Source organism: Corvus cornix, chromosome 20 (genome assembly GCF_000738735.6).
Source record: "Corvus cornix cornix isolate S_Up_H32 chromosome 20, ASM73873v5, whole genome shotgun sequence".
Lineage (NCBI taxonomy): Eukaryota > Metazoa > Chordata > Aves > Passeriformes > Corvidae > Corvus > Corvus cornix.
The window spans coordinates 13,519,517-13,746,753 of record NC_046349.1 but is presented as its reverse complement, the minus strand read 5'-3'; the positions used below and the strand labels follow the sequence as shown (position 1 = coordinate 13,746,753).

The 227,237-nt window shown below is 46.8% G+C and overlaps 3 protein-coding genes and 1 long non-coding RNA gene across 8 annotated transcripts; 1 reads left to right on the top strand and 3 right to left on the bottom strand.

Moving 5' to 3' along the window:
* Window positions 1-717: 717 nt before the first annotated feature.
* Window positions 718-83,629, bottom strand: NFATC2 (nuclear factor of activated T cells 2). Of its 5 annotated transcripts, XM_039563460.1 has the most exons (11): window positions 83,331-83,629; window positions 67,542-68,568; window positions 66,088-66,256; window positions 55,054-55,256; window positions 52,900-53,072; window positions 43,378-43,518; window positions 32,228-32,283; window positions 31,238-31,364; window positions 29,003-29,695; window positions 7,588-7,675; window positions 718-3,711 (listed from the first exon to the last, which is right to left on the bottom strand). In XM_039563460.1, exons 1-10 carry the CDS (start codon window positions 83,392-83,394, stop codon window positions 7,632-7,634), a joined length of 2,697 nt encoding a protein of 898 aa, XP_039419394.1. In that variant the 5' UTR covers window positions 83,395-83,629; the 3' UTR covers window positions 718-3,711; window positions 7,588-7,631. The 5 variants fall into 5 exon arrangements, with proteins under 5 accessions (XP_039419394.1, XP_039419393.1, XP_039419396.1 ...); XM_039563459.1 differs by lacking the exon at window positions 7,588-7,675; XM_039563462.1 differs by lacking the exon at window positions 7,588-7,675 and having other exon boundaries at window positions 67,542-68,051.
* Window positions 3,707-6,438, top strand: LOC109144322. The gene is made up of 2 exons (XR_002045020.3): window positions 3,707-4,159; window positions 4,254-6,438. It is a non-coding gene; the product is annotated as an uncharacterized LOC109144322 (long non-coding RNA).
* Window positions 83,630-92,256: 8,627 nt separating the features above from the next.
* Window positions 92,257-141,415, bottom strand: ATP9A (ATPase phospholipid transporting 9A (putative)). Its single transcript, XM_039563367.1, is given in 29 exon segments — window positions 92,257-97,074; window positions 98,265-98,468; window positions 100,347-100,404; window positions 101,651-101,759; window positions 102,542-102,606; window positions 102,958-103,113; window positions 103,862-103,926; window positions 104,419-104,563; window positions 104,651-104,740; window positions 104,993-105,091; window positions 106,856-107,026; window positions 107,923-108,006; window positions 108,900-108,992; window positions 112,409-112,570; window positions 117,385-117,501; window positions 117,503-117,598; window positions 118,919-119,031; window positions 119,775-119,917; window positions 120,601-120,761; window positions 121,358-121,434; window positions 123,490-123,565; window positions 123,758-123,838; window positions 124,170-124,264; window positions 124,822-124,873; window positions 125,733-125,791; window positions 130,917-131,025; window positions 132,658-132,771; window positions 133,058-133,202; window positions 141,246-141,415. Coding segments are annotated over 29 exon segments (3,144 nt in total). The 5' UTR covers window positions 141,314-141,415; the 3' UTR covers window positions 92,257-96,937.
* An 8,076-nt stretch (window positions 141,416-149,491) lies between these two features.
* Window positions 149,492-163,677, bottom strand: SALL4 (spalt like transcription factor 4). Its single transcript, XM_039563716.1, has 4 exons — window positions 163,475-163,677; window positions 153,597-156,131; window positions 152,703-153,010; window positions 149,492-151,673 (listed from the first exon to the last, which is right to left on the bottom strand). Exons 1-4 carry the CDS (start codon window positions 163,542-163,544, stop codon window positions 151,251-151,253), a joined length of 3,336 nt encoding a protein of 1,111 aa, XP_039419650.1. The 5' UTR covers window positions 163,545-163,677; the 3' UTR covers window positions 149,492-151,250.
* Window positions 163,678-227,237: the final 63,560 nt, after the last annotated feature.

The window sequence follows — 227,237 nt, the reverse complement described above, 5'->3', positions numbered from 1 at the left end:
GGTTGAAGCTGAATTATTTAACTACTGTTGCATGGAAAAGCAGATGGGGCAGCACAGCCTGAGCTCGTTCAGCTGTGACTGAACCCTAAATGTTGTCTAGAGAATACATGGGGTGAACCCTCCACCCTGAGCTGCTCAGGTGCTGGGAGCCAGCACAGGAGTGACCCAGCTCTGTTCAGGGTGTTCCTTTCTAATCATGAATATAAAATACACCCACAGAGATCAGGGCATGGCCTGGGCTGGCAGGGACCTTAAACAACACCCAGTGCCACCCCTGTCATGGGCAGGGACACCTCCCACTGTCCCAGGCTGCTCCCAGCCCCAATGTCCAGCCTGGCCTTGGGCACTGCCAGGGATCCAGGGGCAGCCACAGCTGCTCTGGCACCCTGTGCCAGGGCCTGCCCACCCTCCCACAGATAATTTTTATCTTGATTTCTGATTTAAAGCTACCCTCTATCAGTTTGAAGCCATTCCCTGCCTTGTCCTGTCACTACCAGCCCTTGTAAATAGTCCCTCTCTGTGTGGGTGTATTCTATAAATTACATGTATATGTACACAGATTAATACCTATGCATCAAAGATGAGGAAGGAATACAGTCAATGTAAGCGTGACTAGAGCACCTGTAGCACATAAGAAAACTCCTCCCCCGCCCCCCCCAAAAAAACACAAACAAAAAAATATCAGCCCCAAAAAACTAAAAAAACACCAAACCAAAATAAAAAACCAAACAAAAAACCAAACAAAAAACAAAACAAACAAACAAAAACCAACACACACAAAAAAATCCAACTGAAAATCCAACCCTCTCTCCCCCTCTATAGCAAAGTGCCTGAAGAACACATCAGCACAGTGGAAATCTGGTGTATTTTGGTTGCAGAGGTCTCTGGGTGCAGCCTGCAGAGCAGTTCCATGCAGCACTGCAGGGCTTTGCCTGCCTGGGTCCCTCTGGCCCCTGAACAGCCTTTGCTCCATGTCTAAAGCCAGATGTTACAGGTTCCAGCTACTCTTTCCTTTTGGGGTTTAAGGTATTAAAAGGACATTTCAGCATCTACAATCCATAAGGCAGAACTTAAAACACTGACCTTGCTGTTTGCTCAGATCCAGCACCACGTTTTAGTTTCCCCCTCTCTTTTCTAAACTGATATTATCTAAAAATAAATACACAAAAAAATTATATTCCTAAATTGATGAGTGGTTGCTGCAATCACCAGAGCAGCAGCATCAGCACATCACAGATCTGAAAAGACCTTCCTGGGCTTCTTTGAGCTTCTATTTAAAATCCAGCAAGAGAGAAGGTTCTGCCAGTAATTTGAGGATTTTTTTTCCTGCGGATGGGTTTTTGGGTTGTCTTCTACATTTCTCCTGTACTTTACTGGCTGGATGATGGAAAACGTTTGATACATCCAAGTGTGAAAATGGGAGATGCATTTGGTCTGTTCTTTTACTCAGCTGCAGCAAAGAACTTCTGATAGGCAACTTCTGGCCTTTAGAATATGTCAGGATCATCTAATTCATCAGACTGCATGAAAATCCCTTAATATGTGTCAGATTCTGGCCCACTGACAGTTTACAACAATCCAAAATAGCTTTCTGAGGCGTGTGAGCCAGTCAGAGTCCTGCTGAGTGCACTCTAACAGGAATTCCCCTGTTCACAAGTCTGGGCCTCAGTTTTGTTTCTGTAAAAGTCAGCAATTAAAAAAAAGCCGTTTTCACCTTGGCAGGTACAGGCTGAGGCTTGGCCATGGCACCAGGGGTGCTGCTGCAGAGCAGAGCTCACAATGAGAGCACCACAATGAGGCATCCTGGCAGTTCTGGGTGATGGGATACAGGGGACTCATTTTGGGATGAAAGATTTGAATCTCACAAAGTAGAAACAGAAGCCAGGGTGTGCCATTAATGCCAGGCTGGGATGTGCAGTGCTCTGCTCTGGTTCTGGATCTGAGCTGGGCTGAATCTGGAGTTCAGAGGTGCTCTTGTGAAATTCAGATTTCTGTTTAAGGGCCAAATTTTAGTTGAGACCCAGGTCAGGCGTTCTGAAGAACCTAATGCTTCTGTCTCCCACTCTAAACCCCAAGACCTTGCAGAGTTTAAGCACCAGTTTTTAGTGGCAGAAAAGATATTCTTCCTGATAGTCCTGAAGAGATTTTTGTTGGACCAAGCACATGCTCTGCAGGGATTGTGTAAAATCTTTCTTGAGACATTGGGGAACCAATTTTGGGGCTGCTCTGCTGTATTCCCATCACCTAATTCCTGCTGTGAGCAGTGGACACGCTGGTGTTCTGCAAAGTTTGCTGTGACACAACTGAAAACTGGATTAGTTTCACTGTGCTTTCCAGAGCAGAGCTCAGGCTCTGCATTCCTGAAAATACCAGCATTCCTTATTTATAAGACCAGGAAAGATTACTATGTAATTCCTAAAATATTATGGTTATCTTTTACTGTACACTGATCACCCACTCAGGAAGTCTTTTTATCCCATTGAGGAGGCACTGACTCTCCTGAATGTTCTAACTTGTAGCTGTACAACTGCAGGTGGCAGTGGTTACCTGGAATGTGCTAAGCAGGAGTCAGGACAGGATATTCTAACACACGAAGCAAAACGTAACAAAATACTAACTCACATGGAAATTAAACCTTTCCAGGAATTGCTGGTAGCTTTGCAAAGCTAAAGAGGCAAGGTGAATATAAATAAGTGTATATTTTCTCTGGAATGTATGGCTTCTGTAAGATGCAATTATGTTCCTCTGCAGCTTGGGTGAGTAAATGTTGCAGCTGCTAAATGAGACAAGTTATTGGCCAAAAGCAGGTTCTACATGACAAGAAAGAGCAACAATTTGTAAGAGAGAAAATATCTGTGCTCCTACACTGCCTAAATATTAATAAGGATCAATCATAAAATCTTTGGATTTACTGTGACTCCTATATATTAATCTCTGTTTTACCTGGGTTTATTTTACCTTGGGACAGGCGTTGCAACTGCTGAATTGTTCTTTTCACTGGTTGTCTATGAGAATCCCTCTCCTTCAAATTCCTATCCAGTCTGACAAGAAAAATGAAGAAAACTCCTGGATTCAGCTGACATCTCCTGTCTGAAATACCAATCAGTGCTCAGAGAAAACTGGCTTTTAATCCCAGACTGGATGAAGGCTGAGTGAGCTTGGGTCAGTTTCCTACAATAATAAAATTTCTCAGGAGGGCTTTGAAACCTGGAGGGCAAATCATTGTTAGTGACCTGCAGGATGGTGTTACTCTTTCATGGAATATATTACTCTTTGTTCCCCTTTCCCCACCCCCAGTGTCCACCCCCAGGCTCTGTGCCCTGCTCAGGGGACAGGTCCTGTCTCCCTGCGACGGATGGATGCACAGACAGATGGTTTGCAGCAGGCTTGAAGTGTTTCCTCAGACAGATGCTCTGTTCCAGGAGAACAATGTGATCTCTGGATGAAAGGAAGGGTGTCCTTCGTGGTGTTTACAGACAGAGGTGGCGAGTTGCTCAGTCAAGGCTGTCACTTGGTGCCAATTCATTGTTCCTCACACTGAGTCGCTGCCTGGAGATGAAGTGCAAAGGAAGCTGGAGGTTGCAGGGGCACTGGAAGGATCTAAGAGGTCACTTATGAAAGGATTCAGTAAAAGCTGTCTCACAAATCTCTTCTTCTATGTCTGATTTCTGGCAGGGAGTCCAGAAAATTCCTTCCTGATAATTTCATTAACTGGGAAATAAAGAAAGAGGAGGAAACATTAGAGCACTTCCAACATCACGACAAGTAAAAAGTAAAAGCAATCCTTGGGCAGTCAAGCTGAAAACATCCCCTCTGCATTCATAACTTAATTTTATTAAAACCTAAATAGTTCTGTTTGCCCAGACTACACCTTTTAGGAAGGCAAGGGGGAAGGAGTGGAGAGAGGGGGTTTCACCGTGCTTCAAGTGCCATAAAACACAGAGAGGCTGCAGCACGTGCCCAGGACCTGCCACATACACACACCCCTCCCTCTGTCACAGACACTGCCCTTACCCCAGGGAGAAAAGAAAGAAACATCTCTAAGTATCTAAGAATTTTCACATTTTCACTAGGCCGAAGGAAGAATCTTTTGAAGAGAAAAAGGCCAGGTTTGGAGGAAATACAGTGGACAGTGATGAAAACACAGACTGCAATTCAGGTGAAAAAGTTTGCATTTGGGTGGCTTATGTTTGGGTTTTTAATCCCACTCTAGGCTCTACCTGCTTTACATTTTTATTATCATTTGTTTGCAGACTGTAGCACAAACAACTTCCATGTGAGAGGCTGGGACAGGCTTCTTAATAAAGCTCAAGAGAAGACACTGAAGAACTTTGCTGTCTGTTTAAAAAGTCAGAACAAAATCACTTCCTTTACAAAAGCCAATGTCTCCTGGCAACTTTTCAAACTCACTTGCCTAAAGCACCCTTTGGCACCTCCTGGAACAATTCTCTCTCTGGAATTTAAGTGCAGAAATCTCTGAACTTTAATTAGGAGAGACCTAAACCATGAGCATCTAGAACTGCCTTTTTGGGGGCTCCATTTCACCTGCAGCTCCTTGGTGCTGTATTCATCATGGTGTAGAAACTGTTTAGATACTTTGACAAAGTTGCCTTACAACCTGAAAGCCAATTTTTCTCAGTTTCAGACCCCAGATCTAAATGATTTTGATATTTGAGGGCTGAAACAGGAACTAACTCAAACCAAAGCAGACCCTCACCCAAGACTGATTAATCCTCAGGTTTGCAGCTGTAAGACTCCTCTATACTCTATCCCATCTCTAAAAAATGTTTATGAAAAACACGAATTAACATAGTATTAATTAACACAGTATTTCACCACTACCCCCTTTCTAAAAAAACCTTGTGCCCAATCTCTGGCAAGTCTCTGAGAAGGGGAACACTTGAATTAGTTTTTAATAGTTATGATTCATGGTTTGAAATCTCCCTCCTCTCTGCATGCTGGGATTTGTCTCTGAGAAAGTAAAATCTGTGTTTTTTCAAAGCCCCATGTTGTTACTGGCTGTGGGGGGTTGTACTCCAGGAACTCCACGCTCAAAAATCCCACCATTAACAGCCCATGGCGTAGCTCTTTCTAATTCCTGCTGGGAACTGCCTGGTTTCAACCAGACTGGTGCCTCCTGGAGATGATCTGGGCAAGCGAAGCAGAACTCCTGCCCTCTCCTGCTGCACAGCATCCTACCTGCCACTGTCCCCTGCGGGCTTTGGGGCGAACTGTGGCAAACAAAGCCCACGGGGGTGCTCGGTGTGTGCTGCTCTGCAGTGCAAGGGAGCAGCCAGAGGGAGGGGAGGTTGGTCCAGCCTGAGGCCAGAACCTCCTCCCGCTCTCTCAGAGCTTCCTGTTTGCTCTACCCAGGAAATGACAGGAGCAGGTCTTCAATGGAAACTTTTCACAGCCTCAGCTAAAAATAGCAGTGAGGTAAAAGAAGTGGGCACTCACTCTTACAGGGTCATTTCCTTTCGAGAAACAAGTGGGCAGAGGCTGCAGGCAATTTATTTATTGACACATTTGTTTGGGCTGCCAGCGCACCGAAAATACCGTAGATGAGCTTCCTTTTATCTAATACAGTCATGGAAATATCAGAGCCAACAGTCATCTGCATCTAGGAAGGGTTAAATATGAAGTGAAACATGAGCAGATAATTCAATGGAGTTCACTGAAGAGGCTTGGAGGGGTCCAGATTTGGGTGCTCCCTGCCCGGGGCTGGCTCTGGGCAGGTTGGATGCTGTGGTGAAGTGCTGACTCAGCCTGCAAACTTCACTTTCCCTCGTGTGAGGTCAGCAGTGGGTTCTGTGGGCTGAGGTTACAGGGGGCTGCAGCCTGAATAGGGCTAAAAAGCTGCAGGGGAACAGTCTGAAGCATTAACCCCACAGACAGGTACACCTGAGATCGCTCCCTGCCAAGAAAAATTGGGGGAAATTGGGGTTTTTTGTAAGCACCTGAATGACAAGAGCTCCCTGTTATCAGCTGGCCTGAATGTCCCACAGTCACCCCAAACTTCAGGTAAATGCGAGTGGTGAGGGGAGTGTTAGGTGCAGGTTAAGCTGGGCATCACTAACGTGTGTCAGTGCTTGTCCCAGCACTGAAAGTCCTGATCTACAACCAGAGTCCCTAAATACGGGAATATGTAAATTAACAGGAATGGATCCCAAGGCAAGGATGGCTCTCCCAGCTTGAAATCACCTCCAGACCAAGCCTAGTGAAATCACACATCTTTGGGAATCTGCTCCAGATTTGGGAGCACGTGGACCCAGATGCAGGTGTAACCCAAGAGACCTTGGTTTCAACAGAAGGTTGAACAGAATCAGCAAGCTGAGCCCTGTCTAAACCTCAGAGGAAGCCGAGAGCATGTGCTGAACTCACTCTTCTGAACTCGCAGCTATCTTTTATTGGTATCATGATTAAAATGTATCTCTAGTATCGGTTGTCATTATTTGCTCATTTCTAGCTGAGAGGAAATGGAGATTATCTGATTAATAAATAAAACATTGTTATTTAAGGTGCCTGGCACTGGCTGCTCTGGAGCACACTGCTATTGATCCGTTAATGAGAGAGAACTGATTAAATGGGGCCACGGCACGTATGCAGAGATAATGAAAGATTAAATCATAAAAGAAGATACTGAAATACAGCTGCCATCAGCCATCCAGGCCAAGGAAATGCCTGGTTGGGCCTGAACCCCTTCAGCGTGTCCTCTGTCACATCCTGCTGTCGTAGGAGTGGGACAGCGGCCCTTGGAGATCCCCAGGGAGGTGACCCAGAGGCTGCTGGAATTATGGGGGGAGTCTGTGTCCCCCTGATGGGCAGTCTGTCCCGGGCTCCAGGCCCCACAGACAATCAAGACTCCCTCACATCCTCTCAGCTGGAAATGTGGAGTGTGTTCCCGTGGGGTGACATTGGGTTTGTCCCAAGCAGTCCAGAGACAGAAGGAGCCCCTGTCTGAGCCGGCAGTGCCACCCCAGAGGGTGCCACCCGCACACCCTCTGCACACGCGGCCAGGACAGCTCTGCCTGTGCCATCCCACGCATCCCCCGGGACAGCAGGGATGCTGTGGGTGCTGCCACAGCCCCACACCCGTGGCAGTGACCCTCTGGAGATCCTACAGCAGCGAGCGTCCCCTCAGAGAAGGAAAAGCTCAGCCCCAGTGGCTCCTCCCTGCAATATTCCGTGTCCTGCTGTGCCCACGAGGAACTGTGCCATGCAAAGCAAACCCACGGGCAGGAACTGCTGGAGCACCAGGGGCTGGGGAGGAAAGCTAAGCTGGCCCTGGGTTTGCTGGGCAGGCACAGCACGGCCCTGAGCCGCCTGGGAAGGACGGGACGCTTCAGCCCAGCATGCACAGCCCCACCTCTCCTGCCCTGCCCACCAGGCCCCAGCTACCTCGGGACAGCTCTGTGCTACACAAGTGGGGAAGAAAAAGAATGAAAAAAAAATTACATTAAATAAAATCAAATATTTTAAACCCTCTAAGCCAAATAAAAAGGGGCATGACTTTTTAATTGAAAAAATAAATAAATAAAGGTTAAGAGAAACACACAGCTGGAGAAAAGGCAGAAAAATACCAATTACCTTTCTTTTTGATTGCTTGGATCAAAGATCACAGTCATTCTTTTTCATATAATGTTTTGTATCCAGCTAAGGTGTGTATCTATCAGCTCTGAAAAAGATTTGCAAAACCATTTTTGAGAAAAAAAGGTAACCTTTGACCTATGTTGCAGGGCCAAGTGTTACAGTTTTCAGCTACTCTTTCTGGGTTAATTTAATAAAAGGACATTTTAGCATATACAACACACAAGGCAGAACTTAACCACTGACCTTTCTGTTTCTGCTCAGATCCAGCACTAGATTTTACTTTTTTTCACCTCTTTTCTCGACTGATATTATCTAAAAATGAATATTCAAAACCTTACACTCCTAAATTGGTGATGAAACGTGAAAAGCTCATAATTTGATCTGAGACTCCAAAGGCACAGGAGGTCCCTGCAACTTCTGAGTCAGGTCAAAGACTTGTCACTGCCTTTTGCAAAATTCACTTCTATCGTCACCTCAGTGCTCAAATAAGATCCAACACATTTATGGCAGATCCAAAGTCAGTCCCTTTTAATTGAGAGATCCAACCACAGTGGCTGTCAAAATCAGACTTTGCCTTAATTGTACAGAACAGGAAAGATCTGGGCAAACAAATGATGAAAGTTACAGTCTTTGCTTCACACACAAGTAAGGTGAATTATTTTTCTCAGGAAAAAGGCAGTATTTAAAATTTTCTGCCTTTTTTTTTCTAATTTCTTAATATTTTAGATTTTTTTAGAATTCACAGTGAAAGCATTTGGCACTTCTGCAAAACCATGTGGAAATGAGAAAAAAGAACTGCAATATTAAGGAGCAAAAAGTGCTTCTTAAAAACTGAGTTTTGAGTGCAAGATTCAGAAGTGTTTTTGCTGCTGGATTTCAGGTGACTATATATAGAAAAGAAGTATTTTACTTGGCTCCCAAGGATTGTGCAGCCACGTATCATACCCTGGAACCTCCCACTCAGTACACAGCCTATTTTATATTCTGCATCCTGGAAAATCAGCTTTTGCACACGAGAGCACAGCAACTCATTGACTGGGAAATACCAGTTTGGGTGCAGCGGGCACAAGGAGCCCAAACCCAGCAAACTGTGCTGGGGAAAAGTACTGGGAGCCTGTGGGGTTGTTTTATAAATCATCAGCAATTAAAGGCTTTTTTCTGGAAAATGGGGATGTAAAACTACTGAGATGTTCTCAGCTGTAAAGCTTTAATTACGTATCAAAACCAGGGTTTCTTCCTCACCGAAATAATGCCAAGAGGTACACCCTGCAACTTTTCTGCCTTGTCCTGCTTGCAGCCTGTGGAGTCTGTGTGAACTATGAACCTCTTCAACACCTTCCAGCCCAACAGCAATCAGCTCATCTCCATTAATTAAGCAAACTCTCGGAAGAAGTTGCTGACCTCAAACTAAGTGGCAACTCAAGTCCCAGGATGCATTTTTGCTGTAAGAGTTATCAGTAGACTCCAAACCCATTGGCATCTTTCCACGAATTTAGCAACATAATAAAGATATCTGATGGAAACCAGAATCTAAATAAAATGCATATTTTTGGCTAAAGCCCTTCCCAACTGAAATCAGTATTTGAGCTGCTCTGGATTTACAGGATCTGGATTGCACTCATGACATTTAAATATCCTTCCCCTATATTTCAGTACAGTGCCAGAGTGAGGTGCAAAAATCAAACAGTTGGTATGTCTGGTACTGTCCTACCCAAAATGTGTAACAGGAAGCTGGGTGTGCCTGCAAGAAAAGAGCAGAAAATAAAGATAGCATTTCTGCTAAAAAAAATTCAATGTCCTAAACTCATTGTAGATCAAAACTGGCAGGAAGGAAGTACTCAAAACACAAATCTGTCTGTGACACCACCTCAGAAGTGCTAAGGATTCTCTAAGCACTTTCATTATTGTCAATGTACTTCCAGAAAAGATCAACAGCCACTACAAAACAACTGCCTCAAAACTGGCAGGAAAAAGCGTGACCTAGAGGGGAATGGGGGGAGTGCAGGGCTTGGACCTCTGTCATCTTCCTGCCATATGGCCCTGGCCAAAGTATCCCTGAAGGACTGGACCTGTTACAGATCTGCTTTGGGCTGAAAAATGCACAAAGTCTGTGAGGTCACACTCATGGAACTCAAATAATCCGTGCTTAGCTAAGAGAAAACAGCCTGAGAGGATGATGACCTCCACAGAATGAGCTACACCCTACAGTAAATCCACTGTGCTACGTGTGTGGATGTAGCAGAGAGCAAGTATTCCCAAGAGTCCCTACAGGGATATTTTAAAGTCCTGAGGTAGGACTTCAGATCCTTTAGATCTCACAGCACCATGAGGTGCTGAGCTCACTCAGGCACTAGGAGAACTGCACCACAGATGACACATTCTCCTGCCAAAGGTTGCCCTAAAGTGAGCTGAAGGGAAGAGTTCTAAGACTGATGGGTGCCTTTTGTGGTGCTTTCAGTTATTTAATCCATTTGACCCCTGTTTGAATCTACTGGGAATCAATGAGTCAAGTTTTCGAGGCACCTTTCCCATGAACCAGGAAATTGTGTGATATTTGCAGGGCACACCTGGGCTTTCTCATCCTGGGCTGTTGACTGCAACAGCAAAGACAAAGAGCAATTTTTGCTCTGGAGTATGTTTTCCTGTTTGCTTGATGGATTTCAGTATTTAGTCATCACCTTTTTCATCAGAGGATTCTAAGACAGGTGCAAGCCCTGCCTACAGGTGGACTGGAGGAAGAAAGGGCACCTTCAGGAACAATTTAATGCCCTTTTCCTCCTGCCCCACCAGGCTTCAGCAAATCCCTGTGGGCAGCCCTTGGAGCAGAGTTGGGAGAGGCACCCCAGCAAACCGGGGTGTTTCTGTTTCTTTAAATCTCATTCTCTGCACCCTTTTCCTGCCCAGTCCAGAGCACTGCAGACACTGAAACCAAACCCAAGGATGGTGCTCAGGGTGGCACCCAGGGCCAGGCACTGCCCACCTCCTTCCCAGGTTACCTGACCAAGGCTCTGAGTATCAATGCTGGCACTGCCAGAACTACATGAGTATGAAACAAAAGCTCTTGTATTGTTGTTTGCTAAGGATGGTGATAAATATCCTGTGCTTTATCAGATAAACCCTTTAAGTCTGTTTAGTCACCACACAGGAGGCAGAAAGGGACTGCAATGAGCTGAGCTGGCTTTGTGCAGCTCCTCCACGAGTGTCAGCAGCTGCTTTGGGAAGAGTACCTTGAAAGTGGAAAACTAGATCAGCCTGGGTGTGATGAGGAACTCCAGGCCACCGTGGATTTGGTTTGTAGTAGCTTTCCATAACAAAGTCTTTTTTTAACTGACTTTCTTTCTGCTCACATATATTTAGATACGACTTTCATTCTGCAGCACTCTGATGCCAGAGAGTTTTGGCTGCAATTGCAAGGGAAGGGACACGTGTCTGAGTCATGGAGTTGGCTCTCTCTAGTTGATAGTTAGTGAGTTACTGAGAAAAGATGAAGTTTGTATTCAGCTTTAGTTTACATGCAACGAGACCAAGTAAAATATTCCAAGTAGAATGAGCACATAATAAATAAATACACAAAAACTTATACCAGAAGGGGATGGAGTTCATTTTATAAACCACATTACTTGGCTAAACCAATCCAGAAATATTAGGCTGATGGACTGAAGCTTAAGAAACACAAGGCAAGAGTCCTCATTTTGTCACTGCTAACTCTTGATTTAACTCTGTTGCTGCTGCTGCAAGGCACAAGGGTGAATTGTGCTTGTGTCTGGTTTATTGTGCATGGTTTGGACCTTACAAATTTGATCCAGAACTGCTGAGATAAGCAGTGCCATTTGGTATTAAGACATATTTCTTTTAGCTCAAAACCAGCAAAACCAAAGGAGGCTGGTAATGACTCTTCCCTCCAGCAGCACCTCATGGTTTAAAGGCTGATGAAACTGGTATTGGATACCACAACACCTCTAAAACAGCAACTGCAGGGAAAGCACACGAGCAACAGCTCTATTTATCCACATGGCACTCTGCAGCTTCATCATTCTCCTAGATTTAACCTGTTTACTGGGGCAGGATGAGTCATTCAGCAAAGTGACTGAAAAACAGAGAAGAGCATGGATGTGAGAAAGCTATTTTTTACAGGAAATAATTGGGGGTAGGACAGAGGAACAGTTACAGCATGGTCAGGATTAGCTGAAAGTACAAGACAGGCGATGCTGCTGCTTTTTTATTTCTGTCACAAAGGAACAGCCAGAACAAATATTTAATTGAGGGGAAACAAACCATTTAACAAATATTTAATTAAGGGAAAACAAACCATATTAGCCTTCCCTCTAGGCAGTTTTGCAGGGGATGAACAGTCAATAATGGAATCTGTTTCCCTCCCTTGAGCTCTTGTGCTTATGTCTATTAATCCATAAAACTATTCACTGGCTCTAATTCTCTGGCATCTTATCTCGTGCTGTGTCTTCACTCTGCAACATCCCCTCTGAAGGGCCTGTGGACTCCTGCAGAACCCTGGCCTCTCCACAAACCAGGCTTCCCTCCTCATATGTCTGAACTGAATCCTGAGCCTGCTTCTCAGGAGAAAACAGCAGAAAATCCCTGTCCCAAGGTAAGAGGGAAGATGCACAAGTGGCCTGAGAGCAATTCTGCCAAGCAAACCCAGCTCCCCTCTGGCCCAGACATGCAAATCTCCCTCTGCTTGCAACTACTCTGCTTTCCCAAGCAGCCCCAGTCCAGCCAGCCGGCACAAGGCTTTTGTTTCCCTGTGGCTGATTTTCAGGACTACGGGCAGTGGGCACCACAGTGAGCAGAGGAGCACACAAAACTGCTTTAACACACGGACTATTTTTCTATCATGCCTCCACATCCTTCAGCAAATTTGGGGGAAGATTCTTCCCCCTTTCAGGAATTGCCTCCAAGGCCATGGGCAGAGATGGGCACCAGCTCTGCAGGTCCTGGCAATGGGAGTCCAGCACTTTGGGGCTGCAGTTACTCCTCCCAAGTCAGCTGGAAAGGACCCAGACCATTAAATATTTAACTGGTTATTGACAGAGTGTTACAATTCACATCTAATAATGTCAAGGAGGTGCCACATACAAGATACTGTGTGTCTGCCCACATCCAGCTGTTTGCTCTTATTTTGCACTTTGTCTGGAACTCCTTTGAGGGAGGAACTGCTTTTTTTAACTTTGGAATCAATGCAGTGTCTGCCACATCAGAGTGCTGGGGTTTCTAACATAAAATAATGTACTAATAAAAATACTATATAATACTACAGGGTATATGTATAAATAAGAGACCACGAGACAGACCTAATTATAAGAGACATGGATAACTGGAAAAAGGAGTGCAAAAGACCACGGGGAGCAGGTACTGTAACCAGTTTTACATCTTGCCTCAAGAAGGCCAGGAACATCTGACAGTAAACAGCTTGAGAGAACAAGAAAAATGTTATCTGCATCACCCAGAGACTTCAAACTTTCAATCTGAGTCAATGGCATGAATGAGAAAACTTTTGTTCTCAATGTGAAGAGAGAAGAAGAGAGGAGAGAGAAGAAAGATGAAAGAGAAGAAAAAAGACAAAAGAGAAGAGAAAAGAAGGGATATCAATTACCAGAAACAGAATGAGCTCCTCCATGCCCAGTGGAGGTTCACCTTTAGCTGAAGTGCAGCCCATACTATTGAGGTTGGGCAATTCCCAACTTCATCACAACAGCAATAACCCTACATTTGCTCAGAAATTAGCCCTCAATTATTTCCAGATCTCCCATCCCAATTCCAGATCAAGATGTAGGAACCACCACCCAAAGAGATTGCCTCAGGGAATCCTTCCCAGGATTTAAGGATGAGCCATCCCCAGTTTTCCAGCTGTGAGGTCTGGGAGCTGTGTGTGTCCCCACGCAACCCAGGCAGGAGGTGAATCCTGTGCTCAGTGTCCCATGGGCACGCTGCAAAGTCTGGGATACCTGGCAAGCCCATCCTGATCTCTCCCAAGTTCTCACCAGCTGTGTAACCACGTTCTCCTTTAAACACAAGCCTGCACAGCCAGCTCAGAGCTCTGTCTGTGGCTCATATTGAACCTATTACTTTGCACTGCTACACTTCCTGGGAGAATTCCAACCTAACAACGGCGGCTCTGGAACCACAGGGATAAAACACCCTCTTGCCTAAAATAAAGATAAAACTTGCTTACGTTCGATATGATCTCATCGGAGCACAGCACACATTCAGCAGCAGTTGGCAGGCCGTGCCTGCAGCCACATCGTGGATTCAATGGGAATACTGTTTGTCCTGCAGTGGGGAACCAGCCACAGACAGCTGGAACACACAGCAGCAGCAAGGGCGAAGGCCAAGATCCCCAGCAGTCCCTGTGAGCAGTGCTGGAAGGAGGGTGGCTGCCAACAGAGTGAAATGCCCCGGCACACACAAAGCACAGGGGAACCACACGGAGCCACCGGGTACCTGCTGCAAGGCCAGACTCCTAAAGGCACTTGGGTAGCTCACTCTCAACTGCATCACTGGGGTCAGACATCCAGCCACGTTTCAAACGTCAAATACAGCCAGAGACAAGCACACGTCACCTCTCAGGATGTGGCACAGGCTGGGCCCAACTCCTCCCGCACAGATGGACGCAACGAGCGCTGGGAACACCACAGAGATGCCCTGCAGCAGGGACTGGGAATGTCCTTTGGGCTGCCCGGCAGAGATGGGAAGGTTCTGTACTGGCAAGGGCTGGTTCATGGGGGGGAGGCAGTGCTGACTCCTCGGGTGCTCTCGCAGCATCACCTGAGGAAGGCTCCTGGCGTGGCCGTGCAGCACCGTGACAGGACCTCGCCACCAAGGAGTGACAGCACTGCCACCACCTCTGCTCTGGGAAATGGGGACAGCTCTGATGGCTGACTGCCACCAGCTGCTGCACTCTGCCACAGGCTCAGTGGACGGGAGAAACCAAACAAAGCACCAGGACGTGTCCATCCTGACCCGTGCTCCCCCACAACTCGAGAGGCTCAGACACTTGGCCATGGGCTGCAGTCCATCTGCAGAGCCCGTCCCAGCCAGCTCTGGGTGTTCCCTGGCACTGCAGGACTGCCTGGCAGCGAGCACATGCCACGCTTCCAACCACACTGGAGTTCCCTGCTGGCCATGGCATCGCCAAGCTCAGAAGCAGCAAAACAGGCCTGGTAAAGGGGAGGGAATATCCCAGGTACTACAAAAATGCCACATGAGGAGACCTAAAAATGGAAGTGACGGGATAAAACAGACTGTCCCAGAGGCTGAGTGTTTCTGCTCTTCAGCCAAGAAGCTAAAATTTACTCAAGTTGAAGTGGGTGGCTAAGCCCTGGTAACTTCACAGCAAGTTCATGCTCCAGTGGGTGCTGGGAGAGGGCAGAAGGAGCATCACAGAACTGAAAACTTCCCCTGTTTGACCTGACAGCAACCAGCGACCTTGGAAGAGCCCCCTCAAGCAGAGCAGGGTTATGTCTCATGGCCAAGTCAGCAGCCAACATCCTGTTGGGCTGGGAGCATGCTCTGCCCTGGCCGTGTCACACATGGGTCACACCAGGGGCTTTCCCTGGGGTCCCCTGAAGAGCACTGTAAGCAACCCCTCAGCGTGACTAATCCACACTGAAAATAATCACAGAGCTTATCTTTGGGCGGGAAATCACCACTGTGAGTGGAGACAACCAGCAGAGTCTCCAGAGCGTTTGGTCACTGCTGACCCTGGCTGAGGTCAGGATGACCATCAGGAGAGACAGGACTGCAGCCTTCTGGCCACAGGGAGAGGCAATTCCTGCGGCTCAGGAGGGTGACTGTTGCCAGTGGGGACTCCCCCCTTGTCATTTCTAGGTATCCTGAAACATCCCCAGTTGTTTTCTTTTTCTCCCAGTGGTATGAGGTGCCCAGCCTGGGAAGGGGCCAGAGAGCAACTGCTTTGGGCTTTTCTTTTTCTTAATTCAAGAGCGTCATCTGCACCCAGCTGTTAGTATTTTGGAAATCTGCTGGGTTTTGTTTGCCTCGTGTGGCTGACGCTCCAGCTGCAAACCCCTGGCAGCCAGCGAGTTTGCTTGAAGGACCTAAACATGAAAGCCTGTCCTGAGAGCACCCTGGGGCTCCCCTTGGGCAGCCCCCATCACCCTGATGGGAACGGGGCTAAACGCCACTCAATCACACCAGGGGAGTGTGGAGACTGGGAACTGCACAAATATGGACTGATCAATAGAATTGCAAACCATGATGGCATTGCTACCCAATTTCAGGTTTTCTGCTTTTTTGCAGTTGGTTTTTTAAAATCCCATCATGTGATGGGTAAAATCAATGTTATCTATAAAAAGGCTGTGATTTAGAAACAGGACAGGCTGGATCAGAGTGCCTTGAAAGGGCAGGGAAGACTGCAGCGTTATGAGGAGGTGGGGGCTTGCTGAGACTCATTTCCAAGGAACAAACCTTTAACAGGGTGTGGGTTATCTATGTGAAAACACAGTGATTAGATAAAGTTAACAGACAGAGCTTTACTACATTAACAATTCTTCCATTTGACAGCTGAATCCCAAATCCCCCATTTTTATCCACAGCCATGCTCAGTTACTCAGGGACATGGATAAAATCATCCATCACTGAACAGTCAGATAAATACAAACCACCACTCAATGCAGCCTGATCACATAATTGGCCTTCACACCTTTCCCCTCCAGAGCAACCATGGGAACAATGTGGGGTGATTAATAACCCCTCATCGTTATATTTACTAAGTAAGCTATAAAAGGAAGTATAAGTGATAGGAAAGTGTATTTGGAGCAGTGCTGTGCTGGGGTGCTTCCCTGGCAGGGGCAGGGTGGCCCTGGAGGCAGGGATGCTGTGCAGGGCCCTGGGGGCAAAAAGGGAGGCAAAATCCTCCCTAGAGAATCCCTAACTCCTGCAGATGATAAGCACATTGTACTTGAAATTAAACAAAGTAAAAAAGCAAATACATAGTGCGGGCTGCTTGTAAGGCCACTAGACCAGGGAGAAGGGACTACTCTAATTTCCCTTTTACCTGGAAAGAAAAATAAATTGGGAAAAAAAACCCAAACCACCAAATAATAACCCCACCATCTCTTCTAAGGGTTGGAAAAAACCTGTCTGAGAGGGGAGATAGCTGCAAACACCTCGTTGAACATGTGCTGTTTTCCATCCCCCACAAGAGGCCTTGCTGTGCTCTCAGCACGGCTGGGCTGGACACAGGCGGAGGGCTGGGCGAGGAGCAGAGGACGTGAAGTTGGCTGTGCTGTCCAGAAGATGAAAACACTACTGCTGTTTATAGAGGGAAACCCAATTCGTCAGCCCAAATGAATTCCTGTGCTAATCCATGCAGGCTTCATGTTTTCCACCAGCCCCAGCCACTGTAAAGACTATCTTTAGGAGGCACAGTGTGTTTGGAAAGGAGCAGCTGGAAAGAGGGGACGCTTATGCCAGCTTGGAAGGCTTTCTGGTATGGAAAAAGAGGAATGCTCTCTTGGGTCTCCCCACAAAATTAAAGCATCTTCATCCAGGGCAGAACGATGCCAAGCACAACAAACAAAAGCGGCTTTCCCCAACTCTCCTGGGCAGCCTCACTCGGGGCTCACAATGGTTTCCATAGAATTTGTTTTGCTATCATAACAAATTCGATCTGTCCAGGCGTGATGGCCACGCTGTTTTCGAAAGACAAGAAAATGAATTTCCTCACTTATTGCTCTGCCAAAGCATTTTTGCCTCCGTGCCACAGACAGGGACTCCCCAGATAACTGGAGCATCTGAGCGCTGCGGTGTCTTAAGGAGAGAGATCCCCGAGAGGCTGGCTGTGGCACTGAGGGCCTGGGGGAGGCTGCCCTTTGCCAACCCCTCACCCCACAGGCTCTGATCCTGCCAGGCTGGGCCTCGGGCAGTGCAGCCACGTGGGCAGCAAACCCCAGCCACCACCGTGTGCTCCGCTCAGGAGGAAATGAATGCCTTGTGCTATTCACACAGGCTGCTGGAATCAAGGAAATACTGCAGTCTGACTGCGATTAAGGGCCAGATTACTGGCCAGGGTACTGTCCCCGAGGACTGGAATGTCCCCCATGGGAGAGGCTCCTTCCAGCCCCTGCAGAGACACTGGCGCTCTGCAGTGGGTTTTGAAAACAGAGATGTGTTTCTGCATGACAGAAACAGTTGGAGGAGCATTTAGTGCTGCATCTAAACCAAGACTGTTATCTGAACAGCCTGAAATTCTGGGGAGTTATAATCTTGATCTAGAATCTGCAATAGTTTTGAAGAGCTATGAAATGCAACCAAGTACAAAACAAAGGGTCAGAGATACTAATTTCTAAAACAGACATAGTACTACTTTTGTGTTTTAATAATAGCCTATGAAAACTGTCCTCAAGAAAAATTTGTATAAAAATCAATGGCATTTTTTTAAAAAGGAAACACATGTTACAACTCCACTAAGTTATTTGAGGGTATGAAGCTGCAGGATGACCTCAGAAGAGCCCTCACGTAACCCAGCCTACCCAGCTGAAAACTTCACTTAGGGTCTGCCTGCTGGAGTCCTAGATGCTGCAGTCTTGGACTGCTTTCCAAGGAAGGAGACAGCACCCAACTCAAAGCAAATGAACAAGGGTGCAGAAGAAACCAGGTAAGAGAAAATGTAGTGCAATTTCAAGGAAGAAAGATACACAACCCAAAATAGAATTAAAAAATGCAGCTGCTAAAAGTCCCCCTCCAATTAGCCTCAGTTCTAGTTTAAGCCTGGATCTGCCTGATGCCTGGTGTGTCCAGACTATTTCCAGGCTTTGCAAACATCAATTTGTACAAAATGATAAAGACTTAATCTGCAGTGACTTGAACTGGGGCACTTCCCTAAGCACAGGTTCCTGTGCTGGTGACCAGGGACACAGAACAGCCCTGCTGCCTCCTGGGGAGAACTGGAAGCCCACTGATGGGCTGACAGCTGAAGAAGACCCAGCACTGGGAGGTATCTGACCACAAAAGGAATGCAGTGTCTGATACATCATCCAGGCCTCTGGTCTTGCGGCTGTGGAGTCTCCTGGAACTGAGATCTTACCAAAAAACTGACGCTGTGTTACTCATAATGACAGATATTGAACCCACGGAGGTTTAACTGTCACAATACTTTCACCATTGACTGCCATACTTAAGAAGTGGTTCCCCCTTCTTTTAGTCATTCTCACTTTTTCCAAAGAAACTTAGAAACCACCTAAATAAACCAGCACCCATTGAGACACTGCAAATGTCATAGGAGTCATTCATGTGTCTCACTATTTGTCCTACATTTGACTCGATTCATTCACGGGTGATGAAGTCATCCCTCATTAAGAAACCCAAACCAAACCAAACCAAACCACACCACAATTTGGGAATCTTTGACTAGACCCCCCTGGCAGAGCTGATCAGAGGGAATGATTGCAAACTCACACTCCTCTAATTTACTGCTGCTTTTGCCCTGGCCCAAGTTACTCCTTGCACGTTGAGAGCGGAGCTTCAGCCTCCTTGCAGAAAGTCAGAGCAGGTCACCACTGAGAAAGGACCACGCTGCTGGCACTTTGCAGGGACATCACCCCACTATTTGTGCAGGGTCTCTGGTGTTTGGTGCACAACCAGCCCTTCCCAGTGCCCATGGCCCCCAGCGAGCCCAACACGGCTGGGTGGGAGCAAGGGCCAGCCCCTTCTGACCTTTACTTCCACACCTGACAATTATCCATGAGGAAAAATTCCCCCTCAGGTGGAAGCCTATCACTCCCATATCCACAGGCAGAAGTCAGCAATACTTTTCTCACTACAGATAGTTTTAATTGCAATCTCACTCGAAAGAAATAGTGTTTGTTCAGCTGAAGGCAGAGTTTAGTTTATATTTCGGAGTGCAAAGTTTCCAAATTAAAAATCCACAAAAGGACATGGCTTGATTAAAATGGGAACTGTGTGGATTAGGAGAACCTGTAAGAAGATGGGGAGTGTGAGCCTTGTTTCTCACTGAGTCAGTAGGAGCTGCTCATGGTGAAGCCCTATGATCGTCAGTGGTTTGACTCCAGTTAACAGTAGCTGAAGATTTAACTCTTTTATACCTAACGCGGGTTAAACCCAACTCAAGACCAAGTTTTCAAAGTCATTTGCAGACCATTAGTCATGCAAATTTGGAGAGATCAGAGCTTTAATTCCAAACAGACTGCAGCATCCCTTGGAGAGGTGCACATAAATTGGAGAATATGAAAGCCTGCAAAGTTGGGAATACTTGGATTTCAGGTTTTTGTGCAGACCCCTCTTAGAGCGAGGAGTCATCTGTGAAATTTCCAGTTGGATGTATGCCCAGATTTCTGTGCTTGCAAAATTGAAGCACGGGGACTTGGAGTGATGATTCAGACACAACTGCATTGTTTATACATTTTAGGTTTCTTCCTGGTAAACACAGAAAAAGTTGTATTACACAGTGAGGAAGAGCATGAAAGCCAGCACCTGACTGAAAATCCAAACTAGGAGCTAATGTGCTGAAGGGAGTTTTATGGTCTCCAAGTATTTGCTCTTCCCCAGTCCCCGACTCTCCCACTGGCACAGCTACGGATGCACTGCTTGTTTTTCACATCAGAGGAGCTGCAGTGATCTATTAGCTCATTGAGTACCTCTCGTAGCCAGTGCAGGATTGTCTTCTTGTGCATTTGTCCAGTCTGCTTTTGAAATGCCTCTAAGCACTCACTGCATCCAAATCCGAGCACAGGAGTCTCTGGGAACTGGTGAGCAAACAGCTATAAAATGGTTGGGCAGTGTAAGGCCATAGCAGCTTCTGCTGGGCAGAAAAGCAGCTCTCACTGCTCTGAGTTCTCATAAGAAAACTAACTTGGATGGGAAATTCGGATGATTCATTCTCATATTTTTAATTTAAAAATGACCAGAGATTTATAAATAAATACTGATTATAAATGATTATATTTTATAACTATATATATAGGTTTATAGTTAATTATGAATAAATAACTATATTGTTACTTATAACAAAGTATGAAAAACAGGTGGAAGAAAAATGGACTTTAAGTTAATCAATTTTAGATCTTCATTCTTGTGAGAGAAAAGGTCTATACAGACAAGAAGTCCCCCACCAACTATCCCTGCTGCCTCGCAGGATGTGACCTGAGCTGAGAAAGTTCTGCCTGTGTGAATAATGCTGAGAATCCAGGCATTTTTCTACAGTAGAAGGCTTTATAACTGCCTTTCAGTTTGCACCATAAAAAGACTGTAGATCTTTAAGATGGTTATTCTTGCCAGGCATTTTATTTCACAATAGTTAAAGAAATGTGCAGATGTTTTCCAAACTTTTCCGAGCAGCAAGGCTCTGTGCAGCTGCTCCCAACATTTCAAAGTGCAGCTCAAAAAGGACTCAAGTTGCCTTTTCAAGAGTCATTACAGGAGGAGCTGAATCCTCCCAGTTATTACATTGAGCTTTAAGGGGAGAAAAGACCCTTTCCCCACCTTTGCACATTCCTAACGTTAACCCAACTTGTAGCAAATGAAACTGTGAAGAGCAGCAATGCCAAACCCAGGCATTCAGGGTTCAGGAGTCAGGCCTCCAAGAATCGTGAGATTGGTTTTTAAATCATGCAATCAACCTCCCGCCCCCAAAGTGGCATCATTTTTGTCTGTCTGGATTTTGAAAGCCCAAAACATCCAGGTTTGTACTTTTAATGTTTTGTTTTTTTCTTGGATCAGACCTGAAAAGATCATTGAGAAAAAAAAAAACCACAACCCTCTATATTCTGCTGCAGTTACCTGCACAGAAACTTTTAAATTGCTATTAATATTCCAAGAACTGCAATGAAATTGCAAAGAATTAGCAAAAGCCTCGAGCTGCCATGTGGATGTGAGCCAGGTCACTGATTATATTCAATTGCATCATGCTCATTCTGAAGGGAAGCTAAAAGGATTTTGTCCCCCTCCCTATTTGTGAGGGCAAATACACACCTTGCTGCAGCTACAACCCCCATCAGCAACGCCCATTCCTATAAATGAACCCAGTTCATTGCACCACCTTTGCTGGGAATTACTGGGATTCATTTGGAGGTGATCAACAGACCAGGCGAGCAGGCTGAGCTCGTACCACTCCTGTCATGGGAAGTTCCCTTCCATTACCCCTCATGTTCACATCCATTCTATCAGCCGCCCCAGCTGAGCAGCCCTGGCACTGCTGGAACAAACGCCCTGCCCGTGCACACTCACCCCAGTACAGCCCCTTCAGTGGAAGGGCTGCCGGTGGTTCCCTGACTTGGCCTGAGCTGTGCTGATTCCAGGGTTTTTACACCAGCAGAGCTGTGTCTCTGCAAGGCTTTTTACCATAATAGCTGTGTTAGCAAAAGAAAACTTAAAAAAAAACCCCAACCACCTCAACCAGCACAGTTCTGTGGTGAGCTGCTGGAGTGTAAAGCAAGCCCTGTTCAAGGCTCCCAGAGAGCACTTCTCTGGTTCCACGCAAAACGGAGAATTTAACGCTAGAATGAGTTAATCCCCTTTCCTGCTTTGCACAGTTTTGTTATAAACCATTTTCTAGCTGCGCATTTCTCATCACCAAAGTCCCCATTTTTAAAAACTTTGTCAAAACAGTTATGATTTTGACTGAACTGAAAGAATTTCCGTGCGAAGCACCCAGTATCACTCCCAGCTTGCAGGAGGATCGCTGGCCCTTCTCCTTGCACCCTGCACTTGCTCACACAACAGCTTTGCTCTGTCTCCAGACTCTGCCCAAGAAATGAGAATGTTTCTGGCAGACACACCTGACTCCAGGGACAGTGACCTGCCAGCCATCAACGCTCACTGCTAGAAAGCACCTACAATTCTTTGATGGATACAGCATGAAAGGAGTGAGCCTGTGGAAAGGCAGAAAAAGGAGGGAGGAGCTCTGCCAGTCCCTCCCTTTACTGCAACATGTTTTAACCACCTACAGCACAGCCAGTGCTGCAGCAGCTCCTGCACACCTGGGGGCACCTGCAAGTCTGGGATTCTCCAGGAAAGTCACAGTTTTACCACTGACTTTTTGCCTCAGCTGGAGCCAAGTCCCTCAAAAGCTCTGATCCTGCTTCATCCATCTGTGAGAGCTGGGGAAAAGCTTGTCTGCCTCTTTCTGCAGTGGAATAATTTTAATTCGTGACCATTTCCCTATGCTGGATGAATAGTGTCACTGGAGTGAAAAATGTTATTGTTATTATCCCTTTAAATTGAAAGTGGATTGAGGGAATAAAAGTAAATGTATGGTCCATTTTGGCAGATGTCTTCCAACAGATGGGTGTCTATGGTCTCCTTTGTAAGAGCTGTCTGCTGCCTGTGATTCAGACTGACTAAGGAATGCCATGAGCTTGGAGTAAATGGACAGTAAGTCTGGGAAAGGACTTTATTGTGGTTTAGAAGCTTTCAATTCCCAACTGCACGAACAAGTTATTTTTTTCAAGTAACTCTTTGCCAGTATTTCAAAACTATCATTGAAAATTGCTTGATGCCTCCTGAAAACTGAGTGCTTTCAGCTGATAACAGTCAGCCCTCAAAAACAGGGACATGCCTTCCACCCCAAATCCCTAGAACGGGCCTTTATTGACTTGGGGCAGCAGGTCCTGGTGGGAGCCTGCCCACGGAGGAGGCAGCAGTGCCCATGTGCCCCTCAGAGCAGCACTGGGCTCCTAATGGGCTCTGCATGTTCTCGGCACAGGAAATGCTTTGTGACACAACTCGCCTCTGGGCACTTACTGCACCAATTAAAGATTCCTGAGCTCGAGAACAAAGAGGTGCCAGTGGAACTATGGTTTTAATCACTTGATTCATTTTCTTCCTTCCTCTACTGCTGATTTGGGATGTATGGGTTTTTCTTTTTCTCGCTTTGTTTTGGTTTGCATGCTTTGAGGCAGCTGCTCAGAAAGGCTGCTGGGGAAAGGGCAGTCTTCAAATGGGGCTGGATGTGTCTGAACTTTTTAATAATGAATTGTTTCTAGAGGTGAAGAACAAGATCAGATGGAGCCTGCCATAACAGTGAAGAGACTCAGTTCTTATTCAGGTACGCAAGTGTAGGGATTTTTCTGAGAATCCATGTGTGTTACTAACATGCATGAATTAATTAACTAGAGGGGAGGATAAGATACTGTTTAATAATGGTAAACTGAAGTACAGGGAAGTTAAATACTTTGCTGGAAGACCAAGCTCAGACTCAACCCAGATCTTCCTTCTAACAGACTGATCTTTCTACTTCCTGCCAACAGACTACAGGGTTTTGGGAGCAGAACCACCTTTTTGTTCTCTTTTTATATTGCCTCTAAAAAAGCAAGACTCTGCCATAGGATGGGGGCATGCAGATCCTAACACAACACAAAGCCGCAAGAGCAGTGATCCAAAAATAAAACTGCAGTGTACCCAGGGAGTGCTGCAAGGTCCCAGCAGAGAACAGAAAATCTGTAATAATGTGAGTCAGAGCTTCAGGAATGAGTCTGATGAATACATAGATTTGCTAGAGTGTTTGAGCAGAATGTTTTGGAGAACATACAGGCTTCACTCTTAGTCAAACTCTGCCTGAGCAGAAGTGACCACACCTTCTATGAAAAGTAGCTCTAATTAAAAACAGAGCATGGCTTTTTTAGATGCAAATTGTTGCTCGAAACTGAACCCCAGCCCATTTGAAGGATTCAAATTCGCTCCTGTCTAAAATGCCAGGAAACAAGAACATTTCCCCTCTGCTCTGTCTTGCCGTTAAACTCTGTGCATGGACACAAGATGAAAACAACTACAAACCAACCTAAAGGATGCCCCTAAAGCCACCATCTTCTGTGCTTTCTGTGGATGGGCTCACTACAGTGTTTAGGGAGAAAAGCAGCTTCTCTCCAGGCAGGCAGGACCCCTGGTCCTGCCAGTGCAGCTCCAGTGCTCAGAGGGTTTCCCACTGGAACCCCCAGCTGGCAGGAGCTCCGTGTCACCCCCTCCATCCACGTGCAGGGCTGGGGAGGGCAGCGGGAGCTCAGGATGTGCCAGCATCCAGCCAGAGCCCCGAGGACTCCCTGGCAGGAAGGAGCTCGGTCCTGGAGCAGCACTCTGGGCTGACAGTCCCAGGAGAGCCAGGGTTTCCTGGAGGTACTCCCTGCCCAAGGAGAACAGAGCTGGCCAGAAAAGAAAGCTTCCTCCTGAACATGAAGAAGGGATTTGAATTTCATTTCACAGTACCATGGGGACAGACTAAGGATTGTTGCTGAATGAAAGAACACACAAAGGAAATGCAGGGATGTAACACACTCTGAGTGGTGCTGGATGAGCAAAACTGCACAAAGGAGCACACTGCTCGTCATGGAGGTGATCCAAAGTGCTGGGTGATGTGCAAGGACCACACGGCACATCCTGCACAGCCATTTTCTTGAGAAACACCTGACATGGCTGAAGTTTTCTGCGAAATACCTGAGCTCACTATAAAACATCTCCACTGATCAGCAGCCTGATAAACCACTACACATCATCTGCCTTGCTCTTCTCCTCCCAAAAAGAGATTGCTGTGCACCAAAAATAATTTAGAGCTGCTGTATCCAGCAGGCACTTGAGAGTGTCAGATGTGGTTAGACAGTTACTATTTGAATAATGACAATCATTCTTCTTTGCAAAGTTCAGCCTGACAGCTGAACCGAAGAGATCTCAATCTAGGGCCGGCAAGCTGATAACACTCAAGACAAGCTACACCACCATGATCTGTGCATGGAAGTGAGCCCTGTGTCTGTGTCCCAGATGGGGAACTGGCCCACCAGTTCCTGGAAGCTGAGCAGCTTCCCCAGGGCTGCACAGGAGCCCTCTGGCTCTGCAGGAGGAGCACAATCAGTGCCCCCAGCCCCCTCTCGATCCTGCCCCCCCAGGGGGTGCAGACAGTGCTGCAAAGAACTACATTTTTAACTGGGTTTGTACTTTAAAGAGTTAATCTCATTGCTCTGAGGGTGCTGGAGGAACTAAGCTCTATTTGTCAACATATTTATGTAGTTGTTTGGGTAACTTTTACCATTGTGGGCGGTTTGGTTATGAATAATATTAAGATGAAGCCTTGGCTGAAACGAGCTTATCACTCTGTCACTCTATGGCTTTCACTTGCATTTGAAGGTGATCCCTGCTTGCCAGCACTAGCCTGGACACCTGATGCATCCTGAAGGATCTCCTGACATGCAGGAGAAAGTAATTCCAACAGTACTGAATCTGTGGGGCAGAGGTGTGTAACTAAGGTTTCCCTGTCAATTTTTCAGGAACAGACCCTTCCTCTGGGGATTCTTCACACTATTTGATAACAAAAAGTTACAGATACATATTTTTTTTACAGAGAAATATGGGGGAGTAAGTGTATGAAGGCAGTCATGTGTGGAAATGTTGAACTTGCAATGGGTGCGTATCCAAATCCATCCTCTCTGACTGGATAGTGGAGCCTTCCTTCCAGTAACCCTGTTTTGTAATTCTGTCTGGGAGGGGAAGGCTGGGAAGCTGCAAGAAGGCAGCACAGGCTGGGCTGGGCACCTCCTCTCTGAGGCTGCACCAGCAAGAGGAGAAGAGGGGCCAGTGTCTCCTTCCAAGAAAGCACATGGCAGGTCTGGACTCCTGCAGTAGGGTCACAAACCAGCTACAGATCTGCTGAAGTTATCACCAAGGGGCTGTGGGTGGTACCAGCTGTGCAGCTCTGCACAAAGAGCTCCTGGCACATGGCAAAACCCACCCGAGAAGATGGGTAAAGATTTGTCATCACCTGCCTTGAGGCCCAGGCTGGTTTGGCTGCACTCAATTTCGAGAGCCCACAGGCTGGAATCCTCCTGCAGAGGGGGGAACAGCTCTTATCTTTTCAAGGCAGGGGTGAGCAGGTTAAGTGTGCTGAGTTCCCAGTATTATGAACCCTGTGGAGCAGTGAAGGCTCTGAGCAAAACCAAACCATGGTTGCCTGAAGAAGGACAAATAACATATTTTTTACAGCAGGAAAGAGATGAAAATAATGAGTGGTCCTGCCAGCAGTGACATCAGGAAGCTGAGAGAGCTGAAGAGAAGTAACAATGGTGTCAGCTATGGGATGCTCTGCTCTGGTCACACCCAGGACAGCCCCAGCACTCTCAGCATGCCCACTCTGAGAGGCACCAGCTCCAGGAATGAGGAACCGACAGCGTGGGGCATGTCCAGGTCACTCATGAAGTTTGCGGCAAAGCTCGGAATAGAAACAAAGTCCAAACCACCAAGGCTGTGTGTTAACCATGAAGGCAGCGGGCAAGAGCTGATGAGAGGAGGCTACAGCAGCAAAGGGACGAAAGCTGGACTGTCAGCAGAACTCTGGAGAAAGGAGAACAAGGAAGAGAGAGGAGGAAGATGGGGGAAGGGAAACGAGAGACACCAAGCAGTGATTGCCCAAGAGCCTGGGCAGCAGCAGCAGCAGCACTTGGCTCATGCCAAGCCTGCCTGGGGAAGCACCAGCTCAGTGTTTGTCTGTGAAAATCACAGCAAGACTTAACAGCTCACTTTATCTCAGAAGAGCTTTCTGGATAAAAGGGATTCGAGGGAAAAGCCTCCATAATCCTTTGGGTTTGCTTTCTTTTAATACTATAAAGCACAAAACCAAACTTTCTAGTCAGGAAAAACATGGCTTTTGTTATGTTCTGAGTCACTTTTCCCCAGCAGCAAACAATGTGGCTTTTCAATTCAAGTCCTGAGCATTTCAGAATGAAATGCTTTGCAAAGCCCTAAAGTAAATCACAATTCTCCAAGTCACACTTGCAGCTGATGTAAACTCACTGAGGTCAGTAAGAGACTGCACATCACCCATCCTGCCTGGCCTGATTTGAGTGACATGATTGATAAATTAATCTCTGGCTGAAATCAATTCAAGATGATCCAGTCAGCCAAGGAAAAGCCTGGGATTTCATTATTAATTGCTGCTGCTCTGCCTAATGGCTCCTCTTAGCAGGGAGGGTGACTGCATCCTTGGTGAGCTGGGCTGCAGTTGGGTGTCACTGGCCTGATTAAAAAAATTAATTTTGCAGTCCATCTTGGGAATTCTTTTAAGTGGACTTTGGCCTGACTTTGAAGTTAGCTTTTACTTCAAGATTCTTTTTTCTTTCTTTTACAAGGTGTGTACCAAGTATTTTTAGAAATGTGGAAGAATCTCTCAGCTTCTCATATTAAAATTACCCTAAACGACAGTGTTTAGTTCTCCTGTTAGAAAGATTCTCTTGCTTTGTTACCATGCCCAGTTCCCTGAATGGAAAGTGAATCTCCTCAGTTATAGTTCTCCTAAATCTCCTGCTCAGAGAAGGGAACCAGTAAAAACTCTCCAGATGTTACTGCGATGGCACCAAAGCTGCATCAGCTCTGCAAACACAGCTAACAGAGGAAACCATCCAAACTCTACTCTGCCCACAAACCCAGCAGTGAAGGCTGCACATGATACAGAGCACCAGGACCCAGCTGAAGAAAGCCAAACTTTCACAGGCACAATTTCACAACTCCAGGTGAGTTAAGTGCAGTAAGAATCCCAAGCTAATGGGTGCTTAGAGCACATCCTGGTGCACATCCAGGAGATCAAGCCTGCAATTGCCTGGACTGAGAGGAGAGCAGAGTTCCCATACGAGACAATCAGCTCTGTACTTCCTGCACAAGTACATCCTGTATTTGCAGCAATATATCCAGCAGCCTCACTCTGCCCCCACTAAAATCAATGTTGGGCTTGCTGCTGATCTCTGTGATTGCAGTGTCCAGCTGCACTATTAATTTTGCATTGATTTCCTCCTGCCAGGAACGTGCTTTAATAAAAGAACCAATCAACCAGACTGCCAATAGCTGCCTACCTAAGAAGAAGCAGGATATGTTCAAAGAAAGCTTTACTCTAAATTATGTTCATTCCTAAAGGCTAAATCAGCTGGCTCACAACAAAGAAACAGCATTGTTTTACTTATCAATGTCCCACTGTTCATCTAGAACATCTGCAATGGTTTTGCCTGCAGCACTACCCCATTCATTACAGGCCTTGATAGACTGCTCAATGGGCTTTTTTCTGGTACAAAATGTACAGAGCATTTTACAAAGTGGACTTTGCCTTGATATGAAAAATATAATAAAATAATTAAGAAGTGCATTTCGTTTCAGATCTGCCATCTTCCAAACTGGCAATGGAACCTTTGGCAAATGGAAACAAAATGGGACCAGCTCAACCTGGCAGCTGAGCCTGTGGCACAGAGCAAGCAGAGGGTTTCTGTGGGTGAGTGGCCAAAGTGCTTTGCCTTCTACCAAAAATGCACCTAATGAAAGACCCAAATCCAGCCTGAATGCACAGCAAATGTCCACGCCCATCAAAGGAGGCCACGCCAAGGAACAGGGGCATTGAGAACTCTGACCTTGCCCCCTCCCTCCAACAAACCTCCCGAGAGAGAAACACAGCACTTACCATCATCCAGGTACGCCTGGTCCAGGTTCTGCTCCTGCTTGATGGTCACTCCTGCTGGCAGCACCTCCTTCTGGTCACTCCCTGGTGGCCCATTCTTGGCTGCCCGCTGGCCTGGGGCCGCCTGCTGCTGGATCACGGTGGGGTACGAACTGGGGCTCAGCCTCTGGGCCTGGCTGGCCTGGGGCTGGCTGGATCTCGACACGTTGGATGTGAAATTTTCACAGCACATGATGTGCTGGAACTCCTGGTGGCTTCCACACCTCAGCTGCTGGTTGGTTGGAGAGTAGTGGATCACAGGAGAAGGCTGCTGGTGGCCTGGGGAGTGGTGCAGCACGGCTGATGTTTGGGCTGGAGAACCAGCGTGCACCAGCACGGACCTGTGGGCATCTGCAATGGCAACTGGTGTGGCCATCAGGTTGGGCTGCTGGTAGCCCAGCTGGCTGGGGCTCAGGCTCTTGCTCCTTTGGTAAATCACAGCTGGGTTCTGCTGGTGGTACCGCGAGTCGGGAGAGGAAAGGCCTGAGCGCAGCTGCTGGCAAGGAGCCATAGTGGCCACGAGGCAGGAAGGGGACTCGGTGGCCATTGTGTGCTGTGAATAGTAAGGCTGTGTTACTGTCCCCAGAGCACTGTGTACTGTATTGCAGATTAAGGCTGGATCATAGTCATCAATGGGCTCTGTTTTGATTGATGGTACTAGAATAAAGCATGCAAAGGACATTATTCGCAACGAGCTGAGGAGAAACAGAGAGGTTTTCCTTGAAGTAATAAGAGATTTAAGCCTTTTACAAGATTTGTGTGTCTAAATTCACATGTCACAAGCACTGAGTTTAATAAATCACCCACATGCAACCATGGCAAAGATTCTTCAAAGCACTCTGTGCTAAGAGCTTCTTGAAAAATCTTTAACATACTAACGAACCACAAATTACTAAAATTGAAAAATTCAACACTTCAGCTCCTATTTTAATTCATTTAAGGGCTGTTCTGGAACACAGACAAAATAAGAAGTCATAGATAGGTGTTACATGTAGTACTTCCATCTCAAAGGAAGACTGAACCAATATAAATGCCAGGACATAAACAACTCCCCATCTTTCTGTCAGACATTTAACGAGTGACCAAAGGCAGAGCTGAACTATTCTAGAGCTTTTGTCTCCACTGCACAAGGTTTCCTCAGCGCAGAGAGCTGAAGACCTGTCTGACACCATCATTTAAAAGACCATGATTTAGTAAGAGTTGTGTGAATCCTGGTGGGGTAAATGATGGTCCTCTACATTTCCAATGATTTTGTTTGTCAAATCTTTCCCAAAACACTACAGAAACACCACACAATGGAAACCATAAAGTGGTCACGCAACATTCCTTTTTGGAAGTAAAGATTCCTTCTCCTAAGTGGTCTGTTTTAGGGATTGTATTGAGATGGATGTACGCTTCTCAATACCATTCCAGAGCAGAACAATTTAGCAACTGTACAAAACCTTCACATTGGTGACACTCTATAGAGTTCATAAATTCAGGGAGAGAACCAGAGATTTTCAGGCTGGAGGAGACCAAAATAAGAGTCTGAAGAAACGTTTTGCCTCTCCTTAGAGACAAGTCAAATTAAGACATCATTTGAAGCTTGCATAAAACCTGGTGCTGTTATTTTGTGCTTTCTGGTTTCCACAAACACAATACTGTGATTTTCTCACAATATTTTTCTCCAAGCCAAAGCTGGGAAATTCTGGGAATCTCCTTCGTAATCCTGTTGCATTTATTGTGACATGGCTCACCAATCCCCGGAGGAAGAACATCAGAAAAGCATTCATATTTTTCTCAAGTAGTCTCATTCTAAAGAATATATATATTGCTTGCCTTCCTCCATCCCAAGCCCTTTCCCAGATCTGGTGTTTTCTTATTGCTGGACACGTCAGAGAAGGCAACACTCATGGTTTTGAGGGTCACATCATGTCCCAGACTGAGCCTGTTCCCACTGAGGCTCCTGGCAAACTTCCATCAAGTGAATAGGGCAGCATCAGCTCGTTGCCAAGATAACTGAGATAGCTGCCACCCCAAAGTGATGGAAATCCTGATCATAAATCACAGGCATCCTTTAAACCAAGCAGCTGTTGAGTGCTGAGCTGAATTAAATCAGCAACGTTTGGCTCCTCAAAGAATGGCAAGAAAACAACAGAGCAGAAAATCAAATCTTGCTCATGAAATAAGACAACAAGTGGCTCTGTCCCTGAGAATTACCTGGGTGATAGGTGAAATGCTGGGGTTGGCTTCTTTTTCTTTTGCCATTGATGACATAGAAGTTCACCTTCACGGCTGTGCGGATGTGCTTGTTCCGGTACTCGGGAATCTCCACAAAAAGCATGCTCTGAAATGAGGCAGGGGACAACAAGGAATCACCTACTGGGGCTGAGCAGGGATTTTTGTGTGCAGCTCCCCTTGCTACATCTGCAGGCATAACAAGAGAAATCTCCCTATTCATCCCTATAAAGAAGGGTATGAGAAAAAAGGGCAGATGGTGAAAGATCAGAAGGTTTTGGTACTGGCAAGTTGGTTTCTAGGGACTGTATCCCTCTGGAACTTGGTGCTGTCCTGAACTTGGAGAGAGAAGTCTCAGCTACAAATGAAACATGAAATGGTGATAAATGCAGAAGCACTGCTAATCCCACAGTGCTTGATAAATGAGTGTGCACTGCAGAATTCCCTCTTTTTGTCAGAATAACTCCATTATTCTATAGGCTTTCTACTGACACACAGCCAGACCCCACTGCTTTGGCAGCTCCCCGCTCCCAGCGGGGCAGGCACGGCCCATGGCAGTGTCACTGCTGGCTCCTGAAAGATCTGCCTGCCCACAGCAAGGTCCCAGCAACAAAGGGAACAAAGAGGCTCATTGCCTCCAAAGATTAGTGTTCATCTGAACTCCTGCAGGACAAACCCTGTCCTGCAAAGGACACGGCACCCAGGGGCCAGGGAAGGCAGGACAGCATCCTGCAGAGCCTGGGCTGGCACCGTGGAGTCTGCAGGACACAGATCCAGCAGTGACTCTGTTTGCTGGGGGCTGCTGCTGCATGAATGGTTTCTTTCTGCAGCACATGTACTGCTGCAGCATTGGACATTTGTTCACCATTGCTGCTCTTTCTGCTTCTGAGATGCTCTCTGGAAGCTCCCCCTTGAACACAACTTTCTCCCCAGAAGGTGCACGAGAGGACACCCAGTGCTTTGCATACTTACAGGCTGGCTCTTATCTTTGTCCACCGTTGCCTCCATTTCCCAGATCTGCTGCCCATCTAGAAGAATATCACAATATTAACCTCTCTGTGGTTTTTTTTTTAAATCATAGAACTTGACTTATTAAAATTAAAAAAAAAAAGCGACAAATTAGGGCATCAAGTTAGCAAAGCTCTCAAAGTGGACTTAATTTCAAGCACCTTCCCAGTCCAAACCAAAAGCAACAGCATTTCATTTAAACACATCATTGAACACTTCTCTCTCTAGGAAAGAGCTTACATATATATTAAAATGAAATGTTTATGTAGAAATTAGCCAAACTGAAGAATGAAATATTTAGCACAGGTGCAACATCTGCTTTTTACCGGGCCTGAGTCCAGCCAGCCTGACTGAGGGAGGGCATCATGAAGGTCAGATAACTTGTTCATGGTCACACTGGGTCAGCAGCTCAGCAAACATTCTCCTAGAATGCCACTGACAGCCCTAAAGCCACGGTAAAGTGCCAAATATTCACCGTGCTCAGTGCAAAAGCACCTCACTGCATGTGTGACAGCCCCTACCCTGAACCACTGCAAGCCTTCCTGCCCTTAATTATTACATCCATGCAGCTTGTCTCCATTCTGAGTTAGACAAAATTGTATCTACAGAGGAAAATAAAATTTGATCCCTCTGTATGGAATATCACCAAAGTAACCCCCTGGGCTGTAAGAGTGTATCAGCAGTGACAGGACATTCATGTACAGACTGGGTGCTTCCTCTGCTTACAAATATTCCTTAAATCTCGAAACGTTTTTTGCAGGGCTTTCCTTATTTTTTTTTTTAGATTTTAATCTTTATCCCTTTGATTTTTATATTCCATTGAGCCTTTTAGCCAAGCAATTTGCAGAAGAAAAATACTGATGGTCAGAAAAAGATTGCCTCATACCTTTCTGAAAGCTTGCTTTTAAACTGGCCAGGGGACACGTATCCCAAGGACCTGAGAGGACTGGGAATGCTGCAGCCAGGAGGCTGCTGTCTGCTTTAGGGGGAGCAGTGCTGGCTGCTCAGGGGGTTCCCCAGACCAGGCAGGACAAGGGGGAAAATCTCCCAAACCCTGTCCTTCTCACAGGGCTTTTAATTTTTCCCAACTCTTGGAAGTTCTGCAAGAGCTGCTTTTGTCCTCTGTTATTTAAGTACTTCTGCTTCTGGCAAAAAGGGAAATGAAAGAGTATTTTTAAATGCATTTTGCATTTTTTCTGTTGTTGTGCTCTTTGTTCTGTGCTGGGCCCAGACAATGAGCTGACAGATGCGCCAGGCTCTCCAGGCAGCCCTTCCCCAGCTGGGCTCCGTGGCCAGGACGCAGCCCCGGGGTCCCTGTCTGCCCCAGCTCCGCGTCCCCTCAGCCCAGTGGGACAGAGCCTCACCTGCCCAGCACCCCACACCTGGGACAGCCCTGCTGGGCCCTGCTCACACACACTGGGGACAGGCAGCCTTTCCTGGAGGTCATGGCCCACATCCCTCCCTCCCCTCGGCATGGGCTCCCTCACCCCAATCCTTCCCTGGGCAATGGAGACAGCCAAGGAATAGCTGGAAGTGCGGCTCCATCAGGAGATCAGGCTTCCAGCTGCTCCCGCTGCAAGGAGGGAACACTGAACAACTCTGAGTTTTGTCTCTTTTTTTTGTGTTACGTTCCCCCCGTGAGTCAGTTGTCTTTTCTAACGTGGGGCTGAGTGGCTGCTGGGGCTGGGATGGCCTCAGCAAAGCTGTCACTGGAGCCAGCACATCCCAAGGGACCAGCACAAAGGCATGGAAAATATTCCATTATTTAATGTCATTTAACATAAGCACTCACTCTGGCCACTGCTATATTCAATCTATAACCCTGTTAATGCAGCCAACTCCTTGCTGCTGTTGAGACAGCAAACAGGGAAGGGGGAAGCCAAAATACTGGGGGGTTAATCCAGAAATCCTTGCCTGATGACAAGGCAGCAAATGCTCAGTGGGGGGGATTCCTCTTCTAGGTGAAATTTGTGAAAAGAAACCATCACCGTATGTGTTAAGGAACCTCCCCACACTCCAGAAAAACCCCAAAGGATAAAGTTTTAGAGTTCTCTGAGGAAAAGAGGAGGGAAAAGGAAAAAGAAAATACGTCATAATGTAAGAGACACACATCAGAGCTGTCTCAGCAATGCCATATGAAGATGTCCTGACAACAAGGAGACAGCCAAGCAGGAATATTTGACACTGGTTTTGCTCCAGGCAGAACGTTTTCATCTTTGTTTCCGTACTGCTAAATTCAAACAGTCTGTGCAGATAACAGCAGCACTAACTTCACGAAGAAGGTGGAAATCAAAAGGATTTGTTGGTCCAAAATGCATAAACTAAAGTAGAAATGGGCCTCCAAGTCATCTGCCACGTTCAGGAAGCCTGTGGAACACATGCAACCACAACCACAGGGGATTTGATTTAGTAACTGAGCCACCGAAATTGCACTAAAAGCTAATGAAGCCATCCATAAATATCAAATGATGTTCAGGCTGAGTCCAAAGTCTATGTGGGTCAAAAGTAAGAATGAGAATAAGCAAACAAGAAATGAATGTATTTGGGGTTATCATTCCAACAATGACAGAGGCTTCTGTTTAGATAGATTTCATATTTGTGGCAGCTAAACAGCTTTCTAACAAATCTGTCAGCAGCAGCAATCCCTGTTCTTTGAGCACTGAAGTCCTGCTGAATTTAACCACTCTGCAGTTCACTCCCTGACCTTTATCCTTAAATATGATGATGTGGCTCCATCTGCCTCATGGCTTCACTTTAGCTCGAGACAATCAATATTTGCTTTTCCTTTAACCGCTCTGGATATGCACATTATGGGGAGCTTTTGGCAGAGGGATGAGGGAGGCTGTGAGGAAAATGAGAAATACAATTGCATTCAGAAGTCTCTCTCTACTTTAACCTATTCTTTTTCCTGGTAACAAAAAGAAAACTTTTGATTATGCACACTCTGGCAGCTAATGGAGAGCAGGAGGAATAAACTGAGAAGTCTCAGGATGATTTCAGGAAATTTTGAACAGAGAAAACCTGCACCAAACTGTCAACACATGATTATCATCTTTAGAATGTGCATAAATGCAAATTTTTTTAGGCGGAAAGTGGATGATTGGAGAAAGTCCTCAACAAAAGTGGGATTCTTATTGTAAGGATGTACTAAAAATCTTGATGCTGATGTGACAGCAGAGCACAGCCCCAGTACAAAACTTGTCACACCAAAGGCCCTTCCCTGGAACCCAGGTGGTGCCCGGGCAACAGAAATGGGTTTGGCTTTGAGCAGGAGGTTGTGCTCAACCCTCCAGAGATCCCTTCTGGCCTTCATTACCCTGTAATTCTGTCATGCCACAAATGGGACAAACAGCTCCTGCCTGGAAACCGAGAAGATTAAACCCCAGCTTGATTAATAATTTAATCTAAAGTCTACAAATGCAGATAGCTGCTTATTGCACATAATTAAACTGCTCCAGCAATGGAGAGTACAAAAACTGCAAAAGATCACTCGGGAATCCAGTGCCAGGCCCACATGTGTGGTGCCTTTTGAACAGTACCTCCACCACAGGGAATTCAATCCCTGCCTCTGCAAAGGGCAGCAGTTGCACTCAAGATGATAAAATATTCTTGGATTTAGACCCTGAGGTCTTACCAGCCATGGCTGCCTCATGCAGTATTTTTACTGTTGTGGTTCCCTGCTCATTTAATGGTTTGTCTTCGTTGGCAAGTCTTTAACACCACAGGTCAGTGAAATGTTCAGGAAATAGAGATTTTTGTGCTGCTTCAGGGCTATGAGACTTAGCATTAAACCCCGATGAGAGATCTGATTGTGTCAGCACTCTTTGGAGGAATGAATGAGTTGTTGGAAGAAAGTAATTCTACCCTTTCTAACTCCAACTGCGATCATACCAAAAGTCTTGCTTCAAACTGGGGGAAATCAAAATGTCAGTCTGCATTAGGAACATTTTGGGTGATTCTCCGCAGCCCCTTATAGGACTTTTTTTAATTAGCCAATTAAAGGTTTTCTGAACCAGTTACAGCCTTTACACATTATTCAGGATCCCTTACTCATGACTTTGGGGTCAGTAACTAGCAGAGAAACAAACCTACTGCTTTATTTGAACAAACATGACTGATGGACTGAGAGGCTCAGGAAATGCTCTTTGCAGTTCTCTGCAGCTGAAGACTAAATATACAATTGTGCTGATCCTGTATGGGATTCCACGCTTGCACGTGATTTTAGGCCTGCAAATGTACATTGCTTTTCAGTCAAGCATTACACAAATTACTTAATGAACAACCTGTTACCTTCCTCCCAGGCAGCAAACCATGCTGGTTCCCCAGAGAAACCGAGCCTGGTGACCAGAGGGGCAGGGCCCTGACTGCACATTTCTGCACAGTCCCTCTGGGCCTGCAGTGAATTGTCCCCATTCATTGTGTTTCTTGGAAGGTCTTCCAGAAAAGCACAACAGTTATCTCTGTCAGCTTTTATCAGTAGATGACAGACATCTCTGGAAAACAGAGAGGGGTTTTTAGAGCCACCCCAAGAACAAAGGGAGAGCAATGAATGGTTTCCAGCAGGGCAAAACCACTCTGGGAAGCAGAAACCTTATGGGGAATGCTCACTCAGAATCTCTGCTGCTCTGGACAAATTCCAGACAAATTCAGGGACAAATTCTGATTTCAGCTGGGAAGTTACTTGTGCAAGTCAGCACAAGGTTGCTCAGCATCTGGTCCTGAGCAGTTGCCTCATTCTAAGCTCTTACTTCAAAATGATTTTCAAACTTTAAACGCAGCATGAATGTATTTAAAACTCATGGAAAGTGGAACTATAGAATTTTTCCTGAGCTTCATTTTCATGGATTTCTTTTTCTTTCTGAAGCAAGACTGCACACTGCAGTTAATGGAGCTCTGTTTGTTATGAGCAGAGGCCAGTGCCTTCACTGCACTGAGGACAGAAGTTTGAGTCACCAAGGCCAAAGATACATGGTCTAGGAGGTAAAAGGGCAATGGATTAGTCATCCACCAGCCAGCCCAGCCCCAAATCTGACATTTTGCACAGTGAGAACAAGTTTAGAGGAGATTTCTCCCCATCTATTGTTGAGGAATTCAATTCACATTAAAATAAAACATAAATACAGTAGTTGAACAGTGAAGCAGCAGGAACAGTATTTCATTCCAGAGCTCTTCCAAATGATTCCTTATGCCAATTCATCAGAATAGATTTGTTGTTTTTTTAAGATTATAAGTGTGTTTGTGTGTGTGTGTATAAATTATTAAACAAAAGCTTCTCTCAAAATAAAACCACTGGGAACCTCCATGTAATAAAATGAGTCACACCAGGATGCGATGACTAAGTGGGAGAACAGGGAATTCCACTCCCCATGCCAGCTTTCTTCATGATCAATTTTCTGTCAACAGGTGATGGGAGCTTGTCTCTCTGCCTTTTGTTTACGCCAAGAATTATTATTATTTTTTAATATTCTCCCTAAACAATTAAGCTGAATAATCAGGACCAGGCACACTTCCATCAGGCGCCCCCGTAGTGAACAGTGAGCCAGGGAATCCAGGCCAGTAGTGGCTGCCTGTTTAATAAGGATTTACCAGCTGTAAAATTCCAAAATCTTGTGTCATACGGGGAAACCTTCCAAAACACTGGATTCCACCCTGTCTCGCTGAGTCTCTAACAGCTATGGCAACTCCGTTTCTGCAGCCACTCTCTTCTGCATTTTTCTGTGCGTGAGCCTTAGATTTTTTCCTGTTTTGCAGTGTTTTTCTGGGATTCCCGGTCAGATTGCCCCGTGGGATTACAAGAACACCTGGGGCACGCAGCGCATTCCAGCCAGGGGGAAACCTCTGGGGAGAAAGGTTTGCTGGCTTTCAGCAGCTACAGCAGCAAGGAGAAGCAGAACGGGCCCCATTTACCCTGAAACTTTCTAATCTGCACAGCAGAACCAGGCAAACCAATCCTCCTGAAGAATACTTGTTATTCCTCAGTGTTCACACATGGTGGGACCTGCTGACACACCTTCCTGCTTCGTGTAAACAGAACACACAAAACAGACACTCCACGAGACCAAAACCTCCCAGATCTCCCCACCGGTGACACCTCTTTGGAGGGGGATGCCCAGGCAGGCCCTGAGCTCCCTTTGCTGCTGCCCTGCCCTGGGGCACACGGCAGGAGAGGTGGCCCTGCAAGGCGAGCACCTCCAGCTGATGCAGAATCCAGGTGGGCCTCCCAGAGACAGCTCTGACTGATTCCCCCCGCTCCTCCCAGCCTTCTGCAGGTTCAGGGAGGAGGGGATTTGCATCCAGCTTTACATGCTGGCCCCCAGCCACAGCCTGCACAGAGCAGGGAACGTGCTCTTTGAAAACTAGCAGGAAAATAGCAAGGTAACCAATTCATTTCATGCACTTTCTGTACAACCTCACGTATTGCAAACAAACTGAACCATTTAAGATTACAGTACCACTTTCAGCTTTGCTAACTCTGCAACTATTCCCAGATATTTGTGCTCTTTTTCCTGTCCTTTCCCATTAAAAAATCCAAACAGTAGTTTTTTTCCCCAGATTCTGGGATTTTGTATCAGGATAAGATGCCTTTTAAACCTACACTTAATTCATGCTCAGTGGTGAATGGCATCTGTGACTGAGTTATGACCTAGTCCTAAGGTAAGTCCCATTCCTCTCAGTTCTTCAAACTTAAGTTCATTAATTTAGAAAACCAGTAAGTGACTGGAGCTCAGCCCTCACATTCAATATCTGAAGCTGTTTATTTGTTCAAGTAGCAAACATCTCTTTTGAATGAACCTGGGAAAACACTGAAAGTTTTTTAAAAAGCTTTTTGTCCATTTTATCTTGAATTTGCCTGAGAAAATTGCATCATTACTGTTGCATTATTAAGTTCACAGAGTTAATTGCTGAAAATAGTTGCTATTTTCTGCACTCCCCAGGAATTTCTGGATCGTTCATGAAACTGTCAGACTACAAAGAGGGATTGAGCTCCCTGTTCGGAGCACGGTGAGGAACTGACACAGCAGAAAAGGGGAACACTGCTGTAAGACAATGCTGGAATTTCCTTTCACCTGTCCCACAACGAGCACGATCCTATCATCAAACCAACACACCAGCCACCTTCCACCCCATTAAAGCTGCCCTAATGCCGTCCCGGTGCGGTGCCCTATGGAGCACTGGGCTGCACGACTCCTGGGGGCTGCACGACTCCTGGGGGCTGCACGACTCCTGGGGGCTGCACTCCCCCAGCACACATTCCATGGCTTGTGGGGTGCAGCATTTCGGGCACTGTGCAGACAAAAGCCTCAACCCCAGCACCCCCACACCGAACACCACAGCCTGATCCTGCCCTGGGCTGAGCTCTCCTGCAACCACGACACATCCAAGCGTGTTCAAGCACCACTGCTGGACTCTAGAGCTGGACAGATTTATTTTGTCACAGGGGCTGTGAACATCCACACTTGGGGGCCCTGGCAGCTGCAGCAGTTCAAAGGGCACAGCAGCACCTCCTCTCCTTACCCTGCCTGGCCCAGCCGGGAGATTTATGGTGGAGCCACTCCAAGGATGGACGTTGTGTTTGGGTTGTTCCTCCACCACCCACATTGTCCTAGCGATGATTCACGATGTCCATGTGGCCACCAGAAGAGTTTGGCAGGGGAAATCACAGTCCATTTGCACTTTTCTCCCAGAGAAACACGAACTGCCTCTATCACTGACAGCAGAGCAGCAGTAACCAGTACACAAATGGGAGTAAACACAATGCACCCAGCATCTGACTTGCAAATTACTACATGACAATTAAAATAAATAAAAGGGGGAATTCCAAATCTTTTCTTTTTTAACTGCACTGCAAGATCTGGGCCCCAACCAAGCACTAACACCCTTGACCTTCACCATATTGCAAGTCCTTGATAGCTCCAAGACTGCTTTTCAAGCTCTCTCTTCCAGATCAAAACTAAGAGAATACAGTCCAGTATAGTTGCTTCCCCTGACCTACTTTAATTTAGCTGGGCTCAGTTACGTGTCTCCAAGTTCAGATCTTCAAACTCCTTCAGCCAAACTCTGCTTTTGTGTGCTGGGATTAGGGAATTCATAAGTTCCCCTGGCTCACAGCAGCTACATTTTATGATCTTGCATCAGAAAGAGAGAACCTCAGAAAGAACTCAAAACTCTAAGGCCTGCATGTTGATAAATTTTAGCATTCAGAAACATAATGCTATTTATGCATCAGCATTTCAAACACAAGCACTTTATCCCCTCAGAGCACTGAGCTCCAGCCCCTTCACTCCGTTTCCTGCTGCCATTTCCTGCCGTGAGCCGAAGCTGACACTGTCCCAGCCCTGTCCCCAGCGAGCTCCCTGCGGCTCGCGTGCCACGGGACACTCATTTCACACTGACATCCCGCCACAATTCAGGGAACTGTCCTTATTTTCCAGGTATTGCTATGGAAAAATATACATATCTGCAGTTCTATGAAAAGACAAATAAAACCTGCTCATTACTGCTCACGGAGACACGTATTTTTGTCACAAATGTGACCAGTTCCATGTTCCTCTGCGTTGCTAGTGGTGGGTGAAGAATTGTCTACAAGATCCAGAGGAAATGGAAAGAGGTTCTGAGTGTCCCTCTGAGGGATGAAACCTAATGTACAATTGTGATCCTCAACAGCAGCTTCCTCAGTTTTGCAAAGCACGTGACTGATGCCTTCCCAGCACCCGCTTCACCCAGATCCAAGGGACACCCAGAGTTTGGAGTCTATGGAACAATAAAAGGAAAAGATCTAGCTGCACAAAGATACTTGCACAAAGGTTCTTGGGGAAAAAACAACCTTGCTACTCTCACCTAAAAACACTGGACACACAAGCCAAGGAGCTGTGTGGAGCATGGCGTGCCAAAAGCTGTGGGATGGTTACCTACACTGCTGCCCTCACCCTTCTTGTTACCAGCGCAGCTAAAACTGGTGGCAGAAGTGGGAAATCCAGCACCACTTGCTAGCACAGACAAGGCTTGTGAGCTGTTAAAATGAAACTCTAAGCAAACCAAGCTTCCCCTGCGAGCTTGCTGCATCTTCCTGCCTTGACAAAGGTGTGATTCTTTCACGGGCTGCAGGGCAGCGGCGTGCTCTGGAAGAGACACAGCCTGCTGTAGCTGGGGTCAGGCAGAGCTGTGCTGCTATCCACCCCCAGGGTGGTGGCTGTGGCTTACTCTGCCCCTGAGCAGCTCATCAGCACTTTCTGCATGGGCTGTGCAGGGCAGAGGAGCTGTGGGTGAGCTGCTCCTCCTTCCACCCAGGCACTGCTCGAACCGACACCCGGGGCTGCACAGCTGGGGCTCCTTGCTCCGGGCTCACGCAGCCCGAGGCAATGGCAACTACGAACAGACATCGTAGAGATCCTTAAAATTGTCTGCAGTGCATAATGAGGGAAGCTGAAAGTCTCAGGCACACAGGATCCTGATTTTCAGGTGAGCTGGGACACTCATCAACCTCTGACAACCCAGGCACAAAGCAATTCTCAGTTTGCTGCACTCAGCCATGCATGAGCTGTGTATCCAGCTCAGCTTCTTTAGACACATCTATTAAATAAAGCAATCTTCATTTAAAAGCACTCCAGGGCACCTCTGGCAGAGGTGCTGCTGCATTATGGAACAGCACATGGACACACAGAGAACCAGCTCAGCACAGAGTCCCCCAGATAACCCACTGCAAACCACACAGACTTCTGATTCAGCCCAAGGATTTGAACCTGGACCTCCCATCCTCTGAATTCCCCTTCTGCCAGTCATTTTTTCAGAGTCCAGCAGAGTGAGACTGCCTGCAGAGGCCAAGGGCTGGGGGGGAGGCAGGATATGGAACACCAGCAAGCAAATCCCTGCTCCAGACTGGGCACTGCTGCTGGGATAAATCCTGTCTCCCCCCTACCAGGAGGTAAAAAAAGAGGAAAAAAGCCCTGCAGTTTCCCCAGCAGCACAGAAAAGCTTTAGATTTAGTGTGGAAAATGTTGTTGTTCTTTTTACTTTCTAACATCTCGTCCAGCCAGAGCCTTCTCTGCTCTTATATGGAAAGAGGGGCAGGGCATTTGGGATGTTTCCTCGAAATGGCATTAAGAGCTACCTCCTTTGAATGGATCATCTCCTGTAGTTACTGCAAAACATTCTTGGGACAGGTAGCACTGCAGGCTGCCAAGATGTTCCTGTGTACCCTCTCAAAACGCTGACATGGTGGAACAGTGGCAGCACAGGGGGAAGGAATTAATACATGGGCTTGAAAGGAAACAGAGCGTGCCAGAAGAATTCCTCTGACTGCACAGGCTCATCTGAACCTCCACAGCTCTTCAGAGCCTTTCATACCTGCAAAATCAGCCTGGCTTGCTGCTGGTGTGGGAGGGAACTGGGACCCACAGAATGTTTTCCCCCACATCACCAGCTGGTGCTCATGTACGTTCATGAATGTACATTCATTTCTGGCTCGATTCTCACTTTTTCCCGATGGCATTACCCCATAGATCATGCACATGCTGTTCACTTGGGCAATGCAATCTCCTAAATCCCTTGCAAGTCACTGGATACATCACTTGAGATGCCTCTACCTCAGTTCACCGACAGAAAACTTCCAAGCAACAAGCTTTCTTAACAGCACAAGGGGAACACAAAGTCTACAATAAAAAATATGGAAGGAGAAGTGATGTATTCTCATCTCTCATTACATGTATAAAAATAATTTGATATAAAAAGATGTATTACGTATGGTTTTTCTCCACAGACTACTAAAGGGAAGAAAACACAATCTTTGCCTGTAGTTCACATCAATAAAAAATGTTCATTTCAGTGATGAATTCTACAGTAGCATTCACGAAACATGAGATTGAACAAGCACAGAGGAACATGTAGTGCTCATCTCCTTTCTCTGATAACAGATCCTGTCCCTGCTGATTCCCAGTGCCTGGATTCTTTTGAAGCAACAACACAAACAGTTGCTCCCAAGTCTAATTTTACTCACATGGTTTTACCTAAATGAACAGGATTACTCACTCGAGTAATCATGAGCACAAATTTTATGAGATTTGGCACTACAGATCTGCCTTATCCCACTAGGGGAAGTTAGGAAAAACCTGCCTTACCTGATGTTTTTTCTGTGAACACCACCTTGGACTCTGCTGTGAAATTCTGTCCAGTGAGGATCATCTGTTGTCCTCCATAAACCAGGCAGCTGTCGATGTCTTGTCTTTCAACCATTGGAAGCTCATGAGCAGACCTTTGGGCTGTGGACAAATTGCAAACATGAATGAAACCAACTCTGTTTTACCAGGACTTTCCAAATCTTCCCAGAACTATCCACAGATCGATCTTGTCATCGTTACCATCCGCTGACTGCCAAAGCAGCTTCTCCAGGGTGCTAAATTTAGGTCTGAGAAGGAAAAATAAACTTACTCAAGGCATTTTATTTGGAAACATTCAGGAGTTGGCTGCAGTGGTTCAGCTGTGCTGGCCCTGCTCCTTGTCCTTGAGAAAGGACAGCTTGGATGAATGGGCTGAAACTTGCCCATGCCGGTTTCCACGAAAACGGCCAAATTTTCAAGTGCAGGCACACTACAGCCCTAGAGCCCAAAAATTCCACCTGCACAGAGGATTCCACTGAATAACACTGAATTCCTTCAGAGGGGAAAAAAAACCCCAGAGCCTCTTCTCCAAAATCCCACTGCCTCCCACAGGACAGGGCCTGGCACAGGGGGGTTGCCAACAACAGCTCCATCTCCGTCTCCATGTGTGGGCACCGAGCCTTGGGCTCACAGGAGGGGCAGCCACGAAGCCCCAGCTGCATCACGAGGGGTCACACTGGGACTGCTGCAGCCCAGGGTTTTTCCAAGCATGTTGTGCAGAAGCCTGAACATCTGAGGAGCAGGGCCCTGTGTCACAGACTGAGTCTGATTATAAAAGGCAAGGGAAGAAAAGGTAGGGTGGGATCCAGATGGACACGGACGTCATCAAGGCTTTCTACGGTCTTTACTGTTCTTGGCCACAAATTTGGAGCGTGACTTTAGCAAGTAATTCTCTCTTTCCCCAGCCAGAAAACCAGGACAGCACCATCTCTCCACCTACTTTCCTCTGATCCCATTGAAACAGACACTTGCATGGTGAGAAAAGCTTTGGAGAACCCTGGTCACCATCCCTGCAGAGCCATCCCAACTGCTATCAAGCAGCGGGAGCTGAAGAAAGTGAAGATGTGAGAACTGTTCCCTACAACACAGACAGCTGGAAAACATCAGGAGCTTCCCTGTGACCAGACCAGGTGGGCAGCAGCTTGGGGCTGGTGAACTGCGAGTTCATGACCTGCACTCAAACTCCTCCAGATTCATCCAGCCCAACTGGAAAGGCCTCCAGAGGATCCTGCTCATCTCTTTCCCAGCTGCCTTGGCTGGATTTTAGCTCTCCCTGACAGAGACCCTGAGCACTTGTGTCTTCACTGAACACCGTTGGCTGCTGAGCCAAGAGTGAGGAAATGTGATCCTGTATGTTCAGGGCTGGCCCTGACTCACACACAGGCGAGGCTGGGCTGTCTGTGACCTGACCTGGCACTGCTCTACTGCTCTGCAACCCTCGCAAAGGCGAAATTCTCTCGTCACCTGGAGAAAATGTCGGAATATTTGGTGAGAAAAGTCAAGCAGTAAGCCTTTCATAGCAACTTTTCTAGCTCTGCTGAACCCTGCAGTCACGGGACAGAGACTTTGCTCTTATGAAAGAATAGAGGTAATTCAATAGCTGTAACTTTCTCATGCCGTTTGAGAGGCGTTTTTGAAATCTATTTAGAATTACCTTAGGACTCATTGTTCTTTTCAAGTATATAACAACATCTGGCCTAATATACTGCCAGTTAAGAATATATATTCAGATCATTTGCAAAGAAGCTGATAATTTCTTTCACATGGCTGTAAGATTAATTTCTTTCCCAAAATACTAACCTTTTTGATGAGTTCATAATTGGATTTATCACAAAGACAGATCTGTAACCTCAAAGGCTGAAGAGTAAATAGCAATCATTAAAAAGCATGTCTGCAACAGTTGAGAAAACATTTAAATATTTAAGCATTGCCCTGGACACTCTTTATTCCTATTCAATCACCAAATTTCACTTCCAAAGCATCCTAACTCATCAAAATTCCAGATTAACCTACGTCTCTTTCCAACCATTGTGTTCATAGAGAGCTTGGTACCCGCCATCCCACAGATCAGTGGTTCCCAAGGCTTTTTCAGGATGAGGAAGGACAAATTTTAGCCTGGAAGTGACTCTGACTCATCTCAATTACATTTGGAGCTGCTGCACCTGGCATGACTTTGGGCATCTCCAAAACTGTGCTTGCCCTGAGCCAGGTGGAGGCGTGCAAACCTCATGTGCCTGAGATGGGCTGCAGAATAATCCCATCTGAGTTCATCTCAGCTCAGTTCCAGCTGAGCTCCCCAGTGCAGATACCACACTAAAGCGTTTCCCCTGCCCTGTTTCCCCTGAATTCTTCTCCTCCCTTTGGGTGCTTTGAAATCCTTTCCTAATAATAAAAACCCAGCTACTTTTCATTTTCCAAAGTCTCCTTTTTTCACCCAAGCCTGTAAGAAGGCTTCACCCCCTTCCCCATTTCCACCAGTACAGAGGTTCAAGGTTCAGTGTGGAGCTGCCTCAATAGGATTATTTTTTTTCCTCTGCAAGAAATATTAATTGCTAATAAATCCCCTTCCTCTAAGGCTCATGATGGGTGGACTGCATGCAATAATTTCACACTATTCCTTCTCTTCCCCCAGGGGCTGGCACTTCATAAAGTGACCTACAGCTACTGGAGTTTATGAGCTTTGAATAAACAAAACACTGTTGATTTAACCAGTTGGGGTGTTTACTTTCAATAGCAACAGTTACTGACATAAGGCAGCAAAGCAAATGCTATAGAAATACTCACGCTTGGCCTGAAGCAGTGTGTCAACCTATTAACAGGGGACACTATTTTTCTATTTTATTTGACTGTTTGCAAATCAAGATGTCATGGATTGGTGGTGCCAAGAAATACAATGCATGCAGTGACACAAGACAGAAAGGGAGCCACTGTCTGAGAGCCCTGCAGCACCTCCAGTGAGCTCAGCCTGCAGGGAGCAGCCCCTGCTGCCCACAGCCCACCCAGGCTCCCCTGCAGCCCATGTTTGCCAGGGCTCCAGCCTTCAGCCCCCTCCCCATGCCAGCAGCTGGGCAAAAGGTGAAGATGGCCTAAATCTCTGGGCCAGCAGGCTGAACACTTCCCATGGGATGCACGGGCTGCAGGCTGACCTCGAGGAACTGTGCCAAGGCAGGCAAAGGTGGCTCTTGCTTCCCCACCTGCCCACAGTATTGATAACTCTCCTTTTGCAGTGGAGAGATTTGGCTTTTAGGGGGAAAAGGGGTATTTTGATAAAACTGATTACCTGGAGAAGTCTGTTGCAGCTCCCAATCTCCCCCATGAGAGTGTCACCCATTGCTGCTGGGAGGTGACAAGGGACAATCTCAGCTGGAGCAGCCTGGGACAGCGGAAGGTGCCCCTGCCCATGGCACGGGGTGGCACTGGATGGGCTTTAGGGTCCCTTCCAAGCCAAGACATTCTGTAATTCTGTGATCAATCCCTGCTAGAGCGAAGCCCCTCCACACTCTCTCCAACACCTGCAGCACTGACTCCAGATACAGGTTCCCTGTTGTCCCCATGCTGACAATGAGATGTCAGAGACATCTTGTCCTTGTGACATCTGATCAGGAGGAGCAGGACTGAGGCTCACGAGCAGCTTAGTGAGGACAAAGCCACTGCTACCTCTGATTGACTCACAAGCCAAGTAAACCAAAAAATGTGGCTGTTTAAGAGGAGTGGGGTCACAGCTTGCACCCCAGTGCAGTGGCCTCACCAGAACAAATATTCAGATCCCTCTTTGGACAGCCCTGTCCTTACCCTGCCCAGAGCAGCCCCAGGTCATCCCAACTTTGAGCTGGGACTCACCACCCCTGACATGTCTCTCCAAACCCCCAAAGGCTTTTCATCCAGCAGCCAGTGATTCCTGTTGGGTTTGAGAAGAGCAGATAGAGCTGGATGTCTGCTGCTAAAAAAACCCTGACCCCTGGAAGCAATAGCAGAGGTGTAATTTGTTATGGGATTAATTCTTCCACCTCAGTGCAAACCTCAATGAGCCAAAGTAAATATTTCATTCCTGCTGTCACACTGGGTTTATTTACCACGAGCTGCCTGTGGTAGGGTTGATAGGAGCAGAGCTGCTGTGCTCAACACTTCTCCAACTCATTAATGTCGTGAGAGACTTTGATCCCCTCCACCACTCCCTGAAGCATCCTGAGCTCTGCAGTGGGAGGAGAGGCAAAGGCTGGAGAGCCACAGGAGGACCAAGGGCAGGAGACATCTCCAGCAACCTGGGAGACATCAGCAAGACACCCTAGAGACGAGCAAATTTCTGATCAGAGGGATGGGATAATTCACCTCCTGGAAGGAGTATGGAGCAGTGGAAGACTTAGGAATCAAGTAAATAAAGCAAATTTCCAGCCCTCGTGGGGAAACCTTGAAAATGTGGTCGAAACACTCTGAGAAGAAGAACGCAGTATGACTGACAACAGTTTCTAATTTGCTGCCAGCAAGACTTAATCAGCAGTTTGTGCAGAGCCATCCAAGCAAAAAGCACCAAAAATAGAGAGCTTTTCTCCACCTCCTCCTCTGCACATAATTTATGATGTCCTTGCAAAGGAGGAGTGACAAGCACCGATGGCAGCAGTGTCAGATAAGTGTGATACTTTCTATGAACTGCAGCCAGCTCACCAAGCCAGTGTGTGATTAATGACAGGAAAACCATGGCCTCGGTTCACTTGTCTGTCAATCAGCTCTGTGGGCAAGCACAGCATTTCCCTTTAATCCCTTGTGGAGGGCATCTGCTCAGCTGAAATTCTGCTCAGCAATCCCTGCTCTGTGTGCTGTGCTGGGCTGTTTGCTTTTACCACCAGCAGCACTGCAAAGACCAGAAGTAACCAGGAGTTTACCCCTGGAGCAAGGCTGGCAGCCTGCAGAAGGGGCAGGCATTTCCCTTCGCTCTGACTCAGACCTCAAAGACTGAGATATTTTGGTTGCACGTTCAAAGTGGCAGATGTTGTCAGAATTATCTTTTACGTTCTGTGCTTCGAGAGAGAAAATGTTCTCTTTAGAGAAAGCACCAGTTTTTCTGTCAGCTGTACTTGCAGCCAACTGTGAGACTGTCTTGCAGTTGAAATGAAAGGGGGAAAAAATTCATTTAACTCAACTGGAAACCATGATACTCCCATAATAACCATGGTTATGGTTAAACTTCCAAATAGGTATCTCCCACGTGCAAAGAGACCATTTGTTTCTGCTTTTCTATCTGAATAAAGCTAGGCTCCTTCTTGCCTGCTGCTGTGTTCCAACCAGCACAACTCCCAGCTGAGGAAAAGCTCTCACTGGCTTGCCAAGACAACATTCTTTTACATGACTAGCTCTTTCCTCTGTAGTTACTAATGTGTCACAAATCATAGGCTCAGATTGTCTAATATTATGGGAAAATCTACTAGAAGGAGAGAAAAATAAAGGAAACTTCCAGGGAAATTGATTAAAGGGAAATAAGAAATTTGACCCAATTTAATGGAACAAAATACAGTCAATAATAGAAACTATTTAAATTCCTCTAGATGGACACATGGTTCTTTAGCAATAAGTTTTGTTTGTTTTGTTTTTTTACCACCTAGGAACATCTATTATAAGAACAAGGTTTTTAGACTCCTTTTCTCGTGCCAAGTGCAATTTAAGTTTGCATTTTAAGGGATTCATGAGCACAGCTCAGGATCAGCAACCACAGATTCTACAAAGCAAGAACTGTGGCAGACTTTGGGAAGGTTTAACCAGGATCCCTTAGAATAAAATCTGGGGCACTGTGTGGGACACTCCTGAGCCTCACACTCAGACATTTGCATGAAGCAGTTTTTGGCTGCTGTCAGCCTGAGCAAAACAAGCTGCCCTACTACCCTGGACTCCCACCCTGCTCCTTCTCTGCTCCAGGATGCTTCAGCTGAGGAGTGAAAACACAACTGCAGAGGCTGGGGCACCCAGCCTGAGCTCCCAGAGATCATGAAAAACCTATCTCTTGGAGAGGGAGCCCAGTGTCAACAATTTCTGTAACACCAGAGATCACCCACTCCTGGAGAAATGAGCTCCAGCTCTTGGTGACAGGCAAAGGAATGGAACTGATGTTACAGAAATCGTCCTCATGGCTTGAAAACAACGGTCTGCAAGTGTCAGACCTCTCCAGGGGTGGTTTGCCAAGTGTCTGTGTTTGAAGGGACAAGTGAACTCAGTAACCCCTCACCTGCAATGTCACCAGCAGCTCTGTCACAGCCCTGCTGGCACAGCAAGAACTCGCCCACACGAGCTGGTTCCTGCCTGAAGCACTGACCTGTCCCAGCAGGGATGGACATTTGGACACACACAGCCCTGAGCAGTGAGGGGAGCAGGGAGCCAGGCCAAGCAGGACACTTGGCTCTCCTGTGGGGCTCGCTGTCATTTCACTGACTCAGCGTGGACCAACACCACGAGAAGGGATTTTTCTCACCTTTCCAGCACCACACCTACAAGAGAGTGGTTTCCTATACCTGGCTGAGCGATGGCTTGTTGCTACAATTATCAGAGGGATTTCAAATGCCTTTGCCTCCTCAGTGGCTTCAGCATAAATCAACAGGCAACAGGAGGAAAAAGCTGCTGAATGTGCAGGCTTGTCTGGATCTGAGGTCCATTTTAAGGCACAAGTGATCATTTAACAACACATCACCCCCTCAGTGCTCCCACACAGCTGCCAGGGGAGGAACTTGCTGCGGATGATGCTTTGAACCTGTGAAATCCCCTCCGAAAATCTGTCAAGTGCTGAATGTGACACAGATGAGGTGGAACCAAACAGCGCTCTGAAATGCAGCTATTTCACAGCTCTTGCTTCACTGCAGCTAATGATCTGCTGACACTGGTGGGACTTCCTCGGGATCAGCTTCTGGGGAGGAGAGCACTCGGATACTCTGTTGGTAGCAACAGTGCTCAGGGGGAGCCCCGGGAAGGGAGATGGGCCGTGATCCTGGAGCTGCTGCTCTCTAGGGCCTTCCCAGAGGGACATTATTACTGCTGCCAGACAGGAGGGATCCCGAGGAGAGTCCCTGAGGGTAAGGGCTCTCAGGTGGCCAGGTCAAAAAAACCTGAACAAACCAGAAAATAAAGGGGAAAAAAGTGAATCCCAGCAGCACAGAAGGTGGGACAAGAAGAAAACATCGCCCAGCCCAGTGCCCCTTCTTGGCAGGGCACCTGAGCTTACCTGAGACTGCCTGGGAGCTCTGCAAGGTGTGCAGATCATCTGGGACAAGCTCAGGTTACCATCTCTAGTGAGATTTAGGCTGCATTACTAATATTGGCTGAGCCCACTGATGTTTTTAACCATCTTCCCAGAACTGGGCTGAGATCAGGAAGCGCTACTGAAATGCATAAACAGTGCTAAATATGCAACATACACACTAAATGGCAGAGGCTCATGCCTCCAGATCACTTCATACCCTGCTTCCATGAGTTCAGAAAAGCACAGTCCTTAACGTGTCTCTCCAAACTGCCTGTATATCTGTCCACTATTCCAAAAAATAAAACTTTCTTTCCTTATTTCCTTGGGAACCAAATACATTTTTTTCTTGTAAGAGCTTTGCTGTTTTCTATGCAGCCAACAATTTAATACTTTAATTATAAAAAACCCCCACTTATACGCCACTTATACTGGTATCTCCACTCTTGGCTTTTTTATGCCCCTAAGACTCATCAATGCAAAGACATCTCGGAATAAATGCCTCAACATCTTAACCAAGGCACTGCCACAGCCCTCGCTGCACAGGCAAATTAGGTGTGTGCACACAGTTCAGAAAAATGTGACTTATTCTGGAAACCGTGCCCGGATTTCTGCCTGAACACTCTGTGGTGATGGGCACAAATACAACGTGCCATTGTGGAAGGGCCCCAGAAATGCCTGGCCAACTCATACTTGCTTTTCCTGAGGAGAATCTGAGTAAGTGGGGGGTGATCTGTGGGGCTCCCTGCAGGATCCAGGGACCAGCCCCCTCCTGCCCTGGGCTGGTGCCTTTTTCCTGCCCAGCGGGTGTAGGAGTTACACCTGGAGCTTCTCCACCCAAGGAGCTCCTCACTGAATGCTTCCTTTAGCAAATGGACCTTTGTTTCAGCAGGGACACATTTGGGGTGGAGGCCACTATTGTTTCAGCCATCTGGTCCCACAGAGGAACGGGAAGGTTTCCTACGGACAGAGGTGCTGGCTACTCCCACTGCTGTCCCTTCCCCATCACAGTGCCCAGAGACTTCACTCAGCTGCTAAAATGCTCTGACAGTTGGTATCTTCTCATAAACATTGCCAAGAAATCATTCATACCCATCATCCTCTCCCAGCCTTGCTTTGGTTACTCATTTGTACAGCTTTTTAAAGAGTTGCCATCAATAATTCACTAGCCACTTTGATTTCCCACCCAAAACTGGCTCCTCTCATTCTAAGCAGTTGTATTTAAATAAAGTCTGCATCTCAATAAATAAAACTCACACATGAGAAACTCAATGGCTTTCTTCACTTGACTTACAGCAAGACACGTTCTGCTAAAGAGGTGAGTCATTCAACAAAGGGAGAGGAAAATTGTTCATTTTGTATTTGTGAAATCCCCAAACCGCCAAAAAGGCACCATTTACCAACAAAAAGCATCACAGGATGCACAGGAACCAGCAAAGTGGGCGGAGCCCTTCCAGAAATGACTGTGACACGGGGGGCACCTCATCAGGGGACTCTCTTTCTCAGGATCCAGTCCGTTACAATGAGTGGGAGGTGCAGGTTTCTGAGCTCACACACTTATGGGATTTGCACTTCAGAAATCAAAACTGCCAGTTTTCTTCTGTCCCTCAGGGGAATACCAGAACAACCTGTGCTTTCCCTGCTTCAGCCTCCTGAGCTGTGCACCCCTTGGCACTGACAGCTAGAAAAAACAATGACCAGAATGCACCTGAGCCTCAGAATCAAACCTGTCCCTCCATTTCAGCTGCGTTCCTGCCACAGCTCAGATGAGGACTCTGGTCACTCCTCTGGCACACAGGACTGGCCACAGTGCTCAGTGCCGGCCCAGTCTGAACTCAAACCTCCAGCCACCGCCAGTTTGTGGATGACAAGTTCTGATTGTGCCTCCACTCAAAGCCAGGAATGCAGGCAGCTTGCACACTTGTGCTCCAACAGGGACAGTGCACGTGCGTCCCTGCACACACCCCCAACACTGCTCCTGCTCCCAGGGAGCACCGGACAGCAGCAGGATCCAACAGCAACATGCTAACAAATAAACTTTGCAGAAGTCCCCAAACTTGGAGCTTGGAGCTTGCTGTCCTCACAAGCTCCAAGCACCTTGAAGAGCTACCAGCCCCCCCACAAGCCTCCTTCAGAACAGGGAATGCTCGCGGGGAAGAGCCGCGGTCACTCCACGGCTGGCACAGAGGAGCAGAGCACGGTGGGTCTGCCCTCGGTGCCAGCCTGGAGCCACGGCACGGAGAGGAGCAGGCCCCAGGGATACTCACAGCACTCGATGGGGTTGGAGGCCGCCTGCAGGGACACGATCCTTCCGCTGGGCTCGGGGATGTGCACGCGGAAGACGAGGCGCACGCGCGTGTTCTTGCGGCCGATGTCGGTCTCGCCCTTGCGCAGCTCGATGTCCGCGTTGCGCAGCTTCAGGATCCCCGCGCAGTCGATGCTGCAACAACACAAACGGCCCTGAGCTCAACCCCTGCTCGCAGCAGCTGGGACAGGGGACACTCAGGGGGATGAAGCTGTTTTGCTTCGGCCTCTGGGTTAAGAACAGCTCTAAGTACTTGCTCTGGTTAGGATCCAGATATTCCCATTTCAGCAGCTACAGGGGAAGAAATCCCAGACATGCAGCACATGAGGGATGCTGCTGGATCTCTCCCCACTCTCTGGCAACAGCAGAAGCTGCTCTCCAAGCATTATAGCTCCAAGTCTTATCTCCCCTGTGCTAAGGCAGAGCCCACCCCGGGGCAGGAGCCTCCATCAGCAGCTCTCCGACAGCCCCGCTCCCAGGGACTGCACAGCAGCCCTTCCCACACCTGGGCAGGTTGGTTTAGGTTAGTTCAGCTCCGTGGGGAATCACAGCAGCTGAGGCAGCTGATTACAGAATCCCCACTGCCTGCACCACCCAGGCATGTGGAATTCAGCTCCAAAGCAGGAACCAAACTGCTCTCTCCTCCTTTTGCACAGGGTGGGTGCTACTGCTACAGCTGGGCTCTGCAGCCTGGCCCAGGTCACTGTGTCATCCTCCAAAGCCCTGGGACATTGTTCCCAGACAAGGTAAGAGCCTGGCAGAGCAGATATTCATTCTCCCATTCACTGTGTCCTGTTCACTGTGTCCCTGCACAAAGGGAGGGTGCAGGGAGCAGGATGGGGCTGAGCAGCAATGACAGGATTTGGATTGCTTAAATCAGCACTGCAACTTAGTATTTAGTGTGAGTGCAGGCTGGCTTCTCAAGAGTCCAGGGTAGCCTTGCAAACATGCCTGTGTTAGGAAAATGTGACAATTATTTGTCAAGCTCAGCAATAGTTCTCAGAGCGGGCAGTGAGCACTGCTACTAAGCAGGCACTGCCAGCCCATTTTGATATCAGTTCTAAAAACACATCATTTCTCTCCTTTTGATAGGAATTAAAATCACGTTTGGGGAGGTATAAGCCCCAAGCTGTTTCCTACACCCACACTGTTCCTTGCCCTTGCAGATGTGCAGGGGTTTATTACTCCAGGGTTCCTTGTTAGGAATGAGGTATATTTTCTAAAAAAATATGAAGAAAGAATGGGGATTTTGTGATGAAGTAGGGGGGCCTAAAAATACAACTGCTCTGCCAATTTTGTCAGGATCCTCTGAAGGATGGAGATACAGCTCTTCCCTCTGCAGAGCAATCACTCTCATGCTGCCTGGCACACATTCAAGCCTGAAGTTTTCAGACTGGTGCCCACTTCATCCCTCTGCCTCCATAAAACTGGAAGGAGTAATACAGACAAGATGTGCCTGTACTTGCTTTTCTGTTAACCTATTACAAGAGGAGATTTCATGACCAGATCACTTGATGGAGCTCAGAAGAGATGTTTTGTATTCCATTAAATGTTGTAAAATTAATCATACACCTTTCCTCTGTCTGCTGCCCCTGCTCCTCACTTGTCCCTGCAGCATAAGGACTTAGATTCGAGTCTTCTTTTCCTGAGTGCACTACAAACCCATTCTGACTGTGAAGATGATGGATTATTAGTGAGACACTGGATGCCCCATCCCTGGCAGTGTCCAAGGCCAGGCTGGACAGGGCTTGGAGCAACCTGGGATAGTGGAAGGTGTCCCTGCCCATGGCAGGGGGTGGCACTGGGTGAGCTTTAAGGTCCCTTCCCACGTGAACCATTCTGTGATTACAGCAGAGTCACTGCAGCAATTGGAATAGGGAACAGGGGTGCCTGCATGGTCTCCTGATGAATGGGAACTCTTCCAGCAGCTTTAACCCAAGGACTTGTAGCTGGTTTTGTAAAAAGGGTCTTGCACTCATAAATCATCCCAGCGTGCTGGAAAGGGGAGTCCCTCCAAAGCATCATTATTCTTTTAAGTGACTCCTTTCCAAAGAGAAAGAACTTCAGTGCCAACTTAATCCGCCTCAACTTTGCTAATAAAAAGAAATCTACTTACGTTGCTTTCATGTTGTTTTTGGGTTCCAGGGGGATCTCTAAAACCTTGGTGTTGCCAATGATCTTCTCGTAGCTGGTGGTGGTGACGGTTTTGCCCGTGATGCGATGGACCTGGTAGAAGGCATGGGGTTTGAGGATGCGCTCGTCCGCGGTGCCAATGAAGATCTGCAGACCCAGGGGCTTGTTCTCCATGTACCCGTGCAGCTGGCAAGACATTAAAAATCTCCTATCACACACTGGGCCTGCAATGCCTTCAGGAAACCAAAGAGATTTGCAGACATGTATCTATAGCTATAGATAAATGTAGATTTCTGGCATTGATTCACCGCTCTTTGAAACTCATCCTTCTCCAAGCTGTTGGTTCACCTTCAGCCATTCCTCTTGCACTGCATTAAAACACTGCCTGTACAGGTAGAGATGGCATTTTGGGTCTGGGACTGAACAGCACAAGGATGTCTCAGTCGACCTTAGAGCCTGGGGTTTCTTGGCCTCAAGGACACAAACAGACTCTCCTGTACTAAGTAACATTTTTATAAACAGCATTTGCTGCAAGAAAGCCAGAACACCTCCATAGGCCAGGAGACAAGGAAACTTCTCCTTCTTTATTAACGTTCAAAATTACAAATCAAACCATTCTGAATTTCTCACATAACCAAAAATGAGAACCAGACATTTATCTACCGCATAGCCTGGGATCTAGCTGAAAGGGAACTTTATGGTCTGAGACATGCTAAATTTGTTTTCAATTACTCTGTCCACATACAAAACCTTGATGAAGCCATACAAAGCAAATAGTACTGGAAGATCAGAGAAAAGGAAGATTAAGCTAATGGTATTCATGGCCAAACCAGGGTTTTTTCCTTCTTTTCTTTTCACCAGTCAGCAGGAGGTATCTTTGCATAGAAGGATTAATTCCCCCCTGGAAGGGGACCACATGCAGCATCAATGCAGTGCTGGCAGCCTTCCTCCAGCATGGTAAATGTAAGGCGACACTCACTTCCAGAGCTATCATTCCTCATCCAGCACATATTTTGGAGGCACACAAAGACAGGGGCTGTGCCCCAGAGACCCCTCCAGCCAAGGGCCCGAGTGAGCAGCCTCTCATTGCATGAATAGCTCCATTGAAGGCACCAGGCCCTAGGCAGGGGTTGTGCGAGACCAAACTGCAGAGCCCAGCCCAGACACCTCCGACACCTCGGGAGATGGTGAGGAAGGGAATGGGCAGGAGGCTCTGTGCAAAGCTGCCAGCTGGCTCTGGGAGCCAGGAGAGGAGCAGGGAGCTGGACTTGGAGCGCCAGGGTTGGGACTGGAGACACGGCGTGGCCAGGAATGTGATAAATACAGCGGCAGCCACGGGCAGATTTAGGAATGGATAAAGCGTATAGGAGACGAAAGGCAACAGAGACCAAAATGACAGATCTGCTGGGAACAGGCACTGATGGAGGAATCAGCCCCTGCTGATCCACAGCCCAGATCCACTGGGAGCCACAGGAAACTCACCCTAAGTATGGGACTTTCAAAATCCAGCATTTCCTGGCCTTCAGTGAAAAGCCATTGTATCACCAAAAGCCATGCTGTCTTCACAAGGGGCGAGGGGGAAGAGCAGTTTTTAATTACTGAGTGTGTTTATTGTCATGCCTGACAGAGTAATTCTTTGTGGATCCAGCTACAACGAGAGGATCCTTTGGACAGGAGGGGTTATTAAAGTGACAGCAAAGCAGCTTTTGCTCTACCCTCTGTCCTGGAAGAACAAAATCCCAGAGTTATGGGTGGGAGACCGAAATGGAGGAAAACAGACAATGAATTACTGAAGAAAATCTGCCCCCAGTGAGCACAGTCAGTAGCAGCTGTAACAGAACTGGCTACATACACAGGGTTTAATACTGACCACCTTTAAAAGTAATTTTAAGTGGTGTTTGCTCATGTACAGAATGAGTTCCCAAGACACAACTGTTCATGGCCCTCCAATAACGTGCATGTCTGTGGGTGTGTGTTGCACAAATGCACACAGAGAAGACAGGAACTGATTCCCTGTTCATATGGCAATGTTTGTATTATCTGCTGGCCCAGGGGCATAAAACGCAGTAAAAGGCCTCCTGATCCTCCACAGGACCAGATTTTAAATCAGTTGTTTGGTCAGTGGAAGAAAGTGAAAGTAACATATTTTTTGTAATTTATGGCATTATGGCAATGCTGTAGGATGACATAATTGTAAAATCAGAATAGCATTATAAAACACAAATACGAAGAGAAAAAAATACATGTGAAAGAGTCAAGTGTCCCTATTTAAAAGGGTTTGTCCTAATCTTGAGCTAATTGATTACATTTTCAGGACTAATACAGGTGATCATTTACCACAAGCGTTCCCATCTACCTTTCACTTGCTATGAACACAGCAGGATGACTTAGGAACAAACAGTGGAGATGAACAGCCCACAGAAACACGCCAGGAGCTTTAAAATCAGAGTTTTACACTCAGCTTCACCACCAATTTATCACAGCTTCAGTCATGTCACACAGCCTCTCTCTTTACGTGCACCAGGGAACAGCGATGCTCACCCTGCTCTGCAGGGACAGAGTATCTGTGCTGCTTTTTTATAGAGAAAATTCACTGTGGGCTAGAATGAAAGGACACATCAGAGCTGTGCTTCAGAGATATGGCTCTTCTTAAAACTGAACTACTGAAGAGTGCCACTGTCAATAAACAGTCACCTCCACTATGCCAGGCAGCTGCTTTAACATTTAACCAAAGCGCTGATCTTTTCTTTGGCGAAGCAAAGGAGGAATAAATTTGACCCTTACACAAACTTTGAGAAGTGAAGATTTAAAATGCTTTTTAAAATAACTTTGAAATTAATTTTTCCCTCCCTTAGCAACAACCAAGCTGCTGTAAAATCTCCGTTTTTCAGTGCTGCTCTTCTGCTCATCAGAGCTGCTCCCTCCAAGCCCTTCCACGGGAGCACCAGCCCCACACTAAGGTGTGCCTTCACTCTTTCTCGCTCTCCTTTCCATGAAGAAAACGAAATCATCTGGATTTCAGTTTCAAGAGAGCGAGGATCAAGAAAGATTTATGAATACAGAACTCTGGGAGGAAATATTTTTGTGTATCGTAAGGTGACCTATTCACAATAAAACTCCCCCAAACTGTATACAGATCGAGCTGGAAAAAACCCAACTCCTTTGAGTCACATTTGCCACAAGGGGAAAGAGAAGCCAGACATGATGTGTACCTTTCCATACTCTATTTTGGGACTTCAAGATCCTATTTCTTTCAGTTGAAAGATTTTTCTTAAACTTCACTTTTGCCTAACTCTTATAATATTAACATAGCCAGACATAGGCTGGTCTGTGACCTGAGGAAATGCAAAGCACTTTGGCAGATAAACAAATAACATCATTCAGAAAACAAGGAGACTTTTCTTGTTTGGTTTGCTGCTATGATTGGGTTCCTAAACAAAATAGAAATGTGTAGCACGATTCAAAGCATCGTGTCACCTCTGCAGAAATCAAATTCATTCATTCTGCAGTCCATCCATGGATCAATAACAGTCAAATTTGGGAAAGGGGGGGATTGGAGTGCCATTTGCAGGAAGGCACCTGTGTAATTCTGCATGCAAAAAATGAGCAGATGTGCCTTTAGCTGCCAAGTTTGTTCAGTTACACACCCAACACAACCCCTGTGACAGCCCCGGCAACCGCAGGCATCGACAGCACACATCAGGCACATGAAACACTTTTCTTCTCCTGCACTGTTTCAAAACTTAGGTCACCTCACAGACTGAGACCCCAGCTCCAAATACACAGCACTTAAAGCCAGAATTAAAAATTCCCACCCACATCATTCCCTACCCAGTGCTGAGACGAACCAAACCCTGCACCCGCCAGCTGGCAGTGACCCTGGCTGGGGGCATCTGAAAGGGTCACCTTTGCTGTGCTGCACAAAGAGCAAATCTCTTTGCACAGGTGAGGCTGCAACACTGCTTACTTGTGCTAAAATCAAGGGATAAATTGCCAGCAGAGTCAGAAAGCAAGGCAAATTCCTTAAAGATTCTGGAGGTGGTCACCCATAGATACAACATATCTCTACAGGGAGAATTCGGTGCAACTTTTGAAATTTAGATCTTTCAATCTGGGATATGCTTTCTTGAATTTAAATATTATTGTATTTTATGTAGAATTACATTATTAGCAGGAGAAAGAGAGATTCGTAGGAAATAAATAAGATAACTTTTTTATTCTTACCCAGAAGTCAGGCCATGGAGGGGCAGTGATTTCCCAGGTCCTGCAGGGGATGAGCAGCCAGAGCCCAGTGAGAAACCCGTGGTGCCCATGCCCTGTGCCCTGCTGCAGGGAATGCTGACCCTGTCCTGCCAGCAGCCCAAACAGGCACTTCAGCAGCACTCAGCAGCTGCAGCACCTCAGCTCCCAGCAGCACTGCAAGCTTTGCCTTTTCACTGATGGGTTACAGAGCCAAGTTTTCTTGGGGATTTCGAGTTTAGCTCTTGCACATCGAAATCCCCCGCGCAGTGCTGGGCTTTGCAAGACAAAAGCAGCAGCATCTGCAAATCTTACTGGCATCTTTGAATAGCCCCAGTAAGAACCTGTGAGAGACCGACTGCCTTAGTGAGTACAAGGGAGTAATTCATTTCCCATTCATCCCCACAGAGCCCTGCTTGTCGGGCACTTTGCTCTTTCTCCCTGGGATGTACAAAGCTGCATCTTTAAAGCTGATTGCACGCACCTTCCTGCCTAGACAACGCAAGCCGTGGCCAGGAGGAAAACGTAAATTTGGGGAATCGATTCACTAGGCTTGGGGATTTTATCTGCTCGAAAGCACCCAGCTCCCTGGGTCTCCGAGCTCAGGGTAACACGGGCTTTGGTGCATGAGCTGTGCATCACTGGCTCTGTCCCCGTGGAAGCCACTCGGGCTGTGCCTGTGTGTGGGCAGCTCGGGTGATTCACACGGATCATCCCGGCCGGCAGCGAGAAGTGGGAAAACAGAGCCCGGCGAGCAGCATTTAATGAGGAGCGAACACAAAGCCGTGAGAAATCGCTTCCTCCGCGGCTCCCCTTCCTGCTGCTCTGCAGGAGATAAGCGGCGCTGCCCGGGAGCCGCGCTGCCCCCCGCCCACCTTCCCCCGCTCCGGCCAGAGCCAGAGCCGCCTCCCGGAGCCTCCGGACCGCACAGCAGCCCCTGCTCGGGTCCTGCACCGGCCCCTGCTCGGGTCCTGCACCGGCCCCTGCACCAGCCCTGCACCAGCCCCTGCACCGGCCCCTGCTCGGGCCCTGCACCAGCCCCTGCTCAGCCCCTGCTCGGGCCCTGCACCAGCCCCTGCTCAGCCCCTGCTCGGGCCCTGCACCAGCCCCTGCACCGGCCCCTGCTCGGGCCCTGCACCAGCCCCTGCACCGGCCCCTGCTCGGGTCCTGCACCGGCCCCTGCACCAGCCCCTGCACCGGCCCCTGCACCGGCCCCTGCTCGGGCCCTGCACCAGCCCCTGCACCAGCCCTGCTCGGGCCCTGCACCGGCCCCTGCACCAGCCCCTGCACCGGCCCCTGCACCGGCCCCTGCTCGGGCCCTGCACCAGCCCCTGCTCAGCCCCTGCTCGGGCCCTGCACCAGCCCCTGCACCGGCCCCTGCTCGGGCCCTGCACCAGCCCTGCTCGGGCCCTGCACCGGGCCCTGCACCAGCCCTGCTCGGGCCCTGCACCAGCCCCTGCACCGGCCCCTGCTCGGGCCGGGCACCGGGCCCTGCACCAGCCCTGCTCGGGCCCTGCACCAGCCCTGCTCGGGCCCTGCACCAGCCCCTGCACCAGCCCCTGCTCGGGCCCTGCACCAGCCCTGCTCGGGCCCTGCACCAGCCCCTGCACCGGCCCCTGCTCGGGCCCTGCACCAGCCCCAGCGCCGCTTTCCGTGCCAGCAGCCTTTCACACCGTCTGCTGCACACAGGAGATGTTCTGGGCAGAACAGCCCCGATTCTGCCCCCCACTCCCCCTTCCTGCTGCAAGCAGCTTCAGCCTTGGATTTGATCATTAATCCCCATCATTAATAGCCGCTGATTGCAACAATGTCAAGGGCTTTTTTGGGGAGGTCTTTGCTCAACAATACTTGTACCAAGAGGGAAAATGTCACTGCATTGTCTCAGGCAGAGTGGCGTATCAATAGCTGTCAGGAATTCAACAAAGACCTCGTCCAGCCACTGTATCATGTAGCAGCTCCTCAGCCTGCTTCAGTTAGAGCTGACATTGAGCAACAAAGTTGAATCTTCTCACATGTTTTTGTTCAATTTAATGTACTTGGGACACAGCAAAGGAACGCAAACCAGAAGGAAATATCTGCCTCGGTTCCTTTTGCTCCCTACCAAAGCTGTCTGAAAAGGCCTCTGAAGATAATCTTTTGAACATCTGATTCTGCTAAATTATGATTTTTTATGATACTCAATTTTAAGTGTTTCTTATTTTGATGACAGTTTTGTCAAAATTCCAAGAACTGAATCTCACTTGCTCTGCTGTTCCTTACAGTAAATGACAACCAGACTCCCGGTGTCTTACTGGGATTTCTGCTTTCAGATGGGGTTAATACAGGTCTGGGACAGAGACAGCAGCTCTTGGGAGAAAGCAATGGGGAGTGTTTGCTCCTGACTGACCTCACGCTGCAGTGGAAGCAAGTTGTTTCCTCTCTGGGCTTCAGTTTCCCCAGCCCTGTGTAGAGCTGATCCTGTTTTCAGGATGCTTTGACTATCTCAGATGACAGTTTAAAAGAAGAGGCACAATGCATCTATCCAGTGCACATGTACAGGGAGGAGGATTTGGAGATCTCATTTTCACAGCTGGCTAAGGAAACCAACTGTGTCATTAAAGCACTTCCATGCACACTCATGACAAAAGATCTAAACCTCCCCAGCACGACAGAACTCGCTGTGCCACGAGTAAATCAGAGGGTGCAAATTGGATGATTTTGACAGGACCACGCTGAGGGAGTTCCTCAGCATGGGGCTCTGCCGCCAGTTAGCAAAGCTGGACCCTTGCCAGCTGTCAGAGGCACTGTGGAACCAGCCCCAGCTGGGCAGGGAAACCCGTGAGCAGAGAGCCCTGGTGTGAGTTTACAGGACACTGTCTGCCCTGTGTGAACTCCTCTGCAGATCCTGCAGCACGCCCTGAATGGGGTGAGTTCTGTGCTGGAAGTGTCCACATTGATGGCACACAGCCAGAAATTCCAGCTTTGCTTTGCAGCACACTGACTGCCCCATCCACAGTTCCTACAGGGAAGAATAACCTAAGTCTTGCATGTGTCCCATCTGGGAGTATTTCTAATCCACATAACCTGCACAGCCCAGGCATCCCCCTCAAACCAGCTGGTACACGCTGCTTCCCCTCACCTCTGCCAAAACTCCTCTCCATCAAAGCAACATATTCTGAATTTGGCTCAAAAGTTTCAGTGAGAGCTTTTCATTCACCTCTAACTCAAAGGTACAGCCATGCTTGCAGCACAGCATGAGGGCCGCTGACCTACCCTTACATTTGATGGCACATTAGTTTTGAAGAGAATTTCCCAGATGCAGCTACAATCTGTGGTTTGGCCACTGCACATCAACCCCTGCAGTAGCACATGGAACAGCAGTCAATAAATCCACGGCTGAGAGCTCAAAGCTCAAGAGGCCCCTACAACGATCCCATTGTGCAAACAAGCCCTGTAGTCCTGCAGGTAAATCAGGTGTGAAAGGTGCAGGTGGTTTGTCACATGCTGCTCCTGAGCTGGGGGAAAAATCCCTGCAGGAGCCAAAATCCACCTCCAGAACAGGGAAGTGATGGCCCCGAGAGTGGCACAAAGATGTTGTGCAGCACCAGCTGGGTCCAGCACAGCCTGGCCTTGCTCTTCCCTGCACAGGGGCCTCGGGAAGGTGGGGAAAAGGACAAACTCAACTGCTGGGACGTGCCCTCAGCAGCAAATCCCCCTGGGCGGGCTGGTCGGGGTTTCGGCAGGAGCGTGGCTCCAGCCCGGCCCCGCGTGTCAGAGCGTGAATCACCCCACGGAGCCGTGATTGGGTTTTGAGTTTCCATCAAAGGCTCCGGTTTCACTAACACACCAATGAATTAGCTGGATGTTGGAAGTCACATACAGTTAAAAGTCAGAGCCCCATGGGAAGCCCAGGCTAAGAAACAATGTCTCCTTTGACTGCGAAACCACAAGAAAACACAGACGGCAAAATTCAAATATAAAAGGAAAGTGGAACATACATTTGTTATTGTAAAGCAGCTCCTGTGAGTTCCACTAACAACTCTGCCATTCCAGCTTCTTTTTAATAAGAAAAATAAAAAGTCGCCACCATTTTAAAAGTTAAAACCCAGGGGAAAGCTGGGCTGGCTGTGCTGAGCAGGAGCCCCTCTCTGTACAGCTTTCCTGTTCCAGAGCAGAAGTGAGGAGGAGCCTGGCACACACAGGGGTGGGGGGCTGGGGGTCCCTGTGCCTTCCTCTGCCCTCACCTGAGCACTGGGGTTTTGTAGCCCTGGTCTGCATTTGGATGTTGTACCAAGGCAAACAGCTGGCTCAGGGATTTAACCTCTACCATTACACTCTAGGTTTGTGTTTGGGCTGCCACTCTATCCCAGTCACATCCACAAGCTCTTTGCACAGGAGCAGCCACTGCCTTTCCTACTGGACGGTCTCCTCCACAGCCTTGACTGGAGCAGCTGGCTACGAATCAGCAGCTGTCCTTCAACTCTGGGAAAAAAGAGCTGGGAACCAAACGTGCCTCCCCCTCCTCTGTGGTCACAGTGCCCGGGGGGACCTGCAGGATGGAAGGAGCACGGAAACTTCAGTTTTGTCCTTGCTACAAAAGATCTGACTATTCTCAGCACCTCAACATCCAAGGGATACTCACATCCAACTCATCCCTAAAACCTGAGTTCCTCTACAGTTAACACAAGCTGTAGGTTCATCCCAAGAGTGACTCAGACACCTGAGCGGGGAGCCTGTGCTTCTCCGTGGCCCTGAAATCAGGTGTGTGAACATTCCATGTTATCCATAGCTTCCCCCTCCTCCTGGCAAACACAGCCAATGTCCTATTCCGCGTGGTCCAGCTTCCCAGAGGTTTTGGTTACCCAAACTCTTCTCCTGCCATGCTTGGAGTGCACAACTGGTGCAGAGCCTTGAGCACAAACTCTCAGGGCTTGACACGTGAAGAAGAGGAAGCAGCATCAGAAAGATAAACCACAAGATAAGGCTTGGAGGATATGAGATCTGCTGGTCTGTAGCTTCAGAGCACCCAAAAGAAGAAATCTGCACGCAAAATGCACTTTCCAAAAAAGAAATATTGCAGGGCAACACTGCGCTGCAAAAACCAGCCAAGATCTCTTCTGCCAGCAAGTTCAGCTGGTTAATTAGTCACATGGAGGGTTAATTTAATGTTTTGGGGTTTTTAAATCATATTTGTTTAAAAAGAGGTATTTTAGAAAAATACTCTGTTTGCATCTGACAAGAACACGAAAGTTAAACTTCACTGAGGGGAAAGAAGGAGGGGAAAAAAAAAAGATCCCTTGAAGGCAAATAACTTATGACATGAAAACTTTGGATTTTATTAACCTCCCCCAGATTCAGATGTCATAAACCATACAGGTGCAACTATCTCATTGCCTGGCATGCATATGAACCTGGTTATGTTCAAGTGAACACAAATTCAACAAATACTCCCAGCTTTACAATAAACCTTCAGAAAGAAACTGTCCATATTTTCCCCAGATGCAGGCACAGCTGTGCAGAGGCACATCTGCTTGGGGAACTAATGTGGACATTTGAATTTATAGTTTTAGATCCTGAAGCTTGATAGCAAATTATGATAAAACTAGCAATATTGGTTCCTGTCTTCAACAGAAAATAGAAATGCCTCTTTGATTGATATTGATTACAGGAAGGAAACAAATTCTATTTCCCCATGTCACAAGGAACTCCTTCATTGCAATAAGCACCCTGTTGATAGGAATACTTTGGGAAGGTAAATGATACTGTAGTTGCAAGCAAACTGAGAAAGAAGCAAGCGCTGATTGGTTTCATTCCTGCATCTCTGTAGCTTCAAACACACCACAGGAGGCTATGAGCTTGTCAGACTCAAACCAAAAATCCCGCATTACTGAGGTATGGCAAACGTGATTGCTGTTTAATATTACCCTGTACCCTTTACTCAATACCCAGTCCATACAGGTACATCCAGCTCCATCAAAGCAAACAAATTCATTGATTTAACAATTTATGGCTTGATTTTAAAAGGGGGTGAGCCTGCAGGGGAATACTGAACATATGTTTGAAGTCAAGCACAAATCAACCCAGTGAAATTAGTGGTATTGATCACATGCTTGAAATTACACATAAATGTTAATGTTTTCCTGGTTCCTGCAAGTCCTGAGTGTGTCAGGAACATCTGTAGGATGCAGCCCAACTTTGTTTAGTGAAGGCTGTAGCTGTGGCTGACCTGTCCAGCTCCCACACATCATTCCCACTGACACAGCACAGCCCCGACCCCAGCCTGGCTTTGGCTTTCCTTCAGGAAACATGGGCTGAAAACAGGGGAAATGAGGGAAATGACTGATGTGCCCCCACTTGGCTACACTGCAGCTACTCAGCCACTATTTTATACCACCCTCTGAAAGGTGAAGGAAAAGCTGTTCACACTCCAAACAGAAGAAGGGTTCAGCTCATTCACCTCTCAGGTCAGCAAAGGGACAAATTTGTTCTCTCCACCACCGGCAGCCTGAATTTTGCTCCCTTGTTTCAGCAGAGACTTCCCCAGGCACCTTATGACAGAGTCCTAAGTGACAGAGGATCACACAAGGTTTATACAGCCCAGAAAAGGGCCCGCATTTCTGAGCTTTCAGAAGCCAATCCAAACCAACCTTCCTGAAGTCCTGGACTTCACCACACCTCAGCTCAGACCCTTTAAGCACTTTCACAAGCAGGTTCACAGGGTGCTGCTCTTTCAGGGGCAGCCCCCAGCAAGCATTTCAGAAATGAACTTTTCCTGCAGGGAGAGTCCCCAGAGCCTTACCTGGACCACGGGGTGGCCCCCGGTGGGAGCCTTGACGGCGCCCCGGCTGCCCTCGGTCTCGTAGTGCGCGCGGTGGTGGGGCTTGGGCTGCACCTCGATCCGCAGCTCGTACGAGCCAGACTGGCTGGACAGGGGCCACTCCAGGGGCGGGAGGGACTGCACAGGCAAACTGGGACAGAGAGAGAGAGAGAGAGAGAGAGAACACCAGGGAAACTCCTGAGAATATGACTTCTCAAAGCCCTGATCCCCCCTTTCTCCTACTGCCCCACCTGAAACATTTAGGGGTCTGCTATGAATTCCCATGAGATTATGCTGAACTGCTCACATTTGACTGCAAGCTCTGCTGAGAAGATAACTTCTGTGGGCCCATCTCCTTGCAGAAGAGAATATTTCTATTTCTTAAACAAAAATATCTGTAGCAGTTACATTTTTGCGAAGATGCCCGTTTTATCTAGCTGTTGCTGTGTGTCTCAAACTTGGATCACAGAACACATATTGTGAAATATTAACTTCATTTACCATTACCTACCAGTTGTGTAAATTAACAATTGTTATGATTTCCAGAAATATTAAAATGCACATGAATAAAATGCGAAATATTCTTACCTGGTACTAGCTTTCCTGTTATGAAAATACATAAGGGTTTATGAGTGAAATGAATACACTGTGATGTACAACTAAAGCTTGCACTGGATTTTAAACCACTCTTACTCTGTGAGTACAGGCTGCTGCCAGACCGGTCTGACAAGCCAAGGGAACTCACAGCTTGTGTTCTTTCACTCACAGTTTGTGTTTAGCAGGTCAGGAACAGCCTGGGATAACGTCAGCGTGGGGACAACCTCACTGCCCAGCAGGATGGCACTGACAGGGTGCCAGCAGGGACTGGGAGCTGAGTCGAACTCTTGGCACTCTGGGTCTTGGCAGATACCGAAGGGCCAAACAATGGAGGGCTGAGATTTGGGCTAAGGGACAATTAACAAACTAACAACCAACACTAAGCCACTGGAGTTGACCGAAAGCTCAGTCTGACCTGGAGCAGTGAGCTCTGTGTTGAACCAGGCATTATTTAAAGCCCTTTCATCCTTGATGGAAATTTGTAAGCAACTTTACAAAAGCAATCCCAGCATCTTAAGAGCAGCAGGATGGCACCAGAGTGTTCAGCCTTTGTCAAAGGCTGTCTGCAAATCTGCTCAGACAAAGCATTTGGAAATTGAATTTGTAGTGCACTGTGCTATCAATGAACCATTTTGGTGATGTCTCTTCAAAACCCTGACTTCCATCCCTTGGAATCGTAATGGACTGGGCTTCCATTAACCAGTGCTGTCCCTGAGCACTCAGCTCTGGTCTGCAGCAGAACCTGCCCAAGAAAACACTCCTAGGGATCACCAGCCACGACAGAGGACACCACACCACAAGAAAACATGGAAAACACAGCCACAAGAAGGGTTACATACCTGCAGATGGGTATTGCAGGCACCAGCTGCTTTGTCCAGGATGGAGGAACCAACAGAATGGATTCTGGGGCCGAGTTTCTCCTGTCCTCCTGCTCACAAGGCCCGTGGAAGTCAACAGTCTGAAAGACGTGACATGGAATGCTGTTTTTGTGGGAAGACATGGATGAAGGATCAGGGCTGGTTTTCCAAATTTTCGTGGGGACACCACAGGAAGGATCCGTAGGAAGGCTGCTCATAGCATCCATGGAAAGGGGAGCGCTGGCCAACTGCGTGTAAGTAACTGCAGAGGTGTCTTCTCTCAGGGGGATGCGAGGAGAGGGCTGTGGAGAGGGGGTCCGTGACTGCCGAGGAGAGGTGGAAGGCAGCTGAGTACTGTAGAGCTCAGTGCAAGAGTACCTCCGTTTTGCACCTGGTGACGAAGACCTTGAGTTGGGACAGGGTGATGGTGAATGGCGTCCCAAGCAGGTTTCCTCCGTGATGCTTGTTCGTGGTGACATTATTGGAGAGGTTCTAGGAGAATAATGAGTATGGATGTTTTGAAACTGTGGACAAAGGTCATCACTAGGACCATTATTTGGTGAAACACATGGTGATGTGCAAGGAGATACATTTGTCTCTGAAATGAAACTTGCAGAGGAGCCGCTACTAGCTGGGCTCAGACACAGTGGTTCTCTGTAGCCCTCAAAGCCAGGGACAGGCAGGGTAACCCTCGGGCTAGTGGTGGCTGAGTTTGACTGATGTTCTACCAAAAGAACATCTGTGTCTCTGCCGCGGAAGGGACCCCCTGAATGAATCAGTTCATGATATGGAGTTATTTCAATCCTAGGGCTCGGAGCAGAGGCCCCTGCAGCGTTGGCAGGGTGTGTAGGTGTTGGCCCTATGCTATCTGGCTGTCCATATCTGCCCATGGGATCTGCAGAAAGGCTAGAAAAAGGCAGGGGGCATGGCTTGAGGCCACAGTCCAAGACATCATGAGCGTATGTAACTCCAGAGGGTGGGCTGTTGGTTTTATGTGGAGTCGGTTCTTCTGGAAAAAGAAGGGTCTCTTTAAGACTGTAAATATTGTTACAGAAGCTGAGCAATCATGGATTAAAAAATGCATATTTATAAACTGATTGTGATCTGATATTAGCTTATTATTTAATTCTTTTTAACTGCAGTTAATGCTTGTGAAAGTACTGGATTAAGAGCCAGGGAAGCTCAAGTGCTCAGGGCAGGTGCAGCATGGACAGAAGCACTGCAAACACCTCCAGCCGGGCTCCTGCTGCCTGAGCCTCACCTGAGGGATCACCTGGACAGGTCAGCAGCGTCCCAGCCCCTCTGTCCATGGCAGGGCTGCCCTTCCTGCCAAGGACACCCTTAGTGACAACTCGGCAGCTGTGATGTTGGTCCCATTTTGTCAGCTAGGAGCTGGACTCAGACCAGCACATCACAGAATTGCTTCCAAACAGATCTACCTAAAACCAAATGCCGAGGAACAGCTTTTGGTGAAGGGAAAAACATCTTCCTTACACAGCCAAGCCCAGCCAGGAAAGGCTTCATGAACCAAAGCTGAGCTCCAACTCTTAAATTGAAAAGTCAGTTCTGTGTGATGATTTGTTTGGCTCTGTATCATGACAGCAAGTTTAGTGACAGGTTTCATGTGAGTCAGCAAACACATTCACAAATATTTGTCAGAAAAGAGAGAGAGGGAGAAAGAATCCAGTTCTGTGGTTAAGGGCAATCACATTCCAATTTCAGCCCAAGGAACATTTTCAGAGAGGGATTATAAAATACACAACAACAAGTTAGTGCTCAGTAGAGCCCTCTCTCTGCTGGTGCAAAAAAATCCTCAATTTTCAGAGATTCCCATTCTGCAAACTATCCCCAGGGTGCAGAGCAAAGGGATGCTTCTGGGGAACACAGCACCCCAAGGGTGTGCAATGCCAGTGGCATCCCAGAGAGCAAAGTCAAGGCAGGTATTCCCACGGACATCAGCTCCTGGAGCTGCCCCAGCCTGGGAGCTGAAGAATATTTGTCATCACACAAAAACATGCAAAACACTACCAGGATCTGTGTATGTTTTTAAAGACTTCAGTGTATCCAGCAGGAAATACCCAAAACAACTCCACAATTTGGGATTAATTCACACCATCTGCTCGGTCTGGGCACACATCAGTGCATGTCACAGGCAAAGAGGGTTTCATTTAAATATTTAAATTACTGTTCCAGCATTTTCTCTAACTCCTACATGACATGAGGCAGCAATTCCCTTGAGAAAATATACAGAAAGCCAGGCAGGAGGAGCTGACTTTGCTTTCTGCAAAAGTTGCGGAAGTTCCTAGTGAAGCTTTTACATGCAGAGAGATTTTAACTTATTTTCAGGGGATTTCTGTTCATTTTTAGGAACTGCTGAGCCTTTGTGTTTAGTGGGAAACCCCAAGAGCCAAGCAAACAAACCAACACACAGAATGTCTAGGGCAGGAGGGGAGCTGCACAGGACAGTCCAGCTTGCACATTTCTTAAGGTTCCCTCTGGCTTTTAATCCCAGCACACAGCTGCTTTGGGGATAGGAAAACAGCAACGAGTCACTGAATTTTGAGCCAAACATATTTTTAGCACCGTTGATTTCAAAGCTTTGGCACTCAGGAATAGTGTGTCATCCCCATCACTCAGGTCTGACACATCAAGCCTCGAGATTGCTGCTGAGATTCACTTTGAACAGACCTCGTCACGTCTCCAGAATGAGCAGAGTAACACACCCCCACAGACCCAAAACATTGCTTCCTCCGCTTTGGGAAGAATCACCCTGATTCCAGCTGATGCCAGGGAGCAAAACCAGCACCAAGCAGAGCCAGGCTGGATGCCAGGCTCGAGGCAGGATTTGTGCAGGGACCAGCAGGAGCAGAAAACCTCTCCAGGCTGAACAGCTTCACATCAAGGAACAGGTGACCCTTTCAGTTCCCCATGCAGCACAGCCGCAGCTAAAGCTGCCCCACCACACACGTTAAACTGAATTATCTGTGCCAGATACAGACAACAGGTACGGAACCAAAACTCCTCACACCACACCGAGCAGCAAATCCACTGGGGGTGGGTTCACGTTGAGGGGTATGGGAAAAGCAAAGGTGTCTGTACATGCACGTGTAACATTTAAAGTGTGCTGAATAACAAACACACCCCCCCACCCACAGTGACCGCCCATCAAAAACCGGGCTTCAGACAACCCACATTTTCTTTGCTTGTCCCTGAAATACGGTGTTTAAAAGAGCTCTTTCTCCCTTGGCACTCGGGCTCCCGGAGGATCCACGTTCCAGGTATGAATAACAAGGCTCAGACACGCAGCAAGCCGCAGCCTGCCCCTGCCTCCGCGGGCACCGGGACAGCTCACCCCGGCCGCAGCCCCTGGCCAAGAAAACACCCACAGCTTCTGTGCAGCAACAATATTTACTTCCCCCCACTGTCAATAAAGCGGGATCGTGGGCACGGCTGCAGACAAACCCTGGGCTGCCTTGAGGAGTGCCCAGAACAGCGCCGGCCGTGCCCAGGGCTGAGCTGCGATCCAGGGGAGCGGCTGCAGCCCTGACTCATCGGCACGGCTTCGTCAGGAGCCCGGCCTGGGGCTTTGGGGAGCTCTCCCGGCCCTGCAGAGCTGCAGAGGCACAATGAGATCACTGTCCCGGCCGCTCCTGCCCACGCCGGTGACGTCGCGGTCTGTCCCCACGGCAACGCCGGGGATGCTACAACGCGAGCTGTGACCCCACCGGGGAGGGAAGCGGCCAGACGGGTGAAGCAGCAAGTGCTGCTCCCAGAAATAAACGGCTCTTCCACGGAAATCGGCAGGAATTCTGCTTTTTGCTTCAGCAGGAGGGGACTGGCTACTCGCTCCCGGCCAGCTTGGCTGAGACAGGCTGGGGTCAGGAGTCTGCTCGAGGGAAGGACAGACAAGAGCCAGCAGCCCCAGGAGAGGAGGAGCATCACCACCACCAGGAGCTCGCTTTTGTAAACAGCGTCAAGCTCCTGCCTTTGTGAGCGGCAGAGGAGCAGGGGATGCTCGCCAGCAGCTCAGCTGCTTTCTCTCTGCGCTTGCAGATAGCAGTGGGAACACGGAGCCCAGGACACAGAAATGGCTCCAGGAGGTCAGGACAGCAAAGCTCACAGTGCCGGCCCTCTGCCACACTGGGGATGGCAGGGAACAGCCCTGCCACCCTCTAGCTGGGCTCCCCAAGGAGTGAGAGCCCTGCACCCCTTACAAGAGAGCAGGTATGTGATGGATCAGCCCAGCAAAGGTGTTTTCCAAGGACTGAAGCAACCAGAAAACCTCGGTGCCCCAGAGATACAGCTTTGATCCTTGAAGGCTGTGCCACCTTCAGGAGTTCATCAATTCCTCCATACTGCATCCCAGAACACAGACTGGGATATTCCAGCAAAGCACTGTCCTCTCCACTGCTTTTCTCATGGACATCTCACAAACAGCTCCTCAGCACGGGCAGCTCCAGCACTTCCCCCCTCCCCTCCCTGCACTCAGGCATTTCCCAGCCTGAGGTTTCAGTGCTGATTCACCCTCTGATTCAGTACCAAAAGATCCTTCTGCTTTGACAGGGGGTTAAAAGAAAGCAAGTTTCTTAGCCAAGCAACACTGGCATCTCCTCATGCTCTCAGTCAGCTTTGGCACTCAACTCCCCTACCTAGAGCAGTCTGACCCCCAAGCCCTCTAGCATCCCACCCAAGCTGCCAGCTCTCATTCCCCCTTTCTTCCACAGGTTTTACCCACGCCTGTCTCTCTTACCAGGGCAGGAAATGAAGCAGGGTTCTGGATGCTGCTATACTGCAAATAACCACCAAACCAGCTCCTCTGGCCCAGGAAGGGTGCAGGGAGCTCCATCAACCAGCTGGAAGCTGGGCAGCCTCCCCAGGTGAGGGGAGGCCCTCAAGAGTACCCTTAACAACCCAGGGAGAGTTGAACCACAGGTGAAAGAGATCAAGGGATTTCGGGCTCGAAGGACTTAACCCTTGATTTACCAATCTCCTTTTCACACATCTCTGAACGGCAGAAAGGAAAAGGAAGAGGCTCCCGAGGTTCCCCAAGCCCAGGACCACAGCAGTGTGGGCACACGTGGCTTGGCGAGGGCCACCCTGTGCTGTTTTAAAACAAGGCAGCTACTTCAAAGCCATTCAGTCAGCCAAATGTGACCGTGCCAATTAGCATGAAATGAGGGAATAAAGGCTCGCCCGAGTGGCTGCATTCCATGCTGGGTTTATCCAAACCATCCTCTAGGAAAAGCTAAAGATAGCCCTGTGCAGGCCAGGGAGGGCAGGGGCACAAGTTGGGTTTTGACCTCACATCCGCTGGCTGCAGCTCCCAGGATTTAACTGGAGCTCCTCATTTGCATAAGTAAAAGAGTCGATTTTCTTTTTTAATTAACTTGCTTATTGTCATTTGAAGGGGCCAGTCCAGAGCTTCTTTGCATTTTTCAAAAGCTGAGTTGTCTGTTATTTACACTAACTGCTTGGAAGCTCCAAGTGAGAGCTGGTTTCCTGAGTGAAATCTGGAATTCTCTGGTAGATGTGCATATTTGTTTCTTTACGGCAGGGCTGAACACTGCCTCCTGTGTTCCTGAGCCAGCCCCAGGACCCAGCTGCATGCACTTTCAGTTTTTTTTCCTTTTAATAGTTTTGCATCTGGGAGAAGAAAAAAAGGAACGAGGCAAATTATTCAGGGCTTGACACCTACAAGACATGGCAATGTCCCTGGGAGCCTGTCTACATACAAACAAGCATTTAGAGGAATATTAATATTTATGGATGCTCCCTGCTTCCCCTCTCCACACTACACACACACAGACCTTGTAGATTCATATCACCAGATGCAGTCTAAGAGTCTAATGAGCTACAGAAAGAGCCTGAGCCTAGAGAAAATATTCTTTCCCATCTGCATTCTTACCTGTTGTCTCAGGGCAGGATTTTGTCTGGAATCTTATTTAAACATGGGTTTTGTTTGGATTTGCAGAACAACCCTCAGAGGATGAGCTCCCAGAAGGGTTGACCTCAAACATTAAAAATTATGTGGCAGCTTTACCTCTCAGCAGATCATCACACAGTGAACACCCAATAAACCTGCACGAAGGGAGCTGCTGGAGCAGAGCACTGTCTGGATTTTGGTATTTCCAGCTATTTTGTCTCTCATAGTAGCCAACAACAGGTGTTAGGAAAGAACACACAGAGTAGTTATCAGAACATACTCCTCTGGGAGCGCTGTTTGTAGGAGCTCATTTGCAAATGCTCATTAACTCTCTGTCAAGCCTCTCCACTAAGAAACAAGGACGTGCACCACCTTAGTTTAAAATAAGTTAAAATTTGGCATACCACTGCCAACACCTGCACAGGAACCCTGCAGGGAATGCATCCACCACTTTTTTGTTTAAAGGACACAGAAACATCCTCCATGGCCAAATGAAATCACAGCTTCAACCTGAAAGCACAGTGTGTGCCTTGCCCACACTCCCCAAATCCTGTTCACCTGGGCAGGCCCCTGAGTTCAGCAGATGTTTCTTGTTTGCAAATCCTGAGAAGATTGCTAATTAAAGTCTGGCAAGTAAAGGTAAAAAGCACTCTGTACAGCACTGCTGCTTTTGGACCTGGTTGGCTTCAAGAGGAATATCTAATATTAATAATATTGACTATAGGATTTTTATTGACCCTTCTTTTCCCTGCTGCTTTTATAACAGTCCATGTTCCTGTTGTCCCAGGCACACACAAGCACTACTGAATGTCAGTCACTTTCAGGAAGGAAATTTCTGGCATTCCCATGACAACAAGTTGTGATATAGGTCCTACTTTTAAAACACAAGCTTAGATTGTGTTTCCACAATTCCAACCTTTAAAAAAATTGTTTATCAGGAATAAACATTCACCCCAATCCATTCCTAGAGCCCCAAATTTACGCTTTTTCCGTATTTTTTTAATTTAAAAAGTCCCTTTTAGCGCGCTTATAGATTTGTTATTCTGGGACTTGTCATGAGCAGTGGGTGGAGCAGACCAGACTGGGAGGACTCCAAATGCAGGAACCAGACTGAAGTGCTGGGACCCACTCCTTTGGTTTTGGTTCCACTTTGAATCCTCCTCTGCACAGGACTTGTTTGCCCAACTGCAGTTCAGATGAGGGCAGAATTGCACATGAACAATGAGCATCAGTTACCACCAGCATGAGGATAAAGTCCTTCCTCAGAATTTGAACATTTTCTGCTTTCATGTAAACATGCTTTAATCTTTTGTACATTAAAGGTCACGGATGTATCCTGGATTGCTTACAGACTGGAGCTGGTGCCTTTTCAAAGCCAGGGAGAATGTTCTCCAGATTACAATGCTCATATATATGGTCATGATCTTTTTCTTTTTTTTATGCTAATGATTTCCATCTTTGGAACAAAATTACTACTAATTATGGTTTCCAGTCACTCAAAACTAAAGAAAGCAGGCTCAAGAAGGAAGTTACTTCTACAACAAGCACACACTACTCTGCGTTTATGTGGTTTGAAGATTAAACTTTCTACCCCCCACCTACGTACAATCATATTCTGTAGAACTTCCCACTTAAGGCTTCACAGCAGCATTGTTGTCTACTGTAAAGATGTGAACAAACCAGCAGCTGAAGCTTTCACTGAGATTTTGCATTAAATAAAATACTGAGTGTATTTTCATTAAAAACATTAACCCCTCCCCCCTGTGGATTTATTTTAGCATGGTTTGATCTACGTGAAACCTTGAAAGAAAATTCAGCTTTGTCCATCTGATGGCTTGAACCGTCCTCAGTCAGCTTCGATGCTGGTGCACATCTGTACACTTAAACAAGGACACAGGGAATAAAACTCAGCAACAACTCTCCATTTCACTAATGACACCACGATTCAGGCCCCAAAGGTCTCCTCCTTTAGAGGAACACAACATCTCTCTGAGATGCCCCAGGGAAACACCACCTCTCCACTGTGCAGAATCAAAACCGACGTATCTTAGGGACAACATCCCAACAAATCATTCCTCTGGGTCCTTTTCTTTTGGCTTTGTCGGTTTACACAAATCTACATTTTATGGGAAGTATCCCTGTTTAGTATCACCAACAGACAGAATTACCATTTAGAAAGTCAGGGAACACTTGTCACTGCGCTTTTAAGTATCACAGCATCAGCTCAGAAAAGCAGAACAGTCTGCAAATGTTTCTTTTTTTCCTCAATTTCAACTTAAGCTCACGGCTTTGTCCCCGTCCCGGAGCCAGCTGTGCCGAGCTCGCTGCCATCCCCGCAGGAGGCTCGGGCTCACGGCAGGCAGCAGCTCCTCGGGCTCCACGCCCCAGTGCTCCAGCTGCCTTCGAGCCTCCAGAGCACGCTCTGCCAGATGCTGACGGGCAGCAAGTGCCTGACCGAGCTGAGCTGAGCTCCTCCGCTTCGCCCTTCCAGCCGCGCTCATTCCCGGCTGCCCAACTCTGGGGACAGCAGCGATGTCCCCCAGCCGCTCCCGGACACCCCATCCCGGCATGGAGACCGAGCCACTGGTCCGCAGTGCCCCTCGGCAGGCACCTGCCGGCACAGCGGCCCCGCAAACGCGAGCGGCCCGGCCCCGCCTGCCGGGCTGCCCCGGGCGGTGCCCGCCGTGCCCCGAGGAGCTGCCCGGGGGCTCCGCCGCGCCGGGGCGGCCCCGCCGCTGCTCCTCGGCGGCTCCTCACCAACCTTCGATCGGCTTCAGGTAGTCGTAGTCGAAGAGGATGGAGAAGTCAAACTCCTCCTGCGGGCTGCCCGGCCGGGCCGTGCCCGGGCCGTGCCCCAGGTCTCCCTCCTGCGGGCCGGGGTCGGGGTCGGGCCCGGGCGCGGGGCCCGCAGCGCTCATGGCGGCGGCGGCGGCGGCGGAGCGGGGCCCGCCCGGGGCCGGGGGAGCCCCGAGTGCCGCGGCCGCGACCCGGCGGTGCCTCCGACAGCGAGTGCCGGGCGGTCACAGGGCAGGGACAACGGAGGGAATAAAGCGAGGAAACACCGAAAATGCCCCGGCCAGAGAGGGTGCGGCGGGCGCGGTGCCCCGAGAGCTGTGCGGGCGGCGAGCCCCGGGCGGCGCGGCGCGGCACGGCACGGCACGGCACGGCACGGCACGGCACGGCACGGCACGGCACGGCACGGCACGGCACGGCACGGCACGGCACGGCACGGCACGGCACGGCACGAGGGGCCGAGCGGCAGCGGGGCAGCTTCCTGCTCCTCGCAGCCACCTGCGCCGGGGCCGCCCCGGGGGAGGAGCCGGCACCGGCCCGGCAGCACCGCACCGGCCCCGCGCCCGGGCAGAGCGCCGGCCGGGCTGGGAAAAGCGGGGCTGGGAAAAGCTGGGAACGGCGGGCCTGCCCCGGCACGGGAGCCTCCTGAAATGATCCCCTTTGGGCGAGCGTCCCTGCCCTGTTGCCCCAGGTCGGGCATGAGCGGGTGTCTCGCACGCAGCCGCCTCCTCCCCAGCAGCGCAGCCCCTCTCTGCTGAGGTTTCCAGGGTCCCAGCAGCTCCCTGCAGCGCAGGTGCTGCCCTTGCCTTCTCCAGGCTTCACACATCCCACGCCATGTGCTCTCGCTCCCGTGGCAGGCTGCGGCAGCAGGCGGGTGTCTGTAAGCACAGGACAGCCTCCCCCAGCTGGAGCACCTTTAGAGGCATCAGGTTCATGGTGCACAAGGCCTCTGTTCTCCTCCTGCCTCTCTCACAAACAGCGTTTCAGAGCATGGGCGCTCGCCACGTTCCCTGCTGACCACAGCTGGGTGCTGCCAGCTTCCCCAGGTCCCCCCAGCCACCTCCACCACATTGACTCCATTCATCCCACCTTCCCCTGGCCCTGCACAGGGTGCTGGTCACTGCCTCCTGACAGCCTCCTACCCCTGGGATGGCTGCTACAACCAGCAGTGACTTTACTCGTGGGTAACTGGAGCCCCTGAGTTTGTGTGCTCAGAGCATCTGTGGTCAGAAGGCTGCTCCCTCGCTTACCTGTTTGTATGGTGCCCTTTATGAGTGTGCAGATGGCTGTCATCAGGTCTGTGAGTTTGAAAAATGCTCCTAGACTGTAGACAGGTCAGGGAGGCAAAGGCAGAGGGACCAAGATCATTAAAAAAGTACTTTGGTGTTTACTTCAGCTTGTTTTTATTTGCTAAGCCTGTCAGCACGACGGCATTAACTGCAAGACAAATCCCACCCTACATTACTTGTCTAAGGCCACAGAAAGGCTGTTTTAAAGCACACATGAACCAGAATCTCTGCAATTGGGCTTATAACCTGCTGCCTTTCTCATTAATGTGTCCAGCCAAGCAATGACAAATTGCCTTCTCATCACACCCTTTTGCTCCATCCCTTGCTAGTCAGAGGACAAGAACTCAGACTTTCCCTACACTTTGCAATCAGGTTCTACACTGAGTTTCTGAAGAAGCCCAGTACTGGCTGGTTCCCCTACAGCTCCTGGCGTGCATCAGGGACACCTCTGGGTGAGCAGAAACACCACACAAGGGCTGGGGCTGAAAGGGCAGTCAGGGAGCAGCCAGACCTGCTGCGAGGCTGCATCAGGCCAGGTGGGCAGCAGTCACAATGGAATGAGGCCTTGTGACATTGAATTGGAACTGGAAAGTACCAGGGGATAGGGAAAAGTGGCCGTCAGAGAGGGCAGGTGATCCTGCAGACAGGATGTGCCAGGGTGTTCCCTGAGGTATTTACTGAGGCTGCCAGCCCCTTGGGGAACCCGTGCTGCTCTCTCCAAGGGCCTGGTTTATTCTGAATTGTTTAAACATCTATTAAATTGGATTGTTTATGTCTGTTCTCCAGTGATCCTTACCATTTGCTGAGCACTGGCCTTTTATCGTTGGCTCTTCTATTTAAAATTCATTAGAAAAACAAAATATACTTGCTGATCTTGGCTTAGCACTAAAGAGAACTGTCATTCTCCCAGCTAACACGACATGGAGCATGATTGGAGAGCATCGATTGTATTAGCCACAGAAAGAAATGACACAAACAAAAACATTGGGCTTTTTAAGTGAGATATGGGTGATTGGCAGGAGGGCAGGGGGAGATGACCCTGACTTCTGCTAAATCTCTGTCCCATCCTTTACTTCCCAGCTTGCCTGCAATCCATTAGGCATCTGAAGTTACAAAATTATCCTCAGCTACTCCTAGGATTAGTAATACTCCACAAGTGGAAAATGTACCTTTTGCTTTCCAAGAGGACCGTGTCATGCGAAAGAGTTTCGCTGCTAACACGTGTAATCATCAGTTCTGACTCTGACCAGGAGTGAGGGTGACAAGACAGCAATGAGAAAAGTGTTAGAGAAATGTAGGAATTAGCTCAGCTTATAGGATTCGGGGTTTTTTGCCCAGCAGACAACTTGACAGATGTCAAGGAGCAAGAGCCAGCAGGCATTAATCGAGTGTGTCCCTCGTGCTCCCTCCTGCAGCTCTCAGGGCAAGTGAGGACACTGGTCCCATATGATCACTACTCAGAACCTATAGGAATAAGAGTTTCCACATGCTCTGAGTGCACGGAGATGTGAGTTCGAGCGCTCTGTGGGCTGGGTTTGAACCTACCAGTGTGTTATTTAGAGCAGAAATGTTGCAAATGCACAAAATACAGATCTGGCCTAAATATTAGAGGCATGAAGCCATTGCTAGGTGCAGGCAGCTGCAAAATTGAGCTCAAGTGACAGCTGTAGTTTGTGGAGCCTTCCAAAGGCTGAGTGGAGTTTAGTTTAGACCCAAACCAGGCTCTTGAGCACACAATGAAAATAAAACATTTTAAATTGTTTAAGTTTTAGCTGTTAATAACTACATAACTGACAAGTACTGCCCACGGTCTGTCATTAATAACCGGTGATGAAGAAAGGCAGGGAAGACTTAAGTAGACTGTGGGCTCTTCAGCCCAATATATACACTCAGAAACATCATCCAAATCAAAGAAATAACCCAAACAATGTCACAAACGCTTCCCAAAGCTTAATTTCCATTAGGGCTGGAATGAAAGGCTGGAATAGAGTGTCCAAAAAACAGAAACACTGGTTGGTTTTCCTCAATCTCAATCTTTCTCACATCAGACCCTTCCTTCCTCCAAGGATCCTCCATGCATTTCTCCTGTATCCAGGATCATGGAGACTGGTGCCAGCTCTGCCTGGGCTCTCAGCACCCACACTGAGATCTGGGAGTCAGCATTAACTCTGGGGTTTTTTCTATAAAGCTGTTTTCATGAGCCAAAAAGGTGTTTCAAGAGCTGAAGCAAAGTCTGTCCTTGGCAGCATTAACAAAAATTGCAGCCACGTATGCTTGCAGCAGGCTCCACACAGAGCAGAACTGGAAATACACTGTGCTGCCATTTCAGGGAACTGCAGAATGGAAGGAGTCCTTTTCCACATAGTTGGACCCGTGCTGGCCTTTGGCAGGGCTGTACCTTAATAAAACTTTAAAAGTATGTGAATGCTGGACTACCTAGGTACTGGGGGACAGGGAATCCAAAAACAAAGCTAAAAAGAGCCCTTCTAGTGTAATACAAACTGTGAGTTAGGAAGTACTTAACCTATTTCTCAGTGTTTAAATGCATTGCCAATGTAACTTCTCATTTACTATTTTCACTTTCTGCTTATACTGCCCCACTGTATTCCCTGGACCAATAACTTCACTAATGCAAGGGATCAGAGGATGCTCCGAGATGAAGAAACTTTATTTGCTCTCAGAAATGGGGTGTCTGTGCTAATTATTATTTGACCCACACGACACATAATTTACACGGGATCTCTAATACTGCAATACCTTCACGTTAAACTTTTTTAAAGAAAAAGAGAGAGAGAAAAGTGGATTAAGAAAGCTGCATGTCTATTTAGCTGCTAAAACCCAAAGAAAATATGAGTCAATGCTGTCTTAAAAATCGAAGTGTTCTAATGGTGTATGTGGCAGGCATTAGAAATTTAACAGGCAACTAAAACTTGCACATGGACTTAATCCAAGCTCTTTAAAATGAGCTCAGACTGTGAGTGACTGGTTGCTTGGTCTGGAGTGTGGGGAGTGTTATTAGAGAAAAAAAAAGGAGGGAGAGAGAAGGGAGAAATATCTGGTAGTTCCTTTGAGAGGCACATGCACACACACTACTTTTCAATTTTGGGGTCAGGTTGAGTCAGAGATATTACCCCCCAATTTCAAGCTTAAAGTGGTTTGGCAAGAAAGGACAATGGAAAAATTGCTCATATCTCCACGTTCCCATTAAGTTCTGAAGTCTGCTGGGCAAACCAAAGGAATGCACATATCATAGTTAAAAAAAAAAAATAGATTAAGCCAGTAGTGGAAAAGAAGTTCTAGGATATTATTATCCTTGGCTATTTTTTAAAAAATGAGTGATGAAATTTCACTTAGAGTATCTATTGGAATATTATAAAAGAATGCTCCAGTTATGACAGTGTCCCATCTGTGAATGTGATTCCTGCCCTGCACAAAAGACTCTGGAATCATTTGCTGACTGTAGCTGGTGTAACTGCGTCCCACAGGACAGGCTGGCCCAGAGAAAGGTCAGGTGGCAGAATTAACAGCTGTGGGACCACAGGATGACACGGGGACCGTGGTCACCTGGGGAAGATCTCTGCCGTGGCTGAAACTTGCTGAAGCCAAAGCAGCTTTTTGCTGGCAGGGTGTTTGTGCAGAGCCTTCATTCCTCATTCTGAGCCTGCTCTAATCATAAAAGGGGATGAGGGCTTAAAATTATTAACACATCATCATTTACACACCCTGCATTAGTAAGACTCTAACACTTTGTTGTGGGTGCAGGAATCCTCCCAAAGGCAGAGACTGATCCCAAAAGTGCCATGCACTATTAACCCCTTGCAGTTCCATGCTGCTTTTTCCTTGTGGAAATGTTGGGAGCAGCCTTGTGACACAAAGGCAAGCTGGGGGCAGAGACTGCTCCAATCACCCCTGCACCGCTGACAGGAGCAAGCATTTGCATAAGGCAAAAATGCACTCTGGAGCCCGGGAGCATGTTCTTTCTGGAGCATCTCAAGGCTCTGTGGTGCAGCTGAGTGCACTGCTACACTGCCTACTGTGGTCTCAAATATTCGATCTAGAAATAAAAAAAATAAATTAGTGCTTTTCATTCTGGGCTGTGACTGCAGGGCTCTGGGGAAAGCAGAGCTCCACAGCACTGGAAGGGGTTGTGGTGCTGCCACTGGAGAGCTGCCCTGTGCTTTGCTGCACTGCTGTCCTGCAGCAGGTGAGAGCAGGATCACTGACAGGAGCATCAAGTCTCCTCATTCCCTTTGCTGCTCTTTGCAGCAAAATAACTTCCGCGGGCTGTTCTGAGAGTGACTAAGAGCAGCTGGAGCGCTCAGGAGACAGGGAGTTTTGTCTGGAGAAAGCCGAGGAGACACGAGGCAGGGCAATGGCCTGATCCTAAGGCTACGGTATAAAGCCACTCAAGAATCTTTCCATTGGCTTGTTCGAGAATCGGAGCTCTCGGATGATCCTCTTTGGGTGTAGGTGTTAACGAGTGTGTTTTGGCAGGTGCCCGGGGAGCTCGCTGCGGCAGGAGAAAACAAACAGCCGCTACTAAGGGCCCCTCAAAGGCAGCCCTGCCGCGCTCCCTCGTCCCCCGGAGCCCGCTCAGCCTCCGCGGCCCCGGCTCTGACTCAGCGGCCGAGCGGCGCTGCCAGCGCGGGCGGGGAAATCAAGGATGGAGCGGCCCGACGGAAAAGCCCTTCCCTTCTGCACCTCCTGCCGCTTCTCCCCGCACCGGCAGCGCTGTCAAAGCCGAGCTCACCCCCCCGCCCGCCCTCCCGGCGGCGCAGCGCTCCGAGCGCCCGGGGGAGCGGGGCCCGGCGGGGGCAGCCGGGCTCGCTGGTCCGCGGGTGCGATGCAGGAGCGGGGCTGCGGGCGGCCAGGGCTTCCCTCGCGCCGAGCATCCTCCGCCCGGACCCGGAGAGCCCCGCACGGCTGTGCCCGGAGCCCCCCGTCCCATGCCCCGCTCCGGGCGAGCCCGACCCCCTCCGCCTCCGCACGCCGGCCGCTCCCACGCCGCGCCCTGCCCTGCCCCGGGCCCGCAGCCCGGCGGGGCGGGACGGAGGATGCCCGAGAGAGCCGCAGCATCCCCCGAAGGCTGCCCCTGTGCCCGGGCGGCAGCGGGGACACCCGCGCTGCGGAGGGGATGATGGCTCGGGCCGGGGCGGCCGCGCACGGGGCTGACAGCGGGGCAGGCTCCTCCTCTCGCCGCGCTTAACTCTTGCCTCCTCCAGCGCCCCGCAAGCCGCCCCCAGCCCCGACCCCCGCCCGCCGCACGGCCCGGCCGCGCCCCCACCCCCGCCCCGCGGGCACCGGCCCCGACGGGACCCCCGGGCACCCCCGAGCGCCGCGGCCGCCGAGCCCCGGCCCGGCCCGGCCCGCGCTGCCGCAGCCTCCGCCGGGCCCGGGGCAGCGCCGCGGCGCCCCGAGCCCCCACCTGGGCAGGCGGTGCAAGGGTTAAGCGGCCGGGTTAGTCAGCGAGACTCCTGGGGTGATGGCTTGGAAGAGGAGAGTCCCTCTGGCTGGAGTTTAAAGGAGGCTGCTCCAGACAGATTAGTATCGCCGTGGCGGATCGCTTCAAACCAACCCAAACCTAAAGGCAGCCCAGTCCTTTCCCCGAGGGCCCTTCTCGCCGTGAACCCCTCCTGCCCACCCCGCCTGCCAGCGGGCTGGAGCCGCGGGACGGACCCCGGGCCGGGGAGGGACCTGCCGAGCCCGGGAGGGGAGCGACACAGGGACACACACAGAGCACACAGACAGGCAGCAGTCACACCCTACCTTGATCCATAGACCTCATGATGTGGTGGTAGTGTACCAGCCTGCAGGCAGTTTCTCGCTGCATCAGGAATTAAAAAAAAAAAAAAAAAATCAAAAGCAGAAAAAAATTTAAAAAAAACAAGAAAAGAAAATCTCCTTTAAACCATGTTCAACCAGTGCCGCCCGGACAGAGGGAACCCCTCTTGCTCGCCTCCTCAGTAAGTGTTTGGAGGTGCAAAGAGGGATCCGAACTGGGCTGAGCTTGTTCCTGAAGTGAAGTCAGTTCTCTGCTCTGAGATGAGGGTTACTAGAGAGGGAAAGGCCACTTCCTTCCCTGCTCCGAGTGTTTATAGTCTTTGAATGCTGTAAAATAACGGGATTCCCTCACTGTTTCCTCCTGTTTATCCCAGTGCCATGGAAACCCCTGGATCGCCTCCATCTCCCAAACTGAGGGCTTTCCTGCAACTTCACACTCAGGAATCCATGACGTCTCCCAGCTCCGGGCCAAGGCAGCTCTGCGGCTTTCTCAGTCTGCAGCACAAGCACTTAATTGTTGAGCAGAAAGTTAGAGAGCGAGTAAGAAAGAAATATGGATGATGTTAAAAATCCCAGTGTGTGCTTTTTAAACAAAACTTGCAGGAACTGCAAAGCCTTTCAAAGCAACGGGGCTTCTGTGCAGAAGTTTTCCTTCTTCCCAGCAGAGACAAGCTCAGGCTGCTGCTGCTGCTTTTACCTTTGAATAAATCATTCAGAAAAGCGAAGTCCCCAGCTTATATTTATGTCTTTTAAATTCACCAGCACCCTATTAATACCCATCTTGTTACTGGCACAGGTTTTGGCTTCTAATTACCATTGGCTCAATTCTTCATACGAAGACAAAAAGAAAAATTAAAAATCGGTGAATTTGTTTAGTGGTGTTTCACAGACCTCTCTCTGTTCCTATTTTTAGATCAATTTAGGAAAGGAGCAACCCCATGGATTTCCACTGATACACGTGGAGCTTAGCAAGAATGAAATAGCCAAGGAAGCCTCCGAAACCAAGACAACCCGCGTGTGTTTACATGTCCTATGTATAAACAGGAAAATAAAGCAAAAGAAAACAGGAAAATAAAGCCGGGGATGTCATGAACTGCGGCTGTCTCACAATGTATGGTTTTCACTGGTGTGTAAGGAGCATCTGCCTCTCGCTTCGGCGCTGGGCTCTGTGTCTCCCTGCGGCTGCACTTGCACAGAAGTTTTCCCAGCAGGGATGAAGAAGTCACATATATATATAAACGACTCTCCGGGGAGGGTGGGAGCTCTGCCCGCCCCTCGGGGAGCGCTTGCCGGGGTCAGCCGGAGCCCCGGGTGAGTCACGGCAAGCCGGACTTGGCCGGGCGAGCGCGGAGGGCTGCCTGGCACCCGCCCCGCATTTCCATTTTTCACTCCCTCGCTCCCCAAATCGACTCGAAGGAGGTATCGCAATCAAACTTTCTGCTGCTCGGGTTTGTTGTCCTGCAGGCTAGCAACTGCAGGCAGCCCGGGGAAACTCAGCGCACCTCACTTTCCTATCCTTTGTCATCTTTGGACACGTCGGGGCGGAAATACCTTCCCCAGCCCCGTGGGCCCGTTATGCAACCGGCTTCCCCGGGGAGAGGGGCAAGCCCCGGCCCGGGAACCCCGGGGGCCGCAGCTCCCCCTGAACCCCTCAGCGAGACCCCCTGGCACCCCTCGGCTCTCGGGGAGCCTTTTCCTCCCCGTCCCCCAGGGCTGAGCCGATCTCCCGTGAGGATATTCCTGCCTGAGCCCTGGATGGCGGGGAAGCGCCGAAAAGTGGCACCTGACCCTCAGGCTCGTACCTGGAGGCTTTTCCCATTCTCAGCCCTCTCCAACGAGCAGTGCGAAGCCACGAGCGAGGTCCCGCAAGCCCCGGCGCTGCTCGGCAGCGGCCCCGGCCCCAGGTACCGCACCTGAGCTCCCCGCCGGCTCTGAGCATCCACCAGCGGCATCGGCAAAATGGGAATCACCTGATCCCTGTTTGGAAACGGTTAAGGGAGACCGAGGCCGCCGCTTTGCGAGGAGAGCAAAACGATTTTAATTAATTTCTAGTCGGGAGAAATAAGTAATTAACCCAACTTCTACCCTCACCACCCCAGCTCCTCACTGCGGTTCTGACCAGTCGCCCCAGCATCCCCTGTTGGAATTGCACTGGGAAGAGCAGAGAACAGCTGGGACAGGGGCTTCAGGCGAAGGGGAGCTGGGAAGGGGCAAACTGGGGGCGAGCAGCCGCGTGCAGCGGGGGCCCCACAGGCTGGGGGAGCCGAGGGCACCTGGCCGTGCCAAGGGAATCCAGAGCGAGCGGGAGAATGGGCCACCCCGACGGAAAGCTCGGCCTCCTCCCACGCGGAGCTGCGGCGGGGGAGCAGCCCCGGCTCCGCGGTTCTGGGCACACAGGTTGGCTGCCCTGGGCTGCACCGTTTAAAAATACAATGTCTTTCTTTTAATAGCTCGGTTTGATCGGCTCCCGCTAGTTCACATGACAGGGTTTTCCTAAAATATCTTCTTCCACTAAGTTTTTTCCAACTTAAAACTGCTGAATCCTGCTACCCAAATTAAACTCAGTGCAACGCGAAAAAAAATAATAAATAAATAAAGAAGTGAAAGAGGGCTGGCGGCTGCCTCCGGACTAGCATTCCCCAAACCAGCATATGACACAACTGTCAGATTTCCAAGGCTTTTGGAGAGTTCAGCGAGAGAATCGTGTCCTCCACTGGCTGCAGCTTCCCCGCTGAGTTAAACTTTCCTGACGGAACCTTTCTCCATCTGGCCGCGGCTCCAGCGCGTTGTGAGCGGCCGCGGAGGAGAGGGGGATGTAGTTCAAGTCTTATATAACTGTGCAAGCTGGATGCGGGGGCAGAGACTTTCCCTAGAAACGAGAGATTTTTATATATATATAGTTATTTTTAGCTTCCCTTTTCAAAGGAAGGCCAAATACCTCCGACTTTCCTTTGCTTTCTTATTTTGGTATCACTAAGGGATTTTATTTTTGGAGGTAAGGAGCTATTAATAGCTAATATTTTTAGCTATTTATTCCCTCTTTAGGAGAATACTTCCTCTTCCTTTTAGGGGCACATTCTGGACTGCATCCCTACCCCCCAAAAACAGACCCAGCTCCCCCCCGTGCCCATGGCACCTTCTGGGGTGTGCCCAGCGGATGCCTGGCTTTGGGGACAGGGGAGAGGTGCATCTGCTGGCGCTGACCCCGAGCAGCTCCCTGGCTCGGGGATGGATTTGGAAGCTGAACTTGTCCCCGGGAACAGCCCGGCCGGTCCTCACCGCCGGGCTCGCAGCCCAGGAGGCCGAGCGAAGAGCTCCCTGCCCGGCAGAGCAGAGCAGAGCAGGCGGCCGGGGGAGCGGCAGCGGGCCCGGGGGGCTCGGGGGGTCTGGGGAGCTGGGTCCCGGGGGTCTTGGCCCCGGGGGGTCCCTGATTTCCCCTGGCAGCCGCCCACAGCATTGCCCTGCCGGAGGATGAGCCTCCCTGCCCGGCTCCACGCAGGCATTTAGCATTATTTTTATTTCTCATGCTCTTCAGGAGATAAGGCATCAAGGCTTCCTGAGGATGTGCTCTCAGGCCATTGGGGCAGCTGCCTGGATTTTATCATCAGAGACTTCATGGAGACATCTCTGTTTTCCACTTGCAAAAGGTATTTCAGTCTCACAGCAACAATAAGTATTTTTGACAAAAGCTGCTCGCCCTTCCAAAGTAAATACTGCTCTCCCCGGTGTGCCCTCGCACACGAGGCTCCCGGAGCAGCCTCCACACGGCCCTGCCGTGCTGAGCAGGGATTCCCACACTCGGGCTGTGTCCTCACTGCACCTCCCGGCTCCCAGGGCCTCAGCACGGCCCCAGCTGTGCCCAGGTCCTGCACTCCGGCACCTCCCTCCCCTTCCCGAGCAGTCCCGGAGCATCCTCACTGCATGGGACCACTTCAGGCTCACTGCTGCTGATGCACTTGTCTAAAGACCAAATTCACCCACTTGATGAAGTTACAGTGTCTGATATTGCAGTGAGCTCCACGTGGCCCAGGGAATCCACCCACACAGAGCTCTCCAGGTCTGGAAGCAGAACTGCATGAGTTTTCCCCAAATGAGAACTCGCTTTTCATCTACCATTGAAAATTCTGCTTTGGAAAGAGGTCTCCAACCAACAGCCATGAGTCGGAAATACCAATTCTTCTACTTAGCCCTGGATTTTCAGCCCCAGCTACCTGGAAAATTCCCATTATTGGTTATATCAGGAGTAGAACTGGCTCGTGAACCCCCTTCCCTTTGGATAGCACAGGAGGAAAAGGGAGCAGAAGAAACAACAAGGCCAGGTCGTGCAGGTCCACAGGCACCTGCTGGATCAGCCTATGGCAGCCCTGGAGCTGCTCTGGCCAGTGCCCATCCCTGGGGCACAGAACACCCGGATTTCCGTCCTGCCTGCTCTGTCCAGTGGAGCTGGACACCACAGAGAGCTGTCCCTAAATTTCACTGGCTACAGCAGCACAAGGAAAGAGCTGTTTCCTTTTGCACCTTGCTCCCAGCTCACGGAAGGGTTTATGGAATGAGAACAGCATCATTAATTAATCCATTTTTTCCACACAAATTCAGAGGGAATTGTAGTTCAGAGTGATATTCCTGAACCTAAAGACAGCCAACCACCCACTGCAGGGCACTGGCAAAAATGTGTATAAATTGATAGCATTAATTTCAGTTACATTGAGACATAGGTTGGTTTAATAATAATAATAAACCCACAAATTAATCAAGTTAAACACCTGTGCATTAGGTTCAGGATGGAAACACTGATGCAGTCATTCATTATATCATATGATGGCTAAACTAAATAAAGATAATAAAGAAAGGTTATGACTGTTTTGAAAAGGTGCTTTAGTCCTTTCATATCAGCGCCAGGGCAAAGGAATCTGATATTATATCCTGAACAGAATTTAGAATTCATTACTGGGGCTCTGGCCACACCCGGCAGCTAATCTAGAATTTCACACATTTAATGAACTTCATACTTGAAATATGTGGTCTGTAAAATCTGATTTACACTGTTGTTAAAATAGCTGGTGTTTGAAAGAGAATATATTTTAAACTATGTATTTGTGCACAAAGTTTGTTGTGTTTTTTTCTTTCCAAAAACCCCAAACCCGGTCATTAATTCACCCCAACACGTATAAACCCTTCCCCACAGTGTAATTTCTGCTGCAGTATTTCTTTCAGCACCTCAGATTTACTCCCCACGTTTCTTTAGGAGCCAACTGCATGCAGTTATGCAGAGGGGCAGAGAGCCCCCAGTGCGACCGTAGGCACTTCAGTCCCTAAGTTAACCTGACAGGCCAGCCCGTGATGGAGTGCAGGGTCTGTAATTAGTCCTTACCTGCCACCACCATAAACCTCTGCATTAGGTCAGGCCTTGCCTGGGCCGGACCCTGCAATCCCGGCTCACTGAAGCGTGTCAGCTTTTTATTGGATGTTAACACCTGATATTTCCTGCAGGCTCCGGTTTTACTGAGGGCTTTGTGGCATTCCGTTCTTCAGGGCTGGAAGGGCAGCAGGAGCTGAGGGAAGGACGAGTGGGAGCTCTGTAAATCAGCGCTGGCCCGGGCTCCTGATGGGGAGAGATCACAAGGACGCTGCAGGAAACTGTTGTCACTCACGTGTGAAATACAAGAGGTTTCTTTCTTTTGAAGGCAATTTATGGAGAACACGGCACCTGTAAGAATTAGTTCCACACTTCAGTAATGAGCACTGGCAAGAATTCAACTCGGGCTCGAACAAAACACAAGGATTGTGTGAGGGGGTGGGTGGGTGTTTCTTTACACCAGCCCCGGGTCTTCCACCGAGACACCAATGCTGTGCTCACGTTCCACCTGCTTTGGGAAGGTCCTCGCCTTAGGGGTTAGTGCCGCAAATCGAGATTTCGCTCAGAGAATTTGTTTTCTGGAGTGTCTCTAGGAAAGATCAGGTATTAAAATCTGACAGAGGGAATGCTGATCCTTATAAATGTGCCTTTCATTCCAAACCTTAATCTCGGATTTACAAAGGTGCAGAGGAGTTCTGCCTCTGTGGGCCCCATCCCTTGCCTTTCCCACAGCGTTTTTGAGTGCTGTTTCTCCCCCTGGCAGTGACACCTTTGCTGTTGGAGCAGGAAAATGCTTCAGTGAGACCATTACTGGGCATTTGATCTATTCTTATTTTTAGTAGGAGTCCTGATCAATGGCAATTTGCATCACTTTTTGACAAGTCACGGGTTGGTGACATCTGTACGGAACCAATCTGAGGGGACCTGGTTCAGACCCAGCAGAGGCAGCACAGGACAGGCACAGAAATGCAACACCTCCAGCACAGCTCTTTTGGAGCAGATGTGAAGCACAGGAGTCAATCTGCTGCCTGCCAACAGCACAAGGCCAGGGCATCCCTGTGTCCCAGTGCCACCAAGATGTGCCCCAGGGGACTCCTGAGCTGGCTGAGCACAATCCCTCAGTACAGCCCACTCACCTCCACTCATGCTCTCAATTTATCCTGTGGGTATCTCTACTTTTACCCTGGTAAACAACTTTCTGGATATGGTTAAGCTCCTCAGAGTGTACGTTTAAAATAAAATCTGTTTCACATAAAAGGACAAATGAGAATGACTATTACCCCCATCTTTACTGCGTTAAATTCTTTTGCACAGATTGTTCTTGTTACTACTCCTTTCTGAGAGCGAATCTGAAGCGCAGACAACATTCTGCCTTACGTGGACAATTCCAGCCAGCCAAGAGCGGGAGGCTTTAAAGTGGGAACACAGAGATTTTTAAAGCCCTTTTTTGTAACCCGCTCAGGTCTTGGGCCACAAAGGGAGGAACAGCAGCCGAGGGAAGGACATTCTTCTCAAGGCCAGATCCTGCAAGAGGCTCATCACCTCTAACTTCAGTTACAGCAGCAAAATTCCAGAGATCCACCACGTAGCCTAGAGAGCCCCACAGCATCCAGAGAGTTTTAAGGCCAGCAAATGCTCATGGCCTAAGGAAGCCACAGCATCAGCTTTGAAACTGCCCTTGAACAGGTGCTGGAGCAGCACTGGTGCTGTTGGTAAGTGCTGGCACACTCCAGGTTTCCCCTGATTTCCTGTGCAGTTGCAGTGGTGCCTTTCCTGCTGCTCCCACTCGGAGTCTCACAGCTCCCACAGGCTCCCACGTGTAACATTTATCACAGATGTGATTGGGATCTGCGGTTCCAGGTGGGAGACAGAAGAATCCACTGGAATGTTTGGATTGGGGTTTATCAACTCCCAATCGGAAGGACAGGTTTTTAAAGCCTGCAATCACACTCCTCATTTAAAACCAGACATCTGAATACTCTGTGGAAGAAGGAACTTTCCTGTAGGATTGACTCCCATGTTTAAGGTGCTGAGAAAGTCTAATCATCAAAACAAAAATATTTTTCTGCTTTCTGTGCTCTGCCTGCAGGGCCAGCCCAGACCACTGGTTCACTCTGGCCCCATCTCCTACCTGGGAAAGAGGAACGGGAGCAGTTCCCCCCATCTAGTGAAGATTTAAGACAAAATTTAATGCCACAGCAGTGCAGGGGAGAAGAGGCAGTGCAGGTGTCGTGACTTGAGCCATCAGAAGGTGAAGACAGAGCAGGTCTCCGAGGTTTTCCTCTCTCCAATGGTTTATGGTGCAGGGAAGCCTCCACAGCTCCGTCAGGCTCAGGGCCAGAGCGAGACACCCAATTACAGCCAGCACCTCCTCTTTCTTCTCATAAAAAAGGAAAAACAAAGACACACCAGTGCATGATACAACCACAATTTGAAAAACAAGGCCACTGGCATTCCTTGGTAAAGCCTAGACTGAAAACTTACCCCAGGATGCATGATCTTCCAAAAATCTGCCAGCCCCTGCAGTGTTCAAACTTCTTGCATGACCACAGCCACATGAAGAATGAAATGAAACCCCATGGAAATCTTTGACATTTCTACTATTATGCAATGTTTGGGTTAAAAAAAAATTACTGAAATTCTCCTTCCCTTCCAGAGTGAGTTTAGAAAAACTATTTCTAGCTTTTTTTAATTACACATTTCACCATTAAAAAGAAACTGTCCATAAATTAAAGGAACCACTAACCAGGGCTTATGTAACTCATTTAGAGTGGGAAATTGGTAACACTTGGGAGCAAAGTCTGTTCCTGTGATTTCTGGAGTCTACACCATTCATTTGATGTGTGCAAACATCACAAAAATGCTTTATTTAATATTTGCATAGACTATGCCAAAAAGAAGTCAAGTCATTGAAAAGGGCATCCGTGTCCTATAGAATCCAAAAGAAACTCCCATAGATGTTCACTGATCCGAGGGATAGTTTATCTCCGCTTTCATTAAACAGTCTCCCAAGTCAGAGATTTGCTTTATCCAACTGCATGTTAAATTTTTTTTCTTTTAGGAGTGTTTATGGCTCTATTACATTTTTGGTAGAAAATTGCTGTACTGTGTTTGTACTCAACATGATTGACGTTTCCCCTGTGGAGAATGCTCAGTGTTAGACCCTGCCTCTCCCCCCGTTTCTGCCCCCTGGCCCTGGGACTGCTCTCATGCCGAGCCACTCACTGAATCAAATGTCCAAGGGATGAGAACATTCCCAAAATAGCTGTTCCTAATGCTGTTGCATCACTGCTCATCCCAGGGCAGGATATATCTGTGTTCCAGTGAAAGATCCCCTCCTCACTGCCAGCAGTGGCTGCCAGCAGCAGTGACCATCCCCGTTAACACCAAAACCGCTTCTACAAAGAATTTAGGGAAGCAGCTCTGATCCTTCCTTGGATGTGCATTTCCCATGCACAGGCTAAGGACCCACAGTACAGCTTCCCCACATCCTGGCAATTCCCAGCCCAGCTGGGACTGATCGTGCCTGCACTAACCAGGTGCATCATACAGGGATGAAGTAAAGAAGTTGCATAAAATTTATTTTTTCCACCTTGTTTTACAACATTCCCTTTTCAGTTCTTACACATCTGCGACATGTAACTCCACAGAACAATAAATAATTGGCATTCATGTTTCTTTTGACTCAGGAGTATTTACAGGTTGTTTAGCTGGATGACAGGTACAAAACATCAGCATCACAGTAAATACCATTTTGACACCAGAATCCATTTGCCCATTAAAAATTAAATTAACTTAACATTGATTTAAAAAACAATTTTAACAATTAAAAATGTTCTCAAAGGCATATCAGTACACAAGTTGTCATAGGCAGTAGTAATGGACCATATTGGCAAAGCTGTGAACCACAGGATTTCATGCAAATCATAGAGTTTAACACTTATGAAATAACTAATAATAAATAAGGAGCCCCTCCAGTGGGCACTGGACTGGCCCCAGACGCTCTGGGATGAGCCCAATGCCACCGGAACAGCTCGGGACACTGAGCTGCACATGGTAGGGGTTCACATCCCTGGGTCAGAGCCCTGCTTGTGCAAGCCAGGGGGTTGTGGTGCAGCAGAGGCTGCAGCAGCTTTCTTACATATAAACCCCAAAGGGAAGCTTTAGGGATTCCCCCTCTGACCTGGGGCTCCCTGCCAAACCCAGCTCAACTCCAGCACAACTTCCCTCGGCAGCTCCAGAGGCCGAGGCTGTCCCGGGGTTTGGCTGGGACAGCTCAGGGAGCACAGAAAACACCTCTGGTGCTGCCCAGCCACAACTGCAGCTCCCAGCACAGAGCTCTCACCCCGAGGGGACACCAGGGATGTCCCTGACCACCCCTCAGCCAGGTCTGATCAGACCCTGCACAGACTGAAGCTGCTGCTGTTGAACACAACGTTGGGTTTCCACTGCACCACGAGCTGAGCAAAACAATTGTGTGCACAGATGAACAGGAAAAGCTCTGTGGAGGGGGCACATCCAGAGTTAAGGAGATAGAGAGGGCTGTGACACAGCTGGAGTTCCTGCAGAGGTGCAAGAAGAGAACAGTGTGTGCCACAGAACCTCGCCCTGAAGCAGCTCAGCACGGAGTGTTGGCAGCCACAGGAAGCAGGAGCACAGTGGGACTCACACTGGGACCCAGGAGCAGCACCTGGGGAAGCAGGAGCACAGTGGGACTCACACTGGGACCCAGGAGCAGCACCTGGAGCCGTCCCAAAGCACACAAGTCACGCATGACCTGCTACAGCACAGAACCCACACACATAAAGGAACAGGAGGAACACTAAGGCCACAAACAAGATACAACACAGAAGAAGAAAACAATGCTTCACTCCCCAAAAGTACAAATTATGAGCATACTAGAGGAAAAGATGAAATTTCCAGCAGATAATCCATTTATTTTAATGTACAGTAAATATGAACACATTAATTAAATTTTGCTTTTAAAAACATTTTTAAATAACTTAAGAGAAATGGATTGCAAACATAAAGTGCTAAACTTGAACAACAGAAGTATTCCTCTTTCCTGCTGTTTGTTAGATGGCAGTTTTTTAGTCTCTGACTGCTTTGAAAAAATGTAGTGTATATCCAGGCAGAAATTACTTCCTGGATTTACTACCTTGTGCAAAAACACGAGCTGCAAAGAACATAATCCACACCCCAAAACACAGCTACAGATCACTATCAACTCTACTCAATATGTTACTAAACTTATGATTCAATAAATATAAATGAAATCATAGTTCACTCCCTTTCTTGGTGTATGCTAATAGTTTGCAAATATGGTCCACTCAGTGTAAACTGTATTGACTTGAGGAAACAGTGAATTCTACCATATATATGTCTCAAATATTTACACACAGTAGCTTGGCACTGTTGCAGGACATTGAACTACCAACACACAGGAGAGAGGGACAGGGCTGGGCACCAGAGCCCAGAGGGACTGGGGGGCTCAGTCACCACCGGGGGCCAAAAGAATTCTTGGTTCTTGTACTTAAACCTACTGAAAGCAGATTAGATTGGATATTGGGATGAAATTCCTTCCTGGGAGGGTGGGGAGGCCCTGGCACAGGGTGCCCAGAGCAGCTGGGGCTGCCCCTGGATCCCTGGCAGTGCCCAAGGCCAGGTTGGACATTGGGGCTTGGAGCAGCCTGGGACAGTGGGAGGTGTCCCTGCCATGGCAGGGGTGGCACTGGGTGGCCTTTGAGGTTCCTCCCAACCCAAATCATTCCATGATCCTATGAAATGCTGCCTGGGGACTCCAGAACAGTGGCATGGCCGACACTCCAGTCATGATGAAGACAATATTAAGGATCTTTCTGGCAAAACAGCATAATTCACAAAAGGCTGTGAGCCCCAGACAGGCTGTTCAGGGACTGCTTTTCCTCCACAAGACAAATCTCTGGACTTTCACAGCCTTGTTCAACATGTCAAATAAGTAGAAATGTATATTAATACTACTTTTAGGAAAAAAAAAAAATAAAACATAAGGAAAGAACCAGATTTTCAAACCATTATGACAAGGTGAATATTGAGAATTAGCTTCCCTTAGCCAGCAGGGTGTTTCTGTAGGCAGTTGCTCCATACCAGGGCTTCAGACCCAAGCCTATCAGAAAACTGGCACAAAATAAAACCCGTGAGTAAAAGAGTGTTTGCTGCCCTTATTCCTGAAGGATTTTGAAACCTTATTTTCTAAATCAAGAGGGTTTCCACCACATGAAACAACAAGGTCACATGGCCTTGCACCTTCCTCTCACCCCAAGCCACAGGTGGTACAAAGCACATCCAATTTTTCTCTAAACTTCTGGAACTTGCTCCCCCATCCCTTTGATATTTATTCACGGGAACTGAGAGCAAGGAAGGCAGGTCAGGTTGTGCAAAACATTCCCTGGAGCAACTGCCACACACTGACCACACGAGGCACAGCCACCTTAAGAGGTGAAAATTCAGGACACAGCACTGTGGGCCAACACAGGCTCTTTTAAAACGACTCTCCCATTTTCCATGGATTTTCACATCAGACCTTCTGTGCTGTTTGCCGCAGGAACTCCTGCAGCAATGGCAGCAGGAGCTGGCAGCCCTTTCAAGAGCTTCAGCATGGCACAGAGATGACCCAGGAGCTTCTGCACCTTGCCAATGTGGTGGACCTGACCTGGAAGGGCTTCCTTGAGATTGGAGAAGGGAGCTCAGGCTCTGCTTTGGGACAGCAGAAGTGAGCTCAGGCTCTGCTTTGGGACAGGGGCTCGGGCTCTGGGCTCTTTTCCTCCTGTGCAGCCAAGGAACAACGGCGCCAAGCAGTGCCAGCTCCGCCTGTGGTTTCTCTGATGTGGGAAGAAGACAGCAAGCAACTAATTTAGCACAGACTAAAGAGCCTTTAGACAAGGATGGCTGCCACTAAAAGCTCATCCGTGTTTGATGCATCAACCCAACTCTAAAAGATCCCTGTAAGTCTCTGTCCTTCTGCTGAGAAGCCCAAGCACATGTTGCTCTCCTCATGATATTATAATGTGGACCAAAGTTTACTATAACAACAGAACTCATTGAGTTTAATTTCTGAAAATTCAAACTGCAGAAATTTGCTCTGCACACGAGCCTAGTGCCTTTGTACGAACCCATTCCTGGGATTCGGGCTTGGTTTTTAGAGCAGAGCAAGTGCAAGGTTCCAAAAACTGCCTCTCTGCAGAGAGCATGTCATTAAAACATCCACCTAGGAGTGCCTCTGCTTATTTGCAGCTCATCCTCACAGTTTCACACTAACAGGAAACAGATTTCATGGAGCTGTGAGGAGTAGCAGCTCTGTGACCTCTCCTTTCAGTCTCCAAGGATTCAAGACACGTCTGCCACATTGTCTGCAGAACAGTACGAGTCTCTTCTCACGTTGTTGACACATTTCAAGGATGATCAACTGCAAAGTTCTGTTCCAAAGAGGATTTGCTTTAGTTTAGATAATTTTCTCCTACCCAAATAAATACAGAGTAAAACTATTGTATCACAGGCTCCTTTTAACAGGAAGCACAACAGCTAAACAAAACCGAATTCTCTCGTTTAGAACTACCACTTCTCTGTCTTTATCAATGGCTGGATACCTCCAAAATCACTGGGGTGACCACATTTCAACGGAAGGAAAATCTCAGACACGCTCAGATTCTCCAGTGTGTGTAGATCCGACAGGCTGGAGCCCCATTATGGAAACAACATGCCATAAATCAGGAATCAGCTGTCAGCAGTGTAGTGCATCACCTACATTAAGGGATTTCCAAGATGTAAAAAGAATGTAACTACTTGAATCAAAAAGACAAATAACACAAAAAAAGGTAACACAATGCAAAGAACAGTGCAGACACTTTAAAAATTCACTTTAAATTGTCAAATGTAAATCCCAAGGTCAGGTAGCAGCTTCCAGAGGCTTTGAACCATGCAAGAGAAACCCATTGCCATCGCAGTTCCATGCATTTGACCCCAGTTAGTGGAACAAAAGTGACAAGAACCGGATGAGCTAAGAGCCTCCACCCTCCAAACGCTCCCTTTTCGTGTTAGGTTCCTGCTCAGGGCAGTTTGGAAGTCTCTCACTACAGCAGCAGGTAACAGAGACACCACGGGGTCCTGGCGCAGGTACGGGACGTGCTCGTTGTGGCGACAGCTGGGGGTTTGTCTCTGGGCCGGGGGCAATGTCTGTCTCTGTGTGCAAGGAGCAGCCCTAGGACGTGAGCTTCGAGTAGCTGGGGGGAGAAAACCTCCGTCTCAGGTACTTGAGGACGTAGAGGGGCAGGCAGCTCACCAGGGTGATGACAGTGACCTTCCACAGGAACGACAGGGTGGCAATGAAGTAAACATCTGTGTGGAGAAATGAGCACAGAGTCAAAAACATGGGGAGGACCTTCTGGGAAGGGGTGCAGAAAAGCAGCTCAATCTACCAGTGCTTCCTTCTGCCCATGGCACGGGGTTGGAACTGGATCATCTTTAAGGTCCCTTCCAACCCAGGCCATTCTATGATTTTACAATTCTTAAAACTGCCCCACCTCCATATTCAAGTTCAAAGCAAAGATACCTGGCTCCTCACTCCTCTGCCCCTCTCTTCGCCAGAAGATGCAGATGTGCCGTGCAGGGGGGTGTGAGGAATGTGACTTGTCACAGGTAACTGCCCTCCCAAACCCCAGCTGACACAGGGATATCCTCCTGGCACTGCCAAGCACTGCATGTCCTCCCACTCTGGGAGCTGCCAAGCACTGCATGTCCTCCCACTCTGGGAGCTGCCTCTGCTGCTTGGCTGAGCCCAGCAAACACAGCTCTTGACTCAGAACACCTCAGAATCTTTACAAAAAGAGTAGAAGCATCATTCAAAATGGATCTGGTATAACCACATGCAAGACAGATCGATCCAGCCATGGGGAAGTTATCCCTGTTGTCTTCAGTTAGGAAAGAGCTTTATGGAAGAAGTAGTGACATCTTGTGGTTCCTGCACGAACACTGGAGCAAGCCCATGGGTCTGATATTTGCAACGTGACAGTTACTGGGGGAATCTGGAATTCCTCACCCTTTTCCCTCTAGCCAGGGAGTAGGATTAGTTCTGCTGCAGGCAACTAAAATACCACCACCAACCAAACCCATAAGAGAATGGTCCCAATGAACAGATAAAATACGGGAAGTTTTCGGAGGCAGCTCCTTCACCCAGTTTAAAAACAGTTCGCTGTTTTCAATCCAACAGCAGAGACTTCAATCTTTAATCTCAAATTCCCATATGGAAATAAAGGCCACTGCTACATGAGAGAGCTGACACGTGCTGGAGCTCAAAGCATGGATGAGATTCCCAGCACAGTCTGCTGACCACCTTGACCTTCTCTAGCATTTTGCTATGGGAAGGAACCATAAAGTATCTTCCAAGTGCCTTCGAATCACACAGAGCTTACTCTGGTACCGCTGTCACTGTGCCTGTTGCTGGCTCTACCAGCTGTCTTTTGCTCAATTCAGCTCTTTGCAGTTAGCATCCAGACCATGAACTGACTGAGGAGAGCATCCACCCTTACCAATAAACTCGTGCAAGAAGACCAGGGAAGCGATGTAGCAGGAGAGGCTGAGCAGCTCAGCCACGATCATGAGCCAGTGCCACGTCTGGATTGTCAGTGCCACCATCAGCAACTCGGTGAGAATCAGCGACGTGAAGGAAATGGCAACAATGTGCACAAATTCGGATTCAAAGAGGAGGAGTGCTCCATACATGATGATGCTACCTGCAAGGGAATGGAACTATTTGAGTCAAGCACCAGGCTCAGCTCTAAAACCCACACTTAGGTCTTGGAAAGGCTGAAACAATCCTGTCTTGAGGCTGTTTTTCATGAAACCTGATGAATGTAACAACAACGAATCAGTTACTATTTAGGAGACAGAACTGATGAGAAGACAGGGAAAAGTTACAACAGAGGTACCCAAGGTTTTCTAACAGTCTATCATATTCATGGACACATGCAGATAGGAAATTAATACATGCTGTTTTGGCAACTGGAGATCTCTAACATCATGAAACTCTATCCTCCCAGAAAAGCACTTGGTCACTAGTCAGAAGCTAAAAGATATCAAATTCTTCTATATCCTACTGCACTGCCTTGGTGCCAAGAGGCAGCAAAGTGTTGAAAAGCTCAGTGGATGCAAGTGAGCCTCAGTTTGCACTGCCTGGGCTGAGATCTCTCCCCTTCACACCTCCCCCTAAGAGAATCCCATTAAAGCTGTGCTAACGAGGCATTGTTTGTGCTCCTATCCTGGCTGGCCAGGGCTCGCTCCAGGCCACCTGCACAAATAACTCATGTGAGCAGCATGAGTAATCCACACCAACATCCATCACCCAGGCTGCCTCCGGAAGGGAAAACCTGTGAGGGAACAGAGCTCGAGCCACAGAGTTCAAATCCAGCTGTGAACTTTCCAAACTTTGGGACTGCTCAAGTTTTGGTCGGGCTCATCTCTGCTAGCAACTGGCCCCGTTGTTTGGCCGCTGTTTGCTGGTTATTGAGCACATCACTGGTGAAGTCACTTTAACCAAACCCTGTAACCAGAGAGTGCTCTTAGCTCAAGGAGGAATCTTTCCCCCCATGCATCACCCTCTGGCTGCAGCTTTCCACCACTTGGGAGTGTTCTACCCGTGCCTTGGCTTTGCCATTGTGATACACGGCATCCCAAGCCCTTGATCCCTGTTGTAGGACTCCTGTGATAGATTTCAGAAAATGAAGGTAACAGAGATTTGTTACCTTCATTTGTAACACTCCTTAGATTCACTCCCTGCTGAGGATGGCAACATCAGTTAAATCCATAAGAATTACCTGCTTATTTTGACCCATTATTCTAACTTGTATAGATAAGGGAGTTTTGGAAAACAAGAAATATTGCCACTTCAGCTTTTAGCTCCACATTATTGACCTGTTTTCCACAATTCCCTGATTAACGCTCAGAGAGAGTATTTGAGTTTGAGGGTACTTGATTAAAAAAACGACAAAATGAAAGAAAAGACCTTCTTAGATACATACCCAAATTACTACATCCACTGTTGAAAATGCATTGTAATTGAGGCATTTACTTAATTGCTGAGCAGCCTAATTAGAGTGTATGGGATATGATCAAGAACCTGAGCTCGACTCCGACCCTGCATTACAGATGGCTGTGAAGCAACCAGAACTATTGCCACTTCCATTTCTGGATAAAATACAGAAGGCTACAGATGCTGCATTTTCCATGTGGACAAAAACCTGCAAAATCTCTAGATTGGAGAACTTTTTCCAAAAGAAGGGGAGAGTCATGAGCTCTGCTTTACAGATGGGGCAACTACAGCACTGCAAGGAACTTGCACTAAATTACAGTGCATGGCTCTGATGGGAAGAGGCACAATGGTTTGAATTCTACATCACAGGGTTGACCAATTACTGCCAATATTTGGTTTCAGATAATTTTTTCCTTTGGTAATGCTACTGACATTTTCCCAGACAAAAAATATATATATTCATCACCACAAGGATACTTTGGGAAATTCATTTCATGCCTTACTTAGCTTCCTGCAATACAGAAACTTAGACAGTCACACACACACAAACATCTAAAGGCACAAGCAGAAGTTGATTTCTTACCTTGATAAATGCTTATCAAGACCCAGATTAAAAATGTTTTGTATGACAATGGTCGTCCCTGGGTGGGGGGAAAAAAAAGACAAAGGGTTTTCTTTTATGAAAATTCACTTACTGATCAACTTAGAAATTAATAAGAGAATTGGAAAGTGCTTTGGAAAAATAATTAAATAAAACAAATCAAACAACTCTGAGGCAGTGGCCCCTTTATTCTCATTTTTCTGGGTGCTCGAAGGGACTGTGGAAGCTCAGGGCTCCTACAGCACAGCCTGGTCCTCACTGCACACACAATTAATTCAGTGCAAAGATGTCTCAGGAGTTTAGTCACCAAACTGTGAAATATAAGATGTGCGTACACACATATATGTGAATACATTAATATTGTATTTCTAGACACACACACAAATCACCTTCATACTGAAGGCAGATAGATTTTAAAAAACCATCTCCAGCCAACACAGCCATACCAGCACAAAACCCCCTATGTTTAGACCAGGCCTAAGGATGGTTGAAGAATTAGTGGTTTATGACATAAGAGACAACATACAAGTGAAACCAGATGGAGGCTTATTGAGGCTCTGGAAAAACAGGCTGTGCTTCTGAGAGTATCTGTTAAACAGGAATCCTTGAGGGAAAGAATCTGGTGAAGACTCAGTCCACCCTTTCCTTCAATTAAGAAAGATGTTCCCAGGCTGCATACCCCAGTTACTCAAAACATTTTCCAGGGAGGAAGAAAAAAAATTACAAAGGAACCTAAGACAAGATTTACCTTCCTGGTATTTCTATGGTAAACATAAAATAAAGTTCTCTTTGTCTAAGGAGAAGGACCTGACTTAGATGCTAAAGCTACAAAAATGGCACAGCAAGCAAACCTTTAGATCATGCTCAAGTCAAATTTCTACTGAAGAAACTCTGGGATAACCTCCTGCCTCCATCAAATGAGCATATCCCTTCTCCTCTTCCCTTTTCTGGCGTCAGGACAGTGCCAAATCCCCAACAGTTTCTCTTTTCCCTTTATTATGGAACAAATTGGTAATATTAAATCCCTAGAATTTCCCACAGAATGGAACTTCTACTTCCCCAGCCGTTTCTAATAAATTGCAGTTCATGTAGCATTCAATAAGCAACTCTCAGGAATTCTGCTTCTATCTGTTAATTCACATTTGACTTTAACAGAATTTTGCTTGAAAATGCCTGATAAAGTTCTGGATCTCCTGACAATGTATGTGACTTTACACATTTACAGTTTCAGATCAAGATGAGGATCTTGCCTTAAACCAAAACACACAAACAAAAGTCTCCCACACCTTAAGAAGATCTTTGTAGAGCTCTGGGTACAACATTGCAACTTCAGATTTCACATCCTTGTCCAGGACAAGAGAAAACACGGGGAACATGGTGTAAATTGTGGAGTACCTGGAAGGAAGGCAGAAGACCAGTAAATTATTTCAGGTGGAGATGAACAAACAAATGCCAGGCTCCAGAAATTTACGTGCTAAATAATGCACACATTATAAAAACTTGCAAAGGGAACACAGCAAAGTTTTGCAGGTAGGATAAAACCATCAGGCTGGCTTTTTGAGTGACTTTTGATCAGGAACACTCAAACACAGGTGACTGGTTCAAGTATTGCAGTGGGTTATTAATGGAGCCAAGGACTGACCTGTGCCCATCCCAAAGTCTGCTCTAGAGCTCAGGTTTGATTCTGTTTGCATCAGAAGGGAATGGAGATGAATTTGCTGGTTTTTTTAAATTATGTACTCAAAAGTGTAAGAAGTCATAGAGGGATTACAGCTGCAATGCCCTGTTTTAGACAGGTTTTGGACAGGAACTGACTCCTCCTATTGTAGAGGTTGGGTTGTCTCTCTCCCTGACACTGCCAGGAGCAGGGCACTGCCTCTCACTGCTGTGCAGACACCAGCCCAGCACAACTGTCCCTCTGCTTTTACTGGGATCAAAGGAACATTCCTGGAGGATGGGCTGCTTCACAAATGTGACAAACCATCCTGCTGGAAAGGTTTCTAGAAGTGTCTGCACTGAGTGCTCAGAGCAGAGGAGCACGAAGGGGACAAGGCTCACACCCATCCCCTGAAGCAGCCGTAACAGAGTGGGGATGTGCATGGCTTGCATGTTAATCAGCCCAGAAGTGTTCATTGTGCAGAGGCTTTCCTCATTACCAGTAAAAAGTGACCTCTTACCCAATGATGAGGAAGCCTTGGTAGAGAGGAACCGAAGCAAAGTAAAATACTGATGAGAAAACAGCCTAGAAAAGAAATGAGCTTTTTAGGCACTAAGAAACCGCAGTAAAAGTACAGCTTAAAAATACACTCTGCTCAAACTGCAACATTCTTGCAGTGGGTTCTCCAAATTCCTGAAATGAAGACAGACTAATGGAATATCAACCCTTTCTATTCCTTTGGAGCAGCTGCTGGTATTTGTCCAATACCATGAACTTTCTCGTGTGTTTTCATATAGAAGTAACATCCTCAAGTCCCAACCCATGAAAATTCTCAGGACAAGAAATGATGGCATCCAAAATGAGACACAGGACCTTTCCTTTAGGATTTGGCTTCTCCACCTCTCTTTGGAAACCCCCTCCTGGCAGCCCCTTTACCTGCATGGTGCTGATGCAGAGGCTCCTGTGGATCACAAACTGGCTGAGGGCTGCAGACCTCTTGTAGCTGTTCCTTCCATGGACCATGAGCAAACGACCCAGGTGCTTGAACTGAGTGATGGAGAAATCGGCTGCCAGCGATGCCTGCTTCCCTTCCTGGGAACAAGAGCAAGGAAGAGCACAGTGAGATCACTTCAGTACTGGAAACAAAGAATATCATGTTATTATTGAATTATCACTGACAGAATTTCCAGGAATATTTGCAATATGTTAGGTGAGGGAGAGTATTGCCTCAGCACTTCTCCTTCCACTGTAGATTTTAAGCAAAGAGCAAAAATATGAGGAGAATTTCCATTTGAACCTTGGCCTCCAATTCTAAGCAACCTCTGGATTCTGATTCACCACACACGTTAACATGACACTCCTATCAAAGTGCTGAACACAAATTCTGTGTCTCAAAAGTTCACTCAACTTTGGCTCACTGCAAGCAGAGTCTGTCTGCTGCTGCCAATCCAGCCCTGCAGCTCCACACAGCTCCATGTGCAGGAATCAGAGTTCCAACCCAAATTTTGTTTTGCAAACTAACATGAACAGTATTTAATTGTGCACGGAGGGTATATCTTATCAGTGTAATTATAACTCCAGCATCTGGAGCATCTAAAACCCCCCAAACTAACATGAGGGTCCAAATTCAGGGATTCTGCCAAGAACCAAATAACGAATTTGAACTCCCTTTAACAGTAGTCTCCTTTATAGCCAAATTATTTCTCACGATAGGGCTACCGGTCTGATGATGATTCTTGTGGGAGCTTGTTCCCTTTCTTGCACAAATTTCTGAGGATTCATTTAAGAGTTGCTTGAAAACTGGCCACAGAAATTCTCATGAAACATGAGGTAATCTCACCTTTCCTTCAACTCCAACACCACAGTCAGCCTCCTGAATCATGCTAACATCATTCCCTCCATCACCTGCAGGGCAGAGCACAAACAAAACTGGGAGTTAAGCAACAGGGGCAATCTGCAACCCCACCAAAGTCATCTGCACCACACGGTAATATTACAAGAAACGCTTAACCCAATCAACAAGAGCAAGAGTTTAAATAGAAATCATGAATTTACGTTCTTAAGTTTGTTTCAATAGACAGGTCAGTGATTGATTTATCTCGCTTGTAGGTGGTACCATTATATCTACAATGCTGAAACAAAGCTCTCAGATTAACAGTGGCACTTCACCTGGTCAGGTTCAAGCTCTGTTTTGCAAAGATGCCACCTGAAAGGGTTATGAGGAGTTTGGCACTGAATTTCCACGTGCAAAATTTCATCTTCGCAATCGTCCCAAAAAACCACCACTCCCTAAATCAGCATTTCCAGGTGCTATGAGATGATGTGAGACTGTTCCTCTAAAAGAAGAAATCGCAGGTGCCATCCTGCGTGGTCACCTCTCCCCAGCTGGTCACTTACCCACGGCACAGGTGAGTTTGCCCGTCCTCTCCTGGAGCAGCCTCACGATCTGGGCTTTCTGGGTGGGGGCGCAGCGGCAGCACACGACAGCGGGGCACTGGCACGCCAGCTCCATGAACTCATACTCGTAGTACTTCAGGCACACCTGATTGACACACAGCACACACCTGATTGACAGCCTGCTCTCTGGGCAGGAGGGTTTCTCCAGCCCAGGCTCTGGGGCTGTCCCTACCTCCAGCGAGTCCCCCGAGATGACCAGGGCGCAGTCGTGCTTGCGGCGGAAGGCGTTCAGCTCCAGGTGGGCTTCTCCTCGGTTTGTCACCTGGGGGAGGATGGAAGTGAGCAAGGTGTGCTTCACTGGGGTGACAGAACAACAGAGAGTCCCGGGGGAGCAAAGGTAACACGGCCAGGAAACTGAGTTAGGGCATGCAGTCACAGAAACAAAAACTTGGGGTAGGGTAGAAAGCTGGGTCAAAAGAATAAAAATATCCTGCTGGAAAACAGCTGTGATCTCACACCCCTCCTGTCCCAGAGTGTGGGCCCCCTGAGAGAGGGGTCTGTGGGTGTTACTCACTAGTCTGAATATATGGATGTCCTGTGTCCGTGTCACCAGATGCGCGTTCTTGGCTGTACACGTGGCTGTCTCCAGCTTATCCCCTGTCAGCATCCACACCTAAAATCCAAACACTTCACGTATTAAATAAAGCTTAACAGCCACGTCTGCAGGACCTCTGCAAGTACCACCTGCCACTTCAGGCTTATAAAAGGACTGTTAAAACACACATACAAATTATTCTTCTAAAAAACCCCTACTTTAAAACACACAAGAAAATTCTCACATGTGAAAGAAAGCAAAGCTCTTAAAGAGGCTGAGACACAAAGGAAGTTACAAACACCGTGTAACATTTTTCCCACCTGCAATATTTCAAGATTCTGCTGATAAACCCACAAAATGCAAGCTAAAAAAATGTGTATTTGTGTGTTAACGTGTCCCTCCCCAGCCATTTCTCAGCCGGGCCCTGCTGCAGAAAGATCCCTCCTGGCCCAGCCAGAAATGTGGATGATGCAACTGGGGTTAGCTCAGTGCTGATGTGTACGTCTGGAACACACTAACTTGGTTGAGGGGTTTTTTTTAGATTTTTTTTTTTTTTAAACCTACACTGCTCCTTTTATTTAGTGCTGGTGAGGGGAGGGAGTTGGAAAGCAATGTCAGCAGCAATGGCTGGGAATTCCTTCTCCAGTGTAAATATATCACAGTGAGTTTGGTTTTTTCCACTGGTGATTTTATTCTTTCAAGACACTGCCCAAGAATATTTAATGAAAAATACAAAAACCTCAAGAAAAATCCCAAAACATCAACAAAAAAAAAAACCCACATAAAGACTCAATTATTTGTTTGATATTCTGAGGTTGGAAAGAGATTTGATCTTAACAAGATGGTCTCTGTCATGAATTGCGAGACCCCCTTCCCTCTGGATTTACTGCTCATGTGCAGTGCCCTGATGAACACTGCAGTGCAAGGAGTGCTCAGCACATCCCACACCAGCTCCAGCCAAGGTGGGGAGAAAGGAAAGAAGGAAACCCCTTTGGAGTGCTGGGCCAGGACTACAACATCACTAAGGAACTCTGATTCCCCTGGTCTTACTTCTCTGCTGTAGCCTCTGCTGTTTACAGGGATGGCTCCAAAAAGAAGCACTTTTGGAAGTTTGTCCCAAGCCTTGAATTTCACTTCCTACCTAACCCCCAAACACACAGCCCTGATTTGTATTGACAGCAGGGCTTCAGATTTTTGCTCACTTTGCGACTTAAAGCAGAGAAACCACAACCAGGACCTTTCACCTACTTTTCTTACCCAAATCTGAATGTTTAATCCATTTTTTTCCCTTTTGCAAGGCTGACAAAGTTTTCAGAGAGAGAACCTATGCAGGCACCACAGCAGCTCCCTCACTGCTGAGCACAGCTAAGGCTGTAGGTGTGGAGTCAGAGATGCCGGAGCCCAGAAAGCTGGAAAAAACCCATCCAGTCCCTGATTCTCTTGGCTCAGACTCCCCTCTAGTGGCTACTGAAAACGTGGATATCCACAGCTTCAAGCCCAGCACGGGGTTCAGGCACCACAAAGCAAACACATCCAAACCTGCCTTGTTTCATGCAACTCCCCGAAAGAAGAATTGCCCCAAAAGCTCCTGTTGCACCCCCCTTGTGCCCCCAGAGAAAGATTCCTTTCTCTGCAGGAGGAGCCAGGGTGTGTGAGGGGATGAAACGCACAAGAGGTGACTCATGTGTTACCATTTACTCCTTGCAGCATGTTCTGTTCCCAAAGCAATGGTTAAAGGCCCAACAGGGCCCCCAGCTCCCTTAATTTCCTGCCCGTGCGACAGTGCCACGCACTCCAGAGGGTCTCAGGGTTGCTGCTGGAGCACCCCTGGGCTAGGCAGACCTTGATGCCAGCGTTCCTCAGCGTCTCCAGCGTGGGCCTGACGTCTGTCTGCAGCTGATCCTCCACCCCAGTGAGACACAGCAGCTCCATCTCCATCTCCAGGCTCTCAATGACCGTGGCAACCTTGAGGGAGCGGTCGTGCACGCTCAGCTTGGCCTGGACGTAGCGTGCCTGGGGACAGACAGCACGGTCAGCCTGCCTTTGGGGCACACAGGGCTGACCAGATCCAGGGTGAAGCAGTTAACCTCCCTCTGTGGCCTTCCACCTGGTCTAGGGAGAGGTGGCCCTGTGCACAGCCTGGAAACACAGAGTCTTTAAGGTCCCTGCCAACCCAGGCCACTCTGTGATCCCATGATTAGAGATGGAACCTGTAAGGGCTGGTGAACACGAGGTGCCTGTCACAGAGTAAGGTGGAAAGTGCTTCAGGGGGTTGTTGCTGCTGCTGGTGGGCAGGACAGGGCACAGCATGACCTTGGGTACACAAAGGCAGCTGCTGGAGTGGCACCTGCAGAGAGCCTGCAAGCAGCTCCCTCCCACCACAGGCAACACTTCTAGAAACAATGGCACCAGAGAATCCTGATCAGCTCCACTACCACATCTCTGCATCAACTGAACAGTTCCCCTTCCCATTCTGCCTGCCTGGCTAAGCCAGTCAGTGCCCTGGGGAAGAGACCCAAACCCCACACGTGGAGCCCGTGTTTCCAGGGAGCTGTCTGGGTTGTATTCTGGTTGTTTGCAGCTTCCCTGGATGTCAGAATGCAACAATGGAAATTAAAAGCCAACACATTTCCCAAACTTGTTTAACAAATGATGAGAATTTGCAGAATTTATAACCACAAGAGATTATAAGGCAGGATTCAGGAACTGCTTGGGAGGGTCTTGGCTGGGATACCCACTTCATACCTATCACTTGAAAGGAACTGATTAAGAATATCAAGACATTTTAGAACAACAATTCTAGCAGACAGTTGGGAGACAAGAGGCAGCATTATCACAAGAGCTTTGTGAGAATCACTTCAGTGATTGTTTGTTTAAAAACAAAGGAAAAAACCCAAATAAAAACTTACTTCAAAGTCTTGATACTGCTCTTCCGTCAGAGACTTCTTGGCCACAACAAGAACCCTCAGGCCCTCCCGAGCCATGTTACCACACTGCAAGGAAGGATCACATTGTAAACCATCAACTCCATCTCCACTGAAATGGTTTATGCACAGCAGGGTGGAGATGGCAGTGTAAGATAGCAAGTTAAGAAAATAATCATCCCATTTGAGCAACCCCAGTGAGTCTATAAGATCTGATAAAGTGCATGATAAACTCTAAAGAGGGGATCTGCAATGGTTTGTGACCTATCCCACTGATCAGGAAGAAAAATGCCCTCTCTGCTATACCAGAGTGACAGAAACAATCCCATTGATTAAATTTTCTCTAAGTAAAAAAGGGCACAAGCCTGTGATTTGTAGACTTCACATCTTTGGCTCTTTAATGTAAGACCAAGTTACAATTATTTCTCTGAAGACCAGAGAACCAGTAACTGAAGCTACTGCTGTGGCTGCCCCTGGATCCCTGGCAGTGCGCAAGGCCAGGCTGGACGGGGCTTGGAGCAATCTGGGACAGTGGGAGGTGTCCCTGCCCATGGCAGGGGTGGGATGGGATGGGCTTTAAGGTCCTTCCCAACCCAAACCATTCTGGTATTTCATGAACTCTGTGCCACCATTAATGCTAACCTGACAAACACACCCCAGTACAAAGCTGCCAAATATACTTTTGAAATTAGACCTTACAGGCTAAAATAGATCCAAGCACAGAATCAATCCCAGGACAAATTTGGTGAGTGTCAATCAGTTTGGAGCAAAACCCATTTTATGTACAGGACTTATCCCGCATTAAACATGCTGAACTGCCACTGACTTCCTTGTTACTGTGGATATATTTGGCTGAGGACTAATCCAATGAATTGCCAAGATCAGTGACCTTCTGGCTTGCAGGTATTTTAGCAGTTAGGTCCCCCCTGCTGCAGAGAGAAGCAGGAGCAGCCCTCCCGTACCTCCTCCTCCAGCCAGTCGTTGTACTGCACGATGCCAGCCATCACCACATCTGCCCCCTTCATGTAGAACGTGATCTCTCCTGTGGATTCATCCTGCAGAGCAAACACAGCAGCCTAAGCTGGGACAACATCAACAGATTTGGAGGGCCCTCAGCAAACTGAGTGACGAATTCTCAGCACAGCAGCCACAGAACTGGCTGCTCTGGGTCAGGTGAAGGGCCACCAGCTCCACTTCCTGTCTCAGGGCCAGAAGGAGATGCCTATTCAATTGCAACTCAGGTCCTTGCAGCAGGAATTAATGCTTTAGACAAGGAGGATCAGCTTTTTAATCAGTATCTCCACACAGACAGACCCCTCCCAGCCCTGACTGCCTGTGAGTCCAGAACAGCCTCAAGCCCTCACCTTGAAACTTGATTTTCACTTACCTGAAACAACAAAACAGATGCACAAAGCTGAAGAGAGTCAAAATCACTCTAATTTACCTGCTCTGTTACACTGTATGGAATAAGCAGAATTAAAGCTCATGCTTGCCACAGAAAGCTTAAGTTGCTGCCTGCCTTACCTGATTCAAGGAGTTTATAGGCTGCAAGCAAAGCATATTTGCATTACTACAAATTTAAAAGTCTCTTCTAAGCAGCTAGATACCTAAGGAGGCCACAACTATGAGAATTACAAGCTAATGGAAACGCTGGCAATTTCCTCAAAGGAGACAAAACAATGAGTAAGGAACAAACTGCTGTGTAAAGCAAGACAGCCACCAGGGACAGGAGGAAAACAAACTTGAAATGCAAAACCAAAAAGCCCAGGAAGGTCTGAAACAAACAGCTGTGAATGAAGGGGGCAAAGTACTTTAGGGAAAAAAAAGAAATGAAAGAGTGGACACTTGTTCATTCTCTCACTAATATGTGGGTCAGTCTGTTCCACCATGACAGAAATTAGCAGTGGAGGTTCTCACACAGGAATACGTTAAAAGCCCCATGTCCCATGGCACTGGCAAAACAGAGTTTAAATCCATAGCAAAAAAAGGGCAAAAAGTAGCACCTGAAGTGGATACTGAAACTGCAAAGAAGGAAGTCTCTTGGAGAAGGAAATTAATAATTAGCCAAGGATAACAAAGCTCCTTTACTGAATATTATTGCCAAGCTCACAGAGATATTCACAAGGAAGATGCTCATGATTAAGCCTAAGTGTCCTGGAACATCCAGCCCTCACACACTGATACACATCCCAGAGGAAAACGGGTGTCACTCCTCCAAAACAACTAGAATCTGCTTAAATAAAACACACCACTTCTGGCAGCAGCCAAAGGTAAAGGTTTATCTATGAAATTATTTGACTAAAGAGTGTCTAACAACATCTCTGTAGGAAACTGAATAAAGACTGCACTTCCCGTGCTGCAGAGCTGGCTTAAGATAGTTTAGACTTTTTGTCCAATATAAATACTGTATCAGCTATCTCCTTGCATTAGTCATTTCCTCTGCCCGAGTTCAGGAGGAGGTTAGTGCGTTCTCAGATCATGGCAAGATCACTCTATAAATCTACACACAGATTTGCCAGTTATACTGTTTTGGAGAAGCATCTTTTTCCACAATGGTCTGCCTCTGGCCATGGTTCAAAGGCTCCTTTCAATTCCAGATATGACAATAGCACTATCTCTGCTCTACAACAAAGATCATTCCACATGGGTAAGGGGAAAAAAAACACTAAGAAAACGAAGAATGGAAAATATTGTGGTCAAACAAACAGGCCTTCTTCAAAGGGCAAGATAAGTCAGTGCACACTATGGTGAGGAGGCTGCTTGGGTAGAACAGGATTTCTTAGAACTGAAATAATCAGGTACAGAAATAACAGCTGAGTGCAAGGAAACACTCAGATATTGCAAAAATATCCCAGACCAGGCAACATCTGCGACTTGTTTTCGCTATTAACTATTGCTTTATTTACTAGAAGTTACGTGTTGAAGGAGATCTTTTCCTAGGGGCCAGAGCAGCCAGGATGTGCTGTGGAGATGGTGCCTGAAGGGACAGCCCTGCTGGGCTGGACACAGGAACCACTGCTCACACTCTGTCCCCAGGCTGTGCAGGAAGCCTGCAAAATTCTCACAAGGGCTCCCAGCAGCCAGAAAACTGCAGCTTCGAAGGACAGGCAGCACCTGCACAGGTGAGCAGAAACGTTCCCCTTTGGGGTCTGCTCACTGCAGTGCTGAGTGCAGCTGCATCTCCCTCCCTGTGTATTTTCTTCTGGACACTTCATGCCGCTCACCCTCCCCTATTTCTATTTTTTAAACAAGCAGCACAGTTTAGGAGATGCACTGGAAAGGTCAACTCCCTTCAAGTTGTGGATCAAACCAAATGGAGCGCCTACACATGCACTCACATGTTTAATTAAAGCACATTCTACTTGATGACTACCTATTTATAATTTTTTTTTAAATGGAAATTATAACCCTGCTTGAAGATGTTATTTTGGAGTATACAGAAACATGGCAAAGCAACACCCAGGCAGTCAACCTTTGCTACTCAACCCTAATTCTGCACAGGGCACACAGGGAGATGATTTTAGTGGCTTAGAGAAGCTGAATGGCTACAAAATAAAGACAATCAACAGACAGGGACCAATGCTTCTTTAAAGGTATTTACAGTCAGGATCTAGGCCTGATGTTACTCCCACTGACCACAAGTGGGAGTTTTGCTGGTTTTGCCTAAAATACAAACAGCAAAATCTAAATAGAGAAATACAAACTAGAAACCTTTTTGTTCCTAGTGGGGGAGAAGATAAATAATAGGAAATTTAAAAGGAATAAGCTTCAAATCAAAGAGAGCACTGTTACACTCATGATACGAAAATTTCAGGGCATTCCCTTCTGTTGAGTATATAAAGACAATTTAATGAAGCTCACCCTGGCTTTGATGGTCCACCTCTTAAACCTTTGATAGAACAGCATTTCATCAAAAGCTTGCACTTGCAGTAAAAGCACTGGGGAGAGAGGTTCTTTAGTCCTCCCTCTTCTATTGATAATATTTTTATTCTAGCTCTTGAAAAGATTGCCTGAAGTCTCCACATAATTTTCATTATAAAAGTAAATAATTTGAAGAATTTACACTTGCTGTACTGAACTGGGTACACACTGCACTTGTTGCAGGAATCCTCTGCAGCACAAGATATTTGTGGGAACACTCAAAGTGTACGTTCAATGCATTCCACAGATCTCTAAATCCCCAGATTTAACACAGTGATTACTTTGTACCAGCTCAGCCTCTCAGCCCACTTCCCCTGGCATCCCTGCTCTTGGGCATGTTTTCATACTCCAAAGCCTTCCAAGTGTTTCACTTTGCGTGGTGCCCAGGGAGGATGTGGATCTTGCTGACTGCTGATACCCCAGCCCCACCTGGATGCCCTCCTGTGCCGTGGGCTCTGGGTGACACCTCTGAGCAGGGAGGCCGGCCCAGGTGAGCCCTGGCTCGCTGCCAGGCTGCCCGAGGTGTGACTGCCCCACCCGCAGCCCTTACCCGCACGATGATGCCCATGCGCTTGCTCTCGTAGGTGAAGGGGAAGATCTGCAGGATGGTGAAGTTGAGGATGTGCCCCCCTGGGCTCCTCAGCTGCACTGAGGACTGGTCTCTGCCCACCAGAGTCAAACCCACGCTCTCTGTCCACTGCACCAGGGCCACCTGAGAGGAGAAGGACACGGTGAGGGGTCCTGCCACACCTCCCGAGGGAAGGGGTAGCAGGGGGCTGCAGAGAATTCATTGGTCGTTAATTCATTAGTCATTAATTCATTAGTCATTAATGGTGCTATCAAACAGATCCACTGATAAACACAGGTGCTCCGCCATGGCTCTCCCTAGAGGTTTTTTTCCCCCGATTCAGACACTTCCTGTCAGTATTTTCAGGGTTTGGGCAGCCCAGCTCATGTCTGATGCATCTGTGGCACTGTCCCACACCCTCAGCAGGAGGTGGTCACCTCCCTGCCTTCAACTGCCCCATTGCACTGGACACCAGGAATTTCTCCATGGAAAGGGTGCTCAGGCCTTGGCAGGGGCTGCCCAGGGAGGTTTGGAGTGCCCATCCCTGGAGGTGCCCAAGGAAGGGCTGGAGGTGGCACTCAGTGCTCTGGGCTGGGGACAAGGTGGGCATTGGACACAGCTGGGACTTGATGGGCTGGGAGGGCTTTTCCAACCTAAATGATTCCATGATTTTGTTCCAAAGGACAACCCTCAGCAAGGGCAGGCACAGGAATCCTCCACCCAGCCCTGGGGTACCCAAACCTCCTGGGGCACATCAGGGAAATCCCTTTACAAACAGTTACTTTTGGAAAGTGCCACTTCTCAGCTCACTGTCTATGACATTAAGAATTCAAAACGATGCATTCACCCCCGATTTACAGTTTCAAAGCCAGAAACACTAATGCAGCACATTAAAAATTCATTTTAAAAAAACCCAAACAAAATGAGCTCTGTGTTGTTCTCTATGTGTTCAGTAGTAACAGCTCAACAACAAACTTGAACAATTTTGCAGTAATCAGCAAGAAAGCTGAGGGCTGGCTCAGACACTTCTTAGCAGAGAACCCTTCTTCCTAAAGATTAAAAAACCCCAAAAACCAAAACCCCCAAAACAGCCCCTAGATTGTTCAAGGTTTAACTGAACTGAGGTGGGCATCGTTTTGATTGCAGCCTCTACTATTTAGGGACCTACAAAACTGAGTTCTCTACAAGCTCCCACTCGACTGCAAGCAGAGCCAAGCCAGAAGACCAAAGTCTGTATTTTGCTTTCCTGAGAATGCCCCGGAGTGCCCAGCTCAGCTGACACATCCATCTCAGGCTGAGCTTGCTGGGATTTAACTGCAGAAGCTGTCTGGGCAGTAACAGATGGAGCAGCAGCTGACATGAGCCCATCTATCACTGGCCTCCAGAAAAGATCAAGGGATACTTTCCCTAAACAGATTTGAAATACTGGAAGTGTTTTACAGTGACATTTTCAATGGCACAAGAGTGCTGGGCACAGGGTTGCTGTCGACTTGGAAGGTTAATTATCCCTTCTGCCTTTCAGGTTCTGCCTCTACTGCCTCAAGCAACCACAAATACCTCCGTTAAAAATGAAATTTATTTTGGAAAAATCACAAATAAAATTAGAACCTGTAAATACATGCACTGAGTCTAGATTTTACTAATGAATTGATACAATTGGGACTAACTGGAGAATCTTTAGTGAACTCAGCTCCTTTTCATCCCAAAATCAGGCTTAAAAGAGAACCTAAACCAAACTTTTCCTTTCGTAAAGTAGTCTTAAGTTGTCAGATTAAAAAAAAAAGTAATTGAGTTGGCTTTGCCTTGAAAGACCTTTAAATCAATTTGAATCAATATTTGGCTTAATATTAATAAGTTTGTGCAGGCTTACTCACAAAGATTACGACAAATCAAAGGCTCTTTCAAGCTTATCTTTCTCGAAAGTTTCCTCAAGCCATCCTCAGTGCATTAAAGTGTGCAGTTAGATAATCCTTCTAGCAGCCTCCCAGAGCAGAGATGGAGCTTGGCTTTCTGATACTCTGGTTAATAAATAATTACTGGGAATTATTCCCAGCATGATGCTACATGATGTTCAGTGAGTGCAGCCCTGGCTGTTCTGCTGCCCGTGTTGGTGAGCTCCAAAGGCCTGGAGGTACAACCCTCTGCTCCCAGCTCAGCCTGTTAAAGCATCTCCTTCCACAGACACCTCGGGTGCTCTGAGCCACAGCCAAACGATGAGAAATATTCAGGATGCAAAAGTATATTTACAACTTAGAGGAAGGAGAATTAAAAGCAGGCTTGAAATGCCTCAAACACCTTCAAGGGAGCCCATGCTCACTGATGAGGGAAATCAATAAAGTCTCTGCCAGCATTCTGCAGCTCAGACCAGGCCAGGTCTGACACAGATCTGAGCATTTCAAAGCACAGCAGCCCCAGCAGCTCAGCACAGCATCCTCAAACTTTGCTCTCTCCGACAATTAAATTACCCAAGCCACCACTGAAGTGGATATCAACTAATAAATTTCATTCTAAAGAGACAAATTGATCCTTCTGTGCCATGAGCTGCTCTGCAGGGTCCCCTTTAGGTTGCCTAGGCAGGCAGACAGCAGGCAGAGACCAATTGATCCCGCACCCTTTCATGTCCTGGCAGCTGCCGCCGTTGTCAGGGTTAAAGACTGTTTGCCCAGGAATCCCAGGCACTCTTATCTCTGATCAGATTATATCTATTTCATTTCCCCTGTTAGTTACTGTATGGCTGCAACTGACAACTGGCTCGCAGAGCCCCAAGGCTGTAACTGATATCTGAATAAAGATACTTCAAGACTTCTAAATGGCAGCGTGCACAGGAAACAAATTTAGGAAATCCTGCTTTCTGTTACAGGAAATGAATCCTATGCCAACTGGTAGAAATTACCCTTGCTGTTAAAGTAAAGAGAATACAAGTTTTTGTACTCATTTCATAAACTGACCTTCCCTGCCATGGCAATATTTTATTGATATAGGATTTCAAAGGCTGGCTTTAACAGGAGTCCAAAGCCATTCCCCTACAGGGAATGTTATTTAACAGCATTACTCCCTTCTCAAGGACTCCACTTGTGTAGCTCCTGCATTTTGTACCATCTAGGATGACATACAGAGCACGGCTAAATAATATTTGTATATCTAAGACCTACAGACAAAATTTCTTCAGTGCAGCAAAGCATATCTGATTTCTGAACCTGCTGTAATTCTCTACTTAAGATATCACAAGAAAGGAAAAAATAATTTAAACAATAATCTTGGACAGATTAGTTATCATCCTATAGTAAAACAAATAAACAATATCCCCTGGGTATTTCAGGAAAATTGCTGTGTAAATATTTTAAAGACAAAACAGTATAAAGAGTAAAAGAAAAATCACTGACTTCACTATATACCACAGTATATATGTAAATAAACCAAGATCTGTGCAAAAACAGCCTGTAAATGCTTTAGGAGAAAAAAACCCCACCAACTTAGATGCTGATCACAAAAATGACCATCTGGAAATCATTCAGAACTCGTTTCAATGCAAAGGCACTTCTCTCTGTACGCCGCCTTTTCAGGGAGAGCAGCACATTCTAGAGGAGGGGAGCAGGGAAGCAAACCCTGCCCCAGCCCATGCCTGGGACAGGACACCCACACCCTGCCCAGGGAGGAGCTGCTGCTGGCACCTCACTGCAGCCACAGCCACGGAGGGGGCACAGCAGAAATGCAGCTTTTGCATAATGCACAGAGGAGAACACTGTACAAAGTGAATGAACTGCCTACTTTGGGAGAAAAACACCCCAGGGAATATTTTGAATGTATGTAAGTGTGAAAAGCAGCTCTGTGCCAGTCTTTCAGTAGCACAACAGTCCCAAAATCCTCACACAGCTCGGCTTCCAATGAGTGCATTTAATTCCATGCAAAGCATTTCTCTGACAATGAGGCAAACCAGCTTCTTCTCTGATGGCAAAGGTGGAAAAGTGATTATCAGAGGCAAAGCTGGTTTGTTTGAGGCAATAAATGGAAGAACCCTTTGAATGTGGTCAAAAGGGTGATCTGATCTCATACTCTCTCAGTGGGATTCTCAGGGGAAGTTTCACACTTCAGTGTCTCACCAGCACAGAGCAAATGTAATTGTACAAATTAATAGAGAGCAAAGTGTGTTACTTCTGTTGCACTAAAAGATGTATCCAAGAAGCATAACCAGTACATGAAGCCACATTTTATTCCTCCCATCTTTGTCACAGAAGGAAACAACACTATAATTACATTTCCCAAATTTTTCAGGGGGTGGCAAACAGCACTTGAACTGTAAGTCCTGTATTGAACCTGATCTCTCATATGCTCAGTAAAAGTCTCCAGTGAGTCTCTGGAGAGCTCTAAAGCTTCTCCCCACTGTGCCACCTGCACAGCCCTGGCTGCACTGGGTGCTGGCAGAGAACTGGCAGCTTTGCTCTCAAACAAACCTGTGCACTTCACTCCCTGCCCAGAATTAACCTGGGCACTGGCTCCGTGCACCTGCATGTGGGATGTGCTGTGGTTACAGTGATTTACAGCTTTTCACTGGTCTGGAAGGTCAAACACCTCGCAGAGCTGAACTGTGTGAGCATTCCAACCCTCTTCCACAAGCTGTCCTCCCCCAGACAAGGTAAGATTGCTCAAAATTTACCAAACGTGGTCAAAGGGATTCACGGCATTGAAATGAAAAATCTACCCTGGACAAAAGGTGCAGAAAACAGGAGCAAAATTCTGTGATGCAGAGGCTGGTACAGCAGCCAGATACCAGTCTGGAGCTTCAGGCAGAGAGGCTGAACAGCTGAGAGGGCGCTTACGGTCTGTTCATGGCTTATCAGAGCAACAAATGCATTAAAATATTATCCCCTTCACTAAACTGGAGCACTTTCCCCAAATAACTGTGGGGTTTTCCAGCAGCCAGCAAGGTCATATGGACGATTTGACGGCCCTGGACTGACCTCGTCGGGGCTGGAGGCCTGGTACACCCTGCAGGAGTCCTCGTAGTGGCGCTCGGCCTCGGCCTGGTCGGTGACGCCGTTGGACTCGTACACGGGGGTGACGTTGTGGCACAGCGCCGATGGCCTTCACCGCCTCGTGCACGCGGCTGCTCATCGTGCGCCGCACCTTGGTGGCCAGCGACAGCCCCTTCACGGCCGGGGGGTCCTGCGGCTGCTGGGGGACAAAAGAAACCAGAATGCAGTGTTTTCTTGGGAAAAAGTAGTATTTAAAGCAAGTTTTTACTTCAGCGAAGACCGAAGCGGCTGTGCAGGCTCGTGTCCCCAGAAACGAGACAACACTCCAGTGCAACCCAGCTCCTTTAGCATCGCTCCCAAAGGGCCCCAAAAGATTTACCAAAGTTTTGGATGGCACACCAAGAAAAAGCCACTTTCTGCAGATCCACCAAAGGGTGACACACACACCTCAAAAAAGAGAAACCATTTTTTTACCCCACGAAAGACCAGTGGCTTGGAAAACTTAAGAGTCACTTGGATTTCTTATGCAAGAGAATATAACTGGTGAAAACACAAAACAGATGACTTGTATGGAGCTAGAAAATCTTAATTACATTCATTTAATTTTTAATACTATTTTTAGTATCAGAATGAGAGTCTTCAGATAATTGCACAATTACTAAATTATCCCAGTTGAAGAAGGGACACACAGTGATCCAGTTTCCTGCTCTGTTAACCTTTAGTGTCAAGAGGACAAAAGTTTCACTTCCAGGTCAAAGGCCACAAGATGGTAAAAATAAGAGCAAAGAATAAGAACTACAGTTCAAAATGAATCATTGCCAGCAAATGCTTCTCATTATAAGGAATCTCACGTGGTAATTATAAAAGTTTTATGAGACATATCCCTCACCAGGGTAATTCCATATGTTATTTTCCACACTAGTGATTAGGACCCATAAGATCTTCAAATTTAGTCTCACTGCTCATCAGCACTGCTGCCAAAATCCAACAGCAAACCCTGAGCTGAAGTGCACTCAGTCACTGCTCACACACTGGACTAGTCAGTCACCCAAATGTTCCTGACAAATATTGGATTTGGCAAATAATTAACCAGTAGTCAAGTTTTGTCCAGAGACTGAGTATAAAATGAAGGCAAATAGATCTGAAGTTTGGGGGTTTGTGATTTGGGGGGTTTTTTGTTGGACTGTTTTTTTAATACAGTTCAGTAATTTAAGGGTCTTAACACCAAGAGAAGACTCAAATGCTAGGAAGGAGAAAGGAAAGACACAGCTGGATATCTAAATAAACGTTATTTTAGACTCAGACCTCAGCAACAAGACACAGGCACACACTTACACTTGCATGTGATGTGAAACAACCCACAGAATGTAACGGGCAATTTATGCATTAAGCATCCAAAGACCTTCACACTTTGCCAAAAGTAGTTCATAAGCAGATCCCTACCATATTAATTCACCATTAGCCCAGTGATGTGGAAAACTTTTGGGAACAGAGAGTCAGTGAGTGCAGTTAACTGTACCTGTGTGTAAATGCTGAATATGTGGCTCTGCACCTCGTCCATGGAGTCCAGGCCGTACGCGACCGTTCCCAGGTGGAGTCTCTTGAAAACCATCTCATTCTGGGTGAGCGTCCCTGGGAAAAGGCAGCACCATGGAGTGGGAACGACACCCCCATTCCCCAGCACACCTCCTGTCCTTGCTGTGCCTCAAACACAGAGAAACCTGAATTTGGGCCTGAACTGGTCACTGCACTGCTCCCAGCACAGCCGAGGCCGGCAAAAAACCCCGGTATTAACAAACCTGGGGGATGATTCTCCTGGGAAGTGGGGTGCATAAAGAAGCATGAGATTCACCCCACAGTCAACGCCAGCAGGAGCTGCAAGCATAGTTCTGGTCCCACTGGAACCAAAAAAGAAATTGAACACTACTTCAGTGGGACCAGGATTTTATGTCAGACCAAGCTTTTCATTACAGCTCAGGCCTTCAATTCAAGCCCAGGCTCACAAGTGTAAGGACAGCAGCAGACAGTTTCTGCCCATATATGTAAGTTATCTTAACCTGGCTTTGAAAAACTAGCTCTAAAAAGTTGCTTTTAATTTTATTTTTACTCTCAGCTTTTGTTTTAATAGCTTTAAGTGTTCCTTCAAGTAGTATAATATTCCTGTCCTACCTTATTTACAGTGCATTCAGAACAAAAAAAAAAAATGCAGAACTTTTGTTCAAAAATTAATTCAATCATATTGACAAAGTGACAGGAAATGTGTATTTCTTCCAGTCCAAAGAAATCTCACATTACCCTCTTCTCCTGGCCAAAAACATACCAAAATCCAAACAACAACATACCATGACTCAAAACTGTATTTTCTGCACCAGTACCTGTTTTGTCTGTAAGCAAATAGGATATCCTCCCCAGCTGCTCAGGGATAGTGCTGGACCGAACCACAGTGCCAGGGATTTTGGAATCTCTGCGGATCACCCAGCTGTACACAATCTTCCCCATGTCCAGATTCACACGTAAACTATGCAGGAGGAAAGGGAAAAAGGAAAATGAAAAGTATCACCAGGTAAACTTTGGAAAAAATCCTTGTGAAGTGCCACAGTGCAATGGAAGGACACGAGTTCCACAGTGAATCTGAGATGCCAAAGGGGGGCTTCAGGAGAAGTTTACTCAAAGTTAGTGCTCCAGTGGCAAATGTAATTACACTGTAATGCAAAGACAGATGACAAAATTACCATGAAATAGGATGAGGGGAAGGTGGACACAGAGTAAGGACAGTGATGGATACCAGAGAGCAGATTAAAAATGGAACTGAAATGAATCCCAGTCCTGCACCCAAAGTAAGTTACTAATCTACTAATACAGTATAATTTTAATATTAAAGTTTCTTTCACCTCTAAATGTATTACACTACATGCTGTATAAATAACCCTCTTTTTCCATTTTTTGCTCTGTTCTAATCAAAGTAACCAGGCAGTCCAAACACTGAGAGAAGGGGCTTTAAATGCCTAATCCACAGCCTGAGCCAGTAAATGGGTTCATAAATTGAACAAATTCAGCAGAACAACAAAGCAATTCTTACATTTGAACAGTAACTTCATTTCCACTTCTAGACTTGCTTAGCCATGAAATGAGGAACGGGTAGGGAGGAACACACCGAGCAGGCAGCATTTTGCTGGGCAGCATTAACAGCTGTCCCCTTACCTAATGGGAATGATGTTTGAGAACAGCAGGAGGAATCTGATGATCTGGAGGTACCAACGGCCTGCAAAGTGCTGAAGGGCCACCATGACCAGGGACACCACCACGAGAGCCCCAAACAGGATCTTGGTGAGACAGTTCACCTCCAAATCAAAAAGGCCAATCTAGAACAGTAGGAGAGAAAGATTTCAAGCACACAGATGAAGATGTCAGCTCAGGACAATATTCACAAAGGAAATGAACTGCCATTCTATCTAAAGAGCCAGTCCCCACTAGTCAGCTTCTTCTAAAACACTACAAACATATTTAAATTTATAAACAAGGCTCTTGCCAGCTTATTAAATGATATTTCCATCCCTTAGAAGCACAGCAGAGCATGCAGAGGTGTGAGAGGACTCACGCTGCCAAAAGCTGCAGACTGTGTAAACACCCCTGCACCGTGTCTTAGCTTTGCCATAACAGAAGAATGCAGCAAAATAAGCTTTTCTATTCTAACTGGGACTGTCCCATTATGAACATGTAAAACAATGGTTTTGACAATCTTAAAAAAGTGAGAGGACCCATGTATAATAGGATCAAAAAAAAAGGAGAAATAAGTTCTGTTATGGTAACTACCTTAAATCACAGGCTGGAAAATATTAATTATTCCTATGAGGTTGTCCCTATAGTGTGTACATAGAGCATTTGGAAGGATCTTCTTTAAAAAAATTATCCATTTCTGACCCTTATTATTTATGATAAGCCTGTTTCTTCACCATACCTTACTTCTTGGGTTGGAAGTGTTCATCACACTGCGCAGTTCCCTTCCAGTGTAGAGGACAACTCCCACCACAGTGCCTGCACACACAAAGGTTTTTGCTATAAAAATACTTGTCAGGTAGAAAGGATTCTTAGCAGACTAATTTCAGAAGCAACAAGAAATTCAAAAAGCTGGTATCTGCAACACAACCCCTATAGAAACACAGACTGGAACAGGAAACATCCTCCAGTCAGTAATTCTTCAGTCACAGGGTTGGACTTGATGCAGCATCACAGACTCCATCAGCTCATGGGAAGAGCAGCCAGCTTTGCTCTACTTTCCCTGGCCCCCTTTTGATGCCACTTGTCTCTCCCCACTATAAATGAAAGTTGGTAGGGAATGGAGGATTGGTTGGATGTCCTCCCACCCCTTGGAATCCCACTTTGGTGCTGCCTTCCACCAGACAGTGGTCCTTCATTGTGTGTCAAAATTAAACCAGCTCTGGGCTATGGTTATTCATTGGTAAAGGTTGATACAATCAGAGTAAATTCAATGAGTTTCAGGGCTCAAAGACAGAATTACCTTATTTTAAAATCTACAATTTACTTTAAGTGTTTATCTAAATACTGCTCCTACCAAAGTGAATCATAGCAACTCCTACCTTCCTGTAACAGATGGAGCTGCTGGGAGCCCATCCGTGGATTTTAATGCTCTGTCCGACAGTTGCTAAAGAGCTGAGAGCAACAAAGTTCTCCATTTTCTTCTTGCAGAAACATAATTCAGTTTAGCACCATAAACAACTGGGTTTCTATGGGTTTTCTCTTAAAGACTTTGCAAAATGCCATGAAGAAAAAGCCATCTACCATCAACAGTTTAAAAGCTGCTATTGCCAAGTGTTAGGAGTCTGTAAAATGGAGAAAACTAACTCTAAAAAAAGCAGTACTGCCAATACATTCCTACTTTATACTCTACTATTCCCCTGCTCTCATTAATGATCAAAGTTTTAACAAGCTGCAAGTGACTTATTTTTAAATAAGACTGATTCAAGAGAGGTGGTTTCTAAAAATATGCTGAGCAACATTCCTTTAAAAAAACACCCCCAAAAACAACAACAAATGCCTGGAGCCAGATGGCAGGTGGTGGTAAGATCATCACAATTCAAATCAGCAGATGGCAAAGCTACTCCAAATCCACTGCAAACAGTCAGAGTCAGACCCAGCCTTGCTACAGCAGATGGAGAAAGGCACATTGCTCTGCCTCATCTTACAAGGCCTGCCCCAGTGAGATGGCACCACAGCTCCCAGCAGAAGAAAAATAACATCCACATTTTCTTCTAACAGAAACAACCTATGACAGGCTATTTATTATTACCACAGGAGAAACAAAACTGGGTATTGTATTGATAGGTCAGTCAAAATGAGAGGAAGCACCTGCCAGGACTAGAAAAAGCTTGAAGACACATTGATCTGTAAAAAAAAGAGTGTTTCTAGTAGGTTTATGGCCATTTCAAACAGTCTCAATTGCATAAATCCTTTGAAACTATATTTGCAAATGCACTGTCAAGTCTCTCTATTTGACAAGTTTAATTCCAGAACTGGACTCCAGAATTCCACTCTCTTCCAGCTACTGCCCAGCAAACTCGGCAAACACACTGGGCAGGAGAGGAACAAGGCTTTCACTTTGACAAGCCTCTACAAGGGGGCATTGATTAATCTCAGGCCTTGGGAGTTTATCGTATACAGGAGTCAAAATCTGTCAAAGACTTGATTTTTTTTCCTTTTTTAAGAGTATATTGGACAAACTCAATGGAAGCACTTACCTGGAAATCTTTCATCTTAGCTTCTGTTACCAGAATCCATTTGACACCATTTCTGTTACAGATTAGGATGTCAATGTGGAGAGCAATTAAGTGCTATTCTGGTCCTGGATGCTAAAGAAGGGCCCCAAAGGCCACTCCACTTCTTTCTCATCTAGGAATGTCCAAGAGGCAATTAGATGTCAGCTCAGCTCCCCAGAGGTGTTAGGACAAGGGGTAACCTCATTCCAACTGCTAATTTCTCCAACTGACAGAATTATTATTCCATCACAGAAATACCTTTAAAAATTGTTAACATACTCCCTTAAAAACAATTTTACATGGATCTCCACCTTACCTGATGCAATCACTGTGCTGGCCCACAGGGTGTTTTCTATGCTTAAACTTTCATTTACTGGAGGATCACTGTCCTCCTACAACAGGATAAAGAAAAAAATAAACACACTTGTCAGGAATGCAAAAGAGCAGAGGATGACAAGAGTCCCACAGAGGTGTTTGGAGAGGGCTGCTGGGAGAGTTGGCACAGGGATTTCTGATGGGGTGGAGAATTTTCATAAACCTTGGTGAATCTCTGGTTGATTTCAAGCACATGCCAGCAGACTCACCCTGGTGAAGGTCCCCACGAAGTTGTGTATGTCAATATTGGGTTCTTCTGCATAGACATAGGAGCGGATTTGCAGCAGGTCCTATCAAACAGATAGAGAAGTCAGCCACAGCTTAGCAATGTACTAAAGTTTTAACAGAATACTTGGGCAAGAGTTACTTATCAAGGGAAGGCAATTCTAAACCATGCTACCTACTGCAGCCCAAGAGTCCAACAGAAAACACACCTGGACTAGCAGTTCACTGAGGGGATTTCCTGGGGTGGCACCTGAGAGACTCCTGGGACTTATTAGGTGTCCGTGCCCCATAAAAGAAATTGCAGCCTGAAAACAGCCAGGGACTGCAGCACCTAGACATTTTCAGGTAAAACATGCCCAGAGTTCCCAAGCACAGAATTTGCAGGCAGGAGCTTACAGAAGCCGTGGGCAGGCGCTGGGTGCAGGTGACAGGCAGCCGCAGCTTCCAGTCCGTCTCCCCATCCAGCTGGTCCGTGCGAAGGAAGCAGGACCCTGGGGATGGCAACAGCAGTCAGGGATCCTTCCACACCTGCCCTAGGCACATCTACAGGTAACTCATGGGATGGCTTCCCCGCTAGGATATGCATATCCTTCCTTCTCTGGAAACAGCATCTGATTCACATTTATTAATAGTGAAAGGATGACATTCCTGCACCACATTCCTTTCCTTCCACTAGGCCAGAATTCTCTGGGCTATACTTTTTAAGACACTTGAAATGTTCCCATTTATCTGTTTTCTAATCCTTCTGATCAAACATTTCCTTATCCCACACTTAACAAAACAAACCCGAACAGCAAGTAAAATGATTTGTATCTAAAATGCAACCAGAGTCATTTACCCTGGACTCAACCCCCTACATCCTTTGATTAGCAAACAAAATGAGAGTATAACATCCTGAGAAGTGGTGGTCCATAAAACCACTTGAGTTCTCTCTCTCTCTCTAAAATTTTACTATTATCTATTTCTTTCACATTTCCAAAAGATAATTTTCTCTAAACAACCAGTGAAAGGTTAATGGCTATTTTGACAATTGGTTCCAGATGTTTACCATTCTTCTCCGACGTCCTCAGGAAGATCATGTCAGCAGGGACCCTCTGGTTCTGGGAGGAGAAGAAAGGCCATTATTGTGCACCCAGCCCTGCACGCGTGTGCAGCGCCTTCCCCAGCCCCACTGAGAGCAGCAAAGGCACAAAGAGGATTCCTTTGTCAGCCTGGAGCTTGGGATTTAGTTTGCTTTGAATCCTGAACTCGCTTCCCTGCAGAATTCCAAGTGCAGGATAATAACTGGTGCCAGCTCCCACTGACCAGACCCAAGGGTTAGGTTTACAAAAGGGCTGGAGAGTAATTCTAGAAGTATGAAGAAATCTTAAACTAATGCTGGTTTCCTTTCAAGGAGTCCCATGTTAACACAAAGGTTGTATCTGTAATCTGCAGCTACCAATTTTCTCTTTTCGCACTATTTTCATACTAATGGCTTTAGAGGTCACAGCTGCTTGCAGAGAGTGTGTGGGAAAAACATAAACTCAGTGGATAAAGAAAACCACATAAAAATTTGTACAAGGGGGGAAATATACCTGTGTGTACCAGTGCCTACAAATGGATCACTGGGTCTCCCAAAACCGCAGTGTTTATACCCAAACAAACACCTGGATGCTGCATTCGTATCAGGTATTTAACCTGTGTCCAACAGTCAGAGAAAGGATAGGGAGGCTCTTTATCTTGCTGTAGTTTAAGTAGAAAAATGAGGTTATAGGTGCATGCCTACTGATTTGCCCTCATTTGTAAAGATAATGATGCCATTGGTGGTGTGGGGAACCCTGACAAGTGATAAAATATTTTAACTTGTGTTCAACACCTGACATTCTAAGCCTATTGTAAAATATGTATGAATTTAAAAGATCTCATTTCTAAGGTCTTGTAAAATAAAAGTACACAGGAAAGATGAATATAAAGACAAACCTTTTCAACAATGATGAGGTCACCGACTTGTATGTTAGAGCTCTTCACCTTCACAGTCCCTGCAAAGGAAAGGTGCCAGTGTGTTAGAGCAGAGCAGGACAGGGCTCAGGGGTGCTGTGGGGTGCTCCTTCCCTCCCTCCCACTGCACTATGGTGGGGGAAAATGGGAAATGTTTCCACCACAGGAATTGGGCAACGCTGCCCTGTAAAGACTTCCTGAGCCCACTACTCCCACTATGGCGTGGGTCCCCCAAAAAGGGCTGAAAGCCCCTCATGTAACACCTCCAGACCTCAACCCTGGATGCAGAAACCCCTGGCTGCCCCCTAATGATAACTCCGAAACAACAAATGATAACTCCTTAAACTCTTTTTTTTGTACTGCTTAACTCATGAATTCAAAAATACTTTCAGCATCAGGCAGATGACAGAGCAAGAACAGAAAGTTACAGCAGGGAACCATCAAATCCAACTCCTTTTCCTTAGGCACCTGAAAATGTAAAGCTTGACTCTCAAGCCAAGCCCTGGAAGCTGAAATTATAATGGGCCCATCTAAAATCCAGGCTCATTTCCTCTCCTGCCGCAGCTCCAGTGTCTGGCTCAGCTCTGCCACCTCTCCTTTGCCTCTTGCTGGACCTGGCCAAACGAGCCCTGCAGAGAACAGGTCCTACAGAAATCATGTAAATATTTATTCCTGTGCAGCTGTCAAACATTTCCCAGTTACTCTAAAACAGGGGATTAATTTAACAATTGGCTAGTAATTTCAAATCATTAGCCAGCTCTAGATTTGGCTTCTCAGACTAACTAGTGATTTATAATCAGTTAATTTGAACCCTGCCTCTACATGTCTGTTGTATTTCAACAAAAGCCTCTTTAATCTGCTGTGATTTGAGTGGAAGTGGGGGAGGCACGTGGAGCTCCCCCTGGCACAGACAACACTCCTACTGTACCTCAAAATTCATGGGCTAACTGGCCAGATAGCAGCTCTGGGGGAAAGCAGAAGGGGGAAGGGAGGGGGAGTAGAAATTAGCACAAAGCACAAAGGTCACTGGGATTTTACTACTGGCAGTCCCTTCATTAGCATCCTTCTCAGGATATGCTTCAGAGTTTCTGCTCCAAATTAACAATGAAAGCCATTCTGGGCTGGGGGCAGCCTGCTGCTTTGGTGACACACTGTGTGCTTAACAACATGCTTCACCACTGCTGCTAATAAATGCAGACTTCCTTGCATGCTGTAATTATTCCTACAAATTATAAGCAGTCATGGCCCATTTCACAAATATCTCATAGGTCTTTCATGGATTCTGGAGTTTGCCTTGTGAGATTTTTTTTCGGGTTTTTTGTTAAAAAAAAAAAAAAAAAAGGTAAACAAAACGAATGCTGGGCTAAAGACATCTCTGCTGGGGCAGGAAGCAAACCGGGGATTAAGAGTCCATTACGCTGAGGCTTGAAAAGAAAAGCTGCACTCCAAGAGGATCAAAAAAAGCATCCCTGGCAGTCTTGTGTATGGGCTATACAAAGTTAGGTACTATGACACTAAAAGGGTCTGACAGATAACATCTCTTCCTCCCCTTTTAATACGGTTATTCACAAAACAACAAAAAGTGCTTTTGAATATTCTCCTGTGCAAAGGAAGGGGGGGAAAAAAAAGCCCATGTGCTCTCCCCACACCGGCACAGCCATTCCTGGCCCAATGTGCAAAAAAGCTGTGGATTTGTTTAACCCCATTTTCTGTATTCTCCTAAGGATCACAAGGATTTATCTGGTGACTGTCAGTAGCAGCAGCGCTACCTGCAGGGTTCAGGGAAACTTACTTTTGTAAGGTTTTCCTTAATGAGGTAAAAAATCATTCTGCAAAAGAAAAATTAATGCCTGGACAAAGCTGTAATGTGATGATTTCCTATCATTACGCACATAAAAGGCTTTTGGGATCATTATTCTGAAAACAGTATCATCTGCTTTAAAATCTTTCCAATATGAGAAAACCCAAAGCAGCTGGAGCAGATTTGTCTTGTTCACAAACCCTCCCAACCTCAGCTGTTTGAGGGTAAAACAAAGAGGGGAAAGAGGGGACCTTTCTAACCAACACACGTTTTTATAACTCCTGGATAAATGAGATGCCCTTTTTAGGTAGCTAATTCTGCTTTTCCAGCCTCCCTGGCCCCCGTGGGTGACATCTCTGCAGTGTGTACCACACGTCCTGCTAAGAAGGGCCAGGACCAGATGTTTCCTTTGACTCAGAACTCCCATAAAGAAACTTACTTGAATTAGTTTTATTTTGATCTTGGGAATTCTATAATTCCTTTTTCTTTCTGTGGGGAAACTGCCACCTAAACATTAGATGCTTTCTCATGCATGTTTAAAACCAGCTAATAGCACAACTGTTCCATTTCCCAGTACTGCTCTGCTATGAAAGTATCTTTGTAATTATAAACTCCTACTTTTCTAAGTGCAACTAGAAATGCTTCCTCTAAAAATACATAGGTTTATTTAGCATTTATATCACTTTCAGTTGTACTTCCTTAAGTTAATCAGACTAGAAGTTGGTGTGCAACACTTTTTAAAAGGAACTAGTCTTGAGCTCTTGTTAAAATCTGTTGTTAAAATTTGTCTGGTATTTGTTTCATTCTTTGCTGTATCCTGATTTATCTTTTTCAAAGACAAGAAAGTAAACATAATAAAATGCAAACAGTTTGTTCCAACTTAAGCTATGATCTTTGAAATTATCACTAAATCTGCAGTGTGATGGATGTACCAGAAAGCAGATTATTTAAATGAATAAATATATTAGCCAGAAGAGATGCCTTTTTCTACCATGCGAGCACTTAAGTCCAAATTTCAGAATAGATCTGCAAAGCTTCACTGAGGCACAGCTCCAAACACTTAATTTGGAATTAAAGATGAAGCCAGAGGTTTACTAAAACAAGTTAAATGCATCTAAAAAATAGAAAAAAAAAAAAAAAAGGTGGGGGGGTTGTTTGATGTGCTGCACCAGACTTTCGGCTTTTGTAGCCTTATGCTGTGGAGCAGGACTTGCAGAGTTTGGGAAAATATTGTTTTTATATGGCTGGTAAATGCCAATGATCTGTATCTTAAGTAGCACCCCGCAGTAGGAGGTCCCTTCCCACTTTTCTCTGGAGTTTCTCTCTATTATGCAGCGCTACCCAGGCAGGGGGGGCTGCCAGAGAAGAAAAACAAGCCAGGAATTTGCAAGCACAGTTCTAGCTTTCCATCAAGCAGATCAGAACACAGACCCCTGAACACAGAGAGGCTTGTGGGTTTATGAATAGGGGATTGAAATTTGATTATTTTTTATAACAATCCAAACAACTGTCCTTTAAATGGAGAGCTTTCCACTAAAAAATATGCTTTCCAGAAGTCTGCTGGTTTCATCATTTTGGAACAGAAATGGATCATCTGGGTAAAAAGATAAAAAAAGTTTAGGGTGGAGGGGTTTTTGTCATTAGGTCTCAGCATGGGGCTGTGCCAAAACCCTGCAGGCATGACCTGTGCTGTTCAACAGCAACAAAAAAAAGAAACAGTCTGTAAACAGCCCAAGTCAAGTCCTACTGTCAGCTACACTGAAAACTAATTGTTCACATCAGCTGTTCCCAACTTAGTTTGATATTCACTGCTCCTACTTCTGAGCTGGTGATGGTCTCCCTTGAAAACCCAGCTCCTTTCTCTGACTGATAAATCAAACCCCAAATTTCCATCCCCAGCCAGCATGGCCTCACCAGGCTCTTCCCTGCTCCCAGGTAATTCTCAGAGGTGCTGAGGCTTTAATCAGTGGAAAAGGAGGTGATCAGCTCTCCCAAAAAATTCAGTACTGAGATCAGTGAGAGACAGAAAATTACTTTTCTCCCCAAACCATGTGACAATCAGAAATAATTTTCTACATTTTTTTCTACTCTAAACTATACTACAGAGTCTCATTCCTGTTTCTGCACAAAATTCATGCTAAATACAGTGGGGCTTAAGATTTTCAGCTAGTGCCCAGCTGCCAATCCTCCTTGCTTTCTTTCACAAAATTAGAAAAGTTAAAGGACTGGGGGGAGGGAAATCATTCATGGGAAACGTAATAGCAATATGAAAAGAACTAAAGGAGAGGTCAGGCCCCTTATAGATCATTGAATAGAATCCAGAAGGCAACTCTTTTATATCTTTAAATAGATGTAGTACACCCCTCTTGGATGAGGCTTTTGTTGGTTGCCAAGCATTTTAAGTGTTGTAGTAAGAACATGTTATTAAAAGGGGATTTAATATTCAGAAACTCAAACTCCCCAGTTTGGAGTTGCCTCATAACTCCTGGCATGTGAAATATATCCAGCCTTAAGCAACTGCTTTTAAAAAGCAGCCTTATTCCTACAAATGCAGCATATTTTGCTACACCTACATCACTGCATCTTAATTCAAGGGTGTAAACTTTTATAACTAAGAAATTGGAAATGGAAAAGAACCAAAACTTGCTCAGATTCTGTTCATTCCCTTTTTAAAACAAAACCCTGGCCTCGCCATCTTTTTGTCATGGTATTAGGAGTAACTCCATAGTGAGGCAGCACTGGATTGTTCAAATGAGAATTTAAAGGTCTTTGTTAGGTACAGCACAGCTGTGAACAATGGCCAGGGCAGGGTCAGGCTCAGCTGAGCCACAGCCTGGGCTCCCTCACAAATGAGGGCTCCAAACTCCTCATGGCTGGAGAGAGGCTGAAGGGGATGGACACAGAAAATGCAAGAGCTGATCCTGCCAGTCCTGAGGAGCTACATCAGCTGCTGCTGACAAACACACACATCTCACAGTCTCTTTAGGCTCTTTAGGGTGGGGAGGCCCTGGCACAGGCTGCCCAGAGCAGCTGTGGCCATTCCCTGGCAGTGTCCAAGGCCAGCTTGGACAGAGCTTGGAGCAGCCTGGGACAGTGGAAGGTGTCCCTGCCCATGGCAGGGGTGGAACCGGATGGGCTTTAGGGTCTCTTCCCACCCAGACCATTCCATTAATCCCTCAGCAAACCCCAGCCTCCCCCAGAGCCTGGTGAGGAGCCACCCACGAGCGGCCACCCGGACCCCGAGGGCTCGGCGGCGGCAGCGTGGCCACGGAAGCCACGTGCCTGGGAGCCCACAGCCCCCTCCCACTGCCTGAACTCTGGCTCTGGCTGTCAGCAGGGCTGGATTCCGGAGCCACAGAGCCGACCTCTGGCTGTGAGCTTGCTGTAGATCTGCGAGTTCACTTCCTTGTCCCGCATGTAGCATCGGATCTCCTCGGCCGCCTCGCGGATCACGGTGACAGCCAGCACAAACCCCTGCGAGGAGCATGGGGGGAAACAGGAGGGATGAAAAGGTCAGGAAAAAAATCACATCTGCCTCTAATAAGAGCAATATTTATCAGTGCCACTGCCAACAATCTGCATTGCCTTATTCTATCTTATCTGCCTAAATCAGTACAGTAAGATGTGCTGCTGTGCAAACTCCCAGTACCAAACACACAGCAGCTGCTTTAAAAAAGAGTTGTTGCTTAAAAAATATTTCAGTTTTATCATGATGCTCTCCCCAAGCAAATCTTCGCGAAGTTTACCTGAAGAATGTAAGTACCATATTTCATTTCACCTCACAGGTGAGTAACTGAGACTGAGGGGTTACACAGAATTCCAGGGTAAGGCAGGATCCCACAAATCTCAGTGCTCCCACCACCACAGAGCCACTGAAGTCAGCACAACTCCTCTGGGAGATTTCTTTACATAGAAATTTATACAGAAATCTGTATAACCCCCTTTTTATATACACAGATAAATAGAGAATGCATGTGCCTTCGTGTGTGTGTGTGTACAGACACTCCACCTACACAAACAACACTCCAAAGATATTTATGTGCACTACTCATGGTATAATTACATGTTCGCCTGATTAGGGCTTCAGTCCTACTTTTTGTGCATATGAGCAGTCACTTAATTTCCTCTTGCCACAAGGAATGCCCACATCACATCCTTCACTGTATAAAAAATAATTAATTAATGCAAACAGGTTCTTTATGGGCTTGGTATCACAAAGTCATGTTTCTCCTAGAGACTATTAGCTCAGCCTCACCAAACAGTTAAAACACTCCTCATGCATCACAGAAAATGAACTTTTTACAACCTGTATTGCGTTGAAAATTGCAACCATGTACTGATTACTTTTGTCAAGAAGGAACTTTAAGAAGGGAGCAGGATGATTTTAGGAACTGAAGATTTCCAAAACATACATATATCTAAATGTGTGATCTAATTAATTTAGTAATGAAATGCATTTGTTCATTTACCTAGCAATTCCTACCTGCTTTCCAAAATAAAATTTAAAAAGCGTCAGCTATTTTCAGCTTGGGTTTCAGCTGCTTGAAGAGTCCTCAAATAATCACCCCAAAACATTCCCACATGTTCCAACTGCCTGTGTCATCTCATGTGTCATTCCAGCCCCAACACTTGTAACAGCAGCAGTAATGAACAAAGAATTTTCTTATCCTGCTTTCTGGCAGCTCATGTGCAAGTTCTAATTGCTCACCTGGCACAGACGAGTCACAACTGCCTATACAACACAAAGAGAGCTCCTCCACGTGCACCTGTATTTAATTTATAGGACAGGATCCTACAAAACCAGCAGCAGATTCACACAGCAAATGCAATACAGCATTTGAGAGAGAATTCATGGAGATCCAGGCTTTAACACAAATTGAATTTTAGCAGCAATGTCCCAAAGCTGCCCCTTCACTTCTTGCCGGCTTTTACCAGGGATTTCACTGCACTGAAAGTCTACATTCTACAACATGCACTGCACAGGCCTCAGGAAGCAAGTTAAAAATGTGATTTAAGGTGCAAACTTACACCCCACAGAAAAGGCAGCACAAGAAATTTTGTCAAGCACTGAAACTTTCTTGGGTAAATAAACCTTGAATGACCTACCAGAGGAACCCAGTATGTGTAAAGGGCACCAAGCCTCATTTCAACCACAAACTGAGAGCAGGCCAAGAGCAAGAAATAAAGGTTGAAGAAGTATTTGAACTGGTTAAACAACACCTAAAAAAAAAGCAGAAAAAAAGAGGAGGGAGGATGTTATACATGTTGAACTAACCACCAGAAACATTTCTGCATGCTCTCCTAGTGACTAAGTGCTGACTTGGGGCAGTTCTAAAGCAGTCCTGGACACTCAGGACAGATCAGTGTCTGGTTTGCTGCTGCCCTGAGGCAGTCTTGGCGTGAACTCTACCAAACACAACCCCACCATTTGCTCCAGCTCCTGATTCTGCACTTATCTACTGTAAAACCACCAAGAAATGGGGAAAGCAATTTCATTCATGCTCACCCCAGGGAGAAAGGTAAAGAAGTTGTATTTCTGATTGTTGATGACATTGCGAGGGTATCTCTGGTCTCTCTTCTCCGGGTGGCCAAGCCAGACAGTCCGAGGCCTGGGGTCTCTCCTCCCACAGCATCTTAAGCACTCACAACACCTGCAGGGGGAACATTAATTAACCAATTAGTTAATTTTTAACACACTTCTCTGAGTCACACACACCCACTGCAGCCCCTGGCCCACCTGCACCAGCTCCAGGTGCCTCACGGGACCTTCAGCCTGGCACTGAGGCCACCAAGAACTCTCTGCTCACACAAATTTCAGTGAAGAAAAGCATGCCCTGCCCCACATTATAAATCCTGACTCGAGGCACAGAACCAAACCGAGGTCAGGTCCATCATGGCAGGTGCAAAGATGCACCGGCCATCCTTCCTGTACCTTGGAAAAGCCTCTCTGCTCAAAATCACCAAACCCTCCCAGACCCCAAAAGGGCATTCTTCTGTTGTCATTGCTGCTTTCTGAAAGCCAATCTCTCCCCATGCCCTTGTTCCTTCAAGAACAGACCTATTGAATTTCACTGACACTTGGGAGAGCCAACATCAGCCAGATTGATAACCAAAAGCTTCAGGGCTCTTATAAAACATCTTTCCAGAATGTACCACAAAGATTTGTTCTTGAATCAAGCATTCTGCCCCAAAAGTTCTGTTCAGTGCACAGCTAACAAAGAAATAACGATTGCAGGAAGTGCACAAAGCACTCTGGAAGTCCCTGTCTTGCCAGAAGACACGTGGCGCATTGAACAGAGCTCACAACTCTCCACACAGAAGGTGGTTACCTGTCGGGGTCCCTCCCCTGCCGTGTAGCCCTGGGAGAGGGGCCCTGAGGGCACAGACACGGGGTTCCCCTTGGTTGGTTTGTGTTCCCCTGCGCGGACAGAAGGACCCTTGGTCCCGTGACTGGAACAGTTCCTCGGCAGAGCTCCGGCCATGCGGCTGGAGAAATAAACATCTCTCTGAAACAGCTATCAAGAATCTGTCTGTCCAAATATATTTCCTTTCCACGGGACTCCTGGTTTGATATATGCGTGTTGCAGGATCCCCACTGCAACAGTTACCTACAAAGAACTTAATTTTTAAGGTTTCAAGCCCTGCTGGCTGGAAATAGAAAGAAGTGTTATCAGTTAAGTCAGTTCCCTGAGTACAGAAGGGGACTAAAACTCGACTTTGCTTCCAGAAATAAAGAGGTGTCACCATGTGATCCAGTGCTCCCTGGGCAGGCACAGGTATTCACTTCACCAGCCTGACTTGCAAGGTGATTTCTCACAGGCTTTCAAAACTACATAAAAGGACTTTTGCTTAATCAAATTACTTGGACATTATTCTGTTTCATGAAGAGTCACAGAAAAGCCCTGAAAAGGTGGATTTTTTCTAGTCTGTACCAAGAACAATCTAAGCCCTAAGTACAGATGCCACCCAAGCACAGGGAAGGTGGTTGTCTTCTGAAAGAAGCTTTGAGACCAAAATGCTGACGAGACAGCAGAGCACTGCACAGCACCCACACAGCAGTGCTGCAGGAACATGCAATCACAGGTTTTGGATGATGCCCAAGAGACTCCTTCGGCTCCAGGTTATGTCACACCCTCCATTCCAACAGTTTGAACACCTAAATCAAATTACTGGAATGAAATTGATGCCATGAAGATTTTTTGCCTTTTCTTTTATACCCCTGTTATACCTTTTTACAGCTTCTGTATTCCTAGTGCTTTTCCCCTACATTCTTGGACTTGTTTGTCAAGCTAAGAGACTCAACATTTCAGAAGCTTCGTAGCCAGGGATCAGTGTGCCCCAGACCCCAAGGTGCTCTCCAGAACACATTCTGTAAACTGAGATAGAACTATCCAGGGGAAGGTTCCTTGGGGAGGGGGGTTCACTCGAGCCTCTCATTGGGGAATCTTTGATAGATCTGCTAATTAGTAACACCTATAATGTTATACCCGATCTTTTGGGGTGGGCAGTTGGCGGGGTGCATTTCGGTGCATTTGACCTGGACACGTGCACCTAAGGATCCTTAAAATAAATACCAAGATAAAATCCCTTTTCCCCTTCTAACCATGTTTGACTCTTGATTTTAAGCCCAGGAAAAGGCATCAAAATAACTGGAGATGTTTTAATGTTCAGGTATACATAGAAGATATCTGATTCCCTACGGACTTGCAGCACCACTACTGCCATACCTGCTTGCCTCTGGATAGGGACAGTCCCTGTGATTCTGCATTTGTCACCTTTCTAAGCCAGTGGATTTCCTTCTTCGACTACTCCCTAGGTAGTGCCACACAACCCTAAATATAACCACTTCCAAAAGTTATGCTTGCCCCTGAAACTCTCAGTTTTTGTCAACTCTACAAACTATTTTTACTTGTTAAAAAAAATCTAACTAGTAGATTCTTTTCCCCCACATTTGTGTATAACATCCAGATTGAAAGGCAGTTGGTTACCAAGACCAGACAAACAGCAAAGCTGGTGTTAAACACTCAAATTCACAAGCTCTACTGTAGAAGTGTATTTTATTAGCTGGATACCTTTTAATTGCAGTTTGCTTTTGTGTTTGTGGGTGAAGACCTAAGACAAATAGCCACTTGCATCCCAAATATATTCTAATGGAAAGTAGTGGAAATGGTGGTAATTTGGATTCCAACAGAATATAGATATGCTCTGCAGGAAAAAAAGAGAGAAAAAAGTGGTTTTCCTTCTTTCACAAAGGAGAAAAGGCTCCAAAAAGAGGCTTTGCTCAAGGGAGCAAATCTGGTGTCCACACACCCTATTTCATCACAATGTGCTTTCCAGTCAGGAAAAATCAGTCAGTCCTTGCAATCAGACATCTGAAACCGTTTACCTTTGTTTATTTTTTAGGTTGGGCCTCTTATAGGGATTGTACTCGACAGCAAAAATACCCACACACCTATATCATAATATTTACAATAGGGTGACCTCTTGTAGCATTTCCACCACGAACACACTCGTTGCTGTAAGAATGGTAGTTTACAAATGCTGTGCTGCTATAGGGTTTGACAAACAACCTAAAAATAATGCAGCTCCAAGTGTAAGCAAGAAAGGGCACGGGAGAATCTGCTGAGTAAAAATAACAGGTTTGTGAAATCCCTGCCTGGCTGAAGTCACAGTTTTTGCAACCTCCTGAATGACAGGCAAAGCAAACTGAAAACCTAATTAAACAAACAAAAGAAAAACTTCCTGCCTAGCAAGTTTTGAAGGCAAATATCAGGAGTATCAGTGCCCAAATAAAGAATATCCAGCATTTCTGCTGGAAATCTCCTACACAGCCTTTCAGCACGAGGTTTCTGTAAAGTATTTAATAAAAAAAAGCCCAGCCAATGAACAGAATACTACAACCATCGCTTGCAACACTTTAACTGGGGAGGTTCCTCAGCGCTCAGGAATCCCAGCTCAGGAATCCCATTACATCACAGCCCAGGGCTGCAGCCTCAGCCAGGAACTCGGGCACCAGTGGCTGAAAATCCGGACAACAAATCCTGACTTTTGCCCCATAAACCCAGGATTTTTGTTCTGAAGGCACCTACTCAACCCCAGCGCTGGCATTTAACCCTCACCTGCTCTGTGACCGTGTTTTCCCCTCCTGTGCTTTGCTGGGTGGGCACAGAGCAATCCACCATCCGAACCGTGGGCTAGCAGGAATGTTATCTCACACAGTAATCCTTCAAGTGCCAGCCCATGGCTCGCTGAAATAAGTTAGAAAATGAACTTTTGGTAAGAACAGAGTAATTTCTCAAGCACAGAACCATGTGCTTATTCTTCCAGGCAGATATTTGTCACTCCTCCCAAACATATCCAATTGCCTTAATTTTTAATTATTTTTAAACTTTTCAGTGATGTCTCAAACTTCACTGGGGAAGAATCAATAAGATCATTAGTTCTCCTTTTCCCTTTCTCCTCTGGAAACTGAATAATCTTAATGTAAAAAAGAAAAATCCATTCATTTGGGCACCAGAAACAAAGTACTCTGAGCACATACAAATGTGTTTTCAGATTAGCTTTGGTGCCCATTAGATAAAAAGCCTTTGTGACTGGAGCTGTCAGCTTTTTCCAGTTGCTTTACTTGTTCCTCCCTGGAAGAATTTTGCAGGCATTATGTAGTTCTGTGATTTGCTGTTTCTTTGGCTACCATCCCTACTTTTAAGCCTCAAGCTTAGGGACCCAGATGATGAGGGAAGGGGCTGCTTCATTTCTCCAAAATTCTCTGCTCAGAGCAAAGGCAGTGTCACAGGAGGAAGTTTCTGGCAGAGAAGTACTGGCATTATTGGAAGTTCTAAAATGTTTTCCGTCATGAAATCTGAAGACTGAATCTTGGAAAGGGAAAGATTGTCTACAAAAACAGCTGGAAGTTTACACTGCTGCTGAGAAACGCTGATAAAATTAATGTGCACTTTCCAAGAACAGGAATCACAAAGTTACAGACATGTAAACAGTTTTCTATAAAAGTTTAGGAACACATTCCTAAACATTTCTCCTTCTCCATTTTGGAACTGGAGCACTGAAGAACAATCCTGCAGTAACTCCTGAAGTATAGAAAACTAGCAAGTGAGGGTAAACCATGGACTTTTAAAAAATATCACCTTACAGAAAGAACATGAAAAATACATGAAGACATCTTATATGGAGAACCTGATACAGAACTGTGCATTTCATATTTTAAATCATAACCTGGCAAAAATAATAACAGGAAACAAACCCACAAACAGACCCAAACAGAGTCACAACCACTCAAAAGAATCTCTCTGGATGCAAATTGTACCTGAAATTCTGAGTCCTGTAAGTGATGCTGCCCTTAATCAGCACAGGGATCCAAATGAACGGGAGGAACTGAAGAACAGGTCTGCTCTGCACTTCACCTGGGATTGTATTTGCTTACAACAACAACACATTCCCAGTGATGAGGTAAGAGGCAGTAACAGGGCAGACTGGCTGTCAGATGAACAGCCACTAGCAAGAAGCAGGTTTTATTTATAAATTCAGTGTGTTTGATGGAGAAGTATCTGAAGATCAAATGAAAAATGCTTCCATGCACATTTTCCAAGTAAAACAAACCCAATGGCAAAAAAGTGCCACTTTTGTGCAAACTGAGGTGGAATTTATCAAATTAATGCTGAAGTTCATTGGCATATTTAGTCACTTCTGAACCAAGCCCATTCCTCAGATGATGTTTCTATGACCCTCATGGGCTGCGCTTGGCATCTTTAATACACAAACCATGACATTACTCTAAAAGGAGGGAACAATTTTGCATGGCTAAAGAAAACCAGAGCCATGCACGACCACCTTGCCCTTTTATGCACCTCCACATGAGTCATTCCATGAGAAACATTCTGGAACATTCGTGTTGCAGGCCATGCAGCCGGGATGGCTCTGGAAGGGGCCAGGAGAGCTGCAGTTCCCGCAGCCCACAGCCCATGTGTGGGAAGGCAGCCCAGCCCCAGCCCTGCATGTGCCAAGGCACACCCACACAGGCACACCAGGGCAGGAGCTGCCGTCCCTCTCTGTTGACTCTGAGATGGAATTTGCCATTTTAAACAGAGCCAGAGTACACAGGCACGTACAATGGCATGGCCTGATGAAGTGTTCCTGTAAAGCTCCTCCTTCCCTCTCCTTCCCCCCGCAGCTCTGGATCAAGGCCTTTACATGGTGGCAGCAGCATGAGCACAGCAGCTGGCTGCTTTAAAAGAAGCCTTGCAGGATTGAGGACTGACACCACAAGCTATTTAGGGGAAAACTTGTGTCATGCGCTGAGCAGAGCACCTGAGGTACTCGAGGAACTTGCAGCTCCCTCCCCGGCACAGCGCGGCCCTGGGAAGCCCAGGCTCACTCCCATCCCACCACCAGTCTTGCTGCAATTAATGCCATCCTTCCTCCTACCTGGCACAGCGCTCACAGAGCTTTTCAGAGTGCTGCAAAGCACTGGGTGAACACGGCTGAATTCAAGGCACACAGCACGGGAATTCAGAGCTCAGCCTTTGATGGGAGCAAGGAGGAGCCACACTGAAGTTGTGCTCAGGAACAGATCCCTACTTCTCCCACTTGGTTCATTAGGCACACGGCTTCTCTCCGACACAGACCTGAGCTGTCTGAGCCATCACTCATCTCTGCAGGGCTACAGAGCCAAGCTCCTCCCTGGCTTCTCTTCAAAGCATGCCAGAGGCCGAGGGTAATGAAAGCCTTGCTGGCTGGCACCTGCCCCACAGGTGAATTAGGCATTTCTCACTTTTATGTTAACTGAAACAAAGATTTCTATGAAGTCATTCAGTACAGGACCTGAAATCTGCTCCCCATTCCAGAAGACCACACTGACAAAAATCTGTCTGAAAACTCACCCTCACTGGTGGGGGAACCTCTGCAGTAGAAACCAGCTGGGGCTATGCTAACGTGAAGCCCATCAACACTTGCTTATCCTGAGTTTTCATATGCACCAAGGAACCTAACTTGGATAGGTTTTGCTTGGATTTTTCCTCAGAGGGAATAGAAGAGAGGAGGCCTTGATCATGGCTTAGGATTCCCAGGGCTCTGTTCTGGATGTGACACCAGGGACCTCCCAACCTGCTGGAAGATTTCTTCCATGGTTTATAACACCGGTTTGGATTGGCTTGACCCTGATGCTTTGCTATCCATCACTTCATCAAATACCAAGAGATCACATCACTAAAAGCAGGGTTCCTCATATATGACAAATCCCATCCCCAAACAGTTACTGCACCAAACAGAAACCCCAAATCCAATTTATTTCAACTGCTACTGAGTAAAAACCCTAGGCAATCTTCTTTCACATGCTGCTGGAATTTTTTGCTACTGCTGGAAACCCTCTCTGTGGCTGCTAATCAGGTAGAATCCACAGGCAATGAACCATAGCTTGGGTTAGCTGAGGGCAGGTTCTGCTAGGCAGCACTAACCACATCGGAACACCCAAGAGGCTCTTGGTGGAGATTAGAGAACTCCAGGAAAAGAAATCATTCAAGGAGCTTTGAGAAATTTCCCAGGCCGTCACCTCTCCCCGCTCCCTTCAATCACGCCACCAAATGCAGGGCCATGGTGGCTGCACCTTGTGGCACTTGCTCAGCGGTGCATGTGGCCCTGGCACGGGGGATTGCTGCTGCTGCATCACACACACCTCCCCGGCGAGGATACTGCCACAGCAGGTACCAGAAACAATGCTGGCAATAAGGAATAATTCTAACGCTGAGTAAACTATGTACAACAATGTCAGTTACAGGAATCTGAATCCAAACTACTGCCCAAAATATAAACGAGCGTGTATATTTCCCCTTGTTCTAACAGTGAAGATTTCCTTCAATATTTTGGTTTGTTTTGCTAATATCACTCGCCACATTTTAAAAACCCAAATTCTCCAGGGACAAATGAAATGCTGTGATAATTGACAGCCAGGTGACTTGGATACCACGTGCACCCTGCTGTGTGCAAACCAACCTGTCTGCACGGTGGTGCAATTTCATAATGGAAGAGTATTGGAAAACCATTTTTCTTATTAAACTTCCTGCATGGGAATACCGGTATAAATATATACACACGCCTCCTGTAGGGACGCATCACGCACTCAGGCTACTGCAACATGGCACACAAGGATATTGTGTTGCTGCGCTGATACAGTAAATGGGAGCCGGGGCCTTTGTTACACACACCATCGATGGTCCAGCGCTCTTCCCCAGCCAAGGCCGAGGGATTCTCCAGCCCCGGCCGTGCGCCACAGGGGGATGGATGATGACAAGCAGGAGCCGGGCCGGGCGGGTGGCGGCGGCGGTGACACGGCCGCGGTGACACGGCCCCGGCCCGGCCCCGCCCCTCCGGGCGCTGCTGCCCCGCCCGGCCGCGACCCCCGGCCGAGGGGCCCCGCTGTGTCCGCGGCTCCGGCACCGAAGGCCGGCGGGGCCGGGCCGCCCCCTGCCAGGGCTGTCCCCGCTCCCGCACCCCGGCCGGATCCTGCCCTGCGCCCGGGCGTGCCACGGCAATGGCGTCAGGAGCAACCTGTCAGCGCCCGCCTGCCTCCCCCTCCTCCTCTTCCTCCTCCTCTCCTTCTCCTCCTGCCCGGGCTCGGGCCGCGGCCGCCCCCGCCCCGCGCATCCCGAGCGCGGCCCCGCCGCCGCCCCCGCCGCCTCCCTCACCCGCCGCGGTGCTTGCTGTCCATGCGCTTCTTCTGCCGGACCGGCTGCAGCGGGATGTTGTCGGTCATGGCCGCGGCCGCGGGGCGGAGCGGAGCGGAGGGAACGAGGGATGCGCTCCCGGCAGCGCCCAGCCCGGCCGCCGCCGTCTGGCGGCACCGCCGAGGGGCCGGCCCGGCGCCGCCGCCTCCCAGCACGCAGGTGCCGCGCCCGCCCCGCCCGCCGGCCCCGCCTCCGCACCGGGCACCGCCGCACCGGCTCCGAGGGATGCTCCGCCGGCCCCAAGCGCCGGCACCCGGCGGGTCCTTGGGCTCGGGTGGGGTCGGGCCCGCTCCACCCCGGACCGGGCAGGGCAGCCCCGCCCCAACCTGCCCTGCCCTGCCCCGCCCTGCCCTCGGCCGTCACCTGCTCTGTCCTTTACCCCATCCTGCCCCTTCCGCCGGCGCCCCGTGTTCGTTTCCCGCTCTCTCTCGGCCTCAGCACCTCTGCAGCTGAGCCCTGCTGTCTGTCCTTCACACCCGCACCACGCCCCGCGTGTCCTCTGCCTTCTGCAGCCAGCGCGGAGCTGCGGGGCTGAGCTCCCCTCCTCGGTACCACTCCCCACCCGCGTTACAGGACTGTGATTTATGCTGCTGCTGCTGCTTGCACCCTGCGTGCTCAGTGACCTTCACCCATTCCTCACAACGCCCATTTCTGGATAAAAATTCAGATGTCCTCTGCAAATTTAGGCACAAATTGCTCCAGCACTTCTGTTTATGATTTCAAGCATCTCGTTACACTGTGGATTACACCAGCCCAAAACCTGCAACTGTCATTTAATTTTTTTCCTTACAGTTGAAGCAGAGTCATCCAGACATTTTGCAATGAGAACATTTCAGCAACACAGTGAAGAGTTACACCAGTTTCAGGCAGCTGTACTGAGACTGTTTAGGCAGTTATTTCCAATGCCATCCTAACTTGGGCTGTCTTACTACAAAAACTGTTTGTAGGACTGACTTTTAGGCTGTACTTCAATTAAGTAATACCATGTTTTAATTTCTTATTTCCCAGTCTACTGTTCTTACCCCCTCATGGAGACAATTGAAGTAGAAACAGAAATCCCCTCTCCCACAAACACTTCAGCTTATGAAACACATTTACTCTATTTTTCCTCACATTCTACATTTCAATTTTTTAATAAGAAAGGATATGATGCTAGAATTCACTGCAAATGATAATTTAATAAAAGGAGCAACTGAAGAAGCGAAACAGGACCTTGTACTTGACCAAAACTACTCACACCATTGCCTCACACCCGCTGCCCTAATGCTGTACAGGCTGAAATGCCAGTCTGAGCCTCCAGCCTCGATTAAAATAAAACTTACCACATGCCATTTGTTACTTGCTTTGATGGGAAAGTGGCACTGGGTTTGAAAACATCCAACATTCTTTCAAGCAACACATTTTGGCCCTGGATGTCTTTGTGATCAGACAGAAATTAGTGACATCCCTCCTTTACACGGAGCAGCTGAACATCCTCCCCATCATTCCTGCCCAACTCCACCATCCAAGAGCATGGGAGAAGAAAACATTGACTGTTGTAAGGTGACTCAGTCCCAGTAATCCTAAAGGAGGAGCACAGGGATACCCTGCAGCCTGCAGACTCACACAGCCTCTGAGGAGCCAAACAAACTTTCAAAGCCTCCCTCACGGGTGCTCTGATTTTCTACCTTGTATTGAGACACTTTTGATTTTTAGTTAGAAAATCACTCTGAAGGATCCAGACCTGGCTGTAGCCCAATGGGCTAAACCCACTCCCTGACATATTTCTGGCATAACATTTGCTTTGCTGGAAAGGCTTCACTTGGGATCTCAGCACTCACAGCAGGTACGAGCTCTCCTGGTTTCCAAGCCTTTGATTTTCATTCTCCTATTGAGAACGAATGCCCAAGGGAAAACCTCCAGCCTCAGACTAAGAAGTTAGATTTGTTAAATCAAGTGAAATAAAACCTATTTTGTTTTTTTCTGATGCCACTGGCTTGCTTTGATGCTCTATTTTTGCAAGCGCAGAACTTGAGGCTCACAAAGGAGCCCTGCAAGCTCCAGAATTCATACTGCACCACTACTAATTAAAAGGAGCTGAGTTATTTTCCATAATTTTAAATCATTATCTATGGGGTTTTTTCTCCCAGGACCTTTTTCCCCCAGATGATTAAATTAACAGCAGAGCAAGCAGTTTTCTATCTCTCCTTGCTCTCCTCCCACCAAGTGATTTGTCTTAGAACCAGAGCTGGACCACTTGGCCCCCTCTGAGGCTGTGCTGTAGGGAGAGTTCATCAGTTGCTGTCACTGTTCTCATCACTACACATCATAAATCCCGTTTCAAACCCAGGAATGGTTTATTGGCAAGTCCAAGGCTGAGCCCCCATTTTGAACACAAAGAGTTGGACGAAAGTACCAGGTTGTTGATTGGGATGATTTAATACCTTTCCCCTGAGCAGGCAGCACAAGCACACCTGCTTTGCCTGTAGGATTTTGTTTTACAGACTGAGTCTCCCATGGCCTGATGATGTTCAGGCTCACAAAGACAAGTGGAAGCTGATCCTGGCAAAGCCCAGCCTACAGACAGGCTCCAGGTATCCATCAGCCTCTCCCAGAGTTTCCCACTGGTTTTGGAAGCTTTTCCTGCCTTATCTCTTGCCTTTCTCCCCCACTGCTCCCCTACAGCTCTGTGGCACAGAGCACTGTCCCCTCCTTGTCCCCGTGGCTTTGCCTCCTGCTCTCTGCCCGTGACACCAACCCCTCACCCACACGTGAGGCCTTCCGGGGCCCCACTGATCCTCAGACACAGCCAGGTCTCTCAGCTCCACTGATCAAAGAACACGGAAACAAACTGTGTTTGGGGGTGTGCCCGTATTCCTTCAAGGTGCAAGTCCTGGTGCCAGTTTCCCACTCAAACAATGGATCGGTGGTTCTGACAATGCATTTGCAAACTGTACCCATTAGCTTTTTAGCACAATATGCTATAAATTTTCTTCCATTATAGCTGTTCTACTAAATAAATAATTGAGCTTTTTATGCATAGGACTATTTTTTTTCCTGATGAACACAGAGGAAGGTCATAATAATAATAACAATAATAATAATAATAAATAATAATTAATGATAATGATAATGATAATAATCTGTTGACTTTTTATAAGATGAAAGATTAATTCAATTTTGGAACTACTTTTGGGTTTGTTTATTTTTTTTTTCGCTAAGCATGAGAATTCTGACAAATTAGAGAAAATATAGAGAATTCTGACATCTAAGGAGTTGGCTCAGACTAAAGGTGTATGACTGGTTGAACAAAATGTTTATGATTCCACAGACAGCCTGAGTTGTGCCATATTCTTTTTACCTGTTATTATCTGATTCCGTAAGTGCATGTTTTACAAACACCAGGGTGCACCTTCTTTGTCTGAAAGCAGAGCCCGTTGTACGTGGTATTTGCAGCTTTGTTTCAGGGCTGTGTTTGCAGCTGCCCCGTTTGTAAGGAAGGCAGGGGAAGGGATTTGGTTGCTAAGGGCAAACATGCAGCACTTGGCTCCTACACTGGGATAATTCCCTGTGCTCCTGACTCACTCCCACAGTGACGGGCAAAGAGGTGGGTTTGGTGCTGTGAAACATCACTCTTCCTCGAGGCAGCACTGAAACAGGCCTGGACTGTGGCATTCAATCCCTCAAAATCAGAGCAAACCTGCAGAAGCCGCCCATTCCCGGGCTCAGCTCTGCAGGCGCGGGGCCACTGCCGGGAAAGGAGCATCTGAGAGCCAGGGAAACACAACCCTGAGCTGGGACAGCCCAGCATGAACCATCAGCAGGGTGGGATCATTGTGCATGTGCCCTCAGCCTCCACGGGATGCATTCATCTTGGAAATTTATCTTTGAAAGGGCTGAACTCAGACAAGACTACTGCCATTAATTGGGGAGTTAAACACTCCCAGATTATCATGCACTGTTAACACCTGCAGCTCGGAGCTGCACGGATGGCTTTGATATTATTTTTGCTTTTGACAAGTGGGCGATAGCGGATATCCTTTAAGCCTATATTTAATGAAGCCCTCCATAAATCCATCAACACTTGCTAAGGGAAACTACAATAAAGCTCCTACTGCCATGGGCTCTGCTATGCAGAGAACATTTGGCATTCTCATAATGAAGTTTCAGAGCAGATACTGCTCACGCTGCTCTGAGGAAGCGCAGTCTTTGTGTTGGATCTTTTTCTCCCTCGCATAATTATATGTTCTGGATCAAGAAGAAAACAACCCTGTCGCACCTAATTTTTAAAACTGTAATAGTCAAACTGTCGTTCAGCTAGGACAGCTGTCAGCTTAAGAAATGAAGAAAGAAAAAGGCTTTCTAGACAAATAAACTCCCACTTGCATTTTATATTTGTATTTCGTTAGTTCTTGAAATGATCTGGCTATTAGTTGTAGCTGTTCTGTGAATTCTTGCCATATTGTTTTTGTGTTATACCTCCTGTGAGTGTGATAAAAAATGTAAAGCTATAAACTGAAAATACTTGTTACATGTTTTATATTTGTGACTTTTATAAAAATAAAAAAGAAAAGCAAAAAACCCTACATAATGTAGTTATTTTGTCATTTAAGACTGGAAGAATTGAGGGGGAAACAGAAGAGTAAGTAGTGAAGGAATGTGATGTTTCTCAAATCTGGACTTTGTGAGTTGCAAGGGGTGGAGTACTTCTAATGCATACAGAAATTTAGGTACCCTGAGGCAGTAAATCACCTCAATGTGTGCTGAACTTTAAAGACCTAAGTAATCAAACTGGTTTCGTGGGAAAAAAACCCCAACCAGTGTATCAAAAAAGAAAAAAAGTTATGTTTGGTATTCTGAACATCTAGACTGCATGGAGACAGATTTTTCTAAAACAAACTTTGCCAAGTGGATCAACAGGACTGTGAAGGGCTGTAAGGCCAACCCAGGTAACTTGATTTAAAAACATCCTCGCATGCATAGGACTGCAAAGACACTGAGTATCTGGGAAGAGCATGTGAATAAAAGATTTCAGGACTGGTTCTGTATTACTACACTGAGAATACAGGTTATTTGTCATTCTTTTCCCCATACATTTCTCCTGCATCACCTCCTGTTTACAACACACCCTGGTTTGTGTACCCGGCCCTCAGATTCATAAACTGAGTGCTTGGACTTTTGGTCAGCTCAGCTTGCTCAGTTTTGTCCCCTTCCCGGAAAGGGTGGTGGGGCTGCCCAGGGAGGTTTGGAGTGCCCATCCCTGGAGGTGTCCAAGGAAAGCCTGGACATGGCACTCAGTGCTCTGGGCTGGGACAAGATAAATATACATATATATTTAATAGCACTAGATATTGTGAATTTCACTTGATTTGGGTTTTAGTTTTCTTTAGAGAGACGCTTACACAAACCTTTAGTTACATCTGGATTTTGCCTAAACCAAGCATGGAAAATAAGGCCCATGATGAGACCCACCTGTTCTCATTCTACCTTGACACTTCATTTTCTGCACAAAGTAATTGGGTCAGAGAAGTGAATCTTTGACCTGTGAGATGTGACAACCAGAGATGGTAATAAAGAAGTTTAAAATGAGAGTGATGCTGCCAGAGAGTGGCTGGGAAGTCCAGCACAAAATCGTTTATAACAGGCAATAACAAACAAGCTTCGCAATAAACCAGACAGCACCTACAGCAATCAAAATGCTGCAAAGAACACTGCCCTTCATATGCAATTAACTCAAAGTGCACAAACCAGAAGCTATGATAACAAAATAGCATGGTAATGGGCTCCAGGAGTGTGTAATTGCTGGTTCTTTCTCGGCCTCTGAGCTGTTTCCTGTCCTGCTGTGGCTGTGCAGTGCCAGGAGCTTTTCTAGGTCACTGGTGAATGTGAGCTGAAGTCAGACACGTGAGCCCAGCGCTCAGCACACACCGGCCAGTGGGGAGGCCAGGGAAGGGCAGGCAGACCCCTCTGGGCTGAGCACACAGCACAGAAAAGCACCAAGAAAGCCTCAGCTGTGAGCAGGAACCTCTTGGGATCACACAGACACCAGGGCAGCTTTCTGCCTACGCTGTTATTTTGCAGACAGAAACCATCACCTTCCCTGACTCCAGAGTGCAAACCCTGCAGGGAGCACCATGGCCTTTGACAGCAAAAAAATTAAAAATTCATGTCATACTCACCTCTTTTCCTTTGTTTCAGCCCCTCTCTGCCATCCCATCAGTTCAAGCACCTCAGCCAGGTCCTTTACCCTGTGCTGATCCCAGCTCCATGGTCATTTACCCTTTGCTCCACGCTGTATTTACCAGCCCAGGCGGGCTCCCACCTCCCCGCTGCCAGCTGTGGAAAGGCAAATCCGCCTCACCGAGCTCAGCCCAGAGCTGCTTATCTACCACAGACAGACAAACTCCCTCCTCAAAGTTCCCATCGACTTTCTGGGAAGCTTTGAACAGAAAGGGCAGGTTGAAATAAATCTTTCTTTAGAGGAATACTAGGGGTAATACATTAAGGTAAAGCAAATGTTCTTAGTGTTTACTTTTTTTTTTTTAGCAAGCCAGCCTTTACCTTAGCTCATGAAAGCACATGAAGCACATATGCTACTTACACAAAAGCAACAGCTTGCAAATCCCCTGTGTGATGAGCAAAGTAAGCAATAACAAACAAGAACAAGAAAGTCCTCTAGGCAAGAGGAGAGGCTAATGAGCAGAGACAGTGCACAGACCGAGCTCACTCTGCTCTCACACCACTGCAGCTGCATTGGCTCGGTAAACTCGCTCCTGATTCACATCAGCAAAGGCCAGAAGACAATCAGCTGTCTCTTTTAGTTGTTAAAATGCAATGTTACTGTAAACTGAGCACACTTGCCACTGTGGGGAGTTCCACCACACTGACTTTCAGAAGGTGTTGGTTCAGCTCTCACAGATGGGAGAGCAGGTAACTCCCAGCCCTGCTGGCTTTGGAAACACTCTCCCCTGCAGCAGAAACGTCCCTGTGGCCCAGCTCCGGCTGTGGGGACAGGGGCAGATAAGTCCTACCTGTTACCCAGGTGTTGTGGGAAGATCCAGGACTTGCTGGCAGCGGCTTGGCCAGGGATCCTGCCACGCTCCAGCCTGGAGCTGCCTTATCAGCGAGCTGACACAGCTTTGGGCACAGCAGCGCGTGACACCGTGGCCTGGAGAGGGAAGCCCTGCAGTGCCTGTGGGTCACAGCGTTTGGGCTCTGCTGCCCACTCGGCCAAGGCAGGCACAGCCCAGACTGACCCGATTCCCCCGAGCAGCCCAGTGCTGCAGGGACATCCCACACCTGCCTGCCAAAGCCGCTGCTGGCCTGCTTTGCCAGCAGTTTCCTCACAGCTTATTTCCAGACCAGCACTCAGGCTTTATGAAACTCCTCCCCTCCTCCTCTCCCCTCAATTTCCAACCTGCTGCACAACACACCTAAAGGCAGCAGAGGTGTGAATATGGAATTATGTTATGGATGGTAATGAAGAGGCAGGCAGAGCCCCACAGCTTGGCCAGGAATCCAACCCACCACTGGAAGGGACAGAGATTCCTGGACCTCAGCCTTGTCCCGCTCTCCCTACACCTTTTTCCATTCCTTCAGAGCTTGGTGGCAGAGCTGAGAGAACAAGTGTTTGCTCTCTGCCTTTCTCCATCTCGCAAGGATTGAGCAAGGAGCACCATGATCAGGCAGCTCTGATGTTGGGAAGGTGCAGCTTTAGGGCTCCCTGGTTCTACACTCCTTTTCCTCCTTTGTTACCTCCCCAAGGCCCGAATACAATTTGCTAGTTTAGGTTGCAAGAATCAGGATCCCAGCACTTTTCCATTTTATCAGGGCTGTTGTCAGAACTGTTTTTCTTTGCTCTTTAGGAGAAGTTATTTATCCCTTTTCTATGCAGCCAGCATCTTCAGGCACTGGCAATTTGACAACTTAATATTCTTTTTCCCTTTGTAGGATGATCACAGTACAAAAATGATTGCACATATTGCTGTCATTCTATTCTAGTGTGGAAATCAACATCCCTGGCACATCCCAACCCCTGTATCAAACACCAGCTGTTCCTAAGGAATGGATCTAGGACTCCTCCACAGCCTCCCAGTTCCTAAGTAATGAACTAAAGCCTAACTCTAGCTCATGGATTTCAGGTCCCTGGAGTGAAGCAGCATGCTGCCTCTTGAACTCTCTCTTCAGGAGACAAAAAGCCTTTTACCAGAAAAATTAAAGCACCCAAGTGTGAAAAAGCCATCCCAAAATTTATTCTCAAAAAAGTCAACAGAAACGCATCAGTAGATACTCAAAAAACTACAGAGTTCTCAGGAATCATACATTCACAATGTAGAAACGTGACAATTGGGATGCCTTTTGCGTGGTCTATGTAACAATAGCCATTTTACAGTGTAAACAGGTACTGGTATGTTCTTACTCACAAGTCCAGCAGGAAAGGCACAACTCGGCATACAGAGATCATAAGCAAGATTTAGGTGCAACAACATTACACAAACTTTTGGTAATCTGCATTTTTGGGGCCTTCCACAGCAGAGACTGGACTTGGAAGATTTCCTGCAGTCAACAGCCAGGTTTCTTTCCATCCTTCAGTCCTTCCACACCAAATGCTCACTTTGCAGCCTGGTTCAGATCCCATCACACATCCAGTTCCAGCAGGTGTTTGAGGAATAGTGAAAGGTCAGTCCAGCAACTCTTCAGGTGCTTCCACTAATAATACATCAGGGTTTGGTTTCACATAGTGCATGGAAGCATCTGCTTGAATCTCAGTCATTACAGTGGTCATTATTAGAAAAATAGACACTACAACTACAAAAGGACAAAATGAGGTAGATAACTTAGAATCCAGATGACTATCCCAGCAACCTTCATACAACACACATGGATCATTAATTATCATTTTGGTGGAATGCAAGCTCACAGACCGCCAAAAACCCCTTAATGACCAGAGTAGGAATGCCATCCAAAAACCCACAAAACATTTAACCTAAGCATGAATACTTCATATTTAAATACAGGTTTACACAGACTGATCTCCTAAATTACCCAAACAAAAAAAAAAAAAATAAAAACAAAAAGTCTCTTGCTAAGGAAGCCGGTTCCCATGGCAAATTGCAACAGTCACCAGAGATTCCTTGCAGAGCTTTTAGACCTGACTTCCCAAGGCAAGTCTTCCCTTTGAAGAGGAAACAAAACAACAACAAAAAAAGTATATACATACCCACCCATGCTTGTTTGGGGCTCTTGGTATTGAAATAAAACATCTAGGAAAAACTGCACATCTTTGGAAGCAGGAATTTTGGCACTATACTTGAAGGACTGTCCTAGTAGTAGTATTAAATAAGCAGCAGTCAACAACACAAAGAATTAATTACTTAGGAGCAGTGACTAAAGAAAAACAGCAACTTGCTTTTCATAAAACTTCTGAGGAAAAAAAAAAAGGATTTAAAAAAAACCCCCAACTTTGTAGTTTTTAGAGCCATTAATAAGAAAAAGTACATTCAGAAACCACACAGAGCCAAAAATCCAAACAGAAAAATTCTTTCTAAGAGGGTGGCAGACATTCTAGGATATTTACCCGCATTAATAGTTTCCATTTCTCATCAGTAAATAGAAGCTCTTCCATCAACAGTAGGTTGTTTCCACTCTATTCAAAACCCCCATTATCACTCTAAACAAAGAGGTAAATATTCTAACCTTTGGAATTTCAAGTTGTAGAAACTTCTGTAAGGCTGTACACATTAAAGTCACATGTAAGAACTACTTTGCAAGACCCGCATCTTTCCAAATAGAAGGAAATCCTATTCTTTACTAATTACTATTTGCAAAGCAATATCATGATTGTACTCTGGGCAACTCTTACAAAGACAACCATAAAATCATTTGCACGTCAATAGGAAAATAGGAGGCTGAAGTGGAATCTCTTAAAAATATATGTTTGTGTCTATATATATTTGTTCTTTCTGTAGGTCAACTCCTCTCGAGTCTTTAGCTAACAGCGATTTTGTTCTCCTCCAGGAAGTGAGGGAACTGGTGTTTTGGCACATTGTCTGCAGCAGCAGCCGCGGCCTTCTCCGTGTCGGAGGCGGCGCCAGCCTGGGCCCCGTCCGCCTTGGAGGCCGCGGCAGAGTTCATGGATGAGCCCCCGGCCACGGGCACGGGCAGGGCCGGCAGGGCCCCGCTCTGGATCACCGAGATCTCGTTGGTCTTCACGGCCAGGCCGTTGCTGAGCACGGCCGCGTACTGGTTCCACACGGCGGGGTCGATGCTCACCGAGGGCGCCATGATGTCCTTGGGGAACATCTCCGACACCTTCTTGGGGTCGTTCCCCAGCAGGGCCATGGGGTTATCGATGGACAGCCGCCTTCCCCTCCTGGCTGAGTTATTCCACATGTGGGTTCCTACATGGACCTTCCGGAGAGGGGGGAAAGCAAAGAGAATCATTAATACTGCAGCTCTTTTGGGGTGTACCCAAATTCTACTTTGCTTGCAGCCAAGTTGCCCAAAGAAGTCACGCTTGCTCCATTTGCATTCAGGTAAATATTTAAGCTGGGTAGTTCTCTTGTCAAAGTTCCCTTCCTGGCATGTGTAAGACACAGTCATTCCACTGCCTGACATCACCATGGCTCTCTGGACTTGGCTGCTGGAGGGCTTGGAGGACTGTGATTTACACTTAGAACAAGCTGTGTTGGCAAAGACACCCCTCTCTCCCCCAAACAGAAGCCACGTCATCTGCTGCAAACAGACTACAGTGAGAAAAGTACTGGGTAATGCAAAAAACCACCAAGTAATTTGGCAGAGAGGTTCACCTAAGCTGGAATCTTCCACACCACATTCTGCCAGTGCTTCCAGGAAGGCACTGCTCACACACTGCAGAGGATTTTCTCTCCCCATCAGCATTTATGCAAGAGGACTGAAGAGCTTGAAGAGGTTCTCACAGGGAGGGAGAAGCCTCTGTGCAAGTGAGGGAGCTGAGTCCCTCACAGGGCAAATAGATTCATCTGGCAGAAGGACAGACTCACAGCACTTCTTCAGCATGTGCTTAGACACAATCCCCAAGCACTTTGTGCCATCTCAGGATTATCCTGGTTTATCCCTCCTCATCTCACTAAATTTCAAGCAGTGCAGTGTAATGCATTTACTCTGCAGGCAGCATTTCGTAGCACTCAGTCTATGAAATGCTTATGTCTTGACACATCCAAATCCAAGTTAAAAAAGAAAGCAATCTGCTTAGTGAGGGCTAAGCCTCCCCTTCCACCCCAAGAGGAAAGTCAAGGACAGTAGCAAAGACCTGTGGGTGATCTCAGTAACACACAAGAAATTGTGTGGAGAAACTCAGGAAGGAGACAAGAATCAACGATCTGAGGAACTAAAAGTAAGTCCTTTCCATCTCTAGTACGAGTTTCACAGATAAAGGAGAGGACAACAGACAGGACCCACCTTCAGGTTTCCTTTGGTGGTGAAGGCTCTCCCACAGATGGTGCAGGCAAAGGGCTTCTCCCCAGTGTGGGTCCGCTCGTGGATCTGCAGGGCGCTGGCAGAGGAGAAGTTCTTCCCACAGGTAGTGCAGATGTGCTGTTTGGCAGGACGGCAGAACTTGGGGCGTGGCACCAGGAGAGGGGCAACCCCAGGGGACAGAGCTGAAGGGCCAATGAAGTGGCCAGTGCTGAGGGGACGATCGCTAGGCAGCTCCATTTTTATCAGGGCCGGTGGGGCTCTGACAAAAGCAGCTGGAATACTGCTCCGACCTGGAAAGAAAGCAAAGGTGATGCTTATCCTAACCTCATTCTGCTCCCAAGCTTAAGCCTGGCTGACACTCCAGACACCCTGCCTTTGAAGCTGCATGTGCCTGAGGGGCACATCTGCAGAGCCCACCACACTTCCTAGGATACCCCCAAAACAAATCAGTTTATCCCTGGGTTTGTTGGTGAGCTTATGAGACAAAGTCTTCTAGCTCAAATCTAACTTCAACAAGCCTGAAAACCTCACAAATGAATTCAGAGTTTCCACCTCATCCTCTTAGGATGAGCAGTTTTCCTGCGAAACACAAATGTGTATCTTTAAAGAGCTGTAAGGAGATACCAGGTGAGCCCATGAAAGATAGCAAGGGCACAGTCTCTATTAACTTCTAGGACCTTGCAGAAGATGACAGCACTTAAGCCTTTGAATTTTGGGCTTGACTTCATCAGGAACTTTACCGGGCCCATGCCCTTATCCAAACAGAGGAGCAGGAAAAGGGGAAAGCTGAGGAAGTTTTGTTTCCTGTTGGTCCTTCTAAAGACTGATTTCCTACTGCCCCACCCCAAATCACTGCCAGCATTTTGCATTACTCACCATATTCTCCATTTGCAAAGTGTAGCCCAGGCTCTTCTTTGATGACCTTCCGACCGATATTGCCGTATGTTAAATCCAAAGCTCCCACAACCCCTTCCATTTCCACAGGAGCATTCTCAGGACCCTCTGATTTATTCCCCGTGCCTGAATCCTCCTGGTTGTTGAAGGCAGGTGACTTTGACCTCACGCTCTCAGCCTGGCTGTTGGCCGGGGACAGGGCCTGCAGTGACGCTGACTCGGAGGCAGCGGGGCTCCGGCCGTTCTGATAGTCGGGATCTCCTGCCACAGAGGATGAATCGTTTGTCATGCCATCGCTTTCTGCTGAGCCGTTGTCACTGGACCTCAGACTGCTCTGCCGCTGCAGATTCAGAGAGGAGGTGACAATCTTCATCTGGTTCTCCAGTGCTGTAACCCCAGAGAAGGCGGCGGCCGCGGCGGGTGACTCTGATTGTGCATCATACGGAGTAGGAGGTTTGGAAGAACTCCTGGGGCCATCCTGAGAGTCCATGTCCTCTTCCATGTCTATGCTTTCCAGGATCTCCTCGGGGCGACCGATGTCTCCGTTCTTCTCAGGCACAGCAGGATCCACCTCGGCGCTGTCGCAGGAGGGTTCTGGCATCGGGGTGTTGGGGATCTGCCCGCCCATGTGCATGCGGATGTGCTGCTGCAGCACCACGGCATTTGTAAACTTCTTCTGGCAAATTGGACAAGAATGCTGCATCTTCAAGGGAGTATTGGCCCGGTGGACACCATAGTGAGTTTTAAGGTTCCCTTTAGTGGAGAAGGCACGGCCACAGATCTTGCACTTGAACGGCCTCTCCCCGGTGTGGGTGCGGTAATGCATTTTGAGTGAGCTCTGGCAGCTCAGCACTCTGTGACAGATCAGGCACTCGTTAGGGTCAGCAGTGGATTTGTCGATATTTTCAACCAGCTGCTGGAGCTTTGATGTCTCTGAGCCTTGCTCATTTGACCCACTTACGTGGAAGATGCTCACGCTGCAGGTAGCTTGTGGTGAGCTCAAGCTCTGCTCCGTTCCCGACTCGTGACCGACTGCCCCCGATGAGGAGGAGCCACCCTCGCTTTCTGGAGAGGGCCTGGACTGCAGCTCACTTGAGAATGTACCAGGCAGAGACTCCTTGATGCCTGCCAGGCTGGACATGGTCTGAGGTGCGCCAGTGGCCACAGAGGTAGGTAGGGTTGTTAGGAGAGGTTTGCTGTCCACAATCAGGTTAGACTCATCCAGTGGCACAGACATCCCATATGGGATTCCAGTGCTAGTGGGAACATTGTCCAGGTGCTCAGGAACCGGGTAAGGATTCATCTTTATATGGGGGTACTTGTCTTTGTGACGCTGAAAATGCACTTTAAGGTTTCCTTTGGTCGTGAAGCGGTTCCCACAGATGTTACATTTATAGGGTCTTTCCCCGGTGTGGGAGCGGAGGTGGATCTGCAGGGCACTGTCATTGCCAAAGACCTTCCCACAGAATTTACACTTGTGTTTGAAGAAGGGCTCCTCTGCAGTCGGTTTGCTTTCAGACACGCTGATGTTGGGGGGTTTCCCCTTCCCCTTCTTTGAGGAATCCATCACAGACGAAACGGCCGAAAGCGGGTTCTGGAAGATGACTGAGCCAGAGGACTGAGGTAGCAAAGGATTTGGGAACTGAGAGATGGAGCCGGGGAGGCCTCGGCTGCCCTCGGGCTTCAGGGGGAAGGAGGAAGAGAGCCCAGCAGCCAGCGAGCTGGTGGCTGCAATGCCAGTGTTAGAGTGAGGTAGTTTTCCTTGCTTCAAGGATTCCAGTGATAGGCTCTGGCTTCCAGCTTTCTGTCCGATCAAAGCCACAGCAGCCGAGAGCTGCTGGGACATGTGGGCACCCAGAGCTTTGAGCGGGTCAGTAGCAGCTGCTATGGAGGGGTGCAGGGCGTGGGGAGCCATCATGGCAATCTGGATGCGGATCTGCTCCGTCAGCTGGATCTGCTGGAGCTGCTGCTGCTGCAGACACACGAGCTGCTCCAGGATCATGGGGATGGCATTGAAACCGGCTGCCGAGGAAGAGATGGCGTCGGACGTCCGCTGGTTCACGGCCACTTTAGTGCCGCGGATCGTCTGCAATGTCACGTTAGTGTTTGGTACTTTGGGTTTTGGTAGATAGCTTAGGCCGGGAGCCGCAGGCGCGAGGGGGGGTTCTATTTTAAGGTACATTCCTCCTACCGATTCAGCATCCATTTTTCCTTCTCTCTTTTCCACAGAGCCAATGCAGCCCTTTGCCTGAATGTCCTTGCGTGTCCTGCCATCCATTCGGTCGCCTGGGAAGGTCCCTAGAGAGGCCTCGGAGAAGCTCTCAGGGGGGACTGTTCCCTCACTGTCATTCATGATTAGAACAGGCGGATTTTTAGTGCAATTTTTCTTATGCTCAAGGAATTCAGAGAGAACAAAGAATTCTGCACAGCATTTCTCACAGATTTTGGTTTCCTCCGTGCGGCACCTTTTGGAACTCATTTCACCATCTCTATCACCTGGGACGTCTTGTGGACTCCCTTAAAATAAAAGAAAGTCACATTATTAATTGCTAGATTTAGACCAAGTATTCACTATTAAGATCACTGACTCCACCTGAATTGCAAATTAAAGATACAAGTCTGGAAAATCAAGTTTGCAGACCAATCTGAAGTCCTGCTCTTTGTTTTGATGCCAATTCCTTTGCATAATTCCATTCCAAAATAAATCTGCATCTCAGTTCAGTTTACAAGAAAAAACATAATATAAAAGGACTCTCAGGAAGCTCAATGAAAAGAGATTTATACCAAATCCCTTTATACAGGTAAAAAACCCCTGGGACAGTCCTGCAAGGCAGCACCTGCAACACAGATTAAAAGGAACACAAGGAAGACAGAGGAAGCATCGTAGCACTGAGCAAAACACCACACGAGTTATTCTATGTTTGTACTTCACTTTCTAATTCTTTGGTAACCATCTCTCAAATTCATACAAGATCATTAACACAGGAATTCTGAGCAATTCTTAACTGCACAGATCTAAGCAACTTTCACTCCACCGTTACAACAGTAATTTCAAACCAAGAGGACTGACAAAAGCAAAGCAGCCAATATTAGTTAGTAAATCCTTCGAAAGCAAACACACCCAAATAATCTCTAAATGGACACAGTAGCAAGGAAGACATGATAAAGTGCAGGACCCTACACACTAGCAAGAGCCCACACTGACACTGATGATTATTAAAAAAATAATACAAGTAACAAGTCCTGCTTGCAAAACCACACCAAGGCATTTCCGATTCTCGCAGGAGGCCTTGTTCAGCTGCATCCACAACTCACCCACCTCGGGGAAAGGGCAGGGAAAGCCAAGCTGGGCTCCAAGTCCACTCCTGCCCTTCCACCACTGGCACCCCACAGCTTAGACTGAGCAGAATTTGCACGTAGACCAAAAAAAAATAATTCGGGGAAATATCTGAACTGGAAGAGGTTAAGAGAAATCATAACCAAAACAGGATGTTTTTGCTCAGCCTTGCCATCCTTCAAACAACAAACTCACACCCAGCTTGAGGCAGGGCAGTACTCAGGGCAGGAGTGCTGAGGAGGGAGAACTTCCCAGTGAGGGAGAAGCAGGACGGGCTCCAGCCAGATTCCAGCTCCCATCAGCTGAAACATCCCAGACATCACAGAAATTGCTCCAATTTTGATGGGCGCCAAGGGTGCAGTAACTTCGCCTCCCACAGTCCCAGTGGAGCACACCTGGAATGGTGTCACACACTGTCCTGGCCAGAGCCCCAGCACACCTGGAATGGTGTCACACACTGTCCTGGCCAGCCCTCCTGGCTCCAGTCCCATGTCACCAGCCCACCCCCTTGGACCAGGTGAAGCCAGGACTCTGCAAGGTCAGGAGCTTCTTGAAGCTTTGGTTTGCAAGGTGTGGCCAAACCACACATCTGACACCTGGGAATGTCCTGTACATGGACAGCAGCCATGTCCAGGTGACAACTCGAGCACATGACCTTGCTGCTCCAGGGATGTAAAACCTCGCTGAGGGAGGATATTGCAAACCTTGCCATTTCTTAGCTCAACAAGGGCACTGTGTGGTATTCAACAAAGCAAACTTCAACCGTTTAATGTCGTGTGGCATGAAGTGCATGTGAAAGTTTACTTTTAAAAATAAACACTTGATCAATCACAAAAATTTGCAAGTATCAGAGGCCTGTTCTACTATGATCTGCAGAGCAATAAATCCAAATCCACACAAGTCCTTGAACGGGGAGGAAAGGAGTTCTCAGCACTGCTATGATCAAAAATGTTTGGATGCCTCCTATTTAAACAGGGAGAATTAAACACTCCCCCCTTCAGCCCAAACAACTCCCACAAGCAAAACAAACAAGAATAGCAGCACACAAAAGTTTCCCATCCCAAATATCATTAAAGTGATGTCTCTCAACCTGATTTAACCCTAAAAACATACACGGAAGTCCAGCCTGCAGACAAGTACAACTAGTACACAACTCAGAACTTGAGTCCACCAGGATCAAGAACAGATTATTTTAAACTTGTTTTGCAGGAGTCTGAGCAGATATCATGGGAAAGAAAACTGTGTTGAAAAAAGACAAACTTCCAGAAGTACTCTACACTGACTTGAGAGGTCTTTACTTGACTACTTTCCTATTTCATAGAATACGCTAAAGCATGAAAATCTCTTTTCCAAATCCTTTAGCGTTTGGGGCTTTCCCAGTCCCATCTCACACGTGGAACTACACTGTATGCACATCACAAAGTATTAAAAAATAGCTTTTACATTTTCCAGTGGCACAGAAATGTCTGCACCAAACACTGCTGCCCACCCCCAAGGAGATATCCCGGGATAATGTCTAGACAAGTCCTCAAACTTTAACTACTTCAAAGCATCTGATCATTTATCTCCTTTCCCTTGATAGGTCTCCTTATTTTTCTACTTCTGTGCTGATAAGATCACACTAAATTCAGTGCCCCTTTCCTAATCTCCAGCACAGCCCACGCTCCTCATTCTCATAACTCTGAGGAGTTCTGGTAACTTTTCTGGTTCTGAGCAGCAGTTGCCATCTCAGAGCAAGAAACTCCAGTAAACTGAAGGTCCCTGTGTTGGGCAGCAGTGGGCAGAGGTTGGCAGCCCTGTCCCTGTCATGTATTTTAGTTTCCAGTTTCCCTGACAGTAAAGCACTAGCTTAGGACTCTGAATAAATCTAATTCAGAGCTTGAAACAATTTGCTGCATGTCAAATAGGGAAGTGATGCATTATTTTCCTTTTTACCTTAAAGAAAGTGAATATAACATCTTGGCCTGTCTCAGAAAGGGTTTTAGATAAATTCACAAGCAGAATGCTGGGTTATTTTATAGTAGCTGGAATAACAAAGGAGAAATTGACTGATTCTGTAAAAAACCCAAGAACTTCTGCGAAAATCATCGTGATTTGTTAACAACCTCCTGTCCCCGGCCCCCCAGTGCTGCTATCAGAGCACCTCAGCTCCCCCGAGCCCAGCAGTTATCAAAAATGAAATAATGGTCTGAACTCGGGGCTTTCCATGCCAGGAGGGCAGCTCTGCCCACCGACTGCACACGGATTTACCGAGGACAGCCCTGCCACAACAATTCCTTGTGCACTTCACTTAACCCTCTCCAACGGCTTCCCAGGGATAGAACTTCTACTGTGGTTTTTTATCTCCCCACCCCCGAATTTCAGGAATGTTATCTCTCAGCATCTAGTTATCCAATAAGTTAGAAGAATGCAGTAAACCCAGCAGGGGGGTTAGACTGAATCACTGGCAAATGGATGGAAAAAATCCACTATTGTGTAGGACAAGGCGGCCATCGACAAGGAAGGCTGATAAAATCCACACCGCTTGAAATATTTTTTTTTTTTTTTTTAAGGGAAACAGTAAAAGGAGTGAAGTGAATCTGGTTTGATGTGACTTCAAGAAGGGTGCTGCTGGTCTACCACTCATCTAAGCCATTAGGGACTTTTTTTTTTTTTTTCAACTTTATTTTACTTGAATTGGGATGAAACAGAACTCAAGTTTTCCTACCCACTTTTTTATTCAGGAGTTTTAATACCTTCGGTGAGCTTACTTTCCCCACAGCCCACACTTGGATCAACTACTTTTACTTTAAGGTTAACAAAGCCATGCACTTCCCTGGTTTAAATTAACTCATGGAGGATTGATTAGCAACCCTCCACTCTGGTCCTAGACATGAACCCTGTGCCATCAGCTCCCTGTTGCTCTAAGGATCGTGCTTCCCTGATGCTTTTCTCCTGCTCCCAGCTGCAAAGCAAGGACTTCCAAGAACTCTAAACTGCCCCAAGTCTCCCTCCTCCCACTATCTAACACCATTTAACGCATTTTAACTGTGACAAAATCGCTTCCTTGAGTGAGTAAAACGCACGACTGACAACTTACAGAGATGCTCCGAAGGCCTTGGTGTTTTCTACGCTAAATTCATCAGCTGCGTTTTTCTACCCAAGAACTAGGCACAAACGCATTACACCCACACTCAGCGTTTCACGTGCTTACAGGCTCTCTCTCAAGGCTTTAATTATTTGGTTATCTACTTACTGATTCACCCTTTAGCCTATCCACAACTTAAAGCGAGATATTCAGCCAAAGACGGAACAAACCATGGTGAATAAGCGCTTGTGAAGGACAGAATAAGCGCTAAAACACGCGGGGCGAGCGGGGACGCGGGACGCCGGCTCCCGCGGGCGCAGCCCCGCTCCGGCCGCCCCGGAGGGGCTCGGAGCCCCCGGGAAGCGCCGCGCTCGCTGCCCGGAGGTGCCGGGGCCGGTCGGTGGAGGGCACTCACGGCCCGCGCTCCGGCCCCGCCGGGCCACCGCCACCCCGGGCGGGGCCACCGCGACCCCGGCACCCACCTGAGCTGACAGCATCCCCCGCTGCACGATCTGCGGCCACGGCTGTCGCTCCAGCTGGCTCCGAGCCCGCGGTCCCCCGAGCCCACCGCCCTGCCCGTCCCTACCTGCCCGGCGGCCGCTCCTCCCCGGCCGCAGCTGCGCCAGCCCGGACCACACTTAACACTCGTACAGTGTTTAAGAGCGAGCTAAACGGCACAAACCCCGCTGCCAAGGTCAATTGCATGAGAGTCCTAATTGTGAGCCTGACATCAACTTACCACCCACAGCAAGCAGGAGGAGGCAAAGGTTAGAGCAGCAGCTCTGTCAAAACGTCACATGCCGCCGAGCCCGGCGAAAGGGCTCCATCCGTGCTACGAATATAATGTTTCACTTACGTAAAAGGAAAAACAAGCCGGGCATCGCCCCCCCTCCGCCCCCCGGCACCCTCTCCCCCTTCGCAGGGCTGCGGCACCCGGGGCACGGCGGGGATGCTCCCGCACCCCGGGGCTCCCGGCCGGGCCAGCCCGTCCCCGACAGCAGCTTCGGGCAACCGAAATCAAACCTAAGATAAACCACCACAGAACTTGGGCTTTCCTTTTTCAGCCTTTCCTTATCCAACATCCCTCTCCAGTTCTACAGAGCTCAGCGCGCAATTCGGAGATTTAACTGAAAGAAATCTAGGCTAATTTTACCCTGAGGAAAAAAGCCCAGAAAGTTGCAGTTTGATACTGTATTTTTAAGAACGAATCCGATTTTTAATGGCAGCAATCCAGCACAATGGGCATTTTCAAGCCCTTTGTGGAAATGCTAATTTTCAGTATGTAGCATTATTCCCCTGTGACCACCTGCTGATTTTTTGACCTGTTAATGGATCCCCAGGTTCGCGGGACACTTTAACCCGCTGCATTGTTCACAGAGGTGGGTCCCAAACCGCTTTGCGAAGAAAGGGAACACTTGCAAAAACGGAGATAGGGGCTTGATTTTATTATTACGATTATGTGGATACCCTCGATAATACCCCAGACAAATCCCTGCGGAATTTCGTCTGTGATATGCAGCTTCATCACTTATTATTTACAGGCACACCTGGAGCGGGGAATATCAGGACTATTTGGGGGATTGGCGGGCGGTCCGAGCCGTCGGAGCCGCAGCCCCGGGCTGTATTTCGGAGAGCGGAGACCCCGCAGGACAGGGCTCAGTGCGGGATCTGACCCGATCCCCCAAACCCACAGCATCCCACGAGCGACAGGAGAATCCCCCCAGCCGGGGCCACAGCTTCCCCAGGTCCCCCGGCCTGTGCGGCCGCTGCCCGGCTCCCCGAGGGATTTCATCCCGGGTTTGGCTGTTAAAATTGAGAACGGGAAGGGGGGGAGGGGGGGGGGGAAAGCCCCAACAACAATAACAAAAAAGCAGCTGGCCACTGCCCCGGAGAGCGCGGTGTGGAACGATCCTCCCTCCCTCCCTCCCGCACACCTCCCCCGCCCCAGCGGCCGCATCAGGAGTGATTAACCCTTTTGTTTCAGCGCGGGGCCGGAGGTGCCTTTCCAGCAGCGGGCAGAGATTTACATGTGGAAACATCACCTCCATCCCCCAACCTAACCATATGCACAAAGGAAAACAGTCATGCATTAAACATGGGATTTATTGCCTTCTGGCCAGCATGCTGTTTCTTAAGTCACCATTAACCGGACCCAACAATTGCACATTTCGACTCAAAGAAGAGAAGGGGGAGGAGGAAAAAAAAAAAAATTAAAGAGCCCGAACCTCCTGCGGGCTGGGAATAAGCAGCTCCCGTAACGTGCAAGGGTTTTGATCAGTTCTAGGCATGGAAACAAAACCAGTCCCAAACGCAGGCAAAGAGCCCAAAGAAAGTTCTTGGGGGGCACACGGAAACATTTGGGCGCAACAAGCACAGCAACTCCAAACAAACGCTCCCCACCCGGGACGGGACGTGCCCTCGTCCCGCCGCATTCCACCCGGGAGCAGGACGGCTACCGGAGAACGGGGAGCGTCCCAAGCTCCGCACCGAGGGCGGCAATAGCGGGGGAAGAGCCCGCACCGGAGCCAGGGAGCCGCCGGCCCCCGCAGCCCGGCTCGGGGAGATGCTGCTCCCGTGGGGGCCACCAGCGAGTGCCCCCTCCGCCCTTCCCCTGCGTGCCCACCCCACCGGGAGCTCACGGCTGGTTTCTACTTTTCTACTTTTCCCGTTGCATGGCCCAGGAATGCGAGCTCCCAAAAAATGGGGACAGTGATTCGCGGTGGCGAAGTCCCCCACGCCGCCCAAATACAAAGCGCTCACGCACACCCCACATTAGCTCACCGGAGTTATTTTAGGAAGTCGGAAATCAAAGATGGCTGGAGGTCAAGCTACAAAAGGTCCAGGGCGATTGTGATCTCCAACAAAAATAGTCCGAGTGTGGAGGTTTTTTTTCCCGTTTTTTTTAAAGCCCCACAAAAATACTCATCAAACTCCCGACAAAGTGCTAAATACACCGAGGAAACCCAGGCAGAGCCGTTTCCTACCCCTCCGAAGTTGTCTGTAATTTCTCCCTCTGCTCCCCCACCCCCTTACCCCCATCCCCCCAATTCTCTCCGCCTCGGGGAGGCTTTGGGGTTCCCCTCCCATGAGGCTGCGGCCCCACGCGGGACCCGGCGGAGGCTCCGCGGGCGCGGGGGGAGCGTGCGGGGCATTGCGGGGCCGCCGGCCGGGCAGGGCGAGGGGCAGCGCTGCGCTCCGCAGCCACCCAAAGCTGAACCCCCCCGAACGTAACGAGGAGCCGCTGCCTCGCTCAGCCTCGCGGGGAGTTCAGCCCCCCAAAAATCCTGGGGGGAGCCGAGGGTCGGCCCCTGGCAGAGCCCGCGGGGGGAAAGGAGCGGGGGGTGAAGCACGAGGGTGGAAAAAGCCCCGCGGGAAGCGCCCCTCGCTCCCCGCCGCCGCCTCCGCGCATCAGCCAAGTTGGGACCCGCGGCCGCTCCGCGCCCCCTCTGCGCTCACCACTTGCAGCATCTGGGGGCTGCTCCTCGGAGTTGATGTGCTGGGGCTTCGCCTGCTTCCGTCGCGACATGGTGCACCAGCATCGGGAGCATGCAATAGTAGCAATTATTTTCCTCTTCACAACAAATTCCTAGAGTTGGGAAATTTGGGCGGAATGCGCATGTCAGAGTAATTATGATTATCAATAATGCATTGCGATTTATCATGGGTCCCTGACGGCTGATTGGCCTGAGTCCAAGGGCTCACAGATTATTCAAATCAGCCCCATTGATCCGCGCAGCGGGGCACGCTGGGCCATGTAGTCCCCGCGCCCGGCCCGCCCCGGCGGGCGACAAAGGCGTGAGCCCCGCGGGGCTGGGGCCACCCCCCCCGAGTAAAAAAACAACCCGGCAGCGCGGCTCTCCAGCCTGCACACGGACAATACCTTTGTTGTCTCACCTGCGCTTTTTATATCGTGCTTTAAAGAGTTTTTTTCCCCCCTCTCCCCTAAAGCAAGCGGGAGCCCGGGACAATGCTCATTCTTCCCTTTGTCGCTCGATAAGGTGGCAAAGGGAAGAGCACTGATAGCTGGAAGGGGCAAGCCCGGGGTCTCGCGGTGGGGTGGGCAACTGGAGGGGCTTTAAAAGCGGATGCAGACGGCGCGTAATTAGGCTGGTTTGGTTCAGCTGTTTAAAGACTTTTAAAAAGTCTCGCGTTCTGGGAAGCAGGCGAAGTTGAGCCAGTAGTATTTTTAACAGCAAGTAAAAACGTGAGACACGTGAAGGCTCGTGTGGAAAAAGTTGGAGCAACAGCACTTTGAAAGTTGGAGCTGACTGCGTTAATACATAGTGGAATAATTTTTATCTTTACTCCCCATTTCGGCTCTTGGGTTCCATGGGAATATGAGCCACGCGTAAATCCCCCCCCACGAGCCCCAGGCGGGCGGCCCCCGGCGCTGGGTGGCACATTGGGGACAGTCCGTGTGGCTGGAGGTGACCGCAGGACCCGGGTCAGCTGAGCCTGGGATTGAACTGTGCTGTGAAGCCCCCGAGTGTCACAGCAGAGTCACCCCCACCCCTCCGACTCCCACTGAAGCCAGACAGATCTTGCACAAGCAAAAATGTGATGATCCTTGAATGCATGGAGATGTAGATTGCAAAATCTTTGTGGGACACGTGATTGCTTTTTGATTTAATGTAGAAAAACACACACGCCCCCCGCGTCTGTCTATGAAAAACGAAGTGGGTTGCTTGAAAACACTGGAGACAGATTTATTTGATGAAGAGATGATTTTGTTGATTTGGAGGAGGAGGACATGGGGGTAAGGGTCCAGGGGAATTAGGTTCAGCTGAAGGCACACTCAATATGCACTTGCCATTGCATTCAGCAGCAAACAATCGAGCAGGGGCTGTGGCTCAGTTTCCTGCTTGTGCACTGAGGGCTCCCCAGCTGCAAAGCTGCTGTGCCGAGAAACATCCACCCGAGGTGATGGGGCGGTTCAGAAGGGTGATGCAGGGTGGAAAACCCAAATCTGACTCGCCAGCAGGAGGGAGGAAGCGATGGCACCTCAGGCAGCCACACAACTGCCACAGGACATTGCACAACACCACAGGCTCATTTCACCTGGTACTTTACTGCCACTTCTACCCTGCAAAGCACCCGGGGGCTGTACAGCATTTACTCGGTCCCAAAGTTTGTGCCTGTGCACACAGTCATGCCAAAGCACTGGTCAGGATTATCTTTATTTTGGTGGTGCTTGAAGAGGGGGACCTGGACGGGATAGACATAAAATACCCTAATGTTGTAGATCAAGGTAAGCAGTGCATCCTGATCTAATTAGTTCTGTATCCTCTCAGGGACTGGTTTTGTTTTTATAGCGTCTCATAAGGGGGTTTTATTTAGCTAAGGATAACACAAATCTTGCAGAGCAGAAGGTGTCACCCTCCTCCTTGGACAACTACTGAACATGGAGGTGAGGGATCAAAGTTTGGTTTCCAGGCCACTTTCTTCTGCAAGCAAAAAATGGTTTAAAACCCCCACCCTTCCTGCACTTTAATGGGCACATTACATGAAGAGAAACTCTGTGTTTACTAATATAAAATGGAAGAGATTAACAGGTATTTGAAATCGCTGACCATTTTTATCTGGTGTTTACTCCACCCTCATGTTGCCCAAAGAGCTTCTCTATATTTGTTTGTTTAACCAACAGTTTGAAATGCTCTTTGTTCCCAAAGTGTGTCCTGAGGAAATAGACTGTTAAACAAGATTGATACCAATTGATCCAGAGATAGATATTCACATTGATGAATCCTCTCCTTTTACACTTGATATGCTCAGTGTGACCAACAGATTTTCAGTTATTACACAGAAAGCTCCCAACCCACACCAATGAATTTATTAAACCACTCTGGTTTATGTATCCAGCTGAGAGACTGACAGCCCTGTACAGTAGATCCATACTGAAAACAGACAACTCCTGTGGAGCATATGTACTGAATTTAAAGGAATATATTATATGAAATCAATAGAAGTTTTGGTATTGATTTCACAGGACTGGGATTTCACTCAGCACAGCTCTAACACGCTGATAAAACAGAATACATGGGAAGCATTAGTTTAAGATAAAAATTTAAAAGTTGCTGTATTTAAGGCTGGGAAGACAGCGAAAATAGGCAAAAGAGCACAAAGAAAGTGAAAAACACAGGGCGGAAGAGGAGGAATGTGAGCAAGGCAAAGCTGTCCTGATTCTGTTTTTCTGGGAAGGTGTTCCCAGCCAGTGGTGGTTATAAATAGGCTACCCTAGCTGATTACATCATATGCAGAAGGCATTTTGCTTGGCTTTAGCACGATCATATGGATTAGCATGATTACAGCTCCTGGATTTGAAAAATAGCAGGCTTCCTTTTCGGGCTTGACAGTTATTTATTTTTTTAAGAAAAGTCCAGAGGAACAATCTTCTACCACCAACAGAGCTGCGGCATCGTCCCTGATAGGCGAATTTCCAGGGGCAGCGGGCCCAGCTCGCAGTGATAACAGGAGCTGATCTAACGCCCTGCCTCAGCAGCACGTGGAACTCCTGCCACCAGAAACTGCTGCCAGCGGCTCTGCCCAGCCCGGGAAATTCCTGTCCTCGGGAATGTCACTGCAAAATGGTTACATCTGTGGAAAAATCTGATGGGCATATTTGTTGAAGATGTATATATTGTATATATCTCCGTATGCACACTCACTGACTCCCACCAAGGTAAAGGACATTGTCTTAAATCCTGCATTATCTCCTCTGATCAGCTCAGTTTATTGCTGGGAAGAGCACACACGTTCAAAACTTGGGGGTTTTTTATGTATTCAGAATCCAAATATAACTAAAAATGCCTTTTCCTAGGTCGCACTATGTGTTACCTACATCTTTATAGCTTGGAGAGCCGAAAATGGAAAAGGTCCTTGAGGCACAGCAGTTCAGTTTGCTCTTGTATCCTCCCCTGTTCCTAACTGCAGCTCACTGCCAGATAAATCCCCCAGTGCAGACTCCCAGGGCTCTGTGAAAGTTCCCTGTTGGAACATGTTTCAAGTTTGCTGATATGAAGTCGACCATAGCTCTGTAGGCAATGTAAATCAGGGTGATTAACATTCATTGTTGGGCCAGTTAATCAAGATTGAGTGCAGAGACCCAGACATTCAAATTCAGAAGCAGTTTATAAGGATGTTAAATTGAATGTTGGTAAGGGCAGTGACTCCTCCAGACTAGACTCTATCCCAATCCAGACCCAGGAGACTTCTCTTTAAACACCTTTTATACCACTATAACTATGATAACGAAGGGATTTTTTTCTCCTGTATAGCAAAATAAAGGTTAAGTTTTCTCTCAGTCCATCCATCCATCTTCCTTTTTTTGGAGCTGCTGAGTACCTCAGTCAAACCTGATCATAGGGGAGGAGTTTTGAAGACATGAGTTTGTGCTAATTGTGCGACAATCCTCACCCGGAGAGAGAAGAGAGATCCGAATTAACGTGGTCATTGGAGGAAGAATCAGGGTTCAAACCTTACCCACATGGCAGCCAACAAGCCAGAGGGCACCAAAGTGGGACTGAGCAGGGAAAACAGCGAGGAGTGGGAGAATGGTGGAGCACAATGCTTTAGCAACCTCAGCCCACGGCTCAGGGAACAGCTCCCTCCTGGACCTGGTGGTGCTTTTGGTGCAGCTGCAGAAAATGCAGCCACAATTCCCTTCCATGTGGGAATTGTTCATGCAAACACAACTGAGCCATGCTCACCTGAGCCGTGGACCTGGTTTTTGTCTGTATTTTCACTGATATCATTACAGGGTACACCTGTTCATTACTAAGCTTTGGGCCAAAGTTAGGAACTTTCTTTCCAAGCTCAGGTCTCCCATGCAAGGGAAGGAATAACACAGGAATTGTAACTTTTTGAAAGACCCGCCAAGGAGTTCCCAGCCAGGAGGAATGAGAGGCATGTGGGTCAGGCAGGTAAACGAACAAATCTCTGGGTGTTTGTTAAAATGCCTGAGAGTTTCACCTGCGCAGGAGTAAACTTTATCAGCTCTAATTTCTCACAGCATGAAAAGTGTCCTTGTGCAGTATCTTGTATTAGATGTCAGATGCAATCTGAGGATGAGAGATCCAGCTTTCCCCAAGAATACCAGTATTTTTCAGAATGGATTACCTGGGTGTTAAGTGAATAACATTCCCCCTCCTCTGCAATATTTGTTCAATTTCAAACACTTACTTGCTTCTGAATAAACCTGAGATCAGAGGTAGGTGTAACTTGGCTTTGTCTGCTGTCTTCTGTGAATTTCATGGCCCAGTGATACATCAGGGAGAGTAACAGGAATCCTGTGAGATCCTTTCCTCCTAGACAAGGTACACAAACCCTTTCTTTTAGCACTACTCTGTAATGGGGCCTTGGGGATGTCTCATTATTGTCCCTTTTTCAGGGGGGATGTCAGGCCTGCAGTGGTATGAGGGTGCACCAGGGCTGCCATAGCCCATGGTGAATCCCTACACAGTTTGGAATTGGATTAGGAGGTATATTTTTTTTCAGGGAATACCAAACAATACCTGAATGTGACAGTGAAATATTGAATTAGATGGCAATAAAAATACAACTTAGTGGATAGCAAATGACACCCTCCCCCTGTATCCTTGTCTCAGACAATCCCGATGGAATTGCAGATAGTGTTCTCCATAATCCATGTGCTGTTACACTTTGTGTTATCCCAAAAAGCAGCTCGTGAAAAGCACATGGAATGCGCTACCTGTCCTGGCACAGGACTGAGTTTGGTTCCAGGTCTGTGTTCCTGGTACTTGCAGAGAAAATCGTCTGCGTGGAGATAACTTGAAACAGCAGCTCGAGAGTGAATTATCAATTTCCTTGCTTATGTCAGTGGAGCACCAGGATCGAAACTGAATTATTTTCAGATGTCAAAATACCACTTAGCAGGGGGCTTTTACTTAGTAAAATTAGCTTTCATTTTCTGCTTTTATGACTATGATTAATAACATTTTTTTTAATGTGGTAGACCTAATTCCATTTCTTCTGCTACAGCAGTTTTTCCAATTACTTTTATCAGTTACATCCCAGTCCTAAATCTGGCTCCTTTCCATATGGGTGAATTTGGTTCATGCCACACTTCGTGAAGGACTGGCAACAAATTGTTAGTGGAGATTGAGAGCAGGCTTGGGAGGTGCCATCTGGTCTTTGATAACTCAGCTTTCAGTAAAGAAAGAATTGTCACCAGCTGAAAAATCCCTAAGTCCCCTGTCTTCAACTGTTACGGTTGCAAGTCAATAGGGAAAAAACCCAAACCAAAACATTAACACTTAAAACCATGAATAGAAATCAACACAAAATTATCCAAATAAAAGCTGATAGAAAAAAGGACACAAATGTATGAGTTGTTTTTTTAATGAAGTGTTAGCTTGGCATGATGACTCCAATATCTAAAATGATCAAAATTAGTGCTCTACTCTTTATGCTGGGGGGTGGGGGTGGGAATACAGGGGATGAAATAGGATGATCACTCTTCAACATGTGCACAATTTACTCTGAGTGTTGTCCTCTTCTCACAATTTATACATCTTGTGCCAAGAGCAGTGTGGAAGAAGCTCATCCCTTCCTTCTCCTGGTTCCAACTTTCCTACAGGTCATTTCTTGTCCAAGACTCAAAGCTGATGGTATGTTCTGTCTGCCATGAGTAATATTGTCTCAAGATCTTGACCCAGAGTGGTGTTTTCGAAAGTCACATGGATGCAGCACAACTCTGTGAACATCTGGAAAGCTCCCCAACATCTGCTTTACAATCTGCCTGCTTTCATACCTCCCAGAGCCTCAGCACTGTCTGATGATTGCCTTTGGTGGTGGAAATGATGCCCCAGTGCATCACCAGTGTGTGTCAGCTCCTCTGAGTGCCTTAGGAAGCTCTCGGGGTGACAGGTGAGGGTGGCTTTGTGCAACCCCTGGGTGCCAGCCTGGCTGCCCCAGCTGTGCCAAGGCCACACGGTGAGCGGGGAAGGTGCCAGGCAGCTGCAAGGCTCCGAAGACTTTCAAGGTGATGCCCTTGGGGATGTGGCACACAGTGGACAGGGGAAGCTGGGATGAAGAATTCAGGAGGAAGAAAACAACCAGTTAAAGCTAAACCTTGTCTTTGATTCAGAACAAAAGTAGTTTTTAAGGCCTTTCATAATTAGAAGCTTGGCAGGGATTTGGCTGCAAGGAGACCTGGTGCAGGGTTTGGATTCAATGAGGATAAGCCCATTTCCAGTGCAAACCTCCCACTTTTCAGCTAGTTGTGTCTTGTAACTTGGTTATCCCTGGATCAACAGCTTAAATTTTAACGTAGTTGTGTTAGCTAAGGTACGGTCTACTCCACAGACTTTAACTAGATTAAGAGACAGATCAGCTATAATTGGAGTCCCTGATTGAATTAGATTGGGATTACAAATATAATTGGATACTACCCTATTTGAGACACTTCAAAGGAAATATATCTTTGGAGCATGAAAGCTGAAAAATCAGCAGACCCTTGGAAATCCTTGAGCCTGTTTCCTGTGTGAACACAGCCAGGCCCATGGAGCTCCAGAAGGATATTTTTAGGAGACAATTCACTTGTAAAAACGCTAAATCAGATCCCTGACGCACATTCAAGTCGAAGGCAAGGTAACCTTGCCACTTTTTAATCTTGCCTGTGGTAGTGGTACAGCCAGATTAGGCTAAAACTGTGCCTGAAAGAAGCTTTAAAACCTAGTAACAAGTCCTAAGTATGGACTAATAGGCCTCAGGTTTTATTGTGGGATATAAGCGAGGAGCCACAGTTTAAGCAAAGAATTCCTTTTGCTGACATGGCTTTTGCAGACATTTCCATTTGAAAGGGGCAGTTGGGTGAACAATGGTCCCGGCGCTGGTTCAGTGCTTGACACCTTGCAGCATGTAAAGGACAAAAGCCTGAAAACTTTTTTTTCATATGATATCTTTTCCTGTTTGTGGCCTTTAGTCTTAGCACTCCTGTGAGCCTCCAGCCACCAGAGCTCTGGTTAAGTAGGTCACACCATAAACAGGCTTATCACAATAACAGCCGGCTCGTAGCCCGAGAGGAAAAAACGTCGTGAATACAGTTTGGGGAAGAAAAACAAAAACTAACTGCCTCGGAACTGACCAGCCACGTGGACAGAAGAAATTACAGCTGCACCCTCCGAGTATCCAGTTCTGGCTCGGTGTGAGCCCCCGTGAAGATCCCAGCACTACTGAGAGGCTGCTCCAGCCTGGTCCAGGCACCCAATGACTTCAGCTCCCTTCAGCTCACGTCTTACCCTCCTTCAGCCTCCTCATCCAGGCTCCCCCAAAGCCCCCAAACATTGGATTTTATACGGAAATAGGTTATTAGGTGAGAGGTATTTTCAGGGCAAACGCGCAGCCCGGGGTGCTTTTTGTTCTTTTCTGGATGTTGCCTTTCTTCACCTTCTCCTTTGGACTGCACCACAAACTTGCCCCTCACAGAAAGAACTCTGCTGTGGTTGTGCACAGCTCAGCCCTGAAGTCTCAAAGTGCCTTCCACACATGAAATATGGTTTAGAAAATAAAAACCGGCCTCAGAAAACCACAATCCCCTGACCTCCTCCTCATGATACTCAATCCTGGCTCTCCACCAAAACTCAAGAGCAGCAAAGCACCTTCACAGGACACTGGAATAACAGTTAATAAATTGTAACCCACACATTTGTGTTTCCCCACACTCTTTTGCTGATTAGTTGTTAACAACATCCCTGCTTAAAGGTGTGCCAGGACAAACTGGGTCCTGGTTTACTTTTTTGACATCCCACAGTTAGGTATTTTTAGGCAAAAAGACAAATGCATTAAAGTAATTCTGTGTCCCGAAGTGAGACCTATAACCATGGAAAAAAAGGAGATATGGGGCTCTTGGCTCCGTTGCGTAACAGACCATGGGTATCCAGGAGAGGTTTTATTTATATGGCATTTGTATACACAAGATTTATGGTTGCAATTAAGTTTCAGTGTAAATTAGCCTGGCCTGGGTGTCTGTTTAATTGCAGGTGCAAATCAAGCTGGTAACACATCTCTTTTCTGCCGCCTCAGATTTGGAAGCAGCTCACATCTGAGCTCCCAAACTCTGAGTGGGGATCTTGCAAGTGACAAAAAAGCCTCACAAAAAGATCTGAGCTCTTAAAAACCCTCACCTGAAATGGTCCCTTATACATTTTAATTAAAGAGTTTATTCCACAAGAAGCCCTTCTTGTTAGGTTTGGGTGCACAAACTCACTCAATTTTGCACATCAAGAGAATAAATCGTCTCCAAATATTGATATATGTTGAAACTGTTGATCCAGCAGGGCAGGTATCTTCCTTTTAGCTGAGATTTTCCAATTTCTAAGGCCGGTGTTATGTGACATCTTTAGCATGAGCAATCTTTATCTCGGTGCTGGTTAATTGAGAGGGCTCAGATTACCCTGAGGAGCCAGCCACTTCGGGTGGGGGTTGCTGTAATTTAGGACATCAGGAATTTTGGCTCCAAGAACAATTCTTTTCAAACTTTTCTTTTCATCTCCAAGAGTAACTTGAAAATTTTCAGGGAGGAAAGGGAGAATAGCTGGGGTGGGAAGCACCAGAGAGATTGGCAGTCACCTTGCGTGTACTAAAGGGTGACCAAAGAGAGGGAAAAAATCGCAATTTCCTTTATTTACTGAGCTTGCTCCGTTGCCGGTTGTGTACGACTTGGCAACAATGTATTGATTTTTCAGGAGTTTCTTTTTACAATTACAAAAGGAAACGAAATTACCGATTGGGAAGGAGAACTTCTTTGTTCTGTTTTGTAAAAGAAACAGGAGTTTTTGTGTGTTCGGAAGAAATAGAAATGCATTAAAAGATGAAAAAAGGAAGGAAGAAGATGATGCCACAGAAATCAATACAGAGAATTAGGTGAAATAGAGCATCTTGTATGTTGTTCAGAAAATCCTTTTCCATACACTAAAAACATTTGCAGACTTGTTTCCTACAAACCTTTTCAAGTTGTTATTGGAGTCTGAAGCCACAAGTTTTGAAATGGCTGAGAAATATATATATTTTTTTTTTAATTTTGAGGGGGGAAAAGCAAAAGATTAGGAAGCACTTGGGCTTCCAGAGACCAGCTGAGATAATCCTAAGAAATGCACAATTATTTATCATCTGTAGAGCCGTGTCACAGGCAGCATAAAGTCATTGCCTGGGGCTGAAAGAGCTGAGCGAGGTGCAGGGGATGTCATGAAAGAGCTGGGGTGGAACATCCTCATCACCCCCTACAAAACACCCGCTGCTGGTTCTGGCTCTAAAGGGAGTCTTGTCCAAACCCAGAGTGAGAAATGGTGAACTCGAGGCTGAAGAGCCTGAATTTTGGGTGCTGATGCCTCTGGCAGAAATGGAATCACTGCTGCCAATGACCAGGGAGCAGCCCCTTGCCCTCAGTCTGCCCCTGCTTTTTATTCTGGGCCCTCAGTGTGCTCAGAGCTGTCAAACCAGAACATGGCAAAGCCCAAGGGGCTCAGCCAGGAGCCCTGATGTGAAGTTACAGGTTGGGATGAGGCAAAATTCCTGCTTCCAGCCAGCGATGGGGAGAGGAAGGATGGCCACAGCAAGGCTTTAGACAGGGGTTTGTGTCCACACAGCCAAAGCCTCCCAGTTTAGCTCAGAGACATTGGAGTATCAGCACCAAACAGCATCATGGCCAAACCAGCCTGTGCTCCCACCTCTCTTTTTTTCTGTTTGTGCTGCACTGGCTGAAAAATAACCCAGTAAAAAAAAAAAAAATTAAATTGCAGGCTCAGCTGGGTCATTTCCTCAGCCCACAGCCACAAAAAGTGTGTGTGGGTCCCTCCAGGGAGGAGAGGGGCCTGCACATGGGGCTGGAGCCCACCAGCCCCATACCTGCCCACCCGGGGCTCAGCCCAGCTCCCTCCAAGCCAGGATCAGCTCTTGTTCGTGCAGGAGCATTTCTGCTTTTGAAAAGACTGTGCAGGTCTTTTTGCCACCAATGTAACTTCACCTCTAGGAAAGGGGAAATTAGTCTGCAATTATGTAATTATCAGCCACCCTGAAGCTCAATTAATGCATTTTGTAACTCTTCCGGAGAAGGGGGGGAAGTCTGTTGGATGTGTGGTGTAAATCTGAACCACGGGGATTTCTCCCTCCAGCTTTGTCTGGCTCTAACAGCAGAAGCAGGGTGGTGCATGAAGCAAACTGAATTCAGAGCAGGCAGGGGTTGTCTCTGCAGCTCCAAGCTGCCCATGGCCTGGCTGGGCTTGTTCCAGACCCTGCCTGCATGGATGGAGCTGCTTCAGCACGAGGAATTCTGCTGCAGGAGCCCTGGGCAGCCGCACACAAACAAACAGCCCTGCAAGGAACCCTCGGGGTACCCCGGGGTGCATTTCCTGGGCTAGGCTGGATTTACCTCCCTCATGGATTGCACAGCAGAGCATAACTCTCTTAAAATCCTCTGCTCCCTGCTTTGCAGTGAAGCACTGGGGGTGTTCCCCAGGGTTAAGCAGCTTTTCCAATATTGAGGTGTCTACAGAGTAAAGCAGGAGCAGTGACACCAAAATAAGGCTTGGCGTAGATAGAGAATTTAGTAAGACCTTGGAATTTCATGTAACAAGGCAAGGCTTGATCCTGTCATGGCACAACCTCTGGATTTCTTGTCCCAAGGGGGTGTTCCAGCCTCCCCTGCAGTGGATTTGGTCCCTGAAGGTGCTGCTTTACCAGCTCCCAGCCTGGCCAGGGAATGTCACTGCAATACAAGAGGGAAGGGGCAAAGGAATCCATAAATTCACCTTTTCAGTCTTACTGAATCCTGAGGAGTGGGATGGCCAGCTCTTCCATTGTTCCACAGCTGGAGAGCAGCACCTGCTGCCAGCTCCATCCTCCAAAGCTGGGCTCGTTCCCCAGCAGAGCCCGAGCCCTGGTGGGTGGGGATGTGCTGGTCAGCAGTGGGTGATGGGGAACGCCTGAGGCTCCGGCCCCAGGACACTGCTGACCCCTCAGCTCCCTTCTGCTTTTAACATTTATTCAAGAAAAACTGATTTTATTTCATAGAGCCACAGAATCTCCTGGGTTGGAAGGGACCCACAAGGATCATCAAGTCCAGCTCCTGGCCCTGCACAGACATCCCAACAAACCCTCCTGAGAGTGTTGTCCAGGTGATCCTTGAACTCTGGCAGTCAAACCTCACATGTAAACCAAACCTCACATGTAATTTTGTTATCTGTGAAATGTGATGGAAGTTCCATCCACGTATGCTCAAAAAACAAGGAAAAAAGGTTTAAATTCATTATGTGAGGGGATGGTTTTGCAAACTTCCATAACTTTGGGGATCTACTGTTACAGAGCCAGCTGATGGTAGTTCTGAAAATGAATGAGGACTATTCAGAGCCCTCACTGTTCATATCAAGCAGTTTCTTGATACAAACTGTTTGGTTTCGGGTTTCCAGCTCCCACGATATTTGAGGTTTCATTTAGAACTGAAGTTCCTAAAGAAACAAATGCATGTAAGAGAATCCTTTCTTCTGTAGATCTCTGAAGTAATGTTAAAATATGGGATAATAAAGAAAAGCTTGAAAACGTGGGGTCTTGGTGGGGTTCATCCTAAGGTCAAAAACCCTCAGAAAGTAAACAGAACATTTCCAGTATATATATCCTATATATATATCTCCAGCATAGAGATATTTCCAGTCTTTATATATAAACTCAGTGTGTATATATATACATTTATTTATATATATTAAAGTCTCAGATGACTTTAAGGTAATTTTGGAGCTTTTGGGGTAATTGAAGCTAATGCCAGGCAGTGTGAGTGTGTATGTGTGTGTTTTGTTGGGATTTTTTCCTCTGAATACCTATGGGGGAAAACGGTGTGTTTATCTCACTCTTATATGGAATTTATTCATCCAAACCCAGTGCATATTCAGTTTTCCAGATACTGTCAATGACAGGTGAATAAAACAGGCAGGAATTCAGATTTCAGCCTGCTGGGAATTTGAGCCTCAGTCTCTTTCTGGTTTTAGTCTGGTGATCGCAGCAGGTAAATGGATTGTGGAGCTGCAACTTGGGAAAGGTATCAAGAGTAAGGAAAAGAAACGTTGAGGGAGATGGATGGCAGGAAGTGAAGGAATGGGTGAATAAAGTGAAACGTTCTGGTGCTGGGGAAGGACGGGCTGTCCCCGTGATCGATGGGCTCCCAGTGACAGATTCCTCGAGGTAGAAAGATGCCTCAGCAAGACTGAGTTTAACTAAGTGGGCAGACCCACAGTGGGCCTGCAGCCATAAAACAGATTTGCCAAATTGCCTTTGATTCATTATATCTATGAATTTAAAAAGCATGTTAAATATTTTTTCTTTTCTTCTATTTTTCCCCCCCTCAGGAAAGAATTAACATAAATAATGCAGGAGAAGGCTGAGTGCAGCAGTTCAGTGGTGCCCACCTGAATCCTGATGAATCTGAAATTGGGGCACGTGGGATCAGGTGTGTGTGGAGTCAGAGTGTGGGTACAAACCAGCACTGAGGGAGGGAAACTTATCTGAGCTGCTGGTTATTGCTGGGCTTTAGAGCTCATCACCTCTATCTTCTACAGGCAGAATCTCTCTGAGGGACATTTGCACCTCTCCTGCAGGGTCTGAGCACCACAGCTTGATCTTAGGACAACAGAAATGACCATGTGGGACAGAAATAACTAACCAGGAGGAGGGGAAGGTGCCTGTCCCATTCAGTAATGAGCTTTGATACTGGACACCATTTGATGCTCAGGGAAGGTGGTGTCAAAGACCAGCGAGATAATCAGCCACCACATCAGGTTCTGTCTTGAGCTGAAAATCAGAGTATAGATTAGACTCTGAAGCCCGAGGTTAAACAAGCCTTGCAGAAATGCCATTAGCAACACCAGTTATACAAAGGTAGTTCTGTCATCCAATCTGTGCATGAAACTTTTAAAATCCTTGTCTGGGTGGCCATGAGTCCCACAGTTCAACAAATCCCTTCCCTGAGAAAGCATTTCCTATGAATTTGCTGTCTAATAGAATAAAGTATCTCTTGAATGTCATGTCCCCTTTTTATGTGTTTCTCTGCAAATTTTAAATGATTTTAATTCCTGCTGGAGTCAGGCTCTTGTTTAATCTTTAAAAGCTTCTTGCCTGATTTTCAGAAGTGCTGAGCACCCACAAAGGGAGGCAGTGGGCTCTGTAAAAGCCCAAGATCTCTTTGAGATCAAGGCAGGTGTTGATGCTCAGGCAGATCAATGCTGCCATTGATTGGAGCCCATTGGATGGAACAGATTTCCCAATTAGCTGACAGAGGAGGATCACAGCTCAGGAATACACTTTGTAAAGGGATGTACTACCTGCTCTGAAGAACATTTAAAGAATTAAACCCCAAGCCTGAATCCAAATCCCAGCTGCTCTTCTCCAGCTGACAACTCACCTTTGCAGCTCCAAGGGGTGTTTAATCTTCTGATTAATAATGACTGCTTGCAAACATGTTAGCAAAACCAGCACAAGACTGGCCACGTGTTCCAGTTCTTGGGTCTTGCTGTGGTGATGTGGGTGGGCTGAAGGCTGAATTCTTAAATAAAAGATGCACGGGGAAGAGTGTTGAACCAGCCTGTGGTGCTGAGGCTGTTCTGTATCTGAACTTGCTCAATGCAAGTAAAATATTTTGCTTATAAAGAATTTTCATAAACATGTCTTGGGCTGTGTGTGAGAGGTGGGCCCTAGGATGTGCATTAGGAGTAAGCTAAACAAGCTGGTATAAACACAGGCCTGGCTCTGCAGGAGGAGGATAAATGGCTTGGCTCTGCTCGTCCCACGGAGCCCCGGGACCCGCAGGATCATCCCAACCCCAGCCAGCTCCATCTGTGAGAGACACCTCAAAACAGGAGATCCTGGCTTCTCCACAACCCCATGGTTAAAATGTCTTCAAACTGCAACCACATCTGACTCACCTTCAGCTAAAACACAAAAGGGCAGATCTACCTCAAGGGGTGTCTCTGTGCTGAAAATATCTGAAAGTTTCTCAGGCATGGAAAGGACAAATCACAGAGAGCGAGGAGATTTTATTGGGTTTGCTGGCAAACACTTCTCCAAAGTGTCCTGCTGGATTTTGAAAGGGATTTAGGCACTGAGGGTATAGTCAGGCATGTAAGGGGGCTTTCAAAAGAGTCTGAGCAGTTCAGGTGCCCAGTTCCCACCGGAATTCAGACACACCTCAGAATTAAGTTTCCCTTTACTTTCATCGTGCAGCCTTGATTCCCATTAAACCCCAACTTAGACAAACCTCAGCTAGAAAAATCAGATGTTCAGCATTTAAACTCTGGTAGTTGCCTAAATATAGACGTAAGTGCCTAATTTGAGACTTCCACTAAACCTGTGTTTAAAACTACCACCACATCTAACCCATACAAAGGCACAAATCCGCCCTGAATAATCAAACCAATAATTGAATTCAAATGCTTTCATCCAGATAAAGGGCAGCAATTGAATTAAAATCTGCAAGGATTTTTGGAGCCAGGGTGGACAGTGTAAGTTATAATCTAGTTTCTGGTATAAAGTACTAATTATATGTCCATGGTATTCATCAGACTAAAATGCTTCCTGTGTGAGGTAAAGAAAAGCATGGTAAAGATTAATTTAATTACACATTTTATAGATGAAACTATGTTTCTAATATTTTGTAGCTAACAATAACTTTAAAGGGCAGCTGTAAATATATAGTATTTTGGGACCTCAGGAGATTAAAATAAATAACATATGGAGCAAAATAACGTGTGAGGCCTGGATTACAGTTGTGCCAACATCACTTTTAGAAGCACAATACCTTCCTGAGAAGTGTGATCAGCAAAACACCCAGCTCAATATAAACTCTGAAATATTGCCCAGAAAAGGACTTTTTACTAGGGAAAGTTGGAAGGCATTTAAGCTAAATTGACAAAAAAGGCTGGGGAGGTTCAGCAGGACTGAGGCAGCTCAGAGCCTGGCTGTGCTGTATTAGCAGAGCTGCCAGGATATCTGCATTTCCCAGCTGTCAGCACTATCCATTGAAAGGCCACAACATAAATTAGAATTCCCACCTCATTTATCTAACTTTCATGTTCCTGCTTGCACCTCTGTGGTGACATTTTGGAACGAGGTGGATCTCTGTGCCTCGGCTGTGTCTGGGTGCTGGAGCATCCTCTCCCCCTGGCAGGGTCTGCTCTGCACCCCTGGAGCTGCTCAGGAAGGTGAACTTCAGTGAAGTTATGGCTCAGATAAACATCACTCTGCTCCTCCTCATCTTCAGCTGGGAATTTATGTCCCTGCCCCGTCACAAGCAGCTTCTGGTGACACATGACAAACCCATTAGAGAAGGGCCCTGCTGACCAAACACCTCAAAGTTTGCTTTCTTGACGGAGTAATTAATTGTGATGATTATTTTTTTGAAACGGAGTTCTCTGCCTGGGGATAGGTGTTAAATTATTCTTGTGAGAAAGGAGGCTGGGGGCAGCAGCAGCTGTGGAAACCATTGCTGCTCCAAAAGCCCCACCACGGAATGAGCAGAAGCAATTTCCCTGTGACAGCAAACAAGGAATATCTATGTGAAGATGTCTACGTGTGCTCACTCTTGTTCAAATGCTTTTTTCCCTTCTTTTTTTTTCCCATTCCCCTGTTTATTTTGTGGCCTCTGTCTGATTAAGGCCCCTTTTTGTGTTCTGCCCAGCCTCGTAGGCCGCATCAGTAACAACTTGGTGCTATTTAGTTTTATTTGCTCTTAAAATGAACAAGGCATTCTTAGGATGTGTTATGTGATACTCCTGTTTTGTTACTTCCCCTGGATAATAAACAGTCTGGAAATTAATGATTTATAGAGGGTTAGTGTTTGGGTGACAGAAACTAGGACAAGTGGCTTGACTCAGATCCCCTGTGCCTGTAACTCCAAATATTTCAGATGATTCTGAATAAATTTGCATTTATCCAGAATCCTGTCCAGTGCACCTCTTCTAACACACAGAAGTCAAACGAGCATTCAGCACTGATGTCGTGGCCTCTGATGAGGGAACCTGGTGCAAGCCATGGCTGTATTTTCTTTGCAATGAAATACACACACAGCTGAGTTATATTAGGGGGACGATTCTGCGTGGTAGACTCCAACTGGGCCTTGTTTGATGTACAAATAAGCTTCAGCCCTCCAGGAATTAGGAAGACAGAGTATCAACCCTGTGCACAACCCTGCTGGGAAGGGATTCTCCCATGGGAACAGACATCAGCTGCAGGTTGGGGCCATAACCAACCTTAGATGCAGATTCCTGTTACCCTGGGGTTGGACACAACTGTGGTTTCCAAGAATCCAGGGTTCCCTCCACGTTGCCTCTTTCATGCACCAAAGTCCTTCCACCTTGTTCTGAAATCTGTCACCCAGTCCAGGGAACTGATCCAGCTTAAAAACACAAACAAAATCAAGGGAAGGAGGCTGGGAAAGGTGTGGTGGGGCAAGAATGCTCTGAGCCCCTGCTGCCATGAAGCCATGGCCACAGTGCACAGGTTTTGGGCCTTTTGAGCAGTTACCAGGATGGGGATTATGTTGCCTGGCACATAAGGCTTGATACTGCAATTAAACATAATTGGTTATTAACTAAGATAGCATTTGCACTGAGATGAACTTACTAATAGCTGCTCACATCCTCAGCTGCCTTGGAGTTGATTTAGCACTGGCTGGACTGCACAAACTGGCCCTCACCTAGAAAGCCTATTTAATAGAAAGATACTCAAACACACCATTATTAAATAAAACTGAGCAACACTTGGTGATGCAACAACATTTTGAGATCACTGTTAAAAATCAAACATTGCTGTGAACAGCTCTTGCTCCAGCTGAAATTTGGACCAACTCTGTAGACTGAGAAAAAAGCCCTTTTTAAAGCTGTGCACCTGCACAAATGCCATTAAAAACCCAAAGAGAAGCAGTAGAAAACAGCTCTCATGTGAACTCACTCCACTTTGATGCTCCAAGTGTAGGTCCTGGGCAGAGCACGTGGGGTGTATAACACCCTCAAACAATGGGCTTTTGTTCAGCAGCTCAGGAGAGGCTCCAATGTAATTTACCATACAATGGGGCAGTGTGAGGGATGTGCAAATCCGCAAACACCCCCCCAGTGGTTTGTGGGTTTGAAACAGCACAGTGAGATCACATAACCTGAACTGCAGATGGAGGGGCAGAATGGACATTATCAGCCACCCCCAGCTCAATTACTGAGACTCTGGGTCAGTGTCTTTAAAATACTTCCAGTCGTGGATCAGTGGCTGCGGGATGACACGAGGGGGTTGTAAGGCTTGGCATCTTCTGGGGATTTCTGAGAACTGTGCCTGGACAGGAGTCCTCTGGCTCGTGGCTGTTCTCTGCAGAGGAGCTGCCTCAGGAAGGGACACCTCAGCCCCCAAACTTGGGGCTTTTGGCAGCCGAGTGCATCAGCAGCCTGTGAATGAGGGATTGAAAGCTGCTGTGGACACTGTAAATTTTTGCTGTATTTTTCTAATAGATCTGTGCCAGCTTTCCAAGATAAGGGCCTGTCTACAGGCTGCTAATTTATTACCAGTAAAGCTTGGTTTAATAAACTTGTGGTAAATATTTTCTGCTTTTAAGACCCTTTCAGGCTTCAAAGGCCCCCATTTGCTTTCGGGTCCCCAGGGATGCTGGTGCCAATGAGACATGTTTCATTAATTATGTCACACAAATAAGCCAAATATTGCACAAATGTGTGTAGCAACGTGGTGAGGAATGCACACCCAGCTGGGCGCTCTTTTGAAGGACACTTGGTGCCCAGAGCACACGCCTGGGACCTGTCCACACCCCAAAATTTTAGTGTTCCTATTTAGGGCAGCACAAAATTGCCAATAATTTTTGCTCTGGAATTCGCCAACACCAGGCTGTCTTTCCCAGATAGAATTGGGATAGAAGGGAACAAGCAAACTTCAGAGATATCCCAGATCCCTCACATCTCCTTAGGCTGGGAATTATGCAAATACCATGAGATACCAGAGGATAACAAAGCCAGCCTGAGCTCGTGTTCCCATAAGTCTTCTTTGCCTGGCCAAGGTTCAAAGTGGGGCATCTCGCTGAGAGGAGTCTGGGGTGGGATGTTTGTGGGTCAGGTTCAGAGCCAGGGTCCTTTGGTGCTGGAAAATGAAAACAGCAGAGCTGTGGGCAGGCACAGGGCAGTAACCCCAAAAGCACAGGGAAAGGGAATAACCAGGGAGATTTCACAGCCATCACTGAAACGTCACTGAAGCCACACCTTTCAGAAGGACTGCTGGAAGAGCTACAGGCAAAGATGATTTTCCCACAGGTGCACAGAGGGATAAAAAACCTCATTTTGATCCTCACCTCACCTTTCTGCTCCTAACCCACACACAGGGCAGCAAAAAGCTCTGTGAAAGGCAGGTGAAAGCCCTGCTCTACAGGCAGTGCAGAAACTCAAAGGCTGCAGACAAACTCTTGACCAGCCACTCTCTAAACCTGCCACTCTCACAATCTGGGTTTTCCTGGTAGCTGAGGAGGAAAATTAGCAAAAGCTCAGTGCTAACTGGAAATGTGAAGATGCTGTTTGGCTGGCTGGACAGGGGAGCAGGCACAGAGCTCACAGGAGCGCTCAGAGATGCTCAGAGCACCCCGACAGCGTGTGCCACACGTCAGGGCACGTGCTGCTGCCTTACACTGCCTGCTGCAGCCTGGCAGGGAGCTGTGCTTGCCTTGTATATGAATTTTAAATGAATTGTTAACACGTTTTATGAATCTGGTAAAGGGGTGCTGATGTGGGAGAGAGCACATGTCTGTTCTGCAAGACGGAGTAAATAAATCATGACTTCCACAAGATAAAACTTTATTGAGCAGCAATAAACGACAGAAATGCTTCTCACAGCGTTTAAAGCCACGTAAAAGAAAGCACCGAGGGCTGATTGGAGGTTGGAACAGTTTGTGCTGGGCTGATGGGGGAGAGGGTGCCCTCCCAGAGGGGCAGGGACTGTCACACGCTGGCTCTCACACCTCGGGCTGTCTGTAACGCCTTCCAGCACCTACATTTGTTGCTCACAGTCTCTACAACATTTTGGTGCCTTTTCCCAGACAGAATCCTTCCCTCACTCTCTTTCCCCACCATAAATTCCTGTGCTCTCTTGTCCCAAGGACAGCTTTGGAGCAGAGGACACGTTGTCTGTGCCACCCTCCTGCCCAGATTCACACTCTGAAGTCGCTCTCTGGAATAATAATAATAATAATAATAATAGTAATAATAATAACAACAACAACAACAACATCAACTCAAGGCCAACAGGGAGCAGTACATCAAAATTAGGCTGAAAAGTAGGCAAAACAAATTCCCATATTTTTCTCCTAAAATTCTTCACAAGAATACCCTGACTCTTGTCAGAGCCTTCTGGCCCTTCATAGTGGGGTGGGCAGGAGGTGGCCCAGGTTCTCTGCAGGAGAGGGGGGACTCTGGAGCATCCTGGGCATCCACACATGCAGGGATGGTGCCACCAGTTCTGCCCATCGTGCTGGTGACTGACGTCCTGCTGCACAGCAGGTACTGCACATCCTGAGCAGAAAATTGCCTGAATTTGTACCAAAAAGCTCTGGCAGCTGGAGCAATGTGGGCCAGTGTCCTGACACACAAAATCACACCTCCCTTTCCAGAGATGTTTACTCCACCTGTGTAGAAGCAGGGCTCTAAACAGAGTATTTTGCTGCTATTTTTACCCCCAAATTCAGTGTCAAATCCTCCCAGGCAGCAACAGATTCTCCCTTTTGTTAGAAAGTAACCAAATAAGTTATCTGGACGTTCAAAACTGTAAAACTACAGTTCTGCATTATTGACATTGATGTTATGGATTTACTTTACAGTTCTATTAATGAAAATCTCTAGGTCTAAATGACCAGCCAGTTCCTGGATTGCTGGCAAGATTGCTGAATTCTGTTTACATCTCAGGTTCTCTTTCCAGCATCCCTCTGGTCACAAGGCATCGATCTGTGCTGCTGGAAGCCTGTTTGCCTGTGGAGCCCTGCCCTGTCATGCTGGATTTAGTATCTGATTTTGTCTAGGATTGTTACTGCTTTTTAAAATAAACCAGCTCTTTCAAAAGGCACTTTATCGTTCTCTGCTTGGGTTCGTGTCTCTGTCACTTGGAGAGGAAAGAAGAGGTTCTGGGAGGGGGGATTCCAGGGAACATTGCATTTACCTGAGCGTCTTTCTCTTCTTCACTGGGTTGGGAGTCTGAGTTTGGGTTTTCAAGAACCTCTGGGGCTTTTTCAAAAGTTCATCAGCTTCCTCACCCGAGACTGCTGCTGTCCAGGAGCACAAACCTGCAGGATCAGCCATGAGACAGACACTGTCCACTCAGTGGGAGGAGAATGGCAGCCCAGCATTTGTCGGATTGGGATTCTCCAGATTTAGCTCTCTGGTTTGATTTTGCTCCAGAACTACAATCTCATCTGTTATTTCTTTGGTCTTCAGGGGTATTGGGATGATTATAAGTTGTCAAAACTAGGAAATGAAAATAATATGAAGATGTCTTATCCAAAACACTGCAACACCATGTGATGTTCCCAGGGAAAGCTGGCACTTTGCACAGACTCAATTCATGCAATTATTCCCTTAGTCCAGCTCAGCGCTTATTAAAAAGGAATTTCCATCATCCCAAAAATTTCTTGGTTTCCAAAAAAGCTCCCCTTCACCCCAGAGATGCCCACAGAATCAGACAGATAAATCTTCCGTCTCAGTAAAGTTTTGTGGAGTAACAAAGTTTAAAAAAAAAGGGAAAAGCCACTTGCCTGATTGATCCCTTTTGGCTGAAGGTGGAGAGGGATGAAACCTCCTGCCATGGGCCAGCCTCACTTTCCCTGCAGTGCCCTCACCGGGACTGCAGCCCAATAAATCTGCTCAGTGTATCCCCAGTCCCACAGCTGATCCAGGGAGTGCTGGATGAGCAGGGGATGCCTGTGATGATACCACAGAGACCTGAGATAAGTAACTTTATATACACATGGCAGTAATCCCCTCTCCATCCAGACATTTTTAAAACATCTCGATATAGAATTAAAGCAAGGAGATGTGAAACGAGGTGAAATTATTCAGGATATACAATGGAGGAATTTTATTACCGAGCTGACTGCATTATAAATCAAGTGCTCTGTAAATGCAATAAAACAATTGTTTAGTCTGCATGATTCATACCACAAACCTCAGTATTCTGTGTTTTGATCTTATTGCAGCAATAAACTGTCTAGACAGCAATTAACAAACTGTTTTTTCTTCAGATGTTTGGAGTGCCTTTGCTGCCTGATCAGCACTCAGAAATACAGGGCTTTTTCTCTATTCCTATTAATTACCAGCTTGATCAAGAAGCAAGGTCAGCTGCAATTGTACAGCATTTCTCTTTCAATGAATTGCTACAGGAAAGGCACCAATAATATTGGGTTTTATTAGTACTAAGATAAAGATTTATTTTACCATGATGCTCCAAAATGAGCTTTAAAGTGTAATTTCTATGAGCAAAGGTGCCATTTTAGGTCCTGGTTCAACAAGCTGCTTATGCTTGTACCCAACTTTAGGGATTTCAATAATCCCAGGAGAATGTGTGCATTTAATTGATTTAAGTTTTGGTACGTGAGTTCATCCTTTGCTGAATGACAGCCAAAAAATGGATCCCTCATATGTGGTTATTCCTTCTTCTTACACAGCAAGTGCAGCAGATGTGCTGTGGTTCAGTCTTGAGTTTCATTGTGCAGCTCTGTACAATTCCCAGGAGGTGAAAACACCCAGCTCCCGGATTTTTTCCAAGTGCAAACCAGCAAAGGAGCATTTTGGGGGCTCTCAGAGCATCCCTGGATCTGCTGCTGGTGGGGCAGAAGCTGCTCCATGCAGCCCTTGCTGGACAGCTCCCACCAGGAACCGCAGCTCACCTGAGCACACATCAGGAGAAAGTGGTGATGGATTCTGCTGGAGACAGCTCAGACCCTCACACACCGGAATTCCCGAGGAAAATCCACCAGCAGCTGTAAGGAACACAGAAAATCCAGCCCAGGCACTCCGTGCCCTGTGTTTCGCAGGAATAATTCCATGGGATTTGGCTGTACATCTAAGTCGTGAGTAAATACGTGATGTCTTCAGAGCAGAGTGAAGAAAATAACTTTGAGGGTGCTTTTTAGAAGTTATTTGAATAATAAAAAGTGACAAATACTTGCTGTGTTGGTTTGGTTTTTAAATTCCAGTTTTGCTCGAAGTTGCACTTACAGAATCCTCCTCCTCAATCACCTTCTTTTTCTTTTTAAACTGAACTCATTCCTTTGGGAACCCTACAAAGGAAGTTGTTTTTCATTCAAAAATGTTTTTCCTCTGTTATGTACAAACACTGGGCAGATTTTGCAGGATTGCCCATGAAGTCACACCTGCAGCTTTGATATATTGCCCTGGAGGAATATTTTTTTTCCCTCCCTCAAGATAAAAAGATGTAGAACTATGCAGACTTTCCAAGCAGTTATTAGGGAACATGCACAGCTAGTCAAATCAAATTCTGAGCTTCTCACCTTGGCAGTGCCCCTTTAAATTAACTTTGCAGCCTGGAGATGCACAAACAAAAGGGTTTAAAGACTTTCTCTGAAGCAGCAGCATAGAAGGGGGGAAAAAATCCCATCTCGAATTTTTCCTAAATTGTTAATTTTAATCTTGGGCATGAAAACTCATTTTCAGTGTTCACTTGGAGATTTTTCTTTGACTTAAAAACAATGCAGAGGGTCAGGGCTGTGCTGATGAGTCTTAGGAAGGTGGGTGGAAGGGGGGGGGAAAAAATCCAAAGTGTCTCTTTTGTACTGCTGCACAAAATCTGCTGCATGTAACACTGCAGCCGAGCAACAAAACAGCTGCATTGTTAAGCTAAATGGCTGAATTTAATTAGTTTATTTATGCCTTTCTTTTACACAGAAACCCCTGTTTTTACAGAAGATGGAAAAGGAGAATACTTCAATTATTTTGAAAGAGTTTTTGGTAGAAGAACAAACCAGTTTCTGCAAGAGGGAGATGCTGCTGTAACTCTGCTGAACTAAATTCAGCTGTTGCAAGTTCTTTTTCTTTCACAATATTTTTTTATTAATTAATGCTGCATCCTTCAAATAACAAAAACATTCCTGGCACCCATCTTGCAACCCACAAACTCTTTAGGAAAAAAAAATTAAGAAAGGAAACTATTAGGACCGGGGAATTGTTTAAAACAGAAACACAATATCCCATAAGGCTCACCTGCGTTATAGTTTTATTCCAAACTCTACTCCTGTCATTTTCCAAATCAAGACTGAATTCACTGAAAGGCAAAAGTTTTATAGGAGCAGAGTCCCCTCCGGCTCAGAGCTTTACTTACATCCAAATAAAGGAAAAAGTAGCTTCACCTGGTTGTGCCTCAAAAAGTCGGGTGATATTCATCTATTTCAAAGAACTTTAGCTTTGAGAATGAGCTTTCCTTTAAATTTCGGGCATTTAAGTGGTTAAAACCCCATGCTCAACAGAAGCTGGCAGAATATTCTAATGACACCCCTTATCTGTCAACATCGAGTTTTACATCGCTCTCAGTGCAGCCTTAAAGACAAACCGAGCTTCAGATTTCAATATTCCGAATACACTTTGGTGCATTTGCTCCCAGTTCATGCTGGCGACCAGTGAATCTAATTAACTGGGCACAGGAGGGGCTTTATGAATGGAATGTAACATAACCATCCAAAGTAATCTCGTTACATTGGAACAAGAGGTTAAATACCACTTCCTGCTATGTAGTAGCTGTTAAGTATAGTATTGATGAAAAATATGCTAATAACAGCTCCTGAGAAGAATGGCTCGGTTCTTGTTAGCTAATCTCCGCAAGCTGTTCCGTAAGCGGCTTTTGTGCTCCGGTTATATCACATGCACATCAAGCACCGCGGTTCTGTTCCGTCTCTCACCCCGCTTCAAACCGAGGGGTTGGGGTTTTTCCTCCGCGGGGAATTTACATATCTATACAAATAAATACATGGGCGGCCAAAGGAGCGGGGCTGCTCCTCCGCACCCTGCTCTGCCTCCCTCCCGGGGAGCTGCCCGGCGTGGGCTGGGCACTGGGATGCTCTGCTGGGCCAGGCTGGAGGCAGAGCTGGAGCCGGGGACCGGACCCCAGGCGATGCCAAGAGCCCCCAAAGTTTCAAACAGGACTTTTTCTACAGAAAAGGGAGAACCGGGAGGATCCGTTCGCTTGTAAAGCTGCTCATAAATCATTACGACTCTCATCTGGGGGATAATAATTACTCAGAGCTCGCAGTTAAAGCTGAAATTTTAACTTGAGAGCAAGGCTGGAAACGTCGTTAACTGTTGGAAATGGCAGCAGCTGGGCTGGATTTTCACAGTGGCTGATTTGCAGTTGTATTGGTCGATCAGCATCTCCCATTAAGCGTCCCCTCGGCGGGCAGGGACCCCGCGCTAAGACCCTGCGTTTCTTCTGTGCACGGCCCGGCTTCAGCTGGGGACAAGCGTTCTGTTTCCCTTTCTCCCTCTTCATTTCCATAAACAATATGCACAATTCTCCGAGCCATTCAGTCTGCAAATAAAGGCGGAGGGCTGAGTAAATTTGCTTCACACCAATTATTTTTGTGAGGTCACTGAGTTAAGCATTAAAGAATACTGCTGGGGATGAGCACTGGGAGCAGTATGATTTGTGCTATGAACTGCACAAAAGCACTCGGTGCATGGCAGAACACGACATTTATTGGGAAGCTTTGTTCCCTGAGTTAACAGAAGAATAATCCTTTTCTTTTACCAGCTCTGAGTTCCTCGTTTTACTGCATAACCCAGCTGCACTGTAAGTCACTTTTGTAAGTCACAGCAGAGGAAAGAAAGTGAAAGAGGTGTGATTAGAAGGGGGGGAAAAATAATATATATATAACTGATTGTTTAATTCACTGTTAAGCTGCTTTGTTTCTCTGCACATCATGAGGGTGACCAGTCGTCAAATTATTGTGCTTTGTTTTCATGCAAACAAAATTCCCGAAGGAAAGAACATTTCGAAGCATCAGAAGCCAAGTGAAGTGCCAAGAATCCAGCTGCTGTGGGCTTGCATCACTTTATTGTCACCCTTCTCACAGCCACTTCCACGAGCCCCACATGGGAGCGTTCCCCCGTGCAAGCTGTGAGGAACTGTGGCAAAATGCTGGGCACATGGGTAATTGCTGATGATTGCATTCCACACAAAGGGCTGGGGCTGGAGCTAAACAGCAACACAGAGTTCCCCACTGCAAGACAAAATTATACAGCAGCTCTCTTGCTGCCCGTGCAAGAAGGAATAATCTAAAGTCACTCAGCTCGTTTTGGGATGCGAGATCAGAGTCACACCCTGATATTTCAGGGCAATTTTAAAAAAATCAAACAGAAAAATTTGATTGTGCCTGAAAAATTAGAGATCAGTGAAAAAAGCGCTGCAGGTTACGATCCTTAATCCAACTTCCTGGGAGACAGAACTAAAAAGTAGAGCCTGTGCTGGTATTTTAAGTGAGACTGAGCTCTTTGTTTTTGAACACTATTCTGTTACAGCAGATCATAAGTGACTACTACATGTAACAATAATAGGAAGATAATCAAGTGACACATTTGATTATTCAGTAAAAAGTAGGTTGTAAATTATACAGTTAGATCCAAATAAAGCCCAGGGTATGCCCTTGGAAACCAGATCAAAAGCCAAGTGTTACCATGGCCTGAGTTCTCCCTGCCCAGGACTGTTTGTACCCAAGTGGTACCCAAAGTCAGGGATTGCCCTCCTCATCCCTGCTGGAGATTCCCAGCACGCTTAAAGGACCAAGGGAAGGGAAGGAATGAGTCTTCTTTCCTTCTGCACCCCAAGTTCACCAAACTTTCCATTCATGCTCCCTATATCAATGTCAGGCAAGGAGCCACCTCCTGCTCAGATCTGGGGCTTGGAGCTGGCCACAAACCCTCTTTTTTAGCAGCTTTTGGGTTCTTCTGCTCTCTTTTTTAACTGGCACCCACTCAGCACTTGGGGGGTGCCACAGAGGTGTCCTGGAATTATGGATCCTAGCAGGGAGTTTCTCAGGCACTTGGAGCATTTGGAGCCGTTGGTTGGTTGGTTGTTGGGGTTTTTTGGTCAGCCACTATATCCACATTCCCCAGGTGCTTTAATTAAGGATTTGAAGGACTTTTCTCTCCTCTTAGAGATGCTCCAGTGCCTGGTGCAGGGTGGCCCTACAGGATGCTCATTGTACACCTGAGTTGTGCTGGGATTATCTGGCCAGGAATGGGAAGGTCACAGTGGAGGTGGTGGTCTGGTTTTGTTAAAAGAGAAGATCTCCTGTTTAAAAAATGACATGTTAAGAGAGACTTTAAAATCTTGCATTATTTTAATTACCTTCCTTGTTTTGATTAAGAGTAGAAGTGATTCCAGCTCCCAAAACAGGAGCAATCCCACTGGTGCAAGGCCTCATTGGGTCATCTCTGCTCAGCCAGCCAGAATAGCCCTTAATTCCCGTCACAGAGACCAACCTGCCCTCAGCCGTGGGCACTGTGGGAGTTCCTGAGCTGATCAAGAGGCATGAGCCTGGTAAGAGATGTCATTTTGTCATTTACAGTAGGGGACGATACAATGGTGGAATATTTGCTCTTTTCTTGAGCCGTCTGGGTGTCAATGGTAACACCAAGGTCTCTGCCTTTGTCACAAATCTGTGATTGTCCCCTCAGCACCCTCAGCCACTGCAAACACCTCCGACATTTACTGGCTGCTGCCCCTTTCCAAGGGACAACAATGCCCAGAACCTCACATCCTTCCTCTGCACAGCCTGAGAAACTCTTTGTTGGGGGTTTTTCCCCAGTGCTGAATAGCCTTGCTGTCCCACACGTCAGTAAATTCGAGTTCCTTTACGCTTTCCACATCCCTTGGACCGGCCTAATGTGAGCAGTGCTGAGCACAGAAGCGCTGCCTCCAGCGAGCAAGCAGAAACCCAGGAGTTTCGTGAGCTGATTGGTGCCTGCTTGGAATTTGGTGCTATTTATTCCATCCCGGCAATGAATGGGGAGCTTTCCCTGAGTCATCTCCCTATTCTCTAGCGCTGCACATCAGAAGGAGCACGGAGCACAGGCAGTGACATCGCTGCTCTCACAGGGAACACAGGGTGGGAGCAGCTCTGAAATGAAAATAGCAAATTCCACAGTTATGACTCCAGTAAAAGTTACTCAGGCATTTAAATAATGGGACTTCCTACTCCCCAGATATCTTCCTTTCTGTGGAATTGTCTCAGGAAGGGATAGCATCAGGGATCATAAATTGTCTTTTGGCTTTTCAGCACTTTACAGGCTCCCATGCATCGCCAACAATAGAACTGGGGAATGGCTCTTAACAGCTCATTAAGGCTGTTTTTGCCAAATGCAAATAATAAAAAGGCCTCTTAAGAGGCTGTCTCATTTTTATTCAGAAAAGGCTACTGCAGAATATAAAAAGATGCCATAAAATGGAAATGCAATAGAAGACTCAGTGCAGTTATCTTTGGGGTCCTTTGAAAGATTTCCAGGCTAACTTCAAATCTCATGGGCATTTCTGGGAGGATTCTGTGTGGTTAATTCAGAAGGACACTTAAAAAAAAAAAAATCAGATACTGGCGCTGTGCTGGCAACACACAAATATCTGGGGAGTAAGGGAGCAGAAATAAATAGGAATGAGATTTTCATGGACTTGCCTCACATTAGCCACAGTTTTTATACTCCCAATTCACTTCTCCTGCTTTGGTCTGTTGCTTTAGTGCTTTTGACCTTCCCACAGACAAAGAAAATACACTTTGGCCGTACATGAAGCACAATTTGGTGTCTCCAGACAGGAAACACTCTCTCCACTCAGATGCCAGGTGTTGGACTCGAGTTTCCTGGAGCAGTGCAAGCCACGGAGGGGCTTCATGGTGGGGTTTGCTGGGGTTTCCCAGATACACCTCCCCCTCCCTCACCACTGCTGTGCTCCCACTTGACTCCAGCTGCTTGGGAGGCAAATTCCCAGCAAGCTCCATGGCCCTCAGCACCCCTGGGTCCCATCCCAGTGCTCGTGCCTGAGTGCTGGAGCTGGTACCCAAGTCACCTGTGAGACTTCTGGCAGTGATATTTCTTACTTTTCCTCCCCAGAAAGATGCAGGATTTTGGCTTGATGATGTCATCACCCAATTTTTAGAGGTGTTTTTCTAGCTCCTCTAAATTTTCCTTCATTCCTTCATTCAGAGGACTTGAATATTTATTAATTTAAAGGCAGGTCTGCAGGCAGTCTGTGGTGACTGCGATATCTGAAGGCTGTTCTGGACACTGTGACAGCCTGGTTTGTATGGACCAGAGCTTTGGATCCATCTTCCCCTGTTGTTAATCCCAGTTCATACGGGCACCAAAGTCACTGCACAAAGACATGCACGGATTTCAACTGGAGGAGAGGATTCCTCCAGCACAACTTCAGAATTACTCCATGAAAAACCCAGAATGACGAAGCACTGATTGTCATTCTCATACACCCATTGAGTTACCCAAGTGGCCAGTGGTAATGTATTTATGAGAGATTTACTTCGTTCCTGTCCCAGAAAGACTTATATTGTCTGGAAAAAAGTATTTCCCAAAATCTGAACAATTGCTTAAATATCAATGGTTTGAATACTGGTAGATTTTCCTTATCTTTCCCATAAGAATTGTGATTTATTATGTAACAACACCAGAAATCCCCCTGCAAGAGTCAAGCTGTTCTTGTGGGAATTGACTCCGTTACCAGAATTCCCCAGAAAATCACTGACCACCCCTTGGGCAGCCTGCAGTCTGCAGAATTAAGACTCTTCATAAATGTACCCTTCTCTCTTAAATCAAGCTTAAGTCTTAACATGAAAATTGGATCTGGTAACTTCTCTTGAGCAAGCCTTGAAAAGGAAATGAAACATCAGAGAGATCCACTTGTAGAATTGGGGCCAGGCATGATCCATCTCTGGGAATTATTCTTGGGCCAGTGCTGACCCAGATTGACTCCTACAACACTTTCCTCGGGACTTACCTCTGTACAGCCTGAGCAAGTAGGGTCACACCTCGAAGTCTGGGTTAGGTTCTCCTGAAACAGAAATAGGGAAGAAAAACCAACACAGAACAACCAACCGAACAAAACCTAAACAAACAAAACAACAAAAAGATGAGGAGAAACAATAGAAAACCTTTGGTTTGGGGGTTTTTTCTGGTGTAGGGCTCAGGGAAGGATCCCTGACTGATGCTGTGCCACACACAAGCTTAAACTGTGATTTATTGCACTTTTCACTTGGTCTTTCAGAGTGGAAGGAACGGGCAGACTTGACTTTTTAAAATGCAAATGAACCAGAACCTTGAAGGGCCTTGGAATAGTTTCTTAACTTCCTGAAGCCCATAAAAATGTGTCTCTGAGACTGTGTTATGATGGGAGACCCCCAAGAAGCAGCACAATGAAAAATGGCCCGGAGTTAAGGGCAGAAATGGAGCCCAGCTGAGATGGGCTCTGGCTGGGGAGTTCACTCCTCCCCAGCCTGCTGTCCCTGCAATCCCACAATTAAAGATCCCATCGATTCCATAGTGGCTCATTGGCACGGTGCCCTCTGAGGAAAAAGACAGGAGGGTTGAACTGTGAGGAGCCCTCAGCTCTGAAAACTGCTGAGCTCCACCATCTGGGCTGCTCTGTGGCAAGGAATATGCTTTACTGGCATTGCTTGGAGGTTTACAAGCAATCTTCTTGAAGTTTTAATGGTTGCTTGGGTGATTTATCCTGTCTTGAGAGTCAGTGCTGTTAGGAGGCACCCAGTTCTTGAGCTCTCGCTTTCCTTTATTATGAAAACCTTTAATCTTTCCTAGATGTACCATAAATAACCTCATTATGGCCACACAGAGAAAATGGAACAGTCCCCGTGTAAGTTCGGACTTTTTGCTTCACACTTTTATGAGCTACTCTTAACTTCACGAGGAGGATGCTTAATGTACAGCAGCAGGAATTTGGAGTCTGAGGAGCAGGAAAGTGTCCTATTCAATTTTGTGTCTTTGCAGCCAGCAGGCCCAGCACCATTTTCCTGGCAGGACAGCTGGCACAGAGGCAGGCACTGCTTCCTTCAAATTCTCAAGGGCATCTTGTGCTGCTTGTCCCAGTGGCTGCACCAGAGCATTTGCTACCTCAGTATTTGGTACCTCAGTATCTGGTACCTCAGCCTAATATTTCTCTCCCAGCATGTTGTTTGAATCTGTTCTGTGTGGAAGGCAAAGGGATACCTTGGGAGGCTGGGGTGCACTGATAGAGTTAAACTAAAGGCAGAAGAGTTGAGGTTCACAGCAGGAGAAACATTTCACTCAAGATATCCCCTGCATGTATTTCAGACAAATCCACAAACCCGAAGGACCTGCAGAGAAGGGAGGGTCGTGCTATCTCTTGCACATCAGCTATATCACCCCTTTATGTCATCCTCAGGAACAACGGGGACTAATGTCTCAAGCATCAAATGCTCCAAACCTCTGCGGCTCCGTATCAGCCCTGCCTTTGTCCGGATCTATCAGATGTAACTTTCTGCCTTGCCTCAGCTCATCACCTCTAAAATGCAGATGACAGCGTTTAGTCCTCTTTGGGAAGCTCCGTCAGCCCTATGGAGAGAAAAAGGCTGCATTAATGGCCGGCTCTAATACTGCTAATTTTTTTCTTTAGCTTTACGGATTCTGCCCTGAGGGAGTTTCTTTAACAAAACCTCGACCCAGTTCGCCTTTGGGACTATGATTACCACACCCATGGGTGGAAAGCATGAGCCAAATCTCCGATAAGGAGGGAACAATTAAAGAATTCAGACTGATGCTTCATGCAAAAGGACGTTTAAATTAGCATAGAGCAGCGCTTGAGAGGAGGGATCTGTAATTGAAGCGAAGCTCTAAGTGCATCTCTTGGGCTAATTGCCATCTCAGAGACTGTAAAAAAGAGAGAGAGAGAGAAAGAAAAGGACTGGAGGGCAAATTACAACTTTGGAGTAGGGATGGACTAAAGTTAGAGGATGCATGTGAGAGTTATGCAGGGAATTTGCAAAGGGTTGGGCAGTGTTTTATGGAACATTTGCCCTTAAGTTTTAAATATGTCCTTGGCTGGGCAAGGGGGATGGGGAGTGCAGGCTCTGAAAGGCCTCTCTTTTTGGATAGAGGGCACTCGATTTGAAATGCGATAGAAGAAATAGATAAGGTATAATAACAATATATTCAATTAGGCCATCATTTCCTTACAGCAATCCTGATGCCACACTGTGAAGACCAAAGCCGAGTCCCCAGTCCCACTTACAATATTCCAGCTGTACCTGGGAGATTTTCCCTCTTGCCCAGAGCACAGACATTGTCCCCAGCCAGAAGCAGGAGCCCAGAGCTGACAGAGCAGTGGCAAAGTGGCAAAACCCCACAAATAACATTACAGATAATCCCAGCTGCCTTAATTACCAGCAGTTCTTATCTGTTGGAAGTGCATTGGTACAAGATGTAGATGGGGATGCCTTATCAATACGCCCAATAAGATGTCCAGTTAAAATCTAATCATAAACCTAGATTGCTGGAATTCCAGAGGTTCAGATTATTAGCCCAATCCATTTGCTTTCTGTCCCACTCTGTTATCTTTTCTCACAAAGAGATTGAAGGGATTTGGAAAAGAAAGCACCTTTTTTTCTCCTAGAAGTATTTTCAGCACCTAATACATTCAAAATCTGGGATATTATACTGTACTCCTGCAGTATGGAATAAACACCTCAAATTAAATCAGGATTTTAGTTGTACATTACTATTGTTATCACGAAAATGTGGATAATTTTCCCCTTTGTGAAGCTCAGTAAGATCTGTGGATTGCAAAGGGACGTGATGTCAGTAGTAAACTTGTTATTTTTTTCTTCACATTAAGTGATTCTGGTAAAGGAAGTTCCTTTACTGACACACAGGCAGCAATCCTGTGTGCATTTTCAGGCTGGGAAGTTTGCCCTGGGAGCAGCAGGAGTGTGCCAGGCTGTGGGTACAGAATCCCCTCTGGTGAAGAGAAACCCAGCACAAAGGAAACACATCTGGCCTTGCTTCCTCCCCTCGAGTGTATCCACAGGGAAGGCATCAATAACCAATCCTGCAAAATGAATTAGCTTCATTTGCATTCGTGGAGAAATAGCCTCTTTTGGGGGAAAGCAAAGCAAACCCCAAAGCCAGCCTGATCCCCACCACAGGAGAGCACCCAACGCTCTGCTCTGCTCTGCTCTACCCCTGTTTGTGCTGCACTGATGGGTGATCAGAAAGGTTTCATTCTCCTGGCTCACGCTAAACTTCTTCCTCATCTGGGAGGATTTAGCCTTCAGAGGCAATTTGCTGGGATAAAGGCAGATTATACAAGTTAGCAATATATTAGCAGATGTTTTCAGATGCTCTTGCTATCAAGACAATCAGTTATCGAATTTAACAAGCTGATCCCACAGACAAACGTGCCATAATCTCCCCAAAAGTTAATGTTCCCTCTTTGGGGCTCCCACCAGGTCCACCTGTGGCTGTTGTTGGGGCCACAGAGTCTGTGAGGAGTGTTTACTTTAAACCAGCAGCATATTCCCATAAGTCTGGGGCTATTTCCCAATTTTGAAGATGGTGTGGGGAGGGGATTGGGAGCTGATGATAACGGGATGGAGGAGATTAGGCAGCTAAGCCATCCATTTTAGTTCCAGTGATCAAATTTCACAGTCTTTATCTGAAGCACTGCCTAGCTAACTCTTTGAGTGAGGATAAAATGAGGGAGTGCAGCTATAACCAATAACTTAATGCCTGTTGATCAGCGCCACAAAATCACCATCTACCCAAAGGTGCTGGGTCTTCGTGCTTGAGCTGGAGAGTTTGATCTTATAATATTTATTCTTGTTCTCTGCAGAATTACTTATGGCAGAAAGCTCTGCTCCCAGTGGTGATTGCAATCTCAGTGCTCACAGAAAGCATCAGGCAGAGAGATGGGGTTTGTTAAGATCAGTGCAGATACCAGGACCAGATTCTGCTCTGAGGCAAACAAAATGCTCAAGGTCTGAATAGCAAATGCTGTACTGGACCATTAGGTAGAAATGTCTTATCAAGAAGAGGAAAAAAAAAACAGCCCAGAAGAATTAAAAGTCAGCATTGCCCAGACATTTTACAAGGAACTGTAAATGCTTAATACTACGGGTGCAAAATGCTATGAAATACAATTAAATGTTATTAAGCTTTTTTATGGTAAGAGGGAACTTTTTCTTACCAATAGTTTTTAACTAGCAGCTTTGCTTGTTTATCCGCAAAAAGAAAGATCTCTACACGTTGTATTTAAAACTAAAAATGCAGTGTTATACATATTAACATTCTTTGAAAGCTCCCAAGAGTTTACCAGACCTCCCATAGGTACCCTGAGGGGAAAATCAAAACCACATATGGGGAAGTGTGGGGGTGAGAAGAGAAAGAAAAGTTAGTTCCACGTGGATTTTAATGCATCTGATCTCAGGAGGCATTAAACAACAACAAAAAAAGTGCATTTTACAAGGTGAACACTGTATTGATTCGAGACTTTTATATCAGAAGGAGCTCAATTAATCTGATTCCAGTTGACTGACAAAACATCCCCACCTTTCAAAACCAGAAGCAACTGCCATAGCAACAAAATATAAATAACTGTACCCAGCAAAGCCCCCCATGACAAAAGCTAATGATGCACATTGTTAAAAATGGAAAAGACTTTAGTTGAGGTCCCCAAAGCTTCCGAGGTGTTCACAGCAGTATTTCTGTCCCAGGAAAGACTTGAGGTCACTCTTAAATACAGATGGTGATTTGCTCTTTGTTGTTATTTTATTCTAATGATTACATGCTCTATAAACAGAACTAGACAAGTCATGTTTCTTGTGAACTGCTGAAGTAATAAACAGGTTATTTGAATTAACCCTGCAGGACTGACTGTAGGGAGGTGGAATGAAATGAAAAGGTGGGGAGGAAAGGGCAGACTTTGGTAACAAACACACAAAAACTCCACGTCTCTGTGCCTTTGCTGTGTGGCTCAGGAGCTCCCACATGTACAGTGTTAGGGCTCACAGAAGTGGCATTGATGGCACTTCTCCAAGGATTTCCATGGGCACTGGCATCATGTGTGCCCAGCTGGGATGCTGCCAGTGTTGCCATTGGCATTTGTAACCCAGAAACCTCCTTTTTGTTTGCACATGGAGGGAGAGATGTGTGAGCTGGAGCTCTTTTGGTTAGTTTGCCACAGCAGGTAAATAATGCATCTCTGTATCCGGGTGCCACCAGCTGCCACCCAAAAGGAACTGAGATACTCAGGGGGTGCTGCAGTAGCTAAAGTCAAGAACTTCTATGCATATATAAACACATTAAAATCTGATTTTCAAATGAGGTTAGAATAACTGATTTCCATTATTTTGCTGTAAAGAAACACCACAAACTAAACCCATGAGAACAGTAACTTCTGCCCAGTTTGTTGAAAAGAGATGACCAACAATTTGGGCTCCAGGGCTACCTTGGCATTGCAGGTGGCAAGAGGTGCCTGCCAAAGGACTGTCCCCTTCTCCAGGGACCTTGATGCACATTTACAGAGACCCTCACCCACAGAGTGCCAGGACAGGGCGTGTGACCATGAATCTGCTGCTGCCCAGGTACCTGCTCAGCAGAACATGACTGAGACCTTCCTCACTCTTTCCTCAAAAAGGAATTTCTAGAGCAGGAATGTTTTCTTATCAAGAGCAGCAGCAACTGTCAGACAGGCAGACTCATGACTGCTGGATCAGATAAAGCAGCTATGGAATTTATATGGTCCCCATTAGGGAGTATCTGAATATGATATGTCACAATAGCATGCTGACTTTGGGAAACACTGAAATCTGCACATTTTCCTGCAGAGAGGGGGAAACTGAGGCAAAGAGAGCAGTGAGGTTGCTCCAGGTTGCCTGGGAAGTTCCCAGCTGAGGGAGGACATGACCGTGGGCTGTGAGCATCCCTGTCCCTCTGCACTGCTCCTCCTAAATGAGCACTGCGGGGCTTTCATCAATGCTGGTGTCTGGGGAGCTGTGCAAAGCACAGGGGTGTCAGAGGTCTGCAAGAGACCCCATGTGCCCCTTTCATGCCCTGTACAGAACCTGTGCTGCCTCTGGTGCCACGGAGGACAAATCATGGATTTCAGCAGCCCATGGGCTGGGAGCTGGATTGTTCCTGCTCTGTTCGGTGCAGCTGCAGAGTGAGGCTGGGCTGGACACGAGAACTGTCCAGCTCCTCACCCCGGGAGGTTTGGGATCTCAAGGGTCAGTAAAGACACCAGAGGTGTGGGCTGGGGTAGAGGCAGCTGTCCTGACAGAAAACAGCGTTTCTGAGAAACCAAGAGCCCTTGGCCATCACCAGCCCGACCTCAGCTCCTCCCTTCTCTCACCCCACACATTGGGATGAGTTTCTACACTGGAGGTTGAGCATTGGGATCTTTGTGTCCCCTCTGCAAAGAACTGAACACCAGAGCTCTCAGAGGGGCTGATGGAACTCCCAGGCACAATCTGGCGACACATCCTGGCCTAACCCCACTGCTCTGCTTTTGCCACCGGAGTCAGAAGGTTCCCCTCCCTTCTCTGGGCACCCCAGCCCCGCCTGCGCCGCTCTCTCTGTGGTTCACTGCAGAGAGGTCCCCGCGGTTCCCTGTCAGGGTGAACCAAGCACTGTCTCCCCTTGGTTACTGCATGACCACAATAACGGCCCCGCGCTGCTCCCAGGAGCAGCTGAGCCTGAGAAGAGCGAGGAGCACTTTGAATTAACCCCGGAGCATTGTGCTTACACAGAGATCTTATCTGCGCTCAGCAAAAGTCATTTTTGTGCGAGAGGAAGAGATAAGAGCATATGAAAAACATTAGAGGTGTATTTCCACTGCTCATATTCGGATGTACAGGGCTTTGAAGTGTTACAGGGCACTTTCTTAACAGATACTACAAAAGATATTGCCAGTCTAATCAAAGTCTAACTAACATGCTTGCTCCAACAGCAAATTAGAAGTTGATAGCTCCAACTAAGTTAAAACAAAACAATTCTAACAAAAAATTGCCAATAAGTAATTGCTTGGGTTTGGGCATACTAAGAAACAGGGGCTATTGAATGGTCAAAGTGTAGCTATACAGAGAGTGAGAGCTCACATGTAATGTGGATTATATCATCATATGGATGTTGTAAATCTAGAGATAAGTCCGGACCCTACATCTATAATCTCCCCTTTATTTATTTTTTTAAAGACAAATATCATGTTTATGTGATTTAAACCCCCCAGAATACTCCCCCTGAAAACTTATGAATCCTGTCTTTGTTCCAGGTGATTGTAACACTTCAGAATCAGGCAAACCATTTGGTGTGTGCCTGCGAGAGAGGCGAATGAATTTTATTACAGCTACAAAACAGATTTTCAGGAGTCGCTGAGTAACTGCGAGCAGATTAAAGGGAGGCAGCTGAGATCTGTGCACTGCAAATTGTTTCTCCATGATTAAACTATTTCATCCTCCGGGCTAACATCTCTGTACTTGTTTGGCAACAAGTGATAATGTTGGTGATGAAAGTCCCTCCTGGATGAGCAGGGAAGGATGATAACAGTTATTAGTACCTTTTTTTGTGGTTAGTAAACGCTTCTTTTACAGGTATTTTGTAAAGTACAATGAAATACGATTAATTTAAATAATAAAAAAGAGATGAACATTGTCCCACTGCAGCATTGCAGAAGCTGGTGATGTTTTTCTAGAGTTCTGCCTAGGGAAAAATGCTGAAAGCACTCTGTTGGTATTTAAAAAATATAGTCAGTGGCTGTGTTCCAGTGTGGCGAATAATTTTTTCCTCATTAGTAATTTTTTGGGCTTAATTAGAAAAAATTAATGCAGATTATTGCTTTGTACTCACAGCAAAACCTACAGCCAGCTACTAAACTTATAACTGACTTCTCTGCAGAGGGAAAGAAATATCACTTATTCCCCAGGATAAAAATTAATTAATGTGTTGAGCAAATGTTGTTCATTGCTTTGCTTATCTGTTGTAAATTTTTGACTTGTTTTACATTGCTACTTTTGGACAAAGCTGTGCATTTGTGTTTTGCTCAGGTCAGTGGGAATTTGAAGCATTCTGTAACTTTGCAAATCAAATCACAGTTGCAGGTGCTGTCAGCCTGAATTTTGACCAGTACTTAAAAATATAGTTTGAGCCATGTTTACAAGCATTCCTGAATAAAGGCTTAATTATCAATTCAAATGTTAGTTTTCAGCCATCCACATTTACAGTTGAGGCTTCATTTGTGTGAGTGTGAAGACTTTGAAATCACCAGTTTCAAGAAGCACGGATAAGCACAAAGAAAGATCTTTTGAGGCATTTAAAATCAGATAGAGATTAAAAAAGGAAATAATCACAGGAAGCTGATAGCAATATAGAATCTCTGCTACAGGAATCTGAGCAGTTGGACCCCAAATGCTGCCTGGACATAAAGCCCCCCTCATCCCAGCATCCACGTGGGAGCGTGTGAGGCTCCCGGGAAGCTGCTGCCTCACCAGGGAAGGTTTCTGTGCAGCCTATTCAGCAGCAGAACTTCTGCTCCTAAATGGTTTTCAAATACAGTTCATTTTCATGGCATGATCTTTAATGAAAAGTGCCTGCTGAGTGCAGTACAAACCATTTGGTGCCCCAGTGTCAGGGGAGGAAAAGAACAACATTCAGTAAAGCTGAAGGTTTTTATTATCACGTCGTAAATGAACAAATGGCATCTGTCAATACAAAGGAACTCATAGGGGGTATAGAAAGGAAGCTTAGTTATTACACTCAGGGTGTGCTGCTGAAGTGACAAACTGGAGTTTTATTAACATGCCAGTTATAGATCTCCTCTTCCTCCCCCACCGCCCCAGCCCTTTCCTTTTACCTCCCTCAATTTGGTTCATACCAGGACTGCTGTAAAATGAGCTTTGCTCAGACAGTGCTCACCAGCTCGTGCTGGAAGTTGCAATCATCACTAGGGGCAATTAAAAAGTGGGGGGCCCCCATAATCAGAATTAAAACCTGGCCCCACATTCAGCCTTTCTCTGGGGAGCGTCAGCACACGGGATCAGGGAGTCTCCAGGAGCACTGATCCCATCAGAGTTTTCTATCTGGGCAATAAACATCTCTCACTGCACTGATAAATGACAAAGGTGTTTATGAGCTCCAGGAAATGTTTATACCAAATGTATCAAACCCAGGGATGAGTTTGCTCCCAGCAGCGAGGAATTGGAGCTGCAGAGGGAACGGGAAGGGAGGCTCAGGGGGTGGCAGCCTCAGCCATGATTTTTACTGGAAGGTATTAAGGGTTTCCTCATAAAAGGGTTTAGTGGCCTGGAGCAGGTGTGACTGCAAGCTGGCAAACAGCAGCCAGGGAGGCAGTGCCCGGGGGAGCGGGGAAGCCCTGGGGACCCCGCTCCCCGCCTGGAGAAGGAAGTGGGGCTGGAAGTGCCCCCCTGTGCCCTGCTGGGACGCCGAGCCTGGCTGCAGGTTCTCAGCAGGAGTGTTTTTGTGCCATGGAAAGGGGGAAATCTGGGGTTTCTCTTTGGAAAAATTGTACTATTAGACCTACAGTAGAGTGAAAAGAGCTTAGCAGGCCAGAGCGAAATCACACTGGCAACCGTGCAAATACAGGACGTTGAGCATTTTTAATGGGAACAGGAAAATACCAGAATCACTTGTGTGCTTTCCCAGCTTTTTCAAGTGCAGGGACCGGGCTGCATTTATGATCAGCAAGCATCAGAGCTGCATTAAAAGGCAGGCATGAAAGGAAGTGCCTTTCAGTTACGACGCTAACCAGCAATTTCAGCGAGACTTCCTTTACAAACTGCCCGGAGCACCAGAGCAAGCTGCCATGGCTGAGGAGCTGAATGCAAGCAGGACTTTCATACCATCCCCAAAAGAAAGGATTTCATTCAATAAGCCAAAGGACCAAAACAGTGAAGCCAGGAAGTTCAGAAGATGCACAAACAGGTCTAGATCAATTTGCAACTCTGACTGACCTTGTGAATTCAAGGCTTGCTGGTGCCTGGCAATGCCTGGGAAGGCTGGGATGGTTGTGCCCAACCTGGACTGGCCTGGTGGATCTCCCTCTCCAAAGGAACACCTTTAGCTCTGCTTTCTAACACTAGTAGGGTCCCCCAGGTTTTCAGGGAACATTACAGTTCCCAAAGGATGTGTTGTCAGCCACAGCTCCCACTGGGGATGATGCACAAGCAGCCCCTGTGGAACCTCTGGGAATGAATTCCAGCCCTGAGTGTTGGAGCAAACTCGTAACAAATGGGAATTGTGCAGACACTGGCACAGACTGCTCATTATTTGTCACCTTCACCTCCCGATTCCACCTTGCTCTGACATTATTAACATGTCATGAAAAGAGAAGTGCATCTCTCAAATAGGCCATGATATTGAAGAAAAAAACCCCAAAAAGTTTGATCAAAGCCATTTGGAGGCTAAGCTGCACTTTGTAGAGATCCTGCCCTCAGCTGACAGCTCTGGGTGGGTACAGAGCCCTTTCACACCTGCAGGGAATCTGTCCCCATGACTTGTCCACTGCCTCTTGTCATAAAGAGATTTATCAGAACCTCTGCACAAAAGCCACATTTCCTTTCACCCTTGGACAAATTAAAAAGCCTCTTAAAACCAGAATAATCTCAGGGATGTCACCTTTTGTAGGGGATGGCTTTATGTGCCCATTTCCTTCTCATGCAGACTCCTGCTTTTACAGCTTAATGACAGCAACCCCCCAGCTCCAGCTCTGCCGCAAAGGGAGCAGACGCAAATCAGGGCACCTGGCTGGGTCTGTCCTCTCCACTCCTCATCTCCAGGGTAACTTCCCTCAGACCTCTCCCACCCTCCCTGCTCTGGGAACACACACTTGGCTGACACTGAGGGAATAAACCTGATGTGTCCAAACCACCAGAGCGCTTCTTCAGCCCTGGCTGAGCTCAGGACATTTCAGGGGTTCCCAGAATGTTAAGGCAGGGATCTTGCCTGAGTAGTCACCATCCTACAGCAGAGTTACGCTGGTTTCTGGAAAAAGCAGCTACCTGTGCACTGCCAGGGATGTGGTGACACTCTCAGAGGGAGGAACTTGCCTTTAGCAGAGTTTTAATTCAAAATTATCATAAAATGCTGATGGACAAGATAAAGATTGCCAGGCTGTCCCAGCAGCTTGCTTGGTTTTAGTTTTACATGGTGGGAGATGAAAGGGATTGTGTTTCTTTGGCACAGGGAGGGCTGGGAACAAACTACAAGGTTTAGTTTCAAATTAAAAAAAACCTGCCTTTTAGTAATTTTTCTTGGTTGTGCTCATGTCCTTTTGGTTTTGCCCACTGTAAGGGGTTTGCTTGCTGGGGGAAATCTTACAGAAAGAGCAGCTGCTGCACGAGCAATGAAATAATGATGGTTTCTTGTGTATTTTGCAGTTGGATATTTTGCAGTTGGATACTTTGCAGTCCAATAAAGACTGAACACATCAGAGCCCTTTCTGCTGCCTGGAAATAAAAGCGCCCTTCTCTGATATCCAGCACTTCTCATGAAATGAATCATAATCTTTGAGACTTCTGCCTCCCCTTCAAATTCAGGTCAGACCAGGCAACAAATTCGAGAGTTGCTTGGGGTGAAATGTCTACAAAAAGAAACAGACACCACGTTATCACAGGGGTCTCCTTTCCTGCATAAATCAGGACAAGAGGTTTTAAATTAAAAAATTATGATTTATAAAGACTTACTTTATACCATGAGAACTAGAGGCTGTGATAAGAATACTGACTGTTCCTGCAGGTGCCACAACGTGACCAAAATGCTTCTTTTGCTGGTTGTTTTGCCCTTGCTGGTACAGCGGTTGGAGATGGTTAATGAGTTAATTATTGTGAATGAGATACCAGTCACGTAAAACTTGCCTATTTTCTCTCTTAATGGAGATTTATACATAACATGCCAAAGCTCCTTTTGTAGCTGATATGCATGTGACACAGTCACATGAGCAGTTTAAGCACAAAACTCTCCCCCCACAAATTGTCATGTACAAACAAAGGAAAAATCCATTCAGTAGAGAAGGGGGAAAAGCTTCAGCTAAGGGGTTTGGGGCTTTTTATTTTCACGAGAAAGTAATTTTTTTGAATCATGTGAGGAAAGGGGGTTTTATGAAAGAAAGCCCAGAGAACACCATACTTATCTAAGGGCCCTAAAATAAATAGGGTGAGATCATCCAAAGAAGTTATTAACACATAAACTATGCTGACTACAAGCTCCGTGACCCACGGTCATCTTTAGAGCAGCATAGTGACTACAAAAGGGATATAAAATGTATGGAACTTTTTTCCCCTTTTAGCTCATGCAGTGGTAAATTGTCTCGTCCTGCTGATACATTACTGTTTGTCATGAGTGATCTAGAAATGAAAGGAACAAACACAAAACAAATCACTGAAACATTTCACACCTCATCATCAAACCCATGTTCAGAACTCTTTTGTTGTGCTCTACCAATAATCAGGAGGGGAGAATCAGCCCATATATTTTTTATGAGAGGCACTAAAAGTTCTGCTGTCACTGGATAAATCTATAGTATGGATTTTTGAAATCAGTAATTTTTTTAAGAAATAAAACCAATACAGATTTATTGCTGCTAACACTTGACATCTTTTTTAACAGTTTTCACCTAACTAACTTCTCAAACTATTCCAAATGAGGGAAAACATTCTTTTAGAATGAGTGTAACTAAACCTTTGCTTTCTTTTTTCCCCCAAGAAAATTGAAGCACCCAGACAATTTCTGTACATTTTCCAGCACAACTGAGAGTACGTTGGGAATCCTCCCTCTCCTCTTTGCATCAGATAAATTGTTTATTTCACTGTCTGTTTAACCTGCTTTTCTTCTGCCATTCAGAGGCAGCACTGATGGCTTTCTGGGACAGGCTCACTGTACTTAGACCAGATCAGATAAGCCCCAGGCTCACTCTATGCACTCCAGAAGCCAGACTGACCACATTTAGAGTAAGAATTTCCCACAGTGCCACTACTCAGGTTCAGAATCAGAGAAATGAATTTGCCTAAATCTCTCCAAAAGTCTGGTGCCATTAAAATTGGCAGCACTTGCAAAGGTGCCATGAGGGATGAGCCCAGGCTGTTCCCAGGACTGTCACTGGCAGCACGGCCAGGGTGGCTGTAGAGATCCAGGAGTTGATGGAGAGGAGGTGGCAGTTCAGGGCATCCCCTGGGGACCTGCTCCTGCCAGGCCCACTTGGAGACCTCAGGTTTTATCCCCCTTCACGGGGTTTGGGCCAGGCACAGCCTCCATGTCCTGAACGGAACAAATCAGCAAATAAAGTGATCATGCCATGGTTTCTGTTGAAATTTAAGGGTTTTTTTTCCCCTTTCCTGTCCCCACAAGAGCTGTGCTGGCACACAGAGGTGACAGTGCCTAAACCCAGCATTATTATATGCATATCATATAAATAACAAGTGAGTAAGGGCACCTTGGCCTAAATTTCCTGGCAGATCCTGTGCTGAAAGAAAAGAAACCTCTTGTGCTCAGGAGCAACGTAGCTCCTTTTTCAGAGGTGGGGAAACAGCCTCATTTCTCTTAGGTACAAAGAGGAAAAACTAACACATAGAATTTGAAGAAATGCATTTTGTGTGAGTATCTCTTACCCTCCCCTGCTCCTCCTGCCATAAACGATTGCATTCCTTTAAGATTTATGGAAGATGATTTGAGTGAGAAGCGAATGTCTCTGCAAATGACTAACTGACCTTCCAGCTATGATCATGACCCTAAACCAGATGAGTCTTTTGAAGAAATATTTTGGATGGAGTTAGGAAATGGCAGTCTAATTGAAACAAACTTGGTGGGGCTGTTCAGCCCTCTGAGAGGACAATGCCATGGTTGGGAAACCTTTGTCCACTGCTTTGTCTTCTGAAGTGAACTCAACAGTCGATTTTTCCACATGCAAGACAAGACATGAGGAACTTCTCAGACTGCAGTGGTAATAAAAAAAATGAGTCATTTAAAAAAAATTATTTCACGTCAAGAAAATAGCTTTCATCAGGTCTATAAATCAGCTGCAAATTGAAGTACTTGAAGGAGTTTTTTGATTTTTTAAAACTGGTTTACAGTGTCTGTCCATATTTCTGAACAGGGAACACTGGGCACCTAAGGGTTTATCTTTCAGTCTCGCAAAAGGTACCCAGACATTGAGACAATCAGTAATGCCTGGGTTAGGGACCTTCACAGAATAAAAAAGAAAGAGGTAGGAACACTAAAGCCATGAGAAACTGTGTGTGGAGACCATAAATGATGACACTTGAAAATTCTCACGAGTTGCTGAGCCAAAGGTCTCAGATACAGGTGGAGCTTCTGTGATCCCCGTGAACCAAAGCAGGTTTTGCTCAGGGTTTAGCCCTCCAGTGACACAGTGGGGTGGCACAGACACTCAGGGCTGTGCAGGGCTGAGCTCTGCCCCTCACTTTGGGAAGAGCCTCCAGGGGAAAAGGTTTGGATGCTGAACAGCTTCTTCCATTTAAAACAATGGTATTAACTGGGCAAAATAAAAACCTGGAAGAATCTCAGAGACTGATTTCATAAAGGGATTGACTTGGGCAAGAAAGCCTGACATGAAGTTTAAGCCACAATGAGTTTACAGACTATCACTAATTAACCCAATTTACAAACTGGAGCTGAGCCCAGTGCCCTGGGCAGGGGCAGCAGTTTGCATCATCTGAGTCTGGAAGAAATAAGTTTCAAACCATGCAGTGGGGAGTGATGTGCACAGACCTCAGTGACACCAACACTCCTGACCTCCTTAGGCTTATTTCTTGCTTTCTTTTTTTTTTAATTTTACTTCAATTTTTGTTGTCCAAATGCTTCAGTTCAGATTCATCTTCACTATTATTGCCTAAAATGGGCTAAAATTCCAGATTTACTCTCTTTTTGCATGTTTTAAACAAGGGGAGGGGGGAACCCAGTGATTTATCACAAACAGCAATAAGATACAGCCAGAGTGCAAGGTCTGCTTAGACATTTTAGTGATATGACCTTCATCTTTGCAAGGATCTATTGTTACATTCCATTTATTTTTGTCAATATTGACATCTGACCATGGACACAAAATGATCTTTTTTCCCTGCCTATACTCTCCTGTCCAACTTTGCATTAAGAAAGCAATTCAAAAGCCTAATGCATGGAAAGTGAATCTTTTGTATTCACTATAATGCCCAATTTTTCCTTTGGAGTTACCAAAGCTGTCCAAACAAGAGCTAGATTTTCCTTTTCAGGAGAGAATAATGGAAACTTTAAATGAAATCAGAAGGTTACTTGACCTGTTAGAAACTCTGAGGTAAAACTGATGTGAAATGATAACGTGAAGCCATGTGAGGCTGTTATATAAAACATAGGAGTGCATTATGCAATCTCATATTTTCAACAGAGCTAAAAATGAAAAGAGCTCAGAAACTTGCAGTGATTAAGCCAGCTGCCAAACTATCCTATGCTGTGTCGTTGCCAGGATGGGAACCTGAATATGATTTTATTTCAATTTACTCACAGTGAAAGATTGATTACAAATAATCAATCTGTCAAAAGGCCCTTCAAAGAACGAGGTAAAATCTTGCTGCCTTCAAGTGAATTTCCCTGATCACTTGCAGGATAAGTCCTGAGTACATCCTGCTCAGCCCATCAGATTCCCATCAGATTCCCAGTCCTACACTCCTGAACCTCAGCAGCACTTTTACATGCATCAACTCCTGACATGAGCTGTGATTTCAGGTATTCAGAGTCCAGCTCTTTCAAGGGCACTGGAGGGCTGTCAGAAAGCAGTGATTCCACCCAAAAGAAAATAAACTCTCCTTGGAGACGCCTTCCCAACCTTTGGTGGGAGAGGACAAGGAAACGGAGGGGCGAAAAGCTGATTTTCCTGCACTTCAGCAGATCTAAGCCACGGCTGCCCCACTGAATGTGCAATAGGCAGCAAGTTGGGATTTTTGCTCCAGGTTAGCTCGGGGTGTGTTAAAGCACCAGGGCAGGGATCAAATCCTGGAGCTGCTCAGAAAGAACAGCATTTACTGCACTCAGTTCTCTCCTGCCTCCCTGATATTTTGTGACAGGTATCCCTAAAGAGAGGAGGTTGTACTGTGTGGCAAAAAAGAGGAAAATTCTGTTTGCAGCCATTTCCCCAACAAAACCATTTAACAGCAGCCTGTCCCTGCTGTACTGGTTCAGCAGACAGAGCTGGGGATGCCCCAGGCACTGCTTACACTCCTCATGGGGAAGGAATCCCCCTGCCTTGGATCACTCCAAGTCCAGATCCAACTCTGAATTTCGCCATGGTTACAGTGATAGAGCCAGCAAAATACACTTTTCCTTTGGTTTTCAAGAATGAAGATGATGGGTAACACATGAATATTTTGCCACACAGTCTTTGCAAGCTCAAGCATTTCCCAAATGGGATCACCGGTCTGGCTTCATCTGCCCTTTCCTGGGAACTTTTTGTTAAAAATATGTTACAGACAAAAAAAAAAAAAAAAAAAAAAAAAAAAAAAAAAAAAAAAAAAAGCAGCACATTTCAACAACATAATTTTTTTTTTTAATGTACAAAAATTGAAGGAATGGGTGATACTGTCATTGCTTAGAAGGGTGTTTGCCCTTTGAGTATCTTTTTGTCTTTCCACATGGATTTTACAACCATTTCTTTGGGATGGAACTGTTTTCTCCCCCATTCTGTGCATTAGGTTGACAATGCACAGAATTGCCAGACAGTTTTGTCGCTTATGCCTTAGACTTTACTCTTCCTTTGAACCCTGCTCCGTGTAAAAGGAGTTTTTCTTAATAAGTAGTTGTTCATCCTTTGATATGCACATCTGGATGTGCTTCTTATCTGCAGCATGGTAATGCTGCTTCCTGAAGATAGTGATAAAAGAACAACTGCAAATAACACACACATAAAAAAAAAAAAAAAAAAAAAGGAAAATAAAAAGAATGAAAAGAAGAGACTAAAATGCTTTCAAATTTCTTTCAAAAAAATATCTGTGGGGAAAAAAAGGGAAAATTGCCTGCCCTTGCTGCTTTGGGATTTTATAGCAGCCAAACAAACACAGGGACCCACAAGGAAAATGGGTGAAAAATTTACATCTAGAAATCCATGGCATTATCAGTGTGATGATATAGATTTGAAAATCTTATACAGCTCAGATTAGGCCTTGGTTTGAACCCAATTTGCTACCTAGAATAAATAATGGTATAAATATGAATAATTCTAATTTAACCCATATTCCCAGTGCAGTTGATGAACTGATGAGGAGAAAAAGCCTCTGCATCTGGGGCTGACTTCTTCTGTGTCTGTGATGTATTTTGTGTCATGGCATTTCTTAACTTTTAGGATAAAACTGTTCAGCACCACTTTAATCACACCCCCACCATTCTGCAATCAGTTCCTAATCTCAGTTTCTTCGTCTATTTTCACCGCTGGATTTGAGGAAAATTCTTGGTGGGGGCAGGATCCCCCACCTCACACAATACCCTGCCAAAATGCCTCTGAAATCCCGGTGCTTCCTGCAGAAGGTGAGATCTGCCTTTTCCCTAACAGCCTAAAACAAAGTGCTCCAAAAAAAAAGTTTCCAGGGCCCGAAGTTCAGCCAAATTCACAGAAATCTCAGCTTTCCCCATGCAGCTGAAGCAATCCCTTATCTCTGTGAATATTTCCCAGCTGCTTTTCCCCAGCACAGATCAGGAAATAGCAAATGAAACTTTTTGGTGGCTGCACTGGGTCGTTAGCCCTGGCTGCCGCATATCCTCACCCTGCCACGGATTGAAGGTGAACAGCACAAAGTGCTCCCTATAAAACTCGGGATGGAGGTGCTGTCCCGAGCCCTGAGTGCTCCAGGGACTGTGGTGCTGGACCCTTCCCAGCCTTACAGATAACAGTCATGAATTGATCCCTCATTAGTATGCAGCAGGCATGGGAAAATGATAAACTCCTATTAACACTGTCATGGCAACTGAAAAAATGGCTGCTTTGGAAGAACAAGGTCCACAACAGAAGAAAAGCAAAGGCCTCTTTCCTTTCTTCTGTTTGACATCTGTTGTTTAACATACAAAATTGTATTATAGCGACACACACTAGCACAGGCACGGTTAAAGGTTTGGCAGTGATTGTTATCATTATCAGCTCCTATTTGCAGGGCTTACGTGGCTCATCTCTGAAATTCCGCTCTGGTCTGTGACCTGTCATACAGGATTTCAGCCCAGGGGCAGAATTTATTGTTCAGATTTCAGCTGGATTGTGGCTGAGCAGAGAAGAAAAAGAAAAGTTGTCATTAATTCATTCTCCTTTGGGACAAAACCTCAGCAAATATACTGTACATTTTCTTAAACCAAATTAGTTTAAGTACATCTCTCAAGAAACTTAGAAGTCCAAGATTTAAAAAATCTTGGGTGACATAATTATTTAAGTCTAGTATATTTGTTTGTTGCTAAGACATTGTTAATGTATAACTTACATATCTGATATTAATTACAGTTTTGTCATAATCTACTGAGTTTCTTTCCAGAATAACGAGTTTGTGCCATTTCCTACTGAGCTCCTTGTTCAGAAGGTGGATTTTTGCCTCCTGCTGTACCTGACTGTGGCTTTGGTGACCTTGAGGCTCAATTTTCTTGTTTTTAAACTGAGGACAATTACCTACAGTTATACAATATTTCATTTGTCACCCCATCAAGCAAAAGAAGTGAAGAATTGTCACGGAGTGGGAATTGATTGGTCAGAGATCCCCACGGCTGATAATTACTGTCCCTTCTCATTAGGGGAGTCAAACGGAGGGAGATCCATGGGCTGTGATGCTGGACTGGAGGGTCCTGCTCACCTACCCTGGCTCTGGAGCCCTCCAGGGGCAAATTTAGCTCCTTCAAGCTGGCCCAAGAGACACCTTTAAACATGTAACAGAAGGACAAAACCCAAACCAAACAACCCAACAAATCTGTCAGCACTGAGGATCTGGTTTAGGCTTTGTTCAGGTCTCATCTTCTTCATCTCCATGGATCTCGGGCAGAAAGTTCCTGTTGACACAAAGGCCCTTCTTCCCATGGCCTCTGGTCCTGCTTTCAGAAGATCCATTTTCTTTTAGCTACAGCCTTCTCTGCCCCAGCTAAGCACACACATTCATTTTACCCAGGCTGCCTCTCGTCACTCTTGGCTGCAGCAGGACCCCAGGATTTTTGGGCATTTTTGATCCCACATTCTGCTGTGGGACACAGCACCAGGCAAGACTGGGGTGTCTGTAACAGCTTTCTACACGAGCTGCAAATGATTTACACCCCCTACCTTAGACAACTACATCTGTTACCTTTTGAAAGCAACCCTGGAAAAACAAGTACATTTTGCTAATTATGAAATTTGTGTGAAATAAATCACCCGGTATCTGTGAAATTTGGTGATTAGCATGTCAAAGAGCCCAAGTATCATCTGCATCCTTCAGAGATCTGTAAGAAATGCATTTTTTTTCCTGTGCACCTGCATCTATTAATTGCTTTCCCACAAGAACTCCCTCTCCTCGAGACTGAAGCTGTGCTGTGTGCAGATAAATGCACAGAGGTGATCTAATTTAATTTCCTCTCATTAATAGCCTTCCTCCATGGCAACACATCAACATTTCAGCTGTGACAATGAGGACACCTGAGTATACACATATTCTGTGCAGTCTCCTTATGGGCAAGAGCCTGTCAAGCTTATTAAACGAAACAAAAAGAAAATTTAAAAATGTGTTTCAAGCAGGTTACTGAGAGTTTCTTGATCAGGGTCGTATTTCGAGCAAGACGTGGGTTTACAGGCAGCTGGAGGCAAAAGCCAAAAGACAGGCCTAGGATTTTAGCTTTTTATAGCTGCTGCTGGATCTTCATTATCCCTGCAAAGATCTTTAACAAAGGGGGAGAAGCGCTGCCTCCTCCCTGCACAGCTGAGGGTAGGAAAGGGCCGGGGCCAGAAGTGTGAACCCAGCACTGCCACCCTCCCATTACTCTCACCCAGTTGTTAACTACAATGCTGGGCTATTTAAATGCAAATATTATTTAGCATGCAACAATCGTTCAGGTTGGAGTCCCGGATTTTCTGAGAGCAGAAAGAAAAAAAGAAACTTTGAAAACATTGCCTTGCTGTTCCCCAGGACAGCTCCTCGCTCATGGATTTTGGCAAGGACTAGCTGGCAGTGCCTCGCAGTTGATACACGGGGTGTGGTTTTTGAGTTGTTCACATTTTCAGCTAGGTCCTTGTTAAATATAGACAAGTTTTGCTTTCCCCTATTTTTCTGTCCTTTATCTGAGTGCAGTTTTGAAGATTTTCTTTGTGTCGGATCCCATAACACTCCTCCACTCTCTCTTATTTTTCAGGGGAAATTTGGAAATGGAAAACCTGCCACAAATGGATAAAGTGCAAGGCCCAAGTTGAATCTCATCGTGTTACCCAATCTGTGAAGAGGAGAGGAAGAAGAAAGGTCACAGACTTTGTGTCTGGGCAGTTCTTAGCCAGCAGCTTCCTCACAGGCTGTGTTGAATATCCCAGCACAGAACCTGCCCTTGTTCCCATCCCAGGGGCTGGGCCAGGCAGACAACCACCAACTAAAGGAAATCATCACTGATGTTACAGAATAGCAACTCTGGAGCTAAGATAACACACACAAAGGACACCAAAATCTGCTGCTGTCCAGGGAAAAGAGCAAAACCAGAGGCCTTTGAGGTGGCCGAGCAGGAAAACAAAGTCAGGTGAAGAGCTGAACAAAACTCGCATCCGTCATTGCAACCCTGACATCCTGGGTTTAGAAATTCCTTTCCCAAAACCATTTCATTCCCTTCAGCTGCCAGAAAAAAAAAAAAAAAAAAGAAATTCTGACAGGGTAACTGTGCTCCCTTAGTCCCCAGTAGCTGGTGAATGAAGGAGATGCTGCTTTGCTGGCCAGGTGGAATTGCTGCCACAATTTGTGGGAAACTTTGCTGTACATGAGCCACTTTAAAGCACATGAGGAATTTAAGGAGCCTTAGGTCAGCTGAACCATCTCAGAGGATGGCACACTTCCTTCAATCCCTGATGAACAGTAATTCACATCACTTCATAAAATCTGAGGGCAACCAAACCCTTTAATGAGCTGATTTCAACACTCAGGTTTTTCCCTGCTCTCATATTAATAGGGACCTTGAAGTCTGCAATGCCTGTGATAAGATATTTGGTTACATTGATGTAATGTACTTTTTCTTATCAATATGCAAACAGGACCCTAATCTATTTATCTCCTTCACATTTTATTTGGAGGATGGGGGCAAAAAGGGTTGTTTGAAGGTTGCTTTCAAACTTTGGTATCTAACGAAACCAAGCTGACTTCTAAAGCAAATAATAATAATATTTATGTGCAGACATGATTGTTTTATCTCTCAGTAGCATTTTCCAGGTTTTATCAAACAGCTTTTGGAACAGGTGCAGAGGGTGTTTGTGCAGGTCACCCACTGCCAGCACCCTTGGCAAAATAAGGGATAATAACACAAGGATGTCCCTTGGGACACCTAATGCATGAGGGCAAGTACAGGAGAGTCTTCAGTTTTCCGCGGGGAGAAGTCACTGTGGAAGATGCTGGGAGCCAGTGACATCTGGACAGCTGCAATCAATTCATTTCAAGCCAACAACAGTGGTTTGGATTGCAGGGAACATTGATCTGGGTGATAACAGCTCCTCAGTGCCATCCACCCCTCCCTTTCTGTGGGGTTCTCAGTTGTCCTGTGTGTGACTGGAAATCCTTGGCACAGGAAGAGCTTCACAAACACCAAGCCTTGAGGATGAGAAGGGAGTTAGGAGCAGAAAAAGATAAACTGATTTTTCTTTTCCCACCCATTTTCTTTCAATTTTTTTTTTTTTTTTTTCTATTCCTTATCCTCACTTAGCAGCCCAGACGTTTTTGATCTGAAGATCATTGCCAAGTCCCACATCTCGTGCAAGTAGAAGCACAACACAAAATCTTGCACTTGCAGTAGGGAGATCAACCCCCTGCCCTCCTATTTTCCTGATTTCTTTCAAGGCAGGTCCTATTCTAGTTTTATTTGCATGATCAAATCTTTCTCTTGCTCAGGGAAAAAACAAACAAGACAAACCAACCAAAAGCCACAAGAGGTAAAGGGACTGAGACATCTTTCAAGGCGGTGTCCAGCAGGGAAGCCCCAGAGGCTGCCATGGTTCTAAGGACCATCTGCAATACCCCTGAACTCCTTGCTCCCAGGCACTCACAGTTATCCCTTTCCTCTTTAGGATCTTCTTTTCCAAATAATAGCAAATTGAGGGTGTGTATTTTCTCTCTGCTTATCAGAGGATCATTTGAAGTTGAGCCATCTAATCCGAAAGATTTTTTAGCTAAACAAAACTCCTGCACTTTATTGACTTGGACTGTGGCACGTCACCGTCACCACAGGCTGAGCTGGGACCCGCAGGCAGCCGCCCTGCCCTTGGGGGTGCAGCATTTACTTCCTGGGGTGCAACCCTCCTGGGAGGTACCAAATCCGATGGATTCTGTATTTGCACTGCAGAACTTTTGCTGCCTCTCTCTGTTGAGAGATTCCCTGCATGACTCTCAGCACAGCAGAGTGCAGGCCATGCTTCTGTTTCATCATTCCAACAGCCCAAATACTTACTTGAAAATCATCTGCAAGGACCCACGCAGTGTTTGGCCTGGGCAAAGAACAGCCACCAGTCATAACTTTGTACCTTATCCCTGTATTTCACAGAATCATGGAATCATTGGGGTTGGAAAACCCTCCAAGATCAGGGAGTCCAATCTGTGCCTGATCCCCACCTTGTCCTCAGCCCAGAGCACTGAGTGCCACCTCCAGCCCTTCCTGGGACACCTCCAGGGATGGGCACTCCAAACCTCCCTGGGCAGCCCCTGCCAAGGCCTGAGCACCCTTTCCATGAAAGGAGAAATTCCTCCTGATGTCCAGCCTATTTCCTTTTGTATAATAGTGACAAAACTCTCCCTTCACTCGCAGTCTGTTCTCATAATAAACCACAACAAATAATTGCAATATGATATTCAGGGATCACAGAATGGCCTCTTTGAGAGTTAAACCTTTGGCTGCTTTGTTACTAGAAAGCAAATATTTGCATTGCTCCATCATAGAGAATATGAAATATGTAATTCACTGCACAACTTTTGACCAAAAAATCCTGATTCTGTGCCTTGTTTCACACCGTGCAGTCCCCAGGCCACTAGAAGCCCAAGCCTCCTTGGATAGACAGACCTGTGGTCTTGCACAAATACAGATGTGAACGTTTCTGCCTTGCCATCAAGAAATTATTTTGGAGCATAATGCTGCAGAGTGTTTACAGTAGAAACACTAACACAACATGGACACATTTCCATACAGTGTATGGGAAACACCTGGCCCCGAAACTGCCGGGCAAAAACTGCTGTCAACCTTCTGTTTGTCAAAAGGGTATATTTATCCTCTGACTTTTTGTCATGACCTCTGCATTCTGAAATGAATTAAAGGTTTATGTGCAGGAATGCAGAGAGCAGGAAATCAGGAAATAGCCTGGGAAATGGCTTTCCTGCCCCGTTTCACTGCTTTACGTATTGTAACGTCATCGAGAGCAAGGTTCTGTCACTTCGTGCTAGCTCCTTGCTCTGCGGTGTCACAGCACCTCGTCCCCTCTCCTGGAGTATCACATGCACCAGTTAAAGGCCATGGTGCTGATTTAATTCCAGTACAAGGCAGTAAGAGAATGCTCAGATTTTAAGGGTGGCTTCTGTCTGTGGCTGGCTGGAAAACTGGCCATGTTTGAGCCACTGAGACACAGTGAGCACTCACTGTGAACCAGCTGCCCAGCATCTGAGAAAGTTAAAGCAGAAGGATCAAGTCAAGCCAGGAAGCAGAGAAGTCATCCAGCTCTGTCATTGTCATGAACTGATTTCTCTGAGGAACGTTCAGTGTGGAAGTAAAGTTTGTAAACTGAAAGTGCAAGAAAAAAATTGTATTTTGTAACCAATTTTTTATCAGACTTCTCTGCTTTTAAGCACTACACAGCAAAGAACCAGGTGGGCAAAGTGCATGACCTATGTGGTGCTTAACAGACTTATTGAAATGCATTGAAATACCCTGGTGTGGGGAATTGCTCATTCTGTCTCTCAGTGGTAGCAACAATAAATTGCCTGAATTATTTTCAAGTTGCAGCACTGAACTAAAGGACATACAATTTAAAAAAGGCAGAAAAAATAAAAATAAAAAAGAAATCAAAGAGGTTTTACAGTAGCTGGATACTTTCCATGCAAACTTACTAATAATATTTTCTGAAAGTGTTTGGTGGCTGCTGCTTAGTAGAAAATGGAACCTCCAAATATCTTAAACTTTAAATCTCTTTCACTCAAGTGCTTAAATATGAGTGTCCTAATACCTTAGATTAGCTTCACTTTGGTTTGGCAGCCTTTGGAATTAAGCAACATCTGTGGACCTCAGTGGGAACAGGGAGAGCTCTCAAAGCAGCAGAACTCACTCTGAGACTTAATTCTTATTGTCTTTCCTGCTGAATTTGACAGGAATTGTCATATGTAGGACAGAAAAAAAGGTCTTTTTCTCAGCTTTCTTAACAATATTCCTCCAAAGACAAAAGGGCCAAATACTACAGAAAAGATGATCACAAAATGCCCATTAAAATTGTGCTCAGCTGAACTTTTCCTTTGATAACACTCCTGCAAACAAATTCCAAACCTACCCACATCATTCAACTCCCTCCTCCCCAAAATAAGTCTTGCTATTTCTTCCCATATCTGGATGGAAAAAAAAAAAGTCAATTTTTAATATCTTGGTTTCTATTGTTCAAACAAATCAGCCAACATGACAAAACCACAGAGGTTTTCATTTGGCTGTTTAAAGAGAGCATTTGGAAGTAGCTGGGTGTTTACAGGAAGCTCCAAAACAGGGATGTATATTTTTATGCAGTAATTAGCGATTGTTTAATATACTAACTGGGAAGGCAAAGAACAGCATAAACACATAATTGTTACCAGGCAGGGAGAAGTAGAGCATTAGGAGATAGCATAAATAGTCAAACGTGACCTCAAAAGGTCAAAAGAGAACTAAACAATTTTGTCACAGCACTTGCTTATTTAAGTCAATGCAACTCCAATTTCCTCTCTGCTGCCCTGCCTGGTATTTTATACTGTCCAGTATTATTCTTATTTGCCAGGGACACACAGGATCAGTTGTCCTGAGTACATTTGCAAGTTGTGTGTGACTGTTTAGAAGAAAAATCCCGAGCATTTTGCGAGTCAAAGATGAATATTTTAAACACAGTGCCACGCAAAGCGCTGAGCTGAAAATGTCCATGTTATATTAATTTCTAGCAATGATTTACTGAGGTCAATGACAATAAAAATGCAAGTCAGCTACGGAGGCATTTTGTAACCTCGTTGATTTTTTTTAACCCACTTCATCCCACCAAGTACAAGATTACCCTGGCACTGACTAGCAATAAAATTTAAAATTTAATCTCTGAAACAAACGATTTTCACTGAATTCATTCATGTTTTGCCCGCCCCCCACCCCACTCCCTCCTGAGAAAGAATCCCCTTTCTATTGCAATGCAAGGGTAGGATTTCACTGTGGGGGAGTAGCCCCTATGTATGAACCACATGGAAGACAGGATTATTTGGTTACACTTCAAAACATGTTCATTTTTAGACCCTGTTCTTCATAACAAATAAGGCATTTTATCCTCATATTCTTTCTCCTTTTTTTTTTCTTTTTCTTTTTTTTTTTTTTTTAAGTTTCCTTGGTGTGATTATAAAAATCACTTAAATCCTGAAGGGGAACTATGCCTCAGTGACAAAACAAATTTGCCACAAATCATTTTACAAAAGAACAGCAGGACTTTAGACCAAACTCGGGAACTGTTCCTATTCATCATTCATTTGTTTTGGAAACTCCACCCTCCTCCTGCCATGTTCAATATCTAATTGGCATTCTGACACTTCAGATAACTAAACATCTGCTGCATGGATGCTTCTTAGAAGTCTTTTGTTCTGTAAGTTGGAGTTCAAGGGATACAACTCACCGATACACTACATTCGTGCCATTGTTAGGGCAACTACTCTTCCTGAATGGAGAGAAAACAGTGAAATAAAAGCATTTTGCACAAATACTTTCCCCCCCCCCTCCTCCTGATCAGCTTCCTAAGAGGTTGGTGTATTAAAATTCAGATGTCAGAGTTCTGCTGCTTCTTGGCTATTTCCGCACTTTAGGAAGTCGGGGTCTTTGCAACCCTCCTGTTAAGAGCTGTTGACAAAAGGTTAATTTCTGTTGCAGTGACAAGGAGGTTTCATCACCAAACAGAGCTGGACACAGACTTCATTTGCTTTTTTTTTTTTAATATAGTAGTTAAACGAATGTAAATGAACAAGGTGGGTATCCACCACCCAGTGGTGCTGAGAGACCTTGGGAGCTCCTATTTTGAAAGCAGTTTGGAACACTTAGATCAAAAGATGTTGTAGAACCGTGAAGCAATATTTGGTGGATCAAGAAATAAATCACAGGTAAAATTTTGTGAGCAAGATTTGCATGTTTCTGCTTCTAGATGCTCCTTAGCCTAAAGGCTTAATTATCTGATGCACCCAGCCAATATTGTCAATGTGTTATCTGTATTGTAATAGCTTCCAGAATTCGCAGAGCAGCCTCTGTGTGCTGGACCCTGAGGAAAAAGCCACCACACTCATGTCCTCATGGAAGGACAAGACAGGCAGAGCTGAGACAGGAGGAAGGCACAAGCTGGTGCCTAAGCTGTGATGCGTCTTGGTAAAACCAAGAAAAACCCCACAGCAACGGGCTCCTCCTCCTGCTTCACCATTAGATGTTTCACAAAGTGGTTCCTACTTAATTGTAGCTGGTTCTGACTCATCCATCAGACATTCCCCTATTCATAACCACAGAAAGGACATTCCCTTCCCAAGCACGGCCTTTATTGCTAGAAACAGGTTTTTAAATGCCTAAAGGAACTGGGCAAAATAATCCCCCAAGGCCCAGAGAGGTGCAGCCATCAGGCAGCGGATGGGCTGCAAAGGCTCTTCTGCCAGGCTGAGCAGCTGCCCAGCTGTGCAGCACTCCCCTCCCTGCCCAGATTTCCAAGACTTGCTCGATGTGTTTTTTTTTCTTTTTTTTTCTTCTGGAAATCTAACACTCTCTGAAATCAAGTTGCTGTAAACTCTGTGAGGCAGGTTACAGAGGAGGGCACTGATGAATGCCCCTAAAAAGCCATTGTGCCCACGCTGCTGCATGAAAAAGACTGCTGAATACACTGCATAGGAAACATCTCACGTCATTGTCCTTCTGCACACACAATCACTCAAATGATGCATGTAAATAAGAGATTTTATAGGCACATTCACTTTGCAAATCCTTCCCATCTATTCCAAAAGAGCCACGTTGTAAACATTAACAGGCTGACGGTAAGCCTGAATTTAGCAGAAAGGCTTCCAGTAACACATGAGTGGGACTGAATCAGACAGACTTCTGTATTCCAGATACCTCACTGCCTGCCAGCCTCAGACCTTGGCCCTGGCAAGCATTCAGTGTGTTCAAAATCTCTTCTGTAACATCTAAATACACTGGCCAAGTAGCAGAGGAAGGGGACAAAATTGTGCTATTTGTCCAGACAGAGAAAGGGATTGAAGAAAAAAAATACCATAGCTATTTATTCAAATGAATGTCTCTGCAGGAGCTGACACAGAATGGTTAGTTCACAAAAATATATTTGATATTTCCCTGTGCTATTTTTGAGGAAGGACTGGGTAATTATAAAGATCCAGATGAGACAAGTGAAAGTGGAATAGCTACTTCTACCCTGCAGATAACTATGGCCAAAAGTGATCTTGCCCCTTGTCAAAGGCTGATTTAATTCACTGTGGGTGAGCCCAGACTGGCAGGATGGAATTTGCATACGGCTTTGGGAAACCTGGATTTAATTCCTTGTTTCCCTAAGTAAAATCTCTCTTGATCTTGGCCAAGCATCTTAGCAATTGGATTTTCAATACATATCATTTGGTGCTGCTGAATGCAAAAAATACTTGTAACAGAGCATGAAACGGCAAATACATCCCATTTCCCTTCATTTTCTCAGGGGATCTCCTAGTACACGACCAGGATAATTAAATTCCCCAAGTAATTGTACTGGAACCATCTAGATGGAAGAGTTCTACCCTGGGTCTGCTTGGAGCTCTGTGTGTGCCATGACTGCAGTGCTCTGCTCTCAGGCTGGTGAGACCAGGCCTGTCCCAGGAAGACCACGGTGCAGTGCTTCCAAATCAGTGTGATGGCTCCCACAAGTGTATTTTCTGAATTGCTGGCCCAAAGCATCACTTGAACCACTTTTCCTTTTGCTCCATTTCCCCTCTCACGCCTGCCCTCACATCCTCTCACCGGATCACTTTCTGGACGTGGCTGTTGGGGCCTTCTGTCAGTCTGTCCAACCCACTTTCCCTTTTCTCCCCCCTGCCTTTTTCTCCTTGTAAAGAAGAGAGATGAACATCTATGTCAATGAATCCCTGACCTACATAGGCTGACCCTGAGGAGTCAGAGATAATACATGAGAGTAAATGAGGTCAAAAATGGAGAAAAGCCCCCACACGGTGAACTTCCCGCCGAGGTTTTGCTGCACCAGGACTTCCCAAGAATCCCTCGGTGCCTGGTGAAGCTCTGGCCTCTCCGTGGCCTTTCAGCTGCTTTGGGCAAATTTTTTGGCAAGTTTTATAGCCAGAAAGGGTCACCCCAGGGAAGATAAGGGGAGATTTCCCCGTGCTCTCCCTCCTGCACCCTTGGCAGGGCCAACACGCTTGAGCGGACGTGACAAACTCAGTTCTGCTGAGGACAATGCTCGGGATGGCCCCGGAGCCTCGTCCCAGGAGCTTGGGGAGGAGTCCTCACTGTCCTGCCTGGGAAACTCAGCTGCACCCCTTGGACCACCTCACCAACCTCGAGGTGCCCGTGCCCAGCCAGGAAAAGCCTGATCCTGGGTAAATATGTATCTGGAGATAACCACAAAGTGTCAATCCGTGTGCTTACGCTGCTCGTACCTGGCAACGAGGTCAGTATGGAAACGTCCTAGAGCATGTCATCTGGATCACACAGCCTGCTGCTTTTCCATGGACAAAACGAAGGAAAAAAAGGGAAAAAATCCTTTCACAAAAGAGGTCTGAGCAGTCTTACCTGTGGCTGGCAAAGCAAGTGTCAGAATCATATATATTCATCCCCAGAATGAAACAGGCTCCTCTGCTGCTGCTAACACAACATCCAGGTGTTAGGCCTCAACCCCACTTCAACTATTGTTTATTGCCATTGCATGGATTAATCCCTGCTGTCAGTCCAGCCTGCGAGATGCTCTCAGAAAGAAAGGTCTGCATAGCATCACGAGTGTCAGATCCTGCTTTGATACACTTTATCTTCCCTTATCCCTTCAAACTCACCATGACTACTCTGCCTGACATGCTAAAAATGCTTTAGAATTGGTGCATATAGGCTAAACTCTGGTTTCAGGGGAAGAAAACCTGCCCACCCCCACTTTTCTTTTTTTCCCCCCTTTTTTTGTCAGAAATCATTGTTGATCTGATAAGAAGTTTGTGGAGTATCCAGTTACAAACTGAGAATCCCCAGAGTCGGTGATTCATTAGTAGTTATCCTTGTGTTACAGGAAGTAAACAGCTTTTAGATGTGCATTTTGCATCTAATTATGTCACAGTCCACTGGCCTTCTCAAAGGTGTGTTGTTTTTCAGAGTAATACATTAAAGATAACAGATTTTACAACAACAGCTGGGAAAAACAAAAATAGATAAGTCATGGAAGCTTTGTGAAAGAAGTGGGAGATCTTTGCTGCACCGAGGAAACAACTGGGTGTCGTTTGGAAGGATGTGAAACTTTATCCAGCAAAAAGGGGCCTGTCACAGCAACTCTATTTTTGTGCTCATATTTGCCTTCCAGAAAGATCCTGAATCCATTTGCTTTTGTACTTCATCATTAGATGTTTAATTGTAGTGGCTTTGTTCTGTTCTCAGATTTACCAAAGCAAACTATTCTGGATTTACATCACAGCACGAGAGGACAGAGCTGAGCTGAGGAAGTTTTAGTTTGCTCTGGGGGTCAGACCTGAATTGCTGTGTATCCAACACTTGACTTTTTAATGTGAATTATCTCCTGTTTTACCTGAGTTTTTAGGGGCTCAGACAGCAACAGGTTGGACGCCAACGCACTGCTCTCACCACTCCCAGGCTTTTCCCATTGGCCATTCCCCAGCCCAGCTGGCCATGACTGTCCCTCACCCCCTCTAACACCTGTGTGGCACTGAGATCAGCACAGAGTGGGGCTGATGCCATAGATTGTCACCAGCAACAGGCAGGGAAGAGTCTGGGCACATTGAACATGGATCATGAAATCCCAGACCCAGAAGGAGCCAGAGGGGGAAGTCAAGGAGAACAGGCCACGGGATGGGAGAGATGCTGCTGCAGGCACAGCCTGCCCTGACCTGGCACCATTGGCAGTTCCAGGATCTTCACTTATTTTCAGAGATGCTAAACAGAGGAGGACAGCCCAGTTTGGACACAAACAACGACATTCCTTTGAATGCTGCCCAGGATGTATTTAAGTAGGGGATGACTGATCCCATTAGTCTGCTAAATCCCAGACTCAGGGGTGCAGGGAGCAGCATTCTTAAAAAGCAAGCAGTTTTATTTAGTTTTGCTTTTAACAAGAAATTAATTGAATACTCTAAATTTCATTAAGTTAAATCATAATCTGATAGGCAATAAAATTCGGAGGCTTCATTAAAGCACTTTTCCTCTCTCATAGCTCCTAAAATTCTGTCACCCACGTGCCAGGAAATTGTTTAGCGATTTTAAAGCACTCATGGATCCCTTTTCAATTTGGGAGACTTCTGGCTGCCATTTTGCCCTGTTTTGGTTTGTTGGTTTTGCCCTGCCCAGAGCAGTGTTGTCAGACTGCCTGCCTGCTCTTCCCAACCAATTCCAACCATCTCTCCAAGAGCACCAGGATGAAATATCCCCCTCCTCTTGCTCGGCTTCTGTGGAGCTCTTTGTTCTCCTGCCCAGCACAGCCCTGCCCACTTCAGCTCTTCCCACCTTGGGCAGCAGCTCTCCATACCAGAGTGCCCCAGTTCCTCCCATCTCAGAAGGGAAATTGAGATTTCCTTCCTGATCCTGGCAGGGCACTGCCAAGATCTTCCTACTGGGTGTGAAATAGTCCAGATCTGCTGATGAGAAAGGCTACAGAAGGCCATGTTCCTCCACCTCTGCAGCTGCAGGTATTGCACACAAGAATTTGAGAATACCTGCATTTTATTTTCACTTGTTAAAAGTAGCATTTCAATAACACAAACTCAAGTAATCTGCTTGAACTCCCAACTAAACCAGTGGTTATGTTTCTAGGAAACTACCAAATGAATGCATTCGAGAGCACATTTAAACAGAAATGCAAAAGTCCTGCTGGCAATGACAAAACAAAGTTTGAGCTTAGAATGGAAACCGGATGGGTTATAAATAACTGATGGCAAAACCTCAATTGATTCAGTTCCACAGTCAATCTATTATATTCTTCCAGTGGAATTTGTTTTGCTTGAAAAGGATTATGTGAAATCATAACCTTCATTAACTTTGAGTGATTCATTTTTTGTAACCAGATGTTTAGTTACAGCTGATAAAGCATGAAAACCTGCATTCCTCACAGCTTGCTCTTCATGGGCGTGTTGGGTAATGATGACAAATATTAAGATACAACATCGCTCTTCTTAGCTGACATGGCAGTGACTGATCTGCTTATCAGATTCAGCTGGGGACTGGAATGCCAAAAGAAGGGCAAATATGAATGTATCTGATAGGAGCCTAATGGTCCTGAGAGTATTTATAGCTCAGAACAGGCTGGAAAAAAATGAAATGCAAACAAATTTAAAGAGAAGCCAGACGGCCATTCTGTGGGGTAAAGAAGAAACCTCCCTGGGCAGCCCCTTCCAACGCCTCACAAAGCACGTGCCAGAGCACGGGGATCAGAATTTCTCTGAATAGCAACTTCTCAGTCTCTAACAAATGGGAAATGTAACTCAATCTTTAAGAAATCAATGGAAATGTAGAAAGAAACTTCAAGGCTTTTCTTAACTGAACTTTTTCTAAACAGATTAATCATTTCCAGAAATAGAAAATGTCAGTCGGATCATCTCGTTTGACACAAGGTCAGCTTTCTGCAAGTGAGGCCAGTGGCACGTCAGATGTGCAGATAAAAGCAGGGCTCTGCATTATGTGAGCCCAAGGTGCAGCTACCTGGGAAGGGGTTTCATTTCCCTTCATCTCATTCATTCCACAGCTCTGCCCAGCCCTCTAGGACCAAACTGAGAGACCCAATTTTATCGCTGCTCTTTTTAATGTGCCTGTTTAAATGAGTAGTGCCAAATTTTTAGGCAAACAAGCAGCAGTCTCAGACTGAGCACACAGCAGGCTGACAAATGGATCTACCTGGAACAACTGAAGAAGTTCCTTGTTTGTTTGCTCCCACCTCTCAGCCAGTTATCACCAAGGCAGAGTCAGAATGACACAGGGGCAGGCAGGAAACTGCACCAGCCAGACCTGCAAGGATCTGTCAGTCAACACTCCTTGTCCTGACGAACTGCAGCTCTGACAGCCCCGGCCTGCGCTCGTTCAGGGATATTTGTTAATGCCACAGGGGTGCAATGGTTTGGGAGTACAGCAGCACCCCACCACAGCACCACTAACTCCAGCTGGGCTAAGAATCGGTGCAAAAGAGACTGATTTTAGTGCTTTTTAATTAGCTAATGAGGTATGGATAAGCTACACATGAAATGTGGAGCATTTCTATCAGGACCACTGGTTGCCCACTCCCCAAATACTCAGGTACACCTCATCCCTGTGCCTTTAGGCTCTGGGCACTACAGGCAATTATATGGAACACAGCTCAGAAATAAGGACATGTAAATAAACATTACTGTTCTTCATTAGAAATGGAAGGTGGGTTTTGAAGTAAAACCCCACAGCCTCTACATACTTAAAAATGAAACTTCAAATAACTTGCATTCTGCTGCTGAAGATTGATGCCTTGCTGTTAATTGTGCCATCAGAACATAGAGGAATTTAAGGCTGTATTTTCTGAAATCTTGGCTGTGAAGAGTGAAGAACACAGAACCAGAGGCCTGAGTGAGTGGCTTTGTATGTTAAATTCTTGCAGCAAGTGCCTTATGAATGGTCACCCTCCCCTTCCCACCTCTCAGAAAATCCTAATGTCTCCCTCCTGATCCAAGCTGTCCGACCACCTGAGCTTGTCCTTTGAGGGAGGAGGAACACTGATTAGGAATAGCATTTATTGCACTTCAGGAAGATGCTCAGATGTGCCCCAGCATGGTGGATGAGAGTAGGCTCATAGTGACATTAGGTAAAACCTGGACCATTAATAAGTTAATGTATGGTAATGATGAGACACTGCAGAGGCCAAAAGACACACGTGCAAGGAAGAGCTGAGGCCATGCTGTGTGTTAATAGAGACTGACTGGTGTGAAAACAGTGACTTGAGCCAGAGCCTGGCTGCAAATCACAGCTGCAGCACTCAGTGACAGGCTGGCAGGCAGCAGGATTAGCAGCAGCATGTCCAGCTTTATGTGCAGCCCAGAGCCAGGCCTGGATCCCCACAATTAAAGGCTTGTCCTGACTGAGATACCAGCTGTGTTCTGTGGAGTTCAGGTACTGCATCACCCTGCCCAAAGCCTCTGAAGCCAGCAGAGAGCACGCGCTACCCCAGGATTTGCCGAAAGTGACAGTGCAGGCAGCCACGCCTGAAAAATAACGGGAATTGTCAACAGTTAATAAAACTGCTTTAAGAGGCGGATTGATCTCTTTTCAAAGGCAATATTGCACCTGTGATAACTTGTCCCTAGCAGTGTGTGTCACTGAATTGTACAAGTGGCATTGCAGTGGGATCAGCTGTTTGCACCTACAAAATGGAAACCCAGCTGACTCGAGGGCAGGTGAGCCCAGACCTCCTGTTTCCTGTAGTTTCTTATGATTTGCAGTTCAGAATAGGACATTAAAAAGTAAAGTTTGTTGCCGTGGTAAGTTCTCTGCTTAGTAAAAATAATGCAAATATTTGCTAGAGCAGAGCCCCATTAACCTCTCCAGTA

What these genes read in the sequence shown, in the direction of transcription:
- NFATC2 (XM_039563459.1), bottom strand. Translation starts at nt 83,394, where the DNA reads ATGCAGCGAGAAACTGCCTGCAGGCTGGTACACTACCACCACATCATG. An exon ending in GTTCACAGAAAAAACATCAG is followed by an intron (nt 32,284 to 43,377) that starts GTAAGGCAGGTT and finishes ATATTCTTCTAG; the next exon opens with ATGGGCAGCAGATCTGGGAA. An exon ending in CCAGGCGTACCTGGATGATG is followed by an intron (nt 3,712 to 29,002) that starts GTAAGTGCTGTG and finishes TTTATTTCCCAG; the next exon opens with TTAATGAAATTATCAGGAAG.
- SALL4 (XM_039563716.1), bottom strand. Translation starts at nt 163,544, where the DNA reads ATGTCGCGACGGAAGCAGGCGAAGCCCCAGCACATCAACTCCGAGGAG. An exon ending in CTTTGCAAATGGAGAATATG is followed by an intron (nt 153,011 to 153,596) that starts GTGAGTAATGCA and finishes CTTTCTTTCCAG; the next exon opens with GTCGGAGCAGTATTCCAGCT. An exon ending in CCACCAAAGGAAACCTGAAG is followed by an intron (nt 151,674 to 152,702) that starts GTGGGTCCTGTC and finishes CCTCTCCGGAAG; the next exon opens with GTCCATGTAGGAACCCACAT.